General features: G+C 45.2%; 3 protein-coding genes and 1 long non-coding RNA gene across 10 annotated transcripts; 2 read left to right on the forward strand and 2 right to left on the reverse strand.

The window, feature by feature from the left end:
- Positions 1 to 73597: 73597 nt before the first annotated feature.
- On the reverse strand, positions 73598 to 87168 carry SIK1 (salt inducible kinase 1). The gene is made up of 13 exons (XM_080376944.1): positions 86710 to 87168; positions 85572 to 85688; positions 82976 to 83039; positions 82612 to 82773; positions 82220 to 82344; positions 81981 to 82104; positions 80762 to 80985; positions 80372 to 80521; positions 79640 to 79762; positions 79165 to 79390; positions 78196 to 78471; positions 77427 to 77658; positions 73598 to 76623 (listed from the first exon to the last, which is right to left on the reverse strand). The coding sequence occupies exons 1-13, from the start codon at positions 86860 to 86862 to the stop codon at positions 76203 to 76205; spliced, it is 2397 nt and encodes a 798-aa protein (XP_080233070.1). The 5' UTR covers positions 86863 to 87168; the 3' UTR covers positions 73598 to 76202.
- Positions 87169 to 87315: 147 nt separating this feature from the next.
- Positions 87316 to 104706, forward strand: LOC308059508. Its single transcript, XR_013926275.1, has 2 exons — positions 87316 to 90318; positions 94267 to 104706. It is a non-coding gene; the product is annotated as an uncharacterized lncRNA (long non-coding RNA).
- Positions 95017 to 212625, reverse strand: HSF2BP (heat shock transcription factor 2 binding protein). Of its 7 annotated transcripts, none has more exons than XM_080376967.1 (9): positions 212524 to 212614; positions 210041 to 210191; positions 205187 to 205290; positions 200761 to 200910; positions 196481 to 196619; positions 194267 to 194384; positions 187319 to 187422; positions 157176 to 157221; positions 95017 to 119281 (listed from the first exon to the last, which is right to left on the reverse strand). In XM_080376967.1, exons 1-8 carry the CDS (start codon positions 212557 to 212559, stop codon positions 157205 to 157207), a joined length of 819 nt encoding a protein of 272 aa, XP_080233093.1. In that variant the 5' UTR covers positions 212560 to 212614; the 3' UTR covers positions 95017 to 119281; positions 157176 to 157204. The 7 variants fall into 7 exon arrangements, 6 of the variants coding, with proteins under 6 accessions (XP_080233093.1, XP_080233092.1, XP_080233091.1 ...); XM_080376966.1 differs by lacking the exon at positions 95017 to 119281 and adding an exon at positions 119292 to 128122; XM_080376965.1 differs by lacking the exon at positions 95017 to 119281 and adding an exon at positions 119292 to 140102.
- A 410-nt stretch (positions 212626 to 213035) lies between these two features.
- Positions 213036 to 239390, forward strand: RRP1B (ribosomal RNA processing 1B; the record flags this gene model as incomplete). Its single annotated transcript, XM_080376945.1, has 16 exons — positions 213036 to 213282; positions 217519 to 217601; positions 218535 to 218592; positions 219293 to 219378; positions 220387 to 220448; positions 222647 to 222776; positions 224248 to 224312; positions 224856 to 225016; positions 225655 to 225749; positions 226783 to 226880; positions 227387 to 227406; positions 227812 to 227937; positions 228747 to 229486; positions 232332 to 232478; positions 233234 to 233300; positions 234422 to 239390. 16 exons carry the CDS (start codon positions 213036 to 213038, stop codon positions 234610 to 234612), a joined length of 2376 nt encoding a protein of 791 aa, XP_080233071.1. The 3' UTR covers positions 234613 to 239390.
- Positions 239391 to 243793: the final 4403 nt, after the last annotated feature.

Genomic DNA, 243793 nt, shown 5'->3' on the forward strand with positions numbered 1-243793 from the left:
GTAAAACCCCAGATGGTGAGGGGAGAGGGGTCTCGTGCATGCACTGCACACCAGCAGGCGGGGTTGGCAAGGAGAAAGAGGTAGGTGGATTTTGCTTGCCCCTCCAAGAAACAGCAGGTGCCCTGCACAACATACCCCTTACACAGCACAAGGGCAAGACAGGACAGCGAGGGCATGTGTGGCTTTTTTTAACCTGGGTTTGAATGCTTAGTGTGCAAACCATGTTGCTGCCACAGCTTCAGCAAGAGCAGCTTGCCAAGCCATACCCCTGAAATGTGGTTCACCTGCACCCTTTTCCTGCGTAGCCATATGAGGCACAGAAAGGGTTAAATTAGCAGCAGATTTGGGACATTTTGTCTATCTATCTGCAAGTGGATCGAGAGGGTGTTCTTCCAGGGTAAGAAGGTCCGTGAAGTGCCCTGAGGAGTTCAGTAGGGGCTCTGAGCACAAGCTGTGGGGTACCTGGGCCCCTCCCCGCAGATGACACTGCTGCTCACATCCAGACCAAGTCTGGTGATGTTTAGATGTAGAATTTGGGTTCAGTCCCATCTCCGGTTCATCCATGTGTGCCCTGTTGCACAGACGTGGCGGCGAGCCGAAGGCCTGGAGCACGCGCTGCTCTGGGAGCACGTGGCCTTAATTTCCTGATGCAGGGGTTGCTTGGGGGGGGGGGGGGGGCTTTTGTACCGGGGTCCTGCATCTGGTACTAAGACAAATGATGCTGTGTGCTTTACAGACCCTGATAGACAAAGCAGGAGTATTTATATGTTTCTGAGGCAACAGCTGGGTAACCAGCAACCTCTGGAAAATGCCCTTCTGGTACTTAACTACCTTGCTGCTCATCTCTTTGTGACATGGACACAGTCCTTAGGCACCCTTAGGATACTCTCCCAGCAGAGGCAGCGGCAGCTCAAACCATTTGCCAAGCCTCTGCGACACACTCCGCTTTATCTGCTCCATACAGTACTTTCTTTACGAAAAGGTACATGAGGCCAAGAAGTTTTTCATGCTCCACATGGCAGATAGCAATGATCAGGCCAGATGAGTGAAAACTGTTTGCATCCAGCTGAGGTAGATTAGTAAAGGCTTGTGCAAATAAAGGGTCACCAGGCTTGGCTGGATGGGGAAAAGGCTGCCAGTCTCTTTGCAAGTCTCTATCAGTGCAGCCCCATTCAAACCTGATGATAGATGGTGTGGGCTCGTGGTATATTCACAGAATGTTGTATGAGTTTGATCCATGTGATTTGTATCATTACGAGTTTGTTAGCAATTGTATTCCTGCCTAGATGGGCGAGATAAAGGAGTGCTTTCTGCCGAAACTCCAGGCGGCAAAGAATAATTAATGCATATCTTCAGCACCGAAACACCACGGGCAGCAGCCGCTGGGAAACTGCAGGCCTCCGTCCCAGATGGGCAGAGTCCCATCTCGCTCACTTAAAGTCCCTGTCAGATGAGAGACCTGAAGCTATATAGCACCGGGGCTGAGCAAGATCTGTCACCCTGGGAGCGGCAGGCACTGGGCTGTGGCCAGCAGATGGGCTCCAAAATGGGCTGCACAAGAGGCCTGAGCTGCCTGGTCCCCAGGGATGTGACAGCCTGGGGAAGGTTGTCTTTTAAACACAGGCAGAAGAGGTACAGCACAGTCCCTGGGGGGACATGAAGCCAGGCTCCCCAAACGGCCAGTACTTCTTAAGAATATAGATCCAAAGGGAGGTAGCACATGCGGAATATTTGGAAAACATTCATACTGCCTTGAAGGGTACAATGTAACAAGTCATTTTTTAAATTGTCACTTAAAAATTGGATTTCATTTTATGTCATTTAAAAACTGTATTTCTTCTACAGTGAGTAAGCAGGTATGACTTACCAGGACAAGTGAGTCCAAACTCCTGTCATTAAGATCTTACAGAAACAGTCAAAGTTTAAAACAAATGAATGAAGTCAAATACATGCACTCACTACTCGCAAATCCCCTAAAATATCATGCATATTTCTTTTTCTCAGCTCTGTTTTTCCTTTGAATGCTTTCTCTTTCCAGCAGTAACCCATCTTGTTTGTTAGCTTATTAGTATTTTTTTCTGAGCAAAACCAGTTTGCTAGGATTTCTTTGTCTTCATTACAGAGGGGGTGTATGTAATGTAGAAAAGCTGTGGTAGTGTAAAATGGTAGAAAAGTATACTCTTAAAAGTAGGTTTTTTAGCTGATTATTTTAATGAGGGGTATTATTTTTAAAGGGTGGAAGACTGTCCATAGGCTTCAGCTTATGCCCAACTATTTAGTCATAAGTTTTAAAAAGAGAACACCAACCACTCACCTTGCTTGATTTTTTCTCACTTTTTAAAATAATCTGTTTAAAATATTTGACAATAGCTGATTCTGGAGGAAATAATGAATGCATTTAGCATGACATACAGTTGCAGCTTTAAGCAAGAAACAGCTATCGACAAATCTTTGCACACATCTGTAATCCATTTTACTACATTTCATGTAAACAAAACCCAAATAACAAAAAAACTCAAAAAAACCCCAACCACCCCAAAAAAGCCATTCACCCAGAGCAGGATTGCAAAGTCTTTAGCTACACCGGGGAAGGGCTGATAGTTCATCCATCTGAGTTGTTCAAGCCACAACTGCGACTGCCTTTTCCAAACTTCAGTGTTCTGAAAAGAGGTCTAGGCCAAGGAGAGAAAACCAGGTTATCGCAACAAGGGTTTTCTCAAATTTGACCTGTTCCTGTCTCTTAGCATGAATTACTATGAGAAGCCAGTAGCAATGGAGGCACGAGAGTGCTTGGCATCCCCCAGCCATCTGGGAGAGAGGAGCACCAACACCTCCTGCTTCCCAGCCCTGTTTCACCTTGCTGGACCATGCTGCTCCCCTTATAAGGAAGGGGGTAGCTACAATATTTGGCAGGACACTGACCCCCAGGAAGGACTGGTGTGCTCTTGGCAGCTGATCTAGGGGTGCAGAGCCATCAGCCAAGACATGCTAGCACCTGTTCTGATAGACACCACAGTGCTGGGAGTGGGAGCTGCAAGTAGAAGCAAGACATCCTTGCCATACTGGAGGTAATGAACAAGACAAACATGGTCTTCACAGGGATCTGCCAAGGCAGGTGCTATGCTCCCAAGGATGACGAAGAAGATATGAAGCAAGGCAGGAGCAGAAGGAGACATGGACTGCCAGCAAGGGGGAGGCTGGAAGATGCAGACCTCCAGCAATAGATGGTTCCTCCTTTGTGGATGGCAAAAGTGACTGTGGTGACCAGATTGATCCCAGGAGACATGAGTGTGCAGGGCTGCTAACCAAAGTACAGTTCTACCAGTGGGTCTGAAAGCACCAGAGCATTCTTGCAAAACACAGCAGGCACTTCATATATCAGGAGATGTTTGGTTGCAGTCTGGGGGAACTTCAAGGTGCTAGGTAAGCTGCATCACAGCACTCCCTCCTCTTCCTGCCTCTGCTCCCTCCAAAATGGCATAAAACACCTCAAGCAGAGAATATAAAGGCACCGAGGACTCTAGACTGCTCTTTCTGCCTGCGTCAGCCCTCCCAGGCACCATTTGGTTTTTAAGCAGCTCAGATCCTGACCTGAACTGGTAAGTTTTGAAATCTTTTTCCTGTTGCTGCTTCCCTTTGGGAGGCATGCAGAGCACAACTCATTAAGCTAGCACCAGTTTCCATGGACAAGCCATCTGCTGGGGAATCATCATGCCTGTGTCCCGTTCTTTCTGCTCAGGGGGAGACAGGCTTCCCTCTGCCTTTATCGTTTCACTTGGCTTCAGTCAACAGGAGTGTCGGCTTTACAACAGGCTTCACGGCTTGGGCCATGCTGGGCCAGATGGCAGACACCCCCTAACTCTGTTTTCATTTCCAAGTTACTTTTGACCATTCTCAGAAATGCAGCAGAGAACAAGCCTTGCTATGGGGCTGTGGGGCAATCTCCTTTCCGCTCTTTGTCAGTTGGGTAGCAAAGGCATTTCTAGCTGATGCTTTTTAGGTACCACCATGTCCTGGTTTCAGCTGGGATAGAATTAATTTTCTTCTCAGTAGCTGGTACAGTGCTGTGTTTTGGGTTTAGTATGAGAATAACGTTGATTACACACTGATGTTTTAGTTCTTGCTAAGTAGTGCTTACTCTAAATCAAGGACTTTTCAAGTTTCCCATGCTCAGTGAGGAGGTGCACAAGAAGCTGGGAGGGAGCAGAACCAGGACAGCTGACCTGAACTAGCCAAAGGGATATTCCATACCCTAGAATGTCATGCTTAGTATATAAACTGGAGGAAGTTGTCTGGGGGCCACCAGTCACTGCTGGGGGACTGGCTGGGCATCACTCAGCAGGTATTGTGCATCACTTCCCCCGCCCCGCCCCCCCTTTTTTTTCCCACTTGGGCTTAATTTCTCTCTCTCTCTCTCTCCTTTTCATTACAGTTGTTGCTATTATTTAACTTATATTTTACTTTATTTTAATTATTAAATTGTTCTAATTTCAAACCATGAGTTTGAAATTAGATTCTCCTTTTTCTGATTCTCCTTGCCATCCCACCAGGGTGTGTATGTGTGGGGTGTGTGTTGGGGAGTGAGCGAGCGAGCGAGCAAGCGAGCAGCTGCGTGGTACCTAGTTGTCAGCTGAGGTTAAACCACAACACACCAAGAAGTTGTTCTTAGGATTGAGAAATTCATCTGAGTGTCCTTGTTTCTTCAGTTTCCTGAGAATGAGAAAGTTCTGTCTTCTTCCCATGTGGGAAGGCATGGTGGGGACCGGGATTTCTCTCTGACCTGTGAACACCTACAGTTCACACATCCACGTCTATGTTAATCATTCTTTGCAAGAAAGTGGAGTGAAATGTACGTTTTAAGCTCCACACACCCAGTCTACTCTGATTTTTCTTAAGAGTATGGTGAGCTGTGTCAACATTTTGGCTTAGGTTCACCCATCGGCTCTCCAAATGTTCTGAATTCTTGATGCTGCCACCAGTGGTTTCACTTGAATGCCTTCTCCTCAAGAAAATATTTGACCAAGAGCTATTGCCATGACTGAGAAATGCAAAATATGCAGGGGCATCTGAGCTGGACAAGGCTGTTGTGGGTATCTTGGGAAGGTTTGCTCCCAGCCTCAGTGGTGCTGACCTCAGTGATGAGCAGCTGCACATGCCTTTGCCCTGCTGGGAGACCTGAAGTGGCATAAGGGAGAGCTGGGGAGGCTGTCGACACTGCTTACTGGTGGCAGAAACATCTTACAGCAATTTTTCTTGCAGAGAAACCCATGTGTCTAGTTCCTGGCAGCTCTAACGCAAACGTGGCCACCTTCTGCAAGGCTGGGACGTGGGCAAGACCTTGGGGCACCAGGGAGCCCAGGTCCGTGTGTGGCTCCAGTCTGCCTTGGAGAAAGCAGGGTATGTTGAAGCTGAGGAAAAATGCATCTTCCTTTTCCCTGCATTCCCACATGTTTTTCTTGCGGCAGAGAGGGCTGGGTGAATAATCCTGATTTGCCACACTGGAATCACTCATCTCTTGAGCAAAACGGAAGACGGGAGCAGGGTGCTCTTTCAGGCCCTGTATTGCCACCAGGAAAGTCAACTTTTCTTCTTCTTCCTCTCCCCCCTAGCCCATATCATCCTACCACCACATGGTATCACTTCTTACAAACCCTCCATCAGGTAAAGCACCTGCTTCAAGGAAATCTCTGGTCACTTTCATTGGCTTAATGTAGTGAGTGCTGGGGAGCTCAGAGGCAGCATTGTGCTCCCCCACCATGGCTCTCCCCGCACTGAGCAAGGCTGCCAAGGTGCTCGCAGGATAAGGCAGGTCCAGCACCCAGTGATGATCATTTCTGTTCTCTCCACCTTGTCCCGACACTTGGGGCTATTCAAAACCCATGCTACCCTATGCAGTTTCTGCACATTCACTAGAGAAACACTGCTTTCAAGTCTCTCCTCCTCCAGGAATGAATGCAGCACTTGACCTTAATCCAAAAGTAAGGTGTTACAAAGGAGTGGAAGGGATGATATGGAAGCCTTCAATAACAAAAACTTGAGAATTATAATAGTTGGATATTTCCAAACTTGAAAATTTCCATCTTATTTTACTGTGGTATGTTCCCTGTCACATCTCCATATAAAGGCTGAACTCCAGTTCCAGATTAATTGTCTCGCCATGCTTGTAAACTGAACTTAATCACAAACACAGTCCTGGAAGGAACACACAGCTTTAAATGAAACTTCTATTTGAAACAAAAACCAGACCCAGAACTTCATCGCTATGGACAGAGTGATGATCCTGTATTACAGGCTTTAGGATTTAGGAGTTTTCATTTTGTTAGGGGAGTTCTTGTGTGACCAGGCACAAGACACTCATCTTAAAGCCTCAAACCCTGTGACATGGGACGCAGTTTGCCATGGGACATACAAACATGGGACAGACCTTTCTGTCTAGCAGGAGTGTTGTAGGGCAGGACACACCAATACCTTGAATAAGACCAGAGTCATGGTGGTGATGGGTGCTGGAGAAGTGCAAAGTTTCTCACTCATGGCTTTCATTTTGTGCAATCAGATCTTTGCAAAAGGGCTGTATTGCAGCTGCAGGGTACAAATTCTTTATCTTGGTGATGATACTAAACTGGGAGGAGTGGCTGATACACCAGAAGTCTGTGCTGCTGTTCAGAGGGACCTGGACAGGCTGGAGAGTTTGGCAGAGAGGAATCTAATGAAGTTCAACAAAGGCAAGTGTAAAGTCCTGCACCTAAGGAGAAACAATCCCACGCAACAGTACAGGCTGGGAGCTGACCTGCTGGAAAGAAGGACCTGGATGGAAGTCCTGGTGGACACAGCAAGTTGCCCATAAGCCAGCAGTGTGCCCTTGGGGCCAAGAAGGCCAATGGGATCCTGGGGTGCATTAGGAGGAGCATGGCCAACAGGTCGGTTATCCTCCCCTCTACTCTGTGCTGGTGAGGCCCCATCTGGAGTACTGTGTCCAGTTCTGGGCTCCCCAGTTGAAAAGAGACAGGGACTGGACTGGAGAGGGTCCAGTGGAGGGCTGCAAAGGTGATTAAGGGACTGGAGCATCTCCCTTATGACGAAAGGCTGAGAGAGCTGGGCCTCTAGATATACAAATACCTTAAAGGCACATGTCAAGAGGATGGGACCAGACTCTCTGGGCAACAGGCACAAACTGAAACACAGGCAGTTCCATTTGAATACGAGGAAGAACTTCTTTACTTTGAGGGTGACAGAGCTCTGGAACAGGCTGCCCAGAGAGGTCGTAGAGTCTCTTTCCCTGGAGACATTCAAAACCCACCTGGATGTGATCCTGTGCAGCCTGCTGTAGGTGAGCCTGCTTTAGCAGGGGGTTGGACTAGATGATCTCCAGGGGTCCCTTCCAACCCCGACCATTCTGTGATTCTGTGATTGTGTGACCTATAGCAATGGAGATTCACATAGGGTGAATACCTGCAGACTGCATCTACTTGGAGGCCAAGTGTACATGCTGAGGCTTGTGACCCCTGGCACAGCTATCTATGTTAAAACTAGACAGGTGTATCTTTAGCCTTGTGTCTCAGCGTAGCACAGACACAACCCAAAGGTTGCGTACCCAGTGAGAAGTCTTTGTACAGGATGCACTGCATAAAGCATGGGGAATTAGCTCAGTGTGAAGAGAGAGAGTGAAATGAATACCAAATTTTCAATGTATATGTGCATGTGTATCCATATAATAAAGTGACAATACAACAAGAAGGGGTCACCATAATGTTCTCTCACGCTCTTTGGGAAATAAGTGACCTTTCAGCAGGCAGCTTTATACTAGCTGATTTCTTAGGTATGCAAGTTATCTAAAAACAGTTGCTCCCTAATCTGCTCTCATCAGCTCCAGGTTATGGGAGTTCATAAATCCATGTACATTTGACGCTAATGGAAAATCTGCATCGTGACTCCCTGGGGTGACCCAAGTGTGTGACAGTAACAAGTGAGCTATGCATTGCTTCGTTTGCCCACAAAAATACAAATTAAGAGGAATAAAAGAGAGACAAAGGAAAGGGCTCGGTGAGATGGCAGCATTTATATTTGTTCTGCCTGAAGCAGCTTTCACTTCCCAGAAGCAGACTCTCCTTTCAAAGTCCCCGCCGACACCAACCACAGTTACTGGGGGACTCTCCTCATTTGTTGCAATGCTCTGGCTGAGCAAGAAAGTGCAATTTCGGACAGCTGGAATTGCAAAGACCTGAGGGGATGTGAAGTATTTGCTTTAATACGTCTAATTTATCATCTTCTCCCCCCCACTGCAAGAGAGGGAGAGAGATACTGAACAGATCAGTCCAGAAGCATAATGAAACACGGCAGATGAAGTGGGACATGGCGCAGTTCACTGTTCCCACAGACTGGCACATATGTGGAAACAAGCTGTTTCCAAGAACTCCAGTTTGGAAACTGCCTTCAGTCTTTTCCCAAACTCTGGCTTCAAATGGTTGGAGAGAAATGGAAGGAAATCAGGAACAGCATGGGGAAGGAAATCAGGGACAGCATGGAAAGGAGAGCTCTTTTGTTCTTCAAATTTGCAACTTCTACCGCAGCTTTATGTTGGGAAGCACAAGAACAGGACATCCTTGTGACACCCAAGTTAACTGAAAACATGATCAATAGCAAGTTTTGCCAAGCAAGTGAGGTCCGCTGAGCAGAACCTGTGTGCTGCTTGGCTGTGCTTGTGCAGAAAGCTGTCTGTTATTTCTGGGGAGGAGGAGGAGAAAGTCTGTACAAAGTCCAAAAGGTCGCTGTGCCAGGTTAGTTTGTAAATGGTGAGACAGGACAGCTGGGATATGTCAATAAGCAGGCCAAGGAAGGAAAAAAGGAACCACCACAAACAAAAATCTTTTTACAAAGTGTTCATACTCTGCACAACTATGGAACCATTTGGAAAAGCATCTCTAAGGGCTTCATAAACATCAGTCTCTCTCTCTAATGGGAGAAACATCTTTTAGGTTACTGGATGGAAAGCTGAGGGGAGGAGGTGAGTGATTACTGGATAGGGGGTACCAACAACAACTGTAATAGGAGTGGTAACATTGGTTCTGGAACTGAAGTAGCTGCTTTCACCCTGTACAGTGGCTAAGCCACTAAACCCCATCTTTCAGCCTGGCTCGGATGCTGCAGTGCAGAAAGGGTGGCTTGAGAGTGTCAGACCTTGGGCAGGTTACTGAAGAGGTGTGAGCCCTCCCCAGAGTGGGGTGACATTAGGTTAGGGACCTTTACAGCACATCAGGCAGTCACAGTGAACCTGTCTCGTATGTAGCTTTGGGCATCTGTCCCAACTTGTGCACAACCAGTGCCCCCCTCAGTGACAATTGCTTTGCTAAGGCGTTTCAGGCCCCAAAAGATGATGGTGTCTACAGTCTAGCTCAAATGCCCAGCCATCCAGTCCTGTGCAGGGGTGCTGAGGAACAGTTTTTTAATGTATAATGGACACAGATGTTTCCCATCTGCCAACTATGGCATAAGGAACAAGGTTGCCCAGCTGAGGCCATCTGAAATGCTTCTCGCATGCCCCAGAGCCGTGCCCAGATACACAGCAGTGACCGGCAGCTCAGACTGAGCAAGAGGGTGTGATGGAAACTGTCAACAGGTAGCAAGTGCCCCTGACATAAGACAGCAGGCTGAGAGGAAGTGACAGAGGGGTCAGAAAAACAGAAGTGGTGATGCAGTGGTAAGAAAACCAGCACCTAAGTCACTCAGACTTACTTATCAGGGTTTGGGGTTTGGTTTTGGGGTTTTTTTTGTTTGTTTTTTTTTTTTTTGGGGGGGGGGGTTCATGGGTGCAAATCTTTCAAGCTAAAGCCTTGAACAAGTCAGAGCTAGTTCACGCACACACACACACACACATCCAGTGCAGAAATCACTCCTCTTAACACCCCAGTGTATGTTTAGACTAGTATTTTATTAGAAAGGGGGGAATGGAGAGACAGGGAAGGAAGTTAATGGCACCCTGGATGGAAGAGATCCCATTAAGACCCCCTGCTGTATAAAGTGTTGAAACTGCGCTGGGATGAGGGCTTCCTGAGCTGCTTCTATTAATACAACTGCACTTGAGAGAAAAATAAATGGGTTTTTGACTGGATGGTCTCAGAGGGCTGGATGGTCTCAGAGCAGAGCATTTCAAGCCTGTGTTAACAATAAGGACAGTATATGCTATCGGACTTATTATTCAGCCATCTGTGGTATAAATGGTTGCACACCCTTCTCACCCCAGTGCTGGGGTTAAGGAGAAGTTACTTCGCTTCCTCCTGTGGACTGGGGTTGTTGAGTTGCCCTTGTCCCTCCCACACTTCTGCTGCTGTCTTTAACATCTTTTTAGTCAGCTACTGCCTTTTCCTTTGCTCACAACTCCTCTCCATTTTATTTTCTCCTTTATTGTCCTCCTTCTCCTCCAGTACTTTTCACCTTAACGTTGGCACTGTTGCCACTGAACATTCAAGCAAAGCCAGTATTCATCTAAAAACATAAAATAAAATAAATTTGGGGGGGTTTGTTGGCTCCCAGCAAAACGCTTAAAGTACCAGACAGTCTCTGGGAGGCAAGAAACCAGAAGAAAGATGGGGCATTTTCTTTGCAACATTTGGGATTTTGCAACAGTTCTCATGAATTGAATGCCAATTTTCTCCTACTGGTTCATGACCCAAGCATTGTAATGAAAACAATGGCTGTCACTGGTGCCAGTGTGTGTTCCTGGTCCATAACCTGAATGTCAAAGCAGCAGTTATGGGATAAAAGGCAAAATGGCACAGCTGACTGAAATTTCCTAAAGGGCAATAGAAAAAAGTATCAGAATAAACCATGACTTTCTTACTTAATTCAGAGAAACTGATCAGATCTATCACAGTTTAAAGGCTCTTACAGAGGGACAAGCAATATTTTCTTATTCTTGCTCTTTCCTTCCTTCCTTCCTTCCTTCCTTCCTTCCTTCCTTCCTTCCTCCCTCCCTCCCTCCCTCCCTCCCTTCCTTTTTCCTCCTTTCCTTTCTTCTCTGCTTATTTTATGTAACTAGTTTTAATTCCACAAGCATTTCAGTGAGCCATCTGCTCCCTTTGTGCTACCTTCCTCTGCTCCTCCAGATATGCCCTGATATGTGGCAGTACTCCCTCCCAAAGATAAAATTTCCTTCTTTGTGACAACATTGGTATCAGTGCATGCAAAAGAGGAAACGGCAGATTCATGGATGACACCCTGATTTTTTTCTGTCTCATACCATTTCTCTAAGCACACAGTATTGCCTGACAAGAGATTAAAAGGGACCTCTGGTCTCCCCTGCTTAGTTGCTCTCCTCCTCTGAGCTGGTTGTTTCCATTCAGGCTCTGGAAGCAGAATCTGTCCCAGGAAAAGCCTTCTGAACAGTGAAACTGAGATGGGTAAAATGTGGGGAGGAAACTGCAGGGCATAACACATTTGAGAGTGCCATTGTTTTTCATTGCCAGGATATTAATCCTTATTTCACTCGTAAATTCTGATGCACAACCAAAATTAGCTTAGCTTCTTGACATCATCACAGCCTGGCCAACTGAGCACCCCAAGAACATGAGATAAACAAGTTGAACAGACCCTGTGTTTAAAAAGGTCTCTTCTGTTCTTCAACCCCCAACCACAAAAAGCAGCCTGTACAATGCTCGGTGAGATGTGAGACACAAGGAAGACAGTCCCTTCTGAGCCTGCGGCCTGTTTGCCCACAAAGCCTGGGCATGCATCTCCTCCTGGAAAGGACGTCATTCCCACATGGGGTCAGGGCCAACTGTTAGGTCAAGCTTAATGACACGCTGGCTTGCCAGCTTCTCTCTTTGCTGTTTCCTCCAGTGGGACAACTGGTTTTAAGTAAGTCGCCTTTCTTCTTCCTCCTTGTCCCTCACAGATGCCTGTCATCTCGGTAGCCTCATGCCACAATGGAGGGAGACATTTGCTGTATCTCTGCTGTTCAGGGAAAGCCCTTCCCACACTAAACTTCAGGTTGGGTCCAGACACCACGTCACAAGCCCTGTCCGTGCTCAGCTGCCTCCCAGTCTTTCCCTCAAGCGATGCCTGCCTCTGTACAATGCAGAAGGGTTCGGTGGTAATTTGGGGATAAGTGGTCAAAAAGAAATATGCTGTCACTCATTCAACGATGCCTGAAAATTAATTCAGCCATCATTTTTACTTCATCACAGCCCCCAGAAGAGTGCACAAAGTAGTAATCTCCAGAAAATGGGCTGGGCTTTGGGCAGAAAAGGGGTGAGAGGGCTGGTGTTGAGGGGTTACAGGGTGAGGAGAGGGTGTTTCTTGGCTAAGATTCTTCTGAAGATATTAAAGATAATTCCTTATACTGCAAAATCTTTCTATAGATTTTGTAAACTAGAGCCAGTTGCTTTAGTAAGGAAGGCAAGACTGTGTCATGGCTGACAACTCAATTAATTGCCACGGGTACTTAGTAAATCACAAATGTTTAGGTTTTTCTACAGCCAGTATTAATCGAAAGCATTTTTCCAGGTCTGTGGTGTACTGCAAGCTAATAGAAGTTGTACTATGGGTGTGCTTTAGGATCTGTGGCTCATTTGAGTGCTTTCATAGATTTCTTTAACCTGTCCAAAATTGCAGGTTTCAAGTAACCTTTAGTATTTGAGCCAGACACCTCCAATTAACTCTGCTCCTTTAGCTGAACATACCAGGGAGGCCCAAGGCATTAAAATGAGTTGCATGAAGAAACCTACCCAGAATAAATATAATTACAACCTAAGTTTATTGTTCACAACGGTCTGACCTCCAGATGGTAACTCACACAATTAAAATGCTTTTATTTTTTCAAGAAAAGAGACAGGGAGAGGGGGAGGAGGGAGAAAGGAGAAGAAAAAGAAAAGCCACACACGAAGTGACTCTCTGTTTTCCTCTTGGGTCCAGCAACCCAGCTCTGCCACTTACTGCTGGGCTACTCATCCTCTCCTGGATTTGGCAGCTCACATTCCCTGTGAGAGACCCAGGCACCAGGGGCGTGAAGTGGCATCAGCCTGAATGCTGACCCAGACGGGTGGCTGCTGGCTGGGGGCTGAAGCCCTGGGGAGCACTTGTGCTGCTCCAGTAGGACCTGGTCTTTGAGATAGCAGTTCCCATTCTGACTGCAGGCAGCCTGGCATGCCCAGCGCCTGCCTGGGTCGAGGACATGCTGTTCCTGCCTGCTGCTGGAGAGATAAACACTGCACTGGCCAAGGGCTTGGTGCTTTCTGCAGCTGGGCTGCTCCTTGCCCACATGGTGAGGGCGGCGGGCTGCGCTGGCAAGCGGGACACCTGCCTCTGGAGCCTTGGCTGCTGGGTCAAGCCTGCGGGGTCTGGAAAGGCAAAGGGTTTCTGTGGGTGCGCAGCGAGGGGTGATATTGGAGGATGGCAGGGAGGGGGAGCCCTAGAAATTGCAGAGTTTTAGCATAAATGAGTTTCAAAGCCAGGCTGGGTTCATCTGGCTGTGCGTGCGTGCATACGACAGCTATGGATGGCTGGGCTGCGCCAGCCCTCCAGCTCAAAGGTAAAATTTAAAAGGGGAGAGTTGGAAAAAAAACCCAAACCCAGGCAAGAGGATTTGCAAGAATGAAATGCTTAAGTAAAAACTGCACATTTTGTCGCTTTGTCTCTGTACTATTCTGTCTTCTCTTTTGGTTAAATTTGGAACTGTTTATCATAGCAATACCCAGTACTGGCATCACAGCCTGGGATGGAAGTACAGCTTTTTCATTAGGTTTGTAAGTCAGCTGGTGGAAATGGCTAGCATAAAAAAAAAATTAGTATATATAGTTTCCCTTTTCTTCTTTCTCTCAGGTATTGGACACTTTTGGTTGGGCAACACACAATGAACCCCTTTTCATTCACACTCTGTAAGGAAAAAATCCCACAGATGCACACTTCAGTCTTCTGCCACTGTCTGAACCAAGGGCAGTGGCTCTTTTTTCTAACTTTCAGCAGAAACATAACTTGCAATGCAAGATGATGAAATTACGGTCCTGCAGATGAAGGTCTTTGTATACCCACAGAACAGTTATATCACTGGGAAAGCTGCACCCATCAGAGAAGTATTAGCTTTTGCTCTAGACTGACCTGATTTGCAGGCTCTGCCCCCAGCAATGAGGGCCATTTCTATGTGCTCATTTATTTGCTGTGACAACTTTCAAGGGTACCACATGCATAATAATAGCTACTTTCTCCCTCCTATTGCTGGCAGATGTCCTGTGAGATTCTTGCCAGCAATACAGACCCAGAAGAAGGAGGAGAAGCCTGGAGAAGACACCTTTTTGGCTGTACATGAACCATACCTATCCTTTACCCCGTGGAAGGGGAATTGCATGTTTGCTAGTGCTTTCACTGATCAAAGCCCTGAGGTCAGTACTGTGTGCACACAAATCCAGGCTGGAACAGGCCCAGGGAGGAGAAAATACCTCAAATTCTGTACTCTGCATGCCCCACGTAATTAGCTGTAGCTATGTGCCACCCAGGGTTTCTAGTAGAAGGACTCAAATCCCAACCTCCCACCACATCTGGGGGTGGCCCCACCACACACAGCAGCAAAGGAGCAGGGGAACAGGCCATAATGCTGGCTGCTGGAGGGCTCAATAGTTTCTCTCCTGCTCCAGTGCTGTGCAGCACTGATGACTTTGCCTCCAGAGCTATGGCAGGGAAATGTCTGCTGGAGAAAGGTGTGCTGGGGCTGAAGCTTCTCTGCCTTCTCCTATATGACCTCTCTCTTTTCCACACTCCTGGGAGGAACTGAAGCATGATGCACAGTCAAGACGTAGCACTTACACCCACTTCCCTGCCACTTGCAATCCTCCCTCCCTCCATACCCAATCCCCTTTTCCAGCCCCTCAGTTTCTCATCCTTTCTCTTCCCAGCATGGCTGGTTGTTTCTAGTGGAAATACTAGAAATGTTTTGACTGAACCCAGAAGAGATACCCAGTGTGGGCAATTGCAGTCCAAACCGTTCACTTCTGGTGAGTTGAGATGTAGCTCAAATGAAGTCTGTGATGGAATGAGCCAAGGAAGCAGCCAGAGGCTAGACTCTGCCTGTTACGGGGAGGAGAGCTGAATTCTGCCAGCTGGGACTGATGGGAACAGACCACATATGGCATGCACCAGCTCCAGCACAGCAGACCGGAATAAAACCAGTGAGCACCTGAATGGGAGAGAGGGGAGGAAAGGGATTCCACCTTCTGAGATGCTCTCAGAGCTACTTGTAGTCCTTACAAACTGACAGGCATGAGCCACTAACTTTCAGAGAGCAAAGGAGAGGTCCCAATGCTCATGGCAGCTCTTCCAGCAAAGAAGAAACAGATTTAGACTGTGTTGTGGGTTTCTCTCTCCCTCTGTCTTTCTTCTCCCCTGCTGCCCTTTTCCCTCCAAGGTTAAATATCTGCAGCTGCCAGTTCAGGTTGTGCAGGGTGCAATTTTGCTGCCTTGTGACCAGAGATGGCAAAACCCAATTGCCCAGTGTTCCTCAGCCCAAGGAGAGGGGAATAGAAGGATGATTCAGCAGAGAACAGGGCACACACTGCCCAGCTCAAGGGATTGCTCTGTGCCAGGGAAACACATCCCACTTGCACTGCCCTGTTAGTAGAAACATCCTCCATGGAGGTGTTTGCAGAGGACACAACAAGCTCACAGCTACAGCGATGCTGATGAGGGTAGTGCTGTGAATCCTCCTGGGGAGGTACTCCGCTCCCCAGCTTTCCAGTGTGGCCACCTGCAAGACTTTCATGCGCAGACCTGGATCTAAGCTGCAACAACAATGAACTCATAAGCTTCTTATTAAATAACACAAGACCTGCTGCTGATGGTGTCAATAGATGTATTTCTCCTCTGACACAGGTTCAAGGCTCAAGCTCTGGCACTTACCATCTTAGGCATACCAGCGCTAAGCAGTGTCACCTACCCTAGAAGACAAAAGATACCAATAGCTCCATAATAGCCCTTCAATGCCTGAAACAGCCCACAACTGCATTTAAAAGTGAAAAGCGTATGCTTGCGTGCAACAGAATTGAGAAACGACCTACTTCTGGTCATCTTGTGTCCTTAAGAGAGAAATCGGGATCATGGAGGCAACTGTTTCAAAACTGCAGCACAAATTTTCACCAGTCTGAACATTTTTGAAATGTCAGAGGGAAAAAGGAGACAGACGAAATCCAAAGCCACTGAGGGAAAGTCAAAATGCTTGGTAGGAAGCTGTGGTTGTTGGCTCAGCAGTCCCGTAATGCCACATTATCTTCCCTGAGCCCACTCTTGTTTCAGGCGAGGAGCCTCGCACAGGAGCCTGTGTGCAGACGCTGACTCCGGGAGCAGCGGTTTGCTGCCAAGCAGCAACTTTCCTCTTTCCAAACCCAAAACTCTCAGTTTGCTTACAGCAAAAAAGTAATACCCCAGCTCACCAAAGAACCCGACCATCCACAGGAGGTGAGAACAGTTGAACTTTGGGCTTCGTCTAGCCAGGGGAGGCATCAACTTTGTCCTTGAAAGCATCTATCACTGCATGGAGTTGGGTGAAAAGCCAGCAGAAGCAACAAGAAGGGAGAGCTATCCGAGGGAATTAGCTCAGACAAAACTGACTAAACTCACGCAGCCAAGGCTTACTGTTCGCTGGAGAGAATTTGGCAGGCCCACCTTGTTTTTTAACATTTTCTAGCGATTGTAAAAATAATCCTGTCATGCTCTGCAAAGGCAATCTCTGGAAGACTAGCAGATGAAGAACGTAACTTCTTGACTCAAAATTTGACAAGGAGATGTGCTGAGCCATACTTTTTGGCTGAGGGAGCACTGATTCATGAAGTTGGGAAAAGAAAAAGAAGGGAATGGCTCTGCAGCTAAAGCAATGGGAGCTGAGATGTGGCAGACAGACCTTGCTGGCAACTGTAGGTTGCACAGAACAGCACTGTCCCCTCACATCAGTGTGAACTAATATCTGGGCTGGACCCTCACGGTTGTTGTGCAGAAGGCTTGGTATGACAGAGCCCTGATCTCGTTGGCACCTGTGAGCATAACCATGTTGCAAGCACACAGCCATCTTCTGAAATGCTGAGCACCCTCTGCCCTCCCTGGCCCTTCGTGCCCCGAAGGGTTCTAACAATAGCTAGCAGGTTTGCACCTGCCGGGTATAGATGCGTATACTGAGACCAGGGTAGGTATGTGCATATATATACAAATATATGCATATATATATGAATTAAGCCATTTTATTCAGGCTCCTCAAAATGCATGTCCAGGCTTACCACGGTTTTCTCTGGGCATGACAGCAGCAACCGGCTCCCTGCCGGGCCCGATGAGTGGGGCAGCCCTGCCCCACCACCCTGCTCCCCCAGGGATGGGCCAGGGTATTTATGAGGGGCTTTTCAGTGTAAAACCATGGTGGAGTGCCATCTGCTGGGCACGTCCAGGGCTCTCCTGGCACAGGAACGCCAGAGAAACAGGCTGTGTCTGCCCTGGGACGTTAAACTTCCCTGAGACCCTTCCCCAGCCAGCTGGCAGGCTGGTTCACCCTGCAACTCAGCATGGTCTCTGCAAAATGCCCATTGGAAGTGGTCACTGGCTCCCACCCACTCCCAAACCACCCAGGAGAGTTTCTGGGGAGAAGTCCAGCAGTTCCAGTCCAAAAGCATGCCAGGCACCATCCTGACAGTGAGGATGTACCAGCAGCAGAGATGCTGCAGCAGCACCCATTGCCTAGGGATATCCCTTGGTACTAATCAATTTATTTGCATAGATATCGTCTTTGTTTGATATGCATGTGATGGACCAGGCCAGTGCCAGGGAGGAGGGGGATGAGCCGGTTTTGTATCTTGCAACCTTAAACTGTCTTGCACAGCAGCTTTGAATCACATCTGGAGGTATCTGCTTCTGGCCATCAGCTACTCGGGGAGCTTGCCCCGCAAAATGTACAGGCACCCCATCTGACCGCCTAAAGCAGGCTGTGTGAACCCCTCATGCTTAAAATCTCTAAATCACCTCCTCTTGAGCCATTCCTCCCTGCTGCATCTTCTCTGATTCATCACAGATGGTGGCAGTTATTGAAACCTGAATCACAGTTGCATTATGTTAACCCACCTCTGATTACAGCACGAAGGAGGAATACAAAAGGGGGAGGAAAAGAATAAGGGGAGAGCAGGAGGCAATCTGCAAATTAAAGGCAAATCACAAGGTTGGTTTAAGCTGTTGCGTAAATGGGGATGGCTCAGGTTTCCATCATGCTAAGAAACATGAAAAGAGACATACCACAGTGTCAAAGACCAAGGATCTTCAGGATAACAGCTATTAAGATCTCTACTTTTTGTCCTATTAGAGATCCAACAGCCTCATGCATTTCTGTACAGCCGCAGCATATTTCTGTCCCACCACCAAGGATCCTGGGAACCAATGGAAAAATATAAGGGGACAAACTTTGTCAAGGGCTCTCAGAAAACGGTTATAAAAGGACTGAATCTAAACCCATAAATGCTTTGCCAGCATGCAGTAACTACTAATTCTAGTTTCCTCCATGAAATACGTCAAAAGTAAGCTTTGTCTCCATCAATCAATCGCCTCCCAAAAGTAGGAAAGAGCCGTGGACGGGAAGGAATGGTTAAACCGAACAAGCAAAAAGTAACACGTCCATCAAAACAAGCACATACTTTCCTGACTGTAGGGTTTTATTCATGTCCTTCCAGCCCACCCCAAACACAAACTTATCACCCTTGGCTTTTTGTGCCAAATCAATAACAGCTTGTGCGGGGATTGTGGAATGCTACATCTGAAAGCCTCTCAAACACTTTGCTGAAGTAAAGGACTGATAATAATTAATAGCTGCCAAGGACATTCAGCCTCGTTGAGTGGTTGTTAGCATGGTTTCCCCCTGAACACAGTTTAGACTGAGACTTTTCAATTTTCCTGGACAGTGTCTGGAGGCCAGGAGATTTCTCTGCGGTTTTGTGCACAGTCCCCGGCAGAAGGTGAAGAGAACATACCATGAAGTGCGTGGACTGAAAACCTTGCTGACGTACTGGGTCTGCACCACTTCTAAAATCTTTTCCTGTGCAGCAGGGCTGTTGAGCTGCACTAGGAAGGCAGGGCTTTCCCACCCATAAGGACGTCTGGGCTTTGGGTAGGTGAAGTAGCTCTGGACAGGCTTTCAGGTCACAGGGGAGTATCAAGACAACTGTGTGCCGGAGGCTGAAGGATTCCTTCCAGATGCTTTCTGCCTCTTGCTCTCGTTATTCAACTGCTCTGATAGGGTTAGAAACCTTAGGAATTATGCCTGGATCGTAAGCTGCCTTTGTTTCACAGTCATTCTGGAGCTGATCCTAAAAATGATACTTCTGGGAGCAACAAGTCTAATAACATCACTCAACACAGTAGCTAAAGGAAGCAAGAGAGCTGAAAGGAAACATTCAGCTCCTGGCTCTGCAGCTGACTTTTGTCAGCTCCTCTCAGAGAAGGGGAAGCAAGTTTCTGAAATCTCCCCATTTTTTTCTTTTTTCCTTTGGCCAGCTGGACCCAGGAGAGCTGCAGAGCCAGCAGGCACCAAGCACCTCAAAGGCAGCAGTCTTGCAGAAGGAGGGCAACCTGGTGCACAGCCAGGAAAACAAATGACCGTGGTTCCGAATGCCTCACAGGTAAATCAGGGTGCTGTAATGTTTCTCGACAGGCAGGTGTTTCCACTTCATCACTTCAGCTTCAGTTGCTACTTCTATTTTTCATCAGAAATGCTTGTGACAGCATGGGGGACACCTCAGCAGGGTGCAGTACAGAGCAACACTTCAGCATCTGCCATTTTCTTTGTGGTTTCCCCTCTAACAAGACACAGGTGCTCTTTTGAAGGTGCTGGTGCTTCTGCTTGGGCAGCCCGAGCGTTGGCCTTCAAACGGGCTGCACACCTTGATTCTCCCAGAGATGTGTGGTCATCTCCAAGCTGTAGAATCAAGACATGGGATCAGACCAAGGTCTGGCTAAGTGTGACCAACGAGGAAACTATGATGGGAAATGCATGCCCAGTAGCCAGAGCATGCTGGCAGGGCGCAACAACTCTAGTCCCTGAATGAGTTACTGGGAGAGATAGCTGCTTATGGCAGGGACTAATCTAGTTCTTATTCCCAGCAGTCAGGGAGGCCAAAAATCCAGTCTAATCAAATGCAATTTAGTCCATTAGCAGACATCAGAGAAGCTACCTGCCTCGACAAAACCCAGTTATGTTTCTAATTAAGCAAGGATGGCTCACAGTCTCTGTTCCAGCCACTGTGGCTACATTCCCAAATTCCCACAACAAATTACCTACACTTCTCACTGTTAACAGAATTACCTATTTATCTAACATCGTCGGCCAAACGCTGGAGCACGTCCTCACACAGAAGTGTTATTGTAGCTGTCACCTGAGATTTGTTTGAGCCAGGGTTGTGGGTTTTGGTCCTTTGGCATAAGAGTCTGCTTACAGCCTGAAGGGCGGGAGTTTCTTTTTAAGGGCAAACAAAGAGAGGCCGGTGGGGGCTTAGGCTTCCCTCTCCTTGTATCTCTTTGCTCATCATGGTACCTGCACTTAGACTCTTTTTTGCTTCTAGTTGACTGGCAGAAGTGAAGGAAACCATATCCTCTCATGCAGGCCATCTTGCAAATTGGCTAAGGCAGCTATTTTATCCAGGGCTGCAAACGAAAGTTGCTTTACCTCAGCTGGATCATCCTGATTGTTTGTGCTATAACTGAAGCAGTAATACATAATACCCAGGTTGGTGTTAAACCACCTAGCATGGGTATGAGCCACAGTGGAGCCGCAGCAACAGAGAGCTCATTGCCAAGCTCACTGGAGAGCCAGGTAGTACTCAGGTGGTTGCTCCCGCTGGGCTTCCTGCTGTTCAGGTCCCACCACACCATGCTGTGGACCTGTCTTTGGTTTTCCTCACAAGCAAGTAGGACAGAAAGAACAGCCCATTTCTCCCCTGGCTGCTTTTTGAACCCCCCCGCCATGGTTCCCATTCAGCCACTGCAGCAGTGGGTGATGGCTCCAGGAAAGTGGCATCTGACTGGTCTGACCTTCCCTCTCCTGCAGGCAGAAGTGGAGGGCAATTGGTCTGCAAGGGGGAGTGGAGGAAGAGTAAAAGGAGAGTAAATCCTGATCTGCTCAATCTCAGGTGGAGAATGCTGTGAAACAGTAACATTACATTCCTGGGATGCCAAAACACAGCTTGGACTTGGACAGCACCTCATCTACGGGAGACGTGGAGACAGTACTATTCCTTTCTGCTTAGTTTTAAAAATAAGCATGCTCGACCTCTGCAGCAGTGACTGCAGGTCAGGGTTCACTTGCTTCCCGGCTGTCCAGTTTCACCCTTGCTGGCAGGCAGAGGGATAATCCTGCTGTCATCTGTGCTGCTGGCACTTCACCCCCTGCCGTCACGGAGCTCCCTGCCTGTCCAGGCATGCCCTGAGCTGCTGCACAATGGGGTCCTCAGGGCCACGGTGCCCCTTCCACCAGCACCCAGAGGAAAGAGGGGGGCAGATGCTTTCCCAGGACCCCTGCTTGATGCAGGGTCCCTGGGGTCCATGCAAAAAAGTGGCTTGTGAATTGAGAGGCAGCTATCTCCACCTTTGACTGCAGGGATGGCTGGATCGGAGTTGCCTGGGTGCAGGGCTAAGCCTAGCACCCTTGCTCCATGGCTCCTTGCAGAAGTCAAGGGGGGAACAACTGTCTGCTGTCTGCTGGGTCAAAGACAGACATGCAGGCAGCGTGAGCTCATGGATCGGGAAGAGTCTTAGATGTATTCATCCTTGGCTAAGGCTTGGCATGGGTGCCTGTAAGAGAAAGCCAGGTGTTGCTACAGCAGGTAGTGGAGCTGGCAGCACAGGTGATGGCCATCTTCCTCTGGGTCAGTCATACTGGCAGATGCCAGTCACTGCAGTGACAGGTACACCTGAAGGACTAAAGGAACTGAAATCCCAGCTAGAACACCACATACCAGCAGACCTGGGTTTCTGCAGCTCTCTGCAACAGGGAAAACATGCCACCTATTCACAGCTTGGAAACCTGGAGGCACAAGGGATTTGGAGGGTCTGCAGGAGGTGGAGGAGGCTTGAGGAGGAAGGGACAGAGCAGCAGGGACATGGACCAGCTGTAAGAAATGAGGCAGAGCAGGCAGTGCTAGGTCCTGGCAGGGACGTGGCCTGGGGTTGGTGGAGGTGCTGGGCTGGAGGAGGCTGAGGATGTAGGAAGGAAGGATGGATAAGGACAGAGGAGACAGTGGATGAGGGGACAGAGTAGAAATGGTAAGCAGGGCACAGTGAGGGACTTCAGGCAAGGGCTGGGTCCTGGAGTGGGGGAAGGCTGGGTGCAGGGAGGGACAAAGACTGGGCAGGAGGTGAAAGAAGATGTGCAATGGGGAAAAGGAAAAGCACTGAGGAAAATAAGCCTTACCCTTATGAAGAATGTAACTGGGTTGGGATTTTTTCTGTTAAAACTTTTTTATTTTAATTGCAGCTATTCTCTTTTTCTCCTAGCTTGCTTTGCCCATTCTTTCCCTCCTGGTATTTGACCCTGTATTGGTAATTCCCCCTCAGTGTTTGCTAATTTTCTGTCTGTTGCTCTGCCAGTACAACTGTCGTCGCATGCATTGTGCTGTGTCCTCTGTGAAAGGAAGTACAGATAGCAAACAGTCTGCACATACAATACAAAGGCTGTTCTTACCTCTGCTTAGTCTCCCTGCCTCCAACTATCCTTTTGGTTCTTCTCTTCATCCTCTTCTGTTCCTCAGATCTTGATTTTTCCCCTGTGTTTCCTGCAGTCTGGCCTCTTGCCATCTTTGCTTCCCCACCTCAGGCTGAATCTATCCCTGCTCCTGCCGTTGGTACCACTTCAAGCATTTCTCTCCCTTGCTCAGACCAGCCTTGCTGAGACAGCTGGAAGGGAGTGGTGTAACAAAAGAGGACTTGAAGAGCATCTACTGCAGATCTCTGTGGTCATGGCTAAGGTCAAAGAGCCAAACATTTATGGGTTGTGCGTGGGTGTTATGTAAACAACAGCAATTATTCATTGTCAAAACTTCGTAACTCAGCCAAAACTCTAACATTTTTGCTGCTCACAGAGGCTGCTACTTCTAAAGACTCACTTGCAGTCACACTTTAGCCTTCCTCTCCCAGCTGCAGAACTACGTTACTACTATTAAAGAAGTCACTGTCACAGTTATAGTGAACTTCCCAACTCACCTTCTTCTGTCAAGAGAGATGTCCTGCTGGGTATGGCCCCAAAAAACATATTCTCTTATTTTTGTGAATATGTGGATTTGTGAATTTTTCAGCTTGTTACAAAGCAGCAACAGTGTCCTGAAAGTGTGTGACCACAAAAGGGCATCACTTCTGGCCTGCTCAGTGCATTTGAAGGACTCCCACTAAAATGAAGGGAAGCACCTTCCCATTAACTCAGCAGGTTTTAGAGCCTCTTGCACTGAGGTGTGTCAGCCTCTATGTACTGCTCATGCTTTTGTTTACGAAATCTTGTATGGATGGGCAGTTGCATTCCTATAAAGGAAGAAGTGGCCAAACTGTAGAAGTTGTTCCAGCAATGATACAAAGATGGCCTCATCTTCTTTTTGACTAGAGATTTGGAAATGGCATCGGCTCTCTGAAAGTCAATGAAACCTGGCAGTAGTTAGGTCAAAGCAGCAAGTACTTCAAAGGGTGACAGAAAGCCATCAGGACTTTAACATACATGAGATGGCTTCTGATGACCTTTCACTTGCCCTTTTAGAGGCCCCAGGTGTAAGGCAGAGGGTGGAGTTTCTTCGTTATACCTAGATCCCCAAGAAAATCCCTTAGTAATCCTCATCCTTACACCCCTGGCAAGAATGCTCCTCCATCCTCCTTCTGCCATCACATGCAGAGTAATCCTCCTTTTCCTGCGTCACCCGTCCAGTGATCCTTCTTACTCTGCAAGATCACATGCGTTGCATACAGCGAACTTGCTCTCACACTCACAAGGTGAGCACTGAGCTGGGAAGAAAAAACCCTCCCCTTCTCCTACATGTTGCAAAGAAAGCCTCCCTTTTTCCCCATTCCCCCCCCCAAGGCCCAGGCGGTTCAGATCCCCTTTCTTCCCCCTTGACGCCACAAGACCACTCTTCTCTGAGCAGTACCAACTGCAAAGGTGGTGTTTATTGTTAGCTTCTGCCATCCGTTTCTCTTTGCTGTGATAACCTTTCCCACCCACCCTCCTGCTCCTCCAAGGCCGTGAGCAAGGCAACACCGTGCTGATGTTTTCTCTTCTGTCATAGCAGTGGGACATGCTGAAAGAACAGACTGGCACTAGGCTACCCTGCCAGCTCCCCTGTGTACTTATGCCCTTGCAGCACACAGAAAGCATTGTATTGCAAACCAGTGTGCTGCTTACTCACAAGGGAAGCCTGTGCTAGCTTGTAGTCTCAGGTAAAAAGAGATGCATTTTTTCAGTGTGAGAAACAGCGCATGAAATGAAGAAAAAATGCCCTGTGAAATAGCCTCCCTTGGTACGTGCAATCCCAAAGTGTCAGGGTTTGCACACGCTCTTGCTGCAGTGTCACAAACCTCACTGCAGCCAGCACAAATCCTGAGCACCCAAGGAAATAATTCTGTACATTAACCATACAGCTGACCAGAGGAGAGTTAGTGGGCTCAAAAGCTGCTGGTTTCTAGATTATTGTCATCATGTGATTCCAATGGAGCAGCAAAATTGGGATGGAGATTATAAGATCCAAAAGCAACAGTGACTTGCCTACCTTTCCCTTCCTCTCCCCGACACCTGTACAAGAGCTTGGCTGTGCCTCTCCCAAGGCAGCCTCTCTCTTATTCGGTGGAGATGACTTAATCCAGAAAGGGTGATGAGAAGGAGAAAGATTTAAATCAAACCCGATTACTGGGGCTTGATAGGCTTCCCTGGCAAGCTGTTCTGGGACTGACCCAAAAGCTGTCAGCTCACTGCTGGCACCCTTGACGACACTGCTCGGATGGCTCAAAATGTAGCCATCCTCTCAAAACTCTTTTCAGCCTCAAAAATCAGACTCTTCTTACCCCTGGCAAGGGGCAGGAGTGTGCTGAGGGTCATCAGGAGGCTGAGCAGCATGTGGTTTTTAAGTAGCCCTTTGGCTATCAGTGGGCACACAGATGGAGAAACAGCCCTGTAAGCGCTTTGTCTGAGACTCTTGAAATGGCATGTTCTCGCTGTGGCTTTGGGAGTAATCCACCTAAGAAATTACTCTGGCGTGGCTGCGAGATAATCCTGCCAAGCCATTGCATGTGCTCAGCCACCATCCCCTAGATGCCAGGGCTGTGCCCGGGCCTCTCCCAGGCCACGTGAATGGCCCCTGATGGCCATGGGGACCTCAGGACAGGCACCAGGCAGGACCCAATCCACAGCTACTCCTCACCCTGGGGAGTGGAGAGGTGCATGCCAGCCCATGGCTGGGAACAGGGAGAAGGTGTCATCACATCAGTGGTGGTGGCCATTGCAGGCACCAGCCTTCCAGGCAGGTAGGTGCCTCCTGGCAGGGGTGGGAAGCAAGTCTCTAACTCTGGAGCTCACAAAGTTTATGGAAACTGTTGTAGAAGATGGTCATGACTGTAGCAGAGACCTGAACTCAGTGGCCATGGAGATCCCATCCAGTCTTATGTGGGGAAGGAGGGGAACAGATGACTACAGGCGAGTGGTAGAAGGACAAGCACAGGGGAGTTGCAGCGTGCTGCAGCAGGAAAGCTTGCTGTCCTGGACCAAGCTATGGCAAGGTCAGCTAACACTGGCCAACACCTGAACCCCCCAGGGGGATGCAGGCCATTAAAAGTGATGGAGAAACATTTCAGAAGCGAATCTGAAATGAGCCAAATGCATCCATTTTTTCCCTCAATTCAGTCATAAATGCAGCTATTAAAACAGATTGGTTTATAAATAATAATAATAAAAAAACCTGGACCAAAGCAGCATGAGTGGTTTATTTTTATTAAAAAATGGAGAGTAATAAAGTAAAGCTGTAATAATAATATGAAAACGTTGACTAATATCTGTGAAAAACTTGGAGAGCTGTAGAGGGAATGAGCTATTGTGTTTTGTGGCGGGTGGGGTGCTGGTGAAGTGTTTGTGGTTAGGACAAAGGCATTGAATTTTGCAAGCAGAGCTGATGAGTTTTAGGGTTTGCTTTCTGGAGACTCCCTGCACCAGTGAGGAAATTGCTCATGCTCGAGGAAGGCAGAATAGCCAGGCTTTTATTGAACTAGCCAGAGTCTTATTTGAGGGTCTTTTCCTCCTCTTTCTTTCTCCCCCTTCCACCACCTAGTGCCATTGGCAAAATACGCTTCTATATTGAGAAAGAAAAGCAGTGACAGACAAAGGGCTCCTTGGTTTTGAGCTGTATCAAACCTATTACTGCAAACCCAGCACCACCTGCCATTTTACCTTGCTGAGCTGGCTTTGTGGATGGGAGCTGGTGGGACCTGGCTGAGGAAAGGCTGCATCTGTAAAAAATTCAGTGAAGTAAAAGTTCAAAGGAAGAGAAGGGAATGGGAGATAAGAGAGCTTCGAATCTTCATTTAAAAAGGAAAGAAAATCTGATGAAGATGTGCTGGCTAACTCAAAACATATGAGCCTGAACATCAAAAGGTTTGTAATTCGTACACGTGCTGTAGATAATTATCAGTTTAACTCGATACTTCCTACAGCGACAGAGCTGACGTCAGACCGCTTCAGCAACTGACTTTCAAACCAGCCTCTGACATTGAGCGAGGGCCCTGCTGCTGACATGCTGCTCCTCCCCTCGCTCCTCATACTCCTGTGTACACATGCATGCTAGAAATTTGCTCACCCCCGCTGTTGGCTGCCCAGAGCCTGAGACCAGGTGAGTCTGAGAGAGGAGGTGAGTGGCTCCCAGGCAGCTCTGGACGTGTCCTGTTGCAGAAGCCCTCTGGTAGATCCCCTGTCCTGCAGCATGCTCCGCAAGGGACAACGAGATGAAACCTAATTTCAATGAGAATCCTGAGCCTCTGTCAAAACATGGCCTAGAAAATAAATGTCAGGCTCTGCTTCCTCCGGTCCGCTGCAGCCTGGGGATGGCTGCGAGCTGGCTCCTCCAGTGCTGCAAAAATCACTACTGTGCTGTAAACCAGCAAGGTACGCGAGGGAGCTGGTGGCACATTCCTGCCCTGGCTCTCCTCACCCTGCTTGGCCAAGGGCTGCCGGCACTGAGGCAGAGCTACTGGGGCAGTGCAGGCAAGGACAGGGTCGAGGTCACCAGGAGCCATGCACACAACCTGTCTGCCTCTCAGCCAGCTGCAGTTTCATGTCACAATTTGGCCGCGGGAGCTAATCTTGAAACTCTGCATATTTCCAAAGCCAGAAGGTTAGGGCAGAAGGCAGGTAATGAATCCCAGACCTTCCAAGAGAGCCGTGTAGCACGAACATAAGAATAATGTGACTTTAGGGAATGGCAAAGCAAAGCATTTTCCTTCCGTGTCCAAGAGACTTCTGTTCAGTACCAAACTCTCCCCAAGAGCTGAAATGACCTTCCGACTGCCTGTCCACAGGAGAGAGAGACAGACAGAGACAGCGTGTAGGCAGAGGGGAGGTCATGTTTTTGTTAGAGGGAAAAAAAAAATTGAAAGCCTGCTGATGAAATGATCCTAATCCCTATGACTCTTTGTATGATGGAGCTGGGAATTTTCTCTCTCTCTCTACCCATGCATAGCCCCATGACAGTTTTCTTTCATGAAGACCTCCTCGCACTTCATCCAAGACCCCAAGACCACCTTCTCTACATTCTTTTTTAATTTAAGGATTTTATTGCTTTGAGGGAGGAGTGGGGAAGTGCAAACAATTACAGCTAAGTCCCCCACTGAGCACTCTGTCATTACCCCATCCTTGGGGAATATGCTTTTTTCTTTTACGTACTTAATAATTCATTTAATGGATAACCAATTCATGTGAAGCTTCAAGGTCTGTAAAGAATGAAACTTAACCTGCAAGATGCTCTGGTGAGGCACATGTTTACAGTAAGCACAGCAATCCATCCAACTCCTTCTGAAGACTCCTGAAGAACAGCTTGAGGCCAATAAGATAGTCTGGACTTTTTGGGGGGCATGTGGAAAAATATACCTATAAATAATCCTTCCTGTCTGTGCCAAGTCTGAAATGGAGGCATCTAACAGCACGGAGAGCAAGCCAGCTCACTTTATAGTAAAGTGGATTCACACTCTGCTGAATATTAGACACACACCGACTGATTGACCTCCCCTGGAAGCTCAGTGCTGTCCCACTCAGCAATCAATTGCACCGCTCCAAACAGCACAAAGCATCATGTGTTTATTTCAGTAAAAGGAACTCCAGCTACAGAACTTAAACCTATTCCTACAATGGTGCTTTAATTACCAAAAAAAGGCTGACAATAAATTTATGTTTAATTAAGAGTAATGAATTATGCATGATTGTGTAGAACTTTCTGTGTAGCTAGGAGATGAGCATAGAGAAAGGTATGGTATATGTTGCAGGAATTTATCCTGACAGTACAGGGGAAAAGCCATTTTGTTTGCAATTGCAGACCATTTAGGAAAAAGGCCACTCCAGCTAGGCAGCAAAATGGGAAACTGGTCCTGCTGCACTCGTGCAGTTCTGCTACAGGCTCCATGTTGTGTGATGATGCGTGAGAACTGAGGCCAACTTCTCCCTGTCATGACAACGCAACAGTTGAAAATCACATCACTAGAAGTTTACCCCTTCCAAATGCATTAGGACTGTATACATAGGAAGAGTGATGGCAAAATATCTCCCATCCTCAGCAGGAATGCGGAAACACCAGCGTGACTGTTGGTGCTGCAGACTCCCATGATTTTGCCACATTTTGTCAGCTCATCTGTCACAAGTGTCACTCATCCCCACATAAAACCATAGCATCTGGGTAGGAAGAAAAGGGAGGAAGTTAGGTCTTCTGGATGCATAAAACAGTATGCAAAAATGAGTATATGCCAACAGAGATCCTGAAAAACAAAACCACCTCTGGCCCTCCAATGGATGTCTGAACTGTGACTTTGGGGATTTTTTACATTGAGAGTTCTTACCATTAGGAATGGGCAACAGAGCATGGCTATGAAATTATTTGAGATTTCACTACCAGTTCTGACTTTGAGAGCTTTGACCTTTGAAACAGTTTATGCTTCCAAGAAAAAAGATGTGAAAGGCAGGAAAAAAATTAGAGCCACTAAGGGAAAAAAAAAAGAAATGCGTCTGATTGGCACCATCCTTGTCCTTATGTCAAACTCTAATTTGACTGAGTTCCTTGACTTTCATATTTTAGCTGCTTGCTTTGGCATCATAACAGTAATTTCCTTCTTTAACTGCAGTGTGATTAGTGCTCCAGCCCTTCTCTGCATGTTACTGGAGACACCACCCTTTCATACCCTTGTCTGAAGGGAGGTATCACCTTGGGGAGCAAGGCAGTGGCACTTGGGCGTCACGGTAAGGAGCCACTGTGAACTTCGCATGGGTGAAAATCTGAGTTTTGCAGCAGCTGTCAAGGCTGGTGGGGAGCTGACAGGGTCTCAGGGCTGATCAAACAGAGCTGAGCTAAAGCCCACAGTTCCGCAAAGGATGGCATGGTATGAAGCGGGCCAGGGTGCAGCTCTCCTGTCTGACCACGAGAGCTCCTGGCCAGGGCCTTATGAATCCCAACAGCCTTCAGTTAAAGCAAGGGGCAAATTGTTAATGTTAGTAGGAGTCTCACAGGGACTATTTCTGAGCTGAATGACGATGTCCGGGTCAAGGACTGGCTATACAAGGCATCTTGTTCCTGCTGGAGCAGGTATCAGACTGTAGCTACAGCAACAAAGTATAGTAGATCTTTGTTTTATTTCCAGTGTTGCCAAAAGTGAATAATAGAAACATTTCCAGGAACAAACTGAGATTTAATAATAATAAAGCAATTCTACAAGCCTCTCACTGGCAGCCAGGAGGTGCGTTTGTTACCATATATTACCACTTCAGTCAACCGTGGATTTTGAGTATCTTGTTGATGAATATACATGATCACAAATTAAACCAGGCACGACACCTTTACTCTCTTCTTTCACCCTGCTTTACAGAAATGGAAGATTTGATAGGTCCGGTTTTGGTCTGCCTTTGCATTGTCGCTGATATTAATGGCATGTGTAACTTCTATTATCCAAAGCCAACTAAACCCACACAAACAAATACTGTTGCATGGACGTTGGGGAAGTATTTTAAAATAAGTAAAAATATTGGTAAAAACCAAAACTGAATGCTACTGACACTTTAACCTTTAATACAGTGAACTCAGCAAAAACAGAGCTCAGCACCATAGGACTCATCTGAGTTCTGATGAGGTCTGGTGCACCAGGAGCTCTTGCTTCTCCCCATCTAAAGGTACAGAACATAAAGCAGCTGTATCTTTCAAGACAAGGTGTTCTCAGTTAGCTGTAGTATGGAAGACAGCTGTAGTATGGAAGCCAAGCATTTGGCTGCTGTTGCTCTCTTATGGCACATTTAAAGTTAGAGCTGCATGCAATGGTAGTCATGCCCTACTGGAAAAAACTAATATTTTATTTTGATATGTTGCAAACATGCAAAAGATCCTTTGCCAGCATCTGTGTCCTAAAGCTCTACGATCCAACTCCAACAAACAGGACATGAGTTCAGGAGTAAAGAGGTATGAATACATGATCATTTAATAAATTACTACAAAGGACGTCGGTGAACTTTGTTATTCATTTCCACATGCACCAGCTCATCAACAATTGTAATAGTTTTATTTGGGGATATTTTTTACTAAGCATACAGCGGTTATCTAGTTAAATTAAATGGCTACAAGAGACTATCAATTTACTTCACATAGGTCACTGAACAGCCACCAATAAAAATTAGTAGCTGTTGCTAACCTTATCTGAAGTCAAACTTGTGACCTTGAAACACAGCAATATACCATTACCAAGCCCTGTAAACTAACCTGTTCCCTAGGTGGGACTCTGTCTTTATTTCTCTTTTCCTCCTTGACTTTTCCTTTTTTGTGTGTGTGCTCCTGGTGACATTGAAGGGTAATTTTATTGGTTCAGCCAACAGAAAGTACACCTAATGTCCCTTTTGAACGATTGTTCTCACTGAAGCTGGGTATGAAAAAAACATGTGGAAAGAAACCTGCTGAAGTCTTTGATGATGGAAGTGGCGGGAGGTTTCAGCATCTCTTTGCTTCTCCACAGACCTCCAGGTGCTATGTTATTTTTTGATCTCAGTCAGAGTCTGCTGGGCTTTTGCTACGAAGAAAGCAAAAAACTACCCGCTTTCAGAGGCTGATGTTTTTGCTCTTCAGCTGAGCTCTCCAGCACCAGAGGGGGACGTTTGACTCACACTAAGTGTGCCCTTGCTTTTCACACAGCACGGTCCATTTAGTTGCTGTAGCTTTGCTTGAAGCCAGTCATGGGGAAGATTTAAGCTCCTTCAGAGGCATGCAAAAGCCTTACAGTCCAGGCAGGCTTAGTCAAAGAGAGAGAAGACCATCTGTCTCCTTCTGTGCAATGCTAAGTGTGGAGGTAGCCTGCAAGAGTCTCAATAGTGGGACACTGTTCTCACGACCCATGACCTTCCCAAACCTTTTAATCCTGAAATGACAAATAAGATGCCCAGATGAACTGGGTTTTCAACCAAAAAAGATAGCATTTCCCCTCCACAAACACACCCCTACACACATTGGGTGCTGGAAAATCACACGTTCTCTGGTTCAGTGGAGGGCCCAGCTGAGCCAAGTGCAGAGAACTGATAAAGGCAGGCCAAGATGCAGGTTTTGTACAGGACTCACGGTTTGGTTGTGTCAGGTGAGTACAAACCCAAATGGCAGGTTTTCCCCCAGACTGGACAGGACATGTTAGTTTGGGCATAATGCTGCCTGCAGAGTCACACTGTTTCTAGGCTGGACATACCTTGCACTTGAATGACACAGTGTAAGTGAAACAAGTTTCAGTCTGCTTTTAGCTGCCCATGAAGCGCTGTCCTAAGAAACTCAAAGACACCAAAAGACAATGTGGATGCCCTATCACTGGAAGTATTCAAGGTCAGGCTGGATGGGGCTTACAGCAACCCGATTTAGAGAAAGATGTCCCTGCCTGTGGTGGGAGGGCTGGACTAGATAATTTTTAAAAGTCCACTTCAACCCAAAGCATTCTATGATTCTATGAATGAGTCATGCTTCCATGACTGGGGAAGGAGTACAAGAAGATAAACAGATAATAAGAGAATCTGGAAGAAGACAGAGATTTGTAATGGAGCCAGACAAAAAGATAACTGGGTTGACATGAAAGGCATTTCAGATATCTGGGTTTATTAAAAAGCAAGTACTCAGTGGAGAAGGTATGGCCAGAACGATTGAAGAACTACAGGACATACTTTCAGCTACAGGGAAATTCTCAACTGAACAAAACTGAAAGTACCCAAATGTCTGAGATAGTTATACCTATGGCTGAGAGAGACTGATAGAAAATATTTGAGAACTGACCCAAACTGTGGGGTTGGTACAAATACGCTTATTGGTTGGGGCACATCCCACCCTCCCCACCCCCAAATCCTTCATGGAAGAATAAGCACAACCTAATATGCTCTGTAATCTTTTAAATGAAGCCATTTCCATGGGGAAACAAAGCTCATACCCATTTTTTGTGTGCTGTGTGCTACAGCAAGCTGGGAAGAAGTCCGAGGCATTTGACTTGCCACACATGCCACAGATATTAGATCACATCAGAGAAAGATTATAGTTAGAATAACAGAAGAAAATGAAACATAGATTTTTCTCATAGATTTCTTATGAAAAAGCTGCATTTATTCCAGGATACAGTCTTAACTTTGCAGAGGCAGCCCCACCAGCAGCCCCAGTTAAGCAGGTGGCTCTCAGACCTGTTTCTGGCAGTTGTGGTGTGCCAGGCAGAGCCATTCCCAACCAGCCACACTGGTGCAGGCAGCCTGCTGAGCACTTCTACTGTACGCATTTCAATGTTTTGGTTGAAAACAATTTTAGGGTAAGGAAGCTCTGCTGGAAGGGTTGATGGGGCCAGATACGGATCCTCATCTGACATCACAGAAAAGACCCAGGACTGGGTTGTTGCTGCATAAAACCCTGTTAGAGATGCCAAGATTTCAGGTCCTTCTGGGACCTTCAACACGGCCACCATACCCTCCCCCCCTCCACCCCCATCCTGGTGCAGGAGACCCATGGGGAGCTTCATGGTCCCTGCCAGCCGCTGGAGCTTTGCTTGCTGGGGAAGGAGCGATGCACAGACCCTGTGGAGGAGGAGAGCCCAGCACTCAGCCCTGCTGCTGGGCCCACCTCTGCCACAAGGTACAGCCCCAAGCACCCACAGCTGGCAAGCAGGGCCCAGAGACTGGTGCCCACCATGGTCACCTATCTCCTCCACCCTAGGCCCCATGAGCCTGGCACAGCTGGTGTCGCACTTTGTGCTGGCCACGTGCCATTGCCCCCACTGCCATTTTGTCCCCTGCTGGCTGGCACAGCTGGCTGGCACCTGGGTGCAAACTCACAAGGCAGGTTTCCTCCTGCTGGTGGGTGAGGTGCAAACACACTAAGCCTGTGGCTGAAACACCACCAGCTCTCTTCTTCCTGCTGCGAGCCCAGCAAGGAGAGCACGAAATTGGACGTGGGCAACTTGTCTTTTCCCAGGTCATCCTGTTTTTTTTCACCAGGTACCTCCTGCTACGTGGTCACAGGATGCTGGTCTCACCTGCCCCAGACCTGCCATCCCCCATCTCCCTCCATGTTCCCCTATATCCCCCCACATTCCTCCACGTCCCTCCAAGTGCCTCCATGTCCCTCCACATTCCTAGGCTGTGACACCCTGGGAAAAAAAGGGAGCACTAAATCAACTGTTCTGCTGGGACAGGTGCAAAATGTATGTCGTTTATCTTTTCCTTTCTGCAAGGATCGGGGAGAAATGCCAGGAACAGCTAGTGCCACACAAACACAGGCTGTCCCTCTTGCCACTGGAGGCAGGGTACACTCCCTTCCTGCTGTTTCTTGAGCTTAGTCTGCGTCAGCTCCCCGGCAGGATCATTCCTTACAGATCCTGGCACTGAGACCTGTTCCCGTTCTGGGTCTCTAAATACTAATAATGCTGTGTACATGTACGTGCACCACAGTAATGACAAGGAGCTGGAAGGTGGAGTGCAGGGCACGCTGATGTGAAGTGATTAGCACGTTGGGAAAGAGAGCATAGGCTTAAACGACAGTGTGTCGGCTCATGGGAGACACAGCTCAGTCTGTGAAAATCAGATGCAAAATAACTGATTTAGGAAGAGATAACTGAACAGACGAGTGTGCAGCGAGGACAGACTGATCAGGCAGCACAGCCTCACTGCAATGCCCAGAGTCCGAGGAGAGACATCTGACAAGAGTTGCACTACACTGTGTACCCCATGTAGAGTGACTTAAGTAGTCATCCTAGTACTCATCAGCTTCTCCCTGTCCTCTTAAAGCACTGGACAAACTGGAAGTGAACCAACAAAGGAGGCAAGAAATCTGTGGAAAAGGAAAAGGAGCACAGGGGTGGTCACAGAGCTACTCCTCCAGGCTGCAAACGAAGCACTCAGGAAATGGTTGCCCACAGATGCAGGTCCTGCTATTCTCTGTCCATAGCCAGTAAAGTTAGTTACAGCAGGGACAGTGGGGATCCAGTGTGCAAGGAAAGGCAAGGCACTGCGTTACTTAACAGGATTACCCTCCACAGGGAAGGAGTTCATCAGCCAAACCCTGCTACAAGGCACACACTGGGGCTTCTGCTTCCTTCTCCCAGACACTGCTTCAGTTCCCTCCTGGTGCAACTTCACCAGTTTTGCCAGCCCTGCAGTGGCTGCAAAAAAGGCACAGTGGGTCTGGGAACCACAGCAGACATAAGGCAACATGAAGAGTAAGTGGAAAGACTGAAAGAAGCCACAACATTTATAAAATCCAGAATTATTCCTTCAAGGCGTCTTAGGGGTGGGATTTTTTTTTTTTTTCCTGCAAACTGAAGATGCCATTTGCCAGTGGAAAGATGATGCAGGCTGGAGACCAGGAGCAGCTAAAACCCTGCCCTCCTGCTGGTGCACAAGGTGAAAATGCAGCTCTGACTCTTCAAGTAGTGTCGAAGGCACAGCTGGGTTCAATGTCACCACCCTGATCACAGAGGGTGTAAGAGCTCTTGACTAGTCTGATAGTAACTGTGAAACAAAAAAACCTTTCCGATAGCTACCAGGGAGCTGAATGGATACTGTACCATCCCTCTCTCCTCCTTCCCACCCCCTACCCAGTTGCCCTCCATTTTTGTGCTAACATTTACAGGAAAGAAATTGCATTGTGTAACCTAGAGTTGCACTCTGAATAGGAAGTGGAACATTTCAAGGAAATTCAGGGATGGAGGGACAGAGCAGAGAGAGCTCCTGAGATGCTCAGGAACTGAAAAATCAGAATTGCACGGTTTCTGGGAGCACCACAGTATGAACAGGACTACTGGGAGAGCCCAGCAGCCACCCACTGTCTCTGAGAGCTGCCTGCACACTGTAGGCCCCTGTAAGGGACTGATAAATATGAGCCTTTTCAACGCTGTGGCTCTCCTACTTTCCAGACAGTGGCTGGGGGAGTCCTCTCAGTCCAGGTGTAAAATCCACAGACCCAAGCCCAAGCCCGGTTCTGATTCCAGACTGGGAGAAAGAGTGCTGCCCCTCACCTGATTGTCTCAGACTACACATCTTCAATACCAGACCCAAGCCCTGGAAGAAGTGGCAAGCATCAGCAGTGCGAGGGGTCTGAGCTCAAGGGAGGACTCCCAAGGCTCCTCCTAGGAACCCTGCTCCTTCAGTATTTCGCTGCTTAGCTGAGGTTGTTCAAGACTTCGGTGGTACAAGGTCTCTCCCTGCACCATTAAAACCCTCCCTGTGCCAAGTGCCTTCAGATCGCAGACTTTATCACCAGGCTTGAGGAGTTCCCATCAACTCCACAGCTTAAGTGCTGCAACAGGGGAGTCTGTCACCAGCCAGCCCAAGATCCCAGGCACACAGATTGGCAGCAGACCTACCACCCTGCCCAAAAGCTGGTATCATCCACATCCTTTGCGCTGTTGGTACATGCACTATCCAGGCTGTCCTGACTGCAGTGTAGACATCCTTTTAATCATGTTGGGGAAATTTTTCACCGTCACATCACTGTTTTCTTCTGAGGCATTTGAGCTCTTCTGCCTAATCCCCAGGGAAGTGTAGAATGAAAAGGGACAGAAGTCATGAGGGGAGCCTAAACACCTCTCATGTAAGAATGGAGGGGTAGATAAAATATCCCAATACTGAGATGGAAGAGAATGAAAAGAAGACAGAGAGAGGAACAAAGATGAGCACACAAAGCTGTCAGATGAGCAGAAACAAAGAGGCACCAGGTGTGGGATGGGAGAAGCAGGAAGCAAAAGTGGCTTTGGTGAGGGGAGCTGGCAGGACCCTCGAGAGCAGGGAGGAGCAGGCAGGTGGTGTACAAGAAACTTGTGTGGGGAAGGCATCCCTGGTGTGGGTAGGCAGCTAGGTCTGCAACAAAGAGCGATACACATAGACTTGTCCAGGACACACACAGGCAAATAACAGCCAACAGAGAGGAGTGTCAGTGTAGGGAAGTCCCTCAGAGTTTTGCAGTTGAGCTCAAGGGGGACCAGAGCTGGATCTTCCTCATATCTTTGCAGGAATTTTCAGCCTTCCTTTAGGCTAGAGCCCCCTGTGCAGAGTAAATGGGGTGGGGGGTGGCTGTTGCTTTATTGCTTTAAACTAGGAGCAGTTCCAACAGTACAGAGTCTGGTGCAGACAACAGAAATGCAAGGTCTTACAACGAGGGAGGGAATTTGTTGGGACAGATGGAGGCACTTAAAGTCTTACAAGAGGTAACTAATGCATGCTGTTGGACTGAGACGGGGTGATGAGAAAGGCGTTGGTTCTGTGCTGCCTCCTGCAGTGAATCTACAAAAGGATATGGTGAAAAAGGCTCTGGAAACGGCTTCCGCCAGTAAGGTGGCAAATCCTAAGCGGGCCTTTCTGACAGGGTCACACAAGCTGTCCTTGCTCTTCTATGTCAGTATTGGAAGGAGCATTGCACAACCTTCTCCCCAGGCCTTGCTCCCCCACCCTGGCCTCTCTAAGCTGCCGGCGTGGCACACTGTCAGGGAGGCAGCTAGCCCAGCTCGTGAGCCCGGTACCATGCAGCACGGCACTTTCCAGTCAGACAAGCCCCAGCCTGACAGTAATCTGCTTTCACTTTGCAAATTACTCATGGCATTTCCTGTAAACACCATCAACATCACCTACGGACTCTGAGCAGAGAAACATAGTGACATTATAAAATGTCTCCTGAAAGGGTAGGCTGCCTCATTTTTTCCATTATTTCCCAGTTCCTGTGTTTGGGAGAGCTAGAAATTGGGGCAGGGAGTGAATTTTGGGGAAATCCAACGTTGCTTGAGAGGAGGACAGCCTTAGAACCTCAGAATGGTACTTTCCAAAGCTGTCTGAAGCCTTGGTGTGGAGCCGGTCTTTCCCTAGAAAACTTTGGGTGAAAAAAGATGAGGAGTGGTCTGACTGCTTGCCAGTTTCCCATCCAACTTCAATACTCACTGTGCCTGAGGATACCACAAGGACACCTGTGGTCTAACGTCAGGTTAGAGAGCAAGTGTGAAGAGGACATATAGGCAAACAGAGCTGCAATCTAAGTAAGATAGAATCAGTCTCACATACTCAAAAGTTCCTGATTCGGGCTTCCCCAAACTGTGACATTGGATTAAAGGGCAACTTAAGTTTTGTGCTTGGAAAAGGACAAGAAAATAGGCAAAGAAAGAAACCTCAGCCTACCTGGAGGTCTATTTGTCTTCTGATATCTTTGTCTTCAGGTTCACCAGGCAGGGACTTAACCATCTCCCTATGACCATAAGACCTAGAAACAGCATAAAAATTGGCATCTCCAATTCTCATGTGACCACAAACATGAAGGCACTTAGAAAGCAAAAAATATCACAAGATTCATCACATGAATGAGGAACCATCACCAAATCTACCACTAACACAAAGCAAAGCAGGCTGACAGTGTCACCTTACACTGGCATATACTAATGAATTCCTGTAAGAACAGGCTTCAAGGACTTTTTGAAGTCAAGCTTATTTTCCCCTTGTTTGTTTTACACTGCCATTTGCCGACACCTCAGTCAGGATAAGGAAGGTCACCTTGCCAGGAGCTTTATAAAGACCCAGGTTATTTTCCTCAGGGGCTCACAATCCAGCGTGTGATGGTGTCCAGTGAAGGAACTGGCAAGAATAAAGCAATGAGCCAAGAAGATCCATAAGGACTGGACCTAAATTCTTGCTTTGGTCTAGATAGAGAAAAAGACACAATAATAATCTGCATGATGCACTATCACAAAAATATGAAATAAAGTTAAATAGACACAGGCAACTGATGCAGCCTGGCAAGTCCCATGGATTTACTGGCGCTACACCAGAAGGATTGGTGCCATCTGGTCTGCAGCCATGCTGGAAGCTTTGATTAGATGAGGAGCAGTGATTGATGGATGAAAGTGCACAGATGCAGGGCAGGTGGAAGGGGCAAGAGAAGGGGAGACAGTGCAAGACAGAGCCAGCCAGGTGGCAGCATGTTTGGAATTATCTTGAAATGAAATCTCCAAGGCTTAATTTTATTGCAGATTTTTGAGCCCGCTTCCACCAAGTTCTGTCCTTTTCCAAGAACGGTCAAAACCCTTTTTCTGCTGCTTACAAGGCCTTCATGTCACAAGGGAGTGCGGTCTCTTACAAGAATCCCAACACTCTTCTTGAGATCAGAGCAATTTGAGACTGTCCCAGGAAAACTTTCTCATACTTTCTCTGCTCCTGCAGATTAACCTGTAAAAGGGGAAGAGACCTGTGGAAAGAAAAACTAGTTAGTCTGTGTTTCTGAACCTCCAAGAACCCGAATCTATTTTGACTCTGCAGGATCAAAATAGCTGTAACTAGGGAGGCTGGATTTTCAGCCCAAGCCTCCCCCTTCCCCTCCAAAACCACTCTGCTCCCACGCACAGAGTTTTGTGGAGGATGTTTCTTTGCTGCTTTCAGTGTCATCTGAAACCATTACCCCAAGTTACATATTGACCCACAGTGTTATGCCCAGTGAGCAGGAAAACTGGCAAACAGGCAGGCATTGTGCATGGCCTGCCAGGTACACCTTCTCAGCATGGTCAGCAGGTCTCTCAGACTCTCATGGAGAACTTTGCAAAGCCTTTTGCCTCATAGCAGCAAATCCTCCAGGGGAGCTGGCAAAGCAAGGGGCTGGATCATAGCAAGAGCATAGCATCATCCAGCTAGTGAAGCAGAGAAGGATTCCTCTGTCTTCCTCTCCTGAAAAGAGTGAGGATGTCCCAGATACCCCAACCTGCATGAAGAAGTTTGCTCAGCAGGTACCAGGACAAGCAGAGTTCTGCTTAAGGATGGAGTTCCAAAGCACCCATAACAAAACTCAGAGGAGTTTTGTGTCACCTACCATTGCAACAGAAGATGTCAGGATGAAGAGAAAGCTGGCTGCTCCCTAGAGGATGGGCAGCTGGGTGCAAGGGTGACCCCGGCATTGGCCATGTCCTCGATGACTGGCACTAGCTGGGAGGATCCAAACATGACAGACCTGCGTGGTCTTCTGAGAGCCCCCAACAGAGGGAGGGGATGAGCCAGGGCCAGGGTCCATCCAGGGGATCCAATCATGAGCTGAAGGAGATGAAACGCTGAGGACAGAGCTGGAGACAAGCTGCCTACAGCACAGACCTCCAGGCCATTCAAGAGACAGGGCTGGAGACAGCCACAGCTAAATCACAGGTCAGGAAGCCCCAGGCCAAACTGAAATGGTGCTCCTGGGCCCAAGGCCAGGGGGTGAGGGGAGGCCCCAGGTGAGACTGGTCAGGGCCATTAAGGATTGTTAGGGCCCTCAGGGCTCTGGCAGATGAAAATGCATTGGTAAGAAGAGTTCATCTTTAAAAACAAGTCCTCTCCCTTTCCTTAGCCTACATCCTGAAGGGCTCCTGACATGAGCTGAAGCATCAGCTCCTTAACCCGTGTCTGCAGGCTTGCCTGTGTGAGGCACGTCTGCGGAGTGGTCCTTCATGCAAAGTCTACCCTCATACCAGAGAAATCTTGTTTGTACAGCTGACGTACGTTCCTCAGAATCAGTAATAAAACCCTTAAAAACAACGTTAATGGAGGTCCAGAGTCCGAAGTTAGGAAATGCTATGATTAAGGCCACCTGTGCAGCCTTACATCATGATCCTTGTGTGTCTGCATTGGGAAATAATCTCTAATTGCCTGCTCCACAATGTCCTACCTCATTCAGCACACAAGATGGGCAGCACACTGCTGTGTAATCTCTGGCCTATTCTGTACCCACTGACATAGGGCTGCAGGCTTTGTGTGCTGCACACTGCTGCAGCCCTGCTTGGAAAATGATTATTTCACAGCTTTTTCCAAATTCCCCATCATTAACATATCAGCACATTTGCCACGGGGGCTCACCCAGCTTCACAAAATCCATTTGAAGGTGGAAAAGTCAGGCAAGAGAGGAAGCGAATTAATGTACCATTTTTGGTACTGAAACTGGGAGCATGAAACTCTCAGGGCCCAAACCTTTCTAGTACTCAGTATTATACAGTGCTCAGTATCTTTAAGGATAGAAACCACTAAGTTCATCTAATTAAAAAACCCGCAGCATTTGTGGCGGTCAAATCCCAATGCTTCCACTTATAGACAAAGTGAAGGAACTCTCGGTTTCAGTCACTTTTTTGCTATTGTAACAAGAGCTTTGCAGAATAGACTGCAAGAGTTCAGTCACTAAAACATCATCTTAGACATTTAAGATTCAGACTGGTTCCTTCAAGAGAAAAAATGCATTTATACTTCAAGAGACACTGTAAGATACACTACAAGATATATGTATTTTGTGCATCCCCAGTACCAAGTTATACATTAAATTAGCCAGCACTTTTCAGAAAGCTGTGTTGAAGAGTGTTATCCTCTCAAGGCAGTACGTGGTTTTCTGTATGCTCTCTGCAAGTTTGACAGCCTGAAGTTAGGAAGAAGAGTAAGAGGTCAGGAAGCATCTTTGTTCCAGCTGCATCATCTTCTCCCTCTTAGCTCCCTGGCTATCCTTTCTGGTGATGAGCTGAATTTCGTCATCATTCCAGCCACCCTATCCCCAGCCAGAGCCATCAGCCTTGCAGTTGGCTTCACTCAGTCTTTCTAGCATCTAAAGTCTAACAGGCTCAGACAGCTGAGGACTAACAGCTCAATTCACTGTGCACAACACAACCCACACCAGGTGCCCTGCTCTGACAGGCACCAGCCTGCTTCCCCGTGCCCAAGGCCTGCCTCCATCCAGCTGGTGCCTGGTTCCTTCCTAGTCTTTGATTATGCTCTTCTTTTGACTCTTCAACTTGTTTAGCCTTGTAACCCCCAGGAGACAAGCCAACCTTTCTGTTACTGCTAGACCCTGCCACTCACGTGCCGCTGAAGATCCTGCAATACCAGTCTAAATCGCTGCTTCCTTGGATAACTCTTCTCACTGTACTCTACAGATTTGATCCTCACCTCTCCTCAGCCTTTTCTCTCAAAGTCTTGGGGGAAACCTCAGCTCTCTCCTAGTGATTCCATCTCCACTTCCCTGCCTAGACATCTGCTCCTCCATCCTTTCTTTGAGTCAGACCAGCCTTTCTGCCTTCCCTCCATGAACTCTGCTTCCTAATACCTGTACCCTTTCCTCCCCTGCTCGTGCTCCGCTACCTAATCTCCCCAGGTTTCTCCCAGGCCTCACTCTGCTCTCTTTACAGCTTCCACCATCTTCTTGTCCAATTTCCCCTCTTCACCTGTCTGGCCTCCTCCTTATGTGCAATTCATGAGAAGGTTCATAGCCTGAGTGGGTTTTCCATAGGAAGGGGGGAAAATCACATAGTATAACCCAGATGTATGTTCATTTATGATCTTACATACCACCCAGGCAGTGACACGATGTGCTGACGATGTCTTTGAAATCATTCTCACACATTTCTGAAAAACTGGACACATGTACAAGATAGGACAGCAAAACCACCCGAACAGTTTACCACAAACTGAGTGCTCTTCCCTTTACTCAGCTATTCTTTTAGCTCAGGAAGGAAATACCACATCTGTATGTGCACAGGACAGGCTACAGGTAGGCGTTTTGTGGTTTTTGTTGTTCACAGGAGCAGGTAGATTTGCATTAAAGGCAGACACAAAGGTAAAATGAGCAGACAGATTAGGTACAACCATGTCAGGTGATGTAGAAATGTCCCTCTTTTCCCCCCACTTTATAAACAGTGACCCATTTAAATGGACATTTGACTAAAATATATAAAAATATCAGCAGTTCTTTGTCTTGGTAGTGTGAAGACAGAGTACAACCAGCTCCCACCCTCTCTAAAATGAGGGTGACCAGAGGTGAATGACTGAATAGCTGAAGAAGTTTCTTCACTGATTGTTATCAATCAGGCCAGCATCATTCAGCACAGCTAATTCCACCCACCACAGGTTTGTTTTGACAGCAAGATGATGCCATTCCTTGTTGTGGATGCACTGTTTAGGCATGTTACAGCATTGCCTAAGCTCAGCAGGAAAGAGAATAACATTGCTAAGGGCAGGTGATATCATTTCTGACTGAGAGCAAGGACATGTCTTTCCCAGCACCTGTGGGGAGTAGATACACTGCCAAAAAGCAGCAGGGAAAGGAGGAATGGCATGGTGGTCCTGATTCAGGAGTTCCCAAGCACATGCCCAATTTCAAGTTCATGAGTAGCCCTTGATTAAGGGTTAGTTCATGAGTAGTCCCCTTTGGTTCTTTGGTTAGGGCCAGGCACACAAGTGCCTCACTGAATCATGGCCATAATAATGGGTAAATACAATGGAAACCCTGTCCTAAAGCTCACCAGGTTCCCAAACAAGGTTTCAGCTGTCTGTTAGAGAGACGAGGATACGAAGGAGCAGACCAGCTGGCAAACAGCGTTATCTGTGATTTGTTTTTGTACAATGTCCTGATCTGTAACAGAATATAAATTCATATTCAACGTGTCAAAGAGACAAAATTCTTCAAGGCAAACAACATTTTTTCCCAGCTGAAACATAGCTATTACATCAAAATTTGATCACCTGCTTCTTCAAAGAATGCCATGCAATCAAATGGCAACCAGTCACCCAGACTTGGTTTTTTTATACCACACCAGGGAGGGGAGGAAGGCAGACTTAGTCCCATAAGTATCACAGGGCGGAATTCATCTTGCGACCAAGAGTTTTTCCAAAACAAGAGTAGATGAGAAGTCTTTTTAAAAAAAGGGAGAGGGCAGAGAGAGAAGGAGGCAATTCCTATTTCCTTTGAAAACAGCTGTGTTTGGGAACAGATAGGAAGCAAACACCTAAAGCAGACATTTACACCTGAGTTAGCTGCTTATGGAAAACGGGGAGAAGCAGGCATTTCTGCAACATAGTTTGTCTCATCCTCATGTAGACATCTAAAAGAGATCAGATGACTCATGCCATGGGAACTCCTGCTTCTCCTCACTGATGATACAGGGAGCTCGGAGAAACTGGCACAAACAGAGCTGTCTGCAGATGCTTGCAGCTGGATGAGACACCCCATCTGCAGTGTCCCCAAATGGCTGGCAAAGACCTTTTGTAAGAGACTGAGTCACATTAGTTTGATTTAAAAAGATCATACAGAGAGAATTGTCTTCAGGGTCACCTTTTGCTGCATTCAGGCTTTCCTTGGAAAAATCTAGTGACACGGTTGACAGACCTGTGTCTCCTTGTTTTGAGAGGCCAGGCAGAGTCACAAGCTCAGCTGGGAAAGGATGGAGACTCAATGGTGACAGTCACACAGATCCCCTCCTTCAGAAAGGAACGGAAAAAACCTTCATGCTTCAGAATTTGCTAACTGAGACTTCTAGCAGTCATTTAAGGGAATCCGTCCGTGCTGCTGAATAACCTTTAAGGAGGAAAGCAATGGCTGGCTGAGCTTTCTGACATGCACCAGTAGGTCACTGAGAGAAAGCAGTGTGATTCACGAGCACAGTGAAACCCTGGCACTTTGGGGAACTCCTTTCACTACTACCTTTCATTTCTTAGGTTTGTTTTTTTTTTTTCATTTCTTGGCTTTTGAAAATGACCATCTGGGCTCTCCCTCCTCCTGCCTTCATCTCTAGGGACTTCTTTCCCTGGTTCAAAATCCAGGCCAGCACCAAGAAGTCAGGGAGCGGGGCGCAGCAGCTGAAACCTCCATGCCGCTCGAAAAGAAATGCGGTGGCATGATTTAGACAGTGACTGTCATGACATTTTCCTCATGTTACGATGTTGACTCTTTAAGAGGACAGGCCCCAGCTGACAAGCCCTCTCCCAGGACCTTGGGAAGCACCCTTTGGGTGCACTTGAGGAGACACAAAAGAGGAAGGTCTTGTTGAACTGATCAGACCTGGCTCCACACCAGGCCATGTGCTGGTTGTTTCCATGGAGAGCCTTTCAGGTGTCTGGACTCAACATTTACCAGAACTTGTATTATCCAGGACTTTTCCTCCCTATAATCTACTGCATCCTGGCCTTTGTGCATTTGATAATGCTATTTATATACCTTAGCTAAATACCTTTAGTGAACAGAGTTCTCACTGGCCATGCAGGCATCATACCATTGAACTCTGGCAATTTCCAGCCTGCGCTGCAGCACCACTTCCTTTCTTTGGGTTTTCTAATGAAACATAACAGGTAGCTTTATATCAAGGCATGTGGCCACTTGGAGAGCACACCAAGATGTTCATATATAGACAAACTACAGAAAATGCCAGTCTGAAAGCCCCAGTGGTGGTGTGATTTACTTCAACTCACTGCAGAGAGACTGACAAAAGCTAAGGGACCAGATGTTCAAAGGGAGATCAAGCCTCAGTTGTACCCAGAAACTCTGGATTCATGCTGTCTCAGCCCTAAAAATTAGGAACTGGGTTTTCTAAAGCATTCTTCCTGCTTGCAGAAGTTCCCTCTTTGGCCATAGGTACAATAGCCCAAAGTTCTGCCCTTCCGTAGACACCTAAGTATGTTTTGATATCTACCGAAAGCCTCTGGCTCCTGAGGTGTCTTCATCTGTACTTAGGAGAATCCTCAACATCCTTCAGCCTAAAATATATTTAGCATGGAGGCATGCCTATGTGGACAAGTGGCTGTTGCTTTGACCTACTGCTCAGAGATAGGCTGCCTCCAAGTGAGATCAGTGCAGTGCTGACTTAGAGGCACTCGAAGGCAGCAGGTACATAGCAAATGGACATCGCTATCCATGGGCACATGAGAGTAAGATTTCCTGCCTTTGGGAAGTGTACAGACTGTTTATGAGCCTTGATCTACAGCAAGGATGGCTTTTAAAAGAAAGATAACCTTTCTAGTTTATCTGGGGCTTGTGTTTCTGTGTTGCTGTTACTCTTGTTGCCATAACAAAAAAGAGCTCTCGGTCTTCTAATGTGTCCTGTCCTTGATGAGCTTTTTGCCAGAAAAATCCTGTGAAGTGAGTCCCACAATCCTCAAGCCTTTCTATTTATTTTAATAGCAAGGAGTTTATCACAATTAGATGTCTATGTTTCTGTCTCCTTTATAATGTTGCTGTGCCTTCTTTTTAACAGGAGCAACTACTGCAATTTTTTTTTTTTTTAATAAAAGAATCAACATCAAGCATTTTGGAAGCAACACATTATATTACCTCTAGGTAGTCTCAAACCCTCCCACCTGTCAGATTTCTTTTCTTACAGGCCTTTGTAACACACAGTGCAACCTTGAGCCCAGTACCTCTGCTAATGACGCCAGTCTGGATCACAAGTCTAAATTATCACGTTTGCCAGCAAGTATTCAAAGGTTATCCTTGAAAAATAAATCATAGGTTTGCAGAACTTAACTAACACAAACAGTTGTAAGCAAAAAGGTGGGAAAAGGCTGTATAAAGAAAGCTAAAAGTTTCGCTTATTCTTTGGTAATTTTCGTTTTTCTGCAGGATTATTTATTTTGTACTTAGAGCATAAGACTTCCTATTTACCTTTTAAATGTGTAAATAAGCACTTTTCCCTAGTCTGATGACCAAGCAATTTTCCTGCAATGCTGTAAGCCAGAGAAATTGCTGGATGCTGAATATCAACATTCCATTTGTCCCAGATAAACCATTTTTCTTTTGGGGTACCAGTAAAACGAGCAAGCAAAAGAAGTGAAGAACTGGTTTTCTGGGATGCTTGAGGAGCAGGCACGTTCCCTTGTCTAACAGCTCAGTGGTCAGATCATTTGTCCAGGACACAGGAGATCTGATATTTTCCTTTTCTCCATGCAAAGGAGTCTGACCCCGCACCTTGTGTCCTTTAGATGACTGTCCTGAATGTATGAGATGACACTCAGGAGCAAAGGGAGCAAGAAGGGCAGAGCTCAGTTTCTCCTGCTGACGTTTCACTCTGCATGACAACTTAAAACCTCCACTTAATCAGAGATGAGCGCTCCCATCCCATCTACCACGCACATATCTGTCACAAGGCTAGAATTTCATCCCTGCCCCTCTGAATGGGGAAGTATGCTGTGCAAAGATGGAGCCCCAGTTCAAGTCTGCTCTCCACCCAGCTCAGCCTCCAGACTTTCAGCAGGCAAGAGTTGCAAAGCTGTGTGGGTTTTTACTCAAACTGCATGAGCCCCACACAGACTGGAGCCATGCATTTGGGCCTGAATTTGAGGGTGTAGATGTATGGTTTAGTACGGAGGTTTTGCCCTAATAGCGCATCACATTGACACGGCTACACCTCTCCTGAACCTGGGGTTCCCCCAGAGACTTCCCACACAGCACTCCGAGATACTGCGTATGCCTACCCCCAGCTGCTGCAAAGCTGGCTCCCTAGAGGTGTAAATGAGAGCTCTGAAAAGTCCATATTTCTTAATAGCTAAGGCTAAAAAGAAAGGCAAATTTCATACCTTATTTCCAACAGTAGTTCATCTGCAGGTAAATCAGTTCAGAAGAATGAAAATGACAACCAAACCTAGCCAATTTTAAGGAGCTTCCATGAGGAGATCGGTCAACTAACTTGAAAAAGGAAACCTGATTGTGCAGCACCTTTGTGCTTCCAGGCCCTGCTGCAGGACATCACTGTTCTTGGCACTTTCATTATCCGTTCAGCCTAGCCAGTGAGACCAAGGTGTATTTCCCTCTTACTGAGTTCTCCAGCCAACACACTAGACTGAAATAGTTTAAGTAAATCAGAGGTGTGCATCTAAGTTTGGGACACTCAGCAGAACAAACTGAGAAACTGAACTTTTGAGGCTCCCCACACACATCCAATGAAACCCTGCACCGTAGCCTGTGCTGCTGGATGATGCATTAGTTGCTTTTGGCTTTCAATCCAATTTCACTGAATGTTTGTATTTTTACAGTATGTTTGTAAATATCCATGTAGCTGGTAACAATGCATGCTTTGAAAAGCAGCAGAGGGTTATCTGGGCTTGTTGGGAAAGCTTTTCAAATGTCACTAGTCTTCATGAACTCAGAAGAGGCAGAAACTGCGTTTCAAAGCCAGATTAGTCTGCCGGTTGCTAACAAGATATCAAATTATCCAGAGTAGGCTTCATGCACAGCTGTACTATAATTGGTGTCTCACATGCACTGTGATTTACAACAAATCCTAAGAAGCAAGATAAAAGTCACTGGTGAGTCAAAGCCAAGTGTCTCACTGCACCATCTGCTCTGTGAACTGATATTTTTACCTGGCTTGAGAAAAACCTCACGTAGAAGATGGAAAGGATTGCCAGCAGTGCAATCTGAAGAAAAAAAACCCCAAACCTCACAAACTCCCCATGAAAATGCAGTGGGACCTGCTATGATCCTTTTTCTCCTTCTGTAGGACTGCACCAGAGCTGGAGAGCTTTATCTGAATGCCTAACGTGTGGCTGAGAGAACATAGCCCTCTGTGGTGCTGACTAAGACTCAGGCTCAGGCTCAGGCTCAGGCTCAGGCTCAGGCTCAGTAAAAAAAGAATGCTGTGACCCTTTCTTTGTTAAAGCTACACAGGGTCAGAAGGCAGTAGGACCGTGCTGGACCATTTAAAGTGGTCTGCTAATACACACCTGAAGTATATTACATAGCTGAAAATTTTTGCCCACTTAAGAATTTGAAGTGACCACACCCAGGAATGTCTTAATACTGTTGTAATTAGGGGTGGGACAACCGGTTCAGATAAAATAAAGAACAGCCTGAAACTACACCCAAAACCCAAATGCTCCTCTCTCATCCTGTTCAGTCATTTCACCTTTAATCTTTTTTTTCTCCTCCACATACCCTTCCAGTTTTGAACAAAGAAGAAGCAGAAATACTGGCTATAGCATAGCAGGCTCATTTCATTTCAGTAACTGAATCCAGCGTATATTGCAAACCTCATGAAAAGTCAAGACCCTAAATCTCCAGCATGCTTTACACAAATGATCTGTGCTTTATAAAATCCCTCTCAGATACAGATTTCTTAGCCTACCTCCAAGTTTAAACAAAGAAACTTAATTACCATTCACTGATTGTATTTGTGAGCACCTTATGTTTGCAGTTTAAATGATCACACGTTTCTGATGACTGGCTACAACAGCCTGGAAAACACCTCTGCTCCCAGGTGCCTTCCATGTCCCACCTCCTCACACATACAGCTCACCACAGGACACAGGGTAGGCAGGCCAGCATCTTCTCTTGATTTTGAAAGCCTTTCAGTGTCCTGAAAGGCTACTCTGTCTTGCTTCTGTGCGCAAGGTTAAACTGGTTGTTAGATGTAAAATAAGGAAAGCATGTCCCCCTGTCACCCTCTAGTCAGACTGGAGAGAGGGCAAGGCTCTTGTCCTTCCTTTTTCTGTAGCATGGAGCATCATCCACCTCCTAGGATCCCCTGGGGACTGAAGACTAGCTCTCCTTTTCCTACGTTTCTTGGAGCTCAGAGCATTTTTGGCTCCTGGGCTGAGGTGCTTCCATCTGCTAGAGCATGAGTTTGTGGAAGAGAGATGTTAGGACGGAAGGGCTGTTTAGCGGTCACCACGGCCAATAACTTCTTATACATCTGTACAAATCATGTCTAATCTTACCAGGTTACTCCCTGAGGCCTAGCCACAAAAGGAAAAGGAATCATGGCAGAAAAATTAAGAGTGTGTTAAGACATGACTAAGGGAGTCATATTTTTATGATTTATAAAGTAGTCCTGAAAGGTTGGGGGTTTTTTTTATTATTTCATTTATTAAAACTTTTGTTTGTTTTACCTTAACATTATCAGGAATGCCCTGGCTTCCTCTTCACATCTTGTTAGCGGTCTGCCTGGAAAAAAAACAGCTCCAGGGACACAGCTTGAGACAAGCTCCTAAGGGCTTCAACATCAGCAACAAAGGAGCTGAATCCTTACTACACAGGCTGAGGTTAGTTTGTCTTTTTGCCCCAGCTGTTCTGGTACTTGAGTTACATTTGGCTACGCTAACTGCAGTATAGTAAACTTTAGTCCGACTAAAAATTACTTTCCTTTCAGTTAGGTAGCATTTCTATAATGGCAAGTGTCCTCAGCTTCCTGCATTTCTTTCATGGTCTGTACTCTTTAAATAAACAAATAAAGTTGCGACAGCAAAACCTATGCAGGAAGCAAGCCGTTTACCAAGCTGTTAAAAACCCCACATAAGAGTTTTACAGGTTTCAGGCACTAAGGGTATGGACCGCTGTGTCACAGGGATTCAAATAAGAGGGTTGTTAAATGGGGTGGGGGCAACAGCGTGGTCACTGACCCCAGCTCTGCACCCCCCACCTGGGTTAGCTCTGGCGAGCTTCAGCTGATACTCCAATTTTGAACTCAAAGAGCAGCCAGGAAACACAAATGGAGACCAGCCCATGGCAACACCATGTACTTACATTTCTAGCTCGTCCCCACACCACCCTGAAAGCCTTCATCCTCCAAGGCCTGAGAGCACCTGGCTTTCAGCAGGTGTAGCCAGGGAGTGCAGGCAGCTAGCCAGGAAACAGCTCGCATATGGCAAACCAACCCAGGCCATAAGCCTCTGCAGCCTTCGTGTGGCCCAGCAGCTGGCTGCAGGGGCACGGGGGGATGGAGGAGCAGCGAGGAGGGCTCCCAGGTTTGCCAGGCACTGAATCAGCTCTTCCAATGAGTCCTGTGCTGCATGTAGTTACCAGGACTTTTTAATTTCCATCTCTTATTGCACATTCTTTTCCCCTTTAATTTTTCTTCCTCTCCCCCAGTCCTCCCCCACATGCTATGACCTTGGTGCAAAATGAACATGCTTAATCAAAAGGGAAAGAAAAACAAGTGCAGCCTTGTGCCACCACCTGTAAGCTGTCCTGAATATATTACCTGTACGGTGCCAGACAGTGACGTTCCCAGCCACTGTGAGTGAAGTACAAACACTACCTCACACCAATGGCATGTGCGTAGGAACAAAAAAACAACAACAGAATTCCTGTACACATTACTTCAGTCTTGCAGACTTTCTTTTTTTGATGTTATTTTGCCTTAACATGGGCATTAGAGGCACGCTCTTGATTTATTATGTTATTTCTTCAGATCTGCATGCAGTTTGTTGGCTCGTTAAGCTGCTTTCTAAAGCTCTTAACACACTTTAAAACAGCTGAACAATACTGCAAAATTATAGGCAAGGCTTTTTGTTGGTTTAAAACCTAGGAAATATTAGAAGATGGCAAACACCCGGTCATCTCCTTGCCTTCCAGCTTCTGAGCCCTTGAGGCGCGCTATCAAATTGCTAAGCTTCCCCATCATGGTCATAAGGGCTGGAAACTTGTTTAGCTTTTGTTTTAATCCTGCAGTTTCCCCCTTCTCATCTCAGCAACTCGGTAGCAGAGCTGGCTGCTTGTTCTGTGAATGAATTGCATGAGAGTTTAAAACACAGGTAGTTTTTAATAGACCAACCAAAGTAGTAGTAGTAACATATTTGGCTTTGACGCCAGGTCTCAGGAAGATAATTTTCTCAACTTATCTAATCGAACATGTGCCTCATGCATGAAGGCAGCTACTGGTTTTGCAGAGACAGAGGTATTTAGCAGTAAGATGGAATTAAGAAACAGCTGCGTTCCAGCTCCTGCATCTTTATTTTCCTGCAGAACAGCAATCCCTCTACAGAAAGTTTCAGCTTTCTGTTATTCAAAAAGCTAGAGCTGCAGCGGGTAACTTTCTTGGGCTGCATTTAAGCTATTGATACTGCAGTAGCCGGTGCCTATCCCTGTTGCAAAACAGGCCACCACTTACAGCTGCAGAAAGGCTTCGAGTCACACCAAAGCTTGGACAGTCCTTTGTGCAGAGGGGCTACGGCGGAGTGGTCCACCCCATGCATCTGCTCTGTTCTCAGCATCCACAAGGGTTGCCTGGGAGGTGGCCAGCATCTCACTGGCAGCTAGCAGGTGGCTCCCATCTATGAAAAGGGCATGATTTATAGCCCAGACCACGTCAGCCAGGGATGAGAGATTTGGTATTGCATTTCCATTCCTGGGGCACGCAGGCACCATACTTGCTACTGTTTAGTCTTGCCTCTTGAGGATGTCTGGTACTTTCAGGTTCAGAGCGGTAATAAATTTAAAGGAAAAAAGGCACACTTGAATTATAAAACCACCCGGTTTTTTGCTTCACAATTCTAGCTTTTTGTTTTTCAGCGTATTGGTCTTTCAGGGATTATATTTTGCCACGTCTCTGCTATTTCCCAAGCCGAGGTTTGGTCAATGAAACATTAGATCATAATGAAACTACAGCGGTTATATGCTCAGAAATGCAAGCAGCCTTTTTTACTGTGGTTTTGCTCTTATCCAATTTCAAAGATTCACTAGAAGACTTGTGAAACTAACCCACTCTGTGAATCAAAAGCTTGGTCTGAGCTCATAAACAGTGCCTGAGAAGGAAATCTGTCTGTCTTCTATGCTGAGTCAAGCTGTTAACCCACCCAAAACATATGTACAGGGAATTTATGAAGCACCCACTTCTTACCACGTCTCGCCTTGCTCCCGCAAGTCTAACACAGATACCAGTTTCCACCCCCTCTCCTCTCCACCTCCCATTTGTTTTTCTCTAACTCCTTTTCGCACCCCTGCTCTCGTGCAGAGGGGGAAATTCAGCTGCAAGACAGAGGCAGCCCAATGCCCACAGACTCCCCACGTTTAAGTGCTGGTCTTCTGCACAAATTCCTAGTTCCCTAGCCTCAGAGTCCTCCCGATCTCTGTACGTAACCCCCTGACTCAAGTCACTGCGATCAACCCGCTTCTCCCCAGTGCCTGGTGAGGGTGAGCCCACCACTCCGTTGCTCTCTCAGACTGGGACCCTCCGCTCTGCCTGCAACAGCGTAAGCACCGTCCCCTGGGGCTCCCACTGCAGCTGGTGCCCGACGGCAGGGGTGCAGAGCAGCAATGGGCTTTGCTATGGGCTTTGCTGCCTGCAGTGTTGATCTGGCTGCTGCTGCCTCGGTGGGGGATGGGGTGGGGTGGGGAAAGGCAGTGATAATTATAGCCGGTCAGCAAACCTCCACACTTTTTAGAATTGGATAGAAAATCCCCACTTTTTTGGCCCAAGTTATCACAACTGTGCAAAAGGGGCTTGTTGTTATCAGTCCTTTCCTGAAAGGTCAATATTCAGGGGGTGATTTTCTGTGTTTGACTGAAAACCCCCAAAACATAAAAAATATTTTAAAGAAAGGACTTCATAGGGAAAAGAAGCACTTCTTTTTTATTTTTTTTTTTTTAGTTCCTTTGCATCAGATGAGCTCTGCATAGCATCACATAAGAATAATAAAGTCGGGTTTCGGGGTGAAATTATTTGCTGTAGGTAAGGTGAGGCCAGGCCTCCTATTTTATCTCCTGCTAAGTGGTACAGCACTCCCTACATGTGCAGTGCAGTACTGTGAGCAGACCACCACAGCTGTGGTCCCAACTACTGATGAGGGCTTGAGCAGCTAGCAGTCAGAGCTGAGCAAAATATTTTTGGGACATGATAAATAACAAGAGTGGAGATGGGAGAGATAAGTATTAGAACATGTAAATAATACTTAAATTTATGTTTGACAAAACAGATTGTAAAAAACAGTTGACTGAAAAAAATACAGGAAAGGCATTTATATTTTTAAAATTAGGCAATGTGTTAATTTTAAAATAGAGCTTTTGTTTCAAACTGCGTACGTGTTAAATAGGAAAGGTGTAGGGAAAAACCTTGCCCTGAAGATGAAACAGTCTTGGCCTGAGCTTGACTTTTGCTGACTCAGAACAAAGTAGTGTGTGTGGAGGGGTCATGTTGGAGGAAAATAAAGCAGCCCCCAAAACATTTCACACAGCATTTTGTTCTTGTTTTTTCTTTATTGGAGTTCAGCTACCTGACCAAGAATGTATTACTTACATGTTATTTATACATTTGTAATTAATGGGTATGAACATTACTAGTGACTTCTTGCATCATCAGCACCCCATGCTTTCATATTTAAAGTGTATCCAAGGTCTGGAATAAGTAGGCAAAGTGAAGTTGTTTGTTGTAGCAACAGCTCTTCCATTTTGCCCAGAAAACTCCTCAAGGCCTCCAGACACTATATAAACTAGAGAAACCACTTCGGAGAAGTAGAACATGCTGATTCAGTCCATCTCCATACTACCACCACCACCACCCCCTGCTAGAGAATGAAAGGGTGAAAATATCCCGTGGTTATATCACGAAAACACAAAGCACTATGTTCAACATCTGAAATGTCCGTTCAATTAGGCTTGAAGGAAGGTAGCTTAGTATTCAAGGGTAATGAGAGTTATTTATAAGGAACTGTCAGTTATATAAATATTCCTGAGGTGTTACACAGACCATTCTCCATTAATCACTGGGTACCCATTCAGCTAACTGCTGCAACTACCCCGTGCTACGGTTCTAGCCATAGACGCATACATTCAGCTACCCGCCGGTTAATCCCATACGTGCATGCTAGCCTCAGCATTTCCTTTGTGCTTTTCCCTGCTGCTCCCATCACCTCATTGCTCGACACACCCTCAGACAGATTTGGCGACGACTGTGTTCCTGCTGCTGCACAGGTATTTCGCCTGTGCTTGTCCTTATGGGGAGAATCCAGCTGTGACTGAAATGCATGAAAGCCTCTGACAACGATGCTAATTTGTTTGTACCCTTCATTACTTAATGTAAAACATAAAGCAGCTCATCTGCCTCTAAGAGGTTCCAGCTCCCCTTTCTTGCCCTGCACCGTGCCACACGTGAGCCTGGCATTCTGTGGGACTCCTCAGGCAAGGAGGGAGCTGATGCTTGACATTACTGTGAGAGGTTGTAGGTTTGCCTGAGAAAGGAGAAGGCATTTCAAAACCTCCCCTTGTCACCCCAATATATACATTTTACAGAAAGAGCAGACCTGGGAAGGCGAGGGGACTGGCACGCAGCAGTTACCCAATTTTCAGACAAATTTCAGACAGCCAAAATCCTCATCCAGCAGTGACCTGTTTACCTTCAGGCAGAGAGGGAGATCTCGTTAGATGCTGTGGTACATCTCGAGACATTTTTTTTTTCCCCTCTGAAAAGCAATCACAGCTTTAGTCAACCTGCCTGGGTGTTCAGAAGCCTTCTGTTGTGAAAGCTGCGTTCTCACCTGCTCCTCTTGCTGTGCTGGGTTTGCACATCGCAGCGCTTCTTTCTACCAGAAAAATCAGTAGTTTTTAGGAAATTTGTCACACCAAAGTAGGCCGATAAGCTGTTCAGAACTTAGAAGGCGCTTGTTAAAGCTTTAAGAAAATAAATTTGTTTCAAAAAATCAAAAATATATTAATTAAAAATCAAAAAGCCTTGGGCAGCAAGCTCACTGGGCTGGTGAACAAGCACAGTTTTGCGAGGCCCTTTGTGTAAATATCATTTACCTTCATTTCTGTAAATGTCTATTCCTTTGTTCTTTTGTCACCTTGCCAAAGGATTTCTCCTGCTAACGGAGCACTTACTTCTAGGTGAACAAATATGCTGCCAGAATTGTGGCAGTGGGGATTTACATGCCAGCAAGCTCTGCTTGGGGAAAAAGGGAGGGAGCACAGGGGGGAAACAAAGTAGCACACCCACTTTGGGAGAGGAATCATGGGAAGAAGGAATAATTAACCCTTTAGACTCATTTTAGTAACAAACTGAAGTTTTCCATGGGAGAGAAGCAGAAGATTCAGGCCGCAGGCTGAGCAGGGTGGGTAGCTGGAGAGGAGGGCTGGTACACAGCCCGGCCGGCCCCAGGGACCCGGTGGCAGCTCCACCATCCTGCCTGTGCGCTGCTATCTACAGCCCCAGCTCCCAAGGCTGCTTTCCAAAGCATCCCCAGCTCCTAAGGCTGCTTCCAAAGCATCCCCTGCATTCTCAACAGCACACTTGGACTCACTAAGCATAAACCCAAAACTTATAAGGAGAACAGGGTTCGTGGCAGCACCAATCGGACAGGTAGAATATGTTGTTCTGCTGCTGTCAACATCCTCGCAGTTAGTTTTTAGTCCCTATTCCTTTATAACCTGAAAAGTAAATGATCTCTTTCATGGATGACTTGCAGCCAACTCATACCAAGGATATCTAGCATCCACCAAGCTCCAACAGAGCTCATGAGCTGAGAAAGAGTTATTCAGCTATATAACAATTCATCTGATACCAATAAAGTACTGCTGCGTAGCTTGGGATTTAGCAACCAGGAATTTCATATGCTAGTGGTGTGTGTGTATAAGGGGAGTCATTTTCACTGTTTCAAGTAAAGCCCAATAAGCAGCAGAAGTTGGTTTCTGAGACAGTTTAGGTTGAACAGCTTTGCTGCAAATTCAGAGAAGAGACTGCTGGCCACCAGGAAGTTTGAAATGTTGAAAATTTCATGGTTTTCAGCAGAAATACAAAAGTGTCAGTAAAAAAAAATAAAAACCAGATCACTGTACCTGGAGACTTTACTCACCTACCTCAACTACTCAAAATACAAGCAAACTTCAGATGAGGGTTTACCTTGGCAGATCAGTCATTAATCTGAATTCTAATAAAGCTCTGCTGTCCCAGTCACTCAAATCTGTAAAGATGCTTGTTGATCTCCTCTCTGTAGGAATTCATGCTATCAGCTGACTGTAGTCATAAAAATGAAATTAAGAATGAAGCCTCGGGTATTTCTTTTAATTTGGCATGCAGAGAGGAAGTACCCTAGAAAGAGTGGGCTGAAATCTGTCCTTCAACTTACACCACAGCAGAACTGCCTACCAAATTCCTCCACAGCAGCTCTGCTCTAGCTCTTCTGAGAGTCTGTGTGGATGATAATGGCTTCTCCAGGTGTCACCAGGAGCCTAATTTAACTAGCGGCACCTTTGTTCTTAACATATGCAAACTGACCTAAAGAAGAGAGGTTCTCATTTTATGCTGAGCCAGAAAAACAGCTACGTAAATATCACCTCTATTTTCACTTCTTGCCCAAACGGTCTCTATAGAACCATAATTTTCATATCAAAAGCCCTTTTTTTAGAGCCATGAGAACACAGCATGTCTTCAAGCCACTTCCCTAGCTAGAGGACACTCACTTGGGGGTACATTCGTAAAGCATTTAGTTGCCTTTTTGTGGTTTTGAACCCAGTTCTGAGATTTTCAGACACACTTCTCCATAGCTCCTTATCTTTTTACGCTCCCACAGTATCCTATTGCTAAAGCACGGTAGGTGCCATAACTGGGCAGCCATTCATATGCACAGCTACCCAAACTCGCTTGGATCCAAGCAGTTTGATAGCTCAGACCTGGCAAGAATCACCCGGTAACTGTTCTTCCACCTGCCTCATCACATCCGGCAGCACCAGAGCCTAGTAGATGTGGCTCCACACTGACCACATCAGGGAGCAGCTTGAGATCCAAGGCCAGGTCCACCATCTGCCTGACCTAGGAGCAGCGGCCTACCAAAGAGGGAGGGTGTGGATCTTAGCGAAATGATGAAGGTTTCTTCCCAGTACTTTCCATAAAGCAGATTATATTAAAAAACATACAGATATTTATTCTTTATGGGCATGCTAGCTTCATCACAGGTTGCTGCAAAGCTCTGAGGGGATCCTCTCCCATGTGAGGTCTGAGGATGCTCCCAGACATCACCTTCAAGAAGTTCCAGACATCCCCGTTGCAGGGTGTTCGAGAGCATCAGTTCCTTTCCATAGAGTTGCCCACCACACCTAAAGCAGGTCAGACATGTTGGTGCAAAGAAAACGTTGCTTCTTTTAAACTGAAATTGGTTTCGTGGCCCATTCCAGACTTGTAGTATCAAAACAATTTTCTCCCCTTTTTTAATTTCATTGCCGTGTTTGTGCTGCAGGACAAAGAATGCTGAGAAAAAACAGCTGGATTTTATCCTGGGCCTTTTATTCAGAGTAAGTTTTTCAATACAAAACAAACAAAAAAAGTCCACTTGAGTCTTGCTCTATGTAATATATACTACTCCTCCTTCCTCCGGACAGTAAGCTCTTTGAGGCAAAGGCTGGTACGTTCTCTGTGTTTGGGCAGCACATGGCATATCTGAAGCTTACCATTTTTAAAATACAAAGAAATCCCAGGCACCTGAGGCAAGCAGCTGCTGTACATGGCCGCGTAAGTGCGGGCAACCAGCAACTCCATAGTAAAACCAGCCAGGTTGATTGGAAACTGGCCAGATGGCAGCTCCTGCAAGCTAAAAGGATTAATTATTTGGGGATCATGCCTGGAGAGCAGGCGTGATGAATGCAATATATAATTCCTTGTCACAACTGTGTGTCAGCGCTGGGAAATAAGGAACAGTCAGTACCCTGGGATTCAATCACGGCCATCTTTGCTCTCTCTGGGGAGGTGGCAGGTTTTTTTATAAGGTCCTGAGGATGAAAAAGGTCTCCCTTTTAGCCTGAAACTCTGCTTGTGAACAGCTATCATCTAGCAGCCTTCACTTTTCTGCGATTACACTGATGTCATACATTCTTATTTATTTTACTATGTATTTCACGACCATAGTGTTAACTATTTTGTTTGGTCTGTGTAATTAACCATGTCATGACTCAAATATCTATAAGGCTGCTTTGTTTTTTTTTCCCCTTTCAACTTACCACATAAGACTCTATAGCTGCTTTTTCTAACCAGGTATTTCACTAGATAGCCCCAATGCTCCTGGCCAAAAAAAACTGCTAGCCAACCTCTGAGAGTTCCTAAAATTGTCCAGTCTAATTAAAAGCAGTTTGTCTAAGTGGAAAAATCCACTTAGGAGTTTGCTGCCAAATGTCCCCCGCAGGGCTCATCTGGGGTTACCTCTTCTGCTGTGGTTCAAGGCGGTAGGGGTCTGGTGGCCTTCTCCCACCTTGGCCCCACGGGCAGCTGAGGCTGGAGCTGGGGGGGATACGATCCTCCTGACATGCCAAGTGGGGAAATTCCTCTGCACAGAGCAAAAACCCCTCCCTGGCTTTCAATCTATGTATCAGTCTGGAGACAAAGGCAAACCTCCGACACGGCCCGTTCCTCCCACCGGGCAGCGAGGTCCTGGCTGCGCTCCCATTCAAGCGGCACCAGCGACAGCCTGTTTTTGACAGCTATGCATAAGCACAGTTATTTCTAGCACAGTTTCCCTGAGCTGTGCCAGCAGAGAGACTTTTTAAAAAAAATGTATTTTCATACCATATCTAGCCAAACCGTGCTATATTCACCATCTAGACAGAAGTATAGTGTCATGGGCCCTGGCCGAAGCTGTGGGGAGGAGGAAGGATGACCTGAGTTCTCATAAGGCACCTTTACCATAATCTCTGGGGATTTACCCCCCAGGACCTGAGCTTAACCACACGTGGCGAGAGCGCAGTCAGGGCTCGGCCACTTTGGCCCTGCTGTCTGCACCCCTCCTCGTGCAAAGTGCCGCTTTGCTCTTCAGGTGCTGGCACAGTGGGAGCAAAAGCTGTGGCAGAGGGAGATGCTTGCTGGGCAGGACTATGCACAAATGCTTGTCAGGTGTGCCCTCCCTCCATCAAACTGCCCTAACCCATGGCTTTGAAGGGGGTGCGCTAAAAGAAAAGAAATGAAGCTCTGTATTTGGCCAGCTGGCCGAGCTTGCCTTTCCCGCCTGCTGTCTCTGTCCCCAACACCTCATCTGCCATGGCCCTGGGCTCTAGGGCTGCTGCTTGGCTTCTGGGCTCAATAAGGACATCCCCCAACTCTCACATAAACACCCTTTGGGGATCTTTGTGCAGGTACATCCCTAGATGGAATAAAATATCCTCCTTCAATAAAACCACCTCCTTCTGGTTTAGCTCATGATTTTTTAGATCCTTCTTTCAGTGACAAAAGGACGCATCGCTGGATGTCTGTCATTGTGTCATTGCAGGAATTCTGCAAAACAACCTGGATCTGGCTTCAGCCCCCCAGATCAAAGGAGTTTCTGACTGGTCCCATTTTGCTGAGATCTGAGTGCAGGAGAAAGGAGCCCAGATTTCCAGGGTGCTTCTGCATTTCTGGGAGCAACCGCACAGAGCCCTCCCCTCAGCCCTTCTAGCCCCCTCCCCATTTATTTATGTGTGATTTCTTTAGCTTTAATCTGCCACTTTGCTGTTGTGGAGCTGGAGCCAACATGTAAATAAAGTAAATAAAACAGGGAGAGTCCTCTAATGCGTCCCTGCAGTGTTGCTCCTCAGAGCTGAACTGACTGTTAGGAGCTCGTCTGTGCCCATTGCTGTTTTCTCACCTGAAACTATAATCCCCTCTTTGTGCTTTCAGTCACTTCCATAGCAACCAGTTGTGATGGCTCCGAGGATTATCGCTTCAGGAAAGAAATAAGCAGTGATGGAAGAAAAAAAGACCTGCTTGTGGCTCTGATCCTGCTTTTATGATGGTGGAGCAAATGAGTGCAGATAAAATAAAGCACATTCTTAGCCCTCAGCTGATCTCCAGACAGTCCCCAAGCTGAAAGGGTAGCCAGCTGCAAAGTTGGGTCTGTTTCCTCCTTTTTTATGAGTCGTTGTATTCAGGTCTTCTAGCTGAGCCAAAGCAATATGAGAAACACGCTCACCAAGAGCCTGCTCACCTTGCTTGGCCGACCTGTCCAATTAAATCAGTTCATATGATCAAATTGACTTTCCTCAGGGAGGGCCGCTAGTCTGGCACTAATGCACCACAAATTATTTGTGCAAATTCCTTGGTAATAAAAAAATTATTAGGCAAGGAGATGGATAATACATGCTCAGTTGTCCCACGATGGAGCCCAGGAAAATAAACAGCAAAGCCTCCTGAGCTTTTGGCTGGACCAAACTGATAGAAAAGTCCTTTAAGTAACTGTATTAACTCGGGAGACAGACCTTTAGGGATCACGAGGAACATCTCATTTCTCTCCAGTGCCTCAGTCAGATCAAGCAACCCAAATATCTGAAGGCATAAGAGACAACCTGGAGGATACTGCAGGGCAGAAGATGTAGCACAAGCCGGAGGGCACGAGCAGTACAGCTCACTCAGAATGCTGCTGAAACAGAGTTAATGATGTGAGTTACCAGGTCCTGGAGAAACAAATACCAGGGAGAGAGACCCTTCACCAGACAGGGAGGATGGGAAAGTGGGGATAGTGATGGAAGTCAGTAAGTCATCAGGGGGGCTGCATTAGTCTCGGAGCCCCAGAGCCAGTGCTGCTGGTACAGGTAATGCTACCAGGACCCAGAGTTGAACAGGGAAGAAACCTCCTGCTCCTTGAGTGCAGTCCCTCTGCTGCAGACATGGCCCTGCAGGGCAGCAGCCTGCCCGCTGTCTCCGCAGTTGCTCGTGGCCCCCCTTGCAACGCCAGGCACCAGCCACCACCAGATCAGCACAGAGGGGTCTCTGTGCTGCCCTTGCTGTCCTGAAAGGTCTCTGGTAATTTTTATCATTGTTTTCCCAGAAGTGACAGTGTGTTCTGGAGAAATGTGTGTTATTTGAGGTGCTCAGTATGCTGATTTTTGTCATTGCAGGTGCAGCAACAGATGACATGGAAAATAAATTCATTCCTTCAATGAAGTGCTATTAGTGCTAAGCCTGACTAACTACCCTCTAACCGCAGCAGCCAGTCTGCCTGAGGAAGGAGCTCGGAGACAGGAATGGCAGAGCTTGTATCCTCTCCTCTCAGCTGCCTGAGAGTGAGCAGCCCTCATGGAGCCGTGCTCTGCCTGCTCTGGGGGAGCGTGACTGCTCTTGGCCACCCAAGCCTGCTGCCGACTTGCAAAGAAGCCAGCTTCTGCGAGTCCCCATCAATGAATGCTTCCTGAAGGGCACAGAACATCTCCCAGGGAGGAGCCTCACACCAGATCTGTTGTTCTGGTTCAGGGTTATGGAGAAGGCTTGATTTTCTTTGTCTTTCCTTGCATGGAGGCAGTTTGTTGCTAGGACTTCCTTCCAATGCTGGCCCCATCGGCCGCAGCCAGCCTGGCTTCAGGGCTGTGGCATGTGCAGGGAGGGCAGCGAGGTTGGGTCCCTCTCCCCCAGCAGCCTGCTTTCCCGGAGAAGGGCCCCCTCTGCCTGCTGCAGGGGTCTCAAACCCCGCTGCCTTCCCTGGGACCCCTAGAAGTTGGAGGACGTGCTGCCAGCTGGCTCTGGGCTGCCCAGGAAGCCCCATCCCACCATCCTTCCATGTCCACCCATGAGCGGAGCCAGTGGGAAGGCGCTGCTCCATCGCAGCCAAGCGCCGGCACCCCCAGTGCGAACTTGCTGAAAGCAGCAGGCTGTTTTGGTGGGGGATGAGAGGAGGAGGGGAGCACAGCGGGTTGATGCCTGCAGCACCACTCACTATTCCATCATGACTAGCAGTTTTGGCAGGAAGGTGCCAGCCTGCAGGTGAGGGGTGGCATCACCGGCGTGTTCAGCAGAGGGCATGATGTGTCACCACCCTGGGTGTTTGTGGGTTTGGGCAGAGCTGCTAAGCTGGGTCTGGCCGCTGCATCTGTGCACATTGTGGCTCCGGCCAGGCAGTGCTACACCTCCCCATCGCCCAGAGCGCTGCCACACAAAGCTGACAGCAACAGATTAGGAAAGGTGAGGTGAAGGCTTGTGCAGGTGACCTTGAAAAGTTGGAGAAAAAGCTATTTGCATGTGTGCTTTACTAAATATCTCCAAGGAGCCTAACAAAAGCTCTAATCTCAAACCACCTTCAAGCATGCAGTAATGACAAAGGGAAGCTCAAAACCATGAACAGGGTAATGTGCTGAACTAATACATATTCACCATCGCTCAAGTGGAGGTTGCATCAATCAGATCCGCTTCATTCTTCGTAGCCTGATCCAAGACAGGTCATGCATAATCTTTTTTTTGCACTCAAGTCTGTGCTGGAGACTGGTGGTTACAAGTCGTGTTTACCAGGCTGTGCTGCTGAAATTGTTTAGCTGAGGACTTTGGTGTGGTGTATTAGAAAGGATGAGCTTCTTTGTGGGCATGTGCACATGGACATATAAAATGAAAGTTTTTCTTGTTGAAACCTTCTGGGACAAATCTATGCTAGGCTATATTTAGCAGAAAACCCCAAAGGAACATTTTTCAGACTTTGTTTTTTTAACTTTTTGCTAAATCTTTTTTTTTTTTTTTTAGATGAAAGGAAAAGGGAAGAAAGACAAGGTGGGAGAATAAGAAAAAAAAGAAGAGACAACAAAACTTTCCTAGGATTTGTAGGAAGGAAAGCGTGCAAACCCAGGACTCCAGGGTCACATAAAAATGAGGCTGGAAGGTTGCCCGGTCCCACAAAGCAGGACCAGCTGGACATAAACCTGCTGTATTGCAGGTCTGAAATAGGCCAAATATGTGGTGAAAACTCTCACTGCTTCCCCTAGCCCCCCCCCCCCCAATAACTTGCTTTTTCCAATCACCTTTCTCAGACCCTTCAGTTAGAAGATAGATTTATGCAGCACAGGTGGAGAAGCACAGAAAGCTTGCAGTGCATGCAAAGAAAAGAAAGAAGACACAAAAAAAGGCTGATGATGTATGTAGCCAATAACTAAAGCTTTTCACACAAGCTTCATCCTTAATTACTGTATTTAGTACCACTGGTGTAATCAAGAACATAGCACTTGTGACAGTTCAGTCAGTCGTGACAGACCCAGCACAGTGTAACCTCATCCTCATCAAGCTCCCTGAAGCTTTTGCAATAACATTTTTCATTCTCCAACCCTGCAGCCTACAAAATAAGTCAAGGGTGGATGCTGAACTATATCAGTATGCTCTATATGCTGAAATGACTAATGTTAATGTGCCCGCATTATAGTGAATACCTACAAGCCCCACAAATCCCTGAAGCTAAAACCGCCCTGGCAGCCATAACTCTGGCTATATTTCCATATTACAGTTCCTTGGGAAGGAGATTTAGCTTAAAAGTTGCCCTCCTGCTCTCCTTTATGCTGCTGTATGTAGAGCTCCCTCCACCCAGCTGTGACCATCTCTGTGTTTGACTAGCTCTGCTCTAAGCTCACTTCGCGCAATTATGTGGTTTAAAAATGCGCTTTAAAAAAAAATCTGTATTTTGGAGTTGTTTTTTTGCAAGCTAAGACAATTTAGAACTCATTTCAAGCATGCTCACCAAAACAGTTGGGCTGGGGGATTTACCTTTGGGAGCAGGAGTGGTGGTGAGCTGCTGGGGAAGAAAGGACATGGGCCACATGGGATGGATGTACCAGCAAAGGGATCAGAGTGTAAATTCCTATTCATCTGTCACTTAGTAAAGTTAAACCTCTACACATCAGGGACGTGTCTGTCTTCTACGTGATGGCCTTTTCCACCACTTTGACAATGTAAAATATCCTTGAGGGGACAAGTGACAATGCTGTTCCCTTTAAATTGAGTGCCTTGGTTGCAGAGGGATCTAGTTCAGCACAAAGAAGGATCAGATAGTAGTTCTCATTATAACATGAAGTACTTGGGCTGTGGAATGATGCCAGGTTCGTGTTTTTTGGGAAGCCTCATTGTTATTGCACTCCTTTTTGATTTCCTGACTTCCTGGTGGCTTCTCTTCCAACCTGATCTTTGCATTCTTTTCTCTCTTTCCCATCACTTAATTATAACTAATGAAAAGGGGAGGGGGTAAATGTTAAAGAAAATTTCAGTACATCAAAATTCCTTACCAATGGTTGTTATTTTTCAGTTTCCACACAAATTTAACAGTGTCACTCTCAAATACCATTGCAGACACACCTCATTCATGCCAAAGCTTAAGGGATTTGTTCAGAATGAAAAGGAGGTGGAAAAAATGTATCTGTGCAGCTAACGCCTCCATTCTGCCCCCTCCAAAGTCCACAGGCATCTACCAGCCCATCCCAGCTGAAGCTGGACTGCACACCCGAGGGAGAGCGTGAGGTGATAAACACCGAGGAGAACAGGACTGGGCAGGGCCATCAAAAATGGGATAATAGGAATTAGCGGAATAAGTAAGAAATAAATGTCCTATTCATACAGTCCTGTTCCTCATCACTGTTCTGCAGAAAGAGTAAATAACTAAATTAAGCAGAAGAACCTTTAGGAGGAATATGACGGGAAACGAAATCCTGACAGCAAGGTCTGTTAGGCTCTGAAATGGTCCCTCAAGGGAAGCAGCTTGAGTCATTTGAACAATAGACTGGACCAAGCGCTGGAAAATATACAGAAGGGAATAAATGTGCATTAGCAGAGGGACGTCTCAGATGACCTAATAGGTTGTTTCCATCCATAAATCTGGAATTCTATGACAAGAGCTTAGCCAGGAGAGGGCTTACGGCAACATCACAAACAGATACACCCATATTATGTACATTGGAGCTTGGAGTGACCGCAGTGACCTATGTGTTATGTGAATGACAACTCATATTTTTGGAACATTTTAGTACATAAACTGCTTTCCATCACCCATAGATTCTGGATCTGACTTGCATACGCATCTTACCACCCAGCCCACATTCTATTTACATGGTGAGGGGAGAGAGCTGGGACATCTGTGCCTTTTAGTTGTTCTTCATAGTTACAATACTTGGTCTATACCCAGCTCACTGGCTTCTGGGGCCTTCCAGCTCCTCTGGTTTTTTACTTCCAGTGTTTGACTTTTGGGGTACTCCATCTGGGAATTTTTGTGGGAAGAAAGTGCCCACAAGTCTATTGATCTCAATCCAGGAACAACAAAATGTAGGCCTTTCTCCCAGCACCACAAAGACAAAAATTATAGTACAGAAGTAAATAAACAAACAACAAAGATTGAATTATTTAAAACACAGGGATCATCTTGCTTTATAAAAATGCACACAATCCACCTGCTAGATTTTAATACCCTTAGTACCAATGTCATCCCTTCAAGGAATTTATTCTTGAAGAAACCACCATCTTCTCTTCACATGGCAACAATATTAACATGAGGAAGCAGGCACCTGTTCCCCAACACATGGGAGAGCTAGCATTAGACATTCCTTTCCTTACCTCCCTAAAAATAAAGCTTTCTTTCATATCCATGCATGTACATGCCTGCACACCATTTCTGATGGCTCAGCCAAAAGTCCATGCTCTAGACAAAAAATGAGGGTTCCAATCCACTGACTACTTCTCTGAGCTCCCACCCCTGCTCTCCCTCGTCTCTCCAAGAAAAAGAGTTGGAGTACCTCACCTCAAGCCTTTCTCTGCTCTGTGTCACCAAAGCTCAGCATCCCTCCTACCCTCCATCCACCTGTAAGCATCAGGAACCACTGGGTGCCAACGGCTGCCCATCACGCCCCAGCAAAGGGCAGCCAGCCTGCCTGCAGTTCCCCCTCCTGTCACTTAGCCCTGCTCGCTCAGTGGCTGAGTCCACCAGGAAAGGTTTCTCTTGCTGTTAATGAGTCCTGAAAAGCCTTATTAACCCCTCGTTACTGGGCACGACTAACAATAGGTAATAATCGATGAGCCGTTTAGGCAAAGAAAGAGCTCCTGAGAGTGCCATTATTAATTCTGGGAATATAATTTTTCTTGGTACTGAGAAATCGCACTGATTCAGGCTCTGAATGCAACACAGGGAGTTCAAAGTACACCATGTACGTGTGTATTCATGCATACAGGTGTGGGTGCGCATGTGCATTCCCTGTCCTGATGCCTATCAGCCAGGGGAAAGGAGGAGAGCTAGTCTGTACCATTCCAGTTTGACTGGGCACATCTACAGCCATAACCACATCTGATCCCTTGTCTTGCCTTGCCAGACACCAGCACTGAACAGCACGCGATTTCTCAGTACCAAGTACTGCAGTGGCAGCTCTCCTGCTGCAGTCACCTCCTGCCACCAGAACACAAACACCAGTTTGCCCAGGCATCTCAAAACTCAGCCCTTCCCATTGGGCCTGAGGAAACAGCCGAGTTTTCTGCAAGTGTTAGAGAAACAGAGGTGGACATTTAGCAAGGTCTGGAGCCCTTTGGAATTGCACCCCTCACTTGAGTTATCCTGCTCCGAAAATCCCACCTGTCTGCAATTTTAAGAGCTCTGGTCCTTTCAAGAGGTTGTCCCTTCTAGACCAACCATGAGCTTGGCCCCAGGGGTAAGATTCTGGAAGACAAGGATGAGGCTCCCTGGCTTCTGCTCCAGCACAGCCCCTGGTGCTGGCAAATGAGGATGGCAGGAAGAACAGGGCTCATCTCCGCAAAGAGAGGGAAGGCTTCTCTTTAACACTCCAGCCAAGTCTTGTTTCTATGATGCAACTGGGTTTGAGCAGGCAGAGGAGTGACGAGGACCGTCTCGACATGCAAGGTCTTCTGCAGAATGCAATTAGGAGTTGCTGTAATTTCCTCATCACCTTTGGTAACGGCTCGTGTGACGGGAAGAAACTGGCAATGCTGGAAGCTTTTATTCTTTTGGTGAGATTTTATTCCTACAACAAATAGTATCCACCTGAAAGTATGATCTCAGAGATCACAAACCCAGGTGAAAGCCAGCTCAGTTCACAGGCGAGGCTGGGTGGTGGTGTTAGAGGCCATGTGCTGCCACATCAACCTCTCTGCGGTGAGCTCCAAAGCAGCCTGTGTCTGGCCACATGTGCTGAACACCAGGAACAAGATGAATACTAACACAGAGCAGGCAAAAAAAAATTTTTAAAAATAAATATCTCCATCCTGCCCATGTGGCTGCGGCGTGCAGAGCTTTGCACCTCATGGTGCAAAATCCATGGCACCTCAAATTTAGCAGCTGGCTAAGACAGTGGCAGAGATGCTGCTGGGGGACCTGGCTCTTGCTTGCTCTGCTGCATGCAGGATCGGAGAAGCAATCTTTAAGGGCACCTCCTGCCCTGAGGAACTGGTTAATCCCACTCACTGTAGGGATGAATGCAGCCAGTGGCTTGATTGCATTTACGGTGTTAAGCCAGTTATTGAATCCAATTAGTGACTGTTGGCTGCCTGTGGGGTCCTGCACGCAGAGAAATAGATCCACCCAGAGACCAGGAGGGTGCTCAGAGTCTTGCAAAACAGAATCTGTGCTAAGGATGACTGGGCATTGCTGTACCACACAAGTCCTATGTCTGCTACATGTAGCTGTCTGCGACAGCTCCAGTGGGAGAAAGTGGATTTCGCAGCTTGTGACTAACCCCAAAATGTGCTGAGGAGGGCCTCTGCACAGCGAATCATTCACTTCCTTCTGAAGATGAAAAGCAAGGCTATGACAAAAGCCCAGTAGCCCCAGGCAATTCCCCCTCACTCCAAAAGGTCCAGCAGCATGCTCAACCTCATAGCCCCGCTGCAACACCACCTCCATCACAGGACACACGGTTCCTCCTCCTGCTGCCTGCGTCCATCCCAGCATCTCCCACCACTTGTGCCATTCATGACAGGTAGCTGGTGGTAGAAGAGACAGTGGTCTTAAATGCACCAAAGCTGTCCAGAGAGCTGCTTCCACCAACAAGGCACACAAGAGGGAGACTGGGTTTCCCGTTTCCCCCTGCAGCTCTGATGTTCATCTGCCCAGGCTGAAACACAGCTTCTCTTCCCTTCCCTCTGGAGAGCACATCTCCCACCACATGTCAGACTCCTGCTAAACAGGACCTCCTTCCAGCAGTCAGCGTGCAAACTGGGATGAGTGGCCTGAAGTCACCTAGTCCATCAGATCTCCTGTTCCTCTCTGCTTCTTGCTGCTCTCATGGGAACACAACCCACTGGGCCACATCATTTGGATGCCTACCACTCATCGGGTCTGTCATTTGATGATTTAAATAGAGATCTGAGTAATTAAGAATTAAAGGTATATTTCTGTGTCAAAGCCGTTATGAAGACATTGCTGTAGCCTTTTAAAACCATTTTATTTCAACTAATCCACAGAGAAGCCTTTCCTCCATCCAGAACAGAGATCCACCCTTTCACTGCCATATTAATTGAATTCAAAGTATCCATACCTCCTTTTGCAAAGAGTGATTAAGCCCCTAACCCCAAATTAAGACCAGTATCCCAGTTTTTCTCAGACATACCAATAAAGCAGCATGAGTCATATAAATAACTGCCTGATCTGTCCAGCTTTGCAGTTAATTTGGTGGCTCTGTGTCCCTGTTCCTGTTGTGCTCACTTTCCATGAACAGAAAGCAAAAATGTTCATGGAAAATAGATTTCAAAGGCATAGGCATAAGTGTTCCTGGAAATCTAATTTTACATTTTCAGTAAAAGCATCTGCTACCATAGAAGGGTTGAGCAGGAAAAAGCAGTAAGACACTGAGCTGACCACTGCACAACTACCTTCACTCAGTTCAAAGACGAGAAAGTGTGACCATATCCCGGCAAATGTAAGAGTAATACTGTTAAGCAAGCAGGACAAAGCAGCTAAAATCAAATTATTTGCTACTTTTTTTTTTTTTTTTTTTTTTTTCATGTGACATGAACAGAGGGGCTTAAAGCTCAGTTTTTGCAAGATGCTGCTGGCAGGAAGATATCTGTTTGGAAATCCAGCAGGTGGCTGGGGATAACAGGTGTGAGAGGCCCTAAATACCCATCTACCTATATTGAGTGTGTAGACAAGCTCACCAAATGATAATTATGTTACTTTACCAGGAAAAGGGAAAGAAAGGATCAGCAAGGATAGGCAAAAAAGCATTTAGCTAGAATTTCTGATATCCCGTCCAGCTCTTTGACTAAAATATTTTTGTTGTCACAGAATAAACCAAGGACTGGTAAAAAAACGGTTGCCCAGGGTAGCGGAAAGGGATGCAAGACAGAGGAGAACTAAAAAAGCACCCCAGCATGATACAGGAAAAGCTCCATCAAAAATAATGAATCTAAATTCACTGCCTCGGTGGCTGAAGAAACAAAGGATGAGATTGTCTGGCTCTGGAGGTCAGACCCTTAATGTGCTGTTAATAGCATTTATATCATAAAGCAGAGTCACTGCATTAGCTTTGATTTAGCAATGCCAGCTGCGGAAGCAACCCATAAATTCAACTCTGCATCTCTGTAAATACAGAGAGGATGCTAACGAGGGGCCTTCTGGGCTGATCCAGGCTCTCCCCAGTGCTCACCCTGCTGTCACTGCTTTGTCACCTGCCTGTGTGGTGCAAAAGGGACAGCACGTGGTCTGCGTGGCTCAGCCGCAGGCTATGCAGACCCATCCCTCAACCTGTGGTAGTTCTGCTCGATTTCGTGCCCCACTCCAGTGGCTGGCTGCACAAGGAACGAGCCTCAGAAACTCTCCAAAACTCGTGTCAGTAGAAGAGATTTTAGGATAAAACAGTAACAGTACCGTTAGCAGATTGCTGGGACCAGACGGTTTCACTCAAGAGCTCTGAGGGAACTCAGACTTGAAACTGCTGACCTATTCAGCACAATACCACAGCAGCTGTTGAAATGGCGAGGCACCACAGGAATGGAAGGTGGCAAATGTTACATTCATTTTTACAAAGGCCTTTTAGAGGCCATCCAGAGACCTGTGGGCTGGAAAGCTGGGCAAGGCGAATTGACAAAAAGAATAACGCAGAGCAGAATGGCTAGATGTGTGATAGAATGGGAAAGAGCAAAGTTTGTGGAGTGAGATCTCGGGCATCGCAAATCCATTCCCATCAAGACGTGGGCAGCTCATCATATTTGTAAAAGATCCAACTGCAACCAAGTGGAGAGTGATCTCAGAAAACCGAATGACAGGTTGATAAAATGACATATGAAACTCACCAGCAGCAAATACAAAGCAAGGATCGTGAGGAACACCAACCCTAGCCATATAAAGAACATCAGGGGGTCTAAATTAACATCAGTCAGGAAGGAAACCTCAGAGCCACTGAGTGTGCTGAAAACTCCAGCTAACCGCTCAACAGTTGTCAACAAGGCAAAAAAAGGGCTTTGGAAATGACTACAGAATGAAGAGAGAATGAAGTGACCACTTCTAGGGCACCCCTGCCTCAAACACAGGGTGCAGCTTGGCATATGCCAAGGAGGATGTAGAAGAACCTGTGAAGATACAGATGAGACGGCGGGGACATGTGTGATGGTTCCTATAGGCCAGGCTAACTACCGTAGCATTCTTCTGCGTGGCCACCTCAACAGAGAAGGGATGTGAGAGAGGTCCCAACAACTCATGAGCAGTGTGGAGGTGTGAACAGGAAAGCATTAGTCATGTCTGCGATCACAAGAAAAAGGCAGCAGAGCCCAATCTATTGGGCTGGAGGTCTAACACAAAGAAAAGGAAGTACTACTTTCACACGACGCAAATTTGAATTATGGAACTCGCTGTCACAGGATGCTGTGAAGGCCAGAATTATAAAAGAATTTCAAAAGGGGTTAGCCAAATTCTTGGAGGCTTGACCCATCTGCAGCTGTTAAACACAATGACCCAGATGCCAGTCAAAAATTCCCTTAACCGCAGTCTGCTCTCTACTGAGCTGGTAATACCACAGAGGGATTATGCTATGCTTGCTCCGTCCTTCCACCCTTTCCCTAAGAGCCTGCCTCTGAAATGAGCCACCTGGTTAGCTGGACCTTTGGTCTGAGCCACTGCCACTGCAGAACACATTACATAGTATATAAAATGTATATTAAGGAACTAGAATTTATTGCAGGTGAAGATCAAGTGTGTTCACCTCACATGAATATCTTTCTTTGACAGGTGCTGATACCTGATGCCTTGGGAGAAACGCATTTCTGTCCTAAAAATCTATCTATCTATCATGCCCTTGGCAGTCTGTACCGAAGACTAGCTCTTTCCTGATCTCCCACAGATGCTCTGCTAAATCCATAAACCATGACAGTGGATTACTTTTATCATTGATTTAACTGTCACCACTAAAAGTAGTTAGCAGTCATGAAATAAGCCAGCAACTGTATTTGAAGCGATGTCCTCCCGAGGCACATCTTTCCTTTTATCAGTTCTTAAATTAATTCTCCTTCATTGCATGAAGCGTGCCTTATTCTCACTTTGCAGAATGAGTAAAACAGAAGTACTGATCACTTCTATCTCATGCACCATAATTTTCTACGCTCAACTGCTCTCCCTTCTGCCACTTCTCCTTTCCAGCTGACACAGGCCAAAATTACATGATTTATCCTTTCACCATGGGGAAGTCCTTTCCTCACTGAGGTGTGACTGCTGCTCTGGACGTAGCAAAGGAGAAGGTTGTGGGTCTGGGGACGAGTCACGCCTTGCCTGCCGGAGGGCAGGAGGAGAGGGTCAGGTGGGAATCCCTCGCTACCACAGCTGGACTACAGTGGCATCAGAGCGCTCGGCTTGGTGTCTGCACTCGGCTTGCTCCGTGCGAAAAATGTGTTTTTCATTGCTCCCAGTCTAGCAACTCCTGCCAGCTCCAAGCATTTCCTTTTTTTTAAAAAACAAGGGTTGATCATTCACTTTTGAGGCTGTGCTAAACTTGCCAGCATCTGTTCCATCTGAAAGGGGGGAAAACCACCAATCCCAGACTGGGAAAGAAAGGAAAAGGAACTAGGTACCAAGCTGTAATGTGAGAAATGAAGCCAAGAAAAACAGCATCTCAAGAGATATTAAAGACAAAAACAAACATGGTAAACAGGAGCAGACAGATTTCAGAGGAAAGGCAGGAAGACAGTGACTAAAGCACCAAAAGTGAAACAGTGTACACATGAAAACTGAGTCCAGAGTCCCAGGGTTTCTTTGTTCATGTTTTTCCTACCATTTCACAGAAATCATGATGCTGTCAAGATCCCTCTATACCCAAGGGTCAGTGATGTCAGTGAAAGCTGGTGGAGCTGCACTGATTTATATCCATTAAGAAGCAACTTTCCGAGACTTCCCAGAATTATTGAGGTTTAAAATAATGCCCTGAGAACCCAGATGAAAACAGCAGTTGTGATTATTCTTAAACCAGGTCATACTAAAAGCTAGATTTAAAATAATGATGAATACCTCCGTTATTTTTTAATAGTTGCAAAATTCCTAACTTTGGACGGTCACATTGAAAACACAACCCTGGAAAAACATGTGCAGGACACTTTTCTACCAGTTCAAGAGTCATGGCAAATGCATACAGAGCTCTACAAATTCCAGCTCAGCAAACTCCTTTAGAAAGCAAAATAAGTAAATACTATCTCTGTTGCCCCCAAGCTTTTAAGTTTTTGGCTTTACCTTTCCACCACTCTCCCCTTCCTTCAACACGTGATAGGTGGCTTTGAAAATAAAAACTTCAGAATAAGGATCCAAACTTTTTTCCAAAAAACCACTATTGTTCCTTGGGAAGAAAAAAATCCACCACCACCACCACCCTTTTTTTTTTTACTGTGTGGCAGGTTAAACTAGAGGTTGCAAATATTTAGTGGTCCCTTTGCAGGTGAAACCCTCCCCACCCTCACCCTAATTGCATGTGCAGAATCCAAAGCCTTCTATCGCTCACATGCTGTGTGCATGCCGGGCAGACACAGCGCAGGACTGTGCATGGAGCGCAAAGGAAACAGAGCGAAGCAGAACTGCAGAAGAGACTGAGGATGCGGTTCCACAATCTAGAGCGGCACGCTCAGCCTGGGCTTTCCCCCTCCAGCGCCACTTGTCGCAGCTCACGGGCGGCCACCCACCCTGCCGGGTGCTGTCGCTGGGGCGGAGGCGCATGGCAGCGCCGCAGCGGGCAGTCACAGCGAGAACCTCAGCTTGTTTCCAGCGAGCCCAGGCACCTCCCCAGCGCAGGGCAGCTGGCGCTGCACACACATTCCCAGGCTAGCTAAGCTTGTAGCTTTCCAGCATTTTTTAAATTCTCACATTATATTTCAAAGAAGAAAAGCCATCACCCCTGGAATCTTTCCCTCCCTCCCTCTTCCCCTTTGCTCATTGCTGCCTTAATCTCAGCTGGGGCCTGTTTCAGATGAAGGTGACACGGATGGAGTGCTCATCCGGTGACGACTAAATGATGCTTGACCATTTTCACTCTGTAGACCTCTCATACTGTCAGATTTTATAACCCGATTACTACAGACTTGGGTTAGATTCAGACAGATTGCCTACCAGCAAAAGGCTCAATATCCCATTATCAGATTTGTGAGCCCACCATTCCTCTTCATTTAGTATGTAATAGAAAGTGTCGTAATGTCCTATGGATTTAGCCTTTAAAATGAGTCTTAACTGTGCAAGTCATATGTATACATCGGGTGAAAACACTCCACAGAATCATATGCAGGGCAACAATTGTAAAACATTTTTTATTTAAATATTAAATAAAACACATCAACTAATCATTTTGGTGTACACCTCTCATTTTAACATAAGAAATAAAATGATTGCTCAGTCATGATAAAAAATAAACTATACATCTCAATTAAACCAATCACGTAGTGTCTTTAAATACCCTATTGCATTGCAGTCTGCAGAACAGCACTGTCAAGATATCTACAAAAAAACCCAAACTTTTAAAATGACCTCTTTCTGCTCCAGCAATAATTCCAAAGAGGTTCTACAGCAATTGGAAAAGAAAAAAAAAAAAAAAAACCAAAAAACAAACCAAACTGAACTATGAAAGTAAAGTGCTTGTCGTTGCTCAGGACAGGAAACAAAAGAAATCTGTCACCTTTTGATCCATGGCATTAAACATAACAAATATTGAAGAGGAAATTCTGCCTTTTAAGTATGTGTGCTACTCCTTACAAAACCGAAGGCAAAGTTGCTGTTTTGTGATGAGCTGGCTTCTTCTTGCCCTCCTCTCTAGCCATCTCCATGGTTTTGGGGTTGGTTTTTTTTTTTTGTTGTTTTTTTTTTTTTTAAACCACTACAAATGAGCATGAGACTTTGGTGTTTTCTCTGCTGCAAGGCACCACTCATTACCAGAAATTCAACTCATGCAATTTTCTCTCACTTTGAAGCTTCCAGACCAGGCAGCAGCAGTGGCAAGCTGGAGATGCACCAATATAGACACACAGATACAACACACAGATAAAGAGGTCATTTATAGAGAGCCACAGACAGAGCCACGTGACATCTTCAACCCTTCCTACTCCCACCAATTAACCTGGTCGATCTTTGGCTTTTTTCTTTTTTTTTAAAAAAAGCAAAACAAACAAAAAAACAGGTATCTATATTATTTGCAATGCGTAATACTGCAGGTTGCATGAAGCCAAGGTAACTTGAAGGCACCCTGTGTCACACTAGGGAGATGGGTCCTTTAAGCATTTAGACAGAATGCAGCTATTTTTTGACATTCAGATGGCAGCTTCCAGCCAAGCTGGCTCCCTGTTTGCTCACCTGCTTCCAAAGTTTGCACGCCCTACCTGACTCATTTCTGTAGGAGCACAGTCTGTTCTCCCCTTTGTATCTAAGCTTAACTTCTGTCGATACCGGCAGAAGCTTTGAAAAGGGAGTGGGTTTTTTACCAGAAACACAATATAAGCATATTACAAAATATAAAAAATAACTAGTGTTATATAGTTTTCTGCTTCCTATTTATATACATATACAGTGTTAAAAACCATACGAAAAAACACCTATCTAATCCAAAACCTCGTTTTGCTAATACGCCAAAAACAAACTAACCAAAAACACCCAAAGATTGTGCTGTTTTACTCACTTTTAATACAGTTTTGTTCAGAAATAGCTGTACTCCGTTAGAGTAGAATTCTGTTCTAGCCTATTCCTTTTGTCTTTGTCAGTATATAATTATAACCTCGATATTGCACATTTCCCCAAGAGTCAGTTCTGTTTGGACCCTGATAATGAAATGCATAAAAACATGATTAGCAGCGGAAATAACAACGTGCAGCACTAAGAAATACCCCTCAGGCAACTTTGTAGGCAACCTCCAGGAGGGCTTTTTAAAAAGAAAACCCTTCCCATCACCCCACCAGTACTAATGCTTCCCTCCTCAGTGCCTCTGCAAGAATAAGAAAAAACTTAAGTGTTTATAAAAAGATTCCTACAGATTATTCAGACCGACAAAATATATGCAAGTGTGCACGTGTGTATATGTATACACACACATACCACCCCCAAACAAACATCCCTGTGAAAGACCAGGCATTATGCAGTTTGGATCCTGATTATCAAGGGACAGATTTTCAATACATGACTTGCTTCTATACTAATTAGAAGGGCTTTTTAAGCTTTTCCAGCTGATGTATCAAGCAAGAAGTTCACAGTTTTCATTTGGAGTATACGTATCTGAGAGGTGTGGAATGGGGATGTTGGTTCCTTTAAATAACATGAGTGTTAAGAGGAGGAAAAAACCCCCCAACAAATGGCAATGCTTCCATTTTTGTCCTCTATGAATGCATAATGCTGCATGCCACTGGTTTTCTGTTTATTTTCTTTAAAAGAGGTAATCATCTTCACAAACCCATAAATGAATATTGTGAAAAAGGGAGGCTCTGGTCCCTTCTTTGAAAAGCCTCTCCCTGCTGTGTCACCACTACGGACAGCTGCTAATCTTGCATAACAGCAGAGCTGTATTGGTCTGACTTGAGTACAGTACCGAAGAGTTCTTCCCCACCACATCCCTCCCTGTCCCCACAAATGCCCCACCCATCCTCCCCATCATTATTTTTCCTTTAAAAAATTCAGTTTCTATTCATATTTGTTCAGTGCAAGAATAGTAGAAGCAAAAAGACATACATATTGCTTGTTTCAGTTCTATAAAGTTGCTAGCTTTCTGAGCCAGACAGCCTCTTCACATACTTTGAAATTTATTGCTTCTGAGAGTCCCTCGTCCACACAACACCAGCCAGCCATGGACCCGCACACGCCACGGAACAGTGGTGAAAGTTCTTTGCAACAAGAGCAGCGTGAGCTGTAGCAGCCAGGGCTCTCATTTGACCAGGACGAACTTCCCTAGCTGGTTGGAAGTCAGGTCCTCCATCTCACAATCCCCGTGCTGCAGAGTGACAGCGTCATAGCTTGGAGACTGCACAGAGAAACTCTGCTGCTGAGAGAAGGTGGTGCCAACTGGAGAAACATTGCTGCTGATGTACAGGTGTGTGTCTAAAAGGTGAGCTGCTGAGGACACCGGTGACACGCTGACACCAAAGAAATGAGGTTGGAGCAGTTGGCTGTTGCCAGCAAAGGCTAGCTCAAATGAGTTCTCCCTTTGTAGCTCTGACAACAGAAGAGAATTGGATGCTTTGCAGGTACCTACGCTATCAGAGGAGGGGACGCCATTTGTTGCAGATGTTTGAGCAGTCTGGGGACAAGCTGTCTGGAGTAGCTGGTGATGCTGGAGCTGGAGCATTCTGAACAAAAGCCAAGGGTGGAAGAGGTTAATTTGCGCTGCTAGGATGGTTTAATGTTTTTCTTCCTCCTTTCTTGCCCCTAACACTGACCATAACTTTCCCCTTTGTTTCCTCCTCTCTATCAAACCTCTCCTTATCCAGCCAGTACAATTAAAGCAGGCTGACCATGCCAGGTCAACATGTTTTCACTTGGCTTCTCCTCACGTTGGAGAGGGCGACTATCACCAGAAAGTTATCTAGTCACCATTTGGCCTGCTAATAATAGATGTTCTAGAGACAACGTGTGCAGATAAACCAGAAACTCAATTTTCCATCTTGCTTCTATGGGAATGAAGAGGTGCCACCACACATGACATTTGAGGCCACTGGAACTGTGCCTCCTTTGTGGGCTGTAACTTTTCCAAATTACAAGGTCTCACTTCCTTGCCATGGGAAAATTACAGGAGGAGGCAGAGGAGGAAAGAAAGCATTCCCAAAACTAACAAAGAAAAACACAGCTTGCAATGGGGAGAAGTAATGTTTTCCCCCACAGTACCAAACTGCTTCTCAATTCAGCAACCTTCAAATATTTGGATGTCGAGATTTTTAAGTGGAACTGCACGTCCTGTGTTATGTATGCCAGTGCAGGAAGCCACAAAAGGAAACCAAGCAGTTTATCTGCTGCCACACAGCAAAGATGGAGGATAGGAATCCCCAGAGACCAAACTCCTCAACTTCTTTTGCTACGTTTACTCCTCCTTGCTTGCCCCTAACCAAAGTAAACCCAACAAAACCAGCAAAACTCCTTCTGGCCAGCTTCTCACCTCTGCTGCTGTAGCACCTCCTCCAGGAGGCTTCTTCCCTCTCTGCTGCTCCCACTGCTGCTGTACATGCAGGTGTTCGGCTGTGTGTGTTGGAAAGGGCTCATGGCACTCCTTGCTGCCCGAGATGAGGAGGACTGACACACCTGCCGAGCAAAGCCTTTGATTTTATTCAAGCCGAGAAAACCCTTGGCTCGAGCGTTCTTCCGCAGCTGCTGCCTAAAAGCCTTCAAGCCTGTGGGACATGAGCAAAAGAAATGCACTTTAATCCTCCTTAGCATTTGCCTAGGAGCCTACTTTACAGATCAGCCTTTCTGGGCAGCTGCCTTCATTTGCGTGAGAACTGTGCTAGAAAAGAGTGTGACTCTTCAGTTCAGCTCACCCCTCTGCCTGATGGACACAGCAAAATTTATGTAATGGAACAGGGTTTGGGACACCAAGGACACATGCACAGCAAAGCAGAAATCTGATAGAAATCATGATGCTGTGCACTCCGTATTTGAGAAGAAAGACGGAGCCTGCTATCTCACTCATGGCAGCAGAAATATCTTCATGGGCAGGCTGAATCACCATCCGAGAACGTCTCACCTAAGCACCTTCCTCAGGGCATCCAACCCTCCCTCAGGGACTGTGAATACAAGAGGCAGACTATCCAGGTGGCTGGCCTCAGCATAACACTAACACAGGCCAGCAAGTACCTCTGCATGCTACCCTTTTCTAGTGGCAGTTGGAAGGGTGCAATTCCCCAGCAATAAAGCAAGGAAGACATTACCTTGAGTTAATGAGGTATCAGATGCTCGTCTTCCTTCTTGGAAACTGACAGGCAGGAGAGAAGCACCTCCCATGCAGCCCTGGGCTTGTAACACCGGAGCATCAGACTGGGAAGCTAGGAAGGGCGACGTCATCCTAGCTGTGGCTGGGCTCCCCGTCATTACTTGACCTGCCAAACAGCCGCTCAGGGCCACCGAGCTGTCATTTGAAGATGAAGTAAGGCAGCTGTCTGAACTAGTTCCCTCTGTGGGGCTTGCAGAAGAGGAAATGACTATACCTACAGAGGGGAAGGAAGGAGAGAAAGAGCATTCCCAAGATGAGTATGGGAAAGAACAAACATGACATCAGAGCCTTCTGCCCACCTACACTGGCACTAATAAGCAGCTGCAAGCTAGCAAGGTGTCTAACAACTTGTGTTGTCGCAGGGCTTGACTCCAGCAGGGGGTCATCAACGAATAACCTAGGTTTGGGCTCCCATCCAGCTGGCAAGCCTCTGCCAGCAACTCCAGCATCACCAGGCTATGCTAGATCAGGCCTACAGTATTGCTTTAGCACAACAGCTCTGACACAGGATTACTGCTTTGTGAACAGTTTTGTTTGCTCCTTTAGTTCACAGGGTCTGGGTGTGTACCAAATATAGTCAGTGATAACTTTTTTTTAAATTCAGATGCCCCCACCCCTACAATGGCAGAAATAAGCAGAAAAGGGTTATGTCCTGCTTATGAGAATGCTCTCCTCTATAGTGATCTAGATCAAATACAACAGTGCAACTTCTCTGCCTTTGGGGCCATGCCTATTTACAGGAAGACAGAACTGGGGAGAGCAGAGTACAGACCTCTTTTCTGGGCTCTCCTATCCCAGTCAAGGTCAAATCAGGCCATGCTCCCCAGGCATTTGTCCACTATGGCGGTCCTTCTCTGTTCTTTTACTTTAACTATGGAAACACTTCACCTCTCCCAGACTTACTTACATGGAGGGGCATGCTGATAGAAATGAGTGGTCACTTCGGCCAGTGTGTGCCTCCTGCTGGTGTTGCTAGGGATGCGGATAGGGTGGTCATATGCCTTAATTTCATCTTCCAACTCCTTCTCTTGCCTTACTTCTTCACTAATGGTGGTTTCCAGCAGGCTATTGGGGGAGATGGAGCGGTTCCGGAAGAGCCCGTTGAAGTTGGGATCCACAGGAAAAAACAGAGGCTGCAAAACATGTCAGATTACAGATGGAAGGGTCTTTCACTTATTTCTGCACTACCTTTTAATACTCTTCATAGACCTGTGGCATGTCTTCACTAGGCCAATTATTTAAGAGGCTACTACAACAACATGCCCAAATGCCAAACAGAAGATTGGAGGGAGAGAATAAGAGTCACAACTCCTATTGGTTTGGACTGGCAGACCAACACAAAAAAAAAAAAATTAACACACAGTTTAGCTGAGAATACCAACCTGTAATGGATTGCTCATGTCACAGTCCATTTCTGCCTGCAAGGATGGCTGAATCAGGCTCTGAGGTTGCTGGTAAAGCAGAGATGATCGCAGGGTTTCACTAGTGAGACTGTCCTGAGGCATCTGGAGGGAGAGAGCAATGCACAGAAGCCATCACATACACCACAATTCAACATGACTTTTCAGATACTGGAGGCTCAAGGAATTTCAGAGCCACCTTCCACACAAGCTTTCTCCATGTACTTTCTATGAAAATGAACAAAGCCTTTCAATGCCAACACAAACACAGAACTCCTCTTAAACTGGGCAATTTAACTGGAAGTACAATTTGAGAGCACATTTTAAAGGGGGTAGGGGTGAGGAAAAGAAAAAGAATGACAGAAAAACACACAAACTCATGTAGTACTTCTGAGAAACCTACGTAGTATGTAATGAAGAAGTGTAACCCATCCATGCCTAAGAGGGCAAATTTCCATGAGAAGCCTAATCTTCTGACTCATTGACCTGCACTGGAGGTAGACTATTTGACCCACAGTCACTTCTTAGGAAACAGGTCATGAGTATTCTATCAGCCTCCTGTTGAGGAATAGTAGGCTGTTTCCTATCAGAGGGCACCAATATCAGAAGTGGTTTTCAGGAGCCTGAGAGCTACCATCTTCTATTCTGCTGTAGCAAGGGGCAGAAAAAAAAGAGAGCCAACGGAGCTTTCCAGTAAGTGATCCTCTTCCTTACCTCAACATTGCTGATCTCGGAGCTCCTCGGCCTTTGCTGACGGCCAGTTGCTGGACGACTTGATAGCTGGCTGCTTCGATACTCCTTGAGGCGCTCCAAGAGCAGGTAATAAATTGCGGCAAAATGGTTGTAGCTGCTGTTTTGCAGAGACTAGAAGACATTGAAAAGACTCTTGAGTTACAAGTAACTAAGGATGTAAGCAGCCAAAATTCATCACTGAGGCCTCATAAAAGCATACTCAAAAAATAAGTAAAAATCTGGAAGGGCAGTGAAGATTTTACTGTACTGTCACACTGGATCAAGGCTAGTCACTGAACGACGTATATATGACTGCACCATTGGCATTCTGGCAGTCACAGAAGATGTGTCTACGGGGCAAGAACTCCTCACCTCAACAGTTCTCTGCCTGTCGATGCCAAGTGTCTGCATGATCCCAAGGACCTGCTCATTGTAGTCACCCAGGTTGGAGTTGTAGTTTTGCATGGAGAAGGACAAAGACTGCTGCTGTTGAAGAGAGGGGTCAGCTTGCATCCACTTGTGTTGCTTTATTTGGGAAATGGTTATTCGCTTGGTTGGGTCCACAACCAACATCCGTCGGATTAGTGTTTCACAGTCTGGATGACAAAGACAAACTTATGAGCAAGGGGTAAAAATAACAGCCCAGCCCCAGGTCACTGCTAAGAAACCTTCCCAGCAACGGCATTGATGTCTATGAAAACAGGAATTGAAGGTTTCCGAGCAGCTGATGGCTAATCTGACTACCAGATATTCAAAACAGCACAAGAAACGTCCACATAATTTCACAAAAGCAACACGTCACTGCAGGAAATGAAGCTGTACTGGATACTGGCACTGGTGGCCTTGCACCTTGTAGGAGAGCTAGTTTTGAGTGGATGCAGGTTTAATCATGTTTACATCCACTTAAAATAGGTCAGAATTTAGTACAGAACCCCACCACATGCAACTTCCTGGTCCATATATACTGTTTATTTGTTTATAACCAAGGAGTCACAGCCATTCAGGGCTTTAACTGATAAAGGTCAGACTTGAAAAGATACTCTTCGCTTTAAGACAGAGGCACATTCGCTTGTTTTCAAATCCAAATCAGAGAGGTGATAATACTCTTCAGTTCCTTTTTCTCACCAGACTGTTGGGAGTGCTCAAGAAACATGCTAAGCCCCACTGTTGCTGCTTCCCTTGACAGCATAGCTGCACTGAAATATACCCCTTCTGCATAGTTGAAATATCTTAGAAGAACTACACCCTTCTCAGCACTGCAGGCTAGTCTCATTAAAACCCTGTTTTCACTGTTTTGTGAGTGACTATTTCTCCAGCTAGGGTGTCAAGTATTTTTGTAATCTACAGGGACACTCTAAGGAAGGGAACGACAGCCTTTTAGATGCACCATAAAGCAGATCCCAGAAAAGCAAACACGTGCAACCAGCCCCACAACTATAAGCGCTGCCCTACAGAAATTACTGAATACACGAAGACACAGTGATTACCAGCTGCAAAACCAGTTCCATCCATCATTGTCCCAGGAAGGAACGGGACAGCTACTGCTTTATTTGTAGCCCCTTTTCTAACATTAAGGATCTGAAAAATGTACCTTCGGACATGAAGTAAGGGATGCGGAACCGCCCCTCCAGCACTCTTTGCCTCAGGGTTGGTAAATTGGGTCCATCAAAAGGCAGAGAACCACAGACAAGGACATACAGCACCACCCCAAGGCTCTGTCAATAGAAAACAGCAAGCACGTGTGAGTGACTCCAGTAGAAGCAATGATTTTGACAGCCAATGGACCCTCACAAAGTGTGAAATGCGATTTCTAAGGAATATCAAGCTCACCCATATATCAAGATGAGGTCCTTCATATTCTTTGCCTTCAAAAACTTCTGGAGCTGCATAGGGTGGGCTTCCACACCAAGTGGAGAGGGGCTCTCCCGACTTGTAGAAGTTTCCAAAGCCAAAGTCTGAAATGAAGGTAAAAGTCCAGGGTAAGACATTATTCATCCACATACTAATATTTCAGAAGTAGCAAAAAATGGAGAAAAGGGAGCAGATATATTGTTTTTTTCTCAGACTATTCATTAAAGTTATTCTCTTTTGTCCTGAGGAAGATCAGTAACACTTGTTTTGTTTTCAGTTACCATAACTACATTTATAGGATCATCCTAGGGAGACTGCATTTGACTACATGTCTAATACTGTTTATAGAGTAACCATGCATTTCTTATTACCTGCTAACTTGATATTCATGTTAGCATCTAGCAGAAGGTTCTCTGTTTTGAGATCCCTGTGCACGATGTGGTGGCTGTGACAATATTCCACGGCTGAAAGAATCTGCCAGAACTTCTTCCGTGCCTCACTTTCACTTAAGTGCCCATTGGAAGTCAGATGATCTGCAAGACAAAATAAAAGAGGGATGAGACTTGGACACACCTGAAAGAAATTTTTCATAATCCTGCAGGTGCTGCACTCACTGTTTGACAGCTGACAATGCCAGCCCTGGATTTTTAATCAGACAATAGATGTATTTCTCAGGAATTACAAGAACAAAGCCATGGTTTCTAAATCTAATTAGCTCTGTCAGTGAGGACTTACCAAACATTTCTCCATTCTTTGCAAACTCTGTAACAATGTAAAGCATATCCTTTGTCTCCATAACCTGTGAAGACACCAGAGGACATGCTTTAAAAAAATGCAGACTTCTGTAGTTTCATTCATTCATTTTTCTATGCGTATTGTCAAACACATCAGTTCAATTATTTACTTGCAGCAGCAGCAGTTGATTTTGCACCACAGTGTTCCTTCCATCAAAGTGGTAATGAAAGAGATAAAAAATCAATGCTTATGTGCCTACAATACACAATGGTTCCCATGCCGTTGTTGTTCTTCTCACCATTACCATGCCACCTAATCTCCATAAGATAACTGACGAGCATTTCAATCATTTCCTACCCTTCCCGGATTTCCTTTTTTGTTAAAATATGTACGTATAATTTAACAATTCATTTGATATATTTTGAACATTCAAAGATACTTAAAAGTTTATATAAAGTCATCTTTGTTTCAAGGCTGGCAGGTACTCAGATCAGGAGAGATAGTTGCAACTTGGACAAATCAAGAAGCAGTATCAAATACCCCACTCCCATCTGGTCTTGGCTGGGGACATGGCAAGCCTCCCATGCAACCGACAATAGGTTGCTGTTTGTGTAACAGCAGTGCTTGATGCACATCAACAACTGTCAATATATTACCCAGTATTCACCTATCAAACTAGTATCGACTTCCTTTGACACTTGATATTTTTTTCATTTGGAGGAGGAAAAGAAAAAAAAAGAACTAAAACTGAAACAATGAATGAGAAATGCTGAGCATTTCCAAATTATTCTTCAGTTACTATGCACTTCTTTCAAATGTTGCATTTCAGATTTTAAAATACAACTTTTCCCAGGAATTGGACCCTCAAGGAGCAGATTATTTTGTTTTGGAAGCAGAAGGCTCACAACAGGTTAACAATCAAAAAAACATCAATACTACTCCAAAGGCTGTAATTTCCAGGCTCCTAACATGTAACTTTTTTCAAAGACTCTTGTCCCCCCCTCACGACAAGTACACACAGACACGAAATGAAAATAAACAAACAGGGAGCAAAGGAAGAGAGGTTCCCAGTCTAAAAAACTGAAGGAAAGTGTTCTGGGAAAGTTGCCAGCTGGATGAAATTAAGACGCCCTGCTGAAACTAAAACAATGATGAAATAATACAAGAACACACACCCTACATTGGTATGTCATCTAATTCCATCCCTGCTTCTCAGCCTCCACCAAACAGGTAAAGCATCAGTTACAACAACAAAGAAAACTTCACTGAAAAGAAATTATGGTCCACTACCAACGTCATTCACTCCATCAAGTGAAGTGGTTCAACCAGATGGAATTTAACCTGCTTTTCTAAAAGCTTCAAAATAGTATTTTCACCCACATCATTCCACTGAAATGAAATCAACCAAACTGTTAGAATGTTTCTATATATCCTATACTGCCCTATGGGCAACAATGATGTCAGATGTTAACACAGAATAATTTTTGTTATGATGGTTAATACTATAAATATCAAGCACTTCATGTGTGTCAAGGTCTTTAAAAATAATGCCTCGCCTAACCACCTGCCTTACTGGCTCTTCAGCCTTACACGTTAATTAAACTTTTTTTTTCTTTTTTTTTTTTTTTTTTAAAAGCTAACAAACCCAACGGTAAAATTGCACCTGATAATAGTGTTTACTACTGCATACGGACTTTCAGACCTGCTGCTTCATCCATCTATTCCACTCACTCGCCTGCCCTTCTAGATAGGTCCAGACAGACTGCGATACCTCATCTTTTTCTTAAATCCACATGGCACTATTTAAGATGATTAAGAGGAACTTACACCAAATGCTAATTAGATCGAATATTTCGAATTTGCAAAGCAGACCTTACTCACTAAACAGATGTGACCCTGTTTTCTGTACAACACATTAATTTGTTCCTACTGTTAAAAATACCCATCAGCACAGAAACTGAACAAATCTAAACTAAAATTCATGTTGTGACACTCTACAAGGGGAAAGATATTTAAAATTCACTTTCAAAATTAAACAAACTGGATCAGAGTAAGCAAACAGGTCATTTTTTGATACACTCTAAAATACCAACATTTACCAGCTTTTTCTTTCCTACTTAAGTTAGAATTCTAATTCTTAGATTAGATTTCTACTTAAATTTTTTACTATTTGAAATCCTTTCCATTTATGGCAAACTCAACTTTTGTGCTTTCTTCTCTGCTATCCTACAATGAGTTTAAGTCTTCCTCTTATCAAAAGCACGTTAGAAGTTCCAGTCCTCTAAACTGGAAAAACAGATGAGCTGGGAAAGGCAAGTTAATCACAGAAGTTGAGATAAACAGTGCCCCGACCTGAAACAAACTCTAGTCTGGTTTTAACTGTAAATTATACAGTGCACTTTGTCAAAAAGTTGTCTAATGTACCAGACTCCTGTTCAGAAAATGATCACTTTTTTTTTAAAAAAGTTTCATTTAAGGGCATTTCAATAAGTATTCCAATATGCATTCTTTGCAAATACTTGATGTAAAATCATGTGCAAGAGAAGAGCACAAACATATTTCATCTGCGTGCTGCACTTCAAAGCTGACCTCTTACCTGATATAGCTTGATAATGTGGGGATGATTCAAAAGCTTCATTATCTGAACTTCTCTATAAATCTTCTCCAAGTTGCTTGGGTCTAACCTTGTTTTGTCTATTATTTTTATTGCAACCTGCAAATTTAAAAAAATAATAAAATAAAACAACCCCAGATATTACAAAACAGATTACTGTCAAGATCTCTCAAAAGAGGAAAAAAAAAAAACAAACCGACACATACACCCTGCCAGCACACACACACACAAGTCACAAAACCCAAGTAAAGTATCTTGTAAAGTACAGGCTTGACAAAGCTGATTCCCTTTTTCTGAACTGCACAGAAATCACGACACAGAACATTTTCATTTTTGTTTTCTGCGTCAAAGGATTACACATAAAGTAGTGAACAGAACTGCAAAAATTAGCACTGGCCAGGGTTTAAATCTTTTAATCCATCCCATGCCAGTGAAAAACAGATTCCTGTAACGGACTATTTTCTGCTGTAGTGACTGATACAATACTGACTTGCACCAGAAATATAAACACGGTTGCATGCCCATTGATAAATTATTTCTGCAAATAACACCGCAACTTCTTTGTTCTTGACACATACACGTTGAATGAAAAAATTAAACCCATCTACGGTCTTCAAAAGACCCTTAATTTGTTGGACTTTTTAGCGTACTGAGAAGGCACAATTCAACGACGCCACCGTAACACTCGGAAATGGTATTTTCTTGTACGTTCACGCTCGGTTTTAATTTTACTTAAACTGTTGAAGCCACCAGGAAAACTTGCAGCTCCCACCAACAGCCGCATCCAGCCCGCCGGACGTTTTTGCAAAGCTGGGCCGCCGCGCCGCGCGCTTCCCGCGCCGGCTTCACCTCACCCAGCGCGCGGCGCCGGCCCGGCGGGCGGGAGGCTCCCGGGTCCCCTCCCGGCTCCCCGCTCCCGGCTCCCCGCTACCCGCTCCCGGCCCGGCGGGCGGGAGGCTCCCGGGTCCCGCTCCCGGCTCCCCGCTACCCGCTCCCGGCCCGGCGGGCGGGAGGCTCCCGGGTCCCCGCTCCCGGGTCCCCGCTCCCGGGTCCCCGCTCCCGGCCCGGCGGGCGGGAGGCTCCCGGGTCCCGCTCCAGCAGCCCCGTCCCCCGCACCCACCTGCGTTTTGGTCACCCTGTGCCTGGCCAGTTTGACCACCGCGAAGTTGCCCTTTCCCAAGGTCCTCTCGATGTCGTAGAAGCCGACTCGCAGGGGCCGCTGCTGGGCTTGCCCGGCCGCGGGCAGGGCGGCGTACTCTGACATGATCACCATGGCTCAGGCGGTGGCGGGCAGTGCACGCCGCGCCTAGGAGGGCAGCATCCGCGCCGCCCCGGGGACGCGGGCGCTCGCACCTGCACCGAGACGGCACCGCACCGCGTCAGCCCCGCCCGCCGCCGGGCCCCTCACAACTCGCCGGGCTTCTTCCCCGGCCCCGTCCGGCGCCCGCGGCAGCGCCGGCCCCGCTCGCCCACCGCCGGCCGCTGCCTGACGGGCGGAGCGGCCGTGGAGCCGCCGTACCTGGCGGGCGGGCGCTGCGGCTGCCGGCGCCGGGCTCTGCCGCCGCGGCGGGGTGTGCGCGCGAGGGTGTGCGTGAGTGTGCGCGTGTGCGTGTGTGTGTGCGCGCCGGGGGGCAGGCGGGAGCACGCGGGATGTCCCGGCCCCCCCCACCCCCCGCCTCCCCGCCCCGCTCCGCCGGCCCCCCGACACGCACACCCCGCCCTCCCTCCCGCCTCTTCCCCCCGCCCACCGCCGAAAGCCGAGACGGGCCCATTGACGTCACTTTGACGCCAGACAGACGCGCGCCCAGGCGCGAGGCTGAAGGAGAGCGAGACACCGGGCCGTTGCCAAGGAACGGGCGGCGCTGACGCGCGCGCTGATGGAGCCGTCGCCCAGGAGACGGAGGGGCGGTGACGTCAGGGCAGAGGGAGGGGGGGGGCGCTGAGTCCCCGGCCCCCCCCCCCGTCCGGAGGAGGGGGGGCAAGGCGCGCTCTGGTGTCACGTGACCGCGGCCCTTCTCCCGGCGGGGTCGCCCCCTGCCGGCGTGGCCGGTGTTCGCGTCAGCCTCTGGCGCGCGGAGTGCCGGCAGCCGTCACACGTCTCGCGGCCGTTCCGCGGCGGGGGGCGGGCCGCGCGCGCCTCCCCTCAGCGCCCCGGGCCGCCCGCAGCCCGCCCCGGGCCACCGGCAGCCCGCAGCCCCCCTGCCCTGCCGGCGGCTCGGCGGAGGCTGCGAGCGCCGCGCTAACCCCGCACAAGCGGGGCTGCCGACCCCGCCGCAAGCGCCTGTCCGGTCCTGGTGACCCCGGCCCTGCCGGCTGGGGTGCCGGGCCCCCGCTACCCCCTCCCAGCCACCAGGCAGCCTTCGCTCCGTGTCGCGGGGCCACCGACGGGGGCTGTCCCGCCGTCAGCAAGGGAAGCGTGGCGGCAGCGCTGCGGGGGGCATTTTGTCCTGCCCTCGGAGCAGCCGGAGGGCTGTGGCCGCCCACCCGTTGCACCGGTGCCCCCGGCGGCATGCGGACCCGCCAGCCCCCGGCCAGGCCGCCTTCCTTGCCGGTGCTTCCGGGGCGTGATGGAGGGGAGCTGCCGGGGGCTGCTGACCACCCACCCCCTCGGGCACACGAGGCTGGCGCCAGCCCAGTGTGGAGCCAGCAACCCTCTGAGTCCACCAGCTGCACACAGGCAGGACGGGAAGTAGTAACAGAGAGACCATATATATGTATATATTTACACACACACGTACGCAGTCCTGCCATACTTTTGCAACTTACTCATACATTCTGAATACACCTGCAGAGCTATTACCTCTTGGTCGGTCTGGAAGTGAGGCTTGGGAAGTTACTTTTTTGCACACCGAGGCTGAAGGAGGCTGCTTAGGGATTGAACCTCAGCGTTCTGGAAGCTCTCGAGAGGTTCCTCTCAAGGTCAAATGTGAAGCGGCAGAGGCACAGGGTTCAAACATGTAGGTCTTCAGCCTTCACGCAGCAAGTGACCAAAATGTTTGTACATGTAGCCTAGAAAGTAAGTCCTGAATGATGCCTGCCGCTTGTTATTCAACTTGTCTTCTATATTACCGTTTTTTTAGACAAGTAATTCTCCAGCTGGCAGTTGGGCTCCTGAGTGGAAGATGTCTGTCTTAGTCTGAACCCCTAGCCTGACCATCACAGCCAGTCGTACCCTGGGCAGCAACCTTTCTCTTCCATCCAGAGGTACCATGTAAATTGGATTTGCCAGACTGCTTGAAATAAGGTGATGCCTTGGGTGGAAGACATACAGCTCTGCTGCACACTGGAGATTTAAAAGAAATCAGTACGATTGATTTCACCTGCAGTTGGTGGTCTCGTTAGGGTCTGTGGATGACTTCTAAAGGGCTTAAGAGGGACCCACTACGGGAAGAAAGTGCACTTTTTGTCTGTTCTTTTAAATTTACACTAAAGACAGGATGAGAAAAATGTGGTGCTCTGTATAAATCAAATTACATGATACATGAGCTGTGTGTCATCAACATATATCAGGATACTGTAGTGAAGCAAGCAGGACTTCCTCTGCTTCTCTTATCTAATGAACTATATTGCTTGTGTTGCCCCCTGCAGCATGGGTGCTAGCCCTTTGGGAGTCTAGTTACTCTGCAGGCTCTTTCTCCTAGAAACGTGGAGAAGTAACACCTGAAATTAACCCCCAGACTTTGTTTATCTTGACCATTGCACAACATGGGCTGTCCCTATGCTTGCTTAGTGCGAGCAGGCGGGCTGGCAGTCCGCAGGGCTCAAATGGGGCTGGAAGAGGGCAGCGTCTCGCAGAGCTGGTGGTCAGGAGCTGAAGGACAGGAGCTGCTTACACAGAGGCAGTGGTGTGACCCAGGTCATGGGACTGCTATGCCATTCACTGTAAGAGGGGAATAGCACGCAGCCACCCCGAGCTGTTGTAACATTCAGTTAGTGCTTACATAGTGCCTTGAATAACTCACATGAAAAGCTAGCTTATTATTATTGTTATTATTAAGTTAACAGTATATTCTCTGTGGAGCTCATGAAGAGGAGGTGACGCACAAACAGCACATACAGTAGCAACTGCATGTGAACAGTGCCCCAGGAGTTATAAAGAAAAGAATTACTTTAATAATGGTTCCTCTGCTGTGGTGGGATTTTCCTCCCTTTAATTATGATTGCTCTTTTCATTTGAAATTGATTGTTTTAGGATGGCAAACAGAACCGGTCTTTTTAGAAAGAACACTCAAGACAGACAGCCCCAGTTAGGAGTGTAACATTTTTATTTCTTTTAAAAGGAGTCAGAATTTAGAATTCCTTTCTTCCCAAATGGGAAGAAGACGACTGCATTTGGTGCTCTCCCTAACATCTCACAATTTTTCCATCCTAAGCTGGACACCTGTGCTATGGAACTGCCTGGAGAGTGTAAGATAGGGGTCCTCAAACTACAGCCCACGGGCTGGATATGGCCCCCCAGGCTCCTCAATCCGGCCCCCGGTATTTACAGAACCTCCCTGCCCCCCCCCCCCCCCCGCCGGGGGTTGGAGGCAGGGGGGAAACCAAGCAGCTGTAGATGACTGCCTGCCACTTCATCTGCACGCCGGCCCCCTGTTTAAACAGTTTGAGGACCCCTGGTGTAAGACCTCACCAGAGGGCTACACTGAGGAGAATCCACCATCCTGATTTTAATTACCTGCATTAGATGGAAGAGGCAAGAAGAACTGGCAAACGTTTCTGCCTGTGGAAGGTACCTACAGACACCTCCAGTCTCTAGTCCAGAGGGTGGGGTACATACAGCTTCTGCAGTGGGGGAGGGATAAGAGTTGTAACACTATTGTATGGGGTGTTGAGAGTTAAATTAAAGACCTCCGGCATCTATTATTCTCAGCAACCTTTTGGTATTTCTATTCTGTTTTCACACATATGGGTCACAACAACTTCCAGCAGTGCTGCTGAGAAGTAGCCCTTGCACAATTTTGGTAGTGTCATAATTACATAGTTTTTCTACCACTTTCACTATAAATTGATACTGTCCAAGCATTACAAACCCCTTACGAGCAATCACATTTTATTATCCTAGAGGTGCTTCTGCTGGGAAGGTTGATGCTTTTGCAATTTCTGCTTTAACACTTTTGCTGCCCTCTGGTGTTTTGGATATCCTGAACGAGGAATCACCTCAGAGAAACATCCGTGGTCAGGAGGGGAATAATTACAGAGCTAGCTTGAGGGTAGAAAAGTGAAGGAAGTGGAGAGGCACTTCCCAAAGCATGGCCACGAGGATGTTGTTTTGATTTCTCTAGGAAGAGGGAGAAACTGGGAGGACACAGCTGCTAAGTTTTTCCATTGCAGCAGTCCCATGCTCCCTCCCTAAGAATGTCATGGTCTACAGCTGTGAATATGCATGAAGACTGCTGCCTTCTAGAACTCATCTTGCAGATATTTCCAGCAATTCAGTCTTCAGTCATTTCACTCAGCATTTTCTATCGGTTTCAAAACAAACTTAACAACAATACCAACTTTCTTCACTTGGCAAAAAGAAAACAAAACTGAGAAATTAAGGCATTCCTTTCTACCCTATTCACCTTCCATGGCTGAACTCAGCCTGGTATGCAGTGGTAGCTTTTCTGGGGCACTAGCTGCAGTATAGTTTAGTTTCTTTTTTTTTTTTTTTTTTTTTTTTTTTCCCCCGCCCCCCCCCCCCCCCCCCCCCCGAAGACACCAGTGTGATTATTTTGAAAACCAGATTTGTTAGGCTATTTTCAGCATCCCATCATTTACACAATTTAATTGTGTAAAACCTTGCTGAAGTCAATACCAAGTCAGACTTTGGCCTAGAAAAAAGTAAAATGGAAGGTGTCATGTTCCAAAAGGTATAGTGACATTTAAAATAAAGATGAGACAATTGGTTAAAATACTTGGGGGCTTATTTTAAAGACAAAAGCATTATCTTGAAAAAAATGGTGCAGGACTATTTCTAATATGACTTTGAAGTGTCTTTGAATTTGAAAAAATCCAGACTGCCACTGCAATTTTGGCAAAAATACTTTAAAGCTAGCATATCCTTACTGAGGCAACCCCAGTGGTATTCAGAAATATATTTCAGACCACTGGAATGTCTTTGGTCATAATATTGCATCAGAGTTACATAATTATGATCACAACAATGATCTTTTGTCGTTAATGTTTATGACATTTCATAATTAATGAGGCAATGACATTTCACTGACAATACATTGAGCTTCTCTTGCAGAATAAAGGTACATAGGCCTACTTTTCAGCATTCATCCTTATCTAGCGTTATAAGATAGCTTTTTAAGGGGTCACCATGAGGTATGTTAGGGTTCTTTACTTTCTAAATACCATGTGCTACAGAATCTACTGTTCATATCAAGGCTCTGACTGTTTTTATTTCTATTAAGGGAAGTACAAACACAGAACAAACAAGGTGGTCTATGCCCTTGAGAGCGTCTTTCTTTTATTGTAATAATTTCCCTTCCGTGTTTGTCGCTCTTAATAGTGCTCCACTGTGCTGGGGCATGTGAACCTGACTGACAACTGGTAACAAACATGAAAAGATTATGTAAAAAGAGAAGTGGGCCAGGTTATTTCCATTACCCAGGATAAACAAAATGCATTAGCTAAACAACCAATATTGAATAATGGCTTTTGAGTTAAGTTTTTTCACAATTGTTTAAGCTTAATGACCAAAGGTGGTGATAGTAGGAAAACTGGATGCACACCTGTAATCTAACCATGCCCATTTAAATGTAGCTGAAAGTAATTTTATAGTGTGGGCTGATTTTCAGAAAGAGTGAGCATTCACAGTTTCTTTGATTTTAAAGGAAGCTGCGATTGCTCAACATCTCTTAAACCATCCATCTGCAAGGTATCCGTCGAGGTAAAGCATGTATTCTACCAAAAGGCTTTGACTAAAGAGGACTCTAAGAGCCTCTGGGGCTGAGTACATCTGTGTTAAGCTACTGCTACCATTGGCATCAGGATTAGCCAGGTAAGCACCTTCCCGGGGCAGAACCACATGGAGTTCAGATGCCTGTAGACTAATAGTTGGAAATGGCACTTTCCCACCAAAAGCGTATTATCTTCATAGAAAAAATGGACAACAGATAAAGAAAAGATGTAATTTCCCCTGCTTAATATACCTATTTTACTGCTGGGAGGGCAAAAGGACTGCAAGATGGAGTGTCTTGCCCATGGTGGTGATGTGACAAGCCTGTGGCAGAGCTGTGAAATGTATTTTGAGTCCTCAGCACAGGCGAAGTGCTTTAACTGCAAGACCATCCTTCACACTGCTATTAAGTGATTAATGTTAATCTTACAGCTGGCAGAAATAAAGCGACGTACATATTTGGTTTAGTACAGTTTATACAATAGGCTGATCTTAGATGTGATTTTTCACATCAGCCTGGACCTTCTGTAAGATTAATACAATTTTGTTTTATTATTTTTAAATTTTTGTATTATGTAATAATTACATATTATTACAGAAAGATTGTAACTTAGTGTTAGCCCCCCACTTCCAGCTGGAGTGTAAACAGAGGGGCAGGTCAAACAGAGCCAGCTAGCTTTCTGATACTCCCAAAGCTTTATGCCTCTTTGCCAGCAGTGTCTGTTGAGAGTGTGTATGACTTCTCACTGCTCCCTGCAACATTTACACACTGTAGTAGCTCATGTATTGTTTTGTTATTTGGGTTTTTTTAGGCCACACCTGACAGGGAAGTTTAGCAGTGTAAGGTCAGTTAGACGCTGCCGGCTTCAAAGTGAAAAATAAATGGTAAGTAGACTAGATATGAGAGCAGAGGTGGAAGACATGTCTATGATCCACTTGACAAGGGGCTTCATTCCTGTGAAATTATCCTTCCCCTTCTTTGGCCCAGCATCCTCCCTGCTCACTGCTGGTATGCACAGCTGTAATTTGCAGCTATCAGTCTTCCAGGGCCCCAGACAGAGCTGGAGGCTGAGAAGGTAGCAAAAGAGGCTAAGGACAGGGTGAAATGGAAACAACAAGCAGCAGGCAGCAGCAGGGCAGCAGTGCTGGAAAGCCCTTGCAATGGTAAGGGAAGGAAACCCATTGATATTGCTGCAGGAAAGCTGGTTGTGCAAAAAAGCTGTGCTGGGGCAGAGACAAGCTGCAGAGGCTGCCCTGCACGGGTCCTGAGTTGTCAAACAGGACTTGGGACACTCAGTCACCCCATTGTCCATGCCTAGAGGCTTCACATCCCCAGGGCACCCCCAGCCTGAGGCAGGGCTCTTGGTGGGAGCTCCACATTCAAGCTCTGAATAAGCCAAAACTCGAGGCCAAACTCCCTTTTGTCCCTTTTCCCTTGCCTTGCCTGGTATCTTTTCTCTTGCATCCCTACAAAAAGATTGGGGCAATTCTGCCAGTGTGATGGAAGTGGTGATAAACCAGCCCCTATTCAAGAAGTTTGGGAACCATCCCATGGGCAGGCCAGAAGACTGTTTCCCTTGGCTTTATGGCTGCTGGGATTGCCATGAGGTGTTCCCACCTGGGCAAGACCTGCCAAGTTATTCTCCAGCCAGTGCAGATGCCTGTGTCCCTGGGGACTGGATGTCTGCCCCTGTGCTGGGCTGGAGGGACAATCTGTGAGGGCAGGAAGGTAATTCAGCCTCATTCCTTTTGGCCTGACCTTCACCAGTGTCCTATTGCTTTTTACAGAAGCACCATAGGATGCGGAGGTGCCCCAGTGGTGCAGCTGCGGGCGACATGGACACGTGCCCAACAGGAAGTAGCCTGAGACAATGGAATTCATTGCACACGTATGTTCTTTGTTGATGGCTGTGCTGGAAACAAATGTGGCAGTTTTGATGTCCACTCACTCCACCCTCTGTTCCCCTCCCCTCACTTGTGATTCACGCAGAAATCTACACATCCTTCTCCAGGGACAAAATGAATAAGGACCCCCCTCACCTTTCCTCTGTATTAATTCATTAGTGTCTGTGCTCTCACTGCAGTTTGAAATGCAGAGGCTATCACTTTCCTGGTGTCCCAAGTAATTGCTTCATCTACTTGTGTCTGCCTGTACCTCTGCCAGGCAAGGGGGGATGCACTGTCTCCTTTAAAGAGGGTATTAATGGCATTTGTCTACTGCATACTGAAAAATAAGGAGCTTCTCCCCTCCCCCTTCCCCTTCTCTACTTTGCTTGCTCTGAAAGAAAACAGAAACAAAATAAAAGTCACATTTGCAGCACAGTGCCGGTGGTACAGTTATTCCATGGGGAAAACCTGATATATCCACCTATTGTCTGAGGCACTACTAAGAGACCTTAGTGAATGAGCAAGTTACGAAAACAGGTATCCTTCCTTAGAGATTAACGCGATATTTGCATCTGATATTTCCTGCCATACAGCATAGATTGTTTGTGCCGATGGACAAGTGAGAAATATGGCTTTCCAGAGGGGGGAAAGGACTGTTGAAACACACCTTTATTGTTGTTCTTTGGAACAGTATATTAAATTCATTTTCCATCCATCCCTGTAAATACATTTCCTATAATTGCTACGATGTCAGATGACTGTAATCTGTCCCCTCCTACGTCAGCTGCATTGTTGTAACCCCCACTCCGATGTCAGGAAAACTGTAATCCTCCTTTTATGTTACATAGGAGCTGCATCTCTGACATTTTCAATTGCATTCACCCAAAGTCAGACAGAGCAGGGACAGAGAACAAAACACCCGTTTCTGGACCATGAATGTAATGAGTTCTCTGGCGTTTTGAGTGCGCACGTGGGTGTTTGAAAGTAAGGTCAAATGCATTTTACACACTCAGGAGCTGGCTTTCTCCAGTCACAGACCAGACAAAGGTTACTATTGGCGCTGAACATGAGACGCTCAGTAGAATTTTTTCATGGCATTGAATCATGCATCATACATTCTTACATCCTCGTTTGCACATCGGCTGTGATGAAGGGGAATAAAATAAATAACATTTCAGAGAGCAAAGTGTTAGCAAAATTCTTGCTTCGTAAGCCCCAAATGATGAAATTACTCCAATGAAGGAGTGGGGAAGGTGGGCTGGCTCACAGTTTGAGTGGGACACCATATTTTCAAATACGTACACACACATTACACTTCAGTCCCAGGTGCTGAGTAAGAGCCTATGAACAATAACACACACGCAAGGCAGATTTCTTACATGCAATTCTTGGCGCCAGCCAGCTTGAGTTTCCAGGGAAGCAAAGTACAAAGCACGTGGCATCTAAATATATGCAATCATGGATGGCAAGACACATGGAAGAACTTTTTGGATGGAGTTGTTAACATCCTGAAAGTATCTTTCACAAGACAGATGACAAGACAACTCAAAACCAGATGGTTCTCCAGTGACTGTTTCAAAAGAGCTTTGAGTCTGGGGTGGAGTAGGCAGTTTGGGCTACTGGAGAAGATTGACTCCTCAAAAAGGAAACCAGGTCTTCTTATTTCAGCTAGAACTACTCCTCTAATTACACAGCTGATATAACCGGAGAGCACACAACTTTGCCCTCATATTCAGTAGGACATCTTACCTTCAAAAAGTCTACATAATGCATGTTCTAGATCAGTTTTTGAGTTGGCTCAAACTGTTCCCTTTCTGTCAACAGCCATCACATCTCAGAATATCAATGACATAGATTTTCTTTCCCTGCTCAATTTATGCTTTTCTGTTTGGCATATGGTTCCCCAGTCTTGTGGTACATGCCAGGAGAAAATCCTTACAATTAGATCTGCAACTACTAATCTTAGTGGTTAAGGCAGACCGGAGTCTTGGTTTAAAGAGATGCTTTTTTAGCAGGTGTTATGATTATGTGAGTATAGCAAGATCATATTCTATAGGTATTTATTTTGAAGAATAACACTACTAGATGCATACAACATATGGGGTCGGACAAGGAAGAGATGTAGTTACACAGCAATTGTCACTGCGAGCAAGGCTGAGAAAGTCAGGAAATGAACTTATCTGAAACTTCTGGTCACCTAGGTGCCTGCATAGGAGCTGATCTCTGTGACATGGATCCTTCCAGCCAGCGTGATCCTGCTTTGGTAAGTGACTCATGTCAGTGTGGCTTTTTGAGCTGAAAGCCTCTAAATCCTGTTATTTGTAATGGAAGGAGGAAGAGCGTGAAGAAGGAGAACAAATTGGGTATTGATTTGCACTGGGTTCCAGTGAAAAACCCCTTCTGGCAAGTCTGTGTGTGCTGCACAGGCACCCTGTAGCTGCAGATAGCACACCCCATCAGGGGTAATGATCTGGGATTGAAAGAACTGGTGGTAATAAAGTGTACAGTCTGGAAGGCCTCCAGAGGCATCTTGTTGCTTCACTGCGTGTCAATAAAAACCAATGTGATAGCCAAAACTTTCCATAGACTCATTTGTTATTGACAATAAGAGATACTAGATAAGAAAGTCAATATATTTTCATGGTCATCCCTTTGACAGCATGAAATTATTCTGGTGGTTTGTAATATCAGGTGTAGTCTAACCTGGGATTCAAGGCTTTAACTTACTAGTGATAACGGTAAATATTTTCCTCAGTCAATAAGAAAATTTCTCACATTTGAAATCAAAGTGGTAAGACATAACGGGATATGTGCTTTCTCTGTTAGTGCTAGAAGGTACTACTGATGCTTTTGGAGAAGCGGAATAAGCTGCCTTACAGAACACACATTGAAATGGATAAACACAAGCTTGCAGTGTAGTATGGACAAAGTATGGGACAGAGCAACACTCATCACCACCGGCAGGATGGGACTGTGGTGAGAACATACATTACCGCATCTTCACAAGACAGGAAGGTATTATGGAGGAGCCTACAGCAGGCCCCTCTGTTTTCAGAATGTCCTTTTATTCTGGCTGTTTTTCATAAACAAGAGGCTTGTTAAATAGCACAGCAGCCACATGAGCATTTAGAGAGAATGCATTCATGCAACAACCTTTATGAAAAGGAAATATTGGTTTGGGAATTAGGGGTTAGAAAAAAAATGTCAAGACCAAACCCACAGAATGAGCAATGAGTATTAAGGCATGAATGGCAATACAGTTCACCAGGCAATCCAGTGCTGGTCACTGAAGCCATTCACTGAGGAATTTCCAGTGATAACAAACTTCCGAAACTCTGCATCCAGTTTCATAAACAGACAGAAAGACAATTTCTCTTCAACACATTGTTAATGGCAAATTGTTTGTGGGGCTTTAGAACCAGAGAGCAGGGTGGAGATATGTGGATCATCATCCCTGAAGGGCCTGGGACTTGGAGTCTCTGACTGCTCCCTGAATTTTGAGGAAAACCTGGGAATGAAAGTGAATTGAAGTAGGTTACCACTGGAGCCTGGATGGTGGAAATGTAGTGATAGGAAACAGCAATACTGGACTGGCACTGCAGATTGAGGGGTGTCACAGGCTCCTGAACAGAAAGAAATCTGCAAAAATTTGCTACCTCTCATCAGAGAGATGGCTAGTTGAGGAGAGTATCTGTGGTGATGAAGGTGCACCTTTTCCCAACAAACAAATCAAGGATCCACAAGAACGTGGCAGTCTCTGTAGGACAGGCTACTCCAGCTGGAATCAGCACCCTGAATCACCAGCAGTTCTTTTCACCCAGGGCTTCGCTCTCAGGCCTACCATGTGTGAATAACGTGTGTGTGCAGGTGCATGCCTGTGTCTGGAGAGGATCCCCTCTAAATCATCCTGCTGCTGCACATGGAGGCAATGCGCCCAACGCCTGGCATTGCCTACAGCTAACAGACTGCTGTGGCCCATGACAGGGGGTGAAGCACGAGGAGACAGGTGCAGATGCCCCCTGTGTAGAGTATTTCCACATTCTGACAGTTCACATTTCCATTTGGAGTGCACACTCAGAGGATATGTCCTTGCCAACTGCACTGTTGTATCATCATGTCCTGACACAGAGGGACCAGCAGTTCTGCGCTGCCCCAGCAAATGTCACTGGAAAGGACAGGGAAACTTTGCAGAAATATCACTTGCGTAGGCTGCTGGCCTTTACAGTCTCATTGGTGAATCGTTTTACATAAAAGCCATTAGTGGACACAGTAAAGATGCAGCGAGTCATAAACCAGTCATCCTAATAAACCTAAGGTAAAAGAGGCTGGGTCCTAGCCTGGAGTAATGATGGCAACTTTTTGTCACTGGAGTAGCACGAGAAAGCTGGAGACCCGGGTCAGGTATGCAGCGAGGAATACGCTGGAGCAGGGAGCAGCCAAGCCCTCCAGGGGATGGAGGACACAGCCAAGCCATGCCCCTCTTCTGAAGCTGTGGGTACCAGCCATCCCCCTACCAGGCTGGAAAGACCGAGGAGGGACAGGCTCAGGCACACAAGGATGCTCTGCTGCTCTGCCCTGGCTCCAGCATCTGGCTTACCCGACCCTCATCACAGCCTGTCCTGGCAGCAGTGCCTGGTGCTTAGCATGCTAGTGATTAGTGATCTGCCCCTGGCCTGTATCTTTCCCATCCTGTGCTTGTTACCTGTCCAGGTAGGAGACTACACATGTGCATCTCCCCTACCCCACAGGCAGAGGGGAGCCACTTACTTCCCAGAGTCAGCATCACCCCAGGCCTCTTTGGCAGCCACAACTTTAGAGCAAATGCAGTGAGATCCTCCCTGTGTTTCTGTAACCTACAGTCCCCAGGGAACACAGGAGGAGGTGCTATGTTTGCGTTTCAGAGTGATTCCTTTGGTTTTGCCCCATCTGGGTGCTGAGCCGGCAGGAGAGCAAAGAGTGCAAGTACTCATGCAAGCAGCGAAGAGCAAGCCATCTGCACTGGGATGTCTTGTTTGGATAGGACCTTCACAGCTGGTCCATGGTCCATGGTCCATGAGCTTTGCCGCAACCGCTGCACTGATGGAGAACTAACATTAAGTGATGCCGCACCTGATCAGGTCCTGCATCTGTCCCACTGGTGCTGGCCCACTACTGGCAGTGTGGCTCAAGGCATCCTTGCCTTAGTGAGCGGACGTTTCCCCATACTCCTAGTTTGCTCCCACAGTGCATTCCTACTCACAACATGGATGTTTTCTTGGTATGACAGACCACCCAAAAAAGGACAGAAGAAGGAAAAAAAAAAGCTTTAAAAGAAAGAAAATCATCAGTGACCTCTGCTGGACACAGATACAGGTATATCTTTTGGGATCCCTGCTCACTCCAGTGCCAGTGGTACATGTGGCTGGCTGAAGCCCTTTGGGGGTAAATAGCAATAGTTAGATTAGAAGGGGGGGGCGGGGGCAGGAAAAAAAAGTGGAAGAAAGCAAAAATTGCAACATTTCCCTCTCTTTGTGTGTATGCTTCAGTGCTTTATGGAAGGTCACATTTTCCTCTCCACCTCAATTGCAAATTGCCCCCTGTTGCAAGTTTCCCCCCTTCATTGCCTTTCTCTCTCTGCCTTCATTCCCTCGTCTGTAAAGTGTGTAATGGATCTGACCCTCCTGGCAGGAACAGCGTGTCAGTACAGCACAGGGAGAAGCGCGGACACATGTAAAGCACCACTGCACACTGTTGGCACAGCCCCTCGTCAGGGGTGTGGGCAGAAAGGCTCCACAGCTGCTCAGGTTTGCTCTGCACAGCAGTCCTGCAGGCATACTACAGCAAAATTGCCTTCTGCCGTTTGCCAGCAAGCATGCTCTGCCCAGCAGCAGGGACCCGCTCCGGGGGAGCCCTTTCCCAGCAGCCTTGACCCTTCCTTGCTGCATACTGTCTCTGTGGGCTCCATTTAGCTCCTGCCAAGGCCAAGCACAGGAAGGTCTATATACCGTGCCAGCTCCTTTTCCCAGGAAAAATCCCGGTCCCTTGCCCTACACTGCTGGATCTCCTGACAGCAGAAGTCTTTGCGTAAGCATTCAGGCTGTACACCTGAGCCAGGAGGCACCCCATGCTCTCACTCCCAGCTTTTAAAGCCAGCTCTGGGTGCCCAGGCAGGAGCAAGCCAGGCTGGCCATGCATCCCATCCTCCATTCTTCCTGGCCCCAGGGGCAGTCTAAGGGGAATAGATGCTCCCAGCGTTCCCAAACAGCTCAGCTTCAGCTCCCAGTGACCCCCTGGCTGATGCAGTTGATTATCCTTGAAAGCCCTTGCAATTGTCGAGTCTTTCATTTGCTCTGGAGCCAGGACAACTGGTGTACTCCAGGTCCAAAACAGTCAAGACAATTGCATCCCGTCCACCTAAAAAGTCATCCTGAAGATTCTCGCGGATTGCCCCCAGCAGCTGCTCAGTGTTTACACACACTGTTTAAGAGCTGCATTTCAGAAAGGGAGAAGGGACTCCTGTAACACGTACAGTTGTCTGAACTGCCTTGGAAAGAAACAGCATGCTGTCTGTCCTGGCTTGACTGAAAATGTTCTCAGCCAGTACTAACTGTGCCAAAACCATAACTGCCTCATCTTCCTTGTTCTTCTGGGATAACTGAGAGCTGTTTTTCACAGGCGATAATAGCAGTGCTGCTTCTTTCCCTAACAAGCTCGTGTGAGCTGCTTCTGATATCTCCATTTCTTGAATCTGTCAGTGCAAGCAAAAGAAATCCCCTACCTGCTCTGTAATTGCGTGCTAACTGCCGGGCACAGAGGCAGTATATTCTGCCTGCTCTGAGGCCAATTGGCTTTTGGCTACAAGCATCACCTGGTGTTCAGAGGCAATGGAAGAAGGTGCATGCCACCACCAGAAAACAGATTGTGGTGGTGTGGTCTTAAGTTTCCAAAGCTGTGCTGCCTTTCTGCATAAGCAACCCCACACAGTCAGTAGATCGGTGCATCCTCATTATTCACCCTGTGACAAATACGAAGCGTCTTCAAAATTTGGCTGAGCACGTACAAAGGATTTGGACATATTCCGGTGGTGCTTCGGGTACCCCCACAGAGCGGATGTGGTGAGTCTGGCAGGGTTGACTGCCCACCCACAAGGTTAGATTTTCTGCTCAGTGACCAGCATTAAGTTTTGACTTTAATTAATCCATGCACAAAAAGAAAAGGGAAAAAAAAGAAAGCCTTTGCATCATGGGCACTTTTTTTCTCTCTAACTGCTGTGATCCGGCATTCACCTTCCTCCTCTCTCCCAGCTCCTGGGGAAAGAACCTTTATATCAAACAGTTGTGTCAGCACAAAGATGTGTTTGCCAAGTCAGTAAACAGCAGTGACATATGAAGCTGCAAACAGGCTGAACTTCTGTTTTAATGGCTAGAGAGTTTGAACAAACACAGGTAAAGAAAAGGATAACCCCTCTGCTTCCATCATCACCCCCAACATCAAAGGCCCTGCTGACTCAAGAGGCCAACACAGATGTCTGTGGGTAGGAACATCCTTTTTGCAGCCACACCATGAAGGAGCAAGTCATTAAGGAGACAGATTAATGAAGAAGATTTCCCTGACACACAGTCTTTGCAGAAGGAACAATCCCCTTGGTCCTAGGTTCTGTGGAGGAGCCCAATGCAGTCAATGAGCCAGACAGTCACTTGCAGGTAACCTGCATTAGTAAGCAAAGAAGGGCATGTAGATCTGCTTGTCCACACTGGTTAACTGCTAGCTCACTCTACAGGTCTGTTTTGGACTGCTCCAGCTGGTGCTTTCCAACACAAGTCTGCTCAGAAGGGGCCTAATCCTGCACAGTGGGTGGAAAAGTGGGTGAGCAAGTGCTGCGCAGGGTCAGTCAGTGCCGCCTTCTTATTTACTAGCAGGGTGTGAGTGCCACAGGGGCTTAGGTGCTTTCACTTGCTGAAATCAGTGAGCAACTACCCAGAGGCTCTGGCCCCTAGGATCTGGTGCACAGCCCAGAGAATATGCACACAGATTCCACAGGCACAGGACAAACAATGCTGCCTTCCACCCCCCTGCACATGAGGCGTTTTTAATGTCTACATTGTGTTAAGCAGTGAAAATGAATGCTTCCCTAATAATTGTTCTCAGGAAGAAGTAACATTATAGTCAAGGCACCCTGCAGAAACACCATGAGTCAGAGAAGAGGTAATTCCAAGACAATCTTGCTGTTAGCTGGGGTCCAAGCTATGAAGATTTTGCACAGCTCTGAGCAAACAGATCCCAGTAGGACTGTAATCTTAAGTCTATCATCCTTTATTTTCCCTTTTTTTCTATGAAGATGTGCGTGCTCTGAACCCCAGGCCAGGCTTATTGCGTTGCCTGTGTTTGCAGGGGTAGAAGTATCCTTTGGATACGTGGCTTGCATCATTAGTCACAGGCTTTGATCCTTCTGCTCCCATTTCCTCTGTGGCAAGAGCCCAATCTCTTTCTTTCTGACACCACTCTGCAGGGCTCAGTCCCTTCGCCACTGCAGTGAACGGCACTGCAGTGTTTTCAGTAGCTTCTCAGGAATCCAGTGACCCAGCTGCAGATGGAAGTGCCCAAAATATTCCACTACATATGTGTTAATAACATCCAAATACTGCTGAGCAATAAAATGCAGCAGGGTTTGTGCAATACCCCTGGAGGACTGCAGAACCCTGTCTGGGGGGTAGGCACATGAAACAGCCAGTTCTTTATACCGTGCAAGCTTCACTAATGGGTTAGACATGTCAGATGGGCTGGGCACCAATCCTCATGCATTTAATCTCTCTCTCAGATTGGAAACTTCCCATGCCAGGGGTTGTGTCTCATAGGCAAAGAGTTAAGCATGCTGTTGGCTCTTTGTAATTACCACATTAACAGCTGGAATTCTCAGTGGCCAGAAATTCAAAAGCACAAGCCAAGGAACTGGAGTTCTCTGGACATAGGGGGGGTGCATGGTGGAGATGCACAGGGACAGGACAAGAGGCAACAGAAATGGGTTGCAACAGGGAAATTCTGATTAGGTACTAGAAAATTTTCTTTCCCTGTGAGGGTGGTCATGCACTGGACCAGGCTGACCAGATGCTGTGTAATCTGCAGCCTTGAAGATACTCAGAGCTCAGCTGGACGAACCCCTGAGTCGTCTGATTTGTGTGGGCTGCGCTTTGAGCAGGGCCTGGGAGCAGACGTCATTCAAGGTCCTGCCTGACCTGCACAAGTCACTGGTTTTATGACTCTGTGGCCAGTGTTGGCCAAGGCACAGTGATTCAAGAAGGTACCCTAAGGATGGAGACTGAGCTAAACATTTCTCTGTTTTGTAACTGTTAAACGAGAAGATGCAAAAATCCTCCTGCTCACCTCAGGGACTGTGGGGAGCTAGTCTGCATCAGGGACCCCCCAGATTTCATCTGCTATTGCTTGCCTCTAAGATACAACTTTATTAAGGCAGGATTTCTCTTCTGACTGGTAGCTTATTCACAAGGAACGCAGTTCCAATCAGCCATGGAGCGTGCAGTTCCTGCTCAGCAGCTGACACTTCAGCAGGGATCACAGAGCCACTGGGACCCAGCAGCAGCATTTTGTGGTCAGGGCACAGAGCTGAGCTGTGGGAAACCCATCTGCCTCTTTCAGACCAAGCAGTGGAAGTGGGATGCCCCACCACACAAGGAAGTCTCTTAACACTCAGGTCATGCTCTCTTTGGCTCCTGACTGTTTAAAGAGCCTGCGGAAAGCAGAACAACTCCAGCACAAGGGACTGAGAGCAACCCACCCCCAGAGAGTGCAGAGACACGGTCAGGATGCCGCAGACGAGGCTGGAGACATGTGTTTCCCTCAAGGGGTGAAGCAGCTGGCTCTGTGTCACCCACATCCTGTGTGACAGCCCTTAGCCCAGGGCATGGAACACCGGCACCACCATGCATCCTGTGCCATCTCCTGCTCCTTCTGCTGCTTCCCTCCCGCTGCTTCCAGGAGCATCCGCAGCAGCAGGGGAGCTGGCGCCTGGGGATGTTTGGAGCTGATCAGACGAGGGGCTCCATCCCCTGCAAAACTTGCTGCTCTGTTTTGCTGCCAGGACGAACCAAACAGTACCCCCAGCAGGAAGGGAGTGGGGCGCATCAACGCCCGACACACCTTAGCCAGAGAGCAAACAAGAGAGAAGGAGGTGAGCAGGATTTATGACTGTGACCCTTGAAGCTTTCGGCTCGTCTTTCTCTGTATAGGGGTAGTTTTCTTTGAATTGCAACACCATAGCAACCTCCTGCACTCAGTAACGGGGTGGGGGGGTGCCTGTACATTTCAAAATGAAGTCAAGCATTAAACTGGTGAGAATTATATTTATATTAAAAAAAAAAAAAGATGTAGAAGAAAAGCAATAATATGAGAACTGAGCATAAGCATTTTCACAGGAACTGTCTGCTCTTTCCCTTTGGGTCAGTGTATTTGCCCAGCACATAAACAACATCGCTCACACAACTCACAAGGAAATCTGACCGGCAGCACAGGCTGCCTGGGTGGGGAGATATTTTTGTCCTAAGGCCCAGAAGAGGAACAAACAATATTGAGCAGAGAGCATAGGTGAAACGCAAGCCGAAGGAAGCTAGCTCCAGGGCAGCATGGGAAGGTGGGCAAGTTGCTTGACACGTGAAAGCAAGACCCCTCAGGTTCAGAGGGAGCAGCCTGGAGGGATGGGAAGTGGGAGGCAGCAGCAGGAGCCGGAGACAGGGAGAGTGGAAGAAGAGACGAGCCTGTGGTCCTCCCATGAGGAGGGGAAGAGTAGGAGGAAAGGTGAGCTGAAATGTGGGCCAGGCTGCTCAGCCCAGAGTTTTAGGCGTCAGGATGAAGCGCCTGACCAAACGTGGAAGGGAAGGGAGTGGTGCGGCAGCGGAGGGAAGGGGCAGCCCCGCAAGCAGGGAGGACGCCAGCACCACTGGGCATTGGGGGGGACGGACGTGCCATGCCCAGCATAGGGTGAGCGCAGAACAAGAGGGGAGGAGAGGTGGCAGTGCAGGGTTCCCGGGGGGGGTGGGAGACATCCTGACATCCCTGAGAGGTTCTAGGCACTGTGACGGTGGGAACAAACAGCCCTTTCAGGGACCTCTGCAGCAAACAGGAAGGAGGAGATAAAGCTGCAGCCAGAGAGGCTTCATGCTTGCAGCTAAACGGCCAGGCCTGAGGGAAACACAGCCCGTGGATGAAGGGAAGGCCCCTGCTGACCCCTTGCAGGCAGGCCGCACCGCAGTAGAGTGATGTGGAGGAACGTGGGTGCATGTCCACTTCCTAATGACAGCTTCACCCTGTCTGTCATGCAGGCACCTTCCCCACGCTCAGGTCCTACTGCCACAAGCCTCCCTGATCTCACTCCCCCAGGAGGAGGAACCCCCCTCAGCATTTTGAGATCAGCTTCACACATTTCCCTGCGATGGGCTCCTCCAGAGAGCTACCATGCACATGCAGTGACTCAACCTTGCAAGAGGGCAGTGGCTGCTGGCAATGCCACTCACACCTTGGGCTGGCTTCCAATGCATGCCCAGCCTCTGTCCAATCCCATCCCATCCCATCCCATCCCATCCCATCCCATCCCATCCCATCCCATCCCATCCCATCCCATCCCATCCCACTTCATCCTATCCCATCTTCTTCCACAGCAGCTGTGGGAAGAGCTGGCTGTACTGAAGAAGCAGCAATGCAAAGGAGTTGCAGGAAAACACTAACTGAAGGCCCATCACAAGGACGTCAACAGATGGGGGTGCAAATGCCTGGTCCCAGGGAGCACATCTCCATTGGGTCACATCTCTGACCCTGTCTCCTAGTGCCTCTGTGTGTGGGGCTAGGTAAGGTACAGTAAACAGTGCTATATGACCCAGGGAAGCCATGCTTTAATGGTTTTGAAGAGCCGTCACACATGGACTTACTTTTGAGCTCTTGTCCAGATTTGTTCTCTGACGCTGACAGGGATGGCTGCTGATGGCGTGTCCATCCTGAGCAGCACTGGCTGGAGAGACGGGGCTGCAGGTGTCCTCCTTACGCTGCAGTGCAACCTGACCCAGTGGGGGTAGGAGAGTCCTCCTGCAGCCTTTGCCATACAGCTCTCACCCCTCTGTCAGCAAGCAGTGATAATGGAGGGGAAGTGTTGGGTTTCCAGCACAGATTATTTTCCTAAGGATTCCTATCCCCAGTGAGTCACTGGAGGTTTTCCAGCTGACTGCAAGGAATGAAATCCTAGCACTGAGATATTCAGAAAATGTGTGCAGTGTTCAGGAATGCTGCTTTATCAGCTTTTAGGAAAACATTTGGTTGTAAGATAACTTTGATTAGAGTGGAGATACAGCTAATTACAATTTAAAGGCCACATCTTCAAGTGCAAGATATAGGGATGGCTTTCTCTGTCCGAAAGATCTGTAGTAACCCAAACCAAAGTGCTAACCTGGTACATGTTAGCCCACTGTGGGCTTAATTAAATCCTTTGATCCATGAGAAGCATTTGAAGTCAGGTTTCCGTGCTAGATGACCACAATCCCATCGTGAGTTTTTGTACATGGAGGCACTTTTCCCTTTCCCGGGGCTTGCGGTGATGGTGTAATGGCAGCCATAGCACAGAGAGAAACTGTGCAGCGCAGTTTCCCTTCCTCCCAGTTTCCCCACATGTCAGCAGTGGAGCACTTCCATCCCACACTGTCAGAATAGCAGGTCAAGATACTCTCAAACAAACAGACACCAAGTAAAAGCAAAGTTCAGGGTTTTAAAAACCAACAATTTGTGTGCTGCTGAAGAAATGCTCTGGGTGGTTACTGCATAGCTTTAAAATAGCTGGTCTGGGGGAAAGGGCTGCACTTACCTACAAATATCCATTTTCCTGCAAAGACAGTGCTTTTTCTGGGCTTTCTCGGAAAGAGCCCTCCAGATGGGATCATCCCAAGCATCGCATGGGAAGGATTTTCAAACCACACTAATGTGCAGTGAGATGGAGACACTAAGTGCTGGTTTAGAACTTTTGGAGGAGTTCAAGACCCGGGTTAACTTCCATTAATGTCAGTCCGGTCACTTTTGATAGTATTGAATAGCAAAGGGAAAAAGAGAAAGATAAAAACAATCCTAAAAGCTTTTTAAAAATACCACATTATTAAAGAAAGCGGCATTTGCTTTGAAGTGGCTTTAAAGGGAAAGAAAGCATGAAAGAACAAGTGTTTCTTCACGGATTCCCAAATTATGGGCTGGGCACAGAGATGACTGAGATGTGATTCAGTACTCGTTGGACACTCAGACTGGTGGGGAGTTACCCTTGGCACTGCTGATTTGGCCAGAAGAGACGGTCAGATAACAGTGGGGAGCATGGGGTGGGAAATGTTCCCTGGTCCCCCTGCGCTTTGGGAGCAGCACAGAGTAAGCAGAATGAAAGTCATGCTCTGTGTTGCACAGCAAAGCAAAGGGTCAGAGAGAAAGGCCATAAGAAATGTTTCTTGTCCAGAAGGAAGAGAAACAGTGGTCACAAGCTCAGAGAGACCACAGCTGCTTTCTGCAGCACATGAATGTCACACTGCATTTAAAATACTTGATCAGCCTTCTTCAGCCATGTTGGCTCTGGCAATAAACGCACTGTACTACTTTTCAATGCATTTTCCTCAAACCATCATCTAGCAACAAACATTGTGTTCAAAAAAGCTCTGCAGTTGCAGTTTGGGGTTTATTTTAACTTTTCAGAAAAACAAAACTTCAGAAGCAAAACAAAAGGAGTCAGAAGGGACTGCGGGAAACTTTTTCTTAGGTAAAGGTGAAGTGGGATTAGTTTGCTCTTTCCACCCTGGCAGGGCTGTTGGGATGCCACCCTGAGAGGACAGAGCATGTGTGGTCTAATGACTAACAAGGCCAGAGGAGTCTGAGTCCAGACATTGCCAACATACAGAAGCACCTCAGGCAAATTGCTAATTGCCTGTGACTTATTTCCATTTATCTGAGGGGCAGCTCAGTCCCAGGAATGTGGTGAGCATTTAATCAATTAGGGCTTGATTGCTGCTTTGAAATCTTGACTTCTGAAACATATGGGTGATTGCAGAAAGTCCTTTATTATTCCCATCAGCAGGGACCATGCCATGCTCACACGCATGGATCAGACCCTTCCCAAGCTTGGCCAGTCCCCCTGCCTATCTGGGTGACCTGCTGATGTAATGGTTCCTGGCTAGAAGAGATGGCTGTGCTGTCCATCACTCCCAGCAGACAGAGCTGTGAGAGGAGGACCGCCAGCAAGCTGAGGACAGGCAACCAAAGGACTATGGCAGTTGTTGCACTGATGAGAGATGACAGTCAATTTGCAACCCCATCCCTGAGGGGTGGCACTCAAAGGAAGCAGGGGACATGGCTGTGTTCCTGGGAGGAAGGAAGGGACTTGCCTTGGAGATGAAGATGGAGATGGACATGGAGCAGGCTGCAGTGACTGCGGTCAATAGAAATATCAGTGGCCTTTAACTGAAGCCCCCCTGTGCTCTGCAGACTGGTATGGTCAAAACAGTCAGATGGTGAGCCAGAGGCAGCAGAAAGCTCTGCACCGCCCCAGGCCCCTGGCAGCACCCATCCCCTTAGTTGCCTGGTGTGAGGAGCAGGACCACCCACAGGGACCCCTGCTGCCATCCCCGGCTGCAGAGGACTGGGCCTGTGCCCACCATGCAGCCAGTGCCCATGGCAGGAGACAGAGCAGCCAGCACGCAGCCGCAGGGCTGGATGGTGTCGTTCGTCAGCTGCGCGGAAGGAAGCAAGTGACATTTTTGTAGGTGTCTTAGATGAGGAGGTTAACTATTATTACTAGATAAGGCATTTTCCATCTAAGCAGGACATTTTTAAATGCCCCATTCCCAAACAAGCATTTCTGAGAAGCCTGAGCAAAAACAAAGTGTCAGAACCTCTTGGTCTGAGCTCTTCCTGCCGCTGTTTTGACCCCTCCAGCCTTGCTTCCCTCCTTTGCCTTCTTTCAAGAAAGAAAGAAAAAATGTTGAAATTGGAAGGCTGCCAGCAGGACTGAAATTTCATTTTCCAGCAGCCTCAGTGGCCACACCAGACTCCGTGGGGCCCTAGCGCCGCGTGAGGGTGTGACCCATGGGGATGGCCCTGTGGCACCACAGGGCTGGTGGCTGCAGCTGCGGCTGGCTCTGCTGGGGTCCCAGGGGCTCCTGGAGGTGGCACCAAGTGGGGTGGCATTTCTACCCACCAATGAAGCAGTGGGAGTCGTGTGGACTGGGAGCATGACAGGGGGCATCTTCTTCTGGGGCTTGCTTGCCCTCGAGGGTGTTAGAAGTGAGCCAATAGCTCCAGATGGGCTTGATCCTTTTTCCCCACGAGTTTTGTGCCATTTGCTCTTGAAATCAATACCCTTGGGTATGTTTTCCCTTCTTCTGTGGGACTGTCGCTCACCTTCAAAGCTAGTGCCTGATCTGCCTGGGGCATCCTCATATTTGGAAAGTGCTCAAGGAGGACGACCCCTCTATCTACTACAAAATGTCTTATGTGACATTTTGCTGTGGCCTGCCATGTCCGGGTGAGACAGCCAGGTTCAGAGGCCATGCTGGTGACTCAGTCCCTTGCTGCAAAATCACCGCAGCTGAAGCTTTTGCTGTGCATCGAAGCGAGGAGCCAAACTTGTGACAGAGGTCTCCAGATGCAATAGCGTCCACGCTCTGCCATGCATGGCTGGGGTCAGCATAAATCAGCCTTTCCCAGGAAGCTGTTGAGCCAGAAGAAAGCAGTGCCTCCTGAGAGCCGGAATAAAGCCTCACTCCTTGCAGCTGAGGTGATGTGATGAGGCAGAACTCAGGTGAAGCAAACAAGCTGCCGCTGCCGGCAGTTTTATGGCAGCGACAACTCTTAGACTGTCAGGCAGCGCTGAAACCACACATGCCTTTGAAATGCCATAAATGCCAGGGCCACCTTCTCCACCTTTACCGGGCAAGATGCACAAGCGCAACGACTTCCCGTATTGCAGCACTGTCTTCATGCCAATCCTTGCTCCTGCTGACGTCTGACAAAAGGTTTGTTAGAAAACCTCAGGGGTCAGCCTACGGCCCGGGGAGCAACCAGCATCAGGGCGAGTGCTTGGTCACTCCATCGCCACCCTCAGCACACACGAATGCGGAAGTGGGGAGATGCCAGTTGAGAAATAGGAGGTCTCATCGAGAACTGCAACGCTGCAATGGCTCCCTGGGGAGCACGCAGCAGGGAAATGTCATTGATTCATGTTTCCTAATGAATGGCATTGCCACACAACTGAAAAAAGGAGAAGCAGAACAGGGTAGAGGCTGTGTCATTACCTTCTCCCCATCTCTTTTCTTCCCCCCACTCTCTCTAGCTCCTCCCAGGTCCTGTCTGTTGGGATGCACTTATTTCTCCCTCCCTCTTACCAGGCTGTGGCTGCCACTGTTTCTCATGGTGGAAGAGAGACATTTTAAGATGCCATTTACTCACTGGTGGCTTTAGTGATGATTTCCCAAAGCACAGAAGAACTTTCTCTCGAAACACCCTTTTTTCCAGCAGCAGAGCCAGAACCCCTTCACAGCCACAATGAGCGGCAGGACCCGTCAGAGGGCATCCCCCTGCTGTGACCAATTTGTGTCGTTCCCTCTCCCTCAGCAGACATGTGCCTGGCCCGAGCCCAGCACCCAGGCCTGGGGTGCCCTGGGGGTGGCTGTGCTGGCTTCCCTGGGGAGAGGCACAGCTACTACGTGAGGGTGGAGGTAGCTGGATTGCCTGGAAAACAGCCGGGGGTTTGAACTTCTTCAAAAGGCTGACTTCTGAGAGCTGCTGGTGACCCCCACAAGCTCCAAAGCATCTCCGATGCTGTCTGTCAAAGGGGGGTGATGCAGCCTGGGCCTATTTAACATAATCCAGTGAGCAAAGGGGAAAAATAGTTCAGTGACAGGCAGCAGCTATTGCTATGAATACCTCTGACAAAAATGTCCCCGTGTGACTGCAGTTCTTTGTTTCTCAGTCCCTGCCCTCTCTTGCAGCTCAGTGCTAGCAAACCATCCCGCCTTTTCTGTTTCCTCCCGAAGGATCGCTGGCTGCCTCAGTGGAGAGAGGATTTCATGGATTCTTCTTCTGGAAGAATCCTTTCACTTTTACAGACATACCACAAACACAACCATATACATGCCGTGGGTATGTATATAAGCCGTGCACGCAGCTACCCTTTTCTTACAGCTGTAAGCTCACTTCTCCCACAGAGTGCCACCTCAGGCTCAAAGGTATAGGAGCTCCCCCACACCTCCTGTCCCCCTTGCAGTCTGCGCAGGCCACCATGCACAGTGTCCCGCAGCTTGCCTCCTCACTCGTGTGCTCTGAGATGTTCAGCAGGCTCCAGTAAGACTGAACTGAAATGCTTTTAAAAGCCTATAAGGGGTATCACTCTACAGCCTGCAGCAGAAACGTGGTCTGTGGGGCTAAGGAGCCCAAGTCCTGACTTGTCATCCCCCCATGTAGGTAGCAGGCAACAGAGAGTTGAAAAAGTGGTTATGAAAAGCTCCCTCACAAATCCTACGGTAGTCAACTATGTTATTTTTCATTGGGAAAGGTACTGCCAGCCCACTATCCAGGGGAGAGGGCATTTACCACCCATGGTAGAAAGTGTGGCTGCCACCCATGCTGGAGATGTCCTCTCCCAGCCAGCACTGAAGGTCATGTCCTGCCCCCTCAGATAACCCGGCTGGGATGGGCCAAGTTTCACTGTGATCCCACCAGGAGATACCGAGGGGAGGAGTCCACCACCCTCCCTGGGAAGAGGCCACGCTCCCACAGTGCCCAAGTCAGCAGTATAAAGCCGCTCCTCAGGGAAGATTAATAATTTAGGAATAAACTGAAGCCTCTATTGTGTTCTGAGTAGACTGTCGTATTTACTTATCATGACAATGTCTGAGCCCCTTCCGGTAATGCACTCAGCTATCTGATGAATGTTTGGCATGTTTGTTCTCTTGTTCTCTCCCCAAAAAGCACCAGCCTGCCTGCCCGGTTGCTTGGACAGTGGGAGGCAGTTATTCAAGTGCTGAACACCATTTATCAGATAACAAGATAGTCCTATTACAGGCATTCAGGGTAGCATCTAACAACCCACAGCAGTCGTGAACAGGGACCACGGTGAACAGGAACACAAGCCCTTGAAGAAGGGTTGTCACTTAGTTTGGTAGCTGTCCCTGCAGTCTGGGGTCTTTGTTGAATCCACATAGACCACTAGGACCGATTTAGGGTCTTCAGTTTGCCCTCAGTGACTCCTGGAACTATTGGGGGATAACTTTTCCTGGATGAGCCTGTGCGCCAGCACCCCTGTCCCAGAGTACACAGGTGACTCAGTTCATCCATTTCAGTCGAGGCAAATAGAAGGAGATACTGTGCTTTAAATTCGCAGCTGTCACTAGTACCAGATATATTTTCTGTGTGGACAGGCCCCTGTGAAAATCAAGAGGGTCCTGGAAATGGTCGTAGTGATCTCGTATTGCAGGCAAAGGGGTAATAAGACACACCACAGTTCAGGAGCAAGACTCAGGCTATGACAGAAGAGCAAGACAAGCTTACATTTCTGTTAGCTAAACCAAGAGGCTGTGGCTCCTATGGAAAGTGCTTCACGAGAAAGGAAAGAGCAATTGAAATCTAACTTAATCTGCATTCGGCATATTTCACGAAACCAGCACACAGAGAGATCCCTTCTGAGAAGCCTTGAAATGGGATGACCTGAAGCCAGCTGGTTTACAGGAACACAGCGCATAGCACGGTCTCTCCGTTAGCTGGATGGAGGGAACAGCTTAGTCACTGTTAGGGGAACCGTTCATGGAGAGCTGAAACCTTCAGCTCCTGTTGCAACAGAGGAGTAGTTGTTTTTTTCTTGCCCACCACTTATGTCACCACTTGTGCGTGGCAGACAACTCTCCCCCACTTCCCAGCAAGCTTTCCATGTCACTGAGTCACACCACTGATGTCCCTGTGGGGAGGTACCCAAAAATTAGTATCTCATAGGAACATTGCAAATACCTTGGCTGAACAGCTGCTGCATGGCAAGGGAGTACATATTCATGGGGGCTGGTATTTGGGTAATGCTGCAGTCTCCTACTGAAACTGCAGCTCTTTATAAGAAGCAACAAGGGTCCTCTGGGGGCTTGACTCAGTAGCTATGAGGTAGATGCCTTTCATCAGAGGCCAGCTGAAAAGTTCCCCAAGATCAAAGCAGACTCATGCTGATCCCAGTGGGTTTCCACTTAGGGGTTAAGGGTCTGGGGTTGGGTTTGCAGAAAGATGAAGATATTTCTTCTGTTGATGAGGTGGGTCCATCCTGCCAAAGTCTTCCTGGCAGCAGCACCCTTGTATCCAAGGGTTTGAGAATTAAGACCTCTGAGTAAATGGATTTAAACCCACATTTCCCATCCCATCTGACACCGCATAGCATGCAGGGCCAGAAGAGATGATCTCATTCCCTCCTGCTGAAGCTGTTCCATTTGACATAGATAAATTAAGTATTGATGCAAGTATTGATTACTGTTGTGCTACATATTGGAAAACTTCTCCTCATCCTTTAGTGGACTTTTTTCCATCTCACTATAATTAGATGGCCAGGCTGATGCTTTTCCCCTGAGGAAATCAGGCTGGTCCTATAGGTCAAGACTAGGGTGGTGGGCAAGGCAGTAGGAGATGGCACCATCACCTTGGTAAGCAGAGTGAGACCACCGCCCAGGACAAGCAGTGGCTGGCAGCAAGAGCAGTGCCACCAGCAGATCCCACACCTGAGGACTGCAGGTGCTGGCTTGTGTTTAGAAGCTGTGTTTGAAGAGCACAGTGAGCGCAAGGGAGAGGAGGTTCTCTGACAGTGTTACCGATCAATGGAAATCACTGACTGGGAATGGGAAGACCCCAATTAGGATGTTTCTAAGGAAAAGGCTCCTCTGGCACAGTGACTCTAGGAGCGACTTTTAACAGTGTATATGCAGCCGTTATATGAGGCCATATCTGCAATGGGAGCATTTCACCAACCTGAGTTCAACAATACTGGCAAGGCACATGGTTTGCACTGTGCTTTGGGTCAACATGTTAGAGCCAGATGCATCTCCCTGAGCAAAGCCAAGTGAACTATGGCAGCAAATTGGGGCTCACTGTGCTTTTGCTTAGGGAGTATGAAAACTGTCTTGGTAAGAATCACACCTCTTTATACTCCAGCTTAAACTGACAGGTCTGTACTATAGGCATGGTCTGCATTACTTACACCCTCTACCTGCATACAGACACCTTTTGAAAACACCTTAATGCTTTTACATTTTGGAAGCCCCTCATGTGCAGGATGCAAACAGTCAGAGTCCTACAAATACTAAAGCCCTGAAAACAGAGAAAGGCAAAATGTTTCTTCCCACTATGCGGTTTGATATACGTCTTTTTCAGATTTTGCTCTGAATCACAAGGTTAATACAGGTCTTACAGCACAGAGACCTTTTCAGTAGAAACTGAGTAGCTTCAATTAAAGGGATATACAAATCCAGTGGTTTCATATCTATAAGGCAAAATTCAAAGGAAATGTGCTTTTGGTCAAAACAGCTGGTGGATATTTTGACCAAAAGTAGATTTTCCAGTGAGACTGCAATTAAGGTATACCTACACTGGAGGTGAATCTGCCTGGACCATTCCCAAAGCATAGCAGCAACCTGCCCTGTGGTTCTGACCTGGTGTCATTGATAATCTCTGGGCTTTTTGAGTTAAGTCATGGGGCTGTCTGCCAACAGTGTTGACTGACATAGGGTGCATCCCCTTCAGAAATAGAAAGTAAACAATAGATCAGATAAGAACTGTCACATGTTATTCACAAACAGTGAAAACAAAACTTAAATAGGCCAGATTTTTGTAACACCATGTAAGCCAAAGCTCTGCTGTCTGTCAATAAATGCATCCTTGAGTATTTCCTGGCACTGAGGGAGACAGCTGAAACATTTTGCAGTTTATCAGCTTCTCTGTAGGGTGAATATTTCACACGGTGGAATTTTTTTCTTTTTTTTTTTTTTTTTCTTTCCCCAAATCAACTGAGAAGTGCATGATTTCTCACTGAAAACACCACCAGTTTCTGCAATTTTGCCAGAATCAATGGATTTCAGCAATGCCTTTGATGTGGAGATATGTTAGTGAAGCAAAGTCACCGCAGTCTGTTTTTAATGCTTTCGGCATGTCTGCTCTCATTGGAGAAGAGTGGAGAGAGGGAGATGAAACAAAGACACAAAACGCATTTTACATGACACCTTATCCCACCCAGGAGCAGAGAAGTACTTAAATCTCACAGTTCCTCTCTGAATGGTGCTTCTGTCAACAGTTTAAAGCAATATTGCCCAGAGTGGCATTTATCTTTGGGGCTATCTATCAGATTCCTTTCTAATTTTGTTACGCTCTGTTTACACTGTACATGGTTAGAGAGAATCTTTGATATTTCTCCAAAGGTTATAGCAAGGTCAGGACTGAGCACAGCACTGTACATCTTTTCACTTCCCAAATAACGGACACTTAATCCCAAAGGCTCTGTCACGGAGGTGGAAATGCACCTACAAGGATACCTCCTCTCCAGTCTGCCTGTAAGGTTACTCTGCACACAAAACCCGGCAGCTGCACGGGACCTCTCTGGAAGCCTGCCCTGAGGTCTGCAGCGTAAGGATGAGTTTACGTAGGGTTCCAGGCAGAAATAAGCCAGTTTCTTCCTGCTTTAGAGTTATGTTTAAAGCTTGGCAAGAAGGGATTTATCTTTGTGCTGATCTATCATGGGGACTTCTGAGACGGGTAAAGCAAATCAGAGCCTGGAGCTGCCTGGGTGGTGGTCTGCACAAGGGACTGCACAAGGTGCCCTTGTCAACGCTCAGTGCTTCTCCAGTTCCCCAAGGGGTACCGGGCTGTCTCTTTTGCTGGACATTTTGATAACGACACTCAGTACTTATTCATAATTAATTTGAAGCCCGTTAAAAGTGGAAGGTGAACCTCTGCTACCTTTGGCTTGTTAGCGGACAAGTGTTGGCTTACCTAAGGTGGTGGCGGGAAGCGTTATGATTTAGGCATTCAATAGTTTCTTTGCTCTGGCCCATCAGGCAACAGTTAGGGCCTTGGTGAACAACATCAACCATTCCTAGTGTGTTACAGGTGTTTGTGTGCCAGGGAGGCTACACCTCCCTTCCCTCCACTGCCCCCAGGAGAAAGGTCCAAGTGCTATGTGGTGTCACAGCAGTACCAGTAAGGTGCCTTAGGAGACAAGTCCCCATCTGCCACTGCTGTTTGAGGGGGACAGCCTCAGTAAGCAGAGCCCCAGCCAGGCTGGGGAAGCGCTTGGCAAAGATGGAGCAAGCCCACCTTCACACCAGCATGCATGGAGCTGGGTCTCTGTGGTCAGTTCATTCTGAGGAAACCCACTGTCTTCTGCCACTGAGAGGCAGAAGACCAAAGAACTGAGCAGGACAAGGGGTAGCTTCCTTCTTTAATGCCCTGATGGGAATTACGTGCACAGAGAAACACTATTTGATGTTGAATGCCATCCCAGGCCTCTTAACCATAATACTGAGATGCACGGAGAACCCCTTCTGTAAGGCTACCTCTCTGCATATGCCCCACTCACCATGCAAAAGCTCAGGCTACAATGAATTGTCAGGATGGGGGAACTGAGTCTAGATTTTGGGGCAAAAGTTACACTTACAATCCTCCAGTCGAAGGCACAGAGGAATAACCCATGTCAACAAAAGAACTGAAGAAACAAATCAAGAGAAAAGGAAAACACCATGCATGGTCAAAAGCCTGCATGTTCCCCAGCTCTCAGAGATTCTCCACCTCCTTGAGGGATCATGAGAGCTTGACTGATTCCTCTCACTGCAGGAGAGGAGGCGATGGGGAACATCATTAAGACCTCCAGCTCCAATCGTTGAGCAGTCGTGGTTTGCAACTCATGAACTTCAGTCGGAGTCTGACAGAAACAGAGGCTCCTTTGCTGTTTACAGTGCACAAACAGCTGTTTGAGAGGAGAAACATCTCTGCAGTGGATAAGTCTGCTGTAAAAGTAATCCCTGGATTTTCAGGAACTTCTGGCAGTTGAATCCCTTCCATACCACAGCTGTCTGAGCAAGGCTGAGTGCAAACACCCCCCCCTCTATCTCAGACAGATGCCTGATAGAGAAGGCAAAATTAATATCAGGCTAACTGAATTAACTTGAATGGAGTTACTTCTTCTGATTTACACCTGTGTGACCAGAAGACCTGTATGCTGAATCTATTTCCCCATGTCATGGTTTTGTAACACTAGGCAAGATTAATGAATACACACTAAACCAGGGATGAATGTCTGTGAACAGCTTCATGGATAAACAGTTAAATTCTGGGCTGTTTTGCAGTGATGTAAGTCAAGAGAGACACCATTACCATTGGTGGCACCTCTCCAGCAGAGATCTGCTGGTGTGACACGTTACATATTCACACCAAGGTAAGCTGGAGCAAAAAAGGTCAGCACCACTGGCCAAACAGCAAATGGGCTCAGACATCCCTGCTCCATCCCTGCTCCATCCCTGCTTACAGAGGATAACATTTCCAGCAATTCTGTTTATTCACTCCTTTGCAATAGGCCCCCAAATCTTGTAAGAGCTATTGAAAACTGGCAATGGGCAGTTAACAGGCACCAACAAAATGGGATAACTTATTTTGCAGGGAGAACTAGTAATCCATACATGTCACAGGGAGGAAGAGCAGCCTTTCTCTTACATGAACAGTCTCACGGGGTTTTTCTCAGCCCTTTGAAATGTCTGTGTGCACGCTGATGTGCCTATGTGGGTGTGTAATCGTGCCTCTGTGCAGTGGGACATAGAGTGAGACACATCTTCCATGAAGACAGGGTCAGTTATGAAGGGATTGGCGTTCTGTTTTTTTTTATCTTTCCCTGACCACAGCAAACTTGAAGGGCGGTGAGAACTTCCTTTGCTACTTGTAAGACTGGTAAGGACACACTTCTGAAATAACAACCGCAAGGGAGAATTGCCCCCACCAACAGCCTTGCCTCACCAGCGCTTCCTCCCGCCCCACCAGGGCAGTCTCTGCTGTGGCACTTTTTGGTGATCGGCTTTTGCAGCTTCATTCCCCAGGAAAACCAAGGTAGCATTTTACTGCAAAACCCTGTGTGTGCCTGTGGGTGGATGTGTGCATGTGTGCAGCTGAAGGGGACTTCTTTCTGATGGGAACTCAGAGTAGGATGGGTGCAAAAGCTGCACAGCCACATGCTCGGGGCTTGTAGGAAGACGAGTGGTGGGAATCAATAAACAGAACAGGAGGATGAATGCACATGTCCACGCTCCCTGAAAATCCCCAGGCTGCCAGTACAGCCTGCCTAGGGAAGAGTTAAAAGCAGAGCTCTGGAAAGTTTGGCCAGATGACTTCCTGATGGAGTTTATACAAGTATAGTGTGTGCAGGGACGTATGTGCCTACGTGCCACTTCTCCCGAAGCAGCTTGAGCTGAACAGAGGGAGGGAAGAAAAAAAAAATTATCACAGATGGGTCCAGGCTGAAAACAAGCATCTGATGAATGTGAGAGGTCATCACACCCCTCTGATTACAAACCACCAGACAAATCTGTATGATGCCTCCTCTGCTATGTAGCCCCCTTGCCGCAGAGCAAGAGCACAGAGGGCAGTGGCAGGGGGGAGGCAGGGCAGGGGGGAGGCAGAAAAGGCCATTAGCACGAGGAATTCACAGTATCCCAAACCAGCTGCCAGTTGTTCAGCTCTCAGGACATTCCCAGCAGTCAGGGAGATAACGCAGTCATCTGCAGTCCCTGGGATGCCAGGGAGATGTAGGGGTGATGCAGAGGTGATGCCAGGGAGATTCCAGGGAGATACCAGGGTGATGCCTGTAAGTGCAGTCTGGCGGTGTGATGGTATGGAGGCACACGCACGACCTAGCCTGGATAGAAATATCAGTGAAGCACTAACAGAAGCTTCTTAGCATGGATTGTACAAACCTGTGCAGGACTTTGGTACTCATACTGTCCCCTCTTCCCTGCTATCTGTGCATGTGCTGTCTAGATGGCAAGCCTTCAGGGTTACCTTTATATACTCACATGCATGTCCTGCTGCAGAGCTGTGATAGCCAGAGCTGCTAACCATGAGGGAAATGGGCTTGCATATGCACAGGAACTTAATTCTTACTCCCATGATTTCTTCCAAGGAAAGATTTACAAAGATGACCAACGATGGCTTTAGTCTTCCTGTATCTAGCTACGCTGCATCCCTTTCAGCCTAGGCTGTACTCTCTCTAGCAGCAGGAATTGGTTGTTGCATCCAAGTGGACAATAGTTTGTGCAGTGATTTACAACAAAATTCTCTTCTAACTCCTTACTCTGATTGTTTTTTTAGAGTTGACTTCAGTACTGCAGCTATATGGAAGTGAAGGTATCTCCTAAGACCTCTCAGCGTGTGTAAGAACAGAGGAGTGCAGAGCTGGCATGGGACCCAAAGCAACACTTGAGATTATCAGCCCCTACTGCCTTGAAACTGTGAGCTTTTACTGCCACATGCTAAGTAGAAGCCCTTGCTGCCCTCCCAAAAGAGAGGAGTGGGGACAAGGAGGCAGGGACAAATCAAGGGCTATGTGGAGTGCCCTGATTGATAGACTGGCCTGCCTTAGGCAGGTCAGTAAGAAGGCAGACTCCATATTACTCACATTTAGCAGTAGATCAACCTTACTCTTAATTATGTCATTTCTCTAGAGCACATTTGCCTCCTTCTCCTTCAGAGCGGGGTGAGAGGGCACCATCTATGAAAGGATTAAGCATCAGTCCCTTTAGGGATGCTTAGTCAGTGAACCCGTGCTTCTCATTACATACTTTCAACCTGCTGTCATTTGATAATTTTGTGGAAGGGTTTGTAAGTTTGTGCTGTCTCAGAAATTTCTGCTTCTTCATTGCAGCTGTACTCAGAGGGGATGCTATGTGCACAGTAAGTCTCTCAGTGAGACCGTGGCTAATTGCATCAGGTCATAAGGAAGGTCTTCTAAAGTGCTACTGTTGCAAACTCTGCCTGCATTCCCAGATACAAGCCAGGCTGCTTACAGATCCATCATTGGCACCAATAACTAAAAAGCTGCAGATGATAGAATTTACACGATGTGAAGCAAAAATTAAAAAATACAATTGTTTTCTCAACAGTTGTGCTGACTTTGAAAAGTAAGACATGTAAAGGGTAGAAATCGTCCATCTAAGTAAAAAGAGCATTTTATTACTTGATTTCTTTTAGATCAGAATACTAACACTGAATACTATCATTTGACCATCCAGATTCCAAAAGTCATGTTATTTTATTCAGCTGGCCCCTATTTTTCTTTTTTATTGAGCCCACAAACTTATCTTTGACTGGAACAACTACAAATTCTAAATTCTTGAGTGCAATTCTCTGGAAGGCAGTTTTGAATTTTAACTTACTCTGTCCCTTTTCTGGATATTCCCATCTTTACGTTTCTATCAAAGATCCCTGTCATTTCCATCTTGTTTCTGTAATGCCCAAAGCAAAAGAAACCTGTTGTGTTACAGTCCACAGTGCAGGTAGAGGAATTGGGAGGAAGATATGTTACATTTTGCACAGGTAGCAAGAAGTCTGCTGAAGATGGGAAGCCAGGGAGCTGATTTTTGCAGTGGAAGTCAGAGCTGATTTTCTACCTCTGCGTTTCACCCTCTCCACAGACTAGCAGGCTCAAACCAGGATGATTGGGATTAGGATGAAGTGAGATAGTGTAAAAGAAGTGATCTCATCTCAACGCAAGCACTTCACACTTGTCTCCCACTTGAGCTGGTGTGTTAAAGAACAGAGCTGTTTACCTGTGTGCAGTAAACTTAATTTACAGTGGGTACACAGCCTGCATTGCACTACAAACAGAAGTATCCCTGCTCCTGGATTGCTGCTTGAAACAGGCAGAGAGCAGAGAGCACGGTTCAGACTCCCTACCTGAATGACAGACGCCTAATGCCAGCCACTACAGTAGTTTCCTTGTTTGGATGGGAAGGATGGGCAGCATCAAACAATGGGCAGATTCATATCAGATTTTCTGCAAAACCTAAGAATCAAATCCTCTTTCCTATAAAACAAGCTGCCTTTTCAAAAAGAAGAGTAATTTAAGGTCAAATACTTTCATCCTAAGCAACATAAAATGAAAAATAGCAAAATTTGGTTGGCATCCTGTGTGGTTTACCAGTGGTCCCTCAATCAAGAGGAGGAATGCAATGTCCTGCCTGCACGATGCAAAGGCCAGCAAGCCCTGTCGCAACACCTCGTGGCAGCAGAATGACATCAGGTCACATTACATGGGAGCATGCCATGCAGAAAAGGTCATATGCTGGGCTCCAACCCAGCCTGCCCCACTTGGAAAGCAGTTTCTATACCCAGCACTGGCTGCCTTGTTCTGGAAAATGCCTGCTCAGGCTCAGATTCCCACAGGGCTGTGGGCAAATGCCACCCAAGCCCCTGACAGCAGCTGATCCCTAGCAGGGAAGCTCTGAGCAAGCACAGGCAGTAGGGAAAAATAAAGGAGTCGAAAGGGAGGGCTTGATTCTAGAAAGAGAAGAGGACCAGGTCACTCTGGGTCTGGTCACCCGTACAGGGTGTTTCACAAACACCAGACCTACGTGAACTGAAGTGGCTGCCGAAAGCTGCCCAGGAATGAACTCGACCCTCTTAGGACAACTGCAGCTGACGGACTCCCTTGCAGGACAACTTCTTCCTTTCTTTCTTCCTTTTGCAGTATTTCCTAAGCTGCTGCAAGCTAAATGTAAACCCACAGGAGTTGGCAGATACCGGCAATGTCTGGCAATGCGCCTGTGGGTATAACCAGTCACATCTGTGTCTTCCCTACCTGGTACAAATTACTGTGTGCCACCGTGTCATAAAGCAGCGATCTGTGCCCTTGCAGGCACCAGCTCTCCATGAGATGGCTCCATCCCTTGCCCATCCATTAACCCCTTTGCAACAGCAGCCAGGCTGGTTTCTGCCCAGCCCCACAAACCCCTGGGGAATGGTGGGCAATGTGGTCCCCAAAGTGTGGCTGTGGGGTGTGGGCCAGCATTGTGAACCCAGAATGGTCTCGCACAATCTTGAAATGAAAACCAACCTTCTTAGGCAGGAACTGTGCTTGATTTTGCATGAGGTATCCAGGCACCCTGTAGCACCCGCAGCAGTGATGGCCACCGGGAGCTCAGCACATGTCCCCCGGTGGTGCCACACTGTGCCTTCCTCTCCTACCCATCCGACCACCGGTACACAGCATTATATATTCCCCCTTAAAGGGACTCCACCCTGCTTAATTTGTTAGTTTTGTACCATCAGAGTCTTACTAAGGGATGGCATCCAAGCTAGGCTCTGGCTTATCCCCATTTATTAAAATGCCTACCAGTTTGGATGCTTGTAGACCTGATGGTCTCGCTGCTGCAGCAGGTTGGAAAGAGAACACATTCTAGATTCCCCTAGTTTTTGGGACATAACAGGGCTTTTGTGGCTAGCCATGAGGTCTGGTACATTCACGGAGTGGTGTGGTTCAGTGCTCAAGCTGTAACACTCAAAGCCTGGCTTAGGGCAGGTAAAGGAAATGTAGCCACTAAACCACCCATACTGCCCACCTTTACAAATGACCCATGGTTTGCTTCCCCACACAAGGTGCAACACAGTCATGTGCATCTGTTAGTCAGTGAGGCAGAGAGGGAGGACACTTCTTACAAGGGCATGTTTCTCACCCATTTGGCACCCATGCAAAGGGTGATGCTCTGGCAGAGTGCCAGCCATCAAGGAGACACATTGTCAGATGCTGGGATGCTAAAATGAGATACCAGCTCTATAAGGGCCACACGATCTAGCCTCTACTTTCACACACAACCACCTTCCACATCCCCTTTCATCCTTCTTCATGCAGCCACTGTGGCCAGTAAAGCACCTGCACCCCAGCACCCAAAATACATCTGCCTTCCCCATACTGGACATCAAGACTGATACTTGGCTCAACGCTTAGACTGCTTGAGCTGCTCTAGGACTTCAGGTGAAAACCTGCCTCTATTGAAGTCAACAGCAGTTTTACCTTTGGTTTCAATGGGGAGTTAATTTTGACCTGTACGGTGATGACTTGCTGTTTAGCAGAAACCCTGCCGGCCATCAGGCAGAGTCCACATCCATTCTCATCCCTATTCTGCTCTGAGAAGCAACGTTTTCATGCCTCAGTTTCCTCTTCTGTATCTAAAAGGAAGCCCAAGTTGAAAATGCACCTTCCCCTTCCTTGTGAAGTTCTTTGATAGAGAAATCTAAAATACAAAGTAAGAGCTAACATTGACCTTTACTTTTCTTTACTGTATCCAGACCTATTTAGTGCCTATTTATGGCAACCTGGTCATTAGCACTATAAGAACAAATTCAGCACAAAGAAAGCTTTAAAGCACTGAAGTGGGGTGTGCCGGGCTGTCAGAACAGCTATTGTACAATGCTTTCCTCCTTGCTCTATCAAAAGACAAAAGCTGCATTTGATGATTGAAGACACAAAAACCAGAATAGCAATGGGAGCTCCTCCTGCAAAAAAAAGGAATTCCTTATTTCCTAAACCCCACATTTCTCCTTTCCTCCATGCTGCTGGGTCCTCTTGGATCTCTCCAAAATGGGATGGGAGCAGGACTCTTCCCCTAGCTTCCAGTTCACCTCTTGCAGCCCCTCAAGTCATTCCCAGGCTAAGCTACTCCAGCAGTGTCAGAAAAGCTTGTGATGTCTACATTTTTTTGTCTCTGTTTTTTCCGATAAACAACAGAGCAGGCAGCTGATGTGACATGTGGACAGTCTCTTTGTCAGGCAGGGAGCTGCTGCCACTTGCTGGCATCCTATCATGTGCAAGTGAAAAGGTTTTCCCTTTTGCATTTCTTCCCATGGAAGGTTTCAAGGGTGAAAACACATTGAAAGGAGATGATGTACCTCCTGCTGAGCCTGGAAGAAATTTTCATTTATGGTTTCAGGTTCCCTCATAGCTCTCTTAGCACCCATGGGCCTTACTAGTGCACATTTCTTTTATTTCATTTTCTCTCTGTCCCTCTTCCTGGAGCAGGGCTGCTCAGTTCTAGTTCTAGAGCCAGGGGAAGACCAGGTGCCTTTGCCTCACTGAAACTCAGAGACAATGAGAAGACCTGAGTTAACCAGATCTTTCACAACTCTCCCTCTGAATTAAATTCAGGCTGGAATGGGATATTCATGTTTAGATGTGAATGACAGTGAGATTGCCTCAGAGAGAAAAAAAGCCTAAGAACCCTGTTGTGAAAACATAATGTCATAGTGGGTTTAGCTTTAAACTAAAACAATTGTGTTAGCAGCCTGATATCCCTTGGAAACTCATGCATAGGCACCCACTGTACATATACCATATATATATATATTGTCACTACATCATTTCTTGGTTTTTATTCAATTTTATTTCAAAATGCCCATCTGGCTTATGTTGCTGGCAATACAGCAAACTCCAGTCTTGATCAGTCCTAGGGATGTACCCACAATTCTGTGTGAACAACGCTGTGGAAGACACAGGTTTAGTAATATTTTCCAGCTTGGTTATGATGGAAATGGAAATCCAAACCCTCCTCAAAGAGGCACTAGGTTGTGCAAGTGGATGCAGCAAGGAGGGAAATACAAAAATACAAAATAAGCACTTATTTAAAAATACAAAATAAGCACTTTACTTCATGTGTCAGACCCTGTGGATGCTTGAAGGATGCCATGCTGTCCAAACAGACCTCTTCTGGCACCCACATTTCCTGGGAGATTTTATGGTTGACACAAATAAGTTGTAAGGAGGGGGTTCATTCCTCCTAGAAAGTGCACCACAAAATTCCTGGGGAACACCTTTCTGCCCAGGAGGTGAAACTGTGCTGTGAATCATGTAAATGCAAGGCATATCCATCATGAGAAAGTTCTGTTTGTTTGTTGACTGTCGGTTTAGCTGGAGATTAGATAAAGCTTAATTAATGCAGTCCAGTTATGCTTTCTAGGCTAAATTCTTGACACGTAGATAAAAATTAATACAGAAAGTCACAGGCTTCCTCCAGCAGAAATCAAGGGAAGACAGAGCATTTTAACCACTAACTCAAAGAGCCCTTTTTACAAGACAAACCTTATTAGCGAGTTGTTATCTGGTCCATGCTCACAGACTCCTTTGCTTGGCAGACCAAGAGTCTCACCCTGGGAAAAGCCCCAGAAACAATCTCTCAAGCATGCCCTTTTATGACCCCAAATATCAATTTTCTACAGTCATTTGCAAATATTCTGCAACATGTTGGAGTTGCCCTTTTATCATTGGGGGAAATATCAATTCATTTACATGTATGTTCTCAGAATCACGAAGACTTTGCAAAGGTCTTATCAGAAACCTTTAGGGTCACAGTGACCCATAAATTAATGGCAGCCTTGTTCACAAAAATTTTACCAAAACCTCTTTACCTTCCAAGCAGATTCTGATCAAACAAATTAGTGCATCACCAGCTTTTCTTGCCTTTCACCCAATTTACAAACACAATGCCATCTGCTAAGTCACAGCAAATAATTCCTGTTTCTGTTACACTGATCAACTGAGTTCCCAATGAACCTCTAGTCCAATTCTCTCTGAAGCCCTTTTAGGAGTCAAATTCCTGCATGGTTATACACTACAGCTAACCAATATTTTTGTATGGTCAAGTGGCAGCCAAATGGAAAAGAAATGGACCAAAACTGGGATGGTGACCAAGGGAGAGACTAATATTAAGCAGTAAGGATAACTGCCTCAAGCTCTCAAAAAACACCTCTGGAAAGAGGACTAAATGACAAAAAAATACCTTGAAGTTTGAAACACCTCAAGATTATGAACCAGACTAGGTAATGCAAGGGAGAAGAATGGAGCTAGGTGTTAACCAAAGGCAGAAGCAGTTTGTTGAGCTTTTCCCCAGAGAAAGCAAAGCCCACAAGCCAGGGCTGAGGAGAGCAAGGCAAAACGCAGCAGAAAGAAGATGAGCAAAAGAAGAGGCTGGGACCAGCTGATATCCAGAGCTATGGCCACAACATCAGTGGGAGCAAGGCCAAAATGATATTAAATCTACAGAAGCATTGTCAAAATTCATCCCCCTGGCTGAAATGCCACAAATTTGAGGGTCAGCTACAGGCCAGCTACTCCAGCCAAGTCAGGCAGATCCCAGGGGGGAACATGTTCCAGCACATCCAGCAGACCTAACTTTGGCTACACCTCCTGTTATCAGGCCCAGCACTATGTCAAACCTGACAGGTCTGCACAGCCTTTCAGCAGGACAAGAGGGTCACTGGAAGAGCACAGCTTGCACAGTGTGAGCCACAGGGCATGAGTTAGTACCTGGCAAGCTACTCCTGCTCTAACTGTGCTGCATTTGTAGCCAAGGAGCCAAGCACATCCGTCCCAGGACAGCAAGGCCAGGTGTCCCAAGGAGGAGCAGTTGAGAAGAGTAAGGCGTTCAAAAAAAAAAAGAAGAGGAGGCTGTCTATGCTGCCTGTGGAGCTGGCCAAGGGAGCAGAAAGAGTAAATGCAAAGAAATTATAATCAGTTAAAATATTTGTTTTACACGTGGAAGAGAGGAAAACAGACAGGGAGATAGCATGCTAAGACTGCAGATAGTAATTTCCATTCTTCTTCTATAATACACATCCCCCCTTTCTGCCTGTTTTCCTATGGAAACAAAGCACTCTGATCCCCTTCCCCTGACTTTAATAACTTTTGAACTTATTGGACAATTTTGATTAAATTTACTGAGAGGCAATGATATCAATGACAATTTCATTCCTATATGAGTTGCCCTGGCTGAGCAGAGAAGAGAATTTATCCTATTTGAGAGACCAGTATAAACTCACCATTTACCAAGCAAGAGAGGATCCATGTGTGCACATGCCTCTGCAGGGGTGAGGAAGAAAGAGGATGAGAGAGGTGTCCAAACACAGTAACATCTCTGGCCGAGCTCATATCCTCTTAGACATCAATGCCAATCAAGCACTAGACATGTTGCCTCGCTGGTAATGTGTTTGGGAGACATGCTACTTGCAACAGCACAAAACAAGCTCTCCGTTTGCGTGCATGTGCATCACAGATTTCAGATTATACCCTCAGGTATGGTCAGTGCTCGTGCTAAAGTTGGGGGAGCACTGCTCTAGCCACTAACCACCCACCTGCAGGCACCTGCCTGCCCTTTCTACCAGGGGGCAGAGCTCTTTCCTGCCTCCAAAGGACAAGTGTGAGGCACCCATCTATAAGTGAGTGGGAGGCCCTTCAGCATGGGTGCTCTTCTCCTGCTTTTTGGCTGTCTATAGGCAGTGCTAACACCAACCTGCATAAACCACCAGAATAGGAACAGAAAGCATAACAGAACGATCATATGCTTGGTAGAAGGCCAAATGCTGACAGCAAAGAAGCCTATACGGGCTTGTTAACCTACTAAAATAACATAACTCTTTCCCCACCGGCACATTCATACATGACTTCTGCCACAACAGGTCAGTAAAGAATTATTTACCAGATCTGCAGCACAAAGGGTAGGAAATGATAGCTGGGCCCTGCTGGGAGGGTGGAGAAAAATGCAGTAAACAACAGAAAACTGTTGTGCTGGTGGTGACTGTAAGTGCTTTGGTGCTTTTCCTCTTGCTGAAACCTCTGATGGCAGCTATAAATCTTTCGCTGTCGCTTGCAGTGGGTATTTACTAATTACAGCATCAGCATGTCTTGTCCCAGTCCATGGGTTCTTGGGATAGCCTAGCAAAGGAGCAGAAATAGTTTTGCAATGAAAGTATGTTCAGGGAATGAATGTCTCAGCACTGATCTCTCCACTGCTCTGGCACCAGCACTAGGAAACTAGGGATCACAATACAGAGAACAAGGATGTTAATTCTGCCTAAATAACAGACTGCGTTTCCTTTCCCCGGCTGTTCTGGGGAGCTAATTACACAGATTCCCAAATCAAAGAAAAACAAAACAGTCTGCAAACGATTGCAATGTTGATGTGTTGGCAGTCCAAACCATGACATATGGTCCTTCAGTATGTCATCCTAGAGAACAGGCTCACGAGCAACGCTTCTTACGTAAAATAATGTCGTAAATAACAGAAAGAGGCTGATTTTAGAAATGTACTTGAGGTGGCCTCCCTAGTTCCACAATAAGACAGCCAGTGTTTCACAGAGCTGTTGCCAGCCTGGTGATAGGTTCCCAAACGTACCTCACTTGAGGGGGAAGGAAGGTGAATCATATCCAGACAGGATCCCAGCTTAGTCAATACCCACACGCAAACTTTGCTAAAACACCACTAAGGTTGCGAAGTCAAGATTTTGGCCCTAACACTCGCTGAGCACCATGTGCATGTATGTGTGCCACCAACCCTGTTCCGGGAGTGCCCCGTGGTGGTGCACCAGCCTTCACACCCCTCATCAGCAGGATTCAGACCTCGAAGTTCACCACCCAGACTCCTGCCGTAGACATCGTGGAGTAAGGGATGGCTGCATGGACCCTCTGTGGCCCAGCAGGGAAGAGAGGTGAGACATGAGTGCCCCAAGGGCTTTCACATGCCTTTGTCCACAGCAGCCACATGGAGGTTCAGCACTCTGTGGTCCAGCTGAGGAGATGAGCATCACTCCTGGTGGCACAGGGCTTCGGCCATTCCCCAAAAGTGAGATGCTTCCTCTCTCCACCTCCTTCATGCTACCCTTGCCCAAGCTCTTCTTCCTTCACCCTGGCAGCACCTCGCTTCATACCTTTGCAACCTGTCCCACTGCCACCACCCCACCTCAGAAGCTGGTCAGCTCCCCAGTTTGTCCTCTATCCCCCACGGGCACCCTGGTATAGCCCAGCTGGCCTTGCGCAGAAACTCTGAGGATCAGACCAATGCTCCTTCTTGGCAAGCACAGAAGTGAATTTCACTGTGCAAAGTTTAAGGACAGAGATGATTTATTTTCTCCTTACCCTTGGGCCTATAAAGTTCAGCTGCACAGAGCAGCCAACCTTCATCGAGTGGCTCAGGGCATTGAGATCAAGATTTTGGCCCTGAAGACAGGTAACCCAGGCTCCCCTGCCTGCATCCTCACCCCACCCTCCTTCAGGACCGCAGGGTGGTAGGGAGAAGACCCTTAAGGTCATCATTTTGCTACCTGTAACCCTGGGCAATGGATTATTTTTATGTGCCAAACACCTGCTCTGGACACAAGTAATTTGCTGTGGAGTTTATTATTCCAGGAAAGGCTAAAGGGACACGGTACCATGGCACTTGCCTGCCTTACTGCATGCTGAAATCCCGAATTCTGACATGCCGAGGGCCCCAGGTTGCCTTCCTCTCCCCATGCCTGCGTTTGGCCTTCAAACGGGCAAATATAACTCCGGTAACGGCATAGAGGAAACCTTGGAGAGGCCACAGGAGCCTTGTGCCTCTTGGGAAGGAGGCAGCAGATAAACAGGATTAGGGAATTTTGCATAGCTCAACCTGCCAATTTCTGTAAAAAGGAAATGTAGGCAGTGCCTGCAGCCGTGATTCAGAGGAGAAGCCTTTGAAATGACTGCCAGGAGAAACGTGTTAAGATACAAGCTGCTTTTCCTCCGCAATAGGTGCAGTACAGGGAACAGCCCTCCTCTGTGAGCCCCCCTGCGCCAGGCACAGTTTGTGGTGCACAGCCGGATGGCAAGAGCCCTGGGAGCCAGGCAAAGCAGGCCTCATCCTGCATCACAGGCTCCAGCTGCTGCTGGCATTCAAACAGGGAGGTCAGCTGCAAGATGTTCTGTTATGGACCAGACCAACAAATTTCATTAAGAATGCTTTTTCCTGGGAAAATCTTGGGTTTTTTTCACCTCTATTTCTTTTTGTTGTTGAAAAGCGCAGACCTGAAAAGTAAAATATTTAAAACAGGGTAGGAAGGGGTTGGGTTTGGGGTTTCCTTTGGAGAAAGTGTTCGGATTTTCAGGTGAAAATGGTTAGTTTTCAACTCCGCATTGGAAAGGCAGCTATTCCATGAGGACTATAGCATGTGACACCTAGTCTCACAGCAGCAGGCATATTCTGCAGTGGTTAGGACTTCACCCTGCAGGAATGTGATAATAGAGGGGCAACCCTAGCATCACATAACTCTGCCCTTAGGAGTCTCACACCCCCAGGAGGAGATTACATGCCCTGAACTTGCCTCTGCTCTGGGACAAGGGGAGCCACCAGCAACTCTCCCCGAAAGCAGAGCCCCTGGCATCCTCTCCCCACTCTTGGGCACAGCACCAGAGGATGAACACTGATTTTTCAGTGAACTCTCTATGAGCACGCGCTCAGTGAAGCCCATGAAGGCTCTGCTCATTAAACCCAAGGGGAACATACTGGGAGAAAGGGTAAGACCACTGTAAAAACAAATTGCTGCTGTGTGATCATCCCCATGGTGGTCCAGCCCAGCTGATACAGTGTCACTAGACTGCCTTGTTTGTAATACTTGGCATTATCAGTAGTGGCTGTGCCTTTTTGCCCTTAGATTTGGCTGGGGATGGTGCCTTGAAAGCACAAAGCCAGGCTGGAGCAGTTTAGGGGAGCTGGAGACAGGGGAAGGAAGAAAATCAGAGCAGAAACCACCACAGCATGCCTTGTGGCACACCTGTAGGGGTACTCTGACAGGGACAAGGATCCCTGATAAAACAACAGTAACACTCACCATCCCAGCCAGAGGACAAGCAGCTCTTCCAGCTGCCTCTGCCATGGAACCAGAAATCTTCAGTGAAGAGCTGGGATAGGCATGTGGGGACAGAAACTAGCACAAAATGATGGAGTTGGTCTGGAGAATGGCAAAGCCCAACCCAGGGTTTCTGAGGCAGGGACCAATCCATCTCTCAGAAACACAGACAAAGGGTTGCACTTATGAGGTCTGCGGCAGCACACGTGACCCCTGGGGAGGCAATGAGGTGACCGGTGTAGGGGCGGTGGTGTAAGGTGGTGATTTCATGTGTGCCTGGGGTGCTCATGCTGGATTTGGCCGGCCATGTCTCTACGTGTGAGGGGAGCAGCGCATCCCTCGGGCAGCTGCCAGCAATGGAGCTCCAGGTCGGGGTGGCTGCTCCCGTCTTCACGAGAAGGCTGAGTAGAAGTCTTTGCAAGAAGCCTGAGTCTACAGGCCTTGCACCTACAGGGCCAAATCAAACCCCAGCACATGTAAACACAAAAAAAAAAGCTGCACTCCTGGAGTACTTAGTTCTAACCAAGGACAGCTAAAATGAAGAAAACGCTAAACTTTTAGTTCATATATACATATATTAATTATTTATTTGCAGGTACTGATTCAGAAAAGCTTTTTTTCAAAGTTGGTCTGACAGCTTTCTGTTCAAAACTACTTTTCTCCTGCAAGTGACACCCACCACTAGCAAGTTATATGAGCAAAAAATAAAGGGAGGAATCACATCTAGTTTCCCTACATCTACTCTGAATTTGCTCATTTTGCACTGGATGATATTTGTTCTATCCCTCAGGGTACTCCTGTCCTTGGATGAGATTTTATTGTTGCTCTTAAATCCTGTTTGGATGGACTTCCAGCAAGCCCCAGACAGCTGAAAGCTTGGTTGCACAGCATGTAAAACAGGACCATTTGGTATGTGGTGCACGGAGCAGGCATGAGAAGAACCTGCTTCTTCAGACAAGACCTTACGTGTGGTGGGCAGGTTTCCAAAGCAGCCCACCCATTGCCTGCTCTCCTGGGCCTGCGAGGCTGCAGATAACCTGCTTTGTTGGCCCACTCCACAGAGCCCTGTGTCCAGCCACGTCACCCACCTTCAATGGCCAAGCCATCGCAGTGTGTTAAGGCAGGCCCTGTTGGCTCTCAGGAGCCAGCAAGCACAGTGCCAAATCGGCAGAGGTTGGCAATGCCCAGGGCTGGGAGGGAGGTGGAAGACCTGGTGTGGAGGAAGGGATGGTGGCCCCAACCATGCAGTACAATGACATGCTTATGGAGATCCTGGCAGCAGCTGTGCTTGCTGGCAGGCCAAGGGATGGCCAAGGTGGTTAGCAAGCTGAGCTGTGTCCTGTGCTGTCCTGAGCACCAACGCATTTCAGTGCTAAATGTTCTTAAATGTTGGACCTGAAGTTTTACCCTGGAATACACCCTGATAAGAAACTCATCTCCCTCTCTGAGTCTTTGTCTCTCAGGTATACTGTATATCCAGTTAGATCTACACAGAGATTGCTTAGGACATTAGAGACAGGCAAGAGAAGCTGTAAGTAAAAAAAAAAAAACCCTCAAAGAAAAGTTAAAAAATACCAAATATCGCACAGCAGTCCAAAATAATAGCTCAACTCAACTGCTATAAAAGGTGAAATTAAAAGAGGTCAGTCTGTACAGCTGTGCGATTTTATGCCAGATAAAGGATCTAGCTTCTCATCTGCTAGACTATTTCATCATTAGCTTTTCCAAGAATCTATCTCTCTGCTAGTAATGTCAAATAAATCTTCACTAAAATGCAAAAATGTTTATGATTATACCTACTGACCCGTTCTTTTATTAAATGAGGACAACAGGATGATGCCCTGATATTTGCTAATGGGTTACTCCCATCTAACCTTTTCTTGTTCAACCAGATCATTGGTTTTCATTTCATCATACAATAGTTGCCAATAAAATTAAGTCAATTAAATTAAAAGTCTATTATGTTCTTTGAAATCAGGCTGAGACCTTTTTTCCTCAGTCAATGCTCTGAGAAGACTTTTGATAGGGCAGCTGGGAAATCTGGAGCAGTTTCTCATCTGCTGTAAATTGGTTTAGCTTTTCAAAAATCAATACAGTGGCATCAGCTTACCCCAGCTGAGGGCTTAAACCCTGATGTGTACGAATAAGCCTCAAGCATGATTTGGGGCCAAGATTTAGATCTAGAATTACTCGTTCATGCAATCTCAAAGACCTTGTCTACTTATTAAAGTGGTAGCAGTTACCTATAACATACCTGGTGCAGTTACACCATCATCTCTTCCCTATGTAAATATCCCTATTCCAGTATAAAAATGACCTTTTAGATTTAACTTTAAATGTGAGCTATTCCCAAGAGGCATAAGTGAAATCAATAAAAGACTCTAATGTCACATAGTCATGTCTGCATGAAGCTGCCTCCTTTGGTTTTCTGATATAAAATATTTCACCACATTTTTTCCAGTAGACAAGACCTTAATATCTCATTCAGAGATTATTTAAATAAAAAGGCAAACAGAGAAGGAATGTTCTACATCCTAACAAAATCCTAAGCTTTAGCCTTGAAATGCCATTCAAGTATCTTAAGAACTAGTAGTGGATATTACAACTATAAATGGTCTTAATTTGCAGACAAACCATTCACTTTGCAACATCTTTGAAAGTGACTTAACGTTTCTGGGCCAGGCTTCCAGTAAATTTTTGCCAAAATCAGCTGCCTCTTAGAAAAGAACACTTAGACATTTAGCTATTTCATCCTGAATGAAAAGACTAAGGCTGATAAGGCAGGGTGCCCACAGTTTATTCCCCTGCCTTACTGTAGGACAAATGTTTTGTGAAGAGCTGAACATGCCCCCCACTGCCCCCAGGATATGTAGGTGAGGGGAGCTCAACCACCTCAAATATACCCAGCGTGACTCGTGGCTGATGTGGTCCCCAGTTCTGTCTCATCTTCTGTTCACCCACAGTGCCTCTGGCACATCTGATCAAAAGACAACGGGGAACAGCCTCTCATGTGGTGGGGCAGGACAGATGCCTCCAGTCAGTCAGTGGGAGATGCTAGGTTCCAGCCAGGAGCTCCAACCCATCCAAGGGAGCACCCTGGGGCAGGACATCTCATAGGAGAAAAATGAATTTGCTTGCTGCCCAAACAGTTACAACTGGTAGGTAAGCCTAGTGGCACTGGAGCCATGGCTTGGCAAGGTCTGGGGGCTGCAGTACGAGGCTCGGCTCTCAGCCACCAGGAAACCTTGGACTGCAGCCTCCAGCAGCAAGACATGGGCTACAGTCCCATAGACTCCTGGTGGAGCGAAGGACACCAGCTGGAAGCGGCCAGGTGGTTTCCTTCAGTCTCATAAGGTGGGGGTGAGATCTGCTTTTCTACAGCCCAAAATGGCAGGCCTGGGAAAGACAAATGGTATCATATCAGTTTTAGAGGCCCAAGACATTCTGATTAACCCTTTAGATGGCATAGAGAAGTGGGCTTGCTCACATGACCCCAGGATACATTTTCCTTTTTGTGTCCTAGTGTGTTTTTGTGTCTTCTCCATAATAATAAAGAACAACTGCAGATCTTTAAATAAGATGTAAAATTCTTACAGGGCTAGTGAAAACGTCAAGAATAAACTTAACCAGGACAACATCATCTAGCTCAGGTGACTGTCTTGGATGCTTTTTTTCAATTTGAAAGCAGTGAACCTCCCTTAATACTCTCAGAATTCTGTCAGAAGTCATCTGTAAACCCTTAACACCATATCCATACTGCTGTTACATTTGAACCTCCAGCCCTCTGTTAGCAATCATCCTGAAGAGCTGGCACACAAGTAGAAAGTGTTTTAACAGTCTTCCTGCAGATTTGATAGCAAAGGCAGCACAATCCCCACCAAGCCTAGACAAACTGCTGTGAAAGGAAGGCAAATAAAGACCTGGAAGAGCTTTTTCATGTGGATTGAGAGAAGAGGTTTACCCAAAAACTTTAAAGCAAACTTGGGAATTAACACTGAACAGCTTTGTCTGTATTTCCAGGTGAGAGACTTCGTAAGCAAAGCTTTAACTCTCTGCTATCACAAATTCAAACAGTGAAACAGCTCCTAACCCTAATTAACTCAAAATTATTGACTTCTTAGAAAAGCTTTGAAGCACAGAAGGGCTTTCTATCAGCCAAACCTACAGTGCAGACCAGAGGTTTCCCTATTCAAACTTCAAAGTTTTTCAATTTGCATCAGACGTATAAACTACATGCAAATCACACAAGATCTACCAATGTATTTTGCTCCTAGAGAGCATTTTTCTAGGATAAAAGCTTTAAAGTGATCTACAAATTTTTAACTGTAAGCAGAAAATCCCAACTTCTTTTCAGACCCAAGGGACATGAAAATGAATACAAGAGATACGGTCACACGGTCAAAAGGCAAGGCAAAAACGTCCCTTGCATGGTGTTGCAAGGGGCACAGGACAAGAGGTCAGGGTCAGACCTTCCTCTGAGCCTATCTCCTCTCTGCCACTGAGCAAGGAATAGACTGGAGATATCCCAACATTTTTTGCTGCGGCAGTCCCTACTCAGGCTAGAGACCTTCAGGAGAAGGGTAGAAAGTCTAACACTCTCTTTCCTCAGAGAATCTTTTCATACATTAATGGGTTTCCAATTCTAAACAGACTCTGAAATGATGTAAACAAGACTCGGTTGCTTGTTGTTAATGACTCTGGTGCGTGCAGTTTCATCAGCCCTGCATAGATCTAATTTTTGCTGAACAATCACTGTTAAGCTGCTGGAAACCCATGTCATCAATTTCAAGAATGGTAAAGGTGAGCTTCCTCCCAGGAGATCCACACCCCTCTTGTAATTGTCAAATTAATGGAATTACGTTGGGGTAAAAGTGATGTAAATGAAGACAACATTTGCTTGGCAATTTATTTGTATCAGGGAAACATTATCGGTTCTGACATATCAGGTGGATTGCCTGTTCACTGACACCTTTGTAACACAACAGTGATTTTGATGACATCCTTAGGTAATGAATACAACAGGAGAGTTACAGCATTGAAAAAAACTACAGCATTTCCCATCTGCGGTACACATTAAATATCAGCCATGATGAGTTCCATGGGGCTACCCCTGTGTAGAAGTGAAGCAGTAGAGCTCAGATGCCTGCATTTTTGTTAAGGCAACACATCGCTTTACAGTTACTTCCAGTTGCTCACACAGAAATAGCATCTTGAGGTGCTTTAGTACATCACAGCTTAGAAAGCAAACAGTGATGGTCACAGGGGTGCGACATGCTTCTCATCATGTGAAACTTGAGAGCCACAGCCAGGACAGCTTGGTGTCAGCAAGAGAGAAAGGGAAGGGGATGCTTATACCTGGTGTGCTCATGGAAGGAACAGGGCTTGACCAACAGAAGCAGCAGTAGAATGACTTCTCCATCTCCAGGTATGCACCATGCCTACGATTCACTGATTCACTTGGCATGGTGGGTTTTAACAGGAAGCAGAAGAATAGAAGTACAGATTTACTGAACAAGGTACTCTGAGTCTGTATGTACTCTGAGTCTGTATATAGCAACCTTTGCAATCCAGCTACTTTTTCCTTGAAGAAAGTTCTTTCTTTATAAAAACCCAGGGGTTTGCAAATGAGGGACATCTGGGCTGATAAGTCACACAGGCAGAGAGAGCCTCTGCTGCACAAAATGGCCAGACAACAAAAGTATACAAGAAAAGCTGTGTCCCATGTGCCTTTCATACAGAACATGTAATTTGACAGTATATTACAGGAAATCTGTGTTGGAAGGGGTGGCTGAGAGGCTTAGCCCTGACTGATGAGTGAGGGGCACGTGTTGATAAAAACAGTAGAGGTGTGCAGTTCCTGTGCAGGATGGGTCACGCAGCACTGGCTTCCACCAGTGGCACCCATACACCCTGGGGCATCTGTCCACCACCCCACATTTGCTGAGGAAAGATGATGCAGGGTATCCCTTGCCTCTCCACTGGGCTCTCTTCAGGCCAGAGCTGCCAGGGAGACCAGCTGCCTATTCTAAGAAGTCTGCCTTGGCTGGTCTCCTCCCCTGCCTGTTGAGGCTCAGTCTGGGCCCTGCTGCATCTGGCTGCTTCTCCCTGAAGGCTTTCTCCTGGAAGACTGGAAAACCACCAGCAGCTCTCAAGCAGGAAAGCACAATCGTTGTAGGAGAAAAGAACAATGAGATAATGCATGAATGGGGGTGGGCAGCAGTGAGAAAGAAGGGCACTCATTTGATAGTCTGATTTACTGAGCAGGGGTTATTTACAATATCCACAGTGCAGTGATGGAGCTGTGGCTTTCATGGGGGTGACGTTTGAGACCAGTTCTAATAGCCAAGGGGTTCCTGCGTCATAGGTCCTGGCTTTCCTTTCCTGCCAGGTAGACGGGACAACTGGAGTGCTTTTTCCCCCCCTCTTCTTGCTTTCTGAGGGGAAGAGGAATTCCATTGCATTAATCTGGGAGCAAAAACTGACAGAACAAAAAGCAAATATTTCAGGACTTACAAAATCACAAGAGCTGGCAGCACTGTGTAGTTTTGTATGTTATTCATTCTAGAATGATTGGGAGGGACCTAACCAGTCCACTGGCAGAGACAGGGACACGTGGTGGCTTGTAAAACTCAGCAGAGAACAAAGTGAAAAGGTAGTGTAGCACAACTCCCTGCAGATGCAGAATTGCAGTGTGAGAGTCTTGCAGATCTAGTCTGTCTCTGTGAATGCCCTTGTTTCCTGCTGCATCCCCAAATCCCTGCAGATTTCAGCATGAAAAGGTGCTCTTTGAGCCTTTTACCAAACTGCAGGGGAAACAAAGTCCAACAGAGCATGACTTAAGGTAAAGGGCTTATTAACTCCAGGCAGTCGCCAAGTCAATGTGTCTAGACTGCAGGCAGAGCAGCTTTGATTGCCACTGCCTTTGGCATTTCAGTGGCCAGCAGTGTTTTGTGGTGTAAGTTCACCCTTACTTCACTCACAGTTCTCTGTGGTTCTCTTGGGACTTGTTTGATATAATGTGATCTTCTCAATGTCATCACGGTAAGGACCTGTGAGCCACATCCTGCACTGCTCACACATTTGATACTTTCAGAGCTACAGAAATATCCACTCTGAGGCTATCATCTCAAAGAAAAACTTAAAGATAACCTTCCAGAAAAATATCATATTCAGACTCTTTACGCCTTCTCTAAAGTCTGGAGCTTCAAAACCAGTTACCCATTATGGAATCACAGTTTAAAGGAGAGCAGCAGTTTGCATTTTGTTTCTAGACAGCCATTTATTAAAAATGCCAAGACAAGCAACTTCCCAGGGGATTACACTACCCCTATTTCTGCCTGTTGAAGGACAGACGTCTTAGCCACCGATCAGACCTTTCCCCATGGAAGCAAGCCTAACATCCTGCAGCATCTTGGTCTCCCCTCTTTCACTCCAGTTTGGGTTAGGAAGCATTGAAAGAGGCTTGACTGAAATAAAACTGCCGGAAACAAGATATTCTTAGACACAGTGGTTATGGTAATATGGTACCTTTGCAGGACAGAAATAAGACAATTTCTTTCGACAGGAACCAGCAGCCACAGAACCATTGACACTGGCAAAACAGGCTATGGCGAAGGAGTGAGAGACATCTTACAAAGCTAAGTAAATGCACTACAACAACCAAGATAATCCCAACAATGTGGCAGGTAAACAGAACAGGTTTTTCTCTGTCTAGACACACATACACACACACATCTATATATACGCATGCACACATGCAAGTATTTATATTCAGGTAGAAGCATTATTCAGACAGAGGTCTAATTTTAAGCTGATGATGCCCATTAGTGCAAGGCGTAACCAGCAATTTGGAAGCCCTTGGAAGTGTTTCCTTTTGTGGGTGTAGAGCTGCTAAATCGCATTGTAGAGGCAGCAATGTCTCTGTCTTAGGAAGACTGTGCTGCACAGCCCCAGAAGGCAGGCTGGTGCCCTTGCTTCCCCATGTGCCTTTCATTGCAAGTCAGAGCTAGGCTGCTAGTAGGATTTTCTGCCTTGTCACCTCCTCCTGCCCCTTTCACTGGAATTTATGTCAGCCTGAATCTGGCCTGGCTTATTTAAACAAAGCCATCAAAGAAAATGTCACTGTGTTTTCCTAAGCACAAATGGATTTAGAGAGCCTAGCGTAGCAAATGGCAATGTAAAATTCACTTGCTTTACAAGTACAATCCTGCTGATGTAAACCAAAACACATATGCCAAGGAAAAGTTAATAGTCACCTGGAAAAAACATTAACTGGAGTTACATCTATTTTCTAATGGCATATTGTGTATGTAACAAAACACCCACAAATAATTTTGGGACCAGGGATGTTCCCCTTCTAATTGTTTTCATCATGGGGGCCGCCAGGGCTCTTACGTGCGCTTTCGACTGCTGCTGTGAAATATGTTTGTTCTTGTTCTGCCTCTGCAGGAAATCAGAGACTCTGGCTTCCTGTAGGCTGCAGATGCTTTATTCTTTGTATTCCCCAAATAGGAAGTCCTGGGGTCGTTCTGCCAAATATATGGAAACTTAATTTCATTTCAACACAGGATTAATCACTAGGAAGTGTCAGGACATTGATGGGCTGATAACAAGACAGTTACAGCAGAAACCTTTTATGGGCACCAGGGCTGAAGCATTTGGCAACACACGTGAAGCTGTAAGCCTGCATCCAATGGGGAAGGAAGGCTACCTGATGAGAATTAACGCTGGCAATTGTAATAGCAGTGTTTTTTCATGCTCTGTAAACCTTACCAAATTTTTAAGCCTTTTTTATATTTTAAGAGGAAGGTAGATTGCTTTTGATGACTAACCCTTGTTTTTGATGACTAAGCTCTCTGTTTTTTCTCTACAAATCATAACAGCCCGCAGTGAACGTCCTCTCACTTACCACAGGCTGGCAATGGCACGCCTCGCTCTGTTGAAGGAAAGGCTTCTGATTTGCACCCTTAGAAGTCAGAGATCAGTCCCTCACTGCCACTGCATGTCACAGGGGGTGCAGATTTCTCAGGCTACTAGATCCAACGGGAACACTGGAAAAACCAAGTGCTAAATCTAAGTCCATAAGCAATTAAATGGAGTTTCACCAAGTGTGCTCAGGATTTCCATTTAAAACTGTTTAAACACAGCCAACACCACACTGCTGTGAGGTAGCAACTGTTCTTATACACATTGTAATGGCTGGGAAAAGTGAGACGCAAAGACTGAGAGCTTGGACCGTGCCCGTAGAGCTGAGTTCTTCATCAGCACTCAGGGACTGACAGCATCAATCTTTACGCTGTGTCCAGCTTTTGCTCAGGGCTCAAGATAGCTTGCAGAAGAGTTGCTCTACCTAGCATCCAGTTTTAACCGATCAAACCCCAACAGCATGACTTTCGTAACAGCTCCTCCTGTATTCCCTTCTGTGTGGCTAGCTGTTACAGGTCCCGTCTCTCGTACTGCACCCTGCTCATTAGATGGTTTTACACTTTTTTTGAGATCTAGCTTTAAGGACAGGTAAAACACTTTTATCATGACAATGGGCTGTGTTCATCTAGCTGCAACTGGGACAGAAATGCAGCTCTGTAAGGAATTAACATGTTTTATGGCAAACAGTTAAGGACAAGACAGGACTGTGTGAAACATTTCATGAATATAATGTCATTTGTGCCTTAGAGGAAGAGATCTGTCTAAATCATATGACTTTGTGAAGACAGTATGCTTCTAAAAACATATTCAGTTTAGCATTTTCTACAAGAAGTAAACAGGGAAGAAGGAATCTCCTTACAGAAAGCAAGAACCCCTTCACAGAGACCTGCAGGCATGTGGTGCCCAGCCCAAACTGCTCTTGCGCGGGATACAAATGGAGCTGTCACCTCCTCCCCTCTACAAACACACTGCAGCAACTGAGTATTTCAGTTTCTATCCTTCTGAGCTTGCGTGAAATCTGCTATGGAAAAGCAGTCAGTCAGACCAGCCCGCTGTGCTTTGCCTGCCTCCTTCATCTCCTCTGTCTGAAGCCAGAGATGAAAAAACTGGGTGTGTAAAGGGATGCCCTCTGCATGCCACATGGGATCACCCATCTGCCATCACCCTTCCCACGCAGCAGAACTAAGATGCTCACCAAGGTCTTGAGCAACCCCAGAGGCATTTCACCATGTTCATCATGTTCATCCAACACTATGAAAATGTCCCTTGACGAGCAAGATTAAAATGTTAACACTGTGCCCTGGGAATAAACTGTTGCATGCATAACTGGAGAAGCAGGGAAGCCTTGGGGCAGGAGTACACTACTATTCTGTCTGAACCCAGCTCAGCAAAGCTCTCCCCTCCTTGTAATTAATCCCCTTCTCATTCAGTCATGTAGTGTGGACATTCACCTAAATCCAATAATAAGCCACGGGATTTGAGCATGAGTTTGATATTAAGCTCACAGTTAAATATTCTGCTGAATAGCAATGAAGCCAAAAATTGGCTTACGTGCTTTGCTGAATAGGAACGGCTTGCTGCAGTTCAGCGCCAGTGGAGAGGGGAGATTACTCTGTGAGGATGATTCACTTTGCTCAAGTCCAGACAACCCTGAGCTCCACAAGCCAGATCCCACCCTGCTTGTAAAGGAGACTTGAGAACACGAGAGGCTGGAATCGAGCAGTGATGCATATGATGACTGCCAGAAGACACCCAGGATATGAAAATAACAAATGCAAAAAGGTTCACTGCAGAGCATCACTCCCTCGGGGGTCTACATGAATCTGCAGAAACGCTGCATGAATAAAGCGGTGACCTTACCTAAGTGACGTACAGCAATTGAGTCAAACCACCGGCACTTCAGTCAGCTTCACTTAGGAGCACTTCTCTACACTACAGAGCCTTTACCAGCAGCTAAACTGGCCGATTTATGTCAGCAGTGTCTCTTGAAGCAGAATAAGCTTGTATTTGGATGGGAGTGATTTGGAAGATATATCTTAATGTCTTCCCCAAATAAATTAAGCTATGTTCTTCTGCTGGTCTAAATTGTGCTTACTTGGTGGTTTTCCTGATCTACCTAACCTGGTTTGGGAAATAATCTTTTTTCCCCAGAAAACCTTCAGAATATCAGTTTGACTGAGGAGACTGATGCAGCGGCAAACACACATAAAGGTGGCAGCTGAGAAGAAATTACATATAACGATGACAAGAGGCAGGAAATTTGGGATAAAAAACAGGCAAGGAAAGGAATCCCAATGATAAATCATTTTTGTTACAAACAAAACCCAAAGGAAAAAAGCTAAACAGCTTATCACAGACAGTCATGCTTAAAAGCCTGTCACAGAGAGAGTTTACATTAAGGAACAAACAAAACACATCAGGAAAGGCATAAAACATTGCCCTGAAGGACATGTCCTTTTCAGAAATGGCCAGACTCTGGAGGACAGGGCAATTGGGGATGAGAAGGAAGCTGAGAGACCTAGATTATAGGATCATATAGCACTGTTTAGGTTGGAAAAGACCTTTAAGATCACCAAGTCCAACCATTAACCTAGTACTGCCAAGTCCACCACTAAACCATGTCCCTAAGTGCCACATCTTTTAAATACCTCCAGGGATGGTGACCCAGCTGCTTCCCCCTCCCGGCAGCCTGTTCCAATGCTTGACCACCCTTTCAGTGAAGAAATTCTTCCCAGTATCCAAACTGAACCTCCCCCGGCAGAACTTGAGGCCATTTCCTCTTGTCCTGTCACTTGTTACCTGGCAGAGGAGGCCAATGTGCAGCTGCCTGCAGCCTCCTGGCAGGGAGTTGGACGGAGCCAAAGGTCCCCCTGAGCCTCCTTCTCTCCAGGCTGAACAGCCCCAGTTCCCTCAGCTGCTCCTCATAACGCTTGGGCTCCAGACCCTTCACCGGCTCCATTGCCCTTCTCTGGACACGCTCCAGCACCTCCATGTCTGTCTCCGTTGTAGCAAGGGGCCCAAAACTGAACAGAGGGTTTGAGGTGCGGCCTCACGCGAGCCGAGTACAGGGGGACGATCCCTTCCCCGGCCACACTGTTTCTGGTACAAGCCAGGATGCTGTTGGCCTTCTTGGTCACCTTGGCACACTGCTGGCTCGTGTTCAGCCGGCTGTTGATGAACACCCCCAGGTCCTTTCCCACCAGGCAGCTTCCCAGCCACTCTGCCCCCGCCTGTAGCGCTGCGTGGGGTTGGTGTGAGCCCAGTGCAGGACCTGGCGCTTCTCCTTGTTGAACCTCATGCAGTTGGCCTCGGCCCATCGGTCCGGCCTGTCCAGATCCCTCTGCAGAGCCTGCCTGCCCTCAAGCACATCCGCAGTCCTGACCAACTTGCTGTCACCTGCAAACTTACTGAGGGTGCACTCAATGTTCTTGTCCAGGGCGCTGATAAAGGTATGGAACGGGGCCGGCCCCAGTACTGAGCCGTGGGGAACACCACTTGGCTGCTAACTGGGTGTAACTCCATCCACCACCCCCCTGTGGGCTGGGCTGTCCAGGCAGCTTTTAACGCAGCGTAGAGTGCGCCTGTCCAAGCCATGAGCAGCCAGTTTCTCCAGGAGAACGCTGGGAGACAGTGTCAAAGGCTTTACTAAGGTCTAGGTCCAGAGCCTTTCCCTCATCCGCTAGGCAGGTCATCTTGTAGAAGCAGATCAGGTTTGTCAAGCAGGACCTGCCTTTCATAAACCCACGCTGGCTGGGCCTGATCACCTGGTTGTCCTGTATGTGCCATGTGATGGTGCTCAAGGTGGTCTGCTCTGTAACTGAGGTTAGACTGACAGGTCTGTGTTCCCTGGATTCTTCTTCTGGCCCTTCCTGTAGATGGGCATCACGTTGGTTAATCTCCAGTCTTCTGGGACCTCCCCAGTTAGCCAGGACTGCTGGTAAATGATGGAGAGCAGCTTGATGAGCTCCTCCATCAGCTCCCTCATGCCCTCGGGTGGATCTCATCCAGCCCCATAGATTTGTGTGTGTCTTAAGTGGAGCAGCAGGTCACTGATGGTTTCCTCCTGGACTGTTGGGACTTCATTCTGTTCCTCGTCCCTGTCTTCCAGCTCAGGGGTCTGAGTACCCAGAGGGCAAATGGTCTTGCTATCAAAGACTGAGGCAAAAGCATTTGGTACCTCAGCCTTTTCCTCAGCCTTTGTCAGTATGTTTCCCTCTGGATCCAATAAAGAATGGTGAATATCCTTAGTGCTCCTTTTGTTGCTAATGTATTTATAAAAACATTTAAAATTTTCTTTTATGGCAGCAGCCAGCCTGAGTTCTAACTGGTTTTTTTGTTCTAATTTTCTCCCTGCATAACCTCATGACATCCTTATAGTCCTCCTTAGTTGCTTGCTCCTTCTTGCAAAAGTAGTGAACTCTCCTTTTTTCCCTGAGTTGCAGCCAAAGCTCTCTGTTCAGCCAGGCTGGTGTTCTCCCCTGCCGGCTTGTCTTTCAGCACTTGGGGATGGCTGGCTCCTGCATCCTGAAGATTTCCTTCTTGAAGAATGCCCAGCCTTCCTGGACCCCTCTGCCCTTCAGGACTGCCTTCCAAGGGATTCTTGTCAACCAACCTCCTCAACAGGCCAAAGCCAGCCCTATGGAAGCCCAAGGTGGCATTTCTGCTGACCCTCCTCCTCAATTCTCTGAGAATCAAAAACTATCATTTCATGATCATGATTAAAGGATCCTGCTGAAATTTTTTGAGATATATGCTTCAGTATTTAAAGTTTGAACTGGAATAGCCCCCTCAAAAGTGAATAACAGCATTTTTTCAATTGAAGGGCTTTACCAGAAGCCCTGTGAACATTTATGTGATGTCTCTGTGTAGCCCAGGGCATGAGCTGGCTACAGCCCCCCGTGGCAGGTGCCAGCGGGCTCCAGCCTCTGCGCCAGCCAGTTCGAGCTGTGGCAAGTGGAGACCTCCTGAGCATGGGGGCCAGCACCAGTGAGGTGCCTTCAGGGCCAGACCAAACCCCTGGGGAAGGCTGCTCTTGCCATGTCACTGATATCTTCGTGCAGCTGTGCAGGGACTGGGGAAAAGGCGAGGGGTCCAGCAGGGGATATGCAGAGAATAAGATGGCCAGTGAGCAAGAACCGCATTTCACAGAAGGAAAAACAAAAAGAAGGATTTCGACACTTGTTCCCCACCCCATGCCAGAGCAAGAACTCAGTTTTGGATGGCCCCAACATTGGAGGGAGGAGAAGGGAGCAAGGGAAAGGGCATGGGGTAAACATGGAGAAAGCCGGAGAGGAGTGCCTCGGCAGCAGGCAGCTTGGGCTGGGGTAGTGCCAGCATGCCTGTCATATGTGAGGAGCACTTAATCCTTAGCATAGCTATTCATTTCCTCACTGTTTAAAAAAATACATGTATTTACAGGACGTCTCAGGGAAGGGAAGTTCTGTGAATCAGTGTCTGACTATTAGCGGCTGACCCAGAGGAAGGCATTAGCAAGTTGGAGCACCCCTTTCATGTCTGGTCCCCAGGCGCCCTGTTAGCTGTGTGCCATTAGAGCTAACCTCACCCGACTTTGCATCACTGTCTTGTTGACATAGCACTAGTAATGTCTCTCATGGACGTAAGCTCACCTTGGGGGCCTTCTCTTCCTGCCTTGAAACTCTTCTTTCAAGGTCCTCAGTTTGCTGAAGTGTAAAATCTTCCAGCTTCATGATAAGAAATTCTTCAAAAGAAGGTACTTTCTCTCTGCCTGCACCACACTATCCTTCAACCTTCTTGCAGCAACCAAGTTCCTATCCTAAGGTCCCTTTGATCATATCATTGCTCTGCAGAGCACCCCAAAACAGATACTGCCACTTCCCAAGAACTACGGATTGCTGAAGGAAACCTTGAAGCTGCTGATGTCCTGCTAGGTGTTAAAGAGGCACTCCTTTACCCCCTCAAGCTGCCATCAGGTTCCGCAGCGCTTCTCCCAGGCTGAAAGGTCACCTCTGATTTCAGCCTCTGTCAATGAGGTCTTTCCTGAACACCACAGCCCTGGCCCCAGGCCAGGGAGAGGTGGTGTTCAGGCAGCGCAGCTGCTGCTGTGGCTTCCCTGAGTTCCTCATCCCTACAAGGAGGGAAACCCTCAGAGGAGAAGGGCCATTTGGAGCCCTTGTGAATTAGGCAAGTCCTAAGTTTTCTGGATGGCATCTTCCAAACTGCCAGCCAAAGGCATCCCCAGGAGGCGAGGACCAGCAGCTCAGCCCAGCCTGTGGAAGCATGGCCACAGGGTAAGGTGATATATGGGTCTGTGGAAGTGATAGAGAAACTTCACAATTCAAGTGGTTTCTGGTGAGAATTAGGCACCCAGAGGCACATTTGTAAAGACACCCAGAAGGGTTTTCAAAAGATCCCAATCTTCCTATGCATTTATTTCAATGGAAGATGGGGACAAAGGGGCTTCCCAAAGCCCCACTGCTCCACACCCCCCTCTCCCCCACCACCTGGAGCTCATTGCACATCTGGCCTTTGAGAGCCACTGGCATCACCCACCCACCAGCAGGCTTTCAGCTTTCAGCCCTGAAGGCTGCGGCTCCTCCACCATCACCATCAGCTCTCTGCGCTAGCATATCACCTGGCAGGACCAAGCTGAGCGTGATCAGTGACGCTCACACAGTTGTCTCTCCATTGAATTAGCCACAACACATGGCCCGGTGTCTGTGCAGCTCTACTCTGTCACCCTGGCCTTGTGCCAGCTTCAGGAGGACGTGTAGCACCAGATCTAGCATGAAAATAGCTTTAATAATGTTAACCCATCCAAAACTATGTTGTCTGGTGAATAAAAAGCAGCAAGGGGATTCAAAATAGCTCATGTTTTGTGCTATATGTTTGCAATGGATTTGGGTCAGTGCTAAGTGCCCTGAAAGTTGATTTACTGTTTCACTGAGCCACGGCCTCTGCTACTTGGGAAATTTCAATAACATTTCCAGAAGTACCTAAGTGTTCCTGATAAATCTGACTGCCAAAAATTAATATCCCTCATTTCCTCTTTTTCCTCCCACTTTCTCCACTTATTCCCATAATTGTTTCAGGAGCAAAGAATTGATGTCAGTGCCACGAATAGCTCTGAATTCATTTGCTTACAGCTTTGGGCAGGGAGAATTATTTTTTTTTTTCTCATTGGAAGGGTTGATTGAATTGATTCTCTCCTCCTCCTTTCTTGCACCTATGCCTGGCCTCTGCCTCCCTGCACTAGCATTCCAAGGCTCCCCCTTCAGCTGCTCTCATAATGGAGGCATCACTACTGAGTCATCCCTTCACATTCAGTTCCTTGCTAATCCACCTCTTGTTGTTTCCTTAACAAGAGTTGTTCACTTCCTCCTCACATCCATCCCCAGCGGTTTGGTTTGGGCATTTCCACCCTCTGTCATTCCTGTTACCTTCTTTCTGAATTTTCTCTCTCCTTGCTCTGGAGTCTGCATTACTGAAGATGGTGCTCACCCTTTCCCCCTACCTGCTGTCTATTTGAATGCCTTCCTCAAATGTCCTCCCAAGCTTCTGGCCTTCGCCCCCAGCCCTGCCATGGAAGCAGCTACCTTATACTCATCTTTACAGACACTGTGGATGCAGCAGGGATGGGCTTGGCAACCTTCCATTTTGATACTTCTCCATGGGAAATAGCCTTCTTTCCCTGTTCTGTTTTAGCATTTTTTCCTCTGCTTTGGCCACTAGAGTCCTGAGACCTCCTCCTTGTTCTCCTCCTCCTCCTCTTTCAGAGGCAGCTCCAAAGGAGGCCTGGCCACCCTCAGAGGCTGGCAGTGCAAGGTCAAAGCCTCTCCAAAAGTTCCTCTGTGCCTTGGGCTGTTGAGGTTAACTCAGGAGACAGCTGTAAGCAGACCTTACCTGCTCAAGGTGTGGGAATGGGGAAAGGAGACCATTCCCTCCTTGGTGCTCCCAGACACGCTGCTCAGGTCTGCAGGCAGCTGCCTCCCTTCTCTCCAGCAAGGCAGCCAAGATAGGGCAAAACCCACTGCCCCTAACACCACAGTGCAATCAAAAGAATTATTTCCAACTTTATATATGCTATTCAGCACACTGCAACAACTCTATGGGCAAGTTGCTTGTACTTAACCAAAAACCTTGGTTTTCCCACCTCTCCCAGAAAGGAGAGGACACCACAGCCCTTCAGTATTCTGGGTCCTTCCCCCTCCCCTCCTCTTCCTACAGCCCTCTGCTTGTGAGCCCATCTGTAGTGTTGAGGACCCTGAGGGTTTCTTCCTCAAGCTGCCTCTGCTCAAGTGTCTGGGAGCTCAGAAATACCTGGGATGAGTATCACAGAAGGAGGGAATCATACCAAGTGTCTTTCAGAGAGGATCTGGGGCTCCTTTGCAGAGCTTGAGTCCCCACATCAGAAGCTGGTTGTTATTATCACAGATGAAACACACTTCAGAGGAGGCAGCTGCAGACAGAGACAGTGACTGATAGCCAGCAGCTACAACACAGGAGGCTGCATGCTTTTTCACATCAGGGTCAGGAGCTATCATACCATGTCCTCAGGGAACGACTGAGACCACCATCGAGATCAGACCTTTTCTTGTCCAAGCAGCAGCCCTCCAGCACAGTTAAAGCCTCCAGAGTGGGAGAGATGCCTTGTGCAGGAGCACATCAAAACAGGCTGTCACACCATTCAACTTGTACCAGCATCCTCATGGTTGTCATCGAAGTCCAATGTGCAAAATGGAGGTAGAAGACAGATAGGGAACAGGACGCACCCCTCTTCCAGCTCATACAAATAATTTTATTTCAGAGGTATATGAATACAGTCTGTGTAGCAAGGACATCAACTGGCAAAACTCAGTCACCCAAGTGAACAGGAAAGTTATCGGATGTTTTCCCAACAACAAAAAAAGGAGGAAAAACTAGGTTCCAGTGCCAACAAATAATTCAGCCGATAACAACAACAACCTTTCAGCAGCTTGCTGGCTATTCAGTAGCTTTTGGTGCCATTTTTACTAGCCTTATAGGATGGAGATTATATGATCCTATCCAGGTAACACCGTTAAACCAGAAAAAGATACTACAGCCAAACAGCCTTTTCTGTGGCTTAATTATATGGCCTTGATCCAAACTCCACTGAAGTCAACAAGAATCCTTGCCACTGACTTTAAAGACTCTGTATGACTGAATACTCCCAGCAGGGCTTTAATATGAAGAAAGACTGAAGTTTAAGCTGCAAAATACACGATATAATATGTACAGCAGGAAAGCTGCTGACATACTTCCATGGCATAGGCAACTGTAATTGACAGGAAAAAGGAGATTCTGACCTAAAGGGAGAGCTTTAGGGTTTGCATCTTCATTTTCTATTTATGGACTTAAATAATGTTTTGGGATTTACATCAATAAACCAGTGCATAACTATAAAATGTACACTGTCAGAGGGCCAAAAAGCATGTCTGTGCATCTGGGAGAGGTAGAATACATTGACACCCAGAGCTTGTTTTCTTACTGTGCCAAATATTGACTAGGTTGATTTGAATGGAAACACATCCGTGGGCTTCAGAAGGATAGTGACTTAGCTCATTCTCTGGAAAGGGCTGACACCATGGAAGAAGCACTATTGCACATTCTGAACTGACTGTTTTGCAGAGTCCTTTTTATAGATGCTTCTTGTTTATAAGCAAAAGTACTTACATTAACATTGCAAAACCAAATAGTTTAAAGTTTTTACATTTTAAGGGCACATTAACTTGAAAGAGCAGCCAAGTTTGTTGACTAAAATGATTTACACAACTCTAAGGCCACTAAACAAGTATTTCTCAATGTCTCATCAGCAGCTCAAGGGAAAGCAGAAGCTAAAAATTCCACAGCTCAACAAACAGTTGTGTTTTCCTGCTGTTGATAAGTACATCATGTTTCTTTGCAAATAAAAGACTGTCAGGAGTTGCTTTAAGAAAAAAACCCATAACCAACAAACCAACTAGAAATAAATGATTAAATTACAGGAATAATTTCTAAGTACATACTGTCCTCTTTACCCCCTTACATTTCCCACATATAACTCCACTACAACAGCCCCAGCAACTCATCTGCAATACACCCAGGATTCCCTAATTCCTTCAATCAGCTGCTGGCTGGACAAGAGGTAACCCCTAATGTAGAGGTTTCAATGCAACAGCCCTTTGCTTGGCAGGGACAGGAAAGCCCAGGTGCCAGTAAACTCCATTTACACAGGCTGATCATCCAAGGCACCCAGGCTGCCTGAGAGATGCTGAATGTCCTCCATCAGCAAATATTTTGATGAGATGAGCATGTTCAGCATCACACAGACACGGTAAGCACCTCACAGGGGCCAGCCCTAAGAGCACAAGCCTACACATGGCCATGGGGCCTTATGCGTAATTCTAGTTTGCAGATGCACCCCCTGATCTGTCAAGTTGCAATAGGAATAGGTCCCCATCAAAGGTTGTCATTGATTAAGAGCTCAGGATTTCTACACAGCATACCAAAGGGAAGTGTCCAGGCACCTTGAAAAGGAAGCACTATAAAGTAGAGATGGTTCCTTAATAAAGCAGGCAACGGAGTGCTAAAAAGAGCAGCTGGAAACTGAACTCAGGAAAACATTATGCTACCAGACATCTAATACTGAAAGCAATCGGTCAAGGGGCTCATTACAAAGGCATATCATGCAATCCCTGTTACTTCGTGCCTTTACATCTAGACTGGCAAAATTTTCATAAGAGACACTGTTCAACCAAAAGCTGTTGTGCTTGATTTTAGGAACTGGAAGACAAAAGTCAAAGTTCTCCATTGTACAAAGGCCAAGCAAAGTGATCACAAAGGATTTAAAAACGTTGAAGACTATGAACGCAATAATTTAAAAGATTTGAAAAGTTTTTATCTCTGTCAAAAATGTGAGAGAAGCAGAATGGGAGAGTGTGCTCTGCAGCTGGACTGCAGGCAGGGAAAATATCAAGAAGCACTAAACTGCTCTGTCTGGTTTGGTAATTTCTATGGCCATGGTTGCCAAACAACAGACTTCATCACTGATGGGTTGGCTCCAGCAGGCCTAGTGAAGCATGAACATGGCCAGCTTTCACAGCTACAGAAAAAGATGAGAACCAGTGTTTTATGTCATCCAGTCATATAAAACGTAAATGTGTCCTAGTGTAGGCATGCAAAGTACTTGCCTTACTTCCTCTGCTGTTGCAGTAAAAATGGTCAAACTGCTGAACGTCACATTTGAGGCATACATCTTCTATCATATACAGCCTGTCTTTTCTCTTGGTTTTCCTTCTTTTCTCTGTAAGGTAGCAAGAAAGCTTCACCATAAGCAGACAGACATCTTGCTGACTTGATTCTCACTCAGGTCCTTACCATGCATACTTACTACACAGATCTAGTCTGCCATAAGACGATGGTTGCTCTTTTGCCTGTGATATGATCATTTGCAAGAAATTGCCTTACATGGAGCAGACAATGAGCCTGTTACCTAGAAAAGTTTTCTGATAATTACGTTCTGTCACCCAGAGCCAAAATGATATAACATCTGTGCTCGCTGTCTGAGACCCGTTTTTCCTGAGCATTTGGTGAACGTTGCAAGACAGAGTGGGAAAACACCACTTTGAGTAACATTGGCAGTATCTCCATGGTGCAGGGAGAAGTCCATGAGCTGAACTCTTTACATAAACACCAATAGGGAATAAGTCAGTACTCTCAAAATTGGTATGTCACCTTATTTCAACATCAAACTAAAGCTTGATGTTAAAGTTCAGTCAGAGCTGAATCTGGCTCCATGATTTAGAGTGTTTATTTAACTTAAGAGACAGCATGATAGTAAAATATCTCAGATATCTCTTTAATCTGGATAGTTTATACCCAAAATTACATTTAACTGTTGGAGGATGGGAAGGACAGAGAGTCACAATTTGGACTTGGTTTTATTGAGTGCATTGGGTACTGCCTCTTGGAAGCCAGTCCTGGGGAACAAGACCTAGAAAGTGGCTCCAGATCGGGGATGAACTCTGGCCTTGGAGGCCTTAGGAGAGGAGCAGAGAGGGAAAACACATCTGTACAGAAGGGCAAAGGCACTTGGGATTTCCCCCCCAAATGTATGCTACAGGGCAAGAGGCTCAAATGAGAAAGGCACAGGCCAAACCTGGCACATGAGACAGCTCGACTGAGCCTGCCTCCCCGGGAGGAGACGGGAATCACTCCACAGGCGACACACACTGCCGGCACTGCTCAGCTTCCTCCCCTGCTCCCTCACTCCGTGCCGAAGGGCACCTTGCATCTCCTCTGCAAGGGATACAGCCCAAAACCCAGAGGCCAAGCTTCAAAACTGAGAGCACGTCCTTTACTGCAGGCTGTGAAACGAGGTCCGGCCACCGCAGCTGGCAGAACTGACCCCTGCTTCCAGGGAGGCTGCTGAGGGGCTGGCTGGGCATGGGGGGCACTGAACACACCCAGGGCATTCAGCATCTGGGTATTGAGACACACACAGCCCCTGAGGTAAATGTTGCTGTTATTTTGGATTCATTAATGACTGGGGTGAAAACTGCTTCTGTAAGAATTATATCCAAATCATTTTCAGTTCGGGGGGCAGCAAACGAAATCTCAACAATTTGCAAATTTCCCCTCTGGGACACAGCTATGCATTGGGATTTTTAAATCTAAATTTCCACATTATCTATAATATAAACATATATTTACACACATTATTTATACATATAGAAAACTCAAAAGATGTTTAAAAAAGACATTTAAGTGCAGTAGAAAGTTCTCCCACTTCCCTTCAGGCAGGGCACCGAAATGCCTCTTATGGCCAGATGGTATTCCCTGCCTTTCTCTGCAGATGTCTCGACAAAGCAGTGGAGGTTTGTGCTTGCTCAAGAGCTGAAGCCCCTCAGGAATTGCCAAGGAACTCCTCATGTAGGCTTAGCAGGGGATGGACCTGCCATGGGTGAAACCGGGTGAAGCAAGGCCAGATGACCCCCGAGGCAGGGGTGCTCCTGTGTTTTGCACAAAAAAAAGTGAGGCTGTTACTCAGAGGGTGCTGCAGCTGAAGCACTTGGGTGCAGTATCAGGGTTGTCACGTCTCAAAACTGCCACGGGTCCCGACACAGATCTGCTGTGGGGGGCACAGGCACAATGGTATGCTTGGACCAAACCCACATCCACCCACCACTGCCACGTCGAATGGTTCGGTTCGTTGGGATGGTGACAAGACCTAGTGAGGCCTGAGGCTCTGCTTTATCTGTTTGCTTGGTCTTAGCCATAGCCAAGTTCTCCTCCAGGACACCGTGACCAATATCTTGTCTAATGGCTCTCCCTGAAAAGCCAGGATTTTCTGCATCCTGAAAACAGCCCTTGCCAGACAGTCTAGGTGGCAGACCCGAGTGATTCAGAGAGCAAATGCCAGAGAGGGGATGATTTCACGACATTATTGAACACACATTCGACAGCTAAGCCTAACAGCAGGGACCCTGTCTGCAGGCTGACTCCCAGCAATCAGCCACTACTGGAGCTCCTGTCATTCAACTGCACTGCTGCAAATGCGTGAATAAATAAATACTCTCCCATAGCATTTGTGCAATAAGCAGAATATTAGCATGTGGCTCTTGAGACGACCTTTATCAAAGGAAGCAGCATTTTTACTGGATAAACTTATCTAAAAAAAATGATTATCACTCATGTATACATAGAAATACCAAGGGCAAGATATGACTTTCTATAATGTGAAATGACTCATTTTCCCCCTGAAGTTTTAGTGAGTGTCAAAGATACGTACTTCTAAGAGTGAATCACTCCAAATGGCCACTGGGTAACTGGCTGAGTTTGAACTAATCTTGGGGAGGAAAGCTGACGTAAGGGCCAAGGGCCGTGGTACTTGGAATGCATTGGCTATTTGCAGGGCAAGGATGGCAGACATCAGCACTCAGTTGTCACTAGTAAATCTCAGATTGCTTTGACAGGTGGCAGATCGTGAGACGTGAATGGCTGCAGCTTCCAGGGGAACACTTCTTTTCATGGAAAGTGGGATGAGGCCAAGGGAACAGCCCGTATTTCTTCTTTATATGTATGTGCATGCATGCACACACAAATGCATACAGAGCTGTAAAAAACAAAGCACCTCTTTTATGGATCTGTAAACTAACTTGAGCCCTCATTTATACTTGTTAGCTCAACCCCAAAGTAAAAGCTCAAGCATATCTGGATTGCCAGCCTCCAGAACAAGCCCAGAAAAGTTCTGGTGAGTTATCAACAAACTTTGTAAGCATGAGAGAATTCAACAGCTCTGCAGATATTCACAGGGGAGCGTGGAGCCTCCTCTCGCTGGGTGCAGACCTCTCCTGGGACAATCAATGACCACAGTATGATGCCTGACATGGTGTTTTTTTCAGTTATCCCAGTGAGGTTTGTTCTCTGTGTCATTTCCAGGTGTCCATGTCAGCATGGGCACTGATCAACACCCCAGGAGACTGCACGAGTCCTGGGGAGGGTGGCACCACCTGCCTTCCTGGATGCAGCCAGTCTGGCCAGCATATTAGTTGTGACAGCACCAGGGGATGAGCTTTCTTCTCTCTTCCCAGTGGCATAGATGGAAATTGAGGGTGGCAGGACTGAGCAGGCATGGCTACAGTGTGCTAATTGGGAACACAATAAATTCCTGACTCAGGAGTGCCTCCCCCCGGGACACAGGCATTACATGTACATAAATATCAGCCTCACATTGGAGACATGTCCCAAGGAGGGAAGTGAAAGAAGCAAGCCATGACTTTACAGAATAGCTCACAGCTTTTTGCTTTTCTTCCCCCCCCCCCCCCCCCCTTTTAAACAGTGATTAGAGCAGCCTGGCTGCTGAGGAGGGAAGGAGCCCCAGAAAGCTCTGTCCTTCAGAGGAACTTGGCAGCCGTAAGCAATGTAAGTATAACTGTACCTGGCGATAACACATGCCAGCCATGCAACATGCCACACAGTTCAAATGGGCTGAAGCAACAATGCACTGATGCCTCAGAAAGAGCTGCACATGCAAACTCATATTCTACCATCCACTATGTATAGCCCCCAGCATACAGCCCAGTGCCTGATGCGTGTGCAGGTTCGTTACACTCAAGTGAACTCAGTTGCTGAACCAGGGTCCCACACAGGCTTCACACCTTGCTAAGGGACTGGCTGTCTTTTATTTTCCACTCCCAGAGGGAGAAGTCAACACAACTTGCCCTGCATTTTATAGAGAAGTTCATGAAAACTAGTTATACTGGGGTACAAGTTCTGCTGTGGGCTATAAGAAAAAAATGAAAATCAAACCAAACCAATTCAAGACAAACTTGTTGTGAAAAAATGCTTCCTCAGAGGACAGAACTGTTAGGCAACAGGTCTTTCAAACAACAGGATAAACCTCTTTTGACTAACACAGTCTGCCAGAAAGGATGAAATCCTTCCAGGATTTTGAAAATGAGAGGGAAATACAGATATTTCCAGTACTGCCACAGAGCTTTTGTGTGACCTTGGAACAGTGGTTTAACCCCTGCTTTGAACCATAATTTCTCCCTTCCTCCAAAGGCAGAGAGATGACAGGAACACCTGCAGTTCCTCCCACTCTATAAGGGCAATGGTAAGTCTTAACACACTGGACAGGTAGGGATTTTAAGCACATGAATTATTTGCTGTAAACATGCTTTTCCACTTTGCAAATTATTCACATACCTACTTGGATGGCTATAAATTTGTTCATGGTTATTAAACAAGAGGGGGATGCAGATGTACTTTATCTTGTATGCAAACTCTTTGTACAACAAGGATGGAGTCAGCCCTTGTCCTGCTGCAAGAGCTGTGCAGCTGCACAGCCTCAGCCAGCTGCTGCTAGGGGAGGGAAAAGGGTTGGGATCTCTTAGGCCAGGCTCACACACCTCACACAGGAGTGAAACAGAAGTGCAAGCCACCCTTTTTTTTTCTTCTTTTTTTCTTTTTTTCTTTTTTTTTTTGGCTTCCATGGAGTTATTCAGTTGCACTTCCCAGTCCCACGGCACCTGATAGCCAAAGTCACAAAGAAATGCCAAAGTAACCCTATGAACCCTTCCAAATATTGATATATTTGCGTGTTACCTTCTTGAGAACAGTCTCAAAAAAACATACAAACTCCTCAAGTAAGCGGAGTCCTCAATAGGTAGTAACTCATGGTTTGTAACAAAATCAAGCTTTCTGTGTCCTTTTTGGAAGGATTTAAACAGCTCTGCTCTTACAGTGGTGCAACTTTATCTAGAGGGAAAGATACTGTATAAAAACACACATGAGCTGGTTTCAAATCTCACTGCACCTGGGCTCTCCTCTGTGATTTCTGACAAACCAGGTAAGCATTAACTACGGTATCCATTTTCCACCAGAGGATATTCAAAGGACTGTTACACCAATGACTAAGAAGAGCTCATAAACTACACAGACGAGATCTATAACCATTTGCACAGGTGAGGCAGCAGACTTCAACATAACATGCTTATTTAACAGAGTCAGTTTTTTTCTCATGTAAAAGGCAATAGTTGATACCTGAAGAAGAGATTCTTGCATGAAAAAAATTGTTATGTGTATTCCATTTTCAGTGCCTGAGATTCTCCTTCAGAGAATAATTAAGTATTCAATATATGGTCTAAAACAGCCAGGAAAGAGATTGAAAACACAGAAAATTGAAAGGAAATTATTTCAAACTGGAGTGCTCTGACTCTGAAAACTAAGTTATAAATGCTTTTGAGAACTTGCATTTATTACTTGCAATAAATAACTTTTCTTCCAAACATGCCTTTGTGTGAGAGACAGATTAGCAGTGCAAGTGGAGCATATTTCTGCTGTGCAGAAGTTACTTATTTTAGAATAATGGACGTCACAAATTGGCCCTGCATAGCAACACTCATTGGAAAAAGATCACAGTTCCACTTAACACAAAAGTGCAATCTTGAAGGCCATTGAAACTGAAGTCTCTTCACAGGGCAAACACTGAAGTAGCTCCTCATTTGCGTAAAGCCAGACAATTGCTCCACTTCCATACACAAAAAATTGCTTAGATATCTGCTATGCATGGGGAAAGGCTCATTAATCACATTACAGCAAGTGAACATCCCAAGGTTAAATCCTCCTGCTATGGAGTACTTCAGTGTTTTATAAAGTCATCTGAATGGGATTTATATCTGCAAATCTTCACCGTGCAGTGAAGATACGGAGCTTACCTTTAAACTCAAGGCACTTCTTCTTCCCTCTAAGAAAAGCACCATTCTGAAAAACAAATTTAGATACATACAGTTTGATTCTCCACTACATTAAGCCTGTTTTACAGCTGTGTCACTGCAGTGAAAATTAATGGAATGGCACTGGTGAATAAAAACAACGTAATGACAACTAACTAGCCCAGGCTTTTTAAGAGGCTGTTCGTGTAGCCGTTCCCTCAGGTTTTCAAGTTCATTTTGCTAGCTGCTGTGTGGCAGGAGGATGTAGGAAAAGAAGACTGTGAGATGGCAAACCTTTCCACCCTTGTTTGCTTGTTTTGTGGCATTCCTGTCTTTCTGCCTTTGCATCATAACTCTGCTTTCCTTCAAGGAAAAGAAAACAATGAGACCTAGGTTTATCCACACTAAGTGAGCTGCCTTTCCTTTGAGCTTTTTCTGTGAGAAGCAATTACACCTGAATTTGTTCCAGTGCTTCTTACTGCCTGGGAGGATGGCTGGGAGCACGGGCTGCAAGCCAGCGTAGCTCTAAATGGGACCAAGGGAACAGTGCTGATTTACACCCACAGAGGTTCTGTCTCATGAGGTCTGCTATCAGGCATGTTATTTCACTTCTGGAGTCTCCACTGGCAGCCACAAAGTTTCCCGTCAGAAGCCGGCCAAAACTGCTCAAGATCTTGCAGACTACTTCAAAGTCACCTTGAAAGCGCTTGTGAGCAAAAAGAGGGCAGCTCCTCTGCTTGTCACCGATCACATGCGTCCTTCCCAGTGACCACTGTCTCCCACCCAGCCCACATCAGCTCTCGCCACACTCCTCCAGGATGCCTTGCATGGGGCCGAATCCAGCCTCACCACTCCGTCCCAGACAGAGCCAGCTGATAAGGCACGTGTGCTGGGGTTTCTCTTCATTCATCATACCAAAAGCTGCCCCTCATGGCTGGGGTCCAGACACAGGAAGTCTGAGTTGGTGTTTCAATTTGCTACAGACTCCCTGCATGACATTAGGGAAGACAGCTGAGCCCTCTCTGTCCCAATTGCCTGTCTCCGATGCCAACACCACAGCTTCTCCTCTCATCCACCCTCTGACCTCTGCATCAGCTTTTGGGGACAGAGGTTTTTTTACATGGTCCCCCCCGGCCCCAGACCTGCTCCATCCCACTTCACTGCATGAAATTCCATTCAGAGCTTAAAAAGTAAAGGTGGGTTGGATACCCGTGCCTGCGTTCGCTTTCTCAGAGCAGACGCTTTTCCAGAGTTGGGACATAATGAGGCCAAGTGGCCGGAGAGCAGGCTGGGTGCTGGGACTCTGCTCAGTGTCGACAAGCCTAGTTGCTGGCTGCAGAGGAGGTTGGCGCAAGACAGCTGGCAGCAAAGAATAATCCAAGTCAGGGGAGCAGTGGAGCAAAAGAAGGTGTGTATGAGCACAAACTTGCTTAAAAGAGGGGGGGGCTACACCTGGGGCCATGACTCTGGAGAACTGAGAAGGGAAAGGAGATAGGACAACTGAGCAAAATCCTGGGGAAGAGTCAAGAGCCATGGAGGCACAGACCAGCACGACACACCAGCTTGAATTTTTCACGCCTCTCTGATTTAGCCAAGAAATGTTATTCCTCTTAAGCACTTTGTGTCACATGGCTGCAGTGTTCTTTCACCCAGGACAAAGTGCTCTAAACTCAGATTTGCCACCTCCCTGGACACATGGCCCCACAGCTGAGGCTGTGTCCATGCTGGAGACAGCCCTGGGGAAGGGGGAGCAAGGGATCGCTGTGCAGCAGGGTGGCTCTTTGATCACATCTCCAATAGGCGCTGCTTCAGCTGCAATGTATATGTGTAACTGGCAGAGCTACGTCGCCCTTCATTAGATAAACAACTGATTCAAAGGCCACACAGCTGTCATATCACCCGTCCCATTCCTGGGGTCAGACTGTTTTAATTTTAGCAGCCCCACATACCTTCAGGGCTACTTACAAGGTTAGAAATGGGAGGTTTCCAAGTGAAAGCCATGGGTAGCCAGACCCACCCAGAGCTTCTTTATTCTGGAAGTGACGTAGCTAGCCGGACACCAGCAACTGGAAGACACAGGCAGCTCCATGAGGTGGCTACAAGTCATCTGCCTGGGGTTTCTGATTTGATTTCCCTTTTTCCGGAGGTGAAAGTGCCATGACTTCCAGTAAAATGACAGAGCACAAAGATGAATTGCAGGGATGCAGCCAGTGACAGAGTAATGAATGAGGTAGGGAGGAAACTCTGCCTGGAGGTCCCTTCTGCTAATCTGCAGCTGTATGAATTACTCTAGATAACATGCACACACTGTCCGCTGACAACAAGGTGGGCTTGAGATTTTCTGCAATGTCCAGCAAAGTGTGAGGTTCAGCACTAGTTTGTGGGGATGTGGGGCCAGGTAAAGGAATGAGGTAAGTGACATATCAGAAATAAAACAAGGTAAAAAGTTAGCTTCATCACTGATGTAGCCAGAAGGAAACACGGGTAAACACAGCTCACCTATTTCTAATTCAGACACTTCCCTCCTTTGTGTATGAGGAAGCAGCCAGACAAGTGAGTTTACCCACCTCTTTCCTTACCAGCTCCCACCAAGCCACACCATATTACAGTTAGTTGAACAGCCAGCTCTAGCACTGTCCTTTAAAGCACTATAGAATCCTTTGTAACCCCCCCTGTAAATAGAAGAGCCTTCTGCCCGAAGGACAGGCAGCTGGAGACACCCAGCTATGTCCATCACAGTGTACCAAACATGCCCAGGTCTGTCCTCTGGCACGAAGGCCAGCCAGCATGAGACGCTGCACTTCCAGGCTATTGAACTTTCTTATCTGTCAAAACAGGGCAGTTTCATCTGAAATGTCTACGAAGAAAAGTCTCCAGGCCCTGCTGGCTTCCAACCCATGCCTGGGAAACATCTGAAGGACCGGACCACAGACCTGCTTCAAACATCCTCACAATTTAACAGTATAGATGACTCAGTCTTAATGTCTGGGAATGTGCCCTGGCACTACTTAATTAAGTAGCAGAGAAGTAGCTTGAGGTGCTGAAGTACTGGAACTCCAGCTAAAACCAGGGGACGGTTTCAGGCAGCCACTGGCAGCTAGCCCTTCAGTGGTCCAAGCTGAGCACCAGCATGGGCAGCAACAAGAACAAAGCAGCTTTCTACACCCTCTTTGTTGTGATTTACTCACTCGAGTAACAGAAGATGTATCAACATCACTGCCCCAGAGCATGTCCTGGATGTCTCTTACCTCCTACCAGAGAATGATGTGGGAGTGAAACATCCTTTCTCTCATCCCCACTGGACCTAACTCCCACACAAAGGAAACTTGAGAGCACAAGCTGAGCTAGACCCATGCCACAGCTTGTGGAAAATGTAGGTGCAGCTGCAGCAATCCCAAAGAAGAACTGGGAAACAGCCTAAGAGCTCTACTTCTCAGCCTTTTGCTCCAGCTTTCTGGACAGTCATCTTCTGTGGCTAGGTTATGGAATCAACCCTGAGCTTAATTGCACAAATGACAGCACGCAACTTGCTAATTAATGACAGACATGTCAATCTGCTTGCATGGAGCTGCACACATACCGTGCATTTTTAACATTGCTTACTAAACAGTGATGATGAAATGTGATAAAGAATGCCAAATGTTTAGCACTGATACAATGCCCAGACAGGTTTGAGTGCCTTTGGCAGACAGGGGAGAGGGTGAGCTCCTTTTCTTTGCCACCACAATAACCCGGCGGTCTCACTAGAATCGTATCTGCAAGATCTCAGAACTAAGCAGGATGTCCTGTTCATAAATCAAATCCCAGCAGACCTCTCCCTCGACAGGCTTTTCCCTTCCTGGACTGGACTTTCTGGAAACTTAACATTTAAGATTCTAATCCTGCAAACATTTGTACACATTTTCCTACCTAGAGGCACCATTATTGAAGTTAAATCTATGCATGAATGTTGACAGGACGGGCCCGTGCTTAGGAAGAGATTTTGTAATGTTCCTTTTCAACAAGTTACCTATTTCTAAACAAGTATCTGTATTTTTCCACATGACCTCAGAACTCTGGGGCAAAAAAAGAACTGTATACACCCACCGAGTGACATTATAATCAGTTGTCTTAGCAGCCTTGCCCTACACCAGATTTGGGATGTGCCCTATGGAGTACCTCAGATATTGCTCAAGTCTGTTGCACTTCCCTCCCTATTATTTAGGCAATACTAGCTGATGGGGAGGGTATTTCCTGAGAGTCATCTGGAGAAAATGAGGTCTCTGCCTTAGGCCCGTAATTCAGCAAGGAATGTACCGCCAGGAAGTCAGTCCCACCCTGTCCCCCTGTGCTGGGCCCATCGCTGTTACAGCAAGCTGGGAAGTGGCTGCTCGGTTTGGGGTTTTCAGGTGTAAAAAATCCATCAGACCTACATTTGTGTTTTATTCAGTGACCCGCTTCCCAGATTTCCAGGGAGACTGGTGATTTTGGAGACACAGAAGGCTGCTCCATTTCCAAAGGGAAATTTTGCCCCAAAGGATCAATGAATCGTGGGATGCCAGGCTGCAAAAAGGGAGATACACAATAGACAGTATATGCGATAGACAATATATGCAATATACAATAGACAAGATACACAATCAATATATGATTGCTGTCACGTGTCATGTATTGATTGCTACGGCCTTCAAAGGACACACAGGAAGGCTTCACAAGCAGCAGGGGACTCCACTCTGCATTTGAAAAATCTCTTCTTTATATATGGGCAAATTTACTGATCCAGCTACACACCTGGAGCCACAGCTCTGAGCCATTAGCTGCCATCCATAAGCTGGGCTTATGGCTGCACTGAATTCCCGGAAAGCTGCACAGCAATCAGAGCACACAGAGGAATCTGCACAACTATTTTATACCAGCGTTTCTTTAAACTGATGTGTTCTTTGCTTTTCATAGAACCGTTTCTTGCTTAAAATTGTTATGACAGCAGGGCTCATTCTTCTCAGCAGTTTTATATATATATATATATATATACGCACACATACACATTAATATAGTTATATAGGTATACATATTCTTTTTTCCTAACAGAGAAATAAAAATATAAAAACCGCAGGGATTTTGAAAACCTTGTATTCAAACCTGGAAAAATGCCAGTAGTGGATGTGCTGGGGAGAGTTTCGTTAGCTTTATTAATGCGAACTGTGAGAAAATATTTTTTCAGATCTGTACCTGTACTACTACAAAGACTAGCACAGCTCCGGCAGCCTGCAGAACTCATTGCCACAGGACAACAACGTGTTCACAGGCTGGGTAGGATTGATGTGGAGTATTTGGAGCCACGGGGTATTCTCCGGAGTTACTTGCTGCTGCTGCAAATCAGCACACTTCTACCTTTACCAGAGTGCTGTTGCCATCAGCTGAGGTTTTAACTGCAAAGGTTCCTGTGGACATAATAACACCAGGACTAACAGGCTATGGTTTCGCAATCAAAGCCATCACCAGCATCACCGGCTCAGGCGATTAACATTGCCCTCCTTTCTTGCCCTCTCTTAATCCCCTCAACACTACCTAGCACCGTTGTCTGTGGGGCCATGTTTTGAAATGGCACAGGGGACTGGATCCAGCAGAAAAGTAATTAAAACAAAAACACAACAAAGAGTCTTTGGGTTTTGACTTAGCTCAGGTGTCCCACCTGCTTGACAGTGCTGGCCAAAAGCAGGTGGGCAGCCCAACAGAAGGCAGGTGAGCCCCAGCATGAGGCAGAGGTGCAGAGCTGATGGCATCCACCGCTGAAGGCAGCAGTGCTGCCAAAGATGCGACTGTGCAAAAGCACAGCCTGGCTGAGCTCCCCCTGGCTCTCCATGAACAGGGCAACGACTTACGATGCCTCTCCTGAATGCCCTTCCAGCCTACAACCACCTGTGTTTCAGGGATTTCCAGCGCCAGCTGCAGTGTCTATAACCCTTCCGGTGACACTCAGTCGATTTTCCCCCCCAAAACTCGGAGCTGCTCCACCACCAGGCCACGGGATGGGAACACCCTGCCATGTGATGGAGGAGGGTCCAGGTATGGAGCATGTGTCTCCTGGCAGGACTCAACAAGGCCCTGCTGAGGGCAACACAGCACGGACCATGGGTCAGGCTGACCCCTCACATCAGGGGTGATGGTAGGGGTTGTTATGGGGCAGGAGTGACACCACAGTGCCTTCTCCTGCCAGAGCATGAGGCAGTGGCCAAGGAACGTCTGGCAAAGGCCAAGGGGCCAGCTCTTGCTTCAGAGTACAGATCAGAGCAAACAGTGGGGCTCAAGAACTGTCCCATCCCTCTCCTCCTCCTATGAAACGTACCTATTCCCCAGTCTTTCAGCAATTTTCTTGAGAGCATCTGGCGGTGTTCCCTGCTGGAGATGGGATTCTGGATTATGAGTTGTGATTTTGCCCAATATAGCTGCCGCTGCCTTTGCACAGTCCCTGCCACAGTGGTAACAACCTGCCTGCGGAAGACACAGTCCTTGCTGTTTTTTTAGTGCTGATCAACTACACATTTTGGGCAGGAATGTCTGGATTACTGCTGATGTGAGTTATGGCAGAGTGTCAGGCCATTAAGCATCCAGAAGGTTTCGACATCTTGCACCTGCCACTTGGACAGCAAATCCTGGCATTTCGCATTTCCACCAGACAAAATTTTAAGCCCTTTACAGAAGCTGAATTTGCAAAGACACCAAATCCTCTAGCATAACAAAACTGGCATCATTTCTACATTCATTTTAGTTTGTCTCTCTTTATTTGAAATTGCATCTACAGCCTAGCGTGGCTGAAACTCTGGATGTACAAATCAATTGAAACTGAGTCACCAGGCTTGATAAAAGCAAACAGACGTCATCATGATGGGAGTGAAGTCCCACTTCAGGCCTCTACTGCCCTGCTGGGTTACAAGATCAATTAAAGGAATGCATAAAAGTGTAATGAATGAAGTAACCATTAAACACGTTGCTAATATTTAAAGAAACCTGGCCAAAAAGAAAAACTAGCTAGCAGACTAATGTTTACATTGCAAAATAGAAATTTACAGTGTTAACTTTCTCCAGCACGAACAAATAAATATATTAAGCAAGCAAAAAATATGCACGTACTTTCAGCAAACACTGACATCTTCTTACATTGTGGAAATTCTTGTCATGCTTAACCCAAGTGTGACACAATGCCTTGTAATAATTACCCATTACTGAAGCTTATCTGGGTTTGCAGATAGCTTGGTGTTCTTGTAGCATATAAAGAAATGTGTATTTCTCTCCATTTATCTTGGACACCAAGCGTTTTTAATCCACCCGCCACTGTAGGAGGCCCAACTGCCTGTATACTCAGCATAAACCAAGAAACACTTGGGTGCTTTGAATGGCTCACTTGGGGCTACAGTCAGTCTCTGGAGAGCTGACTAATCTGTCAGCTCAGATGCCTGAAGTAGGACAGGGTGAATATTTACTAAATCTCCATCTCAGAAGCTGAGGGTCTGGTCTCCCACTTACAGTTTACCAAAGGGAAAGCCACTGTGAGTGACTTCCCACAAATCGTCCAAAAATCACTCAAGAGAGAAGTCAGGTTTCTTTTAAATCTGTGAATCTGTGCTGCCCACAAGCAGATGCTCCAGCACTTCTGGAGAGTGTATCCTGCGCTGAGAATGGGGAGAGGAAGGGTAGATGGTGACAGAGAGGACAAAGCCTCTTCTCTGGGGAACTGGAACACAATACCATGACCTGCTTGCACACACGCGGGGAAAAGCAGAAGAGGTCTTAAGACCACCTTCATGGACCATTAGGAGTGTGTCAATGCCCCCATCTGCTTTCATGGTGGGGACACCCTACCTAGTTGGAATGGACCAATATGGGCCACAGGAGAAGGTTTTACTGACAAAATCAGGCCGTGCACTGAAGTTGTGGTGACATCAGTATTCTGATCTTCAGAGATCCTCTTCAAGGGCAGCTGGAAGACCACCTAAAGGGAAGCCTTTTTCTAGGCTAAATAAAAATGTATCAGTGACCACAAAATACTCAGGGCAAAACGTCAGGCAGATGCTGATGTTCCAGCAGCAGTTGGGCTGGGTGGCCTCTCCCCATCACACCACATAGCAAATGCACCCTGCAAGGCAGAGCTGCTGTGGGGACACAGGAGGGCAAGGGGCTTACAGACTCCTCACATTCCTCTTGTTCCCCCAGTCTGATCCCTAGCAAAGTGAGTATCTATGCACATTTTTACCGATTTTCCCATCCTAATGCCCATTTGTGTCCACGGGTTCAGGCTTGCCTCCACAAGCAAAACCACTGGCAAACCTGGAAGTCAGTTTGAAGTGTAATTATTGAGGAAACAGACCCGATTCAAGTGATAAAGGTTGTGCCTGTTTCTGCTTTTTTTCATTCAGGAATCATTTGCATCAGGTCACGCTAGTGGGCCTCTGTCTTTTCTACTGATACGGAGAAGGGATAACACTTCCCACTCACCCCAATTCGTTTTATTGGGAATAGCAGCTAAAAAGTATTATTTACCCTCAGAGCAAAAAACACAGTTATCCAATCTCAGCAACAGAACCTGAAGTCCTTCAGTTATGCCTTGAGCACTGGTCTGTAGTCTGAGAATTTAAGGATTGTTGAAGAAGTCAAACAACAGATGCATGGGGAGCAATGAGGAGATGGGGAACAAAGCAGAGAAGATAAACAACCATGTTATACTCTTTTGACTTCCATCAGATCCACATTTTCAAGCCACAGAATGTAATCTTCATGCTGTCTCTAGACGTAAGTGTAAGTGCTCTTCAGGAGCTACTTTCGGTGTTAAACAAATATGACATTTACAGATTGTTTTCTCTCAGTATTTATTTGTTATGTCCTGAGCTAATGACCTTAAAAATTGCTCTCTCTGATGGCATTAGTGCGAGACGATTTCCAAAAAGCATGAAATTGCAATAAACTGTCAAGTTTGCACAGGTGCGTTAGAGATTAAGAGATCAGCCACAGAGCCATTAAGATCTATGGCAAAACGCCCAATGGGATCAAGATCAAACCTTCAGAGTGTTTTTTAAAATGTCATCATTAGTAAAGAGATGCCTTGCCTGGCAGTCCCAGGAGGTCAACATAATGTTGGATTTTAACCATAGCCTTCTGCAGTACTCCTCTGAGATGACAGCTGCTGGAATTTCCTATTTATCTCAAAATAGATGAAGCAAATATTAATTCTGCTGGAGCAAAGATCAGTGGAGCGTCCCCACTGAGATGCTGGTGTATACTATGGAAGCCGTCAAATTCCTCCTAACCTGCAGGAAGAGGGCATCTTACAGGTGCAAGAAGCCCACATGCACTCACTGGACAGGGATGTATTTTTACCTACTACAAAAAACTCCAAGGGGGCAGCTCTTGTGAAAGGTCACACTGGCCATCAAAAGGTGGTTTTATGATCAGTAACCGTTTTCTCTGCAGTCACGTGAGTTTCATTCTTACCTCACTACCTTTCCACACAGAAGGACTCTGGCCTGGGAAACTTCTAGCTGGTGAGGCCAAGGCCAAAGGTTATGCCCTGAGCTGCCTGGCTGCACAGAGGAGGTGAGGGAAGAAATCAGTGTTGAAAATCTCCCACTGCTTTCCCTGATCTCTTCCTGGAAGGACATACAGGCTTCCTTTTAACTGCCTGGGAAAGAGCTCTAGAGCACCTCAGCCCAATGAGCCAAGAGATACGCTCTAGGCATACACGGGCAAATGCAGAAACCCGTGCTGCAGGAACGCAGGTGGAGATCTGCTTAGCAGTGCTCACACATGGGGTTGACTCTGCATACATGGCAGGTAAGGAGGAGAGCATTGGTAATGGCTTGGGATGCTTTCAGTGCTTCTCATCTGAAAAATGACATCACCAATGCTGAGGTTACATTTTGCTTCAGTTCTCTATTGGCAAACTCCCATTTCTGTCCTTTTGTACTGTTGCTTTTGCTCCATATTGTAAGTCTTACCCCACAAAGGAAAACAAAGAGAGAAATAATAAAAACTAGTCCAACTTTTTTATTGAGACTTTCCGTATTGCTTTTCTCAAGAGAAACCCTGGGATGTTCACGGAAACCCATACCCTGTATTGTACTACTGAGCACATACTTTCAGTTAGTTCTTCAAATACTTTTGTAAGATAGAAAAGTCAAGCAGGAGTTGGGAGATTACTAGATCTGAGTGAACACATGCTTAGCAAGCTGAGTCACCCCTGAATCCAGCCAGCCGCCTGCAGACAGCTCCTCTGCTGCTCAACTGCAAATTACTTCTGGCCTTGTGCAGAAAATCTGTTAAACAATATGCAATAGGAGCTGATGTTGTCCTTGTCCCCTGCCACCAGGGTGCTGGCACCTGAAGTCCTGCAGTTGATAGCACTATCTGCATGATACTGAAGGGGCTTTCTGCATGCTCATTCGCACAAGTCCAAATCAGAAAAGTATCAGATGTAGCACTGCTGACAGAGACAGCTGCATCCCAGCCACTACAGCAGTTTTCAGCCTTTTTCCATACAAAGGCCCATATGCATTTTCTAGTGCTTGATGCCCAGGAGAGGAAAGAGGGCTGAAAGGAAGATGCCTATCTTTGTGGAAAGGAGTAGAAAGGGCAAGAAATCGAAAGATTCCCATCATCAGTCACGGACACCTAGGAGACCTTATGCCCTGTCCCTGTTGCATCCTTGGCCTTGACTGCTATTCTGAATTCAAGGACAGTGAGATTTTCAAAGCAAAAAAAGCATCCCCTGCAGGGCAGAGGAAGGAAGGGAACCACAGCGAGCTCTTGGGAGAGGGTCAGGATAAACAGAAAGTCACGGCACCTACCTGTCTGTTTTCCTTCCTCTCTCTGCACGTTGTGGCCATGGAGCAGACAGAAGGAGGCACCCTGCTGCAGCTGGGCAGCTCCTGGTGCCCTGGCTCGGTCACTCAAAGCGGGCCAGGTAACTTTATGCAGCACCGGGTCACTGCTGCTGCTGTTTTTCCTTCTCAGTTCTGCTCTATCCCCTGCAGCAATCCCACGCTCATTGCTGATGCAGAGAAGCTGAAATATCAGCCTGCTTGGTTAAGACAGGATTTGCAGCCCCTTGGGAATAGCATCACTGCAGCTACCCTGCTGTCAGCTTATTAGATACATCGTCCGAAGCTACCAGCAGGCTCAGCGGCATGCGGAGCTTGCTCTAAGGCCTTGTGAAATGAAGGAAGGAATTTTATTGAGACCTGACAGAGAGACAAGGGCTGCAGGGGCAGCGCTAACACATGCTGTACTTGGCTGAAGGTCTGGGAGATGTGCTGATCCGCAGCCAGAATGATGCCATAGACCCAACCAACTTCTCCAGGTTCCCACCAGCAGCGGGAACAAAACAAATGGGACATTTTCCAATCTCCAAGACACATTCCAAGTCTTAGGTTGTCTGCTCCCCAACCGTATCTCTTACTTTCCAAGGAAGTGAGTTCTTCAAGAATGAACAGATTCAATATGTAAAAAGCATCCTGCCCTGACCCCCCAGGGGAGGGAAGGGAGCCAGGTCTGGCTATGCTGCAGCATGAAGGAGTGCACACACAGGCCTCCTCAAAGCCTGGCCCATGAACAGCAGTGCCCCAGTGCCAAAGGCAATGCAGCCACAGACAGTGGTTTCTGCTTCTGGGAGAGGAGCTCCACAGGGAGCAGACCTACCTCTTTGCCCTGCCCCAAAGGACAAGCTTTTGTTAGCAAGCTGCTTCTTCCTCCCCCACGCTAATTTCCTTTCTCACTTCCTCTGTAAACAGAATCTCCTTCTTTCTACGTCACTGTGCTTAAGGGTTGAATCCTTGGAAGCAAATTTCTTTTTTCTCTCCCTCTTGGTGCCAGAACACCCTTTGTCCTTTTGTCTTCCCTCAAAGTATCCAGAAAGGATTGCTTCATTCTCATTTAGGATCTTAGCATCTCATTTAGGATCTTAGAAGCCTCATTTAGGATTATTGCAGTCTCCCATCCAGAGGGGCAGAGGAGCACAGGGCTGGAGCACTTCTCCCTCCCACAACCTATGCCGCTGAGAGCAGGAACACCAGTTTTAGCCCTCCCCACAATACAGGAGCTGCTCCTCTTGGCATCCGTGTCTGCTTTCATAGCACGAGCCCAAGAGAGCTCACACTGCCCAAATTCAGACTGCTTTGTGCAAGCTGGTCTGCAGACAGGCAGGACCAGCATGCCCAGGGCCGCCTTTTCCACTGAGTTCTCTGTAACCTGGCAGGATCAACATCTCCTGGGATGGAAAGGCCTCGTAGGACTTTGCAAACATAGCTACTCTTAGCAGCTTGCATGGGTCTCACTAATTACCCATGGGTGGACTATCAGGTTCACAGAGAGGCCATGTCACAGCTACACAACCAGGCCAGGAGCTAGCTGGAGGCTGGCAGCCATACTGGGTATCAACACCTCAGGCTCCCTCTTCTCCTCTCTGCCACCCACCGCTTGGACAGCCAAGTACTAGCTGAGCAAGGTAACAGCCCCCTTGTGTCTGCCAGACACTTCAGATACTTATTCCAAAGACTTTTGCAACCCAAATAAAAGTGGTCAGACTAAGGCAGAGAAGGGGGAAGTTAACAGGAAAAGAACCAAAGCAGAAATCTAATCTGGAGGACTGAACCCTCCAGCATACTCCCTCTGAAATTAGGAACGCTCCAGCACCAGCTCAGCCTCTCAGCAAATTTGGTCCACATGACTTACCTGAGCACACAGGAGGTCTGTGACTGCACAGGGAACCAAATCCACATCCCCTGAGTCCCAGATAAGCCCAGCAGCTATGCCGTGACCCATCTTGGGAGGCCTGCATCTCAGGGCCCAGCAAGAACAGCAGGAACAATACCTCCTGGCCACCAGTGCAGCACAAGCTGTATATTGTATTTCTTGTACCCAAAGAAACTGAAATGCAGCTCTAAGAAACTGTAATTTAGTAGCAGCTGAGCACTAAAATGGAAAGGCTCAGTTTGTGTAGTAACATTTCATTTTTTGTGGCATTATAGCAGTACCTTAGAACATTTTCCATCCTTTCCTCTGTAATCCTCTTGTGACAGCCTTATTGGTGAAAAGGTTGCCAGCGGGCCACCCCCTGCTGTAGACAGCCTATGCAATAGAAACTACCTATCACTACAGAGCACTCCATTATAATTAAAAAATAATGGCAAATGCACTTTCTCCCTTCATCCATCCTGAAAAACGTGTATCATTCTGAGGCCAAAGGCTTGTGGAACACCAAGCACTTTCCGTTACAGGCTTGGTATGTTGCTCAAAAGCTGCCTCCTCTGTGGCAGCTTCTTGATCGGTTTCACTGTGCTCTCAGGCTTGTAATCTGCCCTGGAAGCCTCCCCCCTCCCTAGGCCACTTACAGCATCACTATTGTTTTTAGCAGCTCATTTTTTCAGCTGACTTTAAGATCCCCAGAGGCAGTCCCTTTTTTTCTGACTGTGTTCCAGGTTGCCATTGGATGCTCATGAAATGACTCCAGCACCTTTTGGTCCCTTGCCATTTATAGCTAAGAGGGTACCACCTTTCCCTTGGCTTCCTTACCAGAGATCTGCCTGCCGCTAGATTAGCTGCCTGGGCACTGGAGACACGGGCTCTGTCTGACAAGCAATCTCTGAAGGTTTCCGGGGCAGTATTACACACTGTCAGCATTGTTAAAGCTGAATAGCTCGGTGGCAGATCAGGGCTGCACAGGACAACATTGCTAGAGAGGCTTCCTGAAGGGGCTTCCTTACTGGAACCAGGGTGACTCACTCCTACTCAGCTGCTCTGGTCTCAGGGAGATTAAGCTTCTGCTGCAACAGGGTAGTAACGATGTTAATGAAAATCACTCTGAAGGAATAAACAGTTACTGCAGTAAAAAGAGAAAGGATACTTTTGGGAAGAACAGCAATTGCTGTCGGTCCCTTCTCGCTGCTGACCAGTTTCCGAGTGCACGGAGAGCTCCGCGTCTCTTTGCGTCAGGCACAGGATGAAGCGTCCACTGCGTTTTCCAAAACGCAGCTGCACCCAGCCAAGCTGTTAAATGTAAAAAGCGGTCACAAGAGCATGCGTATTTATGTATGCGCATGCTGGGGGTCTTGCAGGCACTATGGCAAGCCTACACGTCAAAAGCAGAGGTAACCACCTGCCCATCTGCCACACTGGCATTGTGACTATGGGCCCATTAGGCATTACAGACCCCCCAGAAGTCTTCCATTTTCCCTGTGAGCAGCTCTGCCCACACACCTCCAGTGCCAGCAAGGTCTGCTGGGGTGGGCAGGGAGGCCAGCAGGAGAGCCTTTGCTTACTGGCGCTCAGGTTTGCAGCGTCTGTGTGTCCTTCAGGTTGGCCACCCTGTCCTTCCCAGGTTTGTTACTCAGAGAAGGCATCCCGCATAATGCGAGCGCCACTTCCTGGCACAGGCAAGGCCCTAGTGCTTTCAGCCACCCTCCCCAAAGGAAGGCAGCTCAGGAAAATCATTCAGGATCGCATGCGCCAGTGCCCCCCACCTGGGCAGAAACGCGCCCGCCACGCTGCTGGGAGAAGAGCCCAGAGCGTTGCTCAAATCCCGGGCATGCCGGCCCCCACCCCGCTCAGCTGCTCTGCCCTACCCTGCCCTGCCGGTCCCCTCCTCGGGGACTTCACTCCTTTGTGCTGGCACCCGGCCCGCTTTCAAGCAGCAGGGTCCAGCCACAGGCTGGCGTGCTGTCAGGAGTGCCCGGCTGCTGGCTTCGGGCTCCCCAGGGCTCTGCTGGGCCATTTGAGGCTTGTCTTGATCCTCTTTCATGGCCGTCGTGCTGTGGAGGCAAGGGATGCTCTGCTTGAAAAGCATCAGGCAGCTCACCCACACGTGAAGCGGTCCTTTCACCACAAAACCTCCCCGATGTCTCCTCTCAGTGCTGTCATCAGTGGCATGGAGGAGCTGCCCTCGGTGCAGCAAAGGCAGCTGACACCTGCTCAGCTTGGCCTGGGACGCTGTCAGCCATGTTTAAAAGCAGCTGAGGAGGCAGATGGAGACAGAGCGAGGCCCCGTGTGTCTGCAGAGCCACTCATGCCAGCTCCTTGTCACCATGCCACAGCTGCCTCAGCCCCGCAGCAGCTCAGCTCTGCTCCCCACCAGCACGTTGGCTCTGTGGAAACCTCCCTTTCAGCAGAAGCTGCCTTCTACCCAAACCCAGTCTCTTCCCCGTTTGCTGCACGCCTCATGCCAGGCCAGCGAAGCCCTGCTGGGAGCTCCACAGCCCGTCGGCAGGAACAGCACTGCCTCGCAGGGCCCCAGGCTGCCATGCCCTCAGCACCCTGGTGCTCAGCTCCCCACTTAGCCCAGCCTGAAGACCTGCCTCCCATGTTTCTCTTTGCTTGTCATCACCATGGCATCACCTTGTAGATCTTCCACCTCTAATGAAATGTTCTGGCACGTGCCTAGGAGTACTGACACAAATCCAGTTGCTCCAGACATTGACCTAGAGGACTTGTTACCCTAGCAGGGCATCCTGACTTTCCTTGGTCTCTGAATGCCCACCGCTGTCTTCCCCGTGCCAGCAGCTCCTGGAAACCCACAGGCTGAGAAAATGGCAGAAGTCCTCCTAAAGATCCATCCTTGTGCTGCACCAAAGGCCCAGCGAGCCCTACAACAGCTGTAAATATGCCGGGAGCCATAGTAGCAAGTCCTCTGGTAAAGCTGCAGTACACTGGCAGGCAGCGAGGGGCTGGTTGCATTGATCAGCTCTCGCACACGTCATGGCTAAGCCAAAGTACCCTTGAAATTGATTCTGGACACAATAGATCCTGCTCAGGAGGAAGAAGCGCAGACCCAAGAGCTGGGCTTTTTTCCCCTACATTCTCCATTTTCTGTTTTCTGCTAATACAGGGTAACTGCTGCACTTTATTTGACCCTGGTGGCAATACAGCTACAGAAGAAAGGAAGCATTTATCTCTCTGCAGAGAGCGACAAACAGCTTGCTTCCCTAACACCCAACCCATTCCCCTGCTTCGGTTCAAAGTAAGACCCAGGTGGCACGAAAGCCACTTACGCAGCTCAGTTGGACCTGACCTTTCCAATCCACCCAGCAGAACCACCCACATCTGGCCCTTTCCCAGCCCTTGCCGAGGCCCAGACCAGCCTTGCCCTCAGTGATTGCTGCCACTCATGACTGCAGCACAACAGCACACCAAATGAAAACCCCGTGCATTCATTTGGCTGAGCACCTGGCATCAGAAGTGCTTTAACTGCAGCCACGCCCGCAGTAAAAATTATAGTCCTATAAATTACATGACCTATAATTTGGTCAAAGTCTTTTTAAGGTTTCCGACTGAGCAAGTTATAGGTTGCAAAGGTCATCATAAAGCATCAGAGAAATTAAAATCTGCGTGACATCAGGAGTTTTCTGGTGACTTTTTATCAGCTGTAACTTGTAACTCTCATATACGAGAAGCAACTAGCAGTTGCAAAAGTTCCTGCATACAAATCAGGAAATTAGCTACAGAACAACACAGACGCGGCCAGATGTAGCTGCAAATTAGATGCTGTGAAGGGAAGGGGCAGCCATGCTTTGCAGATCCCTTAACTTGTAGCACGTACATGGGGCAGGGATAACAAGAGGAAACAGAGGTTGCTTACTCTCCAGTAAAACTCCTTTCTCCTCACGTCCAGCACCCTTGCAGGGCTGGAAGCAGTAGAGGAGATGAATCACACAACATTTGCAAGACCTGTAAAATCTTACCAATTCTGAAGTCCAATTTGTGCTAATCAGCGCATAGCGCAAGCACAAACACTAACCCAAAGGGGCAGCTAAATGAGTGGTGCAACCAGCTGAAACTGAATCATCTGCAAGTTCACTCGTGTCCGTATCACCAAACTGTTACCCTCTCCCATTCCTCCTCCAACTTACTTCCCTCTCTTAAACAACCATAATGGGATGATGTGTCTTGAACTCTAGTTCACCACCATTGTCCCACCTCCTGGGAGTGGGCCAGTGCTGGCATGCAACCAAACAGCGGCTTCCCCCAGGAGCTGGGCAGCTGGTTGCTCTTCTCATCCAAGATCCCACAGGCCCCTTCAGAGATGCCAGGCCACTCATGCTGCTGTGTCTGCCACTCAGCACGGGGCACAGAGCCACCGGGGAAGGTCTGCCTTTCTGGGTCTCCCTGTCTTCTACTGAGGTTTTCCACTTTCTTTTCAGCCAGCTCATAGTCCAGGCCAAACATCAGCCTAAGATAACACATAAAGAAGCGGTGGGGCAGTACATTATATAGCTAAACTTCTTAAGTCACAGGAAACACATTTAGGGGATCCTAATTTAATTTTCTTTTGCATCTAATTGATCAGCAGCAGCAAATATGGAAAGCCAGCATTTCCGAGGAGTGTTAGCAAGCTGACATAATTTCAGCAGCTCTTTACACAGCATATAAAACTGAACAGACTGAAGTTCAACTGTAAGCGTGCAGCTGATACTGTGAAGTAAACAGGCGCTTTCTTCAAAGGGTTTTTAAAACCGGTTTTTCATAGATTTAGACAGAGATTTTGTTTAAAACAGATTTAGCATAAGAGTCAAATTTTGCTTTCAGTTATATGAGCATAAATCTGGAGTAACTCTGATAATCTTAAAGCAACACCAAACTCTCATTTTCTTCTTCACCGAAACTCTGAGATTGTGCAACAGAGCAAACAGCAATGATGGATAAACTCTGGACTTTGAACACGGTTAGTAAAACTAGTGCTTTGACTGTGTGAAACATCTTATCTCCTACAAGCTAGTAATGCAAGTAATCAATTACTACACAGAAGAATCCCAAACTTTTCCACAGGATCCAGAAAAAGCAACATTCTAAAGCCAGTGTTTTCCAAAGCATAGGCTGAACTCATTTTAAACCAGTAAAGCTTCCTAATGGCCCACAGTTTCAGACCGAAGCAAAACTTCACAGCAAAATAAACCCAGAGATTTATAATGCGTACGTTAACCATTCTTTAACTGCAGCAGCAACCTTACAGTGTCACACTGTGTTTCTGTATATCACTCATTGTTCCACTTTGTAAATAAAGCTCTAAGGTTTTGGAGCAGCACCTCTTCTTTAGAAACTTTCTTATACTCATAAACCATCAAAAAAGATATGCTCCAGGGGAGAGGGAGACTCAAAGGAGATCCACAGTTACTCAAGAGCCCTATTTCTGGCACTAGCCACATGAAGACAAATGAAGACTTTAACCACTCTTCCAAACAAGGATTTCTCAATCTTATCAGCAAACAAGTTTCTAAAAATGCTGCCTGTGAACAATAGGGTAATCTCAAAACTTGCTCTGTATCTGTTATTGCAAAATAGACACCAAAAGATAGGATCCATCTCACCTAATTTTAGCCATCTAAACTAAACAGTCAGCACTCTTGCATCAGCAGGTCACCGGAGCTTCCTCTCCAGCCAACAGCATAAGGCTCCCACCAATTTTAACATGGAGAAAGAACCAGTAAAGAAGGCATTGATGACGCTGGTTGAAAAGTGTAAATCACTGGTTTATGATAGATACCAGGATCTGGGAGAATCCCAACAGGACGCTATGCATGGGGTATAGCAGGCACCTGTATGGAAAGCTGCAGGCTTCACTCCCACAGCAAAAAGGTTCAATTGATGGCAACACAGCCCTAGACCTGCAGAGGAGCAGGAGGAGGGGGCTGGTCCCTGGCTCCATTAAATGGGGGATGAAGGAACGTGAAAACCAGCAAAAAGACGTAACAGTTCACAATGCAATCTGCAACTAGTAATGTCCAACTTCTTTCACTAAAATATTTAAGTATGAGAAGCCTTAATGAAACTCCAAATACTCTGAAATGTTAGAGGGTCAGGCTTATCCCTGCCTTCTATTTGCCTAACTACAGTACAATTTGACTCCAGTGACCCTTTTTAATTTCCAAACCAAAAAGTTTTATGAATTTGCTTCCCTGTGCTAACAAGTTCCACTCAATTTTTTCTTTTCCAGAAACCCAAAGAACTGAAACCACAGCATTAATTGCAAACGCCTAGACAAAGTAAATTTAGGGAAAACTTTAAGGCTTTCCTAGGGACCTGTTTGTCACAGGTTCTCTATAATGCTTCTGGTATTTTTGCTCTTTAGTATTTTTTAAATACACTGTGTTTCACAGATAAGGTGACTTTCTCTTATTTATCAGTCTTGCATAATGGAACACTTAGTGCAGAAAAAAACAACTTTCTGAAGGCCAGTGGATCATCGATAGCTTGATTCTAAAGCTTCCTGGCAAGCCGCATCTGAAAATAAAGTCATCTGGTAGATGTCCAAAGACTAATCATCAGATCTGAGCTGCTTGCTGGGGAAAAACTGCAGTGTCTTGAATCATCTATTTTAGCATGGCTTTTAAGCACTGACCATGCTAGTGGACACACAATTAAAATGAACAGTCCTGTTTATTTCCTGGTTTCCTACGAAAATGAGGTGCAATTGCATTGCCACTCCCCCTCATAACACTGAATCTGTCAGTCATCTCCCAGCAAACTTGGCAGAGGGAGATGACTTCTAAAAGATAATTAAGCTCCCTCAAGCTCCCAGCTAGGGTAGCAGCAGAGAAGACCTAAATTAGAACCTTTATGAGGGTAAAGCTGGCAGAGTGGCATACACCCTGCTTGGTGGCAACTAACCAGCCCATCACTATAGCTTACCAACATGCCATGAGCATCCGTGTCACCCTCAGGTCACGCGCTTCATGCTGCCCCTTAGATGGACTTGGTTTCAGTGGGAAGGGCTGGGAAGGACAGCAACTTTTTCAAGAAATATCTCAAATCTGCAGAACATGAGGCTTCGCCAGCTCTTCTGCTCACAGAACCACTTCTTTTTCTGCTATTTAATGCCTTCCAAAAGTTTGATACAAGACCTTCACAAGCAGATACCAATTAAATGGGAAGTGGATGCCCTTCAGCATTTCTTAAAATTTAATGCTTTCATGAGTTGATATTCCAGGAAATTACCGATTATCATTTTGATCCCTTTAGGATAAAACTCTAGGAGGTTTAACTAGGACAGCAAGATTAAAAACCAAATCCAAAGAAAGCATGATTGAAAGATTCAATGTAGTGTTGAATCAGACAGGGCAGAACCCACATGCGACCCTTTCACTTATGCAAGATCTGTATCTTAATCTCCACTTTAGACAGTCCCAAATCAGACTGCTACTGTTTGCAGCGTTGGAGCCAATCATTTCAAGTAATTTTAAACTGATTTATTACATTTCTAACTCTGAACATTCATCATTCTGCAAACAGCCTAATGGGAGATGACCGATGACTCAACTTACACATTTTACAATGGTTTTCCTCTAAAACTGGCTACCAAGCACAGTATTTAAACCCTACAAAGTTTACTTCATGTTTCTCTGCATTTGGATTAGAAGTCCACGTTGTATTTTGTTAATTTGTGAGTTCACAGCTGAGGTACCATAACTTTAGTATGAAAAAGTTGCTACCGCAGCATTGCATTTTTCATTTGCTGGCTGCGTTTCTGTCATCAAAGAAATGGATGCTATTTTTTTTTTCCTAAAAAAATGTGTAAATTCTACCGATAATAAGCACACAAATGTTTGTATTTACCAGTGAGGTAAGCAAGGTGTACACAGAAACTTCAACAAATACCACAGTTGTGAGAGAATGCAATGCTGCTCACAACAGAGCAGTTCATTTTAGCCTCTTTGGTGCACAGCAAGTTACCACGGCCAACAGTAATTAATTTCCTTTTTTCAGGGTTTTTGAAACAACAGTGGCTGTTTCTAGTATGCCTGGCAGCCACTGACTGAGTGGGCTTGCAGTTTGAGTGAATCTGAATGCAAATTTTGAAAGCAGAATCCACTACACGCTACAGAATTTAAGTGTTCTTTTATTAGAATAGAAAGAGGTGAGAAGTAACAACATAACTGGAACTTGGGATGCATTCTGACACAGAACAGTCATGAAAAGCAACAAGGTTTTCCTCACAGTACAGTAATTCATAAGGGTGGGCCAAAGGGATTATTTACCACTGCAATAAACTAGATGTAATCAGTGAGTGACTATCGTACTCCCTATATATGGCAAACAGATGACATAACCTGGATCGTTTTGGAAACCCATTATCAACAAAATCCTACTCAAAGAAATGAAGTCTGTCCCAACTCCACTAGATTACCTAAGATCATATTGGGGGAGCTAAACGCCAAGATTTCCCAAGTATTATTTCAGTTGGGTTACCTAACTCCCAAAAAAGGATTTTGTCAGAGGAAATTAGGCACAGGTTTTTTCAGTCAAGCCTATCTCCCACAACTCTTGCAGCACAAAAATATAGGAAAGACGTAAGCAGTTGGTGTCATAGATCTCTTCTATGCTTCATACTCAAGTATTTTAAGATCTTCAAGTAGTTCTTTTGCAAGTGCTTGCAGTTCTGCATTGCGGCTCTTTGACAGTGCAATGATACGCTGAAATGGCAAAGTATCACGCATCTCAGAGGCTGCCTTGGCTAATACTTCTGGCTCCAGAATCACAGATTGGAGGAGCCGCAGAGCATGAAGACAAACTTCTGTATCCGGGTCTAAAAAGTGGGGGAGGAAAAAATCCAGCGCTCATTAGAAGCGAGACCAATAAAGCAGCATTAAAGCTCTACAGTGCCATTCCCCATGACCCACCAGGCACACAGGGAATAACTAAGTTTCGTAATTCACAGCCGCCATTTGGTGCTGGCAGGCTGGCTCTAGAAGGAACCTGAAAACATCATCTTCGCCCTCCTCAGCAGCTTGTGCTCAGCAGTGTTTGGGAGGCAGAGGTAACCAGGAACCTTTCTCCTGTTTTTCAAATGTTGAAAACATTATAAATCAGGGAATTTATCAACTTGAATTTATCCAGTCAGTAGCCAAAATGTACTGTTGGCTGCAATCCAATATAAGAGCAGGACAAGCTATATCCCGTGACTATTCAGACTTAAAAACGAAACAGACCAACTAATCAAATCAAACCAGGCTTTTTCTTTAATTTCTTTTTATACAAGCCTTCACATTTCCTCAAAGCTCAATAAAATATTAATCTTTATAAAACTTTCTGGTAACCATGTATCACCCTTCCAAGTGTTTAATTCAGTCTACAAAAACCTGAAATGGGTATTGAAGCTAAGCACTGCGCCTTAGGAGCGCGTCAGAGAAACGTAGCAAAGACCTTTGACTGAAGCTAGGAAGACACATAATAACTCTACTGTTAAGAACACAGGATGCATTTTTAATTACTAAAACATTAGGAGCATTATATTTTAATCATTCACAACAGTCCATTTGCATTTAGTTATTTATAGCTTTATCAAAAGCAACTGGTTGAAAGCCCCATTTTTGCATTTCTCTATTCCACACATTCCAAATTAAAATTTATAATATATTTTTATGGCTGAAGTAGTTATTTATTCCACGTGCTATGCATTTTTTACGTGCTTGTCATTAACATACCTAGTCTTCAGCGAGGTTTTGATAAAGCATTGTGCAGAAATGTTGAGAAAAATTAATTCAGATCACTTTGTGCACAAAATCATCACAGAGACCAAGACCAAAATCTCACTGAAGCAGCATAAATGCAGTGCAGCAATAAACCACACTGTACTGAGTTTGAAGGAAGCGTTTGGTGGGCTGAGGCAAGTTCTTTACTTTCCTGGCTTATTTTAATACATAACACTGGTGACCTGAAAAAGGACTAAAGAGACTTATTCATTAAAATGTAAGGGGAAACATTGAAAGCACCCAGGGGAGAAACCAGAAGGTGATGGACAGCGAAGATGACTATGGCCTTAAGCATGAAACTGACTATCAAGATGGAAATTTTTCAGTAATTCCCACTAGCACATGGCTGAAGCACGATAGTCAAGATTGTGACATCTGATCTACACGCACAAGCCAGGCACTACCTTCTCTTCCTCCATTTTCCATCATAAAACGAGATACATAGGTCTTTTCTACCGTAACTTCTTCCCTGTTTAAAATGTAAACTTCTTACGAAAGGAATTCTACTTTCTCCTGGGAAGCTAGCAGAATCTACTATAATCTGAGGACACAGGAGTTGTCCAAAACCAAACACTAACAAGCATTTTCTGATTTTCTTTACAATGAGAATCTCAGCTACTGGGCACACTGGACAACTTCAAACATTCAAATCAGCTTTTTTTAAAAAAAAGCACCCTGCAGAACTGGCCATACCCATAGCACAGCCACTCCTACTGCTGCCACCTGGGCTGAAGGCTCTAAGGAGTCTCTTTCCATCACCACCTTCAGCAGTACCAGCAGATGCAATTTTCTGACTGATGAGCAGCCATAACTCATGGAGAAATGCTGCAACTCAGCCTCACAGACAGCAAGACTTTATATCCAATTTCTTGGGCAGCAACACTTCAGTGAATCCTTTTGAAAAAACTCTGGGTGCAAGTTTCGGTTTTAAGATTTATTCTGACCTAATCAAAATATGACTAAACGCCTTGAATTCTTCCTCCTATTCCTTCCATTTTTATCTTCATGTCCGCCAGAGGTTTCTTTTAACTCTTTTCTTTTTTTTTTTCCCCAGACATAATGTTCAACCTCTGCACATATCATCTGCCCCCCTTCCTGGTACTTAGTACTATTCTACACTTACTCACTGGAAATAGCAGCAACAAGACATAGCCCAAACAGGTAAGAAAGAAAGAAGCTTTGGGGAGTGAAATCTATGTAGTTCATTACAATCTTCTTCCTCTGTGTGACATTATTCTTCCATGAAATAAAGCCATTATTAATGTTAATGGCTTGCACTACTGCTGGGAAGCTTCATATATGTAAGATGTTTTAAATCCCTGGATGAAAAGTGCTTTGCTATTAATACTGTTACAGGCATTTATGTTACCATTATCTGCAAGTGTTTAAAAGGCTGTAGAAAGTAAAGAATTGATCAGGGAAGTGTTAGCAGGGGAGCTAACAAAATTAGGATCTGTAGAAGATCAGGAAATTACTTCCAGCTTGACGAGCAAGAACATTTTCCAGTAAGAGCGAAGAGGTTCTAGGAAGAATCTCCAGCAGCAGCCAGGGAAGGAAGCTGAATGGCTTGAGTCACTCAAATGAAGAACAGATTAGGCACTCAGGCATACAGCAAAGGAAGGAAATGATCCTGCACCAGAAAATTACTTAATATGCATTTAACCTCTGATTGCCATTGTTTTGCATGTATTCTGAGATGCTTCAAGTTAAATACATACATATGCCTTAAAATATACTCCCTTAGGGATTACATGCAGTTTTGAGAATAGTACTTATTATGGATAATCATGTTTTCTAAGAGGATTTAAAAAAAAAAATACTCTAGAAGTCTTTCTCCAGTATCATTAGGGATTTTTTCTAAGAACCCTGTCTAAAGAATACTCAGAAGAAATGTAAGGAATCTTCATTATTCAGCATTATATTTATTTCAACAGCTTCCAGATTTAGTCATTTCTACACTAGCTGAGTAACATTTCATTTGTACAAGATAAAAAAAAATCCTTTAGTTGTAATCAAATCACCACATTATATCCTCCCAACAACTAGCACACGCATCTCTTCAACCAAGATTTCAAAACTATAACCATTATTTCTGGGGAACAGGGGAAGAAATCAAGCTGCTTGCCTCAGTCGGGGATCACAAGCTTAGCGTAAGCCTACTACCATCGTAAAATGCTGATGCAATTTTAACAAGGTGTTGAAACTGCTGGAGTTTGCCGATGTTCTGCTAGCTGCCAGGACTATCGTTTGATGTCACTGGTTTTCAGTCACTGACAAAAGCAACTGATAACGTCGACAGATTTTAGTCACATCTGCCATTAGCACCATGGTCTCAGATGAACTGTTCCCTACAGCAGGGTTTAAGTAATTGCATTACATCAATGCTAAACAGCTTATCTACAATTGGCTGAGTTGTGTGAACTCAATTTACACGTGGCCATACCATTCCCTGGCCACCTGAATACAGGATTTACTATCAGCAAACTGTTTTACAGCTATGCCTATGTATAAGAGCAATATTTCAAAAGCTCCTCACTACTGTCATAAACGTCATTCAATTCAATTACTGTTTGATTCTAGCATGAAGGGGCACCTGCCACTCCACCCTTCCTTTTTGTGAACCTGTCAAGACTACCTATGTTCACAGCACGTCTAACAGAGACAGTCAGGGCCACAGCTTGCCCCATCTAAGATCTCTTCACATTGCCAATGCTGGCGAAGGTATGCCAGTATCTGGAGCAGCAGTTTTCCAGACATTTTCATAACGCTGATAGGTCTGAGGAGACAAGAAACGTTGCAAAAAAGACACTATGAGGGGAAGGAGCAGGGAGAACACTACGGCAGAAAGAAGACTGAGCCTTGCTGCTGCAGTTCTTGTGGACATTGATGCACTTTCTCTCTATGACATATTTGCCCCAGCTCCTGTGTAACAGCTGGGTTTGCTTCAGTCTCCTCCCTGGCCAGGTGGCTGCTCTCACATGGAATTCAGATAATCAGAACTCCCCTCTCTCCTGCGGACACACACTTGTCATGCTTTTATCAGAAAGTCTTGAGAGAGGCTCCCAGAGTCCAAATTGAAGCAGCAATTCAGTCCCAGTTTCCCTGACTGCTACTTAGGGGGTGCAAGTGAAAAGGAGCTTGCATAGACATCGCTCTGCAGCTGGCAGATTTGTGGGCGAGCTGTTAAGATATGCTGTCCAGCTCCCATCCGTCCTAGCTTGGGCTTCTGAGGATTCCCACAGTAGCTACTGAACAAAAGTAACAATGTAAGAACAAGCCAATGCTTTACAGCGACAGACGCATGTTAAGGTTTCTTACATATATTCACAAAAGGAGCAACACTGTGTTCCTCCGGAGAACGTCAGTTTGCATGAGTCTGCTGTGAGGCAGGGCAAGGTTGTAGTCAAGAAACTCCTGCACAGATGGCAAGGACAGCCACACCGCACGCAGCCGGAGCTCCATCTGGGCAAGTATCATTTGCAGCAGCTGCTTCCAGAAGAGTATGGAAAAGGGCAAGCGATCAGTGAAACTTCCCCCAGCCACTCTTCCAGCCTCTCAGCTAACTGTGGTTCAGGGACTTCCTGCGTCAGAGCTGACATCTTTACATTTAAGAAAATAGATGTGGTCTTAAAGGACAAGAAGGGCAATCCTCTTTTTAAGATTAGTTTCATAGTCTGAAGGGTATGAAACTGTTGAGCACTTGAAAGGCTGGTAACTGAGGTTTTGATTTAAGAACCAAATTTTTTTTTAATACAGACATCAGTTTATAAACAGGGGGGAGTCTGTTAGTTCAGATGTCTTTTAAATAACATGCTGCCATGCAAATAACCTGAATTTTCAAAAACTCTCACAGCCAAAACCAACTCAGACAGAAAAGCAAGGCATTAGAAACGGTCAGGGTTAGTCATGAAAAGCAAATATTGAAGGTTGTAGGCAGCATTAGCAAAATGAGAATGTGCTTCATGCAGGCATTTATAACAGAGACAGTCATTTGCAAAGAATTTGGGTAAACAAGGTTAGATTTCCATGTGGAACTGGGGTGGAGGAAACTGAAGGGCAAGATCTAAAATTAGTCATACTTCTCTTGTAGTCTTTTGTTTAATGAAGTACCTGGAGCAATTTCCCAGCTATAGATGACAAGTGTCACTGACACTGTCTCTCCGAATTCCACACTTTCTCATGTATCCAAGGAGATCATTTTTTTAAGCTGCATTCAAAGAAGAGTACGGAAAACCAAAATAAAGATACAGAATAGTAAAATAAAAATAATAATAATAATAGTAATAAAAAAACAAAAAACAAACCAAAACAAAACCCAAAACAAACACCAGAGAAGAACCTAGACCCTTTTTCTCCAGCACCCATGTGTTGGTAGATGTTCTGTATGATCACAAATGAAAAATATAAATCTAGTCTTTATTATTAATACCTCAGCTGACTGCATCATATTCTTCAAAAGGTCCTTGGCAAAAAAGCCTCAGTCTACCTCTTTGGGAATTACAGAATGAAAGTCTTATTGCACCTGTAGATGTAAAGCACCAAAAAAATTATTGACAAATCTCAGATGGATTTCTACCCAAAATTATATAACTTCATTTTTTATTGCTGAGGACAGGGCTTCTTAAATCTGAAAGTTATGTGAAACCCTTAGCCATGACATCAGCCCAGGGACAGCAGCTGATGGAGGAAATTAAAGCTGCCAATATTCTCCAAGAAGGGAACAGCTGCTCTGCAAACAAAGGGTGCTCCACAAGAAGAGAATTCTACTGATCCCAGAAGCTGCTCCATGGACAGAAATCTGAGTCATCATTCACGTGTTTTATGCTGGCAGGAGGCTGGGAAGATATAGGTAGGCAAAGCTGATACCTACACAAGAACGCAACACTACGTAAGCTATCAGTATATTCTTCAGTGATTAGTGTTGCTTATTAAAGGATATCCACATTTTAGACAATTTTAAAAGGTGGAAAAAAATAAAGAAAAATAAATAGCCCACCTCTTAAAGCGCTAAAACTACAGAGATCTGCATTACCTTCAAAAAGTGTGTCAAACTACTGTTTTTCTCCTATTAGCAGTATAGCCTCTAGCAGAACAAGCTATTAAGAATTCTTATTAGTGAGTGTAAAGTCATACCGGCTCATCCAAAATTTCCGAAGACAGTAGGGCAAACAAACCCAGTTTGCTGTTAACATTCTTACTCCAGAGGAAGTTTTTATTAGTTTTTTTTCCTCCTATCTCTTACAACCAATGTATTCAATGTCAAGGCATAATTCTGTCTCTTCAAAAAGCCTGCTAGACAACCTGAATCAAATCCCTCTTTGATTCAGAGAGGAACAAAGGGGAATAAAGAAAATCAAGTTAATTATTTGCTCCTTTCACTTAATGGCAAGGACATTCTTCTTCAGGGGACAAGAAGACTGGGCACAGACAGAGAATTCAGAGAAGAAATTTGAGGGATTTATCAGCTGTGTACAAGCCAGTGGGAGAAAAATGGCCTTGATGTATAGGCTGAGGTCACAAGACACTTGTAGACTGACAATGGAAAAGCAAACAGGATGATTTTCTGAAAATAAAAAATTGGAGGATGATTTCTGGGGCCCCTCTTAGTGGGAATGCTGATAAAAGCTTACAGAACTGTGGAATGCCGAATCAATCATCCCATAAACCTTAATCAAAACACTCTTTGAAGAAGCTTCCTGCAGGAAGACAGCATATACAGGATACCCTGCCAGCAGAGTGTAGTGCTCTACTCTCTTGATTGGAAAAAACTGTTAAGAGAGACTTTATACTACAGCAGCTCCAGGTGTTTACAAGCTGAACCACAACCAGCAGAAGCTGAAGATGCTGGCCACAGAAACAGGAGAGAAGCAAGAATGAGAGGAATCTACTGAGTTTTGCACATTGAAACACTTAGAAATAGATTAAGTGTAGAGAAAACTACAGAGATCTCATACAAAACAATGGGAACAAGATTGGGTCTTGGATCTGACCTCTCATCTGATACACAAACTAGTCAGCCCTCTCCCCTGACGGTAAGCAAACTCCCTCTGAAGTCAGAAATCTGAACCAGCAGACATGGTTTATCTGAGAATCTTCCTCCTTTGCTATAGCTGGAGAACTTTATTATCAAAAAGTGAAGGAATTAGCCGTGCCCATCTTTCCTTCTACAACCCAGCCATACACAATTAACACTTTCAAAATGCAGAGTAGTCTTTCCATTAGCAACTGCAAATGAATTAAAACTGCGCCCCATTTCATCCCCTTACGTAACCTAGGAGCCTTCTTCAAACAACAGACAGCATCAAACAATTAGCTGCTTTGTTTTATCACAACATTTAGAACAGCACATGTGGGAACTCACAGTTAGACAGGGGGGTTGAGAGTGTTTGGTTTTTGGTTTTTTTGCTAGAACAACAGCTTATGTGTATACTAGCCAAACATAAAGTAAAAGGAAAATCTCGACTAACATGTTAAAAGCACAGCAGAACAAAGGACCATGTATTCAGTGTTCTCTAAGAATCCAATTTTGCTTGAACTACAGGGAAAAAAAGTATCTGTAACACTGGTCTTTTCCAACAGTCTTACAAGGATTACTTAATTTTCTGAGATGTCAGAAGCGAGCCTATGGCATTGCAAAACTGGTCATTATTTGGTGAAAAGCACGAGTACCTACATTTTCTGTAAAACAGCTGAGGGAAATATGGGCAAAACCAAGTACCTTCCAGTTTATCAACCCAAATCAAAGCTTTTCCAAAACTTCGATACCAAATTAATTCCTTGAAAAAGCAGGTGCAACCTCTCTCACTTCAGCTGCTGTTAGTATTTACTAGTTGTACTTTACCAGGGTTTTGCACAGCAGTACAGAGTGACAAGATGACCAACCTCCCCAGTCATATGAACCACACACCAAAATCTTCTCATGGAGAAGCCACAAAAACTTGAGAAAGCCAAGACAGAGCAACTCTAGGAGCAGCTTATAGGTAGGACAGTGTCATGGTTCTGTCCTTACTGCTGTCCTCACTGTCCCTTACAAGCTGTACGTACAGCTGCCAGCCAAATCCCATGCACACTGGCAACACCAATCTCTGCTGGCTCCTACACAAGGATTCGAAGCCTCTGAAAAAGCAGAGCCTTGATGTCACTTGTACTTGAGAGTGGCAACAGAAGTCCCTGATGTCCTTGAATTCCTGCACTGGCCAAAGGCAAAGCTGGGAATAGTACTCAAGCCTTGCAAGCCCAAATCCTACTACAGCACAAGGCCTCTCTTCAGATGTAGAAAGGGTAATTTTGTCACAGGTGAATGTAGTTACAGAGGCTAGCTTCTTTCCCCAAAATATGTCAGGACGCAATAATGTTTTCTTCTGTAAGTGGTAGTGGACTGATACATAGTTTCCCCTCAGGGTTTATTCTAAAGGTGGCATTTTTTAATCCACTCCCATCAAATTTCTCCATTCCCTATTTTTAAATTTTATGTTAATGGACTATTACATAGACTGCCAAAAATATAGAAAATGCACATCATCTCCCCCTATCTGCCCTTTTAGTTTACTTTTAATGTGGGAAAAGCTAACAGATCTAAATTTCTGGTCTGTTATTTGCAACACCTATTGCCAATCTACAATCCCCAAAGTCATAATTTACAAGGTTTGTAGAGCAACTTACCATTCAATAGCCACCAAAGCAAAGGAATAAAGCCTGGACTTTCACTGATATACTTCAAGCCTCTCAAGTTGATACTCACATTGTAAAGTGACATTAGCATTAGCCTAGAATAGAGAGGAAAAAAAAATGTGATGTCCTTTAAGTTCTTTGCATGTTTTAGCATCTTTTGCTACTTAATGCTAAGCATGTACTGATGCAGAAGCATATTCTAATAATTTTTATTTTGATAAAAGAGACAAATTATATATAAGCAATGTTGTGCAAACCCTTGTTTCTGCTGCTATGTCACATATTTCAAACACACAGAAAAATATTCCAGATGAGAGTAAGAAAGTCTCATCAAATTCTGTGAGATTCATTACCCGAGATGTGCAAAACCAGGACTTGGCTTTACATGACTACACAACCTACAAAACAGAGCTTTTGTGGTGATGATCCCCACTGGGCAGACAACCATCTCAAACAAGCTGTTTGCCTTGACAGATTAAAGGGCCTCTAGGAAACACAGAAAGCAAGACCGTATACTGAGTTCTAGAAACGTCAAAGGAAGTCTCTGCTCCACCAGCTGTACAACGGTGGCCTTCCTGTACACTGACCCTCCAGTCATCCTCTTTCACGTATCCTCCTGTTCCTCCTCCAAATGGGAACAGATGTAATAACATAGCCAATATACAGCAAACACCAATGTAGTCTCTGCTGGCAGGGGAACTTCAGTACACCTACAGAAGCATCCGGAAGGAGATGGGCCTGAAGGAGGGGAAAAAAAAGGTACTAGCAGTCCCAGCTCAGCTTAGCACACTCTCTCCTAAGTTCCACTTGTCCCTTCTGCTGTGGGTGCAAGGCTGGCTTGCTCTGCCTGCTCTGCGGCCCCTTGCAGCCAGGCAGGGCCATACTATCTGGGCCATCAACTGAGACCCTGTTGCAAAACAAAACGACTGCTTGTCCCTTAAAATGTCATCAGGGACTTTCCTATTTACTCTGCCTTTCAGAATCCAGATTGATTGTGTTCAACATACTAGTGGAAAATTTGTATTTTTAATATCAATAACACTGGAATTCAATTTGGATGCAAACTGTGCTCTTGTCCTAGAACATGTTGATCAACACCAGATACAGGCCACCCACACTTCTTCAAAACTGTTTTCAAATAACATCTGGGCTCACTGAAAGCCACTGCCCCCTCCCCCCCCAAGAATATAATTCTTTTTGATCTTTTATTACAGTCATTGATGTTGAAGGAGGACAGAACCCACTCCTATCTAACAGGTAACAGAGAAGATCTAGGGCCTGGCAGCTAGAAAACATTTCCTTAATTGAGCATTAAGAAAAAAACTAAGATGACATCTCTGACAAACCAAAACCAAGACCGTCCCTTGCACATCTACGTGTAAACAAGAAAAAAAAAATACATGTAGTAAGCACATGGTTAATTTCAGCCACATTTTCAAAGGCTTCCAAACCCAAGATTTCCTCATTTATCAGCCTCCTAAAATAGGAAGTTCATTAGTCATTTTGGGGCTGCATACATCACACATTAAAAATTAAATCAAAGTCTCAATTCTTATACAGAGAGAAAACCAGGTAGGCTAGAGAAGGCTCTGCATTTTAAAAGAACTACTCTAGCCTGCTGATCCCACTAGCTTCTCCCATGGTGGCTCATGCTGAAGTTATTGCAAACATGAAAAGCTTCAGTATGATCAGTAACTTGCAAAATCTGAAAAGCATCAGTGAAAAGGGGTTTGGCTACCAATACCCCTTCAGCCTCAGCCACGACAGAGCTGAGGTAATGTTGTAATGTACAGGAGGATGCATACAGAAATGGTAGCTTTGCCTCTTTATGCAGATAAAGTACCTAGGTCAAAACTTACTGTTAGCTGCTTTTGACTGTCAGACAAGTTGGGGCTCAAAACAAGTCTCCCTTTCCAAAACTATCCAGAACAATAGCTAATAATGCAGAGCACTTCACTGGGATTAAATCTCCTGCAGTTTCCACTGAACAATAAATTCTGCTTTCAAACAGTTGATGTTGTTACACTGTCTTTCACAATGCTGATACAAGTTTTTATGCTTCTGGTAAATAAAACCTTCTTTTTCAGCTAAGCAGAGTCTCAGTGAGCTTAATGCAAATTATTTCAGTCTCCCTCTAACTTCCAGTATGATAGGACCTGATACTCAAACGTAGAAAGTGTCCCGAAAAAAATCCCCACTAACATTAACAAGACAAATTAATGCTCAGCCTCTTTTGGAATGAGATCACTGCTTTACTATGGACTTTAAACCAAGAGGCCCCTGATGTTCCTAAAAAAAAAAAAAAAAAAAAAAAAAAAATCTGTACTCTGGAGTCAGAAGTTGTCTTACAAATTCTTTCACCCTTCTAGCAATGTTCTCCTGTCCTACCTTTTATGCAGATCATCTTTACAGCTCTGGAGTAGCTGGAGGGACAGGGCATTAGTACACTTTATGATGTACTATGATGGATGCTATTACTTTTTATTTTATTTCTTTTCAAAGATGATTAACACACAAGTCAAGCTTCTGGACAGAGAAAAGGAAAGACGAATGAGCAGGGCTCCTATAACATTTATGGAACATGTCATCATACCCACTCACAGCTCAGTGCTTGGTTGCATACAAAACAATTACAGAGAAACAGGAATGGGCTGGGATGTTCTCCGTTGTGGGGCTGGCTTGGCTGCTGCTATCTCTCATGATTGCAATAAACCTGAATGTCACTGCACTGCCACTGTTTTCAAACAAAATGAAATAATACTATCCTGAACGGACATCACACCTCACATCCTATTCTCAAACAAGTTCTCATGGCTTAAGCTACTATGCCACCAGCAGACTTTCAGACACTCTGTGCATACCTTCACAAAGCAGGAAAGAAAGTAACCCACTGCAGGCTAAACTGAGCTGTAAGAGACATAACTTATGCGCTGCTCCACTGCCAGTTTGATCACCGAGGCTCTTAAGCATAGCAAGAAGAAACAGTAGATTATTAAATCTACTTGCATTAGTGGCCACTGACAAGCAGTGAGGGGTGTCGTGGAACTGAAATCGCAGCTTGTAAAGCCCATAAGCTTCCTTTCATATAGACTCTGCAGCTCTTGACTTCCAGAACCCAAGCCCTGACAAAGGAGCACAGCCATAATTACCTATAATCAGCCAGAATTAAAATGATCAATAAACCAGTATCTTATAATGGAAAATATTAACATCTCTTGACAATGTCTTTCTCCTTAATTTCCTTGACATTTGCAGTTAGAAATAAAGTGACGTAAAAAGATACTGCTATGTTTGTATTTTTATTTCACTTGTTTGCTTTGTGCAGACAAAAGGGACTGGTGGTGATGATCCAGGGAAGTGCTGTGGTTTTGGAGCGTCAGAAGACATAACCCACCCCCACTAATTAAACACACTGACCTAAGCACAACATAGAAGCATTTTGAGGCCATTTAATACCACATTCACATCTAGTACTTGCACATTCTAGTAAGTATTTTTTGCTATAATTATTGCAAAAGTGCTTTTGAAGCAAACCTGACACACATAAGTACTGGATAAACAATCCTTTCTGGTTTTTTTTCTAATGTGGAGGGCTTTTTAACTATACACTTCTTTGTCTTCCTATTTAGGCAAGCTAAATTTAATTAGCATCTTGTACTACTATAGCTGTCAATGCTTTCTTTAAAATCGTAGAACTAAAAGCACAGCTAAAGCTCCTTCTTGTCTGCTTAATACATGGGAATGGTACATAAAATGTACTGATATGTTCTAAAGTACGTATTTTTACTGGCTACATTCAACTGCTACAAAAGCAAAGTTAAATACTCCTAACAATATAATTATGGCTATGAACAACTGTGTGTTTATTGACTGCCTAATGATTACAGGTGTTGAACAAATCCTACACCAATGAGAAGAAAATCCAGTGTCTTTCACACCACTGCTATTTCAGAAAAGCAAAGACGTTGATGAGATTTCAGTCTCAGGACTCATGTAGATGCCTTGGACATATTTATTACCTACTATGGACTACAATGGATGTTGTAGCAATGCTGGAATAAATGACAGCTTTTCCTTGTAAATTCTTTTATTTCTATACTGGTGCAAGTAGAACTCAGGATTGCTAGAACTAGGAAAGGAAAGAGAAGTACCCTCTTTATCAGCTTGCTTTGTTTGCTGCTCCTGTGTAAAGAATTAGACTCACAGTTTCCCCTGATTCGTTATGAAGCACAGAAAAATATTTTTGAAAATAAAAACTCGAAAATAATTGTAAATCAATTTATAAATCAAAATTGAGAAAAGGATAAAAATATCCTTGAAAATAATTTTTTCTTTAATGGACTATATTTTAAGTTAAGTCCTTCCATGTAACGCCACAGTGATGTTTTGAGAAAACCACATTGCATTTCCAAAATAATGTACAGACATTTTCATCCATGAGGTATAGTTGTAAAAATCTGTCTGTCTGTATGTGTGTAAACCTTATTTACAACTGTAGAGTCCATCTATACATAACTTCAAAATTTCACTACAGTTTATGTTACTATCATATCCTTATCTTGTAATTGTCTTTCATTTTGTACTGCCTTATGTTCCTTACTGTAGGGAGAAAAGGGAGTTGGTTCTGACGTATTTGCTTATGAAAATGTTAATTATTCAAGATTAACAAGCAGCTATAAAACTTCACATGCAGAGAATAGTTATAAAAACAAACCAACCAACCCACCCCAAACCCCTTCTTTGCTGGGCTGGCAGAGTGTAAAATCCTCAAAAATGACAGGAAAGAGATCTAGTGTAGTAATAGGTTTTAAGAACTGAGCAGTGACAAGACACATAGGGAACTCATAGACAAAAAGGAACCTGAGCATTGACATGAAAGACAAACAGAGCAGGAACATCTTGTGCTAAAACATTTGAGCAAATTAGGACTCCTCATTCCATGACAATGCCATGAAGAAATCTCCTTTCTGACATTTGTTCTAATGTCATAATACACCAATTCTTTTATCAACTAGCAAGTTCAGGGTAAGAAAAAAACTTGCTGGTTCTGTGGAACCTCTGAAAATATTATCACTTCACTGAATTTAAGCTACTGTAACATATGCTTAATATTCTCATTTATCAAATAGCTTGTTCAACCTCTTTTCAAGCTTCACTCAATTTGTTAGCCTAAGTGGCTGGCCCCTGTTGAATCTCTAGCTGCTTCATGGGATTGTTTTATGTATATTTTTATCAGTATTGCTGTATGGCAGCCAAGTTTATATCACCATATATAATTCTTTTACAAAGCATGCAGATTTTGAAATATAATTTAAAAACCACCAAAAACATCAATTCAAAAGGAAGGCCCTCAAATCCAGTTACATTGTCCAATTACATTAATACAATCTAAAATGATCAAAAATAATTTATCTGGGCCCACAGACTTACATTTGCTTGAAATTCAGAGTGTGTGTGTATGTGTTTAGGAACACCTTCCTCTCCCTCCTCCTTTCAAAATAAAGTCCGCATTTTTTTTTTCTGTATAGATTTTGAAACAGTGTAGGTCCTCTTTCCATGTTGTGGTTTCTTTTTGTTGTTATATACATGAAGGCACAAATTACCTTTTAATTCTTAAGCTGGGATTCTCATACAAGTCCTTTAGTTGGGGCTTTGCAAAAAAAACCCAACCAAAACCCCCACCACTGTTGCAAGAGTTAACTACCCTGTTTTATGTGCTGATCTTCAACCCAACACTTGGGAAAAGTAAATGACTGACATCAAAGTATCTAACCACTACCTACAGCACTGGCTATTCAGCTTACGCCTCGCTACCCAGTGAGGAAAGGCAAGCACCTTCAGAGGGCAACTCATTCCCCCTAACATGGGCTGAGCAAGTGATCATCTGACAGCACCATCCCCTTCCACTGACTGTGGGAAGGAGCCCAGACAGCATATACTTGACATCTAGGTTTCTGACAGCTGAGGTTAGGCAAGACAAAACATATCCAAAGACCAAGCCTGATTTCATGCCTATCACATAAAATCTGCCTAAATGTGTGCATGGATGCAGTCAAGTTACTGTGGCTGACAGGTTGCTGTTTGTCAGCGACAGCTGGCTTGGGTATGTATTCTTAAGAGAATCTGTGTGTGTGTGTGTCCCTGTCCCATTTATGAAAAAAAAAAAAACAAAAAAACAAAACCACCACAGTTGCTTAAGCCATCTGCCTGAACAAATTAACCAGGTGTACAGGGCAAATGCCCACAGCTTAGCAGATGAGCAACTACTTAACAAGCCACAGTAATTTGTTTGGTCAAGGCCATATATCCTCAGCTTGTAACAGCTCTGAGAAAAACGCAAAGACAATAGTTCATCTCTCTATCAGATGTAAAGTACAATTTTACCAGCATCTGAACTGTGTAACATGCTCTTTTCTTTACAATGCTGTATCATAAAGTCCCTTTATAGGCAGTACCTTTCACAAAGGTAAGTGCATGGTTGCTTTTGCCTACTAAGTTGCATAAATTAATTTAATTTTTGCTCTTAGAAGATATATAAATCACTTTCTTCACCAAACAGATGTAGCATTTTACAGTTAATAATGGAAGGGAACAAATATGAGTCCATATTTCCCACATCCTCTTTGTTCTAAAACTTGACCCCACACCTTCGTGACCTTCATCTCATGAGTCCCTGCTAAGGTAGAAGAGTGCATGCCTGCTCATCTCTACAATATTATGGTGCTTAAGAGACTTCTGAAGAGACACAAGATCTGGATGAAGTTAGCCTTGTAGCCAGGCCTGGTATATCTGCAAGGAATGCTACTGTGAAAATAGCTTCCAAAAATTATGTTTCTTCTCCCAGAAAGGAAATAACAGGACAGCAGGAAAACTACTGTCATCACTACATTGCAAGATAATGCTTTTCATTTGAGAAGAAAAAAAAAAAAGGTATCATACACTTTAAATTTGGTACAGAGTCCCGGCTTCATGTGTCCCAGGAGGTGCATCATTGTGTCCAGTAATTCACGACTTGAATTAACCAAGAACTCACGGCCACATGCCAACGCAGCCACATCTGTGAGAGGACACAAAACATCACCATAAAAATCACATTTTAAAACAAAAGCTAATTATCAGGACCACTGAAAAAGATATGTCAGCTGTGAAGAATGAACTATGACATCTACATAACCTTCAGACTATATTCATCTACATAGAAAATACTGAAGCAGCAAAATATACTTGTCAAACTCCTCATAATTCCACTTTGGTGATTTAAATATTTATTCAGAGTGGCCACTATCCTAATAGCAACACAGTGAATTATGAAACAAAGGTTGGATTCATCCACAAATAATATAGGCCTGAAGCAAAGCTGACCATTTTAGGTTCCACTTTAAAGAAACAAGATTGCAGATTTACAATTGCTCAATCCAATATACCTGGCACATTGCACAACCAAAACTCTCATGGATATCTACTCAAAAGATCTTTTCCTACGTCTCTGTAAGCACTGCACTACTCATACACAAACCAAAAGGCAAAAACATTTCCAAAGACTACTGCTCCAAAGCATACTTTCCTTTAGTATTTTCCCTTATGCTTGCCTCATCCTTATGTGCAAGAGGTATACCTTGAGCCATCCAAGCTTCTTTGTACTGTGCAACTGGCCAAGCCTCCTCCAAATGCATGAGCCACAGTGTATGTAACTAGCAACACAACTTGGCTCCCTGACCTCCTTGTTCAGGGCAAGTTAGGGGATCTACTGCACGATGCAGTTCTTCCACTTTCATGCAGGCTCAGGTGCTCTCTCCTATCCATATACATTATGATACCTTTTTTAATCTCAGAGTAAGCAGAGGTACTATGGACACAGCACATAATTAAAGACTGTTACCGCAATGTTTGTGCACACTGGCATGTGTTAAGACTGCACTGAAAACTCCATTCTGGTGTTTTCTAACTTCTGAATACTTGGCACTTTACGACTACCTCCTCAGTTCTTTTAATACTGCTTTTTAATTTACAGCATAACTAGGAGGATTAACCTGGTACCTTCTACATCATTCATCTGACTATCCTTTACCACACCTGAGTTTCAGCAACCTCCTTTCCCAAATTAGAAGAGACAAATCTTGGTAATAACCAATTCACTGGCAATATTTCAGTCAGCTTCAGTGAAGCAAGATTTTGTTACACCATCCTGATTCCTCCTCAGGCAGAACCCAAACACACACCCGCTCCTGTCCCCCCCCAACCCCATCCCCATCATTTAAGTATTTTCTGTGTTCAGACTTTACTTTTGCTATGCTATTTCAGGGTTTTTTCAATGAAAAGAGAGTGAACTGGATTCTGCCTTAGTACAAATGGCATAATGCATCACATATTGGTTTTTATTACGATCTTCAACGCTACAACACCAAAAAACACACATTCAAAAAAGCTCTTAAAGCAAGATTCACTTATTTGTATAAATACCCACTGTTTCATCTATCTTGCATCATGTCATTGATGTTATTTTGACAGCTGCACAGTTTCACAAAGACGCAGATGACATATCTACCACACTTCTCACAGCCTTCCAAGCCAAGGGCAGGCATAGTAAGATAGATCTATCATTTTCCATTTATTTTCTGACCCCCAAAAGAAAACATTTAGTATGGAAGTCAGGTTTATTACTTTTTACTTCTCTTAATACTATGGATTCAGGACAGCGAAGGTGAGGTCCATCTGACAGCAACAAAATTTTTAAGCAGTTTCAAAATGCTGAACACAAACTTTAATATGGGCCTGATCTACTTGCATCATCTGCAATTCATACATCTTGAAGAAGTTAGCATTACTGATGATTCAGAAAGTAAACTGCTCGACATTTACAAACTAAGGTGAGCATACAAGACTAGCAGAATGGTCCTTGTTTTTCTCCAGACTGAATGGATGTGTTAGGGAATTTCAGAACTCAATGGCTCTTACCTGTCTAATCCTTAAGTACAATGCCTCACAGAAATATCACTGACAAAATCTAGAATAAAAGACTTGGAAGTCACCCAACATATCAACATGGACTAAATGCCCAACTTTGAAAAGCTGTATTTACTGCAGCACATATAACGCAACATAGAAATTCCCAGTACATGTGGAATTCTATTCTGACAGATAACGTTAACTTACTTGTTACAATCCCTGCCAAAGCTAACACGAACTGATTTTCATCAGAATCCAAATCCTGCTGTTTCATGTCTTCACTTAGTGACTTCACAAAGCTCTCCATGGTCTGTGCAGTCATTGTGAAAAACTTCACTACTTTACTCTGCAAGTGTAGAGAAAAAAACCATGATATGCACTACAGCAACTATGATTATTAGATACTACAGTAAACCTGGACAATTTTCAAAATTACAAAATTACTAAAGCATTCAGTAACTTCAAAACCCAACAGAAAATAGCAGGTATACGCTATGTGACATGTCTGATCCCCTATTATTTGAAACAGTTACCTCAGAAGAAAATGGAAAATAATGCTACATTTTATAAAACTAAGCCATTGTGTACTTACCTCCTAAACCCACAATAATATGTATCAAACAGCAGAATTAAAGCATATTTTCAGAAGTGAGGATATTATCTCATTGCTTTGCTGCACCAGGTGTTTCACATTTACCTGAACTACTACAGCAGCTTTTGTTGAAACCTCATCCAGCTGTAGACTGCAGAGCAGCCTGACATAGTGATTTGACATGAATTTCCTATGAAAACCAATGAAACACCCAGAAAAAAAGCAGAACTTGATTAGATCCTAATAGGATTCATTAACTGCTCAATACAGGATGGAGAACAATGGACTAGGTAGAATGTCTTTAGAAAAGAAAACAGAGGTCTCTCCTGGGTCACTGGTTGAATTTAAGTTGGCAATGCCACATGAGGATGATCATCACACCAGAGCATATAAACAGGAGTACAGCCCATAATTATGTTATTTTTCCCCCAGCTCGAATACTGCTCTATTTGGGGTATCTTGGTTGAAGAAGCAGCCACTTGGTACAAAGCTCAGGGCAGGTCAAAGAGCCTGGTGAGAGTTGCAGACAGAGCCCACAAAGAAAGATGGCAGGAACTGTTTCTGTTTAATTATGATCTGTAAAACATGTCTGGAACATCATTTCACACAGAGGATGCTGGTTTTCATAACAAAAATAGTGTAGTGGCGAGCCCATAATGCCAGGTTTCCCAGTGTCTTTAATAGTTTTGCCAGTTGCTTCATGAAGCAGCTGAAACTTCCAGCCATTCCCAGCAGCAACCTAATGGGACAGCCCAAGAAATGCCTGAAGTTTTATGAATTTCTCAAAGTGACTGAAAATTTTAATATTTGTCAAAAGTACTGCTTTCAAAAGATGTGCAAAGCTATTCATAATATCTATTTATTCCTCCACTGCAGCACATTCACCACATGAAAGATGTACAGTTCCTGCGGGGTGACTCCAGCAACAGGACATAAAAAGCAGGGTCAGCCAATACTCAGTATCTTCACAAATGATACTGTGGTCCCAGAATAACAAGAATGAAGGAATTGTGGGGAAAGAGGATGGAAAAAGTGCACTTCTGCACATATTGGGTGCACTTTTTATACTTACATGGACACCACACCTCAAAGATGGCAATTTTAACATAAGCAGTGCATAGTTCAAGCAGCAGAGGGTGTGACAGAAAATGAAGAGAGCCTCCTGTAGCAGACTAGTATAAACCATTACAAAAATATGTATTCACACGGGAATACAGTAAGAATACTAAACAAACCAAGTAGTTGGTATGTGGCTCAGAAAACAAGCAAAATCTTCCATTTGCCAGTCTCCTGAGGTGCCACTGATGTCCTCTCTCCTGAACCTTCTTTCCAAATGACCATTTATTAACTAACAGCGAGGTCTGAGGAACTTCAGAGGAGACCAATCAGGTTTATAAATAGTAAACATTACATACCCTGTGCAGTCTCTTACTAGCTTGACAGTATTTTCAAGGGACTGAAGAATGTCTCACCCACAGACACTGAGATAAGGACAGTTCCGAGAGCAGCCATTAAGGTGCTTGAGCTCAGATAGTGCAATGAACCCTGCACTGTCCAAGCAACTCCTGCGCTGAAACATCAGTTAATGTGCAAAAGTGCTGCCATAAAATATAAAGCAGTTTGTCACCATAACAGATAACTGAAGTAGCAGACCACCTCGTAGCATTCAAAATTTCTCAAGTTGAAGCAAGCCTTGATGTCATTCTGAAATCAAACCTTCGGTTTGTGTTCCCGTGTGAGAGCCCTGTCACATGGATATCGGATTGAAGCTTTTTGAAAAGACATCTAAAAGAATCTCATGGGAATTAATTCTTTTTTTGGCACATGCAGGTAGGCACCTTTGCAAACTCTCTCATGCTGCTTCTCTGGATGTTTCTTCCATTTCTCTCCAGAAATGCTACGCAGAAATGCAGAAACAACAACACTAGGCAACTCTCCCCCACTGCCTTGAAAACTACTTGTGTTACATTTCAAGTTTGCTGCTTGAATTTTGACTTTCCCAACCTGCATGGACACAAACGGCATTGGTCCCAAACATCATTTCAGTCAATCTGCATTACAGAATTGTATGAAGGTCCTACATGCAAAGACTGAAAAAAGCTTGAGCATTGTCCTCCAAGGCATGAAATGATTTTGAATTAATGCAACCCTCCCCACCCCACATATTTAAATGAGAAACAGTTTCAAAAGATTCTTTATGTTCTTATACATTTCTGTACTTCAAAGCACCTTCTCAGGGGAAGGGGGAAGATGCTACAAGCTGTACAACTTGCCCAAAAAGAACCCAAACCAAAAATTTTGTATGACAAATCTCCATCATCTTTTAATAACCTGACTCATTGCCAGTTGTAATCTGTGGTTGATGCAATGCCATACTATCTGATTATGTTTTTCCTAGTAGTCTTGTTGCAAACCCAGGCACATTTCTTACCGTGTTATGTGCACCATCCCAAGAAAATTATGCCCAAAAATGTTCCTATGACCTTCACCAGAAGTCTGGTATTTCAATCAGCTCTACTGATTGCTGGGAATGACTATAGTAGAAGTATTCTGCTTTTGAAGCAAACCTAGAAACAAAAGCATTGCATCTTCACAGCTGGGTTTTTTACCCTCATACAAATCATCAGGTAACTTTTGTTTCTACCTAATTCTACTTAATTTTGATACTTATGACTGCTTTCAACAAGGCTTCTGCTAATTTAACCCTCATCTTGTAGAAACATAGTCATTTTCATCACTACTAGTGTTTTGTTTGTGGGAAACATACCATTTCAATACTGTTTCACAACTCAAACAACAGCTAGTTCACTAAATATTGTTGACTCTTACAGTTATAAACTGTTCTGAAAATACAGAATGGAATTTAATACTGGTTTTGTTGCTATGTGGGAGCTTTGTGGTACCCACCTGCTCCCCCCCCCTTTTTTTTTTAACTGCTTAATACAGTGTTTTTACAGGTTTTTGTTTCCTTAGTAACTGCTGCTGCTTGGATCTTGAATCATCAGTTGTCAGCAAAAGGCATCACTGTAAAGCTTTCTAATCTCCAATATAAAGTTATAATTGTATTTTGGTGCACCCAAACTGGAAAACCTCTTACACACACACTAGTTTACCACTTACTATAATGAACTAATCCTATTCACTCAGCTGTTCATCATGCTGCTGAAAAATCAAGACAGAAGAAACCATGGCATCGTTCACTCAGATTAAATACAATTCCCTCTCATGTTGGCTGTGACAACACTGAAAATCCTGTTTTTATCAGGCCTGTTCCTCTGTTCCCTCCTAATTCCATCAGCTGCACTTGGCAGTGAAACTGTGTTAGTTGTAGTATTACTGTTAACTGTTGTTTTGTTTCAAATAAGCTACCTGTCCACATTTAACACTGAAAATTTAATAAGATTCACTAGCAGCTAGGCTGTCTAAATTTCCAAGAGTCATACAAGTATTATGCTAGCACAGAGATTTAAAGAAGTTGAGAATTGATGAATCTGTCTTCCTTCCATACAAATAGCTCCTCCAAGCTCTCTACAGGCATGGGAACTGGTGCACAGGCCCAAGAATTATTTTCTTCTTCTGTTGACTTTTAAAGACATTTACATTGTGCTAGCTGTAGCCTTGCTTCCAGTTCAACTGTGTGTGGTGGAAAACTGATATTCCTTGTTTGGTAACATAAGAATTACTGCATTTATTCCCAGCCTTCTTTGTAACACTTTATAGTTCCAGCACTTCTTAACTGAGAACGGATGGTTCCCAAAGAATACACGATTCAGAAAACATTTCTGCTGTCCAGTCAGTTTCTGAAATATATCCTTAAAGCGTGTTACAGAGCAAGGTCCTTATTTTAAAGGCCTAACAGAATTACCACCAGTAAGTATTCACCTGCCATACTTACTCCTCCTAGAATTGTTTTAACAGCTTCCTCATTGCCAGATACACCCCACAACAACGTGCACACAGCTGCACCCATTTCTGTGCAATACTCTGCTTGCTGCAGAAGCTGTTGCTTGGCCTCATTCAGCTGCTGGCGGAGGTCTAGTTTCTCCTGAAATAGCATAAGGAAATTTTGGTTGCACGTTGAATTAGCCAAAGCAAGTTTCTAGGCTAAGGGACAGAACAAGAAACAACATCACAGCCACGTATGAAATGGAGGGAAGGGGTGGGGTGGGGTCACAAACTCAGAGCAGTTGCAGATACATACTTTGTCTCCTGAGCTACATTTAAGTAGTATGTTGTGGAGGCTGACAGTAACCAGAAGCCTGTCCACAAGGTCAGACCACGTGAGCCACCGAGACTGAACGGCACCTAGAGAAGTCTGATAGGGGAGTCTACTTCTCCTAAGCAAACAGCTATGTGTCTCTTTGAGAGACAAGGGATTTCAGTATCAGAGGTCAGCCTTTCCAGACACCTTACAAAAGATACTGGAAACATCTTACAGAAAGGAAGGGTCATTCTGTTTTTCCAGACAGACTTCTGCCTTCACCAGCATGGTAGAGTTGCTGGATATCTAGGATAAATACCATTGTCTCTTTCAGCTTTTTTCTATTGGCACATTTCTGATCACCAGTGGCATAGTAAAACAGAGTCCCTGGAAAAACACAGCTAAAGTTTGAAGTTTGGAGGGCCTTTCATACCAAGAAAGCCCAGGCACCATTACGTATCCATCACTTGAGTGAGCTGCTCAGTGATCCTTGCCACAAAGCATGAGAGAACAGAGCAATCCATCATGACCAGGACACAATTTCAATTCACCTGTACTTTTTTCCAATCACATGGGAAGTTGGCCAGAAGACTATCGTGAGATTAGGTATGATTCTAGGCCTCGCTGGCTTCCTACCAATTGCCACAGGGGTAGCGAAGCTGCTGCACTTCTCAGCTTAGAGCTAGTGCAGACAGTGAGATCAAGGCAGAGACACCACAGCCTGTGGTCTCTCCGCGTGGGTCGGGGCTCCCTGCTAACTCTGAGTGGGGTGGAATTAGACAGTGCTGCAGGAAAAGCTAAAGGCCAGTCAAGAAAAATTATGCTAACTCAAGTATTAAAAGAGAACAAGAGAGAATCACAGATCACAATGTCAAAAGAACAGAAGGATCTTACTCTGCCCATTTTTGTGGGCATGGGGGTTTCAGATTCACTGCTAAAAGTGCCCTCCACAGCCCAGCCTCCCCTGGGTACTTAGCTATGAGGATGAAGTATGTGGAAATGAGAAGGAATCTTTTCCATGTCAATTCTAAAAGCAAGTAAACAGAACAAAACTTCCAATCATGTATTGCCATCAAGATTTTTAAATAAATACCTTGTCATTTTTGGGGTTCACCTCAATGGTTTGTGTTGAGGGTTTGGAAAGAACGGAAACACAAACTCATCTGAAAATTTACGTAACATATCAACCAGTACAAAGCTGCTTGTACTCTGTCATCAATTACTTACCTAGCCTCCTGGATCACATCTGACAGCCTGATTTGCATTGCTTTATCATGCTGCTAATGGAACACACAGGCTAGGATTTGTAAAGTTCAAATTAAATTTATCAAGCAGATTTCTGTGCATATTTACTCTCTGGAGTGTCTTTCACCTTACAGTTTAATACAGACAAAAGACTGACATTTGCTGCTGATTCCCTATGAATAGAAGTCCCAGGAAAAGTCTCTTATTTCTTAATACTTCAATCACTTTTAAGCAAGTTAGCCAAATTTTCTCTTTTACATAGCTCACTGCCAGACCTATCAGCTTTTCTGCCAACATGTGCATCAACAAAATGTTCACAGGCATCTTTCTGTCTGACCCCTACATTCTTTACCACACTGTCCTTGTATTAAAATACACATTTTCCTATGACATTTTCTTTGCGTTTTGATGCCAATACTGCATAGTAAGATCCAAAACTCTGTAACACCAAAGCTAGATCCCCCAACAAGGATGCAAAGCCAGCACAAGAAATGCCAGAATTTTTTAATAGATCAAAAGCAACATCAGAACAAAGGTACGAAGCAAGAAAAACAAAACAGTACATTCAAGAGCCAGGAAAATAAACTGAGCCTTCAAAAGCAAATAACCTAGCTGGAAGCAACACTCCTGAGAGTTCACATCATGAAGCAATCACTGTGCTACGCAACACCACCATCTTCAGGAAAGGGTCAAGGCACAAGAATACAGCAGTGCTTAAGTACAGAACTATGAGAAGACAAAGACAACATTAGCCAAGAATAACGTGCACTTCAAGTTTTGCTCAGGTTCAGAAAGCACAGCAATTCCCTAATCAGTAATACAGCACTGCACAGAAATGTTGGAACGCAAAATGTTGATTTGTGATCCCCTAAGAAAAGGGCACTGCTCAACCAGAAAATGCATTTATTTTATGTTTGTTTCAGTGAATCGTTCCCTTTTCCTTCAGAAAATGAATATGTAGTAAATAATTCAGAAACTATACACAAGGCTGCCCATACCAGAATAGTAACCAAATGAACAACACCATGCAGAGTGATTAACGGGAACAAAAATTACACATATATGTATGTACACCATTTTCTTTTACCCTGAAGAACTAAACAATTTCACAACAAACATATGCACAATCCACTCAGACAAATATACCTTTGTGGCATAACAGAAGCCATTTAGACAACCAGTGTACGCTGCACAACAGCAATGATACAAAGAGAACACCTTTGATCAGGAACACCAAGATAACAACTACTTTTAGTAAACTATCCATGCTTTAAGTAAAACTTCCACCCAAAAGAAATCACAAACCTAAACCACCTGCCATTTATTTTGTAATATTAAAAAGAATAAAGGGTGGGACCCACTTTATTAATATCTAAAGCAGCAACACTAAATCTTACAGAGATTTTATCTAGATGCTTATACAACCAAACGCCTGGGTGCACAGCGAAACAAACCACATAGCTATTGCAGTTTGGCAATAGGTATCACAGAAGACACTTATTTTGAAGTAGGGAATATTCAGAAGACAACTATGTCATCACACTTCATGTTCATACCAGACTTCATTCCAGAATGACTTGTCCATGCAGATATGCCCTAAAACTGCATGTTTGAACTCTTAATTTATTCCCTTTAATAAATGAAATAGTTTCTGTAGATTCATCTCTCTGTGCAATCCCAAGGCCAGCAGATACTAACTCTAGAACCCCAACAAAGTGAGCTTCTGCTGCCTACTGAAGACAGCGATCAGCTCCAAGGGAATGAACTTTTGCAGCAAATAATCACAACTGATTCTCACACCTCTCAGAAATTAAGCTGCTAGACCAGGGGTCCTCAAACTACGGCCCGTGGACTGGATATGGCCCCCCAGGGTCCTCAATCCAGGCCCCCGTATTTACAGAACCCCCCTGCCCCACCAGGGGTTGGCGGGGGAAACCAAGCAGCTGCAGATGACTGCCTGCCACTGCATCCACGTGACGGCCCCCTGTTTAAAAAGTTTGAGGACCCCTGCACTAGACTGTGTGGTCCTATTTGAACCCCAACAACTTCACAGAAGACCCACAGTCTGAGAAGTCATGGCCTTTGCTATTCCTTCATTGTCAAGAACCTCCCCTCTCATAATCACTAAATACAATATTGACAGAGCAAAAGGAGCCCTGTAAGTGTTCTTTGACTCACAGCTGTACATGGCAATTGAATCAACAGGTGCACTGAGAAAGACTATTAAAATTAAACAAAGGTACACAGCTTAGAGCATGCCAAGAGAGGTCAGTTTTATTTTGTACATTATTTTCTATTGTCCTCTTTGAAAATACATTATAATTACATTAAATTCAAAATAACTGATTCTGCAGAGAACCTTTTGATGCCAGTTACACCACAATCTTCCCAAACATCCAATGTTTTACTTGAAAATGTTAATATAAACAAAATGCTAATGGTTCATTTTTAACTTTACACACGCTAAAACCAACCCTGCCAAGAAGCCCGTAATGCAACCCCATACAACTGCACCTCATACAGTATGGAAGTTAATAAAGATCTGTACAGTTATGCAAGAGTTATGTACCTAAGTGGGAGACCCACTGTCGTTTGGTACCTCTGTACACACTGAATACTTCTTGGTACTGCCTCATATTCTGTCTAATCATAATATTGACTCTTTTGCTCCAGAAATATCAAGGGGAAAACCCCATCAGTTATGAACTTATAGGCAAGTGATTTACCCACCATGTGATTGTATGAATAGAAATCCCAGATTGTTTCTCAGGCTGAGGATGTATTTCATGATGTGAACATGAGAAACTGATCATTACTGCTTTTGTTCTTAAAGCTCAAGTACATATATACACCAATACTCTGACAGCAAATCTACCTTCTTCTCTCTCATGCAATCTGCCTGGGCTGTTTCCAGACGGGCTCTGAAGTGTTCACAATCCATTTTCAGCTGCTCTATTTCCTCCTCCTTTTTCTCCATGGCTGTGATAGGATAAATCAGGTAAACAAAGTAGTAAGTTACGACCCATGGGCTTGCACTAAAGGAAAAAGAATCCACTAAGTGCAACTTTAATGAGGTGCTTTAACTATTTGGTTGTGTTAGATCACCTCCTCGTGGCTAAACTGCTATCTCGCAATTTGCCGCATTTCAACAGTTCTACAAAACTAAACAAACATGATGTTTCTGATTTGTAACAGGGAAAGACAGAAAGTATCACATCTAGCTGTTAAATACTGTGTGCCGATATAATACTATTCTGGAACTAAGCTCTGGACCCTCAGGAATTTTTATAAATTTACTCAATTTTCTACTTTTTTTTTGTTTGTTTTCATGATGGTTTTCATGTGTAGTGTGTTTGAAATTCTGTAAGTATAGTGAAAAATCTAAGAAAAAGAACACCAAGATCAGTCAAGACTGTTTCAATATACAATGTACAAATTGTATGATTAGCAAGAATGAAATGCAACTACTCCAAGCATTTTAAATTAATGAAGTATTGTAAAACATTATGAACTATTTAAACAGTCAGCAACAAGCAAATTTTACAATTACCTTTAAAAAATTATCTCTGATGTTATGAGAAATATATCCCAATTTAGACACTTTATTTTAGTAAGTGGAAATCAAGCTAAAAGAATTATATTTCACTACCATAATGTCTGTTTCAAAAAAATTGACTTTGAAGGATATTTTTAACAATTGTTGTGTATTGTATTTTACTTTATAAACTACGGTTCTGGATGCTTGGTATTTATACTGAAAAAAAGAAACATATTTAAGTAATTCCAAACAGTAATGTCCAAACAGCCTCCACTGTAATTTTGCTTAGCTTAAAAAACAAGTTACACCCCACTTTGAGCACCATACGCTTCATCATGAGAGTACAGTTGGTGGCTTAACAGACTTCAAATACTTCCCCTTACATGTGGTCAGTATTTTTGAATGTATTTACCAAAAGGCATATAAAATTCAATGATAAAAAGATAACAGTTTTAAAAACCAGCCCCTATTATCCAAAGAGCTTGAGTACTGGCATTTTATTTAGTAATTCTACGTTATTTTGAAAGGTATTTATTTCTGTTTCTGTCCTAATTGACAAAATGTTATAATATCAAATATCTAGACATTGCTTTGAGTAACAGGTATTAAAAAAAAATAATAAAATAATCTAGCCACAAACACAAACAGCTTGTCTAAAGAGGTGGAACATATTTCCACCTAGCCCTTGTGTGATTATAAGCCATCAACATTAAGACTTTTCAACAGAAACCCAGGCGACAAGGCAAAGGTGCACTCCTAGGAGACATGTACATGCCAGGGCATGCTCTCTAAGCATTCAGTTCTTTTTAACCTGCAACCCAAAGAAAAAGGATTAAGAAGAGAGATGGATTCATTGAGGTTTTGAGGAATAACTCTGATCAGTGGTAAGAAACTTCCTTTCCTTCCCTCATGTAAAGAAAATTCAGTCCCATGCACCTTCCACTATCTGTCTGTGATCTTAAGTACTCAACAGAAAAACATCTTGAGCATGAGTAGTGTATGCTTTGCTTATCAACAGCAGACCAAGAACCTCCTTATCCTTGCCAGGTAAGTACATACAATGAAAATCTCTCTCACTGCAAGGAAACAAGCTGTCCTGAATGAGAAGAATCCCTTCCAGCCTTTGAGAGGATGGATCCGCCCCGAATCCAACATTAGCATATACAGTGGACACACAAAGATACAACATCCTTCACTGGCAGACTTCAAAGGTCCAGGAACCAAAACTGAGCCAGAAGAAGGGGAATAATACTAACTGAGTGTTAACACAGTGCTACCTGTAATATTTTTTTTTTAAGTCCTGCAGATAAAAGGAGGATGTGTCAACCTCCTCTAGGGCATCACAATGTCACAATGTTTTATGTTGGGGGGGTTGGGGGGTGGGAAGTAGTACTGGAAGCTGCTGAAGAGATACCTACTTCTGGCTGTGCCTCATTCATGGAAACTCCCCCTTTTGCACCCACAGCCAGCTCTCCCAGCTGTGCATGCCTTTGCTCTGAAGAGAGTTCAAGGTTGCATGCACCAGTTCTGACATTTGACAGCCTCTTGACACATAGCATCAGAATGAGCAGCAGACATTTTGCTGACACCAAAGACCACAGCTGTGCTGCTCAGTGCTGCGCACTGTGGTCCTGAGCAGCATACAGGGAAGTCTGACAGGTTCTCCCACTGTCTTCAAGTCCCAGCCCCTGGTAAGAAGCTCCTTCGCTCTCGACACTAAAATCTTGAGGTTCAAATTGTCTACCTCCAAGTGAAGAAGCAGTTTTCACTATCAACTTGGATGAGCGAAAAAATATGAGATAGCATCCTTATACAAATAAGAAATACTTAACTTTACCACTGCAGCGATACAACACTCTGGGAAGTGGCATTGGCTCCCGAGATACACAGCAGACTCAAAACCAGAACAAGGCATTGGGCACAACAAAAGGAGGCCCACGTTTCAGGCATGAGGTGGACTCATTCTCATCAATGCTACAGGTCACATCAGGAGATTTTCTGGACCAGAGATCTCATCTCAAAACTCTGGGAGGTGGAGAACTGAGTACAGTTACGATGAATGCCAACAAGTGTTGGAATTCCAATTCTACTGATCCAAATGCTAGATCAATGTCAAATTCAATTCTTAACATTTCAACAGTGGACAGCGTTCCACTAAACATACACAGAATAATACAAAAAAATTGTTTTAGCTATTTTTCTACGATTCCTGGAGTCAAATGCTCCTCCTAAGAAGGGCAGAAAGAACAAAAGAGACCTTTCTTTTTGAAATGAACAATTACCCTGGCAAAAGCCTTAGTGAAGACCCTGGCACCAGCCCAAAACGTAGGTGTTGGCTGCATTGACTATTGCTAGCTCAGATGGGATGCCCCCACAGCAAATACATGTCTACATCAATAGGATAACCAAGTGAAACACACAATTCTCAGTTATTTGAGACTCCATCAGTCTCACAACTGAATGGGCCAGAGCTGTTGAATGCCTTGGACTGTAAACTGAACTGCTTGAGGAGCACGAGAACCTGCTAACCACTTCATGTTTACAATACTTAGGAAACTGCAATAGCTGATGAATGTCTAGAGATGTACAAATCGCTCATTAGGCTTCTGTAAGAACAATGTCAAAAAAACATCTCTAGTAGCTGCCAGGACTCCTCAAAGTTTCACAGGCCAACACTAAGAGACTGTATTTTATGAACAACAGCAGAGAGCTCACCATTTTGAGACTGAAGCCTGCTTGCATCCCTGTGATGTCCAACCTTTTGTGAACTGTATGCTCCAAGGCCTCATCACAGTCTGCCTTATTGCATGCTGCAAAGGTAGGAGCAGATGGGAGCAGCAAAACATCACCACTTGATTTGTCTGTGGTGTTGGGGCAAACAATGGCAGGAGCCTGAATAAATATTCAGATGACCTCATTAACTGCAAGAGAAATCTCCACTGCGGGGATATACTCAAGAGAGTTCAAAGACTGACTCAGCTTCAGGTAGTCCTCCAAAGGACCCAGAGAATGCTGACCAGCCAGTAGAACATTTGAAGGGAAGTCTTACAATCCCCATGTTGATGCCATGAACCTGCTGCTGAAAGGCCCTGACAGCATCTTCTTGATGCCTGGCACAAGGAGCGTAGTAAGGATCATTGAGAGAAATCCTGAGGCTGAGCACTGACAAAAGCAGGCAAAAGAAGGATCTGACTACTTGAGGATCCTGAACACTTAATGCAACTGGAAACAGTCCTTCATGCCTTGCAATAGCATAAAGAAAACATGTCCAGACCCCACATCAATGACTTCTTGTACAGAGATGACATCTCACCTGGCAGCAGGAGAGGTGGTGGTACAGTCTTCTCATCTGTTAGAATTTGATGGCATCTTTCCAAAGAGTGGTTCACTGAGGCAGCTGGAAGCTCTGCCCCAATATCGGAGACAGACCTTGAAGCTCTTACCCTTTCTTAGCTAGCTGTTGCAAATCAGTTTGCAGTTAAACACTTGATATTCTAGAAGAGATACTCTACAATCTGTCTCAGTGCTTGTCTCATGTCTTTTCAGATGAAACCAGTTCCTAGTAGAACAGATTAATTGTAGCGCTGCATGTAAGCTACAGGCTAGGGATGGAGCTGACTCAGATTTGGTCCTAATGGCATGTTGGGAGTGGTACAGTTGTTGTAAAAATAAGGCATGGAGAATCGTAAGACTGAAAAACAGGGGAGAGCAGTAAAAAGACCTTTATAACAGAGAGCCTTCAGCTCTTTTTTTTTATTATTATTCTGAAATATTTATGGCAATAAAAGCATACAAGCTAAAAACCAAGACAGGCTAGATACAATGATATTACCTATTCCTTCAAATCTAACTTTTTATCCACAGCTATTCACCATGTTTTTTTGCTGTACATCTAAAGTGACATTTTGAAAAAACAGAATGGTTTTGTCTTTTCTCAAAGAGGAATCACTTTTTTCCTGATACAGCTTCCCTTATTGCCTGAACTAAATATATTTTTATCCACAGTAAAATATTTTTAAAGATTAATTTGACATGTCTGATTATTTCTTTGGCAGTTTGTAATTTTCCTCATTACAAACACATTAATTTACTGAAGCAGTCACTGGACATCATACTTTAATATGGAATACCTCCACAAACTCTACAGTTGTTGGCAGAAACTTTAAGAGCTTGTAATAAAGTACTACTCACTTGATTCAATAGCTTCCAGTTTCTGGAACGTCCCCACGATATCCTCATTTACTATTTTCGGTAAGAAATCCCGCAATTGCATAACCTCAGTTGTCAGCCTTTCCAAATCCCTCCTTCTAACTTTAACAAACTCCTCTTTGGTCTCAGCCTTCTGAAATTAAAAAACAAACAAACCAACAACCAAGCAAAGCCACTGTTACAGCCTTACAATGCTTTTTTGCTTGAATCTCTTCTCTCAGACAAAAATATTCCTTTGCATTACATCATTTCAGAAATTCATGGCCTTTTTAAAAGAGAACTATCCAGTAGTAACTAAACTCAGAAGTCTCCGAGATGGACTCTGACTGTAATCTAATTTTTGCCTAAAGCAGATCATACTACCTCTCTGCATCTGTTTCTTCACCGAAAATATGTGCAATGTATCTCAGAATGTTGTAAAAATTAACATTAACATTTTCAAATGCAAGCAGCTACGTATATGCCAAGCTACTGCTTCAAGACTGTTGTAAAGGATACAATAGCTCAGTTTTTAATTAACTCATGTATTTGCAACATCCTCAGTCACCTTACTAAACTACAACAGCTCTTTTAGATGAAACTATTTTTTCAAAGGAATTAATATTTGCAACTATTTGCACCCCCATACCACTTAAAAGCAATTTAATCCTGAGTTAAGACAAAAAAGGTTCATTAGTTGACTCTTCTGCCAAGCTGTTGGCATAAAATAACTTTAATTCCACAGTCCAAGAGAATGTACATTAATTTTAAAATTAGAGAAATTTACCAAAAATCTCCTAACTCCAATTTCTCAAGTATGTACATGCGCACACTGCTGTACCTTAAAAAGGTCACCATATACACACAGACATAAAGGTTTAACAACCTTCGCCTAAAACATTAATCATCTAATATGCTTTTCACAAAGCAGAGTTATAACATATCTCAGCACTGTTTTGCACTGCATTGAAAATTGTGCAGAAAAAAAATAAGATCCTTTATGTATTACACCTTGTTCCAAATGGAAGAAGTCTCTTGTGTTACACAGTACCTACCTCTTCAAAATACAAAACATGCTAACCCCAAAGTCAAATCCAGCTGCCCAAGACAAATGGAAGTCATTACTGCTGGTACAGGCAATGCTATTCTGGCATTTCTATCCTTTTCAACAATTCTCTCTTTCTGCTTCCCTAGTTCTCAAGGTTAAACATCTCCTCTCAGTTTTGCTTCCTACTCTGTTTCTTTTCCAGATCTTATTCAAACCCACACTAGTTGTAGGGACGAGACAGAACAGGCCAATTCCAGCTTTCCTGGTTCAGAGGCATCAGAGCTGCAATAAAGGTATGGAAGAAAGATTTTGCTTTTAACTTGAGTTGTATGCTCTAAGCTGCATTTAGGAAGTACTTATGACAAAGTTTGCATGGCCAAGGACCACCACATTACATGATTCAAGAAAAATACAATTCATTCAGGTCTCAAGAAGTATGGAATAAAGGCGAAGCAAAAGGCTTCTAGAAGAATACCATCTGCAGGTCAGCAAACAGGAAGGACCAAGAGACAACCCAGTACTGCTCAAAATCATGGAGCATAATTTGGTACAGGCATAAAAATAGCTCTATGCAGTAGCAGAAGCTCAATTCAAATACAGTACTGTAGTACTGGGATTGAACTATGAAATACACAACCGGGAGAAAATTCTCATTTGTAGTTCCCACTGTGAACACAGATCTTTGGAATACTACAGCTCCAACAGACAAGTTTTATTTTCTCAGCTGAAGTAGCTACTCAACACCTTCCGCCCACTACAAGAGTATGTTAAAAGCAAATACAGGCAAAGGTGAATAGTAGCTTTCTGTCCAGCCCCTTACAGAAATTGCACGTGACTGGATGTAGGAAATTTGACTTTGGTCCTCACAGACCTCTTGCACCACAGTCAAGTTCTTTGGTTATGCACCTTACCTCACAACCTGCACGATTCAAATCCCCCTTCCCTGCCTGACAGGGGCTGAACAGGGCAGATACCAGCCGGTGAAGAACACCCAGCAGAGAATCACCACCAGCCCTTCCTCTGCTTCCCAGCCCCCGGTGTCCCCTGCACTCCTCTACACAGTTCCCACCACGCTCCCTGCTCACAAGGGTGAGGGTCCCTCACCCTCGCCCACAGGCGCCTTACGAGCCAACACTGCAGGCAGGAGCACGCCGGAGCTGTCACCACAGCGCCGGACAACGAGGCCCTGAGGCCGAGCCCCTGCGCCCCTCGCACGGCCACCTCCCCACAGCCAGCCCTGCCTGACAAGGTCCGTTCCCCGCGGAGCTCCACTGCTCAGGCCCCGCCAGCGCCTCCTCAGGGCCCCACGAGGCCCAGCGGCCAGCGCCGACCCACCACACAGGCCCCGCTTGTCCTCCTTCTCCTCCGCCGGGGACCGACCCGCCGCGGCGGGGTCCCCACACGCCGACCCGCGGCCGGGCAGGGCTGCCCACGCTACCTGCGCGTCGCCTGCGAGGCCGGCGTGGCGGCTCATGGCGCCCCCAGCCACCGCCAGCCTCGCGAGGGAGCGCGGGCGGGAAGGGCCCGCCCCTGGCGTCACTGACCCCGTCCCTCACGGCAGCCACACCCTCCCCGCGGGCGGGGGGCCGGGGCCGGAGCGGGGCCGGGGGCCCGGAGCAGCCAGGAGCACCAGGGCGGCCCTGGCCGCGGGCTCCCTGGGGACGGGCCGAGACATGAGCCCGGCTCAGCGGCGCCCACGGCCGGGCAAGGCAGGGCAGGGCTGCGGGAGCTGGAGATCGGCCCGGCTGTGGCGCCGCTGGCGCAGGGGCTAACGGCGCCGGTGGGTGGTGCGGGGCCGTAGGCAGGTGAGGGGGCCGCGGGGCCCCGGCAGATGCTTCCCTCGGCTGCTCCCGTCCCGTTTGTACAGCCAAGTTTTCAAGCCGTAGCAGACGGGTTTGGGATGCCCCGGCAGCTGCCCCAGCTACCCGCGGCCACGGCGCCCGCCCCGTGATGACGGCAAAGGCGGGCGACAGGCGTGCCGGTGACGCCATCAGGCGGCGCCCAGCTCTCCGCAGCGCGGCGCGGACGGGACGGGCCCGGACGGGACGGGGACAGGGACAGGCCATGGCTCCTGCCGCCGTGCAGCCGCCTGAGATCCAGTTCGCGCAGCGGCTGGCCGCCAACGAGAAGCGCATCCGGGACCGCGCCCTGAAGAAGCTGCGGGGGTACATCAGCGTCCGCACCCAGCGCACGGCCGGTAGGGCCCGGGGCGGCGGGGCGGGGCGGCGTGGCCCGGGACGGGGGCGGGGGGCCGGTGGGGGCGGGGGGCCGGCCGGGGCCCAGCGGTGCGGCGCGGGTGGAGCGGGGGGCCGGCAGCTGGCGGGGGTGGGAAGCACGTGTGGCGGGGAGCCGGGGCCGCCAACTGTGGGTCTTCTGGGTTTTTTATTTATTTATTTATTTTATTTCCTTTTGGGTATTTTTTTCTTATTCTTTCTTTTTGTTTTGCTTTTTTTTGATTGTTTTTAGTTTTTTACTTTTGCGCACATATTTCATCAGAGGAAGTATTTGCCTCGGTGATACCGCGAGGGCCGAGCACGCCGTGAGGGAGCAGAGGCCGTTCGGGTCCGATCCTTGCCCATGGGTTTCCCCGCGGGCCGCCCGGGGCACCGCACCGCCGCCGGGGGCTGGAGGGCTCGGGGAGGATCTGCCTGGTCCGGGGCGTGCGGGGGCCTGGCTGGCAGCAGTAGCATGGCCGGGATGGAAGCAGTATAGCTCGCAGGCTCTTATTCCTAGGAAGAGGACAGAAATCCCGACAGATCCCGACTGAGCTCAGCCCAGTATACGGAGCATATGGTTTTATTTTCTGCTGTGCTGCCTAGTGAAGTGGTGGCTGCCTGTTTCCATGACTGATACTCAGGAGCATCGGAGGAAAGCTCAGGAGTGCTTCAGCACTTGTATTATTGCAGTCGATTCTGTTACTCATTCAGATTATCTGGGTTGCCTGTTACCTCCACATTCATAGTATCAAAAGCTTTTTTCCAACAACATTTGTTGTCCTACTTGGGAGCTGTGTACTGCCACCTTAGAATCAAGGGGAGGAGACTGGTCATGAGCATTTGCCGAACACTGTGTCTGACCTAGTAAACCTTCCCATAGCATTTGGGAAACTGGTACGGAGGTTTATGCGTACACACTCATTTGGCTTTGAGGAAGCCAGCCTAGACCTGGCACCCCAGGAGCTAAACTGAAACTGGAATACTGGTTGACCCAGAGATAATTCCTTGAAAAGACACTGGGGAATAGATGTTGTTTCTTCATTTTACTCTCTTCCCTTTCTGCATAGTATTTGACCCATTAATACATTTGACGGGGGAAGAGCATGTAAGAACAGCCTTACAGGGTCAGGCCAGAGAGCCAAATAGCCCACCGTCCCATTTCTGACAGTTACCGTAGGTGTAAGGGTTGCCTGGGGATTAGTAAGAGCAAGCAAGTGTACACTGTATTCCTCCCAAGTACCTTCTGAACCTCCAACTATTTTGAACTCTGGAGGCTTCCTAAGCTGCACATGGTTTCTCTTGTGTTCAGTAGTGCTTTGTGCAGCTTGCTGCAAAGTGCATATTCCTTTAAGTTTATGGAAGTATCCAGATAGAGAGGAGTGCCCTAACTGAGAGAGAAGGTTGGAGGTTAAGCTAATGCCATAAGATAAGATATTAGGAATCCCCCCCCCGGGCAATTGTCACTTGGGATGTGAACCTTCTGCATGTCAGTCAGCCCACCATGAAATGCAAATGAGTCAGAAACAAGGGTGACTTAATTTCCAGACCACCTAGATTTACTTACTGCTATGTATATTCAAGGTGGTAATATTAAAACAGAGGTTAAATTTTTTTGACTTGGAGAGAAAGCATTTTATTCAGGAGTTATTTATTAATTAGCAGTCTTGTATCCATCCAGCATTCTGAGGGAGATGAGGTTTACACATTAGATAACCCAGCTAGATACCCTAATTTGAGCAGCTGAGAACATGCTAACTTTGGAAAGGTGTGGTGTTTACCTGACGTTCACCTCAGTCACATCTTTCATAGGTAAGACGGAACTGCTCAGTATGATCTGTGCTAAGGCTGAATTATGTATCGTGCTGGGGAAACTTCTTCAAAGAGCTAGAGCTCTTAATTTTCAACAAGAAGTTGAACGCTACGTAAGGCATAGAACTACTGAAGTTGTCACGCGTGCAGATGAGCTTGAATGAGCACATTATTCCTTGGAAGTGGTCTTTTGGTTGGTTTTTTTGTTTTGTTTTTTGTGTGCAGGTTTTTTGTTAGCTACCTTGAAAGAGAAGAGCATGCTGTATTGGGCTGATAATAGGATATCTTTATAGAGACATTGGGAAATTAATTGGTGAAAGAATATTAAATAAAAGTAACTTTTAGTAGAAGATAAAAGATTGCTGTGTGGTTTCTTATCTGACAGAGCTGCACTTACTTGGGCCTGGATCTGTAAGGGATTTATGTAATTTCCACGGAAATGTGGAATCTGGTCCTTGGAAATTATTTAGAATAGGACAAATACCAACATTTTTAATGATAGCAATGTCAAAACAGTTAACTCCCAAATAAAAAAAGCTTAAAAAGCTTGCATTAAAGTAGCGTGCCTTCAGTGAGTGGTTGTAACAGTATTAATCCAAGAAACCCTGCTGTGCATAGGGAGAGAGTTACAATTCAGACCCTAAACCCAAAATATTTGTCAAGGTAGCTTGAAGGTAAAGGTGGCCTTCAGGTTTGCACACTGTAGTTACTAATGCAATAGATTCAGGTTTTAAATTAACCTTGCTTGAATGATTATTATTTGCCAGCTGTGGATGGCGACAGCAGGGCACATGAAGTTGAAAAATGGAAAACACAATCTTGAAACAACTTTTTGAGTGACTAGGATAAGAAATTTACTCTAAAACCTTTTGATCAGGGTCAGGACTGCCTAGGACACTTTAAAAAGCCCTCCGTGTATGAAAAGCAACCCCGTGGAAGTCTGTATTCCCTAGACAGGGAAGAACTCCTGAGCCATCTTTATAGGTTGCAGCTGACATCCCCTGGACATAAGCCTGAAGTCTGATGCCTCTGTAGAGTTAATGCTGTGTGTGAGGTTAATCCTGCTCCTTACTGCTACATATAATCTATATATAATAGCATATAATTCTGTTCAGAAATGTTATTAATTTTAATATTTCAATGAATATTAAATCAGTGATTTAATTGTTTCATATTTAATCTTAACATTATTACCAAATCTAAGTTAAATTTATAACTAATGCTTAATATTACTAGATACATTTCTTCCTACATAGTATTTTGCATATTTCCTTCACTCAACAATACTTCCTTTCTTTTTAACCAAGCATGGCTGTAGGTGATTTAACTAACATGTTTACAATTTTTCGTCTGAGTGGAGAATGATGCAGTAGTGATAATTGCTTTCAAATTACTTGGTCCAAGGAGGAGATAATCAATTTAGATCTAGCACTGGCTGTCAGGCTTTTTTGATTGGCAGACCCCTGAACATTTTTCAAAAGTGACAGTGATCTTTTTGGACGAAATTTGAGCTTACTGAAGTTGATTACCTTTTTAACGTGGTTTTTCTTGAAATTACTTGAGAGTACTTAATAGGCCATAGTTTGAAAATAGCTGTAGTAGGTTACTGTAGCTACCTTGTAACAGTATACTGTTACATTTTTACTTCCCAGAAATGTATTTGATGTCATGAATAATCCAGTTTTTAAAATGTTCTTGAGCAACTATTATTGACAGTAAAATTTTATTTTCCATGTAGTACTTTCCTTCTGTAGTATATGATTTTGATTATAATGTGAATTTTTATGGTCAATAGCAAAAATATTCTTTGCTGTTAAAATTCAGGCAATACAATATCTTAAGGCTAACTGGAATAAAAGTATTTTCATTATAGTTTCTCAGGCTCTTTGATTATATATTTAAATATAGAAATAAGTGTGTTGACTGCTAGAAGTTTATTCTGTCAAAACAAGTCTCTAATAAGGAACAAAACTATTGATAAAGTGAGACTTTTGTTTAAAAAAAAAAAAATTAAACAAACCCAAAAGCCATTTCAGTTATCTCTGAGGATCTGCACATCACCTCTCTTGCAAAATTAGATATGATGCCCTCATTAAAAATGTCTTTCAAACTTGGTGCTAAAAATATGCCCGAGGGTTTTATCAAAATTATCTTAGTATTCATCTTAGCCCACCTGTGATTTCTTTGAAATCTTTGTTACTTTGCTACAAGGTAGAAGCTTACAGTGATGGAATCACTGAACTACACCAAGTTGCCTTCCAGTTAGTGTGCTTACAGTAGGAACCAATCTTTACCCAAGGGAATATAACAAAAACAAAGAAGAAAGCAGGGAACAGAGGGAACTGCGAGAAAATATTTTGGTGGAAATATGGGTCTTTTTCATTTTCATTCAGACTTCTCTGTTCTAGGTGGCTTCAGCCAGGAAGAACTGCTAAAAATATGGAAGGGCTTGTTCTATTGTATGTGGATGCAGGATAAACCTTTGCTACAGGTATTGTAACTGGGTTTATATTTGCTTGAGAGGTTCTCTTCTAAAATACACTATAGGGACGTACTAATTTAGAATAGTGAAAATTACCTCATGAGTTGCTCACCTTTTTTTTTCTTCTGCTGCTGCCCATATACAGCATGTGCAGGTGGGGTGACTGTAACTCGGTGATACTCGCCACATGAACAGAAGCCTAAATGGCATGTTTGGAGTCACCCTCTGAACAGCAGGTGTAGCCGTTTACCTTCCAAAACCAGAACTGAAATATATACCATTATGAAGTGCATTAATTTGGTAGAACTAAAGCAGTAACAGCAAGTTCCCCTTAACTGCAACTACAACGTACTTGCAGTCTTTAGTTAGCCTAGTTTGAAAGTTTCACACATCCTTTTCTTTTGTTAGTTTGGTAGCACTTCCTCTACTACCAGATTTGTCTCTACTACTGACTTTTGTCAGCTACTACCAGTTTGTCTCCCTACTCTCAAAAGACACCAGTTTTGGATTACCAGATCTTAGTAACCTCACTTAATCAGTTTTCAAATGACTTGTCTGTTTGCATGAACAAGGTTTATCTCACACAGAGTACAGAGAGCTCCACCTACAATTAAGGTATATGAAAACAGTACCCCTAAATTTTTACATCATTTGTTAATTCAAATACATGGTATATTTTTCCTCCTACTTTAATTTTGTCTGCTGTCAGAAAGATGATTTGCGCAGGGATCTGGTGAAACAAACAGAGGTTGATACCCTTGAATCTTCTCTTACAACTGACCTAATCCATGTGGAAGGATAACTGCAGTACTAAAGCAGCTGTTAAGAGAGTATTTTTCATTTTGAAAGATGTTTAATGATATTCATACTTCTTGCTGTTTTCTGATGGAATGTTCAGTGAGGAGACCAAGCTCTGAAATGTGCTATACTATTAACTTTTAGGAGGAACTTGCAGACAATATGTCACAGCTTATCCATGTGATTCAAAATACAGAAGCTCGTAAGTACTATTTCATTGTCTAATGTTTTGTAAGATACTTTCATCTTTGGTGATTTTGAGACCACTATTGTACAGAGATAGCCAGATACGGGTGCTGCTTTCGTTCTTTCCTTTGCTTTGTGTCTAGCTGGTGTGTGTGATTGCATTAAGGGAAGCATGAGGTGCAGTTTGTTCTGGTTGTTGCAAGGGAAGAGTTGTATATCCAGCATGATGAAGGTGAGACTTTGCAGGATGGGGTGGCAAAGCAAACTTGTTCGCTTACTTTGCTATTCTGCATAGACTGACTTGTTCTGTGTATTTCCCACGCAAAATCAACCCTCTTTCGTGAGCTGTTAAGCACCTAGTATTCAAAATGCACATGAAATAAGAGTGCTCAGTCAATGCCAAAACTTGCATGGATAGAAATGAGTGCAGAATGGGTATTTTTCTCTAACTTGTGCATATGTAACACAAAATAGATACAAAGCTGTCCCTGTAATTACACTTACCTTTAACAGTGTGCCTTTTCTTGTGTTGTTTCTTGACTTGTCCTTGTACCCGTCTCAAGCATGTCTTCCCATAGCTCTATCCCTGTTGCTAGGCTGATCTCTAGGGAAATGCATCCCTTTCTCACGTTGAAGTGATTTCTTGAGATTCTTTTAGGTTAGCAAAATAAACTGTTGTGCCAGACATGCAGATATTTTTTCTTACTCTCTTACAGGACACCTGTTCATTCAGACATTTTGGCAAACTATGAACCGTGAGTGGATTGGGATAGACAGTCTGCGTCTTGATAAGTACTATATGGTAATACAAACTCCTCTGCAGATCTTTTCTTGCTGGGAAGCAGCTTTGTCTGCACATGCATTTATGTATGTTGTAAGAGAAGAGAAGTGACTGTCATCTTGATGCATCGCAAGAGACACTTGTTTTAAAGGCTTTCACTCACCACTGCAAATCTAAAAGCCGTTACGGTTTATGTCAAGCTGCAAGTGCTTTCTTGTTTGCCTTCCTTTAGAACTTAGTAATGTTTCTCATTGGTTTCTGTATGGAATACAAATAGTGTCTCAGAAGACACTGCATCAATATCAGTTACTTAGACCAGACTGTTTAAAGACTTCTATGATTCTGTATAAAGTAGCCGTCACTAGAACCCCAACTTTCCACTGCCAAAGTATCCATTGTAGTACATTCAGCTATCAGAATTCTTTCTGTAGAAAACACTATATTAAAAGAAACAGTAAAATCAATGAGAAAAGAATCTGAAAAGACCTGCCTTTGTAAAGAGGAAATTCACATTAGTCTTCTTTGAAATAAGTTAATTGCAGGCACATACACTGCTGGGTTTTTTTTCTAAATCTTAGCAGAAACAGTTATTTCAGTAAATGGAGTGTTTTGAGCCAGTTTAATGTAGCTGTTTTACATATGTCTGTCTCTTAGTGCAAGTTTTAAGTAAATAAGTTGTTACTGTTATCATCTGCCCTGTATTGTTGTCTCCATTTGAGCTGTGGGTTTTTTTAGATTTGGCAGCACTTCATGAAGAGCTCAGGGTGATAGAGCAAGAGAAAGCTGTATAGTAGAGATGGTTGTGGAATTTTCTGGACTTAAGATATGAAAATAGTTCATTGTCTTTTGAGCTTCACAGCATCCTTCTGTTGCTTGAAATGATAGGTCTGTCAAAACATTCATATGAGGAAGCTTTCCACTTTATTGTGCTACAAAGAAGTGTATTAAGAAGTCTATTCATATTTCAGTCACAGTAACTCCTTTATCTGTTTCATGAAGAACATGTATAACAAATTTTGTATTTCGCAGCTAATGCGTAGGATTTTGAGGCAATCCTTTGAAGCGCTGAAAAGAAACGAATGGGATGAAAGGTAAACAGATTTCTGAATGTAGTTGCATCATGAAGAAGTTGCCCAATTTACTTTTATCTAGTATGTTTTCAGTTTGTAGATCCTTCCTCTCCATAGGTGGTGCTGTCATGAAGTCTTAACACTCAGTCTTACTTGTTCTGAAGATCACTTATGATGTGTAGCTTAGAAAAAAGTTAGGTGTTATGCTTCATTAAGTTAAAAACACACTGCAATCAGTAACTCACTTAAGCCATTTATTGTGTTTCACAGAAAAAGATTTGAGAAAGTAATTCATGTATGCTTATGCAAAACCTGAACATAGGAGTTTTTCATGTGGTATTCCAAGCAGTCATGAAATCTGAGGGATCTAGATTTTTCATGGAGTTTGCTAGATCTGACTGATTTAGTCAGGAGAGCTATCAATGGAGTGTGGAAGGAATAGGCAGAGAGCCTGCATCCCAGAAAATTAAATTTTGGGGGGTTATGTTGTTTTTCTGATTGGCTGTGACTTTTGATTATTTTTTTTATTTTACTGTGTTTAATCACAGTCTTTTGATAAATGGAACTCCTTAATTGTAAACTAGCTTTCTGTTTGTTGTACACATCAGTGGTTTTGTTTGTATTTCTTCTATATTCTATTAAATGGGAAGTAAATGCAGTCATCTTGCTCTGTCTAGAGCTCTTGTGGCACTTCTAAGTTTGCTTTGTGTTTAAACTGATGAAGAACTTTAAGTCTTTTAATTAAAAGTACTTGATAACCTAGTTAGGTTATCCTTTCTCCCTCTTGCCTTCTGAAATGTGGAATGCATATAGGCATATTTTTGTGGAAATAGGAAGGAATGCAAAGCTAAAGTACACCCCATTTCTTCTACCTTAATTTTGCATTGGGTGAATGCCCACAGGTTGGAGAGATGAAAATGTTTATTGACCAGAACAGAAAGTGTGGGAGGAGGTTTGATAAATCTGAACCCCTTCTTCCCCACACACATTCCCATGGCAGAGAGACATGGTCACCCAAACTGATGCCTGATGAGGTTTGTTATGGCTTTGGTCTCCTTTTTTCCAGCTTCACTGGAAGGATGGCCTGGAGGCTTTTCACCACCAGAGGAAGCAGTGTGGGGCGAGACAATCATGATTCCTTTCTTTGCAGAGCAAGGGTGCTCAAGAGCTGCGATTCCCTCCTAGGTGTAGCCTAGAAGCTGCCTAGCATGTTTTCCGTTTATCTTTTCTTTTAAAATGCTTTTAGAAGAGAAGAGTATTAAAGTGAAACTGGAATAATCTTAGTGGGTTTGGAATGCTTTAAATTCTCTTTGGAACTGGAAATGTTTGTTATAAGCAAAATTGCAGGAGGCCCCACAGAACGTCAGGGGAGAACGCATGGACTATACATAGCTTCACTTTCCTGAAAGATGATGAGGATAGGCAGAAAAAGAAAGGAAAAAAGTCCCAAGTGCCACTCAGATGCAGCAATGACAGCATGTCTCTTTGAGCCATGTCACTCCAGCAGTATTTGTTAGTACTCCAGAAGTCAGTAATTGAACAGAGCCACAGTCCTACATGTACACAGCTCAGTCACTTTTGGCTTGAGCTATTGGGATGGTAATTTTTTTATGCCTACCTTAGGCATTGATCTGTTCTTCAATGTTACCGTTCTGCTTTAAGGGACAGTGGATAACATAGTTTAATGAAGACAAAATCTGCACAGTTGAAATGAGTTTGAGAAGGATCGGTATTAAATTTAAACCTTGGCTATGCACCAAAATGCAAATTGTCTCATAAAATGGAAGGGTATGAGGTGTTGTCCATCAGGGATAGATGAATGCAACAGCTGTGTCTTCAGAATGCCCTGCTCAAATGGCAGAATCCCTCCTCCTATCCATTAATCATATAGCATAATAAACTTGAGTCCAAATTAAGGTGTGAATTTTAAAACAGTGATTTTCACTGCAGCAAACTGCATTGAGTGGATTGTATGATGCCACAAAATCATCTAGACTGTAAGGACTTCTGATTATGGATGGATATTTTTAAAAAGTTTGCTTTAAAATGTGAAAATTGATCACTGGATTTATTTCTTGTGAGTGTTGGATAGCCATCTTAAAGAACGGATAAAGCTGTGAATGGCTAGAGTTTGGTTTCAAAGCATATAGAACATGAGCAATTGGATGTGAATATATTGTTCTCTTTTATTTCTCTCTTTTCTTTTTTTCTCCCACCAGTCTAATTGAACTATTCCTGCAGCTACTAATGAAGGAAGTTATGGACGCAAGCAGCCATGCTCCCACTGGGATAAAGTTACATTTCATTGATATCTATCTGGATGAATTGGCTAAAGTTGGTGCAGAGGAGGTTAGAAAATACTTTGTCATTTTCCTCCTGATTAATGTTAACTGTAGCATGCAGCATTTTAGAAGAAACAGCATTTTTAGATTATTTATGTTTTAACAGTTTTAAGTGTAATGTAGGAACGTTGAATAACCATGAAGAAAGTGACTTATTACAATTTGTGCTGGTACTTTTACTCATGTCTTATTATAGACAGTGAGAATATAGTAGTTTCTCTCAAGTTCCTGAGTACTGCTATACTGCTCCAAACTGAGGTTGGAAATAGAAATAGAAAAGTTAAGACTATTCTCATTTGTTTTTTTCAACAGAAGGGACTTAACATATTTTCCCTTGTGTGAACATGTTTGCCAGTCTTTGCTTTTGCAAAAACTGATGTAAAACCTGCTCTTGGCTGATAGTATGACACCTAAATAGAGGAAGAAAGTGAGCTTTCAAAGTTATCTAATATTTGCTAATTGCTGGCTTCAAACCTTGTTGGCTGTCCATTGAGCAAATTTACCTTCTACATCCAGTTGTTCATTTTGCTGGTGAATCTGTCTTTCTCAGCTGTATGTTGCTATTTCAGTTGTCATTAGTTTTGGTTGATTGTTACAGTGGTTGCTGTATTGGTTACAGTGATGCAGAGTTTTGCAGCAACTGAATGCATGTTCCTGCAGCTGTCACCACTGAACTTCTTCAGAAATACTTCAGAGTATTTCTTCTGTTACTCTACTAGGGTGAGGTGCCCGCTGCCCCACACCTCCTTCCAGACTTCTGCTCATTCACCTCCTCTTGTTTCTGACATCTGGATACATCTTGCAATGGACAAAGCTGTCAGCAATTTGCCATTTGTATTCTTTGCAGTCAGTATTGAAAGCAATTCTGCCTGCGGTTTTTGTGGTTCTGGATTGTGAAGTGTGAGAGAGAAGGTGTCTGCACAAGTGACTGCACTTGGAGCCCAAATAATTTCTGCAGCTCCACAGGCAGAAAACTGTGACTAAGCCATTCACAGGAAGCATGGGGAATTAGTTCTCTAGACTATGTGTAATCACAGCTGATGCTCATAAATTTAATTTAGGGAAGGATTTTTATCTTTAGTACTACTGTAGCTGACAGTGTTTTGGTCCAAGCAGTCCAGTTAAACCCAGGTCTTACTCACGTCTGCTACAGACCATCTTTGCGAAAGTTATTTGTTTTCTCTGCCTCATGTTTCCATATCTAAAATTAGAAGCTTTTTTATCTTTCTGTACTCGGTAGATGAAAGTCTGCAAAGCAGTCAACATTTTTATAATGCTTCCAGGAAATACCTGGAAGTTAGTGGTAGCAGTCGTAACAAAAAGTCACTGGATACTCCTGTCAGTTGGAATTAGATAGTATGCTGAAAAACTCTGACTTAATTTCTTGAAGAAGATCCCCCTACACCAAATATTCAAGGAATTTGAGTGTACACATACAATATTTACTGTACTCATTTTTTTTCTTTCTAATCATACAGCTCACAGCAGACCAGAATCTCAAGTTCATTGAACCTTTCTGCAAAATTGCTGCCAAATCAAAGGAGTAAGTTTAATGAAAGGATAAATATTTTTTTAAGAATTAAGAAATTCTGCATATACCACTCCACATGGTAATAAATGGATTGAAGAAGAGTCGTAGTATAACTGCAGAATGTAGAGAAAGGATATTTTACTAATGATGTGCACAGTCATTTGAAGAAAACTTGTATTCATCAGAGCTGTAGATAGTGTTTATGGATTTGTGAGAACTATATCAGGCTCTGTTGGTTTTGTCTGGTTATTAATTTTTTTTAAACATGTATAGAACAGCTAAGCTAATTAGATCCTTTGTTGCTGCAGTGTAATATAGAGCAGCATATAAACACAGTGAAATTTAAGAGGAAAACACTGGTAGGACACTTGATTAAAGGGCTTCTGTTTAGGAAGTAACAGGTTCACTTTCCTCATCTGTAGAGCTAGATGCTTTTCCACTTTCTTACCCATGTTCCCTGTGCCCCTCAAATTTTCTTTTTTTTTTTTAATGTGAGAGAGGAAGGTGTGTATGCTTCTGCCTTTTGACTCTCATCCCTGCTGTCTTGTAACACAGTCGATGTGTGCTGCACGCCATAGCCACTGGTATCTTTGAGATCATTGTGGATCAGTCCCCCTACGCCATTGAGGATCTAATGAGAGAATTGGGTAGCAACGAAGATGAGGATGTGTCTGAAGAAGACAAACAGGAAAATGAAGAGGTGCTTAAAACCAAAGGTGAGGAGAAAGTTCTAAACTGCTTTGGTAACACTTCGTGGGATTTAAAAGATCTGTTTCTTAAAAATACATTTCTGCTCTGAACCAGTCAAACACATGTTCAAGGAGTTGTAAGGATAATTGTGCTTTCCTGTCTTCCCTTCAGATGTGCTTAAACAAAGTGACTCCATAAGAACATGTCACAAAAATCACTGGTCTCTGTAAAACAGTTTTCTGCAACAGTGCTAGATGGTAACCCAGTCTGGCTTTTGGCTTGGTTGTCCATAACATTTTTGAACAAGATGAGGTTTTGGCATTCTGTGGGCATTTTAAATTAAAAAAAAAAATAAAATAAATCTGAGCAGGAAGATTTTCAATCCAGGTGTACTCTGGTATAGAGGCAATTTTTTTAAAAGGCACTCAGATAATGCCACAGTTGTGTATTGCATAATGGTGATGTAAAGTAGTTCAATCAGTCCAGGCTCACAAGATTGCATGAAGAAAAATACATCTGATCTTCTGTCAGAGTGATCAGAGTACCATGTGCTGTCACAGTTTGAGAAAGTGCTACAGGGTTCAACTGTTCTGTTAATGAAGCAACCATCTCAAGCTATGTCAAACAAACTAAACATTAATATTCAGTATTTTTTTTACAATAGCTGAAAGATGTTTGTCGAGAAAATCAATGCAGAGCTCTGAAAAAACAGAGGATGTTTCTGAAAATACTGATGATGGTATCGGGCCTGTTCTTCAGGTTTGTGGCTTGTTTGCTTTATTATTGATACTCACCCTTTGTTTTCTTTTTTCCCATCCCTTTCAGGAAGTACAAAAGTAAAGGGTATTAATCAGATAAGCATGTTACAAAATTTTGATCTCCTTCTGCTTTAATGTAAGGTGGTATTTAGTAACGCAGGGGTCCTCAAACTTTTTAAACAGGGGGCCGGTGCGCGGATCAAGTGGCAGGAGGTCACCTGCAGCTGCTTGGTTTCCCCCCCCAACCCCCAGCGCTGGGGGGTTTTGTAAATACCAGGGGCCATATTGAGGACCCTGGGGGGTTGTATCCGGCCCGTGGGCTGTAGTTTGAGGACCCCTGATGTAACGTGTACTCTGTGAACAGTTTATGAGAAAATAAATTCATGTTTCAATTCTGAATTCTTCATTCCTCTCTCCTATACCTTCTTTCTGTGCTCCTCCCTTCCTGTTTCAAGAGTTAAAAAGTGTATGGTAAAAGCCACACATCACTGTGGGTGGTGAAGCAATCAGCTTAGGTTTCATTGACAGTAAGACCAAAAGTAGTGGCCGATGGGATACGTGGGAGAGAGAGTAACATTGCAATTTGGGTTTTTTGTAGACCCACTTCCAGTGCAGTGAAGTGTTTTTGACAGTTTCACCCATCATGCATGCACATGCATGGTAGATACACTTCATGCATCTGTGGATTTTTAGCAAGAATTAGGATACGACATGCTTTAAATCTGATATTTACTTAAATATTTGTAGGAGTTTTGAAGTTGGTTGGCTTCTCTCTTGAGTAAGTATTAAGGTTAGGAATGTTTGAGAAAGTGATACTGAGTTCAACTGTTCTGTTAATGAAGCAACTGGCTGTAAGTCAGTATACGTGTGAAGGGGGTGTAAATTTCAACAGAGAGAAAACACTTTGTGTTCAAAGGAAGTGGCTGTTTAAAGGATATGTATGCTACTTGAAGTATTGGTAACACGAGTCACATTGGGTTCTCCTGCATTAATAAGCTAACTAAGAAAAGCTGTATAATGCTTTCCTCCAACAGTTTGATTATAAGGCTGTTGCTGACAAACTCTTTGAATTGGCGAGCAAGAAAAATACACCTTCCCTTAACCGAAAGCGTCTGTACAAGCTGGTCAAAAAGTGAGTTCTGTTGAAATACACCTTGCATGTGCCACTTTGTCCTAAACATCTTATGCTTTGCTTTTTCTCTACCCTCACTTGTCCTGGTGACAATGTCACGAGAGCAGGCTTGTCTCACAGCCCCAGATAACACACATAAGGTGCCTGAAGCCTGTGTTACTGTTCGTCATAGGTATAGAAAACTGCAGCTAGCTGAGGTGTGTCCGCACTCGGTGGATTTGTACTGCAGGATGTGCCATTAGGTTGTGCGATACGCAGGTTACAGATGTGGGAGAAGCATTACATTGGTGTTTTCTCAATACTTTCAGTGATTTGGTTTTGAGGTTTTGGATTTCTGAGGCAAATTTCTTCTGGAATTTCTTTGTAACTTCCTATGCAAAGTATGTTGTTCCTATTTTGACAAATCCGTAAGTACAGTGACAAGTGACGCTGTGCTGCTAGTGTAATTATTGGTACTAAACCAGTAATACTGTTTTGTTTTTCCTTCTCTCCTGCCCCACCTCCAGGTTCCAGGACTTAGCAGAAGGTAAGGACTGAGCAGCATACAGAGGCAGTAGTTTCTTTCCATTGAAGGATATATATTGTCCCTGTACAATGTATATTGCTTTTATTATTTTTTTTTGTTAATATGTTTTTCAAGAATACTGTTTTGGGTTGTTTTTTTTAAATCTCATTAAGATAAATTACGTGTTTTTGGTGAGATGGCCAAATCCCCTTCACAATTTGAGCAACCCTGTACTTTGTCCTTAAATGAGAGGTGATTATTTTTACTTAAACAAGTAGGAATCATTCCTATGATTTTCTTTCAGGTTGAGTGGGGAACAAGGGGTTGATTTTCTTTCTGTGGGAGTTATGTTGTATATGAACAGCATAACTGTACATAGAAATAGAGCTGGGAGTTTTCAGATCCCTTATACTTCCTCCTCAACAGGAATCTTCCCCCAAGATTTTCCTGAAGATGTTTCTACAGATGAAGATGATGATGAATTCAGCAGGGGAAGGCGAAAGAAAAAAGCTGTCAAGCCATGGGAGAAAAACAATTTGGAAAAAGTGGAAGGTAAAGCAAGATCAACTTCTGGAAGAGAGACAGTCTGCAGTCACTTGAGTATTTTGTCAAAGTATCAGATAAGCAGTTCTGAAGAAGGCAAACCTGTTGTTCAGGATATGCTGATTTGTATCATGTTGTGATGAAGGTTAAATGTGAGATTAAGGTCTCTTTGAAAGTGGTGGGAATTTTGTCACCAATTGTGAGGCAAGCATCACCTCAAAAATTTCAGTCAAAAGCAGAACTGGAAGCAGTTGTATACATTGCTCCATTGAGCAGTTCCATTTACTGTAGGAAAACAGAAACATGTCAGCCTTCTTAGAATAGGATGACTGTTAGAATATAGGAGTTCCGGGGGTATTTCTGGAAGGTGAAGAGAGTTACTGAGAACCAGGTGCAAGTATCTGTAGCATCATGGCTTATTGGCAAAAGCCCAATCATACCCCAAAATATGTCACTGAACTACTGAACCCCTGAGTTGCCCTTCTGTTTGGCTTAATGGGTGGGTAATAATTTTTTATAGGAATATTGTTATACTAAATAGGGTTACCACAGCGAATGGCTTAGATATTAGCTGTGACAAGGCAAGATCAGCAAAATATTAGTTAGGCCAGGTGTCAGAGGACTGCAGCGTCCTGACCAGCTATAATAGTAAAGTTGTTGTGCTGACTGGTGGCAGGAAAATGGTATGCCTATTTTAAAAGACAAGAAAAAGAAAGAAAGAAAAAAAAACCACCAAAAACCCCCCATCAGAATTCAGTTGTAAGTACCTTTGTGTTTCACGTCTGTATTATATGGTATTCTTTTTGGAATGAATTTAGAGGATGAACAAGAGATGTCAAGTGTGAAAGAGGCATCAGGTTCCCAGAAGAGGAGAAAAAGGAAGAAGAGGGACAGCCCAAGTGCTGATTCTGGAGCAGCTAATGGAAATCGTGAGGAGGGAATAACTGAAACATCTGGATCTAATGTTTTTGGCCAGGAAAAGGTGCCAGAAAATAACAAGGAAAGGAAGAAAAAGAAATCGCTAGTAAATGAGGCAAATGAGACCACAAATGTAGCAGCTGACAACAGAGAAAATCACAGTATCTCTGCACAGAGCAGTCTGAATGATGCAGAACAGAGTAAAAAGAGTCAAGTGAAGAAAGTGAATCCAAAAGTGCAAAATGTTCTTGTAAAACCAGCATGTCAGAATGGACCAGCTAATGCCAGCGAGGCACAGGATGTCAGCCCATCTGGCACACCGTTAACTCTTAAGGTTGTGAAGAAGAAACAGAAGGTAGGGGCTGTCTTGGTGAATGGGAATACCCTTTTGCAGCAAACTGACATGAAATCCAACAAGGAGGGCTTGCTGGGGACCCTGCCAGCAGATGCAGACTCTGAAACTGTGCCCTCCAGAAAGGTCAAATTGAAGACAAAGACAAAGCTGGTTGGTTTGGAAGAGATAAAAGCCTCCAGCCAGAAAGCAGCGAACGTGAAAAAGAAGAGAAAAGTAAAAGAGGTGCTAAACTCTGTTGAAGTCAATGGAGTTCTGGACACCGCATGCAAGAAAAGCAGGAAGGAGGTATGTATATCTCATTCTTTTCTCTGCCTTCTTGATGAGCTGCCAGGCTCCTTTTCAAATCTGGCTTTAGCTTTCTGAGTCTGGGGCTTGATGAGCAGGCTGTGTGCTAATGTCATCATGCATTGTCACAAAAAGAACTCAGTTCCCCAGAAATCCACATCCACCGCCATGGTCTTACGCCCTCGTGCACAACAACACTAAAGCCTGAGCCAGCTACTTAGCTAAAAGAACTCATCTAGCTGAAACTTGGATTGTTGGGGTACGGGGTTGTCTTTTTTTTTTTTTTTTTTTCTCCTTTTTTTGGGGTCACTGGGTTAATTATTATTTTGCATTGGGTCTCTGGCTGAGCTTACAGCATATTCACAGATGGCATATTTTGGCAAAAGGATGAGACTGGGAACATGGAACTTCCCTTTTTCAGCAGCAGCAGCGCACATTTAGATCAGTATAAGCTGCTTGTGCCCTCAGCAATTCCAATAGTGGCTTCTTTTCCTAGCTCATTTCTCCATCTTAAACAAATTGTTAGTGCTGTATGGGGAAAAAGCGAACAGAAAATATGACACTGTGACCTTCAATGTCATCAATGGCTGTATAATCACATTTATGAATGGTCCAGTTTCATATAAAGTCAATACCGTAGGGTTTTTGCTAGGAAGGTGTAACTGAAGTTGTCTTCAAAAATGTGTGTCTTGCAGTTTGGGAACAAGCTAACTTTTCTACCCTTTACCTCCCATATCCGTTTTCTTCTTGGCAACAAATAGAATAGGGTTGATTTTGCTCAGCAATTTGGGAGTTGAGAAGCATTTTGCACTGTGTATTTTTGGTGGCGTGGCTAAGAGAAGAGAGTGCAAGGGTTCTTCCCTCTCCTGCCGCTGAAATGCTTTTAACTGCTCATTTCTTGTATTCATCCTAACACATTAAGGGGTTCAATTATATTCTTGGAAGTCTTGCTGACAGTCTCACTTTGGTGGAAAGAAAATTCAGAAAGCATAAATGATATTCAGAATACAAAACAACTCCATGTTCCTCTGACTAAAAAGTGCATGTTACCTATCAACTCGCTTCTGTTTGACTTATCATACAGTTTTAAACTTAAGTAGTGCAGCCTTGTATATGAACTTGATATAACTACTCAGTCCTTCAATGGAGAAGAAAATGCATTTTGAAACATTGATTAAATAGTATTAAAATAACTTTGATATTTTAAAAATTTTGATGATAAAGTACTGAGAGGGAAGAACCAAAACATTTCTCTCTCCCCAGTATGCAAGCTGCATTTTTCTCACTGCAGGGCTTCAGAAGTGGGAACTGTTGGCTTTTTCTCCTCTTACCTAAATCCGATATGTTGCATACCTCATCTTTCTTTCTCTATAAAAGCTTGGCTTCTAAGAAAATATTATAAGGTTCAAAGATCTGATAGGTTTGAGATGAAGTTCCTGCAGGTTTCATGGAAATTAGTTTTTGGCACAAATTAGTGTAGCCACTGAAGGAAAGACAGCAACATGACCTCAGCACTTGCCTGTTGGCTGGCTGGCCAGTCAGTGCATGGGCTAGTGGGCCACTCTTCCCACGTATAATTCTGAAGAAACTACAGCATTTGCTGGTCCTTGCCCAATCCAGGTAGCTGTGTGTGTATGTGTGTGTTGAGTGGCAGCAGGGGGACAGAGGCAAGGAGAGAAATTTGGGAGTTGAGTCAGGAGGAGAATGATAATGTTGGTATAAGAAAAAAAAGAGGGCAAGGTAAAGCTAAAATGTACTAATGTGGAGGAAATTAGGCTTTGCTGATTTTGTTTTCATTGCTTTGAGAAATAATACGTTTTATTTCCTGGGTTTAGTTATGTAATACTGGTCCTGTGCCCAGAAATCGTGAGGGGCGTGCTTGGATTCTTGATTATAAAGGCAACACACACCTCCAAAGAATTGGCTTCAAATGTCAAGGGGGAGAAGGGGAAAACCCAAACAAGTTCAGTATTATTTCTCAGTTGTCTCCAGAATTCAGAAAGAAAAGACTTACGCTTTTTCGCTTTATTTAAAGCAGAAGTGATTTTCAAATTGAAAGAAGCCATATCCCCTGGATATTTTCCACAGCACGGCTGCAGACTGCTCGCCAAATTTCACATCTGTACATTGACGTGAAGCATAGCTGATCTTCCCCTGACAGTAGCCCACAGATATCTGGGGCCCCTAGACAACAGGTTGGAAAGCTCTGGTGTTTTGCATTTCATTAGTGGCACTGCCAGTACAGGTCCTAAGAATTGCCTTATGCTGGAGGAAAGGATTGCTTTAAATGGCAATCCTCAGTGTGAATTTGAGGTAGCAAACTAGTGGCAATGTGCAATAGCTGGCTTTCTGAGAGTATAGACAGGCTTCATACTCCACTTTTTTTTTCTCCATCTTAGCGTAAAGCTGGGTTTGTTCATTAGTTGCGTATCTTAATGTGTCCAGAGGTACCACAGAAGAGTTTTTGCTTAAGGGCAAGGAATAAAAAAATCATCAATTGTGTGCAGGAGAGCTGGGTCAGTTGTAAGGCAGCCTTATGCACATGAAGAAGACACATTTGTTTGACGAGACAGGCAAGTGTTCCTTCTTTGCTTTGCAATGACCTTCCTATTTCTGCACAGAGCTTGCCTTCAACTGCTGTTTTCAGTCATACTAACTGCAAAATTAACTCCTGAGAGGTAACCGTGACACTTAGATTTTGTGAGTATCAACTAGCACTCTCTCAGCTGTGACAATATTTACAGAAGCCACCTATGATAAGCTCTGAGCACTGATCACTCTACTAGGTATAATTAAGTATAGTACTTCTGCACTGAGAGCAATTTTTTCTTTCCTTCCTTTATAGGAAAGCAGTGCTGCTCTATCATTATTAAAGAAAAACAAAGCAAAACCAGGAAATGATTTTGTAAAATTTGAAAAACTAACTCTACCAAAGCCGGTATTCTTCAGGAAAGCCAGAAGCGCCATCTCCTCCACCAGGGCATCCAATCAGGTAATGGGGTCTCACCCTCTCCCTGAGTCTGGGCACAGGTCTCTTCCCAAGCTGCCTGCCCCAGCAAAGAGCATGACCCACTCATGCTGTCTTTTCCACCCTGCGTTAGTCTTCTCATGTGGACAGATAAAACTGGAAATGCTGTTGCGTTTCCTTGTAGGCAGTCACACATGGCTCCAGAGTTTCAGAAAATGGGTTGTATGCATCTTAAAATCTTTTCTTCCCTCCTCCCCACCCCGCTTTCAAAAATGCCCTCTTGTTGAAAGGACACCATTCTGAACCTGCTTATTTTGCAAGAAAGCAAAAGCATAAGCTGGCTTTCAGTCTTGCTAAGGACCTGGAGCGTCCATTTCTTCCCATTTGTGGAGGGTGGCAACAGTACAGGGCTTCTAAAGACTGACCTCTTTTTCTAAATATAACACAATACACACATAACAAGCCGTCTTTGCACTTTGAGGCCTGACTGCAGTGGGGCCAGTGTATTTAATATACAAATATCTTCTTGTGTGTTGTTGAATTATGTAATGACATTAAGGAGAGCATGTGATTTCTCTACAAATGAAATACATTTGCTTTTGGCTAGAAAAACTGCTGTCTTAGCAGGGGTCAGTGCTAGAGGACTGGGGGTGTTCTAAATCAAATGAAGGAAGTAAGGTGCTTTGCATTGGTTTTGATGGGATGCAGGTAAGGTAAAAGATCGCATAGCATTGCCTCAGAAATCTTAGTTTACTTCATGTCTTTATTTTGTTTTATAGCTGAACCAGCTACAGTCATCAAGCTCCAAAAAAGTCACGTTTGGCTTGAATAAAAACATGACTGCTGGTGAGTCTAATATATCTGTGTGTCTCCACAATTTCTCTTGTAGTCAAGGAAGGGGGAAGCTGTGTGCACTCATACACACCTATACACTTTGCCTCTCTAGAACAGGATGATTCTGATCCTTTTTTTTATCTCAGTGTTTGCATATAGTTTATAAACCATCCTCAAGTTCCTGTCCAGAGGAGGTGGTAAGGTTCAGGACATTTGGCCCAACAGCTAGACTTGCACTGATTCCAGGGTGCTGTTTCACTGACTTGCAGAAGGAGCCTTATGGGTGGAAAACAGTGCAGCAGAGCGAGACTCACCTTCCTGAGCTGCCTGTTCTGCAGGACACCTCTTAGCAATGAAGACTGTGAAGTGCACTTTTCCCTCACTTCTGTTTCCCAGGACAAAGGTGCTGATATGCTGATGAGCTCAGGGTGTATAATAGCAAAGTTTCAGTTTTATCTTGGCTACCTGTGGTTTATTAATGGTAATGAGTAGATAAATGTTACTTCCCTTTTGGATCCCCCATATAAGCAGCAGTGGTTTTCCCCGTTAAATAAACTTCTTCCTCCATAGCATGGAAGTTTATTCCATGTATTCATTTGGCTAATTTTTTTTAACTCTCTGAGTTGTGCTATAGGCTAAATTCAAATTCAGAACAGTGTGTTTAGACACATGTCTTTATGTTAATGTAACACAACTGCACAAAGAGAAAAGAAAAAGTCTACCTGTTGGCAGAAGGGATAACCAAGAGACTCTAGAGCAGTGCTGTTTAACAGTCAGAGCACAGACACTTCTTACCCACTGTCATCTTTCAAACTGAAGTGTGGTGTTCTTCGGGACAGCTGGACCACTTATTTCAGAGGAGTAGGCCCAGAGTCTCTGGTGGTCTGTGAAACCATGGAGAATGGTTCACAGCCTCTCTGTGGACTGAGCAGACCCCGGTCTCAAAGACTCTGCTAAGAGATGTGCTTCACCACCATCTCCTTTTTTCCCATAGTCTTAGGTTTCTGATCCTTAGTGAAGGACTTGAGGATCTGAGGCAGACTTCCAGGGTTGGGTAGTTCAACAACCGATTGTCAGGCCCAGTTGTTCCAGGAGTTTTGTTGCTTTTAACTTGTTTGCTTGTTTTTCAACAGAGTTTAAAAAGACTGACAAAAGTATATTAGTGAGCCCAGAAGGACCCTCCCGTGTGGCTTTCAATCCTGAACAGAAACCCCGTCATGGGGTGCTGAAGTCACCCAGTGGCACCCCAGCAGGAGAGCCTCAAACGAAGAAACCTTATACTCTATCAGCTAAGAAGAGACCAACTGCTATGAACTTCTTTTAAACCAACAGATGTGGCCTACTTTTGTACAGGACATTTTGCTAACCTAGAATGTTCTCTGGAGGTATTTTGGAACTTCTTTATTTTTTTAAGTTAATACAAATTGTATATACAAAATTCTGACTGACCTAGGTCATCACTATTTTGACACCACTTCATCTGTATCTTGAAATACTTGTTTTGTCTATTTACAGAAAAGAAACAAAATTCAATCTCTGCTCAGGTTTGGTCTATGAAAAGTATGGTCTCTGCCCATGTTATTCCCAAGAGACTTGTTCATTTAATTAAGGAATGTTCAGGGTTTGATTGTTCTGGCGATTTTTTTTTTTTGAGGTTAAAGAAAACTTGGACTTCATGATATTAAACTGGTTTTAATTGTGGGGCGTAAAATGGAAAAAAACAATGTAGACTTTAAACCTACTCATTGCTCATAAATTTTTTAAGTTTACCCCATCGGTTTTCATGTGTGACCTTGGCATTCTGTTAATTCTTCTTCTGGAAATAATGGTTACCTCATGTCTCTGTTTAGTAACAGCTGGGCTTGGGTAGCTTTACAGATAGGAAGCAAGCTTTCCCTGGGGTAAGAGATGCCTAGCTGCTCAAGTGGTCACTGTTGCAAATAAACCTTCACAGCTGGTTGCCTGCTGAGTTGGGAATAGTCACCACATTATTTTCAGTAACGCAAGTGCCAAAGCTGGTTCACACTTGTCATATTGTAAGTGGGCTTCTCTTTACTGTACCTGAAGTAATGCTCTTGCAAGAGAAATCTTTGATATTTCCAGGTCTTCCCCCCACCCCCACTGCTGTCTTTCCTGAAGCTCTGAGAAGACTTTAGTTTTCTACTTTAGCAGTTGGTGTCACCACATGTTACCAGAACTCAGATTCATTCAGTGAATGAACCTCTGATTGTACTTAAGTGAGCTAGATCGGTGTAGTGCATCTTTGGTTAGGACACACATCTCTCTAAAAGCTTTGGTGCCTCTCAGTACAGGGTAAAACTTTACAGCCCAGGCAGCTTGATTTTGGCTTTGATGTAGAACCAGAATAATTCTTTCTGCAGCATTTCCTTGCGTTAAGTTTTTTGGATATTTTATGGCTACTCTGCATGTTTTGGTTTTTCTAAAGAATGAAGTGTATTTCTGTGAGAGACCATTAAAGTATTCTGAGGGGGAACTGTGAGGAAGGGGAGAGCAAGTGAAAATAAAAACTTGTTTTATACTGTTGGAAGATTTGAAATCTTTCTTTGGAAGTTTTGCTTTTACAAATGAGGCAAAAGCTTTGCAGCAGATCTCTATGTTAGAGCTCAGCTTCAAAGTACAACCTGGTGCCAGAGCAAAGCTGTTCATGAAGCTTCCCACCAGTTACTTCGGTAATCCTATAAGAGAGAGGGTAGGCCCGCTTCACTATCTTGTCTTGTGATAACTGGTAAACACTTAGCTACTTCAGCCAACAAAATTAAATTTTGTGATATGATATATTTGCATACATCAATACTGTTTTTTACCAGTTTTTGATGCTGGCTGTCCTCTGCCAGATTACTCCTTGTAAGCAACTGGATTGAAACTGCTTCTTTGTAGTTCATCTAGAATTTCTTCAAAATACTTGTGTACTTGCAGATTGCTGGTTGGTCTTAGTTGCTCAGTTCTAATCTGTGCCCATTCTTGCACTAAGTTTGTGACAGTTCACAGTTTGTGGTACTGCCAGAAAGTCATTTTGCTCTTGTCTTTTCTCATTTAAAGTGAAGGACTGAATTTCATTTGGTTTTGTTTCAGTTTGTATTGGTTTGACTGATCAGTAAAGAACTCTGGAGAATACATCTGATAAAATTAATAATACTTGCTGTTTGAGCAATTATTGTTCTTTTATATTTAAAAAAAACTCATTGTATATTAGCATAATGCATTTTTTTGACAAGGTGATGGTAAGTAGGATTTAACAAAGTGTTTGATATGTTGTACTGTTTATCTTGTACTGTGGGTGAGAAGTCTCTTGTGGAATATGCATAAAAGCATTTGTATGTGCATGGTTGTTAATGCATTATGGTGAAGATGCCACATTCCTCCAAGGATGTAGATTAAAACAATCAGTAGGTAGATCTGGTGTGCACAGAAAAATCCAGAATCAGGACACATTGGGGTTTGGTTTTGGTTTTAATACATATAACTTACTATGGAAATGTGTTTAAATGGTTGTCTGGATCTTTTTCTATTGGTTGGGGGATGCATTGAACCTGTTGCTTGTCCAAATATTTTGTTGCCCACAGTGCTAATGGAGAAGGCAGAAATGGCAGTCAAGTTGTTATCTAAGATTGTAGTGATGTGATTGCTTGTTGGGATTCATGCTGTCATGTGAAAAGGGGGAGGAGAGCGGGGGAATCTTCTCAACCCCAGTGTTTGATCTGTCTGTTGGCAGCCCAGGAAAGCTGAGACCCTTGTGCCCGACCAGTCTGTCAGCGTCCCATTATAGGGACCCTTCACTGAACAGTCCCACTGGATCGGAGGGCAATTCAACCGCCTTGTTCAGGGAGACGCACTGATAGCATCAGGGGGACCCCTCAGTGGGTCTGCCCACTTTGTTTAAACGTGTTACCCGCTGCCAGCAGCGGTTAGTGCCCACACTAACAGTTTGCAAAATTAACACTCTTTATTATAAAATCGTGACAAGTTAAGATTCGTGATTGTAGGTGACAGGGACTGTCTGCAAAAACAAGTTTGAAATTATACACTACCAAACTATATACAACCAAAACCTTAATTACTAATGACGGGTAGAATGAGTTAGTTATTTAGCATGCATAAGTCAAAGTTCTTACCCAAAAGGCATCCCTATAGGGGAAGAAGACGTGTTCAGCCCATTGACTGATCCCAGAAGTTAGGGTGGAATCTTCCCATCCCGTCTCCCCTCATCTGTCCATTTTTTGTACTTCATAGTACATTGCATATTCATTCATCATACACAGGATTGGTTACAAGTTTCTCTCTTCTAATGCAAAGTAGTACACATCCTCAGCACTACTGAAGTTCTCTGCTAACTACGCATGCTCCTCAAGTGGGGTTTTGCCCTTTTTCAGGGGGGTTGTTTGAGTTGAAGGTCATGATCTGCCACTACCACTATTATCTTTGTCCTATTTTCAACTAATTTTCTGTTGATGCCAGTGGATTGCAGCATCTTATCATCCTGTTTCCTCTTGTAGCCAGAACTTTCCCCACTTGAAGGCTTCTTTCTGTGTAACTGAGATAATGGTGTTCTTTTCACTATCTGTTCTCATGCTCCCCAAGGCTGACTCCCTTGATTACAAGTCCCTTCATTCATTAACAACTTTAGAGGGAGTCAGATTGACCTAGCTTTGTGAACACTGTATCAGAGTTGGGTAATCCAGGAGTTCAGACAATTCCTCCTGCCCTGGACTTACTTCAGTCCAGGACTAGTAAATTTCCATCACATTTAGGTGGAGCTTGAGCGACTCTAGTCATATACATTGTTGTTGCTAACTGGTATTGTGTGCCCAGTGAGGTGTAGTAGTACCTTGGAGGCAGGTAACTTTGGGAGGGAGGTGTGCGTTGGTATTACAAAGAGATTATTTCATCTGAGGAAAGTAATTTCACCACAATGATTGGCTCAGCCATGGACATCTCATGGATTCTTTGCGTGACAACTGGCATGCAGCTTATCGGCTGTGTGGTGCCATCAAGTTCTCATTCCTGCAGGGAGCATGACAGAGCCTGGCCGCAAGGTCTCCACTCCGCTCCATCCTCCATCACTCCTAACAGTATGTGCTGAACTGGCAGGATGTGTTGCTTAGGGAACTGTGGTGACGTAGATTCCGTGCGTGCCAACCATCCTGAAGGCAATAGCTGTATTTTACCCTAAAAAGCTTTCCGTAATACTACACTTCTGTTAAGACTCAATTTTCCTCTAATTCCCCTCCTCAAGGTGATTCTCTTGCGCATGCATAATCCATCTGTGCCATGAAACTGGTGGAATGTTTTGTAAATACACGTATGTAATGTGTATTGTCTTCAGTGGTGTCTGGAATTTCATTCAGGACGACTTTACAAACAAAATGCAAGCACTGTCAGTGCAGTTTAATCAGTAGTGTTGGGTTAAATTGAATACATGAGCCAAAATATTTGGATAATGACAATTCCAATAAACACTTAAGAAAAAAGAAAAGGGTGGGTGGGGGCGTAGGGGAGGGAGAAAGAAATGTAACATCTGGGATATCCACTGAACCGACTGAACAGACACAATGGTACTCTAAGGAGAGATGTATCGATAGGAGAAAAGAAAAACCGATCTGATTTGGTGTTGCTTCGTAGGTTTTTTCATAGTGTTATTCCAACCCTATAGCTGCCAGTCACGTTCTGAGTCAAAGTAACGTAATGTGGCATACATTTTAAAGGACTGTATTTTGTAATGATTGTCTCTGCATTTTTGTTATGAATCTGGTCAATTTTGTATTTCTCAAGTGCTAATAGTTTATAATTCTTTATAGCTTCAAGAGAACTCAAAAGCACAAAATAAATTCAGCAAGGCAAGTTGAAATTATATTTAAATTATGAGGTACGCAAGATCTTTTATAGTCCATCAAAGCTATGTGACTTGGAAAGCATCAGATGCCCTTTTTGTCATTTATTTCCTGTGCTTAGACTTAATTACAGGCAGAAAAAAAAAATCCATGTCTCATTTTATGTACATCTGCAACAGCTTTGTTAATACAAATACAGCGTCTAAGCATTACATCATTTAGTCTAGTCCAATAAACCATTCTTTTTTGTGGACATTGTATTTGGGGTAAATCTGTAAATTTGGGGGTGGGAAATGGGAGGGTAGTATCCAGGGCGGCCACTTAAAAGTACAAAGGAAGCTGTTCTTGTATGCATGCATGTGCGCTCTCTTGCTCTCCCTCTTTTTTTTGTTGTATAAATAACTGAAACTGATGATGACCCAGACACATGTCAGAAGTGAGTAGGGTCATGATAGGATATGCCTGTTCATACACCTTGAGCTTCTGACCTTTGTAATTGGGCCTTAGAGTAGATACCAGGAGCTGAAAGATTGCTCAGGAGAAACAAGCAGTTTATGCCGTCATTCCTTGACAATTAAAATCGGTAATTGAAATGATAATGTGGCAAGATGTGTATTTCAAAATTGTGTAACTGTGCAGTAACTTAACAGTAGGTATGAGATGGACACTCTAAAAGCTGTTTACTTATTTATTAGCAGCAGCACACCATACATAGTTACATACATGCAAGAATCCTAGAGAGTACTGCGTCTCCACCTTGGGTACTGACAGGCCCTCCAACTGCATGGGATCAATAAAAAAAAATCAATCATGTTTTCTTGACAGGCACAGACTTCTCAGAAATGCAAAAACTTTATTCAGGCAAAGAAAAGCAACTTATCCACAGCAGTGGCACTAGTAAAATTGAAACGTAAATCCTCAGGTAAAATGAGATTTGCTTCAGAACAGGTTTCTAGATGGTAGCATGTATTGACAGTGTTGAAGACCATAGTGATAGCATTAAATTGCTGCATGTGCTTTTATTATACGTGGTGTCAGGTGGAAGTCCCCATTTGTGGTTTAGTCGTGGGGCTAAGATATGACTTCATGCAGTACCTTATATCACCTTCATGCTGTGTAGGATCTTGCTCACTGTGGTGGAATGCTGTATGGTAAAACCTATAGTGCCTGCCCTGAACGTGCTCCAAGGGACTGTTGTAAGATTTGGTGCCCCTCCATGGTTCCTCGTGGGATCCATGCAAGCATGTTGGACCTGGATTGGCATGTCAGTGATCCATATTGGCTGGTGTTTCCAAGAAAGCAGAAAATGTCTGTTTGCACAACGGTCTGCAAGGTTATGCAAGTGTATTTCACATGTTATTCCCACCATGCGTATCAAGGAGAAACGTAGTGCCTCTTTCAAGATTAACACGTGTTGCATATCTAAAAGCTGAACCCTAGAAAAAACCCTTCCTGGAAAAAAGAACTAAAAAAAAAAAAAAAAAAAAAAAAGTATGGATTTTGTTACTTTAATGTAACACTGCAACAGTTGTGGTATTTTGGACAAATACAATGTGACAACTCAGTGATCTCTAAAATAACTTCAGCATATTTGACTAGTCTGCTGCAGTCAGGCATCTGTAATGGTTGTATCCAAAATTAAATTCTCACTCAGGTAAGAGAAGGGCTTCTACAGGTATGTCAGCCAGAAGGTCAGAGAAATCATACCCCCTCCGATAAGCCAGACTAGCAAACTGGTAGCAGACGAGGAGAAGGCTGAGGTACTTACCTTTTTTGTCTCAGTCTTCACTGGCATCCTCTTTTTCCACACCTCTCAAGTGGACAGACCACAAGATGAGGACTGGGGGAGAAAAGTCCCTCCCACTGTGAGAGAAGATCAGGTTTGTGGCCACCTGAAGAAGCTGAACATATGTAAGTCTGTGGGACCTGATGAGATGCATCTCAGAGTCCTGAGGGAATTGGCTCATGTAGTTGCCAAGCTACTCCCCATGATATTTAAAAAGTCACGGCAGTCAGGTGACACCCCTGGTGACCAGGAAAAGGGAAACATTACACCCATTTTTAAAAAGAGTAGAAAGGAGGGCCCTGGGAACTACTGACCTGTCAGCCTCACCTCTGTGCCTGAGAAGATCATGGAACACATCCTCCTAGGAGCTGTGCTAAGGCACATGGAGGACAGGGAGGTGATTCAAGATAGCCAGCATGGCTTTACCAAGGGTAGGTCTTACCTGAGCAACATAGTGGCCCTCTGTGATGGAGTGGCTACATCAGTGGACAAGGGAAGAGCTACGGATGTCATCTATCTGGACTCATTTAGGTCTTTGACACAGTCCCCCACGACATCCTTCTCTCTAAACTGGAGAGGTGCAGATGATGATGACTCTTCAGTGGATGAGGAATTGGTTGGATGGTTGCATCCAGAGGGCAGTGGTCAATGGCTTGATGTCCAGGTGGAGACGGTGACAAGTGGTGTCCCTCAGGGGCCTGTATTGGGACCAGCACTGCTTAATATCTTCATCGATGGCATAGTGGGATTGAGTGCACCCTCGGAAAGTTTGCAGACAACATCAAGCTGTGTGGTGCTGTTGACACACCTGAGGGAAGGAATGCCATCTAGAGGGACCTGGACAAGCTTGAGAAATGGGCCCATGTGAACCTCACAACAAGGCCAAGTGCAAGGTCCTGCTGCTGGGTCGGGACAACCCCCAGTATCAATACAAGGCTGGAGTATGGATGGATTGAGAGCAGCCCTGGAGAAGGACTTGGGGGTACTGGTGGATGAAAAGCTGGACATGAGCCGACAACGTGTGCTTGCAGAGCCAACCATGTCCTGGGCTGCATCAAAAGAAGCGTGGCCAGCAGGTCGAGGGAGGTGATTCTGTTCCTCTACTCTGTGCTGCTGAGACCCCACCTGGAGTGCTGCATTCAGCTCTGGGGGACCCAACATAAAAAAGACATGGACCTGTTGGAGCAGGTCCAGAGTTGGGCCACAAAAATTATCAGAGGGCTGGAGAACCTCTCCTGTGAGGACAGGCTGAGAGAGTTGGGTGGGATTGTTCAGCCTGGAGAAGAGAGGGCTCCACAGAGACCTAACTGCGGCCTTTCAGTACTGAAATGGGGCTTATAAGAAAGATTGGGACAGACCTTTTAGCAGTGCCTGTCACGACAGGAGAAGGAGAAATGGTTTTAAATTAAGAGTGTAGATTCAGACTAGATATAAGGAAGAAATTTTTTATGATGAGGGTGGTGAAACACTGGAGCAGGTTGCCCAGAGAGGTGGTAGATGCCCCATCCTTGGAAACATTTAGGGTCAGGCTGGATGGGTCTCTGAGCAACCTGATCTAGTTGAAGATGTCCCTGCCCATCGCAGGGGAGTTGGGCTGGATGACCTTTAAAGGCCCCTTCCAACCTAAACTATACTACAATTCTAAGGTGAAAGATTTTTTTTTCCTCTTATCCCTGAAATTACAGTGAGTGTGTATTCTCTATTGTAGAACCAAAAATCAAGCATTTTGTATGTGTAAAAGCACCAACCAGTTTGAGGAGGCAAAAATATTTCATCTGTAAAATGCTGCAACATCTTGCAAATAGTACAGTTAATTACTGTAAATAAAATCCAAGAGGTGGTCAAAATACCATTTTAATACTATTTTGTGCAGTGGTTTCCTTAATATAGCCACTTCATTGGCATGTGTTTTAGACACAGGAGAGGAAAAATCTCGGGTTTTAGGAAGCCTTTTTAAAAAGGATTTAAGGAACCTGCAAAACCTGTTTTTAGAAGCATGTTTACATTAATTTAATCTTGGAAGATGCATCATTTTACAGAAATTTACTTTCAAAAAAAGATATGGCTGTTTTCTGTAGAGCTGCTTATATTCCTTATTTCTGAGAGGCAGGCTTCAGGTTTTAGCACCTCTATATTGTCTTTCTGATATTGGCCCCACACCAGAAAAAAATACAGAAATGTTAAAGGAGGCATTGGTGAGATTATTTTCTACATAAGAAGTCTTCTGAACATTTTATCTTGGACAAGAGCTTTAAGGCAGAAGCTCAAAATCTTTCCTACAATCAGTTGTGTGCTGACTTCTTTGGGGGAGTTTAACTTGTTTGTGTAACAGAGCACTTACTAGTAACATCTTTCCTTTAGGATTTTTCTGCCATTCTTCTGAAATATCACAGTGTATTGGATTCAATACTAGCAGACACTAGTCAATTTCAGAGTTGCTTTTTTAAAAAAAAAAACAACAAAACAACAAAATCTCCAATGGCTTCAGCACAAGCATTTTACAAGACTCCACATATAATGTGTAGCCCGGTGCAGTTACACAGTTCCTAGGCTAAACTGTTCCTTATTTACATTTCTCTTTCAGATGTTTGTCTTGCATAATCAAAGTAAAGCCCTGGGAGGTTTGCGTTCTGCTCACTGTGTGGTTTTGGGTACAAGTTCTGCAGTGTTGGAAACCGTCTCTTGTTTGCATTCCTGCGAGGTCTGTTGGTGAAAAGCTGCTGTTACTGTTTCTATGGTCCACCTTCCCAGAAGACTAAGAGTGCTAACCCCATGCTGAATGCAATACTCAGCACAAAAATACACGTACAAGGTCAGAAAGGCAAAGAATTAAATTAAGAGAAAAAGACTCAAACTGAAGTTCAAGACCT

Source organism: Falco punctatus (assembly GCF_963210335.1).
Source record: "Falco punctatus genome assembly, chromosome: 2".
Lineage (NCBI taxonomy): Eukaryota > Metazoa > Chordata > Aves > Falconiformes > Falconidae > Falco > Falco punctatus.

What these genes read in the sequence shown, in the direction of transcription:
- HSF2BP (XM_080376962.1), bottom strand. Translation starts at nt 212,559, where the DNA reads ATGAGCCGCCACGCCGGCCTCGCAGGCGACGCGCAG. An exon ending in ACTGGAAGCTATTGAATCAA is followed by an intron (nt 205,291 to 210,040) that starts GTGAGTAGTACT and finishes ATCCTATCACAG; the next exon opens with CCATGGAGAAAAAGGAGGAG. An exon ending in TTAAAACAATTCTAGGAGGA is followed by an intron (nt 196,620 to 200,760) that starts GTAAGTATGGCA and finishes CTACACTTGCAG; the next exon opens with AGTAAAGTAGTGAAGTTTTT.
- SIK1 (XM_080376944.1), bottom strand. Translation starts at nt 86,862, where the DNA reads ATGGTGATCATGTCAGAGTACGCCGCCCTGCCCGCGGCCGGGCAAGCC. An exon ending in AAAGAATGGAGAAATGTTTG is followed by an intron (nt 82,774 to 82,975) that starts GTAAGTCCTCAC and finishes TTTGTCTTGCAG; the next exon opens with ATCATCTGACTTCCAATGGG. An exon ending in ACAGGCAGAGAACTGTTGAG is followed by an intron (nt 80,522 to 80,761) that starts GTGAGGAGTTCT and finishes AATGTCTTCTAG; the next exon opens with TCTCTGCAAAACAGCAGCTA.